Raw genomic sequence first — 288,358 nt, 5'->3', positions numbered from 1 at the left:
CTACACCCCTCGAGTAAGGACTTTACATACTACTCACCTCCACACAATAAATATTCTCGCATTGACTACTTCTTTACTGACACAACTGGCCTAGACATGATCACATCTTGCTCCATAGGCCCCATAACTTGGTCTGACCACGCACCAGTCACCTGCTCTGTTCAATGGCCCGACCTACCCCCAACAGTGTACATTTGGAAACTAGATGACTTCCTAGTTGACGATCCTTGATAAAAATAGAGATACAGAAATCACTAGCGGACTATTTAATACACAATGAGCCCACTCAAACCTCTCCTGCAATCTGTTGGGAGGCGCATAAATGTGTGATGAGAGGTGAGTTCCTTAAACACAAAGCGCGCCTTAATAATCAACACAGAATCCAACACACCCAACTGAATGAATCCATCACTCAACTAGAGAACCTACATAAGACTAACCCATCTAACACGGAAGTTAAAGAACAACTAGAGGCTAAGAGGAAAGACCTTAATGATCTTCTGAGAAAAGCATTCCAACGTAGACAATTACACACAAAACAACAATATTACGAGGGGGGGAACAAGCCAGGGAAATTGTTAGCAAGAACAATCCGTAGAAAACAACTAAAAACGCATATACATTTTTTACAATGCCATGACGGAACTACATTAAAGAGCAGTGCACAAATCGCTAATTTTTTTCGCTCATACTACAAAATGCTGTACAACATAACAGATGGGATCATCACTGAGGACAATACTTCAGACACTTTGCATAGACTACAAAAGATAGACCAATATTTGACGGCATTGGGTTTACCACAATTAGAATCAGAGCATAAAGACAGTCTAGATGCACCCATTTCAGAGGAGGAACTCGCTCGGGCTATAAAAGATTTTCCTAATGGGAAGAGCCCAGGACCAGATGGGATTTTCCCCCAAATATTATAAACTTTTTGCCAAATCTCTGAGCCCTATGTTACTCCATCTCTTCAATAGCCTGATTGCCACTCCCACACTTACAAGCTCGATGCTAGAAGCTCACATCGTGGGTCATCCCTAAACCGGGAAAGTCCCCAACGTCCCCTGCAAATTTTAGGGCCCATCTCCTTACTCAATATGGACATAAAAATTCTAGCTAAAATACTAGCAAAGCCGCCTTAATAAACACCTCCCGAATCTGATCTCCACCGACCAAGTTGGGTTTTTTCCGGGCCGAGAGGTGCGGGATAATACCAACAAAATAATACAACTAATAAACCATGCGCAAGTGAAAGAAATCCCTATGGCGCTTTTTGCGACCGACGCGGAAAAAGCTTTCGATCGCGTCGACTGGCTTTTCCTACGGCAAACTAGTGAAAGCAATGAATTTTGGCGATTCCTTTATCATATGACTTTTGCGCTATACTCGTCCTCAAATGCACGTGTTAGGATAAATGGCAATCCTTTCTGAAGCGTTCTCCTTATTAACGGGACAAGACAGGGGGTACCCCCTCTCCCCGTTACTTTTTGCCCTATCAATAGAAGCACTTGCACATAAATTTAGAAAAAATCCAAACATTACAGGTATACAGTATCAGAGTACAAACAGGCACTTTATGCTGATGATGTTTTATATACCCTATCGAACATTGACACCTCGATCCCCAAACTTTTGAAAGAGATTACAGAATATGGCTCGCTCTCAAATTTTCACCTTAACATTACAAAATCAGAACTCCTCAACATCAATGCGGCACAAGAACATATCCACTCCTTAGTACCAATATTTAAAATCCCAATAGCATCTACTAAACTTAAATATCTTGGTATATACCTTTCGGCGAACCCTCAAAACCTCTTTACACACAATTATTTGTCTTTGAGGAAAGATATTATTAATGACTTATCCTCTTGGAAAAATATATCTTTGTCCTGGTTGGGGAAAATAGGAATCATCAAAATGAATATACTTCCTCGCATTTTATATGTATTACAGACTGTTCTGGTTTCCCTGCCTAAAGATTTGTTGACCCAATTGCAGAGGACTTTAGAGCGGTTTATTTGGTCGGGTACTAAACCTAGAATACCTAGGTGCGGCACAAGAACATATCCACTCCTTAGTATCAATATTTAAAATCCCAATAGCATCTACTAAACTTAAATATCTTGGTAAATACCTTTCAGCGAACCCTCAAAACCTCTTTACACACAATTATTTGTCTTTGAGGAAAGATATTATTAATGACTTATCCTCTTGGAAAAATATATCTTTGTCCTGGGTTGGGGAAAAATAGGAATCATCAAAATGAATATACTTCCTCGCATTTTATATGTATTACAGACTGTTCTGGTTTCCCTGCCTAAAGATTTGTTGACCCAATTGCAGAGGACTTTAGAGCGGTTTATTTGGTCGGGTACTAAACCTAGAATACCTAGGAAGACATTATATCTTCCCCGAGACAGGGGTGGGCTAGGCTTTCCTGATCTTGCTTTATATCGACGCGCAATACACTTACAGAGACTGGACAGAGTGGTCGCACAACACTACACAGAAACAATGGGTCAGATTAGATGGTCAGATCCTTCAACTTCACAATGTAGGCACTCTGCCTGGGTAACCGTCGCTTAGGCGCCCCGAATTTGGTCAGTAAATACCATCTAACATTTGAAACACTCCTTGTATGGGATAGACTTGTGACTTCTAGCACACATCTGTCCTCCTTGGCCTCACCGATGATACCAATTATAGAGAACCCTGAACTGCCTTACTATGCGCTAAGTAAACGCCTATGCACCCCGTACAGCCTAAAGAGCAGGCGTTTTACATTTTGCACTAGAAAATGGCAGACTAAGCACGCAACAAAATATGACGGAGCGACATGGAGCACTATTCTCATCTTGGTTGAGATATCATCAGTTAGCACATTTTCTGTCACATCATAGTCACAAAAATAAATTCAATAGGGACCTTACCCCCGTTTGAATTGCTGTGCACAAATTCTCAACCCCCTAAAAAACTAATATCAAAAGTTATATAAACTACTTTTAATACCCCCTGATGTACCATTACCTTCTTACACTAGAGCCTGGAGTAAAGACCTTAACCATTTGATAGAGGAGGAGGACTGGCTTAAGTCATTCAGATTAATCAGACGCTCCTCTGTCTCCTGCTAGAGTACAAGAAATTCAGCTTAAATTACAGACTAGGTGGTATTATACCCCAGCTAGACTGCATCTATTTTTTCGCTCAGCTAACGCTAAGTGTTGGAGAGGTTGCGGAGAAGTAGGTACACTTTTGCACATTTGGTGACATGTCCAAAGTTGACTAATTACTGGACGGTAGTTTTAACAGAAATATCGAATAGACTGGACCTGCAAATCCCAAATACACCTGAAACAATTCTATTCCTGCATCTTCCTGACAATAAAATAGATCACATTCATGCCCTCCTCCTGATCATGCTCACAGGCGCTAAAATGCTTATTCCAATAAAAATGGAAAACTAGTGATCCCCCAACACTTGCGAGTGGTACTCCGCTGTTGAAGACCTTTTGATACTAGAAAGACTACATTACCTTAAGAGCAACCAATTAGCAATGTATGACAGGATGACAGCAGCTTGGAGAGCTGACCCACTGCACTCCACTGCTGTTGATCGCTGAGCGCTCTTTTTTTTCTTTCTTCCTCTCCTCCTTCCTTACCCCCTTCCTCCTTTCTCTTCTTTAATTCATTCCCAATATTTCCCTATTCTAACCTCTCCCAACACGTTTTTCCTATGGTACACGTACTTATGTAAAACTCATTGTAATGTTACTTCATTTTGCGTATAAAACAAAAAATTGTTAATGTAACAAGCTTTTTATCCCTTTGTGTCTAAAGAATGTTACAGGCTTCCATTCCTTTATGTTTGGATAGTAATTGGATTATGTTCTTACTCTGATTACAATATATTTGTACCCTGTGAAATTTTATTGAATAAAGCTTGTTTCAAAAAAAATAAAAAATAAATGTGAGCACCAGCAATGCAGTTTTAGGCACATTTGCCAGTCAGGCAGGATTGGACTTCCAGAAGCACAATAGAGTGCCCTTTCAGGGCAACCAGGGAAGGCCATACAGCATGAGCAAGTTGATAGGATTCAACAATACACACCACTACATTTACAGGTTATAATAAAAATGCTGCAAGGTTACAGTAATAGAGAAAGCAAAATGTTTGACAGAACTTTCTACACATGGGTTCTACATACTATTGAGAAAGAGATTAGACCTGGCAGGCAAGCTTATTTATTATCTGTTAATCAAGATCCAGAGGAGGTCAAAAAGAAACTCGATAAAGAGGTACTATTGGCTAGAATTTTTGGCCTCTTCAAATCCCCCCATAAAAATGTTGGTAATATTGCTAAAAAAGGAACATGGGAAATATAGACTGATACATCACTTGTATTACCGCAAAGGGGTGGGGGTCTCAGCAAATTACACAATAAATCATGTAGTAGTCATGTACCAGTCATTTGGTCAGGCGCTGCTATTAATTGAACATTTAGGCCATATTGTAGAATTAGCAAAGCTGGACATTGAGTCAGCTTTCAACTGCTCCCACTCCCCCCAGAAAGTTATAAATGAATGGGTATAAAATTCCATGGTAACTATTACTATTAAAGATGCCTTATCATGGGATTGCTAGCTTTGTGCTTATATATTTGATGAATTTATCCGTTTTAATACATGACTAACAAAACAAGCAGGAAAGGGTGGAGTAGCTCATTGCCCTAGACAAATTTCTACTGATGTGCAGGCAGAAGCTGAGAAGTGTAAAAATCTTACTGGACAGTTACAGGCACTGCTACAGAAAATAGGGGGTCCTCATGGCAGAAGGGAAAACAGACTGGCCAACAGCCACAGACAAGGGAATATAGATTACCAACATGACAAGGTGGGAAGGTTGTTGCATGAACTTATACAAGTCAAGGCAAGAACAAGGGTATTAGTCAAGGAATTGCTATGTTTCACCTGCAAAGTAATATCTATGGGCCATTTATTTAGGAGGCTAGAACAGTCCACATCAGGATAGAGTCACCATCAAGTAAGATAAGGTTATCTGCACAATAGAAGGTGATGCGTGACAACAAATAGACCTGCAGGACTAGTTGGTCCTATCATGAAACCACCACAGAGCTAATGGATGCTATTCCACAGATAGTCAGCATACCTAATGGTCAAGGCTAACTTGTTATGGGCTAATAACAGGCCCCTAGGCTAGTAATTGGTGGCTGGTAAGGATGCAGAAGAGGGTCAAAGGGGTGCCTAGGTGTAGGGGGAAAAGTCAGTGACCCTTGCAGGTGAGTCTGGATTTTCCAGCTATACCTTGTTATTTGGGGCAGTCCATGGGTACTATCAAGCACAGTAGAGAAGGGCCACTCCAAACTCCAAACAAAATTATAGTACAAACTACGGACAAGAAGGTCTGATGCGTTTCATGCCCCCTAGTGGCGCTTACTCATAAAATGGGGGTATGAGTAGGCGCCACAAGGGGGCGCGAAACGCGTCAGACCTTTTTGTCCGTGGTTTGTACTATTATTTTTTAACAAGTTGAAAATAAATCTCTTTTTTTAACTCACTGCTGTGCTGCTGGACATTATTCTATTTCATGGTACTATCAAGGCTGTTGGGAGAAGCGCAGGAGCCTGCATCACAAGTGTCTTTCCATCTTGCATGCTGAAAAACTCATGTAACCGAATGTATGCAAAGGCTTGAAAACCTTTAAATAAATTATACTAAAGTTGGCTTTTTAAAATAAAATGTTAAGAACGATAAGCCTGCCTTGTTCTACAAGTAGTCAAAAAAATGTTTAGCCATACTTGGGTTAGCTGTATTCTTATTCCATGTAAAAATAAAATTACTCCACAAAGTTGCCAAACTATGATTTTGCATTGTAATATATTTTTAAAACAGTTTCACACATGCATACATATGTATACACACATACATATACACTTTTGTGCCCTTCCCAGTCCAACACCTTGTTGAATACCATATATAAATGTTCTGCTGAAGGGATATACACAGTGTAAATCGTAATTTAAGTACACTGACAATGACTTACATTTTTTTACTTTTAAAGGGACACTGAACCCAATTTTTTTCTTTTGTGATTCAGATAGAGCATGCAATTTTAAGCTTTGTCATTTACTCCTATTATCAATTTTTCTTAGTTCTCTTGCTATCTTTATTTGACCAAAGAAGGCATCTAAGTGTTTTTTGTTTCAGGACTCTGGACAGCACTTTTTTATCGGTGGATGAATTTATCCACCAATCAGCAAGAAACAACCCAGGCTGTTCACCAAAAAATGGGCCGGAATCTAAACTTACATTCTTGCATTTCAAATAAAGATACCAAGAGAATGAAGAAAAATTTGATAATAGGAGTAAATAATTAAGTTGCTTAAAATTGCATGCTCTATCCGAATCACGAAAGAAAAAATTTGGGTTCAGTGTCCCTTTAAGTGTTGTTTATTTCCTAAAATGGGATCAACATGGGCGTTCCATGGGCGTATATGAAATTGTCTCTCTAATCCCAGATCTGTAAAGATCTTCGCACTGCAGACCTCATAGTTTTTTTCTCGCCAACTAAAAGGTGGCAGGCTTTTCTCAAAACAATAAAAATACTTATAACCCTAATAGACAAACACATGCATGCGAAAAATAAAAGTGATTGTACGATGCTATACGCAGAATGCAGCGTAATGTGAATTATATTGGCTGCAGGATTTACTTTTTGTTTCCTGCTTACTTCGCTCCACAGTGTGGCATCCCTTTCCAGCGAGCTCTATTACTTTCAATTGGAGACATCTCGCCACTCGCAGGGACTGCCCCTTTTTTTTTACAATAATTACACCAGGGCAGCCCCTCTGAGGGTCTGCGAGAAAAAACAAATCTGAAATTGTGAGGTTTAGATCATCGGCCTTATGTCTAGCAGTAAATTGGAATCTTTTATATGAATATCAGTTTTTGCATCAGCAACGCTCCGCTTATTGCTTTATGTTAGCTTATTTGCTAAACCTCATTTACAGGGTCCAGTTATTTTAAATGTTTCTTTTATGATTCAGATAGTGTAGTTTTAACATTTTCCGTATTTTGTGTTGAAGTGCAAACCAAGGTAAGTAGTGATTTTGCAAGAATGGTTTTAACAGTGTTGTACTCTCCTACACTAATGGAAGCAGACTTTGCAAAATGTATAATTGTTATTGCTGTCATGTAGTTCTCCACACACATGCAAGATATCTACCTAGGTATGCTCTTTAACAAAGGATAACAATAGAACAAAGTATATTTGAGAATAGAAGAGATATGGAAGGATTTTTTGTTGTTGTTATTTATAAACTAAATAATCTGTCTGAATCATTAAAGAAAACTTTTGGATTCATGTTCCTTTAATGGTTTACTATTATTTAAATTGACATTAATTAAAGGGACATTCAACACTGCCCACAACATTAATCTATGTTTCTAAACTAAGTCTAAAGAGCAAGCTTCAACGTTCCCCCTTTCTCTTACTTACTGCCTTCACTGTTCAATCCTCATCGATATCGTCAGAATTTGTCTCCTAATATGGCTGCTTAACTCCCCCCACTGTGACGTACAGCTCGTCTTCTTCAAACTAGCCGGCAGTTCTGTCCCATATCTCCTACTTCAATCCCAGCGCGTTCACGGGCGTTAGCGCATGCGCGATACAATAGGAACCTTAAAAGCGGAACCATAATAACCCAATAACGTAATAGAGTACTGTAAGTAATATCAGCGTAACGGAAACAACTTCTATTATTTTGGTTCCGCTTTTAGAGTTCCTAGTATATTGCGCATGCGCTAACGGCCGTGAACGCGCTTGGATTTCAGTCCGGGGAATGGGGTCTCATTGGCTGCTAGTTTGAGAAAGAAGGCGAAGACGTCACGGTGGGGGGAGTTAGGAAGACATATTAGGACAACAATTTGGAAGATGCGAAAGACGATTCAACAGTGAAGGTGGTAAGTAAGAGAAAGGGGGCACCTTGCATCTTTATCCTTTTATTTAGTTTTGAAACATAGATTAATGTTGTGGGCAGTGTTGAATGTCCCTTTAATATGTTTCATATATGCATAGAACATATCAACAATTGCTGCAAAATTAATGTTTAAAAAAATAAAACAAGAGCAGTTCAGGGATATACTCCTTCAAAACTATTCATGTTCCTAGTTTCCTGTGCTCTGGACAGTTATGGACATACAATTGAGCTCATAAGTTTACATACCCTGGCAGAATTTATGATTTCTTGGCCATTTTTCAGAGAATATGAATGATAACACAAAAACTTTTCTTTCACTCATGGTTAGTGTTTGGCTAAAGCCATTTATTATCAATCAACTGTGCTTACTCTTTTTAAATCATAATGACAACAGAAACTACCCAAATGACCCTGATTAAAAGTTTACATACCCTGGTAATTTGGGCCTGATAACATGCACACAAGTTGACACAAAGGGGTTTGAATGGCTATTAAAGGTAACCATCCTCACCTGTGATCTGTTTGCTTGGAATTAGTGTGTGTGTATAAAAGGTCAATGAATTTCTGGACTCCTGACAGACCCTTGCATCTTTCATCCAGTGCTGCACTAATGTTTCTGGATTCTGAGTCATGGGGAAAGGAAAAGAATTGTCAAAGGATCTGCGGGAAAAGGTAGTTGAACTGTATAAAACAGGAAAGGGATAGAAAAAGATATCCAAGGAAATGAGAATCCCAATCAGCAGTGTTCAAACTCTAATCAAGAAGTGCAAAATGAGGGGTTCTGTAGAAACCAAACCACGGTCAGGTAGACCAACTAAAATGTCAGCCACAACTGCCAGGAAAATTGTTTGGGATGCAAAGAAAACCCCACAAATAACTTCAGGTGAAATACAGGACTCTCTGAAAACATGTGGTGTGGCTGTTTCAAGATGCACAATAAGGAGGCACTTGAAGAAAGATGAGCTGCATGGTCGAGTAGCCAGAAAAAAACCATTACTACGCAAATGCCACAAAGTATCCCGCTTACCATACGCCAAACAGCACAGAGACAAGCCTCAAACCTTCTGGCACAAAGTCATTTGGAGTGATGAGACCAAAATTGAGCTTTTTGTCCACAACCATAAACGCTACATTTGGAGAGGAGTCAACAAGGCCTATGATGAAAGGTACACCATTCCTACTGTGAAACACGGAGGTGGATTGCTGATGTTTTGGGGATGTGTGAGCTACAAAGGCACAGGAAATTTGGTCAGAACTGATGGCAAGATGAATGCCGTATGTTATCAAAAAATACTGGAAGCTGCGCATGGGAGGTACTTGGACATTTCAACATGACAATGATCCTAAACACAAGGCCAAGTTCACCTGTCATTGGCTACAGCAGAATAGTGAAGGTTCTGGAGTGGCCATCTCAGTCTCCTGACCTCAATATCATTGAGCCACTCTGGGGAGATCTCAAACGTGCAGTTCAAGAATTTACAGGAACTGGAGGCTTTTTGCCTAGGAAGAATGGGCAGCTTTACAATCTGAGAAGATAAAGAGCCTCATCCACAAATACCACAAAAGACTTCAAGCTGTCATTGATGTTAAAGGGGGCAATACACGTTATTAAGAACTGGGGTATGTAAACTTTTGATTAGGGTCATTTGGGTAGTTTCTGTTGTCATTATGATTTAAAAAGAGTAAACACAGTTGATTGATAATAAATGGCTTCAGCCAAACACTAACCACGAGTGAAAGAAAAGTTTTTTTGTTATCATTCATATTCTCTGAAAAATAGCCAAGAAATCATAAATTCTGCCAGGGTATGTAAACTTATGAGCACAACTGTATATATAGGAGTTTATGCTCAGACATAGCCACTTATTGAGTGGCATGCTGCAGGCTCAGATACATTTCCCCTTAAAGGGACATGAAACCCAAATTTTTCGTTCATGATTCAGATAGAGCATTTGATTTTAAACAACTTACCAATGTAATTATATGATCTAATTTGTTTAGTTCTCTTGGTGTCCTTTGTTGAAAAGGATATCTAGGTAGGCTCAGGAGCTGCTGATTGGTGGCTGCACATATATGCCTCATGTTATTGGCTCACACAATGCGTAAACTAGATGCCAGTAGTGCATTGCTGCTTCTTCAACAAAAAGTTGTTTAAAATTGTTTGATCTGTCTCAATGAAGAAAGAAGAATTGTGGGTTTCATGTCTCTTTAAAGGGACACTGAACCCAATTTTTGTCTTTCATGATACAGATTGAGCATGCAATTTTAAGCAACTTTCTAATTTACTCCTATTATCAATATTTATTTGTTCTCTTGCTATCTTTATTTGAAAAAGAAAGTCCAGCACTTGTTTATTGGTCGATTAATTTATCCACCAATCAGCAGGAACAACCAAAAATGGGCCGGCATTTAAATTTATACTCTTGCTTTTCATATAAAGATACCAAGAGAATGAAGAACATTTGCTAATAGGAGTAAATTAGAAAGTTGCTTAAAATTGCATGATCTATCTGAATCACAAAAGAAAAAATTTGGGTTCAGTGTCCCTTTAAGTATGATGGAGCCAATCCAGCTCTCTCAGGTAATTCTTACAAGCATATCTATCAGATGAATTATACAGCAAAAGCAGATAAAATAATGTATATTCCACTGTTTTATTACGATTAGTCGAAAAATGATATGATTTAATTTGTTAGAGCCTGTAATTTTAAGACTATCGACCCTTTGTGGGTGTTAAACACACAGTAGAAGTACCATGATAAGAAACACCACCAGGAATTCTCATATGTTTACAAGGAACCCACCAGAGGATAACTTCCAAGTGTATATTAACCCCTTAACGACCGAGGACGTGCAGGGTACGTCCTCTAAAGGATGTCAGTTAACGACCAAGGACGTACCCTGCACGTCCTCAGTCTGGAAAGCAGCTGGAAGCGATCCTGCTCGCTTCCAGCTGCTTTCCGGTTATTGCAGTGATGCCTCGACATCGAGGCATCCTGCAATAACACTTTCTGGCCATCCGATGCAGAGAGAGCCACTCTGTGGCCCTCTCTGCACCGGACATCGATGGCTGGTATCGTTGGTGGGTGGGAGCCGACTTGAGGGCGGGTGGGCGGCCATCGGTGAGCTCTGTAAGGTGGAGGGGGGGCGGGATCGGGGGCGGAGCCTTCGGGGGGCGTACGCGTGCACGGGGGGTGGCGGGCGGGCGCGTGCACGGGGCGGGAGCGGGTGGGAACCGTTACACTACAGAAAAAAAGTTGCAAGTAAATTGTAAAAAAAATGAAAATAAACTTATTTTTTGGAAAGCATCTAAGGGATCTGGAAGGGGTGGGGGGTTGGTATTGGGGGGGGGAAGCTACACTACAGAAAAGGGACATTTTTTTAATAAAAACAGCCATATTTTTCACTAAAATCGGGTACTGCAGACAGCCTGCCAGTACCCAAGATGGCGCACATTAAGTCAGAGGGGAGGGGGTTAGAGAGCTGTTTGGTGGGGGATCAGTGAGTTTGGGGGCTAAGGAGGATCCTACACATAAGCATATGTAAATATGCTAAAAAAAATTGCACAAAAAAGCCAAAATTTTCCTTTTATTTTAGTACTGGCAGAGTTTCTGCCAGTACTTAAGATGGCGGGGACATTTGTGGGGTAGGGGAGGGAAGAGAGATGTTTGGGAGGGATCAGGGGGTCTGATGTTTCAGGTGGGAGGCTGATCTCTACACTAAAGCTAAAATTAACCCTGCAAGCTCCCTACAAGCTACCTAATTAACCCTTCACTGCTAGCCATAATACACGTGTGATGCGCAGCGCCATTTAGCAGCATTCTAATTACCAAAAAGCAACGCCAAAGTCATATTTGTCTGCTATTTCTGAACAAAGGGGATCCCAGAGAAGCATTTACACACCATTTGTGCCATAATTGCACAAGCTGTTTGTAAATGATTTCAGTGAGAAACCTAAAATTGTGAAAAATGTAACGTTTTTTTTAATTTGATCGCATTTGGCGGTGAAATGGTGGCATGAAATATACCAAAATGGGCCTAGATCAATACTTGGGGTTGTCTACTACACTACACTACACTAAAAATACCCCAAAAAGCTCCTTACATGCTCCCTAATTAACCCCTTCACTGCTGGGCATAAATACACGTGTGGTGCGCAGTGGCATTTAGCGGCCTTCTAATTACCAAAAAGCAATGCCAAAGCCATATATGTCTGCTATTTCTGAACAAAGGGGATCCCAGAGAAGAATTTACAACCATTTATGCCATAATTGCACAAGCAGTTTGTAAATAATTTCAGTGAGAAACTGAAAGTTTGTGAAAAAAATTGTGAAAAAAGTGAACGATTTTTTGTATTTGATCGCATTTGGCGGTGAAATGGTGGCATGAAATATACCAAAATGGGCCTAGATCAATACTTTGGGATGTCTTCTAAAAAAAATATATACATGTCAATGGATATTCAGGGATTCCTGAAAGATATCAGTGTCCCAATGTAACTAGCGCTAATTTTGAAAAAAATTGGTTTGAAAATAGCAAAGTGCTACTTGTATGTATGGCCCTATAAGTTACAAAAAAAGCAAAGAAGATGTAACATTGGGTATTTCTAAACTCAGGACAAAATTTAGAAACTATTTAGCATGGGTGTTTTTTGGTGGTTGTAGATATGTAACAGATTTTGGGGTTCAAAGTTAGAAAAAGTGTGTTTTTTTTCCATTTTTCCTCATATTTTATAAATTATTTTATAGTAAATGATAAGATATGATGAAAATAATGGTATTTTTCGAAAGTCCATTTAATGGCGAGAAAAACGGTATATAATATGTGTGGGTACAGTAAATGAGTAAGAGGAAAATTTCAGCTAAACACAAACACACCGCAGAAATGTAAAAATAGCCTTGGTCCCAAACGGACAGAAAATGGAAAAGTGCTCTGGTCACTAAGGGGTTAAAGGGATACTAAACCCACATTTTTTCTTTCATGATTCAGATAGAGCATGCAATTTTAAGCAACTTTCTAATTTCTCCTATTATACATTTTTTCTTCATTCTAAATGTAGCCACCAATCAGCAAACGCTGATGGGCCGGCTTCTAAGCTTTACATTCTTGCTTTTTAAATAAAGATACCAAGAGAACGAAGAAAAAGTGATAATAGGAAGTAAATTAGAAAGTTGATTAAAATTGCATGCTCTATCTGAATCACAAAAGAAAATTCTGGGGTTCAGTGTCCCTTTAACCTTTGAAAACTAGAAAATAACTGAGCCCCTGCATACAATGGGTTGAGGGGATGGTCTGCCCATTACTATTACTTATTGGTTGCCTTGTCTCAGGAAATAAGACTAAATATAAAAATGTGGGTTCAGTGTCCCTTTAAAGGGACATTAAATTCAAAAAGTAATCCCATACATAGTTCAAAGGGCCATAATAGTAAAAAAAAAAAAAATACACACAATAGAAGTAGTACTGCTTAGTACCTTGCACAGCACTGCTGGTCCGGAGTGGAAACCACTGCTAATCCAATCAGCAGTGCAAGTCACACATCTGAGCCATACGACTAGTGCTGCTGATTGGATAAACTGCAGTTTCCACTTGGGACCTGTAGTACTCTATGGGTCCCAAGCGTTATTTCTACAGTAGTGTAGGGTTGATAGTCTTAAAAGTATATGCTATAACAAATTAGAGTGTCATTTTTTGACTATTATGGCCCTTTGAACTATGTATGGGGGGAATTACATTTTGATACACTTGGAAACTATCCTCTAGCTTCATTATAAACATAAGAGAAATTCTGGTTGTTTTTCTTAGTAAGAGCAATAGACCTCAGGGGTAATAAATAAAATGTGTAAAAAAACAAAAAAACATTCATTAGTGCTCCAGAAATCGGTTGGCTCCTAAGCATATGTCCTTGCTTTTCAACAAATGATACCAAGAGAACGAAGAATAAAAAAAACAAAACAAAGAACAATGGATAATAGAAGTTAATTAGAAAGTTGTTTAAAATTGCATGCTCTATCATGAAATTAAAAATGTAGGTTTATTATAGGGCCTACATCCTAACTTGAAAACTACCGAAAACAAAATGTTTCTTAGTAACTGGAAGTCATAGGTGAATTTCAACCAATTCATTCAGGAATCCAAAAGTTGTAACTTTTCAAAACAGGGCAGTCTTCTGATTCATCTACATAATTTTTTTTATTTTTTTTTTAAATATTGTATTATTATTACTTTTAAAGGGAGGTCATTGTGCTAAATACAGTCCGTTTATTAATAATCACAGTATCGTTGACTCAGTTTATTAACTATAGGATAACAAATCAGACAGTAATATCCTAGACGATTCATCAAAGGTAGACCAGATATCGCTGATACTCAAAACCTACACGGAAACACCACCCTGAGCCCCCTCATGAGATGTCGCGCCCTGAGGCTCCAGCTTCTGGGTCAAGCAAAGGGTTTACGCATCATGAGCATGCGACACAACCCAATACCTTAACATGCGTCGGTTGTCATGGTAACAGGGATGCTAACATGTACAAGAGCAAGGTACCGTGCCTCACCGTTCAATGTGTTTGCATGCCCGGTTCACTCCTTTTATTTGTGTGCTACGGATTCTCGCTGCTGGATATTTCTTTTTTTCCCCTTCTTCTTAGAGTCGTGTTTTCAGTTTTAAGGACTGTTTTCAGTGTTGTAAACGAGTGGGAAATTCCTATACCAGTGTGTTTGTACCCACAGTTGTGTGTTTATAGGTTTTCAGTGTTCTGCGTGTATTATAATTAGTATTGTGTGTTGGGTGTAATACTTTTAAGTAATGGCTACTAGGTTTCTTTGTTGTCTACTTTTCATTGCAATATCATGTGATACTAGTTTATGAAGTGTTTTGTTGGGTTATTAGACATTATGACTGGAACATTATGACATTTTTATGTCTGGAGGAGACTAGTACTTGTTATCTGTTCTCTTTTCCTGCAGCTTGTCAATCAGAAGGCATCATATGGGTACCAGAAGCAGAAAGAAAGGCATGTATATGACATCCACCCTTACCTATCCTGTGACAATGCCAAAACAGCTCTTGATGTATATTTAGACGTCTGCTGTCTTTCCTGCTCTTTTATTAATATAACTGTTTTGTTTTCCCCCCACAGAGAAATCAGATCTTGTATTCGATATAAGTGTTCACTCACAAATACAATTGGAGATGTTCTGAGGCAGAGGCCAGGATGGGTTGAAGTGAAGGAGTAAGATAACCAGGCCTTTTTAACATTTCTACATAGTGTTGCTGACATTTGTTATATCTGGGTGAAAGGGCATCACTTCACTTATATCTGTGAATGGGAGGAGGATTGACATCTGCATACAAAAATATGCTGCCTGTTTTCTCTTAGGTACTTGATCTTAGATCTTGTTGCACTCTCTTTTTCCTAGCCTTTTGAGCTTTTTTTTTATTGCAGCGATGGTGAATGGGACTTTTACTGGTGTGATGTGGGCTGGCTACGTGAGAACTTTGACCATATTTATTTGGACGAGCATGTGCACATCTGTCACTTCCGCAACCACTATGAGGTGATATTACACACTAGAAGTGAATTCGATTTGCCAGCTAAAAATAATATGACATTAACTGTTAAATATGCTAGAGTTCAGGCTGTTATGTACTAAATTAGAATAGTAAAAAAAAAACAGAGGGGCGCCTTGTGTATATCAGTCAGTCTCCCAGTAGACACAAGGTGTAATCAATGAGAATGGGTACTCACATTTGGTAAGAGCACCCTTATGTGCTTGTAGACGCTAGCTGATAGATTCAAAACTCCAAAGCTCCAAAGGACCAAAAATTAATTGTGCACAAACAATTTGTAGTCCTTTGGAGCGTTCCAGACTACTGGGAATAGGTGAGCTGTTACACCTGAATCTATCAGCTAGCGTCTACAAGCACATAAGGGTGCTCTTACCAAATGTGAGTACTCATTCTCATTGATTACACCTTGTCTTCTAGGAGACTGACTGATATAAAATGAGGTGCCCCTCTGTCTTTTTACTATTCTAGATTTGGGCCTCTTGGAGGGTGAAGAGGAGAGCAGCTGCTTGTTACAGCAAAGGATTCTTTATGATACCCGAGTATCAGGGCTTTATTTTATGCTATTTGCATCTTGTTTAACTGGTGTATGATCCATTATTATTGAAGGTTTTATAGAGATCAATGATTATTGTGTGGGAGCGCCCGCTAATAGCTCTAGGTAGCTTTTTGTTTTTAATATGTGCTAAATTAATGGGTTGAGGTCTGTGTGGTGTGTTAAAATGGGAGACTATTGTCTGTTGAATGAGACCCATGCCAGTGGGCAGGCTTTGAAAAAAAGAAGCTATAATTATTGCTAGGAGAGCAGGGTGAGGTATGGTTATATAAGGGTGAGTAACCAAGTTCTGATGGAGTGAGGTACAAAAGGAAGAAGTTGATACATGAGAATTGTACTAGGGAACCCACCAAGATCACATCATTGTGACTGAAGTACACCAAAGGGCAAAATGATCAAATGGCTGTCATTTATGCCATTTGGAGTGGGTTAAGATTGATAGTCGTTAATCTAAGATACACCCAATGAGATGTCGAAGGACTATATCTACAGACTTTAAAGGATATGAAACCCCAAATTTTCTTTGTGATTCAGTTAGAAGGACATGATTTTAAACAATTTCCCAATATACTTTCATTATTATTATTTTTTCTTGGTATCATTTGTTGAAGAATCAGCAATGCAATACTGGAAGCTAGCAGAGCACATTGTGGGAGCTAATGACAAGAGGCATATATGTGCAGCCAACAATCAGCAGCTAGTTTTTAGTAGTGCATTGCTGCTCCTGATCCTACCTAGGTATGCTTTTCAACAAAGGATACCAAGAAAATGAAGCAAATTAGATCAAATAAGTAATTGGAAAGTTGTTTAAAATGTCATGTTTTATCTGAATCATGAAAGAAAACATTTGGGTTTCATATCCCTTTAGGTATGACGGATGGGTGTAATATTGAGGTGATAGCTTGGGGTTTTGTGGGTCTGATATGTATTGTTGGCAGGACTAAGCTTAATAGCAGTTATTCTCTCCAGCTGACCCGCAAGAATTTCATGGTGAAGAATCTGAAGCGTTTCCGAAAACAATTGAAGAAAGAATTTGGGCAGCTAGAAGCTGAAAAGTGTGACTTTTTCCCTATGACGTTTGAACTGCCATCTGAATATCACCTATTTGTGGAAGAATTTCGCAAGAATCCTGGAAGCACCTGGATCATGAAGCCTGTAAGACATCATTGAAAGCATGGGTCTATGCAGTGTACTCATATAACAAAGATGTTACTTTAAAGGGACAGTCTACAATAGAATTGTTATTGTTTTAAAAGATAGATAATCCCTTTATTACCCATTCCCCAGTTTTGCATAACCAACACAGTTATATTGATATACTTTTTACCTCTGTGATTACCTTGTATCTAAGAACCTTCTTCCAGCCCCCTGATCACATGACTGTGACTGTTTAGTATCTATTGTCTTGCAGTTAGCATTGTTTTGTGCTAAATCTTAAATAACCCTCTGTGCCTGAACACAGTGTTATTTATATGGCCCACATGTACTTTCTGTCTCTTTGTGTTGAAAAGAGATTTAAAAAGCATGTGATAAGAGGCAGCCCACAAAGGCTTAGAAATTAGCGTATGAGGCTACCTATGTTTAGTTTAAGCTAAGAATACCAAGAGAAAAAAGCAAATTTGATGATAAAAGTAAATTGGAAAGTTGATTAAAATTGCATGTCCTATCTGAATAATGAAAGTTTAATTTTGACTAGACTGTCCCTTTAAATCAGTATGAGAGACATGCTTTTATTGTACATACAAATAAAGATATCTCACTGTAAAAGGCTTTTAATGAACATTGTGTCTTCGCTCAGGTGGCCAGATCACAGGGGCGGGGAATATTCCTTTTTCGAAAGTTGAAAGACATCATGGACTGGAAAAAGGTGTGAATGTATGGTAGCCTGAAAGTTTAGAGACTTGCAAATTTGGTCATAAGTTTGACACTCATATTTTACTGCTTTACAGGATGGGGGACGCATAGATGAACAAAAGGATGAAATACCAGTGGAGAATTACGTTGCTCAGCGCTACATTGAAAACCCATATTTAATTGGAGGTGAGAATGTGGTAGCTCGCTTTATTTCAATGATACTGAAACCTGTACTGTAATAAAAACAATAGATCACGACTTTAGGATATTTATCCCTCACACAGTTGGTTTAATGCAAATCACTGAACCACAGATCAACAACTGGTTCTAAAGTATGAATGTCTGAGGGTATGTTGGAGCACCACTGTTGTGTGTTATGTAGAGCACACTCATGCAAAACAAACTGGCTAAACGCAATACAATAGGTTACTTAAAGGGACATAATACTCATATGCTAAATCACTTGAAACAGATGCAGTATAACTGTAAAAAGCTGACAGGAAAATATCACCTGAGCATCTCTATGTAAAAAAGGAAGATATTTTACCTCACAATCTCCTCAGCTCAGTAGAGTTAGTTCTGTGTAAAAAGTTATACTCAGCTGCTCCCAGCTGCAGGTAAAAAAAATAAAAAAATGAAGAAATGAACAGCAGCCAATCAGCATCAGCAGTGCTGAGGTCATGAACTCTTACTGTGATCTCATGAGATTTGACTTAACTCTCATGAGATTTCATAGTAAGCTTCCTTTACCTGATTGGTGAAATAATATGAGAGTGCACAATGCTAGTCCCTTCAGATGTCCCAGGACAAACACACTAAAATGCTGCTTAGAAATCCTTTACAATGGGAGGTGGCTACTGAGGAACTTTTGAGGTAAAATATCTTTCTTTTTTACATAGAGATGTTCAGGTGATATTTTCTAGTCAGCTTTTTACAGCTATGCTGCATCACTTTCAAGTGTTTAAACATTTGGGTATTATGGCCCTTTAAGCCAGAGATCCACCTTGTGTAATCTCATATCTAATAAAGACGATTAACTATGTGTCCCACTCTGGTCATGCATAGCTAATTTAATGTACAGTATACACTAGATTACTATATACAGTATACACTTTCATCTTCACACATAACACTCTATTTCTTTACAGGAAGGAAGTTTGATCTGCGAGTTTATGTCCTTGTTACATCGGTGAGTTGCATCCTGTCTATAACTTGTAGAGACTGTAAACATGTGACTTGTGGTAACTGTTGTCTATATTGCTTATTCTCACAGTATACTCCACTCAAGGCCTGGTTGTACCGTGATGGATTTGCGCGATTCTCCAATACTCGTTTCACTCTTAGCAGCATTGATGACCAATGTATCCTGTGACATGGGGAGGGTACAAATATGGTGGAGACTATGGAACTTGGTGGATGTTGGCAACGGTTTACTAGTCAGTACTAATCAGTTTGACACCAAATTCATTGTTAGGCATGTTGAAGCAGCAGCAGCAGCAGACACTTCAGCCTCAAGTGTGCTAGTGCTGATAGGAGGAGAGGCAAAGCAAGTTCACCCTAGAAAATTCTACCAACCCAAAAGGCATATGTCATTGAGTGAAAAAGTAGTATCCCCAAGAATACTGGTCCCGGTGGCCAGATAGCCTCAAGTCAAATATGAATTTTTCATTTGGTGTATTAGTACAGCAGTTCATTAGGAGCCACGCTCATGAAATAGCACTTAATTTGTGCATTTAACATATAGTACCAATTACAGTTGTAAAGGAGGCATGAGAGATGAATTAAACCCTCTACGTATATATAATATAAATATCTCAATCATTAGCAAACAATGTAATATACATGATATTTCTATACATGTACATCCCTGATCACAACCAAGTGTGGTATTAATTGCATTTATATATAATATACACACATTTCTTTTTTAAGAGGGACATTACAGACTTATCAAGCCATAGTATCCTTCACTCACTGATCCAGATATTCACTTGACAAATGTGGCAATCCAGAAAATGGCCCCAGATTATGATCCAGAGAAGGTGAGAGACACAGTTTCAGAGAAAAGGAACACTGGTAAACGTTTGTCTAACACAACACTATTTGCACCATGCGCTCTTCACAGGGCTGTAAATGGATGATACAGCAGTTGCGTCTCTACCTGACAGCTTGTCATGGCCCTGAAATGGTGGAGACTCTCTTTCAAAACATGGATAACATCTTCATCAAGAGCCTGCAAAGTGTCCAGAAGATCATTATTAATGACAAGCATTGCTTTGAACTCTATGGATATGATATCCTAATCGACCAGGACCTCAAACCGTAAGCATGAATCAAGCTCACTAATATTACACTATACTTCTGTTAATCTCCAATACCAAACATGTTTAATTCCTAAAGATATGCAGTCACACCTGCTTGGTAGTCTTGTTTCCTGAGACAAGGCAACCAATAAGCAATAGTAATGGCAGACCATCCCCTCATTGTATGCAGAGGCTCAGTTATTTTCTAGTTTTCAAAATGTTAAAAGAGACACTGAACCACAAAATGTTCTTTCACGATTCAGAGAGCATGCAATTTTAAGCAACTTTCTAATTTACTCCTATTATCAAATTTTCTTCATTCTCTTGGTATTTTTATTTGAAAAGCAAGAATGTAAGTTTAGAAGCCTGCCCATTTTTGGTGAACAACCTGGGTTGTTCTTGCTGATTGGTAGATACAATCGCCCACCAATAAACAAGTGCTGTCCAGTGTACTAAACCAAAAATTGGCTGGCTCCTTAGCTTAGATGCCTTTTTTCAAATAAATATAGGAAGAGAACGAAGAAAAATTTATAATAGGAGTAAATTAGAAAGTTGCTTAAAATTGCATGCTCTATCTGAATCACAAAAGATTTTTTTCTAAGGTGATGCATTCAGTCACAGCAGCATCTATATTTAGGTATGTGCCCACCTTCCTCAATAAGTCTGTAAGCTAACCATAAACTATGGCTATGCATTCCAGGCCTTGTGGTGATATGGTAAAATAAACAACAGTCACTCAGATCCTGTTGACAATATGTAAATAAAAAAAAAAATAAACAGTTAAGCTCTTTGCTAATATAATATAAAAATAGTGTACAGTGATGTAAATTATACAGACCTATAAACTAGTTATATATTCTGTTTTTCTGAATCAATTATACAAGTAAATGTATGGACCAGGCCTCTCCAACCTTTTTAAATTCTGTTTTTCCGATTGTTCTAACAGACATATATGCTCTCCCTCTAGCTTACTTTCCTTCTGCTCTGAAAGGAACATAAAAACCAAAACATTTTCTTTCATGATTCAGATAGAAGTAAATTGAAAATGTGCTTACAATTGTCCTATTATTAAATTTGCTTAATTTTCATGTTAAAGGAGCAGCAGTGCAATACTGGGAGCTAGCTTAACACATCAGGGGCGCGATCCGATAAAGATCGTAGTTTGCGGCGCAAGCGAGGGAACCCCCGCCGCCCGCAGTTTCAGCTCGCAAATCGAGCTATCCTATATACAGTGGCTAAAGTGCCGTAAGTCTGACAAACCAGCGATGTCCAGAAATCTGCGTAAGTACAAATTTCTAGAGTCGCCAGTGACTTACGGCACTTTAGAAACTGCCGGCGCCTACAAAACCTGACTAAGTTATAAAATCACCCGTACTGTCTAACACACCTCCCAAACATAGCCCAACACGTCTAACCCTCTATCTGCTATCCCCCCTCACTATCCTAACAAAATATGTATTAACCCCTAAACCGCCGCTCCCGGACCCCGCCGCCAGCTATATTAAATCTATAACCCCCTAATGTGAGCCCCTACCCCGCCGCCATCTACCTTACCTACCCCCTAAAGTGAGCCCCTACCCCGCCGCCATCTACCTTACCTACCCCCTAAAGTGAGCCCCTACCCCGCCGCCATCTATCTTACCTACCCCCTAAAGTGAGCCCCCTACCCCGCCGCCATCTATCTTACTTACTCCCTAAAGTGAGCCCCTACCCCGCCGCCATCTATTTTAAAAATATTAACTCTTAATTTAATCCCCCTACACCGCCGCCAGCTATATTAACTATATTAACCCTAATTATATTAAGGTTAATATAGTTATTATATTATATATATTAACCCTAATTATATTAGGTTTAATATAGTTAATATCGTTATTATATTATATATATATTAAGTATAATAACCCTATCTAACTCTAACATCCCTAACTAAATTCTTATTTAAATAAATCTAATTAATATTATTAATTAAAATATTCCTATTTAAATCTAAATACTTACCTATAAAATAAACCCTTTGATAGCTACAATATAATTAATAATTACATTGTAGCTATTTTAGGGTTTATATTTATTTTACAGGTAACTTGGTATTTATTTTAACTAGGTACAATAGCTATTAAATAGTTAATAACTATTTAATAGCTACCTAGTTAAAATAATTAACCAATCAGATTCAAGTTCAATCCGATTGGCTGATTGGTTCAGCCAATCGGATTGAACTTGAATCTGATTGGCTGATTCAGTCAGCCAATCAGATTTTTCTACCTTAATTCCGATTGGCTGATAGAATCCTATCAGCCAATCGGAATTCGACGGACGCCATCTTGGATGACGTCATTTAAAGGTACCTCATTCGTCGGGAAGTCGTCGTGCCGGATGGATGCTCCACGGCGGAGGAGCGAAGAAAGAAGATTGAAGATGCCGCTTTGCTTGAAGACATCGCCGAATGGAAGAAGACTTCACTGCTGCTTGAATGGACATCGCCCGGATCGGATGAAGAGTTCGGCCCGGCTGGGTGAAGACAAGGTAGGGAGATCTTCAGGGGGGTAGTGTTAGGTTTTTTTAAGGGGGGTTTGGGTGGGTTTAGAATAGGGGTATGTGGGTGGTGGGTTGTAATGTTGGGGGGTGGTATTGTGTTTTTCTTTTACAGGCAAAAGAGCAGAATTCTTTGGGGCATGCCCCGCAAAAGGCCCTTTTAAGGGCTGGTAAGGTAAAAGAGCTTTGAACTTTTTAAATTTAGAATAGGGTAGGGAAATTTTTTTTATTTTGGGGGCTTTATTATTTTATTAGGGGGCTTAGAATAGGTGTAATTAGCTTAAAAATCTTGTAATATTTTTTTTATTTTTTGTAATTTAGTTTAGATTATTTTATTGTATTTTAGTTTAGATATTTGTAGTTTATTTAATTTATTGATAGTGTAGGTGTATTTGTAATTTAGGTTAGGATTTATTTTGCAGGTAAATTGGTAATTATTTTAACTAGGTAGCTATTAAATAGTTATTAACTATTTAATAGCTATTGTACCTAGTTAAAATAAATACCAAGTTACCTGTAAAATAAATATAAACCCTAAAATAGCTACAATGTAATTATTAATTATATTGTAGCTATCTTAGGGTTTATTTTATAGGTAAGTATTTAGATTTAAATAGGAATATTTTAATTAATAATATTAATTAGATTTATTTTAATAAGAATTTAGTTAGGGATGTTAGAGTTAGATAGGGTTATTATACTTATATATATATATATATATATATATATATATATATATATATATATATATTAATAACGATATTAACTATATTAACCCTAATATAATTAGGGTTAATATAGCTGGCGGCAGTGTAGGGGGATTAAATTAGGGGTTAATATTTTTAAAATAGATGGCGGCGGTGTAAGGGGCTCACTTTAGTGGGTAGGTAAGATTGATGGCGGCGGGGTAGGGGCTCACTTTAGGGGGTAGGTAAGATAGATGGCAGCGGGGTAGGGGCTCACTTTAGGGGGTATGTAAGATAGATGGCGGCGGTGTAAGGGACTCACATTAGGGGGTATGTAATGTAGCTTGCTACGGTGTAGGGGGATCACATTAGGGGGTTATACTTTTATTGTAGGTGGCGGCGGGGTCCGTGTGCGGCGGTGTAGGGGTTAAATACTTTATTAGGGATCGCGGCAGGGGATCGCGGTTGACAGGTAGATAGACATTGCGCATGCGTTAGGTTTTATTTAGCAGGTAGTTTAGGGAGTTACGGGGCTCCAATAGACAGCGTGAGGCTTACTACGGCTGCATTTTGTGGCGAGGTGAAAATGGAGTAAGATTTCTCCATTTTAGCCACGTAAGTCCTTACGCTGTATATTGGATACCAAACTGCGCTGGTTTGGTATACCTGCCTATGGCCCAAAAAACTACGGGCGACGGCAGAAATATACAGGCGTAACTTCTAGGTTACGCTGTATATAGGATACCAAACCAGCGCAAATTTCAGCGTCGCCGGCTTTTGCGGGCGACGCTGCATATCGGATCGGGCCCCAGGTGAGCCAAACACAAGAGGCATATATGTGCAGTTACCCTTGAGCAGCTAGATCCCAGTTGTGCTTTAATAATAGATCAATAGATCTATTGTCAATAGATTAGATAATAGATTTAAACTGCAAAGTTTCTCAAGCTTAATAATAAAATTAGAATTTTGACTTTATTATGCTACACCTGTTGCTTTAACAAAGATATTACTGATCTAATATTAGAAACAGAGCAGTTAAACATCTTGTGTTGTGCTTTATAAGAGTGACAAACTCTGCAACTGTCTAGAAAGCCATTCTACTATTTAACCCCTTACGTGAGCATCTTTAGATGGGATGCCACCATCTTGGAGTTTATGTATTCTACCATCATTGTTCACATTGGATTAGTGTGCATAATACATAGGAGCTTTATATTTTTGCAGTGACGGCATTGCTTTGTCATTTATGTGGCCTTTTCTTATAACATTGTTACTTTTAAACTATACTGTATATAAACAACATTTCAAAAATGTAAACTTCCCACTCTGTATTGTGGGTGCTAACCTCAAGCACACAATACAGCTGTGAAAAAAATGTCAACCAACATTACTGATCTATGAATGTTTACCACCACTTTTGTCACAGGTTGCAAAAGAATATGCAAGTTAAAATGAGGTTTTGCCCTGTGTGAAAATGCAGAACTTCGTCAACAGCCACCAATAAAGGGTTTAAAGGGACACTGAACCCAAATTTTTTTCTTTCGTGATTCAGATAGAGCATGCAATTTTAAGCAACTTTCTAATTTACTCCTATTATTAATTTTTATTTGTTCTCTTGCAATCTTTATTTGAAAAAGAAGGCATCTAAGCTTTTTTTCTTAGTTCAGATCTCTGGACAGCACTTTCTTATTGGTGGATGGATTTATCCACCAATCACCAAAGACAACCCAGGTTGTTCACCAAAAATGGGCCGTCATCTCAAACTTACATTTTTGCATTTCAAATAAAGATACCAAGAGAATAAAGAAAATTTGATAACAGGAGTAAATTAGAAAGTTGCTTAAAATTTCATGCTCTATCTGAATCATGAAAGAAAAAATTTGGGTTCAGTGTCCCTTTAAATTAAGAGAGGCTGTAAAGAATGCTGCACCTTTTAGACAGGAGAAATAATAGCAAATTTAGTAAAAAAATATATATAGAATTCTGTTGAAGTTGTGCCCAGTAGTTTTATGTCTCTTTTAAATCAATAAGCATTGTTTTAAAAACCCTTTCTGTGTAAGTAACCCGTAAAAAAAACACAAAAAGTGGCCACTCATATCAACTTTTTATGCTACAAAATTAATTTCTACATCACTATAAATGTCTAATAAAAGGGTGAAATTGGCTTTGAGTTGATTCTATTTTTAAGTGAACAACTGATGTTAAAGTAAAAATGTAACATTCATGATTCATATAGAGCGTGCAATTTTAAACAAATTTCAATTTGACTTCTGTTTTCAAATGTGTTTTGTTCTTTTGGTATCCTTTGTTAAAAAGTAATTCTAGGTAGGGTGATAGGAGCTTACACATCTTTAGCATTCTATGGCATTGGTGTTTGCAACTATGTTATAACATTGCTATAAACATTCTTACGAACACTGCTGCCCAATGGCTAAATACACATGCACATTCCTGAGTACACCTAGGATTATTCTATACCAAATGATACTAAGAGAACTAAGCAAAAATGATTAAGTTGTTGAAAATTATCCAAATCATTGAAGTTTAAAAGGGACACTGAACCCAAATTTTTTATTTTGTGATTCAGATAGAGCATGCAATTTTAAGCAACTTTCAAATTTACTCCTATTATCATTTTTTCTTTGTTCTCTTGCTATCTTAATTTGAAAAAAAGGCATCTAAGCTATTTTTGGTTCAGACTCTGGACAGCACTCGTTTATTGGTTTGGTGAATTTATCCAACAATCAGCAAGAACAACCTAGGTTGTTCACAAAAAAATGGGCCAGCATCTAAACTTTACATTCTTGCATTTCAAATAAAGATACCAAGAGAATGAAGAAAATTTGATAATAGGAGAAATTTTCTGAATCATGAAAGAAAAAAATTGAGTTCAGTGTCCCTTTTAATTTTACTTACAATTTAACCAGGGCTCGATAAACCCAGAAGCCACTGGCTCCTAGAATTTTAACCCTGGCTCCTAATTTTTTGGGGTTATTCTCCATATATCTATATACAAATACCACAGTTTGGCTCCTAAATATTCTTCCTAACTCCTAAATGTTAAACAGATTTGTCTATCCTTGCTTTTAACAATAAAAGGGAATGCTTTATGTCCTTGCTATACACATTATAAAAATGGATGCAAAAATATATAAAGGAAAAAAAATATAAAAGATGCACGAAGCATAGTTGTAAAATGTGACTAAGAAGGTTTGCCTGCCATTAAAAATAAATTCCCTTGCTGCAATGGTTTGTTTTCAAGTACTTGCTGTGATACACGGTAAATGAGCAATAGATTTCAATCATAGTTAATAAGATAAGCAGTATTGTAATGTAGAGTATGAATTTTAAATACATTTAGCAGCAGTTTTGCAATATACACGTCACTGATAGTTAAATTACATATGACCTGCTTATGACATGACGGTACGCCCCATAACCTACCCCTTTCTCATGCTTTGAGTGGTGCCAGTGGCACAATGAATGTGTGTGGGAGACAAATATGTATGAGCATGTGTCCTACAACCATACTGATAGCAAGTTTTATGCATGGTAAAAATGATCACTGCTAAAATGGTTAACAGAACAGCAGCACTCATTGCCAACATATGTAGAGTACAACAATGTGCCTAACTGTATGTTAAATATATTGCAGTGCATTTCAACTCCTATTATGTCCCTTTTAAATGAAAATAAGAGCGCAAAAAGAAAACGCCTTAATGCGTTATATGCATGCAATACTGCAATAATAAAATACTCAATTTAGTTATAAACACATAGCTCCAAAACACTGCCACCTGAACATACCTGGTGAACCAATGACAAGAGGCATATATGTGCCAATCACCAACTAGCTCCCAGTAAAGCATTGCTGTTCCGCAGAGAATACAAAGAGAGCAAAGTGAAATGTGATAATAGATGTAAATTTAAATTATATATATCTCATAAAACTGCATGTTCTGTCTAAACCATGAAAGTTTAATTGTGACTTTCATGTTCCTTTAAAGCCCTCTTCTTGCGTCCCACAGATGGCTATTAGAGGTAAATGCTTCACCATCTTTGACTGCTAGCAGCCAAGAGGACTATGAACTGAAATGCTGTCTGCTGGAGGACACACTGAATGTTGTGGACATGGAGGGCAGGTAAAGGACTTAAAACACCAGAATTATTGTTGTTTAAAAAGGTAGATAATCCCTTTATTACCCATTCCCCAATTTTGCATAACCAACAGTTATAATAATATACTTTTTACCTCTAATTACCTTTTATCTATGGCTCTGCAAACTGCCCCCTTATTTTAGTTCTTTTGACAGACTTGCATTTTTAGCCAATCAGTGCTTGCTCTTAGGAGCTTCACGTGCCTGAGCTCAATGTTATCTATATGAAACACATGAACGCCCTCTAGTGGTGAAAAACTGTCAAAATGCATTCAGATTAGAGGTGGCCTTCAAGGTCTAAGAAATTAGCATATATAGCTCCTAGACATGCCCTATTTAAATCATGAAAGTTTTTTTTTTTACTTGACTGTCCCTTTAAGCAGGCTATTTATTAGCCTATTTGTAGGCAAAATCATGTGCTTATTTTTGTATTGATTCCCAAAATTATACTTCTGCAACTAACTAGATCTGGTTATGCACAAAAGTTAGCCACTAAATCTCACGAGCATATTCATATCAACTAGAGATCCTAATGCTATACAACTTTGATACATCTCACCCAGATTATCAGGGAAGGAGAAACAAGTTGGAGGTTTTGATCTGATGTGGAATGATGGTCCAGTGTTTCGTGATGATAGGCAGAAAGAAAGTCTCAATAACGGAGGTTTTGTTGCAAATACCCACTTAGGTAAGAGAATTAGACCAGTGGAGCCAGCTCCCTTAAAGGGACACTGAACCCAAATATTTTATTTCATAATTCAGATAGAGCATGACATTTTAAGTAACTTTCTAATTTACTCCTATTATCAATTCTTCTTCGTTCACTTGCTATCTTTATTTGAAAAAGAAGGCATCTAAGCTTCTTTTTTTTGTTCAGTGCTCCGGGCAACACTATTATATTACTTTTATATTGGTGGATGAATTTTTCCACCAATCAGCAAGAATAACCCAGGTTATTTACCAAAAATGGGCCGGCATCTAAACTTACATTCTTGCATTTCAAATAAAGAGACCAAGAGAATGAAGAAAATTTGATAATAGGAATAAATTAGAAAGTTGCTTAAAATTGCATGCTATGGGGCCCATTTAACAAGCTCTGTAGGGAGCTTGTGGGCTCGTGTTTCTGGCGAGTCTTCAGACTTCGCCAGAAACACCAGTTATGAAGCAGCGGTCTATAGACCGCTGCTCCATAACCCTGTCTGCCTGCTCTGAGCAGGCAGACAGACATCGCTGCAATTCAATCCGATCGGGTTGATTGACACCTCCCTGCTGGCGGCTGATTGGCTGCGAGTCAGCAGGGGGCAGTGTTGCACCAGCAGCTCTTGTGAGCTGCTGGTGCAATGCTGAATACAGAGAGCGTATGGCGATCAGGTCCGCCAGACCATGTTAAATATAGGCCTCTGTCTGAATCACGAAAGAAAAAAATTTGGGTTTAGTGTCCCTTTAAAGGAATAGTTTAGTCAAAATTAAACTTTCATGATTCAGATAGAGCAGGCAATTTTAAGCAACTTTCTAATTTACTCCTAAAATCAATTTTTCTTCATTCTCTTGGTATTTTTATTTGAAAGCATAGGAGCCGGCCTATTTTTGGTTTAGCGCCTGGGTAGCACTTGCTGATTGGTGTCTAAATGTTGCCACCAATCAGCAAATGCTACCCAGGTGCTGAACCAAAAATGAGCGTCTCCTAAGTTTACTTTCTTGCTTTTTCAAATAAACATACCAAGAAAACAAAGAAAAAATTGATATTAGGAGAAAATTAGAAAGTTGCTTAAAATTGCATGCTCTGTCTGAATCATGAAAGTTTCATTTTGACTGGACTGTCCCTTTAAAGTAAACGCCTCTTCATTCCCCAGGTGTATCTGGACTTTATCACAGTCTGCTTATCTGCATATTTTCTCTTTCAGGATGTGTTAATGATAGGAAGAAACAGCTTAAACAGATGTTTAAACTTGCCCACGCTGCAAAGAAGCTGTAATGGACTTGGTATCAACTTTAAAAAGGACAAGAGGCTAATATTTTTTTTATTTATGATTCAGACAGGAGCATAGAATTAAAGGAAAACTTTACAATTTACTTCTATTATCAAAAGTTGCTTTATTCTCTTGGTATCCTTTGTTGAAAAAAGGAGCAATGCACTACAATGCTGAACACATCAGGTGAGTAAATGACAAGTGGCAAATATGCAGCCACCAATCACCAGTTAGCTTCCAGTAGTAAATTGCTGCCCCGAGTCTATCTAGGTATGCGTTTCAACAAATGAAACCAACAGAACAAAGCAAATTAGATCATTGAAGTAATTTAGAAAATTGTTTAAAATTGCATGATCTGTCTAAATCATGAATGAAAATGTTTGGATTTGCAAGTCGTTTGAAAGAATAAAAAAAAGACAGACTCTTGCAGCAGGCTGTAGTTGATTTGTCTGGAAGTTTCATACAAAAACCTGTACCAAACACTCTCTAATTATTTCAACTGATTCAGATTTAAGAAGATTTTGAAAAGTGCTGGACCACTTCATAAATGATTTTTTTTTTTTTTTTTACAAGGACTATACTACAACGTTGTAGCAGTTTAATTTCCAGATTGCAATAAACCAATAATATATCCAAATATATTTATTTATTTATTATATAGTTATACAATAACCAAAATGATGCAGTTTGTTCAATGTGCAGTCTGCAGCCCAGCAAACTGTATACAACTTCTCCTGTGGGTAATCCAGGAAGAATATGCAGAAAATGAAGATGAAAACCATGAGCACAGTTCTGGTATTTACCAGTTTGTGGTTTAAAATGTATTTGATCATTCCGTTTCTCCAATCACTTTATTGATGGCACTCATTTCCTCATGGGTGAGTGGACTCAAATTAAAGCCTTTTATTTCCGGTTGTCCTAGAAAGGCAAAAATAAATAAATGTGATATGAATACTTGTTACACAGAGCAGCATGGTTGTTCCAGAGATGGTTCATAACATTTTTACCATACCTTGTGCCTCATACAATGTATTCAACTTTATTTTCAGCTGGGTTCGGAGTTGGTTTATTTCTTCATCAAGCTGCTTTTGATCTGTCATAAATAATCCACATTTGCATTAAAAAGGTATGGGGGCTTCCTAAAATACACAAGGGAAAGTCACTAAACTGACTAGGCCACACTTTCATTGATCTCTTAACATTACCCATTCAGTTCTGACTGGAGCCTGACTGTTCATTAAACGGATGCCTAAATTGCCCAGTTCACTCACTGATTTGCCCTTCTCCACATAGCTTTTATCAATATTGATGTAAAAGCCTAAAATCTTAAGCGCTGTCCAGATTAGTCACTGAACATACGCCACTGAGCTTTACGTTTATCCATATTTCCCAGTAGCCAAGTACTTTTCAAGTGCTGCCTTTACAATTTTTCCTGGGCTTTTAGCCCGCTAAGACCCACAAAAACCTGCCACATAAACTTACCTCGCTCAATCATTTCTTTAGTCTTTTGTTTAGGGAGACTTAGGAACATGCTTCCAAAACAGACAGTTACTTTATCTGCAAAAACAAAAAAAAGAGAAGAAAAATGCACATTACACTTCACACAGATCTTCAAGTCAACCCTAAAAAATGAGGGAACATCCAACTTCTCTGACAGTAAAGTCAATATTAAACATTTGTGGTTTGACAATGCATTGAAATTAAAAAAAAAAAAAAATTGCTTCTGTTGTCAAACTTGCTTTGTTCTTTTGGTATACTTTGTTGAACAGTAAACAATGTAGGTTAATCCCTTCCCACCCTTATGACATTCTATGCAGCCTTAACCACACTGGGCTTCAAAGAGCAAGGGCTCTTCCTAAATGGGATTGTGGGCGAGAGGCATCTTAGGCACTTCCTCCCTGATCTGATCCCATCAGTGAAAGCATGTGATCGCATGAACGATTGCGCAATTTCAATATTTTTACTTATTTGTTTATGTTGGAAATTTGTTTTGATGCAAATACGGACGGGAAGGGGTTAATAGGACCTCATGAGGTGCCCATGTATTTCCCACACTATGGCAGCAGTGTTTACAAATATGTATAGAACATTGCTACAAAATGCAGACAGAGTACTAAAGACAAGTGTGGGCTCAGAAGGTTTTTAGAGCCTACCTAGGTTTAATATTAACCAAATGATACCAAGAGAACAAAACCATTTTTGTATTTTTATTTTTTTTTAAATGTATTCTCTGTCCAAACCATGGCACACACTCTTCGATTTAGAGATTCTACTGACCTGGCACAGATGGATCCTTATACAGAACTCTTAGAGCTTCCCTGTTTTGATTCCTCTTGATATCCAAATCCACAATCTGAGAGTAACATAAAAGGATAATTTGCATTCTACAACTCATACGTGACTTTCCTTCACATAAGCTATTTACACAGCATCATCTAAACTTCCTGTTCTATTACGTGTCCTCTCACCTGCCGCCTGTCACCTAGCAAGTCCTCCGCTTTCTCCTCCACCTCCTGTAAATAAGTTAGCACCCGCTCCATGTTTATTCGGTGTATTGACGCACAGTAAAGACGTCACCGGATGCGCGTCTCTAAATGATAAATTAGCGACATATTAGTCTTAGTTTTTTTACGTGCGCGTCGCCTTGTCTAATAGCTTAGAATGTGCGCGCTTTCTATAGTACTTGTATATGTGACATCGTTACTAATATGATCTGTAAACGGAGAATACATTGGTTTAATCGTAGAGCTGTTTGTAATATGTGTCGTATATGACATCCGAATTGGATTTAAAACTCTTAAAAATTAGAGGGATTGATACTTGTGCACCAAAATCATATCTTACATACACAGAAAAACAATCAATAAATACATGGGCGCTGAGAAAATGTAGATCTCCAGTGGAAAAGTTACTGGCCAGGGGAACTAATTTAGCCTGCAATAAGTTGTATATTCAATTTAAAAGTACTTTTAGGAATAGTTTTATATCTAATTATACTCAATATGTATCCTCTAGCCTAGCACCACCTTCTCCATAACCGCTACACAAATCTTACTTTATTGCCAGTGCTTTCATATATATGTTCAATACAGTATTTATTCCCACAAATCCTCTTGATATCAATACTAACTGCTTTGCACTTTCACCTGTAGTAAAATGTTCTGCTGCTACCTCTACTTATTCTCACCCACTTAATAGCTGGAGGAACTGGAAGGAGTGATTAGTGACAGGCAGTAGCCTTCTTGGATCCTAAAAAACAACAACATTCCAACACAGAGACTTGCAATCTTCAGCACCAATCCAGTGCACGGGGTCCGTAGTGCCGTAGTGCCCTGAGTAGGCTTTGATTTACATGTCCTGCGATTTTAAAATGTGCTTCATTCTTTTGATATTCTTTGTGGCAGAATAAAAAGGCACACACATTATCTTAAATTTATATATATATATATATATATATATATATATATATATATAAAAAAACACACATACTGTATATACAAAATATACAGTATAAATACATATATATATTAAATAGTCATGTGTCATTATAGGCAATTGCTATATACATATATATTTATAGATATCATTTGTATAAGTACTTGTGTGCACAATAAAGTGGGAAGTGTTCAAGAAATCCAGAGTTTCTGTACTTTGTGTTTTTTATATCTATATATATATATATACATACATACACACACACAGACGTCATGTGACATTGTAGGCAATAGACTGTACACACATATATATGTGTGTGTACAGTCTATTGCCTACAATGTCACATGACGTGTATATATATATATATACTATATACATATATACACATATATATATATATATACATGCCAGCTAGCTCACAGCTAAGATAAAATCACACCCAGGGCTGGGATGTTGCTGAGTGCAGTTCCCTTCCGTGTTTTGTATTTCTCTGGGTGATTACAGCCACCTGTGCACCCCTTCTTTGTTCTCAGTTTGGCTTTGTAAGCTCGCATGGTGTGGCTGTGTTAGGGACTCAGGCAGTGGAAAGGACCTTGACGTGGTGCCTGAGCTTTTCCCATTTGGCCAGATGCGGTAACTAACCTTTCCAGTTGTGATTTTATCTTAGCTGTGAGCTAGCTGGTGAGTGCTGGGTGTCTCTATGTGTTGTATTACTTTTTATTTGTAATCCCCCTTGTTTCTTGCACCCATTCCGAACTGGGGTTAACTGCCTGTGGCTCTGGTGACATCACAGCTTTTTTGGAGTGCTATTTAGCACCCAAGGCTGGGATGTTGCTGAGTCACTAGATGTGTACCTGGTCCGGTCTTGGAGTGCAGTTCCCTTCCGTGTTTTGTATTTCTCTGGGTGATTACATCCACCTGTGCACCCCTTCTTTGTTCTCAGTTTGTTTGGCTTTGTAAGATTGCATGGTGTGGCTGTGTTAGGGACTCAGGCAGTGGAAAGGACCTTGACGTGGTGCCTGAGCTTTTCCCATTTGGCCAGATGCGGTAATGTTACGGTACCAACAGGATACCAAGGGTTAATACCAGATGAACAATGTCCTGAATAGGAAATCAGCAACTCACAACCCAGCCAGTTTTCAGGTTTAAAACAGAATGCCTTTATTAAGGGCCATATGCCCAGTATATATGCAGGTCTAACCCCAGATGGGGGGTTGAAAGAATGTTGTACATTAGATGGAGGGAACACGCCCTTTGACATGATACAATAGAATACCTTGCTCAAGCTGATAACAACTTAAACACAAGACACACACTTGGCTCTTCTTATCACTGAGGCGTCTGCTCTCTAGATGTGATTGAACAATGGAATGTTTATCACTAACTTTAATGACAGTACACAATAGCTGAGGCTAGTAACCTTGTCGTTAGAAATTAGCTTCTTAGGGCTGAACACAGTTAACTCCTTCAGTCCTGACAGAAGGGTCTGTCACATAGCTCCCCCCTTGTGGAACACTCCGGCAGACCCGGCTTGACCCTTTGGCGGGTCAACTTGGGGATGACCGGACTAGGAGGTGATAGGCATGTCAGTTTGCCGGGACAATCCATCTGTATTCCCGTTATGAGAGAGAATTCATGTCCATACAAACAAGGGTTCAACTTCCTCAGTGCCCAGACTAGGGCTAAACAGTCCTTCAAAATCCCATCAGCTTCATTACGAGTTTTCTGTACCTGCTCTTTATAGGTATCCACAATCCCTTCATACTGACATAGGGTGCCCTTGAGTTGCTGCACCTCACTATGAGCCAGCGTCAGCTTCTCCTCAAGTGTCGCTAAGTTTGTCTTTAATGTTTCATGTCCCACTCTCAAGCTGGTGTTTTCTGCAGTCTGTAGGTGCAGCTTGTCTAGCAGAGATTCACGTTCTAAACATGCTTTTTCCTCTGCGCTCCTCTTCTCCTTCATCAGCGCATTGTAACGGGACTTCCACGTATCAATAGCGGATAGAGATTTACTGAGCTCAGCGTCCTGGGGCTCAGCAGCAGGTGGGTCAGTCTCTGCTGCACGGATCTGGGCACGGGTAGTCACAGGGTTAACATCCGCGGGACCCATAGGAGCGTAGGCAGAAACAAGGGGGGCCAAGGTATTTCCAAGGAGAACATCAGCTGGTAAATCCTTCATGACCCCCACATTCACAGGTCTAGCGCCCCCTCCCCAATCCAAATGTACCCTGGCAACAGGTAGGCGGAACACAGCGCCCCCTGCTACCCTCACAGCCACAGTGTCTCCAGTGTGCTGTTTCTCAGACACCAAGTTCTTTTGAAGCAAGGTCATGGTAGCACCAGTATCCCGTAGACCACTGACCTCCTTCCCATTCACTTTAACCAGTTGCCGGTTATTCCGGTGGACAGCTTGCACAAGGTCTGCCTCATGTAGGATGCCCCAGCATTCTTGCGCCTCTACGTAGCGGGCCACAGGCTGAGGGTTACGGGTGATTCCGCCGGCAGGTCTTCTCCAGGACTGTGCTTGGTTCGCTGCATTTAGGGGACACTCTGGTCTTTTGTGCCCTAGTTGCTTACATCCAAAGCACCGAATAGGTTGTGAGTAGCCCCGCGAATTGAACCGGGCTCTCTGAGGGTAGTTCGTGGCCAGAGGCCGTGTGGTATAGCGGTGCGCCGGGGGTTGGTAACTGGCAGCTGCTGGGGTGACTGGGGGTCTGTACTCCACTCTAGCAGGGGGCTTAGTGGTAGCAGTGTCCAGTTTGCGGGCATCCGTATACTCATCTGCCAAGCGAGCAGCTTCATGCAGGGTGGAGGGTTTACGGTCCCGAACCCACTCTCTAACTCCTGCTGATAACTTGTCAAAGCAATGTTCCAACAGGAATAGCTGCAGCACCTCTTCCCCGGATACGGCTTGGCACCCCGCCATACAGTGAGCTGCTGTGCGGTGCACCTTACATGCCCACTCAAGGTAGGAATCTCCAGCTAATTTAACAGTGTCTCTGAACCGCCTCCGGTATGCCTCCGGTGTAACCGCATACCTGGCGAGCAGAGCCTCTTTTACAGTATTATAATCCCCGACTTCCTCATCTGGAATGGCCCGAAAAGCCTCACTGGCCCGGCCGGATAATTTTCCGGATAATATCGTGACCCAGTCCTCTGCGGGTACCTTGTGTAGTGCACATTGCCTCTGAAAATCCGCAAGGTACCCATCAATCTCTCCTTCTGTTTCCAGGAAGTTTTTAAAAGCTGCAAAATTTACTTTTCCCTTTTCCACTGGGGTTGCTGTGACTTGGGCTGCTGCAGCGCCGCTTTGGCGAAGTAGGTTGGCCTCCACAGCTGCTATGACCCGGTCGATAATTTCCGCAGATGGGTTGGGGCCATAATGTGCCAGTCTTATTTTAACCGCCCGATCAAAGCTTGCTTCTTCAGGGGTTCTGTCTGCTATGCTGGGCCCATTGGTTCCTTCTGTCCCTGGTACTCTTTCCATCTTAGTCAGTATTGTAATAATCCCCCTCTTCCTGAGGTTACTGCCTTGTGTAGTTGCTCTTCTGGGCGATAAGGTTCATTCCGTCGCTTGCCACCAATTGTTACGGTACCAACAGGATACCAAGGGTTAATACCAGATGAACAATGTCCTGAATAGGAAATCAGCAACTCACAACCCAGCCAGTTTTCAGGTTTAAAACAGAATGCCTTTATTAAGGGCCATATGCCCAGTATATATGCAGGTCTAACCCCAGATGGGGGGTTGAAAGAATGTTGTACATTAGATGGAGGGAACACGCCCTTTGACATGATACAATAGAATACCTTGCTCAAGCTGATAACAACTTAAACACAAGACACACACTTGGCTATTCTTATCACTGAGGCGCCTGCTCTCTAGATGTGATTGAACAATGGAATGTTTATCACTAACTTTAATGACAGTACACAATAGCTGAGGCTAGTAACCTTGTTGTTAGAAATTAGCTTCTTAGGGCTTAACACAGTTAACTCCTTCAGTCCTGACAGAAGGGTCTGTCACATGTAACTATTACTAACCTTTGCAGTTGTGATTTTATCTTAGCTGTGAGCTAGCTGGTGAGTGCTGGGTGTCTCTATGGGTTTATATATATACTATGTATATGTGTATATATATATATATATATATATATATATACATACACACACATATATATATATAAATAATTTTGAGGATAATATTGCTTTTTAAATTGTTGTTAGTCTACAAACACATACCTCAACATTGTGAGGTGAACTGCTTCAAAAAAATCCGACTTGAAGACCTTTTCAATATCCCACTGGCAGCCAGCAGCTTTCCCTCTCTTGCTCTGCCTCTCAGCCAGGCCAGCTGAGCCAGATAATTACCCAGTACCGCTGACTTGCTTTGCTGACTGGTACTAACTTTGACAAGTCTGAGTGACTGACACACACACACTTATTTTCTCCGCTTAGCCTCACTCAAAAGCATGTTCGCCACGCGGGTCTCCTGAGTTGCCTACGTCACTTGATCACGTGACGTGTACATGTGTCACTCACAGTCAGACTCAGTTAGATTACGCTGTAATGTCACTGTGATTATCAAAAAAAAAAAAAGCAGAAGATATGTCCGGTTTTCTTGCTTAGACATTCCCGGACAGAAACCTAAAATACCGGACTATCCGGTCTAATACCGGACACCTGGCAACCCTATATACAACACAGAATTCACACTTCTCTTTCCTATCAGAAGTACTAGATAAAATTTCCATTTTATGTCCACATTATTTAGATATTGGGCATCTGTGAAACTCCCCCTTGCAATAAGAGTCTGTCACTACCATAAATGCCTGACAGATTTATCTTCTACAGGTTTGCACATAAATTTAGTTTATTCGAATGTGTTTGCGTTTGCACTTAGCCCCATCAAACATAGGTGTAACCTGTCCTTTTACCCATTATTTTAATTTAAATAGAAATAGAGCCTTAATTTTTTTTATTTACCTGTCAAAACTATATATATATATATATATATATATATATATATATATATATATAAATTATTTTTTTAAGTAGACAACCCAAGGTATTGATCTAGGCCCATTTTGGTATAGTTCATGCCAACATTTTACCGTTAAATGCAATCAAATAAAAAAAAAATGTTTTTTTAATTTTTTTCACAAACTTTGGGTTTCTCACTGCAATCATTTACATACTTACTGCTTGTGCAATCATGGTACAAATGGTTGTAAAAGCTTCTCTGGGATCCCCTTTGTTCAGAAATAGCAGACATATGGCTTTGCCATTGCTTTTTTGTAATTAGAAGGCCGCTAATTGCAGCTGCACACCACACTTCTATTATTCCCAGCAGTGAAGGGGTTAATAAGGTAGCTTAAAAGGTTAATTTTAGCTTTTAAAATAATGGTAAACTCGATCGGTATGGAACATATCTGTATCAATAGCATTAAATTTAAACCCCACTTTCATTCATGATTTTTTTTTTTTTGTTTAAAATAAAAGTTTTATTATAGCCAACTGCTCTGATTTTCACATACCGCTCCTCCTCCTGGCGCAGATCTTTTTTTTTTTGTGAAGTTTCTTCATCTGGCCAATTGATTTTCTGGCCTTTAGCCGGCCAACACAAAATGCTCCTTTGATCCATCGCCCATGCGCTTCCTTTTTCTCCTGATCACTGTGCACGATCCTGGAGAATACATGTGCAGTAGTAACCTAAGGGAATCATGGATCACTTTATTAATTTACCATACTGAAGAACACGCAGCAAGCCACAATAATAGCGCAGTAGTGCCTATAAATTACAATCCAGAAGACAATCCTAAGCGCCCATTCATATTGTTTAATATTTTAGTTGTGCACATATATAAAAAAAAATTCTCATTACAATTGTTTAATTGCTCGATTAGTCAATGAGGATCACGATCGCAAGAAAAGATTTGTGCTACACTGCTCTCTGCTCCAGCAGTAAACAATGAATCTCGTGATCACTGATCTCAGGAGCGCGCCTGGATGCTTATATAGAGAGCGGGTGACACCGCGCTGTACATCACAGACTCTCTAAACACGGAAATTGAAAGGGGTGGAGGAAAGAGCGGTAAGGAGCTATAATTAATATACAAATTTAAAAATACATTTAAAAAAAAAAAATAACCTTAGCGACTTGATTATATATATATTGTATTTAAGTTAACTACCTATTCCACACAGCCCAACTTTACCATCACTTTAAAGGGATGTTAAACAGTTTGTTTCATTGTAATAAAAAGCACTAAGCTGTGTCTTATACTTAGAAACAATTGCAATATGTATTATTCATCTACTTAAAGTAATGGTAAATCCTAGCAATTTGTGAAACGCTAGGATTTACCAGTGGAACAATAAAGGGGACTGTCAGTTATGAAGTATAAAATAGTTCATGCTGGAAGTTCCTATATTTGTTTGAAGCATTCGCCGCACAGAGCTCCTCAGGCAGCCCACGGCAGAACGCTATTTTGCTGTGAGGTGAGGTTTCCACCTCTTAGCCAATAGCCATGCGGGCTATCCAGTTTGGCTAGTTTCAATATACTCAAAATGTGGCCTGTTAGACAGGTTTGAAAAACAGTGCTCTATAACAAAGGATACCAAGAGAACTAAGCAAAATTGATAATAAAAGTAAATTGGAAAGATATTCCCTGAGATAAGAGGCGACCTTCAAGGGCTTATAAATTAGTATAAGAGCCTACCTAGGGTTTAGCTTTCAACAAAGAATACCAAGAGGACAAAGCTAATTTGATGATAAAAGTAAATTGGAAAGTTGTTTAAAATTGCATGGCCTATCTGAATCATGAAAGTTTAATTTTGACTAGACTGTCCCTTTAAAGGCAAGTGATGGGGGAGTTTTGCTAATAAGAAAAAAATAGTGACAAAGATGTTAATGTATTCAGAAACTTTTCATAGTTGGCTGGTATGTTCATTTACCGCAAGATCAGAAAAAAATACTCTTGTAATTACAGTGGGTATTGAAAAGAATCACCCCCTCCCTTGAAAATAATTACATTTTGTTGCTTTGCAGCCTGAAATAAAGACAGACACAGTTTTTGTTTATCCAGTTGTAATTACTCAGTGCAACTTATAACATCCAAGTGAAAGATATAACACCAAGATGTCATTTAAAAATTAAAGGGACATTCCAGTCAAAATGTAAATGCACATAGATTACTTACATCTTGGAATAGAAACATATTTGCAATAAGCATGTATTGGCAAAAATGCTTCTAGTAAAGGTTATCATTGTTTTAGTGTTAACATTTTTCTTTGCACATGCATGTGAAGCATAGCTAGATAGTGCCACTGCACCAGCATTTTAAATAATGCAGCTGCTCAGATCATCACTGGGGCTTGTATCATGTCAGTAATTAACAAATTGAATCATTACCAGATGGTACAAGCACCTAAGGCTCTCTGAGCAAGTACTGTGTTTAAAATGCTGGTGCACGTTGCATATGTAAATACTCTTTTAAAACAGTTAAAGCTTTTATTAGAAGCATTTTTGCTAATACATGTATATTACAAAAATGCTTCTGTTCAATACTGAAATGCATCCATGTGGTTTCCAATTTTGGCTGGAAGGTCTCTTTAAGACAATTCAAAAACAGACTCACTCAGTTGGAAAAAGGATCACCCCTCCTAAAATGACTTGTAAACTTAATCAGGTGTAGCTAATCACCTTTTCAATGGCACACACAAAGTCATTTGACCTTCAACTGTGATCAGCTGTGGGCCTATTGATTAGCTCAGCATGAAAAGAGCTTTCCTGGTGCATCTCAGTCCCTGGTAATGCAACTGAAGCAAACAATCAACTATGGGCAGCAAGGCACTGTCAAAAGATCTCCGGGATAATGTTGTGGACAGGCACAAGTCAGGAGATGGATACAAAAAAATATCAAAAGGCTTTATCAATGCCTAGAAGCACAGTGAAGTCTATTATTAAGAATTGGAAGGTATTTGGTACAACACTGGATGAAAGAGTCAGGAGGAAACTGGTCTGAGAGTCTACCAAGAGGCTCACATCGACTCTGAAGTAGTTATGACAAAGAGTGGTCATTTTCTGCATGTGACAACACTATCACAAATTCTCCACCAATGTTGCTTGTTTGGGAGGGCTGCAAGAAAAAAGCCACTCTTCAAGAAAGGCCACATGCAGTCCGAGGCCACATGGAAAAAGGTGTTATGGTCACATGAGACTAAAATTGAAATATTTGGCCTCAACACCAAACGATATGTTGAGGAAATCCAATACAGCTCACCATCCAAATAACACCATACCTACAGTAAAGCATGGAGGTGGTAATATCCTGTTATGGGGATGGTTATCTGCAGTAGGCACTGGAGCACTTGTCAGGATAGGAATAATGGATGGGGCAAAATGCCGTCAAATTCTTGAGGAAAATCTGCTGCCATCTGCCAGGAAGTTGTCAATGGGAAGAAGGTTTACCTTCCAACATGACAATGACCCAAAGCACACAGCAAAAATGATCACACAGTGGTTGAAGGGGGGAAAAAGGTGAATGCCCTTGCATGGCCTACTCAGAGCCCAGACTTAAACCCCATTGAATATCTGTGGCATTACTTGAAGACTGCAGTCCACAAACGGTCACCACCAAATGTAACGGAACTGGAGCAGTTCTGCAAAGAAGAGTGGGAAAATATTGCACAGTCTAAATGTGCAAAGTTAGTAGAGACAAATCCCAACAGACTAAAGGCTGTAATTAAAGCAAAAGGTGGTTCAACAAAATACTGACACAAGGAGGTGGCCCTTTTTGCAACTGTGATTCTGTTTTTGAATTGTCTTTATTTTTGCCTGACATGTTGGTGTTATATCTTTCACTTGGATGTTATAAGTTGCACTGAGTAATTACAACTGGATAAACAAAAACTGTGTCTGTCTTTATTTCAGGCTGCAAAGCAACAAAATTTGATTATTTTACAATTTTATACAATTGTATTAGTTGTTTAAATATTGAAAATATAAAGGTTTAGTTTCTGTAAAGTACTATAGTGAGTGCTGTCATGTTTAGACTAGTTTTCTATTAATGTCTGTTTGTGCAAAGAAAGGCTGCATGTAAACCTTTTTTAGATAATTCTATGTTCCACACAGCCTTGCTCTTTTATTGTCTGTTTTTATCTGTCCCTAATTTGTCAGCAGGAAAGATAGATACGAGGAAAACATGCGTTCAAACATGGCGGCACACCATTACTTTATAGATACTTAGTGGAATTTAGAAAACCATCAATTTTATGGTTTTAAAAAATAAGTTAAATTATAGGAAAAGGGGAACAAATAAATAATGAAAGTATACTGCAATTTTTTTTTAACTACACATAATTAAGCATGTTATAGTACAATCTCATACTGCTTGGATGAGGCTAGTCTGCATGTAAGGAGTAGTGCAAGCATCAATTCTAACAAATGAATAATGCTACGCTACATTTGAACATACACTTTATGGCCAAGTATGTGGCACCCCTACTAATTATTGAGTTCAGGTGTTTCAGCTATGCCCATTGCTAAAAGGTACATAAATCCAGCACATAGCCATGCAATTTCCATAGTCAAACACTGGCAGTAAAACGGGTTTAACGGAAGAGCTCAGTACACTGTTACAGGATACTACTTTTGCCACAAGTCAGTTCATAAAATGTAAGTGCTATTATTGTGAATTGGAAGCACCTAGGAGAAACAAGATTGTTGCCACATATGTGGTACACCACTCAAGCTTAGAGTGGGGATGTTAAGTGCTAAAGTGCATAGCAGTGGAAATGTGTTATCTGGAGTGATTAATCACGCTTCACTATCTGGCAGTCTGATGGAAGGATCTGGGTGTAGCAGATGCCAGGAGAATGCTACCTACCAGAATGCATAGTGCCTACTATAAAGTTTGATGGAAAGGGTTAACAATCTGGGGCTGTTTTCCATTGTTTGGGCTAGGCCCCTTATTTCCAAATAATGAAGGGTCATCTTAAGTGGCCTGCTCAGAACCTTGACCTCAACCCTACTAAACACATTTGGGATTTATTGGAACAATATTTGCGAGCCAGGACCTGTCATCCAACATCAGTGCCTAACCTCACAATTGCTTTTTTAGCTAAAAAAAAAATTGGGTTCAGTTTCCCTTTAAGGTAATATACAGTAATAGGTAAACTGCACAATAACAATAAAAAGTAGAAATGACAAAGTAATATGTAAAAAAACTCAATATTGCAAACATCCCTTCAACACACATCATAGTGAGCTCACTCACTTATATGCTAAACAAAGGATTAAGAAAGATAACTATACAAGAAGAAGAATAAATGCCTCTTTATGTGCATTTTACAAAATATATAAGATAATTTGGAGATCAATGAACGTGTAATAACCCTTTGGCATATTTAAATAATTTTAAAGATTATCTATAGGAAAATATTCAGTGCTGCAGAATTTTATGGTGTTATACAAATACATGATAATAGTAATCATAGTGCAAACACTACAAATAAGTAGTATATACAAAACCCACAAACTAACATAGGCATAACTACATTTTAAGGACTATAAATAACTCTGATGCAATATGAGACACTTAAAAAAAGCTTCACTTAGGTAGCAGCATTCATTTTATTAACCATAAAGTGATGGTAAATCCAAGCGTTTAAAAAAAATGCTAGGATTAACCATCACTAAAAATAAACTGTAGTTTAAGTCATCACTAATTAAAAAAAAGGTGCTAAACTAACCCTGTCTGTGCAGCGGCAGCTCACTAAAGTCAGACCCTCCGGCCGCCCATGGCACAGCGCTCTTCTTCAATGAGGTGTAGTTTCCACATCTAAACCAATAGCTGTGCGTGTCATCTGACAGTGTTCTGTATGCTAGCACAGCTATTGGTTTAGAGGTGGAAACGTTGCCTCATTAGAAAGGAGCGGTATGCCATGGGCGGCCAGAGGCTCTGACTTTAGCGAGCTGCCACGGCACAGACAGGATAAGTTTAGCACTTTTTTAAATAAGTGATGACTGAAACTACAGTTTATTTTTAGTGATGGTAAATCCTAGCGTTTTTTTAAACGCTTGGATTTACCATCACTTTAAACCGTTCTTACTGTTATATATGGCATATGTGAAGGTTTGAAACGGGATTCCCTTAAATCCAAATATATTGATTGCTAAGAATTTACAATAGACGTAAAATTTAAGTCCGAGAAAATGTTTAATTGACCGAGTCAAAACACTGATGATTTGTTTCACTGCATACAAAGAAGTTAGAATGCATCCTGCAAACTTTAGAATTCTAACCATTTAAAGAGTAACACATTGATTGATCAGAGCAGGTGCTTATTTATACCTTCCTTTAATTAGCCACTGCAAAAGAGATAAGATAAACATACTCATGAGAGTTTTTCAACGAGTATGTCCCTGAACTGCAAAACAACTCAGATTTTCTTAAAGGGATAGTAAACACCAAAAATGTTATTGTTTTAAAAGATAGATAATACCTTTATTTACCATTCCCAAGTTTTTCACAACCAACACAGTTATAGAATTATACGCTTTACCTCTGTAATTACCTTGTATCTAAGCTTCTACTGACTGCCTCCTCATCTCAGATCTTTTGACAGACTTGCATTTCAGGCAATTAGTGCTGACTCTTAAAGGGACATTAAACACTAAATACATGCTAGATAGAATGATGCATTCAAAGAAAAGATTAGTCCATGACTAACATGTAGATGTATTTTTTAAAGTTTCATTAGTTGTTTAAAAAGTGACAAAATAAGTGTAAAGTTTTAGTGTCTATAAAACACTGGGAGCTGCCATGTTGTAACTTGTGTTACCTTGTCTGCTGTGGCCAATTAGGGACAGTTATACATAGGTCACTTAGAGTGTGCAGCCAATGGTTGTGCTGGATTTAACAGTGTTCTGCACTTCCATTTCTAACAGGAACTGAAAAGCTCACAATTTCAGAATGGAATTACAGGCAAAGAGGACAAAATAAATAATAATAAGTATATTGCAGAGTTGTTTTATATATACAATTTATCATTTTGTATTACCATCTCAAAGTGTTTAATGTCCCTTTAAATAACTTCACGTGCATACGCACAGTGTTATCTATATGAAACACATGAACTAACGCTCCCTAGCTGTAAAAAACTGTCAAATGCATTCAGATGAGAGGTGGCCGCTAAAAGTAAATTGGAAAGTTGTTTAAAATGATATGCCCTATCTAAATCATGAAAGTTTTATTTGGACTTTATTATCCCTTTAAAGGGACACTAAACCCAATTTTTATTTAATGATTCAGATAGAGCATGCAATTTTAAGCTACTTTCTAATTTACTCATATTATCAATTTTTCTTTGTTCTCTTGCTATCCTTATTTAAAAAGAAGAATGTAAATCTTAAGAGCCAGCCCATTTTTAGTTCAGAACCTGGGTTATGCTTGCTTATTGGTTTGCTAAATGTAGCCACCAATAAGCAAGCGCTATCCAGGTGCTGAACCTAAAATGGGCTGGCTCCTAAGCTTTAAATTCCTGCTTTTTAAATAAAGATAGCAAGAGACAAAGAAATATTGATAGTAGGAGTAAATTAGAAAGTTGCTTAAAATTGCATGCTCTTTTTAAATCAATAAAGAAATAAATTGGGTTTAGTGTCCCTTTAAAGGGACAGTCATCACCAGACAAAACATGATCCCATATTATTGAACCCCAAACGAACATCCGCCGGCACCGCATCCATTCTGTATTACCTATTTTCTTGTTCTCAAATTCATTTACGATATATGCGTTATTAATCTCTAAATATGGCCGCCTAACTCCTCCCCCTCATCCTTCTTTGCCATCTCTATGCCATTTCAGGCTCGTTCATGTAGGTATGATGATGCTTATTATACGTCATCGTGCATGCACATTTTTTAGAACTGACATGAAAAATGCCTTGGTCATGTGTATATATAAAATGGAACTAATATATTTTTAAAAGGCTATAAAGGGGTTAAAACCATTTTAAAGATTGGTTAACTATAGCTATATATGGTCGTTATCTAACTCCTAACAAAATATCAGTAAACAAGTGCCCTAGCTGATTAAAACGTGTCTGTGCTGTGGGGTTGTTAGATCCCCTTTACCCTTTGTTTTATCTTTGGCTTCCGATTTCGCATTTTATGCTTCTACAAACGTTCTGAATAAAGTATTATATTTCTTATCCTTGGAGTGCCGGGATCCTGTTTACTACTATTGATTTATCAAGTCTAAATAGGGGCGTGTTTTCTGTTTGCACCCAGCTGATTCGCCTGCAATTGTTAGCGCAGAAGACAGCTGTACTAATGCATATCAAGTGTTGTTCCTATACAATCGCGCATGCACAAAAGTCCGTGAACGAGTTTTAAAACTCTGACCGAGGATTGCTTTGTGATTGGCGGATGATTTTAAAGAGAAGGTAGATACGTAACGGTGGGGGGAGTTAGGCGGCCATATTTCGATATGATCAACTCATGTATCGTGGAGGATTAGTAGGACAAGGAAATAGGTAACACCAAAGAAATGTGGTGCAGGCGGATGTTCGTTTGGGGTTAAAAAAAATGGGATCATGTTTTGTTGAGTGTTGACTGTCCCTTTAATTAAATAACATTTTAAAATGCTTTTAAAACATTTAACACAGAAAAGTATCTATAGTATAGATGGTCTCATCTTGGTATGAACTTTTTTTATATCAGAGACTCTGAGATTTTGTCTTCTATAAAAGTCAGTAAGGTAATCAATCCTCTGAACTGGACTACCCTTTTGTAGAGTTCAGATTTCTCAATCAATAGGAGAGTGCACCAGGATGTACAAATAATGAGGCTGGCTGAGCACATTCTTACACTTGTTTTTAGGATACGTTTTTTTGTCAGTCACAAAATGTGTCTGCTGTTAACAACCCTCAAGGTCAAAATAGATACTTCCTAAAAACAACATGAAACTTTTAGATTAACTGTTTGTTGGGTTATGATTTTTTTTTTATTATTTATTTTTTTATTGGTATAAAAGTAATTTTTTTTTAATTTTAATTGATGAAGCAGGTAGTATTTTTTTTTATCTGTTTGGTGATGTCATCTAATATGGTGTGGTAATATCTTTGTGTTTTGGTCATAACAAAACCAATGTTCCATTTGGAAAAAAAAAAAAAGTTTTTTGTGGTACTTTAATCATTTGAAAAGTATTGTCCTTGGTTTATCAAGTCCTTTTAGCTTAGAAATCTGATAAGTGAATATAGTCCCTGTAAAAGTGGCAAGTATCAAGAATTTGTATTGTTATCCATAAAAATAGGACTGACGTTTCGGAAATGGCCATTTTCGCCAAACCAATATAAAACATGTTTCAATAATCAATTAAAATGGCTTATTGTGATTGCATCAACCTGAGAAAGTACTCACCAATGCCTAATATTCTAACCTATTACAACGCCTCCAAACTACATGTCCAGGCTTGGGGCACTTTCTGTACCACAACAAAAGTGTGAGCTTGAGGGGTCATAGAGGCGGGAGACCAGATTTTCCCTTATGTACCTACTCCCAACAACACTTCTGTGTTTATCTGTTTAAAGGGACAGTCTAGTCAAAATTAAACTTTCAAAATTCAGATAGGGCAGTGATGGCGAACCTTGGCACTCCAGAAGTTTCAGAACTACATTTCCCATGATGCTTAGGCTCTCTGAAGTACAGTCAAGCATCATGGGAAATGTAGTTTTGAAACATCTGGAGGGCCAATGTTCGCAATCACTGAGATAGGGCATGCATTTTTAAACAACTTTCCAATTTAGCATTGTTGGTAGCCCTCTTCTCAACCCCCACACCAATTTTTGTAGGAAAATAATGAGATATGGCTGGAGAAAATAATTTAGAACGCTAAACTCAGATTTTACCCCAATTTACTTTTATCACCAAATTTGCTTTGTTCTTTTGGTATTCTTAGTTAAAAGCTAAACCTAGGTAGGCTCATATGCTAATTTCTAAGCCCTTAAAGGCCTCCTCTTATCTTAGTGAATTTTTAGTTTTTCACAGCTAGACAGTGCTAGTTCATGTGGGCCATATAGATAAACATTGTGCTCACTCACATGGAGTTACCTAGGAGTCATCATTGATTGGCTAAAGTGCAAGTCTGACAAAAGAACAAATAAAATTCTGTTTTTTATAATGTAACTTTCAGTTAAATTTAGTACTCTACCAAGTATGACATTGATGAGCGTTTAGAACATGTGGGAACTTTCCAAATAAGTTTGAGCAAAAACCCTTTAAAACGGTCCAAATTAAATGTGTTTAACACATGAGATGTAAGACTGGGCGACCTGTGGCTTTATATGCAAACAAAGAAGAGGGTTTCCATTCAAGCGCTCAGTATCAGTAAGGAAAAACAAATGTGATGTGCAGGCGCCACTACATATGTGTACAGAAGATGTGAGTATGCAGAGGGTATCCAGTAACGTCTTTCTTTCTGTACAACAAACGGCCCCGGAAGTCGGCTCCTCCCAACATGGCCGCACAGTCTGACGGTCCGGTTTGCTCTCCTCCTACCGGGCCTGTCTCCTTGCCCCGGGCTCCTGTCTCCTCCACAGGGTACACTATTCAGACCGCGGCCTCTCAGCGATACTCACCCCGGGACGCGCTGTGGCTTTTGGCCGCCCTCCTGGTTTTCTTTTCAGACGCGGCCTCGGATCTATGGCTGGCCGTGTACTATCTGCAGCGCCGCCGCCTGGCCGCTTTCTGGCCTACGGTGCTGCTTGCCGTGCTGCCTTCAGTGCTCACACAGGGCTTGAGCCTGAGCTGGGCCGCGGGGGACAGAGCGGGGCCAGGGGAGAGGACCAGGGGGAGAGCAGAACGTGGGGACAAACCGGGAGGGAACTGTTGTCGCATGTGTCTATGGGTCTTGCAGACCACTGTGCACCTGCTGCAGCTAGGGCAGGTGTGGAGGTGAGATATGGTGCAGAACTGTGTGCTGACAGGTTTTGGTGATCGGGGGCAGGGCCACATGAAAGTGAACAAGAGATTGTGTGGAGCATATCAAAGGAGTATTGTGGGTGATAGTAAGCAAAAGGAGGGCAGGAAATATTTTCAAGACTTTATGGGGTTAAAGTGAAGATCCATTTTGATGAATTAGTGCCCGATTTTTAATAAACCTATTAAAAACAAGGGCACTTTAATTCATCAAAATTGACATTTCACTGTTTTCTTCAAAAAGTTACCTTTTAATCCCGGCAGCCGCTCCAGCATTTTGCGGGTCCAAAATGACGAATCCGGCTTCTTCCAATCACAGCGTTGCATCAGGTCAAGATTCCCCCAGGGGGGGAAGCTGTGATTGGAGGATGCTTGAGTCGTCATTTCTGATGTCTGCAGAGGCTTCCGACAGCCGGGACAATCGCTGGAGCGGCATTCGGAATTAAAAGGTAAGTTTTTGAAGAAAACAGTGTTTTTAATAGGTTTATTAAAAACCGGGCACCAATTCATCAAAATGGACCTTCACTTTAAAGTGTGTGGATGTTGGGTGTTAGAAGAAAAAGAAAAAAAAACAGCACTGAAAAGTGCCTTTACATTGGGGACTATGATTTCACTTGAAATGTGTGTGTATGTATATATATATATATATATATATATATATATTTAAAATTTGCTGCCCAACGCTGTGCGACTTACCCCCTTTGCTGCGCTAGGTTCTGTGCTGTGTATGACGGCATCAGAATGAGGAATGAGACTCCCATTGGAGCCTATGGAAGCGTGTTTTTGTGAGCACAAAGGTACCATAGAATGCGGTCATATTCGCATTGCGCTTCACCTATAATAAAAGCGCACATTTGTGTGCACTGGTATTACAAGTGGAGCGCAAATATCACATTTGCAAAAGCGCAATTTTGTGCTCCACTAGTAATCTGGCCCTAACATGGGGATAAAGGAAAGAAGGGAAGAAAACTGAAACACCAGAGTCTCCCTGGAGGTAACTGAGAACAAGGAGGCATGAGGAAAGCACAGCAAAATGATACAGGTGTGAGTGAATCTAAGAAGGCAGAAAGAAAGTGGGGGAGATACTGGGGGGAGGAGCATATGAAAAAACGGATATTGTGGGGTGTTATTAAACAGTGGATAGGTATCCAAGATTAATGAAAGGCTGTGGGGAATAACCTCTGAAGAAGAGTTGTGGGAGATGAGTGAGGAAGGTGGGGTAGGAGTAGAAAATTAAGATAAGGAAGAAAGACTGTAGCTGAAAATAATCAGGGAGAGAAGAGGTCAAGGAGATGTAGTAGATTGATTAGGAAGAAGAGCTGACAGATCAGTGTAACTGGAGGGAATAATAGCAAATTGATGGAGATGTGTGAGGGATTCTTAAAAAAAAAAAAAAGGCATAGATAAAGTGGGTGTATTTTTGGTCTGGAGATTAAAGGGACACTAAACCGAAACATTTTCTTACATGATTCAGATAGATTACAATTTTAAACAGCATTCCAATTTACTTCTATTATCTAATTTGCTTCATTCTTTAGATATCCATTGTTGAAGAAATAGCAATACAAATGGGTGAGCCAATCACACGAGGCATCTATGTGCAGCCACCAATCAGCAGCTACTGAGCCTATTTAGATATGCTTTTCAGCAAAGGATATCAAGAGAATGAAGCAAATTAGATAATAGAAGTAAATTAGAAAGTTGTTTAAAATTGCATGCTCTTTCTAAATCATGAAAGAAAAAAATTGGGTTTCATGTTCCTTTTAAGATGCAGATGAGACTGAATAGCTATCGATGTAAAGGAAATTAATTATCAAGGAGACTGGAATATGAGAGTTTTAAGGGACATTAACAGATTAGTTGAGGAGATTGGCAGACTAGAGCTTTGAGAAAGATAGAGTGACGGCACAAGGATTAGAAAGAGCAAAAGGAGGGGGAGCTGTATTTAAGATTAAAAGGATGTAAATGAGGTTAAAAAAAAATATAATACTACAATAGGAGACTAACAGTTCAGATAAACAGAATGGGCAAGAGATCAGGGAGAAAGACTGGTGGACATCTTAGTGGGAAATGTCTGGTGCTTAAAGGAATACTAAACCCATTTTTTTTTCTTTCATGATTCGGATAGAGCATGCAATTTTAAACAACATACTAATTTCCTCCTATTAATTTTTCTTCGTTCTCTTGGTATCTTTATTTGAAATGCAGGAATAAAAGCATAGGAGCCGGCTCATTTTAAGTTCAGCACCTGGGTAGCGTTTGCTGATTGGGGGCAAAATGTAGCCACCAAGCACTATCCAGGGTGCTGAACCAAAATAGGTCTTTTACTAAGCTTTTATTCCTGCATTTCAAATAAAGATACCAAGAGAACGAAGAAAAAAATAATAGAAGTTAATTAGAAAGTTGCTTAAAATGACATGCTCTATCTGAATCATGAAATAAAAAAAATAGTGTTTAGTATCCCTTTAAATACAGAAGTTTGTATAAAGACATACATAGAAAAGATACTAAAAGTGAATTTATAAAATAGAGACGCATAATCACTTATATTGGGGGTGAGCGCTGCAAGGAAAATTTGGGTGGAAAACTTAAAATTAGGGAATTTTGACTCTTGCAGAGAGAAGGCTATAATGTGTTACCCCCAGCCGAGCTAAAATCATGTAAACCTTATTAAAAAGTAGAAAAAAATCTAAAGAGGTGTATAAAAAAGTTGAATGCCCCTTTTTTTTTCTTTATGAAGTTGAGCAGAGAGTTAGTTTGTTAAAACTTTGCATTCTGTGATATACTTCTCCCATCCTTTTTCCTGTAGTTGTGTTGGCAGATGGTCCTTTACAGAATATGCACCTGACTTTAGAGTTGGAAAACTATAGGCAACTGAATTTTGTAAAGAAATTGGGGGAAACAAATAGAGAATCAAGATTAGTTACCGTGTGTGTGGTATGGGGAATCATCTATTTCTACATTCAGGTTTCTGTGGCCCCTCTTCTCTCTCCCTTTAGATTAGGCCCCCCTCTCTCTGCAGGTTTTTTTTTTTTATTATTATGATCCCCTCCCTATATAGGTTACTGTAGCCTCCCATTTCTGCAGGTACCTGCATGCTTTATATCTTGGGCTGCAGAGCCGATGGCAGAAGGAACAGCAGAGCCGTCACTTCTACTGGCGTTTGATGTTTGAGAGTGCGGACATCAGTATGTTGCGTTTGCTCGAGACCTTCCTTAAGAGTGCACCACAGCTAGTGCTTCAGCTGTGCATTGTAATTCAGCAGGGCCATGTGGAGCCTTTACAGGGTGAGACTACCATCTCTCTATAATTTTGTGCTCTTCCAGTTCCATAGTCAATGGCTTCCCTCACCTATTGTGCACGTTTTCATTCCTCCATGCATGCTGTGCTTTCAAGTATCATTGCATGCAATGTTTTTTTCCCCCCATAGAGTAGACTTTTTAACTAACACTAAGCATTGATTTATCACTAGCAAAAATAACTTATGTAAAATCACACACATTGTTATGCTATCTGTTTAACTTTTATATGTTTTTTTCATTCTTCCCCTGTGCATTTTTTCTATCATTGCTTCTCAGTTTCTAATCATTGTTGTGCATGTCTACGTTTTTGCTTGTGACAAATTAATTCCTCTCTTTTCCCACTGTCCTTTTCTTATTTCTGCTCTCAGGTCTGTCTGCTTCAGCCTCTCTCCTTTCCCTTGCTTGGATGATCGCCTCCTATCAGAAGGTGTTGCGGGACTCTCGGGATGACAAGATGCCAATGTCTTATAAGGGAGCACTGGTACAGGTGCTTTGGCATCTCTTTACAATTGCTGCTCGTGCTCTGGCATTCTCACTTTTTGCCTCTGTTTTCCACCTCTACTTTGGGATTTTTATTGTCACTCACTGGTGCGTCATGACTTTCTGGATCATTCAGGGAGAGACAGACTTCTGCATGTCTCGCTGGGAGGAAATAATCTACAACATGGTGCTAGGGATTATCTACATCTTCTGCTGGTTCAATGTTCGTGAAGGCCAGACCCGCTGCCGAATGGCCACATACTACATCATTGCATTGTCTGAGAATGCAGTGCTAACAGCACTTTGGTACCTGAACCAAAGTACTCCTCTCAGTGATTTTTATGCTCTTCTCATTGTGTGCTCTATCATTTGTAGCTTTGCTCTTGGCATATTCTTCATGCTTGTTTATTACAGCCTCTTACACCCTAATGGCCCCATGTTTGGGTCATCAAGAGGCAACTGTGTCTTTACTGAGGGCCCTGACATTGCCAGAGAATTCTCCACAGATGGGTTAGAAAGCCTACCCCGCACTTTACCTCGGACTACAGTGGAGGAAGGTCATTGGGTAACGGGAGACAGAAACAGCTGTGCCCCAGTCTTCCAAGTGCGTTCCAGTGTCCCCCATACACCTGTGACACGTCTCCCATCTATTCAAGGACCAGTAATAAGGATAGATCTTCCTCGTAAAAAATACCCAGCTTGGGATGCTCACTTTATTGACCGCCGATTGCGGAAGTCAATTTTGACTCTAGAGTATTCCTCTTCTGTTACACCTCGTGTGCAATACCGCAGTTTAGGTGCTGCTCATGAGGTTACAGAATATGAGACAACAGTGTGACTTTGTGGAAAGCCTTGGGAGAACATGACAGATTATAGATCTTTGACGAGAGTAAGAGTGACTTCAGGCACTGGGCAATAGCAGACAAGATTAGTGTCTAGATGAGGATTAGACGGCAGATTCAGGAGGGAGCTATGGGTTTGACAACAGTGTGTAAAGTGCAGTAGAAACTGTTGAATCTTGGGGATGCAACAGAGTAGGCTGCAGAGTCTGGAGAAGGAAATGAATGCAGAGCCTGTAGATTTTGTGGGTCCTACGGAGGCAACTTCTGTATGTAAAACAGGAGAGACTTCAAAGTTATGGTTCCAGCAAGAGAGATGTTTTCAATAGAAAAGAGAGACAGCAAAACTCTCAAAGTACAAGATAGACTGTAGGGTTTGAGTTAAGCTAGGGAAGATTGGATATATAACAGGTAAAGCTGAAAAACATTCAGGGCATATAGCAGGTACAGAAGAAGCTGCAGAACTTTTTGGGGTTGGGTGTTCCAGGAGAGACAAAGATTGTGTATAAACCTTGTATCTTATTATGACTGGTTGAGTATGTTTGTATATGACTGGATGCTGTGTGTATACAGCTATTTCCATATGTACTTGTCTGACTGGCCCATGTGGGCTTTTATATTGTGTTATGACTGATGGATCTGTTCATATACAATGAGAAGCTCTTATCAATGTAATAATGAACTAAGATGTGCATATAAATTATTTGGATATATGTAAATATCCTGTTGTGTGTATCACAGAGCTCTGTGTGTACAATTATTTATATAAAGACATGTATGTGACCTTTATTTGATGATGGGGATGTCTATTTAACAGAATAGATTTATTTTTCTATTTCCTGTCTCCTGTTCTATATTATTAGAAGCCTGGAGCCATGCTTTATTGTGTGTCATGTGACACTTTATTGGCGTTGCCAGTGTGTTTAATTTGAGCCCAATTCTGTTAAAGGGACACTGAACCCAAATGTTTTCTTTCGTGATTTAGATAGAGCATGCAATTTTAAGCTACTTTCTAATTTACTACTATTATCAATTTTTCTTCGTTCTCTTTGCTATCTTTATTTGAAAATGAAGGCATCTAAGCTTTTTTTTTTTTAGGTTCAGGACTCTGGACAGCAATTTTTTATTGGTGGATGAATTTATCCACCAATCGGCAAGGATAACCCAGGTTGTTCACCAAAAATGGGCCGGCATCTAAACTTACATTCTTGTATTTCAAATAAAGATACCAAGAGAATGAAGAAAATTTGATAATAGGAGTAAATTAGAAAGTTGCTTAAAATTTCATGCTCTATCTGAATTACGAAAGAAAATGTTTGGGTTCAGTGTCCCTTTAAATGTGTTCATGTCCTGTCCTGCAGTGTGTGTGTGTGTGTTTGGTCTGCTCTTTGTGATTTGAAGCATTGCTCTGCACCAGGGATTCACAAGTTTAGTGAGTTGACGTGTGTGCTTTGTATGTATGATCATCTTCTCTACATAGCATATGTTGAATGCTGTAATGCACTTGTGCCTGTTCAGAGTTTACTTTAACAAGCTAGATTTACTAATGGAGACAATACTTATAGAGAATATACTTGTACAAAAGCAATAAATTATATAAGGCCATATTAATTGTCTGTGAAGAAATTAAACAATCATCTGATTTGCAGGGCAGGCCTTATTTGGGCAGTAAACACTTTGGACCAGATTACAAGTGGAGCTCTAACGCTCCCACTCGAGCGAAAATTGTGTTTGAAGTAAGCTTGTTGCGCTTGTATTATGAGTTGTAAGTAAACTGTCATCGTTTGAAAGCTAACCTGATGAGCGCAAAAGGCTGAAGTTAGAATATTGTGTGCGCGTTTATGTATTTCCCCCATAGATGTCAATAGAGCAAATAAAGTGGAAAAAAATCTTATCATCCCCACTCTCGTGAAAACCGATTGCATATTCTCATGTGCGCTAACCTGACCTGAAAATATGAATATTTCACATACCAATGTTTTTCACGTAACAGAATATGTTCTATTTATTCATAAATGAATATTTCTACATATCGGATGGTATTTTGGTTCAATATATATCTACACACACATATATAATATAAATATATACACATACAAAACACGAAAGGGGACAGCACTCTCAGGTCGGACCGGGTACACATCCCATGACCCTGCAACATGCACAGCCCTGGGTGCAAAACAGCACTCTTAGGAAGCTGCACCGTCCACAGAGCCACAGGAAGTTAACCCCAGACAGGTCTGGGTGCACGTCCCAAATAGGTAAATTACAAAAAAAATATATACAATAATCTAGCACACAGAAAAGTCCAGCACTCACAAGCTCACAACTAAGATAAAAAGTAACAATGGAAGAGTTAGTTACCGCATCTGGCCAAATGGGACAAGCCCAGGTACCACGTCAAGGTCTCTTCCAAAACCTGGGTCCCTAAACAGCCACACAATGCAGGCTCACAGTCAAACAAACTGGGAAAAAATGAAGGGTGCGCGGGCTTATGTAATCTCCCCAGACACATACAAAACACGAAAGGGGACAGCACTCTCAGGCCGGACCGGGTACACATCCCATGATCCTGCAACATGCACAGCCCTTGGTGCAAAAACAGCACTCTCAGGAAGCTGCACCGTCCACAGAGCCACAGGCAGTTAACCCCAGACAGGTCTGGGTGCACGTCCCAAATGGGTAAATTACAAAAAAATATATACGATAATATAGCACACAGAAAAAGTCCAGCACTCATTTACAAGCTCACAACTAAGATAAAAAGTAACCATGGAAGAGGTAGTTATTGCATCTGGCCAAATGGGACAAGCCCAGGTACCACGTCAAGGTCTCTTCCAAAATCTGGGTCCCTAATAAGCCACATAATGCAGGCTCACAGTCAAACAAACTGGGGGAAAAATGAAGGGTGCGCAGGCTTATGTAATCTCCCCAGACATATACAAAACACGAAAGGGGACATAGTCCAGCAATTGCACTCTCTGGCCCAGTCTGAGGAAGGAGTGAATGCTCCGAAAACGTTCACAATAAAGTTTGCTGTGATTTAAATCCAGAGAGTGCAATTGCTGGACTGTGCTTATTGAGAAATGTATGCACCCTGGTTCTTTTTTATTTTTTTTGAGCTAGTGCGCTTCTCCAACTATTAAATAAATAAATATATATATATATATATATATATAAACAGCAATTTAAAATATGTGGAGGCAAAAAGTGAGTTTAAAATCCTCCACTAAATCCAAAATGTAGAGAAAATAACTCATTGTGTAAACCATTTTCAAATCTAGACAAGTCAGAAGACTTGCTTTTACCACAGAAACTCTCTGATTACACTGTTTCCAATGCAGCAAAGGATTCTGGGTGAGATATGCAAATGAGGTTCACAATGACTCACGTTTTTACTTCTAGCCTGCTTTTTAAGGCAGACTTCCCTTTACGCCATAGCATCGCCGTATTACACAGCTTCTAAGCTTAGCTAGGGGTAGTACAGTGATTCAGACCAATCCCAGGACAGCTGTTTCGTGGTTATTTCCACTCATCAGCTGGGAGTAGGTTAAATCACTGCTTGGTAAAGTTGTTTTCTGGGGGAAATACAACATCAATTTAAAATATGGGGAGGCGAAAAGTGAGTTTATTTTACCAAGCAGTGATTTAACCTCCCAGCTGATGAGTGGCAATAACCCACGAAACAGCTGTCCTGGGATTGGTCTGAATCACTGTACTACCCCTAGCTAAGCTTAGAAGCTGTGTAATGCGGCGATGCTATAGCGTAAAGGGAAGTCTGCCTTAAAAAGCAGGCTAGAAGTAAAAACGTGAGTCGTGAACCTCATTTGCATATCTCAACCAGAATCCTTTGCTGCATTGGAAACAGTGTAATCAGAGAGTTTCTGTGGTAAAAGCAAGTCTTCTGACTTGTCTAGATTTGTAAATGGTTTACACAAAGATTATATATATATATATATATATATAAAATAACTCAATCTGTTTAGAAATATTAAGAACATTTTCTGCTATGTGCAGAACATTGGTGTGTCAAATATTTACAGTAAATACATAGTTAAAACATTTATTAAAAATGAACATTGCATAAATATACTTTTACATGTTTTCCTCTACTTTAATGCAAAGGGCTCCAATTCACTTATATATGTGTACATATGTATTTATATGTGTATAAATGTCTGTAAATAAATAAATATATATATATATATATATAAATAAATATATATATATTTAGACATGTATATGTATGTATCTCTATGTTAAAGCCATTTGCCTGCCTTTTTTTTTTTTTTAACACCTGAGATCTCATATCTTAGAGCCTTCATAACTTTTGTGTGCAATATTTTTTGAAAATATTTATTAGATAGCGTTATGAGTGTAACTATATTTTGCAATTTATTTTTTAAGTGTTTTTTGTGCAACTTTTTAGTTTTGCAAAACAGTTAACCAGAGCTCTGAAGTCGAGGTAATCTAGCGTAAATCGTGATTGTGCTCAAGCGATCGTGTTTACTTTCAACTCGTAATATGTGCGATAAGCCGGACGAGCTTGCGATGAACCCTATATCGCTCACACCCAAACGTTTGTGCTCCACTCGTAAACTGATCAATTATTCAAAGTAAAACAACTTTGCAATATACTTTCATTATTTATTTTGTCCCCTTTCCTGTAATTTTTAAATTATGTATTTCCAGTCCTGAAAACTGAAAGAGGACATGGAAAACTTTACAAGCCTAACCTTGCAATATATTCACCTTCTGGACATAGCTGTTCTACTGTATGTGTGATCTGAGCCAAAATCTACATTGGTAATATGGGTAATGTGAGCCATCTTTATCTGTGCAGCTGTATTCAGTGCAATGTGAGCAGTAGTGTCCAGCATCTGATTCAGCAGTAATGTGAGCTGTGCTTATTTGCATATTTAACCATGCCGTACAGCACAAGATTAATCCAAGCTGTACTCTGCTTGTGTAAGTGGTATCCAAGTTATGTTGCACATCATTTATGGGGGACATAAATCATGGCTGTCATTGTGTGAATTGGATGCTGCAGGGATAGCCATGTGTTCCAGTGAATATATGACATTTATTTGCCCTCGACATTATCAAGTCTTAAAGAGTTATAGCTGCCAGTGCAAAAGTAGCCAGGAACACAGACTAAATGTGATCATCCATTCCACTTTTTTCAATTAACTAAAGACAGGATTCTAAATAGTAAATGTTTAAAGGTCCACTAAACTGTAGAATAGCATAATCCATAAATGCATAATAAAAAGACGATGCAAAACCACTTAGTTTGAATTTCAAATAATCAGTAGATTGCTCCCACTGCATCATGTGACAGCCATCAGCCAATCACCGACTGCGTATATGTATATTCTGTGAATTCTTGCACATTGTCAGTAGGAGTTGGTGCCTTAGAAAGTGTGCAGAAAAAAAGGATTGCGCACAGTTAGATAATGGAAGTGAATTGGAAAGTTGTTTAAAATCTGAATAATGAACGTTTTTAATTTTGACTTTAGTTTTCCTTTGCCACAGTCCTACACAATAACCCCCATAGAGGCAAGCAAATGTTACAGCTAATAATGAGACTAAAACAAATATAAATCAGTGTGTGTGTTAGCCATCGTCAAATAGTACTACAGGAAATGTTTCCCACGTTTTCCTGCCCTTCTTCACTAGCACAATATATGTACGTGAAAAGGATATAACAGATAAATAATAAATTATCTATGTGCGATAGGATTTTTTTTATTTCACATTTGTTTGTTCATAATTCAAGACTGCTCTGGACCTGCAAAAAAGTTCTGCTCCGGAGCTGAACATGGCTTTGTTGATTGGCAGCTAGACACGTTGCCCTTGGCTGACTTATCTCAGGCCCAGTAGTGTATGGCTGATCTTGACCTGGATAGTTCTGTGCAAAAATAAAATACTCTGGCACATTTCTGGTTTTTATATCTCTTTAAGAAATATTAAAAGAAATGTATTTCAATACGGAGAGCACTAATACATTCACACTGAATAATATATTGTCAACAGGCCCTTCATCACAAGGTCTTTGTCATGTACTAAGTGCATGACAAGTTTCCAAATGTGTCCAGCAATAAAAGGGTATGTAATGCACTCTTGGTAGAAATAAAATATAGAAACATTTTTTTGCATTGAAACTTTTTAGTATAAGCAATTTAAAGGGATATACAAAAAAATAGAGGGGCCCAAATAGTGTAATATTGTTTTGGTAATGCTTGTCCAGCTTTCATACAGAATTCTGTACTCTCAATAACGCACCAGAAACAATGCAAATCCAGCATTCTGAACCTTTAAGAGCTGTTCAGCTAGCTCTATAGGCCCATCCTCATGTCTCCAAAAGTGGTACAGGATTGTATATTACATATAGATTGTAGTAGTGTCCCCTGTTATCCACCATTCATTCTATATAATGTAGAATTGATTGGATTTTTTCTTAAAGGTATATAAAAGTCTTATGTAATTAAAGCTGGCTTATAAATCTGGATACTGCCTGGTGCAGTTGTATTGCAGGAAAAAGCATGCAAAATAAATGAAACTGCATTAAAAAAAATATATGAATTAGGGAGAATTAAGGTGTTTAAGTGTAACTTTGCCTTAAAAAAAAGGCCACATTTACCTCCAAACATGCTCCTGTAAATACTGTTCTCTATATGTTTCCTTTATAGACTTTTTTTTATTATTTTAATGTACCTTTAAATTGAAACTAATAAGAAATACATGCTTGTGCACAAATGATACGTATCAATTTTCACTGGCTAATAGGGACGGATCCCAAAGAAATTGACCTACTGCAACATAACTAATGTGCAAACTAGGTATGTTTGAGATCAAAGTAAAACTTGTATTCATAGTCATGTGGAATTATCCCATTTTAAAAAGATAAATCAACATTACTACATTAATGAGGTTATATTCTAAAGATAAAAAAAATAAGTAAAAAGAAAAAACCTTTAAGAGTACCAATCCTTCCATGTGAGCGTTACTTAAAGGATTCAGATAGAACATACCATTTTAAAGGGACAGTCTAGTCAAAATTAAACTTTCACGATTCAGATAGGGCATGCAATTTTAAACAACTTTTAAATTTACTTTTATCATCAATTTTGCTTTGTTCTCTTGGTATTCTTAGTTGAAAGCCAAACCTAGGTAGGCTCATATGCTAATTTCTTAGCCCCTGAAGGCTGCCTCTTGAAAGCATTTTGACATTTTTTTCACAACTACAGTTCACGTGTGCCATATAGATAACATTGTGCTCACGTCCGTGGAGTTACCTAGAAGTCAGCACTGAGTGGCTAAAATGCAAGTCTGTCAAAAGAACTGAAATAAAGGGGCAGTCTGCAGAGGCTTAGCTATAAGGTAATCACAGAGGTAAAAAGTGTATTAATATAACTGTGTTGGTTATGCAAAACGGGAATGGGTAATAAAGGGATTATCTATCTTTTAAAACAACAATTCTGGTGTAGACTGTCCCTTTAAACAACTTTGCAATTTACTTCTTATTATCAATTTTGCTTAATTCTCTTGATATCCTTTGTTCAAGGAGCAGCAGTGCACTACTGGGAGCTAACTGATCACATCTAGTCAGCCAATCAGAAGAGACAAATGTGTGCATACATGAAACCCAACATTTTTCTTTAACTCCTTAAGGACCCTGTGTCATCGCTGGTCTCTCAATTGGGATTGTGTAATTAATAGCCAGACCACGCTATTTCCGGTGAGCAGATGGGAGGGTATAATAGCGAGCTTGTAGCGGGAACCGCGCTATTAGTAACAAGAAACCCCTTAACGACTGGCAACGTATAAGGTACATTGCAACCATTAAGGGTTTAATACACACCAGCAGGCAAATGAATCATTAAAGAATGGAAAGGAAATGTCACAGTATGTCCCTTTTAAGGACACGAAACACACAAAAAAGCTTGAAACAACTTTCTAATTTACTTCTATTATCAACTTTTCTCTGTTTCCTTGTTATCTTTTGTTGAAAAGCAGGGTCGTAAGGTCTGGAGAACTATATGGCAGCAGTTTTACAAGAATGTTATACATTTGCAGGAACACTAGATGACAGCACTGTTTCTTGCCATGTAGTGTTTTAGACATCTACCTACCTAGGTATTGCTTCAAAGAATTACAATGGGAACAAAGCACATTTGATAATAGTAAATTGGATACTTTTTTTTTTATTATTATTGTATGTTGTGAATCACAAAAAGATTTTTTTTTTTGAGGGTTTCATATCCCTTTAACCCGCAAGCCTGAAGTAACATTGTTCTGTAACATTTATTTCTTTCATGTAATTAGCAAGAGTCCATGAGCTAGTGACGTATGGGATATACATTCCTACCAGAAGGGGCAAAGTTTCCCAAACCTCAAAATGCCTATAAATACACCCCTCACCACACCCACAAATCAGTTTTACAAACTTTGCCTCCCGTGGAGGTGGTGAAGTAAGTTTGTGCTAGATTCTACGTTGATATGCGCTCCGCAGCAGGTTGGAGCCCGGTTTTCCTCTCAGCGTGCAGTGAATGTCAGAGGGATGTGAAGAGAGTATTGCCTATTTGAATTCAATGATCTCCTTCTACGGGGTCTATTTCATAGGTTCTCTGTTATCGGTCGTAGAGATTCATCTCTTACCTCCCTTTTCAGATCGACGATATACTCTTATATATACCATTACCGCTACTGATTCTCGTTTCAGTACTGGTTTGGCTTTCTACTACATGTAGATGAGTGTCCTGGGGTAAGTAAGTCTTATTTTTGTGACACTCTAAGCTATGGTTGGGCACTTTTATATAAAGTTCTAAATATTTGTGTTTAAACATTTATTTGCCTTGATTCAGGATGTTCAATATTCCTTATTTCAGACAGTCAGTTTCATTATTTGGGATAATGCATTTGAATAATCAATTCTTTTCTTACCTTAAAATTTGTCTTTTTTCCCTGTGGGCTGTTAGGCTCGCGGGGGCTGAAAATGCTTCATTTTATAGCGTCATTCTTGGCGCAGACTTTTTTGGCGCAAAAAAATTTCTTTGTTATTTCCGGCGTCATACTTGTCATCGGAAGTTGCGTCATCTTTGACGTTTTTTGCGCCAAAAGTGTCGGCGTTACCGGATGTGGCGTCATTTTTGGCGCCAAATAATGTGGGCGTCTTTTTTGGCGCTAAAAAATATGGGCGTCATTATTGTCTCCACATTATTTAAGTCTCATTGTTTATTGCTTCTGGTTGCTAGAAGCTTGTTCACTGGCATTTTTTTCCATTCCTGAAACTGTCATTTAAGGAATTTGATCAATTTTGCTTTATATGTTGCTTTTTCTATTACATATTGCAAGATGTCCCAGATTGACCCTGAATCAGAAGATACTTCTGGAAAATCGCTGCCTGATGCTGGATCTACCAAAGTTAAGTGTATTTGCTGTAAACTTGTGGTATCTGTTCCTCCAGCTGTTGTTTGTAATGAATGTCATGACAAACTTGTTAATGCAGATAATATTTCCTTTAGTAATGTTACATTACCTGTTGTTGTTCCATCAACATCTAATACTCAGAGTGTTCCTGTTAACATAAGAGATTTTGTTTCTAAATCCATTAAGAAGGCTATGTCTGTTATTCCTCCTTCTAGTAAACGTAAAAGGTCTTTTAAAACTTCTCATTTTTCAGATGAATTTTTAAATGAACATCATCATTCTGATTCTGATAATGATTCCTCTGGTTCAGAGGATTCTGTTTCAGAGGTTGATGCTGATAAATCTTCATATTTGTTCAAAATGGAATTTATTCGTTCTTTACTTAAAGAAGTCTTAATTGCATTAGAAATAGAGGATTCTGGTCCTCTTGATACTAAATCTAAACGTTTAAATAAGGTTTTTAAAATCTCCTGTAGTTATTCCAGAAGTTTTTCCTGTCACTGATGCTATTTCTGAAGTAATCTCCAGGGAATGGAATAATTTGGGTAATTCGTTTACTCCTTCTAAACGTTTTAAGCAATTATATCCTGTGCCATCTGACAGATTAGAGTTTTGGGACAAAATCCCTAAGGTTGATGGGGCTATCTCTACTCTTGCTAAACGTACTACTATTCCTACGGCAGATAGTACTTCCTTTAAGGATCCTTTAGATAGGAACATTGAATCCTTTCTAAGAAAAGCTTACTTATGTTCAGGTAATCTTCTTAGACCTGCTATATCTTTAGCGGATGTTACTGCAGCTTCAACTTTTTGGTTAGAAGCTTTAGCGCAACAAGTAACAGATCATAATTCTCATAGCATTGTTAATCTTCTTCAACATGCTAATAATTTTATTTGTGATGCCATCTTTGATATCATTAGGGTTGATGTCAGGTATATGTCTCTAGCTATTTTAGCTAGAAGAGCTTTATGGCTTAAAACTTGGAATGCTGATATGTCTTCTAAGTCAACTTTGCTTTCCCTTTCTTTCCAGGGTAATAAATTATTTGGTTCACAGTTGGATTCTATTATTTCAACTGTTACTGGAGGGAAAGGAACTTTTTTACCACAGGATAAAAAATCTAAAGGTAAATTTAGGTCTAATAATCGTTTTCGTTCCTTTCGTCACAATAAGGAACAAAAGCCTGATCCTTCCCTTACAGGAGCGGTATCAGTTTGGAAACCATCTCCAGTCTGGAATAAATCCAAGTCTTTTAGAAAGCCAAAGCCAGCTCCCAAGTCCACATGAAGGTGCGGCCCTCATTCCAGCCCAGCTGGTAGGGGGCAGATTACGATTTTTCAAAGAAATTTGGATCAATTCAATTCACAATCTTTGGATTCAGAACATTGTTTCAGAAGGGTACAGAATAGGCTTCAAGATAAGGCCTCCTGCAAGAAGATTTTTTCTTTCCCGTGTCCCAATAAATCCAGCGAAGGCTCAAGCATTTCTAAAATGTGTTTCAGATCTAGAGTTGGCTGGAGTAATTATGCCAGTTCCAGTTCTGGAACAGGGGCTGGAGTTTTACTCAAATCTCTTCATTGTACCAAAGAAGGAGAATGCCTTCAGACCAGTTCTGGATTTAAAAATATTGAATCATTATGTAAGGATACCAACATTCAAAATGGTAACTATAAGGACTATCCTGCCATTTGTTCAGCAAGGGCATTATATGTCCACAATAGATTTACAGGATGCATATCTGCATATTCCGATTCATCCAGATCACTATCAGTTTCTGAGATTCTCTTTCCTAGACAAGCATTACCAGTTTGTGGCTCTGCCGTTTGGCCTAGCAACAGCTCCAAGGATTTTTACAAAGGTTCTCGGTGCCCTTCTGTCTGTAATCAGAGAACAGGGTATTGTGGTATTTCCTTATTTGGACGATATCTTGGTACTTGTCAGTCTTCTCATTTAGCAGAATCTCATACGAATCGACTTTTATTGTTTCTTCGAGATCATGGTTGGAGGATCAATTTAGCAAAAAGTTAATTGATTCCTCAGACAAGGGTAACCTTTTTAGGTTTCCAGATAGATTCAGTGTCCATGACTCTGTCTCTGACAGACAAGAGACGTCTAAAATTGGTTTCAGCTTGTCGAAACCTTCAGTCTCAATCATTCCCTTCGGTAGCCTTATGCATGGAAATTCTAGGTCTTATGACTGCTGCATCGGACGCGATCCCCTTTGCTCGTTTTCACATCTGACCTCTTCAGCTTTGTATGCTGAACCAGTGGTGCAGGGATTATACAAAGATATCTCAATTGATATCTTTAAAACCGATTGTACGACACTCTCTGACGTGGTGGACAGATCACCATTGTTTAGTTCAGGGGGCTTCTTTTGTTCTTCCAACCTGGACTGTGATTTCAACAGATGCAAGTCTGACAGGTTGGGGAGCTGTTTGGGGGTCTCTGACAGCACAAGGGGTTTGGGAATCTCAGGAGGTGAGATTACCAATCAATATTTTGGAACTCCGTGCAATTTTCAGAGCTCTTCAGTCATGGCCTCTTCTAAAGAGAGAGTCGTTCATTTGTTTTCAGACGGACAATGTCACAACTGTGGCATATATCAATCATCAAGGAGGGACTCACAGTCCTCTGGCTATGAAAGAAGTATCTCGAATACTGGTATGGGCGGAATTCTGTGGTTCATATCCCAGGTATAGACAATTGGGAAGCGGATTATCTCAGTCGCCAAACGTTACATCCGGGCGAGTGGTCTCTTCACCCAGAGGTATTTCTTCAGATTGTTCAAATGTGGGGACTTCCAGAAATAGATCTGATGGCTTCTCATCTAAACAAGAAGCTTCCCAGGTATCTGTCCAGATCCAGGGATCCTCATGCGGAAGCAGTGGATGCATTGTCACTTCCTTGGAAGTATCATCCTGCCTATATCTTTCCGCCTCTAGTTCTTCTTCCAAGAGTAATTTTCAAGATTCTGAAGGAATGCTCGTTTGTTCTGCTGGTGGCTCCAGCATGGCCTCACAGGTTTTGGTATGCGGATCTTGTCCGGATGGCCACTTGCCAACCGTGGACTCTTCCGTTAAGACCAGACCTTCTGTCGCAAGGTCCTTTTTTCCATCAGGATCTCAAATCCTTAAATTTGAAGGTATGGAGATTGAACGCTTGATTCTCAGTCAAATAGGTTTCTCTGACTCTGTGATTAATACTATGTTACAGGCTCGTAAATCTGTATCTAGGAAGATATATTATCGAGTCTGGAAGATTTACATTTCTTGGTGTCTTTCTCATCATTTTTCCTGGCATTCTTTTAGAATTCCGAGAATTTTATAGTTTCTTCAGGATGGTTTGGATAAAGGTTTGTCTGCAAGTTCCTTGAAAGGACAAATCTCTGCTCTTTCTGTTCTTTTTCACAGAAAGATTGCTAATCTTCCTGATATTCATTGTTTTGTACAAGCTTTGGTTCGTATAAAACCTGTTATTAAGTCAATTTCTCCTCCTTGGAGTTTGAATTTGGTTCTGGGGGCTCTTCAAGCTCCTCCGTTTGAACCTATGCATTCACTGGACATTAAATTACTTTCTTGGAAAGTTTTGTTTCTTTTGGCCATCTCTTCTGCTAGAAGAGTTTCTGAATTATCTGCTCTTTCTTGTGAGTCTCCTTTTCTGATTTTTCATCAGGATAAGGCGGTGTTGCGAACTTCTTTTAAATTTTTACCTAAGGTTGTGAATTCTAACAACATTAGTAGAGAAATTGTGGTTCCTTCATTGTGTCCTAATCCTAAGAATTCTAAGGAGAGATCATTGCATTCTTTGGATGTAGTTAGAGCTTTGAAATATTATGTTGAAGCTACTAAGAATTTCCGAAAGACTTCTAGTCTATTTGTTATCTTTTCCGGTTCTAGGAAAGGTCAGAAGGCCTCTGCCATTTCTTTGGCGTCTTGGTTGAAATCTTTAATTCATCATGCTTATGTCGAGTCGGGTAAAACTCCGCCTCAAAGGATTACAGCTCATTCTACTAGGTCAGTTTCTACTTCCTGGGCGTTTAGGAATGAAGCTTCGGTTGATCAGATTTGCAAAGCAGCAACTTGGTCTTCTTTGCATACTTTTACTAAATTCTACCATTTTGATGTGTTTTCTTCTTCTAAAGCAGTTTTTGGTAGAAACATTCTTCAGGCAGCTGTTTCAGTTTGATTCTTCTGCTTATAATTTCAGTTTTTTTCATTATAAGATTTAAACTTTATTTTTGGGTGTGGATTATTTTCAGCGGAATTGGCTGTCTTTATTTTATCCCTCCCTCTCTAGTGACTCTTGCGTGGAAGATCCACATCTTGGGTATTCATTATCCCATACGTCACTAGCTCATGGACTCTTGCTAATTACATGAAAGAAAACATAATTTATGTAAGAACTTACCTGATAAATTAATTTCTTTCATATTAGCAAGAGTCCATGAGGCCCACCCTTTTTGTGGTGGTTATGATTTTTTTGTATAAAGCACAATTATTCCAATTCCTTATTTTTTATGCTTTCGCACTTTTGTCTTATCACCCCACTTCTTGGCTATGCGTTAAACTGATTTGTGGGTGTGGTGAGGGGTGTATTTATAGGCATTTTGAGGTTTGGGAAACTTTGCCCCCCCTGGTAGGAATGTATATCCCATACGTCACTAGCTCATGGACTCTTGCTAATATGAAAGAAATTAATTTATCAGGTAAGTTCTTACATAAATTATGTTTTTCTATGTTCTCAATGATACATTTGCTTGCTGGTTTGTATTACATTTTTAACATGTAACTTGTTAACCATTTTTTTGTGATTTGAAAAAGCTGTTATTATTGATTAAAACCAAGTAAACCAGAGACAGCAGAAGAAATCAACATCCCAACCTCATTTTAGTTATATCTGCATTGCATATACCAGCAATACAAAAAAACAGTTTGATTCAAAGAGAGAATACAATTTTATAAATTGTTCCAATTTCACCAGATATGTGCAGCTAGATCCCAATAGTGCATTGCTGCTCTGGAGCTGACTGTTGTTTAACCCCACTGCAGGGAATTAAACACATAGGGGTAGATTTATCAAGCAGCGGATGCTGCTTTCTATGTCCAAGGTCTCCGGCTCGCCGGAAACCTACTCCTTAACTTGTTCACCACCTTTTAGGTGGGGACTGCAATCATCCCAATACGATCAGGATGATTGACATCCTCTGCTAGCAGCCAATTGTCCGCGAATGTGCAGGGGGTGGCATATGCTGGGGGCAGCGTATGCTATCAGCATTTAGCGATGTCGGGCAGACATGATTCACTACAGCGAATCATGTCCTCCTTCCATTTGATAAATTGCCCCCATGGGATTAGATTAACATTAGAGTGTGCACAATATTGAAATATAAAATATTCATAACTACCTTCTGGTTAGCGCAGTTGCTCTAACGTGGTGTCGGGTTAGCGTACAAGTGATGTGTTTTTTTCAGTTTGCGAGCTTCATTGAAGTCTGTGGGGAGAAGGTGATGTGGTCGCAATATCTGAAGTCCTTCTGGCGGTGTTTGTTCACAAGTGAACATACTAAATAGCGCCCCAATAGTAAACTGGCCCATAGTAATATGCAAGCAATATTGCAATAATAGTAGTTTCCCTTTATGCTGAGGCTGCAAATTCAGGTTCTGAGGGACTATATCATGCTTGTATTAAAAACTATAGAATGAAACAATTGCAGATGCAGTTTATAGGGACAGTGTACACCAATTTTTATATAACTGCATGTAATAGTCACTGCTATAAAGAAGAATATGCACAGACGCTCCACATTTAGCACTGTTGATGAGGTTAGGCTGAGACACCCGGTGAAATGGGCTGGGATATCAGGAAGCGCAGACCCCCCTCCCCTGCATATGAAAAGAACCTTTAGACAAACAGGAGCTGCAGGAGTCTGTAGACCTGAGTCTACATCTTACACTTTGGGGCTTGGTTAGGAGTCTGAAAATCAGCACAATGTTATTAAAAAATAAACAAAACTTTACATTGTTACAAAAACACTGCCAGATGGGATATATAAATGGATTATCCACAAAACATTTATGCAAAGAAAAATCTAGTGTACAGTGTCCCTTTAACCCTTTCTCAAGGGCCACAATATCCAAAGAACAGCAATATCCAACAACAGTGTGTTTATATAGCTTTGCCTGGGACAATTTTAGGAAGGAACTGATCTAAAACATTGCCCTAATGGAAAACAACAGAGAGGCTAAACACTATTTGCACTATGTTCTAAAGTGTTGGTGCTTAACGGGATAGGAAAGTCAAAATTAAACTTGAGGATTCAGATAGAGCATGTAGTTTTAAGACACCTTTTAAATTCACATCTATTTTAAAATGTTCTTCATTCTCTTCATATCCCTTGTTGAAAAATAATGCGCACAGATCCTACACTAGTGGGAGCTGCTGCTGATTGGTGCCTGCACACATTCGTCTCTTGTGATTGGCTAACTAGATGTGTTCAGCTAGCTGCCAGTAGTGCACTGCTTTTCCTTCAGCAAAAGATAACAAGATAATTAAGTAAATTTGATAATAGAAGTAAATTGGAAAGTTGTTTGAAAATGTATGTTCCATCAAAATCATGAAAGAAAATTTTGGGGTTTCCTGTCCCTTTAAGTGAGGGCCTTCACTTTTCATCATTTGTGTGCAAAGCATTTTGAGCTATAATATTGGTACAAAATACAAGCGGCCTCTAAAAAAATATATATATATTTTTCAATGTGCCTATTCAATCCATATTTTAGGAATCTTATCTAACTTAACTTCCATCTGTGCTGCTCATCACTGGGTCCTTTGATGAGCATGTGAAGTAGCATGTACTGACTAAAGGTTGTTCCTGACAGGATCTCATTCACTATGCTCTGTGGAAGTGATGGTTCAGCAGCTATTCCCAAAACCATTTGTGTGTATTATAATAATGATTTAACCTTTTCATTATAGAGGACACAAGGGCTGTTCCCTGCCTTCCTTTCTCACAGGGTAAACCCTTGTGTCCTCACATATGCGGCTTCTTGACACTTTCGTTATGTATGTTTACAGGAATTGGCTGCTTTGTCTTGCACTGTGTGTTAAAACTTCACAGTGGGGAAGACTTGTTGCTCTATAAAGCTCTATGGTCTGGTGAGATTCTATAAAATGCTTCATCAGTGTTACAAGGCCTCTTAGGAATTTTTTTAAAGGCAATTTTTTACCTTGCTGTTTATCTTATTAAGAGAAGTTCACTAATATGTTTTATGCTAAGGAGAGAAACTGATTTTACAATATAATGCTAAGTAAAATAAGCTGATTATTTCTAATCTTGCCAGCAAGTTTTCTAAGAATCTGGCCATTAGTGAACTCTTAAATCAGCCTCCACAGCAGTTAGGGAAAGGCACTAGCAGCCCCTCTGAGCTAGCCAACAGAGTTCCTGTCTGCCCACTTGTATCACCTATAGGAAGCCTCTCTTTTGATTGAGGTGTAATTTGTCCCCTTAAGATGCAGGGGATAATTATTGTACCAGGTGAATGGGAGTTTTTTTTAAACAAAGCCAAATGACAAGCCAGGAGTCAAATCCAGAGCAGATAGTCAGACGAGCCAAATCAGGAACCAAAGCTAATAGTCAGACGAGCCGGGGTCAGGAATATGAAGATCAGCGAAGTCAGGAACAGCCAGGGATCAGGAAGCAGAAGGGACGTCAAACAAGCCAGGTATACACAGAGACATGAACTCACAGAAAGATCAGAGACAAAGCAAAGGCAATGGCAAACAGGGCTGAGGCAGTTAAATAGGGACTGATGACTTCATCATTCTGGGACTGTAACCTGTCTCTCTCTGATGATGTTCTCCAGTTTGGCCATAAGAGGGAGCCTGGGAGTAGTGATCAGCGTTACACACTCTGATACAGGCAAGGAGAAGAGACCGGTGAATCAAAATTGCAGCCAAGATAAAAAGCGGCAAATAACTATTGAAATCAGGGTGAAACCCTGACATACTGTTAGACAGAGTGGAGTTTTTACAATAAGGGGAGAGACACACACGAGGGGAGAGACAGAAGTCACTTTTATTCCATAAGTGATCTCAAAGATGGCAATCACCTACCATATGTGTTTATTGTATGTGGGATATGAGCTCCAAATAGCCTCTATCCCCTAAATACAATATACTCCAGGCAAATACTAAACTCACATTTGAATAGTGATATCTCCTTTTTAAAATTAAGGGTCTCATTTCTCTCTATGTGGCAGGTGATTACTATAAAACTGTCAATCACATGCTATGTTATGGGCTCTAAAAGAGGCTTAGTGACTTTATATAAACACTAAAATGAGGCAACAGTCACGTCTTTAGAAGCGTCCCATATTTCAGTTGAGAGGTTGTGTACCAAGTGGTTGTCAGATAATCAGCATACCAATAGCATCCATATAATAGATCCAAAAGCATATGACAATAAATGGTGATTGGGTAGCTTCAAATGAGCATGACATCTACACACTTAGCAGGAGAACTCACACCCTCTCAGAACAATGTGACATGATGAACTGGTGAGTGCTGTTAATCTGTTTGACATGGCCTGTCTTTCAACACTGCAACTGGTAATCTGGAAATATGGTTGGTAGATTCACCATGGTTAAAGGGTATTGCAGCAGAAAAGACAAATGAGCATTTTGACGGAAACATTCCTTCTTATGGCCTTCATGGCTTGTAGAGTGTTTTCATTAATGTACCATCGTTTGCTGCAAACTCCATGACGGACAAGAATGGAGGCCCATTTTATTATCAATTCAGGTTCCATAAATAAATGTCTCAATGGTGGAATCATGGAGGCCATGACCAACATGATAGGGAAAGCTTACTGCAGGAAGTCCCCAATCTGACATGGGGAAGCTAACTTAAGGAAGGCCATACCATTGCCCTTTATTGCTTCTTTTGTATGCTGTTGTCTACTGTAGAACTTAAAACATTCTGAAATGTCTAGCTTCTTTGGGCTGAAGTGGTCTTTCAGCAGGTCATTTAACTCTTACAGGGACTTAGTCGTGGCTTATCTAGAGTAGCATGTCATATGTTGTTTAGGCACCTACATGTACTGCTCCAGCCTCTCCACCTAGCAGTTCCATAATTCCATTACAAGTTCAAAAGGTTGGATAGATCATATTAGTGCAATATTGAGATCTACTATCCTCACCACTACTGTAGTATCCTATGAGGGTGTATATGTGCTCATTTACCTTGGTATACTGGTTCTGCTGGTTCAAAGTTCCCCTCTTTTTTAAACAAATCTCTATATTAGGTTACCTTTGCATATATCACAGGTGTGGCAATACAAGGTTAGAGCATATATAAATGTATGGAACGCACAAATACACATCATCCAGTATAACATATGTCAAGATAATTGATCGCTCTCTGAGTTTTCCAGAGTCCAGGAATATAAATATTTGTGGTAGCTCTAGGAGTATAGTCCAATCTTTTAAGATAGTCTAATCTGTCCATGTGTGAAGACTTCAAGGAGCTGTAATAGTCAGTCTCTCAGTTCCTGGAGGTAGTATTATTACCTGTGCATATGGAAGGCAGCATTTTCCCTTTTTATAATATAAGGATTAACTAAATAATCTAAAATAAAATATGAAACAAACTAGTAATACAAACCAAGTTACATAAAATAAAGGAAAATTAAACATTCTAAGGATCTAAATATACCGGTAGTTGAACTAGGTTCCCTGCGTGCCAGTAACTTATTGCCCCCCGGAACCTCAAGGACGTCCACTATCTAGTCTAGGGTTCAAATTTCCACTCTCCTCGTAGCTGAGCCGCTTAAATGTATTCTGTATCTTTAAAGGGGAGAAATAATCTGTTTTTGTGATGATATAGGTAATGAACAGAAAAGGCCCAGCACTTACTGCAGAAAACCAGGTGCACGCTACAGGTATCCTGTACATATCCCCAGAAGAATCAATGTACAAAAAGTAACAGCACCAACTGGCAGAGGCGTAACTAGAAACCACAGGGCCCAGGTGCAAGAATCTAAGAAGGGCCCCCCCAAAAAAATAAAAGTGAATTTGATACATATCTATTTTTTTCTTTTTCTTTCATGTAATTAGCAAGAGTCCATGAGCTAGTGACGTATGGGATATACATTCCTACCAGGAGGGGCAAAGTTTCCCAAACCTCAAAATGCCTATAAATACACCCCTCACCACACCCACAATTCAGTTTTACAAACTTTGCCTCCTATGGAGGTGGTGAAGTAAGTTTGTGCTAGATTCTACGTTGATATGCGCTCCGCAGCAGGTTGGAGCCCGGTTTTCCTCTCAGCGTGCAGTGAATGTCAGAGGGATGTGAGGAGAGTATTGCCTATTTTGAATGCAGTGATCTCCTTCTACGGGGTCTATTTCATAGGTTCTCTGTTATCGGTCGTAGAGATTCATCTCTTACCTCCCTTTTCAGATCAACGATATACTCTTATTTATATACCATTACCTCTGCTGATTTTCGTTTCAGTACTGGTTTGGCTTTCTACAAACATGTAGATGAGTGTCCTGGGGTAAGTAAGTCTTATTTTCTGTGACACTCTAAGCTATGGTTGGGCACTTTGTTTATAAAGTTCTAAATATATGTATTCAAACATTTATTTGCCTTGACTCAGGATGTTCAACATTCCTTATTTTCAGACAGTCAGTTTCATACTTGGGATAATGCACTTGATTCAATTATTTTTCTTACCTTAAAAATTTGACTTTTTTTCCCTGTGGGCTGTTAGGCTCGCGGGGGCTGAAAATGCTTAATTTTATTGCGTCATTCTTGGCGCGGACTTTTTTGGCGCAAAAAATCTTTTCTGTTTCCGGCGTCATACGTGTCGCCGGAAGTTGCGTCATTTTTGACGTTCTTTTGCGCCAAAGATGTCGGCGTTCCGGATGTGGCGTCATTCTTGGCGCCAAAAAGCATTTAGGCGCCAAATAATGTGGGCGTCTTATTTGGCGCTAAAAAATATGGGCGTCGCTTTTGTCTCCACATTATTTAAGTCTCATTTTTTCTTTGCTTCTGGTTGCTAGAAGCTTGTTCATTGGCATTTTTTCCCATTCCTGAAACTGTCATTTAAGGAATTTGTTCAATTTTGCTTTATATGTTGTTTTTTCTCTTACATATTGCAAGATGTCTCACGTTGCATCTGAGTCAGAAGATACTTCAGGAAAATCGCTGTCTAGTGCTGGAACTACCAAAGCTAAGTGTATCTGCTGTAAACTTTTGGTAGCTATTCCTCCAGCTGTTGTTTGTATTAATTGTCATGACAAACTTGTTAATGCAGATAATATTTCCTTTAGTAATGTACCATTACCTGTTGCAGTTCCATCAACATCTAAGGTTCAGAATGTTCCTGATAACATAAGAGATTTTGTTTCTGAATCCATCAAGAAGGCTATGTCTGTTATTCCTCCTTCTAGTAAACATAAAAAATCTTTTAAAACTTCTCTTTATACAGATGAATTTTTAAATGAACATCATCCTTCTGATTCTGATGACTCTTCTGGTTCAGAGGATTCTGTTTTCAGAGATTGATGCTGATAAATCTTCATATTTATTTAAAATGGAATTTATTCGTTCTTTACTTAAAGAAGTATTAATTGCTTTAGAAATTGAGGATTCTGGTCCTCTTGATACTAATTCTAAACGTTTAGATAAGGTCTTTAAATCTCCTGTGGTTATTCCAGAAGTTTTTCCTGTTCCTAATGCTATTTCTGAAGTAATTTCCAGAGAATGGGATAAATTGGGTAATTCATTTACTCCTTCTAAACGTTTTAAGCAATTATATCCTGTGCCGTCTGACAGATTAGAATTTTGGGACAAAATCCCTAGAGTTGATGGGGCTATTTCTACCCTTGCTAAACGTACTACTATTCCTACGTCAGATGGTACTTCGTTTAAGGATCCTTTAGATAGGAAAATTGAATCCTTTCTAAGAAAAGCTTATCTGTGTTCAGGTAATCTTCTTAGACCTGCTATTTCATTGGCTGATGTTGCTGCAGCTTCAACTTTTTGGTTGGAAACTTTAGCGCAACAAGTAACAGATCATGATTCTTATAATATTATTATTCTTCTTCAACATGCTAATAATTTTATCTGTGATGCCATTTTTGATATTATCAGAGTTGATGTCAGGTTTATGTCTCTAGCTATTTTAGCTAGAAGAGCTTTATGGCTTAAAACTTGGAATGCTGATATGGCTTCTAAATCAACTCTACTTTCCATTTCTTTCCAGGGTAACAAATTATTTGGTTCTCAGTTGGATTCTATTATCTCAACTGTTACTGGTGGGAAAGGAACTTTTTTACCACAGGATAAAAAATCTAAGGGTAAAAACAGGGCTAATAATCGTTTTCGTTCCTTTCGTTTCAACAAAGAACAAAAGCCTGATCCTTCATCCTCAGGAGCAGTTTCAGTTTGGAAACAATCTCCAGTCTGGAATAAATCCAAGCCTTCTAGAAAAGCAAAGCCAGCTTCTAAGTCCACATGAAGGTGCGGCCCTCATTCCAGCTCAGCTGGTAGGGGGCAGGTTACGTTTTTTCAAAGAAATTTGGATCAATTCTGTTCACAATCTTTGGATTCAGAACATTGTTTCAGAAGGGTACAGAATTGGTTTCAAGATGAGACCTCCTGCAAAGAGATTTTTTCTTTCCCGTGTCCCAGTAAATCCAGTGAAAGCTCAAGCATTTCTGAATTGTGTTTCAGATCTAGAGTTGGCTGGAGTAATTATGCCAGTTCCAGTTCTGGAACAGGGGATGGGGTTTTATTCAAATCTCTTCATTGTACCAAAGAAGGAGAATTCCTTCAGACCAGTTCTGGATCTAAAAATATTGAATCGTTATGTAAGGATACCAACGTTCAAAATGGTAACTGTAAGGACTATCTTGCCTTTTGTTCAGCAAGGGCATTTTATGTCCACAATAGATTTACAGGATGCATATCTGCATATTCCGATTCATCCAGATCATTATCAGTTCCTGAGATTCTCTTTTCTGGACAAGCATTACCAGTTTGTGGCTCTGCCGTTTGGCCTAGCTACAGCTCCAAGAATTTTTACAAAGGTTCTCGGTGCCCTTCTGTCTGTAATCAGAGAACAGGGTATTGTGGTATTTCCTTATTTGGACGATATCTTTGTACTTGCTCAGTCTTTACTTTTAGCAGAATCTCATACGAATCGACTTGTGTTGTTTCTTCAAGATCATGGTTGGAGGATCAATTCACCAAAAAGTTAATTGATTCCTCAGACAAGGGTAACCTTTCTGGGTTTCCAGATAGATTCAGTGTCCATGACTCTGTCTTTGACAGACAAGAGACGTCTAAAATTGATTTCAGCTTATCGAAACCTTCAGTCACAATCATTCCCTTCGGTAGCCTTATGCATGGAAATTCTAGGTCTTATGACTGCTGCATCGGACGCGATCCCCTTTGCTCGTTTTCACATGCGACCTCTTCAGCTCTGTATGCTGAATCAATGGTGCAGGGATTACACAAAGATATCTCAATTAATATCTTTAAAACCGATTGTACGACACTCTCTAACGTGGTGGACAGATCACCATCGTTTAATTCAGGGGGCTTCTTTTGTTCTTCCGACCTGGACTGTAATTTCAACAGATGCAAGTCTCACAGGTTGGGGAGCTGTGTGGGGATCTCTGACGGCACAAGGAGTTTGGGAATCTCAGGAGGTGAGATTACCGATCAATATTTTGGAACTCCGTGCAATTTTCAGAGCTCTTCAGTCTTGGCCTCTTCTGAAGAGAGAATCGTTCATTTGTTTTCAGACAGACAATGTCACAACTGTGGCATACATCAATCATCAAGGAGGGACTCACAGTCCTCTGGCTATGAAAGAAGTATCTCGAATTTTGGTTTGGGCAGAATCCAGCTCCTGTCTAATCTCTGCGGTTCATATCCCAGGTATAGACAATTGGGAAGCGGATTATCTCAGTCGCCAAACGTTGCATCCGGGCGAATGGTCTCTTCACCCAGAGGTATTTCTTCAGATTGTTCAAATGTGGGAGCTTCCAGAAATAGATCTGATGGCGTCTCATCTAAACAAGAAACTTCCCAGGTATCTGTCCAGATCCCGGGATCCTCAGGCGGAAGCAGTGGATGCATTATCACTTCCTTGGAAGTATCATCCTGCCTATATCTTTCAGCCTCTAGTTCTTCTCCCAAGAGTAATCTCCAAGATTCTGAAGGAATGCTCGTTTGTTCTGCTGGTAGCTCCGGCATGGCCTCACAGGTTTTGGTATGTGGATCTTGTCCGGATGGCCTCTTGCCATCCGTGGACTCTTCCGCTAAGACCAGACCTTCTGTCGCAAGGTCCTTTTTTCCATCAGGATCTCAAATCCTTAAATTTAAAGGTATGGAGATTGAACGCTTGATTCTTGGTCAAAGAGGTTTCTCTGACTCTGTGATTAATACTATGTTACAGGCTCATAAATCTGTATCCAGAGAGATATATTATAGAGTCTGGAAGACTTATATTTCTTGGTGTCTTTCTCATCATTTTTCTTGGCATTCTTTTAGAATTCCGAGAATTTTACAGTTTCTTCAGGATGGTTTAGATAAAGGTTTATCTGCAAGTTCTTTGAAAGGACAAATCTCTGCTCTTTCTGTTCTTTTTCACAGAAAGATTGCTAATCTTCCTGATATTCATTGTTTTGTACAAGCTTTGGTTCGTATAAAACCTGTCATTAAGTCAATTTCTCCTCCTTGGAGTTTGAATTTGGTTCTGGGGGCTCTTCAAGCTTCTCCGTTTGAACCTATGCATTCATTGGACATTAAATTACTTTCTTGGAAAGTTTTGTTCCTTTTGGCAATCTCTTCTGCCAGAAGAGTCTCTGAATTATCTGCTCTTTCTTGTGAGTCTCCTTTTCTGATTTTTCATCAGGATAAGGCGGTGTTGTGAACTTCTTTTGAATTCTTACCTAAAGTTGTGAATTCCAACAACACTAGTAGAGAAATTGTGGTTCCTTCATTATGTCCTAATCCTAAGAATTCTAAGGAAAAATCGTTGCATTCTTTGGATGTTGTTAGAGCTTTGAAATATTATGTTGAAGCTACTAAGTCTTTCCGAAAGACTTCTAGTCTATTTGTTATCTTTTCCGGTTCTAGAAAAGGCCAGAAAGTTTCTGCCATTTCTTTGGCATCTTGGTTGAAATCTTTAATTCATCATGCCTATGTCGAGTCGGGTAAAACTCCGCCTCAAAGGATTACAGCTCATTCTACTAGGTCAGTTTCTACTTCCTGGGCGTTTAGGAATGAAGCTTCGGTTGATCAGATTTGCAAAGCAGCAACTTGGTCCTCTTTGCATACTTTTACTAAATTCTACCATTTTGATGTATTTTCTTCTTCTGAAGCAGTTTTTGGTAGAAAAGTACTTCAGGCAGCGGTTTCAGTTTGAATCTTCTGTTTATGTTTTTCATTAAACTTTATTTTGGGTGTGGATTATTTTCAGCAGGAATTGGCTGTCTTTATTTTATCCCTCCCTCTCTAGTGACTCTTGCGTGGAAAGATCCACATCTTGGGTAATCATTATCCCATACGTCACTAGCTCATGGACTCTTGCTAATTACATGAAAGAAAACATAATTTATGTAAGAACTTACCTGATAAATTCATTTCTTTCATATTAGCAAGAGTCCATGAGGCCCGCCCTTTTTTGTGGTGGTTATGATTTTTTTGTATAAAGCACAATTATTCCAATTCCTTATTTTATATGCTTTCACACTTTTTTCTTATCACCCCACTTCTTGGCTATTCGTTAAACTGAATTGTGGGTGTGGTGAGGGGTGTATTTATAGGCATTTTGAGGTTTGGGAAACTTTGCCCCTCCTGGTAGGAATGTATATCCCATACGTCACTAGCTCATGGACTCTTGCTAATATGAAATAAATGAATTTATCAGGTAAGTTCTTACATAAATTATGTTTTTTTTTTTTTTTTACATTTAACACAGAAAAAAATGTGAATCAGATTACATGTCTGCAAAAGAAGGTACCCTGTGCCCACAGTCTGACCCCTATTACTGTATATAGTGACACTGTTTAACCCACCAGTACTGTATATAGTAAGTCAGTGACACAGTCTGTAATCTGTCGGTGAGATGGCTGGCCTGACCCTACCCGCCCCAGTACTTTATAAAGTGACCACAGTAGCCTGTGACATGGTCCAGCCCCCCCGTACTGTATATAGTGGTACTGTATAAACTGACACTGTTTACCCCCCGCCCCCCCATGCTGTAGTAACAAGGTCTGTAATTTGCTGGTTTCACAAACATACACACACATACATGCATAAATACACACACAGTCACATACATACACACACACATACATGCATAAATACACACACAGTCACATACATACACACACACACACACACATAAATACACACACAGTCACATACACACACACACACACATAAACACCAATGGGTAAAACTGAAACACTAACCCCTATAGTCAGAGACACTAGTGAAGCATATGTCACACTCACATGATATCAGTGCAGGCAGTGGCAGGTCAACGTTTTTTATTGTTAAAAAAAAAATATTTTTTTTAAAAAAAATTTTAAGCTGGGCCCCCACCCTTGGGGGCTCAGTCACAATTGCGAACTCTGCACCCCCTGTAGTTTCGTCCCTGACAATTGGTATAATTCAATATCCTGTTGATACAACATGATTAAGGTCAGGTGCTGACCGAAACGTTGTTTTTGTTTTAAATGATGTCTCATATTAAAAGATATTGAATTATACCAATTGGTGCTGTTACTTTTTGTACCTTGATGATATAGGCAATATCAGTATAAATATTTCCCATTTTTTGATAAATTTGGCTGTTCATGTTTTCGTATCTCCTAGCACATCTGTTAAAAAAATAGTTGGCGAGTCATTACATGTTTTAGTGTCGTCAACGATGGAGGTTTTTTCTCTATCCATTGTTTGAGTATTAATTTTCTAGCTAAGAGAATGACATTACCTACAAAAAGATTCTGTATATCTTATACACTGCATGATTCAAGTAAGATTATTCCCTCTAACGTGAGGTCAACCTGTAGTTTGCATGTAGTCTGTAGTCAATTCCCCAAAAATGTTTTAATGTTGGGCAACTCAACATCATATGTATTAAGTCAGCATTTGAGTATCTGCATTTAGGGCAGTCATGGGTCTCTGCAGTGTTCCACTTTCTGTACATTTTGTTTGAGGGTAATATATGTATTATGTAATAGTCTAATATGTGACTCTCTTAGATCCATAGAAAGCATTATCCTTTTAACATTACTAAGGCTTTTCTTTAGTCTAGTTTCAGGTATTTGTATTCGCTTGGCGGGTTCTAGACTGTGTACCTCAGCTTGATGTTTCAGCCTTCTGTCAGTATGTCTGTTTTTCTGAGACATTTTACCAATCTGTTTTTTAAAGGTATCGTAATATTTGTGTATACTGGAGTAACAGTAAATTTCAATCTCTGTATAATAAAGTGAAAGTCAGACTGGAAGTGAGGCAGACTGGTGTTTAGGAACAAATTGAATCCTTAAATAATCGCTTTAGTATGATCCTTCGGGGAGTCCAGGAGGGTTCAGATCATCCCTTCCAGTTGAATTTTTTTTCTTTCTTGCGTGTGGAGGGGAAACCAGATTTATTTAAGCAATGCTAATGTCTCTGGTATGAGGTTGCAAAAAGATGGCCGCCAGCATGGTAGCTGGTAATTATGAAAATCTCAGTACTTGAGGGAGTTAGCTGTTTTTAGAGTGTGTCCACAATGGCAGCTACGAGTATCTGCCTATTTGATAGAAGGTGATTGCAGTCTATTGCAGGGATAAGGGTAACTTTTCTTACTATTACGTAGCGTCTGAAGGATTTAGTCTCGCGCCACAGGGACTTGACACTGCCAATTTTCTGTTGCAGATTGGGCTTGGGATTGTCGGTTCAATCTGTTTTGTCCTTGTTTTATGCAGATCTGTTGTGTGCTGCTGTTCCGGCTGCTCCATCTTTATGGCGCAAACTTTGGATATCCCTCTGATTTGTCCGGTGGTAGAGGCGATCGGTCTACCCTCCAGCAATATCCCACACACAGTGGTAGGATCTCGGTGAGTCCTCTCACCTAGAGAGAATCACTGGGCTCATTTTTGGTCGGCTTTTCCCCCACTTTTTAGAGCTAAAGTGGCGGAGCTCTTCTCCTTTGCTGCCGCTTCGGAAGCCCGCCTACTGGAAGTCCCAAAGTTCCTTCTTTAGAGGGATAGGAAAGTCAAAATTAAACTTGTACGATTCAGATAGAGCATGTAATTTTAAGACACTTTTAAATTCACTTCTATTTTCAAATGTGCTTTGTTCTCTTAGTATCCCTTGTTAAAAATGAATACACACATGTCATACACTAGTGGGAGCTGCTGCTAATTGGTGCCTGCACACATTTGTCTCTTGTGATTGGCTAACTAGATGTGCTCAGCTAGCTGCCAGTAGTGCAATGCTGTCCCTTCAGCAATGGATAACAAGAGAATGAAGCAAATTTGATAATAGAAGTAAATTGGAAAGTTGTTTAAAATTGTATGTTCTATCTGAATCATAAAATAACATTTTGGGGTTTACTATCCCTTTAATGAATTTGCAGACTTCCCTTTTTTGTAGTGGACCAATGAGAAGTCATGATATGCAGCACTGAAGAATATAATCATTAGTGTAGTGGTCAGCCAATCAAGAGAAGAAAACATCCTCAAAACTTATTGGTCAATGTCTCCTTGATTAGTACAGAAACAAAATATATGAATACTTCATTGCCAATCAGATGAGCATCTATGATGTAAGATGTCTAACAATATGAATATGCTAGGAAATAAGGGTACAGCAAGAGGGGTGTATGGTATCCAAAGGGTGTGTATATGTGCTGTGTCAGAGTAGCTGGTATACTGTTTCTGTTGGTTCAAAGGTCCCTGTGTGGAACAGGGCCTTTATTAATAACCCAGTTTTTATGTTTAAAATATATAATGTGATTAGTATATAGTTACAGACAACCATCTTTTTTTCAGCAGCAAAGCTTGCCTGCAGGCTGCAACTGTCACGCTGCTTCTGTGTCGCCGCTCCTGTTGCCATGGTCATTACCATGGACACGGCGGTTCCTGTGGGCATGCGGCAATGACGTCATCGCTGCACACCACTTCCATTCTGATGCCGGACGGATCACCTGTGGGCCCTCTTTTGGCACGGATCTGTGGCTATGTAAGTATGAGGATTTCTCTCCTCTTTGCCCAAGTATAGGTTGTATTTGCTTCCTGGGTGCCTTTCTCCTGAACTGCTGTATACTGTGATTGCCTTACTGTTGCTGAAACCTGCTTGCGTCTTACCATTCTACGGCTTAACCCCTGAACTGCTGAGATATATTTGGACTGCCTATTTGTTGCCTGAAACCTGCTTGCCTCTGACCATTCTATTGCTTAACCCCTGAACTGCTGAGATATATTTGGACTGCCTATTTGTTGCCTGAAACCTGCTTGCCTCTGACCATTCTATTGTTTAACCCCTGAACTGCTGAGATACATTTTGACTGCCTATTGGTTACCCTATACCTGCTTACCACTGACTACTCTCCTGCTTGCTGTGTATCATCGGACTGCCTGCTCATTACTGACTCCTGCTTGTCTCAGACCATCCTCTGCTTTTCCCTTGGTGCCGTGAGTGATTTCCCTGTCTACCGTGAGTACTGCTTAACTCATTTTCTACCTGTTTCACTTGTTCTGGGATATTTCCTTATCTTTCCACTTGACGCTGGGATAAAAAGACTACTGGCCAAGATTGGTCTGATAGGGAAATATCCCATGAGCATTACATTATAATTGGGCCATGGACCCAAATGAGGTAGCAAGAGCAGTCTCTCTCCAGAGTCAAATGTTGGGAACCCACACCATGCACCTGCAAAGTCTGGAAACAAAGTTGGAGACCATTACTGCTATGCTCTCCTTACTTGTTGCAAACAAAGCCACTACTCCTGTTGCCCCACAACCTACCCCTGTTACCAGTGCCGCAGCTCCTTCCTCTACTTCTGGCAACATACCCTGGATACCGTTGCCTGAGAAGTATGATGGCACAACGGATTGTAGGGGCTTTCTCAACCAGTACAGACTGCATTTTCGCAATGATCCTCAAACCTTCCGGTCTCATCAGGCAAGGATCACCTTCAGCTCTAGCCTGGGTAAGTCCACTTTTGGAACAGAGTGCTCAGTTATTGTACGATGCTGATTCCTTCATTTCTGCTCTGTCTTCTGTATTCGGGACTTCAGGTCGCACCGCTGCTGCAGAATACTCCCTCTTGGATCTCCGCCAGAATAATAGGTCAGTGGCACAATATGCCATTGAATTCCGCACCTTGGCACTTGAGACCAGTTGGGATGGCAGTGCCCTCAAGGCAACATTCCGAAGAGGCCTACATGATCGCATCAAGGATGAACTCACTTATCGTGACATTCCATCTTCTCTGGATGAATTAATCTCGCTATGTATCAGTCTGGATTCTCGCTTCCAAGAGTGACAAGCTGAAAGAGAAAGGACTCGCAGACCCTATCCTTCTTTTCCCCCTACTCGACTACCTGTTAGACCCTCCTCTGCTCCTTCAGCATCCTCTGCTACTCATTAGTAGGAACCTATGGACCTTTCTTCCCTTAAATCCTCTGAGGCTGAAAGACAAAGAAGAAGATGGTTACGCTTATGCTTTTATTGTGGTTCTAGCTCACACCAATTCAAGAAAATTGCAATCTCCGGCCGAGAAAAGCCAAGGCTAAGAGGATAGAAGGGGGGGTACCTCTAAGCATGTCCACTACCATTTTCCCTCACTCTTCTCGGATCCTGGTACCCATTACTCCTACCTTCCTCCGGAACTCTGTCCACGCATTTAATGACTCCGGGGCTGCCGGGGACTTCCTTGATCATCGTTTCATGATACATGCAGGCTTGCCTCTTCTCCAGAAAAAGCAATGTCTCAAAATCACCACTCTAGATGGAACACCCCTTGGTTCAGGTTTAATTAATTTTGAATCAGCACCCCTAACCATGACTGTGGGAGTCCTATACTCCTGAACAGTTACAATTTGATGTCATTCGTTATCCTTGGTCTTCCCTGGCTACGCAAACACAATCCTCACTTTGATTGGGCTAAGGGACAACTGGCATCCTGGAGTAAGTCCTGTTTCCGTTCCTGTCTGGCTAAGGTTACTCCTTTGCATCACACCCCTTCAGCCACTCTTCAAACCTCCTCTACTCTTCCTTCGGTCTATGCTGAATATGCAGACGTTTTTGAGAAGAAGGCAGCTGACGTGCTACCACCTCACCGTCCTTACGACTGTAAGATAGACCTGCTTCCTGGAGCCCCACTTCCTAAAGGAAGGATGTATCCACTGTCCAAAGCCGAAACCAAAGCCATGGAAGAATATATCCAAGAAAATCTAGCCAAAGGCTTTATCCGCCCTTCTTCCTCTCCTGCTGGGGCTGGTTTCTGTTTTGTCAGTAAAAAGGATGGTGGTTTAAGACCCTGTATTGACTACAGAAGCTTGAACAAGATCACAATCAAGAACCAGTGCCCTATTCATTTGATCACTGAGTTATATGATTCACTCCAAGATGCTTGCTACTTTACGAAACCCAAGGGGGAAACTCGTGAGGCTTACAACCTCATTGGAATCTTCCCAGGACATGAGTGAAAGACTGCCTTTAACACAAGATCAGGGCATTATGAGTATCTAGTAATGCCTTTTGGGCTGTGCAATGCCACTGCTGTCTTTCAAGCTTTTGTCAATGATGTCTTCTGTGACCTCCTTAATCATACTGTCATCATCTATTTGGATGACATCCTCATATTCTCCACTACCCTGGAGGAGCATCATGAGAATGTGAAACAGGTACTTCTTCGTCTCAGAAACAATTCTCTGGTAGCCAAGTTGTAGAAGTGTGAATTTGATCAGGTCCAGATTCAGTTCCTTAGGTAATTTCAAAGGAAGGTTTTGCCATGGATCCTACAAAGCTTACCGCAGTTCTGGAATGGCTCTGCCCACCACATTGAAAGAACTACAGAGATTCTTAGGGTTTTCCAACTATTATCTCAAGTTTATAAAGAACTTCTCCAGAATCGTTGCTCCACTCACTGAGCTGACTAAACAAAACAGAGACTGCAAACATTGGCCTCCAGTAGCTGTGGACGTTTTCTATTATCTAAAAAAAGGCCTTTTGTACTGCTCCTGTGTTATGCCATCCTGACCCTGATCTGCAGTTCACTTTAGAGGTTGATGCCTCTGAAAAAGGAGCTGGTGAAGTCTTAACCCAAAGAGACCCCCTCAACCTCCAAATTTCATCCTATAGCCTTTTTCTCTAAATGGTTCTCTCCTGCAGAGAGGAATTACGATGTGGGAAATCGTGAACTCTTAGCCATCAAGATGGCCCTTACTGAATAGCGTCACTGGCTAGAGGGTACTGCCAACCCCATTCAGATTCTCACGGATCACAAAAACCTAACGTACTTAGAATCTGCTCATCGACTCAATCCTCGACAGGCCAGGTGGTTCTTGTTCTTTTTTTCTTGTTTTAACTTCATAGTTTCTTACCTTCCTGGGACCAAAACAAAAAGGCCGATGCACTTTCCCGTCAGTTTCCTCAGTTTAATGACTCCTCTGAAGCTCCTATCGAACACATTATTCCTCCCTCCTGTGTGCTTGCTCAACTTAACACCTCCCTTCTTCAAAGACTGCAAAGTGCCCAGTCAAGAAAACCTTCTGAAGCCCCTGCGACTCCTGAGATCCTTTTTGTTCCTCCCAACCTTCGCACTCCTGTCCTGTCCTGGGCTCATGAACGCAAGCTGTCGGGTCATCCTGGTTTGACAAGAACCTTTAAGCACCTATCTCAACACGTTTGGTGGCCTACCATGAAATCGGACTCTAAGGGGTATGTCAAGGCTTGTCAAACCAGTACTGTTAATAAGACCCCCCGATCCCTACCTCATGGCTTACTTCAACCCTTGTCCACACCCAAGCAACCTTGGACACACATCACCATGGATTTTGTTGTGGATCTCCCTGCTTATGACCATAATACATTATCTGGGTTGTGGTGGACCGATTTTCCAAACTGGCTCATTTTGTACCCTTACCCAAGCTACCTACTGCTCAAGATTTGTCAAGTCTGTTTCTTTTGCATATGGTATGACTTCATGGTATACCTATCTCGGCCTTTTGGAGAGGATTTTGTAAACTAATCGGGACCACAGTTTCTTTCTCTTCTGGCTATCATCCCCAGACTAATGGGCAGACACGCAGAGAGTTAACCAAGATCTCAAGACCTATCTTAGAACTTATGTCAACTCTAAACACTCCGATTGGTCTAGACTGTTGCCCCTAGCTGAACTGGCAAAAACAGTAATTGGCACTCCTCTCTATGATGTTTTCCATTTCAAGCAGCAGCTGGTTATCAACCTCATGTATTCCCACTTTCTGCTCAGTCTGTAGGGGTTCCAGCAGCAGAACTTTTCTTCTCTGATCTCTCTACTCATTGGCAACGTATACATTCTCAATTGCACTCAGCTAAATCCAGATATAAGAGATTTCCTGATCATCATGATGCTGCCATTCGTGCCTTTTCAGTAGGTGATTGTGTCTTTGTCTCTACATGACACGTACGTTTACGTCAACCCTGTCACAAATTAGGTCCTCGCTATATTGGTCCTTACAGAGTCCTCAAAAGAATATCTCCTGTTGCTTACAAGGTGGATTTGCCTAGAACCCTGTAAGTCCACCCAGTCATATATCACTTCTCAAGCGGTACATCATGAATAGATATACTAGACCCAGACCTCCTCCTCCTCCACTCTTCATTCATGGTGAACCAGAGTATGAAATTGCCAAAATCCTGGACTCCAGGTACAAACGTAAACAGCTTCAATATCTGGTATAGATTTTAAGCTCCATACCGCACACAAAACAAGCGCTGTGTTTGATGTGCTCATGTATGCTTTCCCCATAGACATCAATGGGGAGAGCCGGGGGAAAAAAAGTGTAACACCTGCGATCGCGGAAACAAAAGCTCTGTAACGCAGCCCCATTGATGTCTATGGGGAAAAAGAAAACACCCTAACATAAACCCAAAGTCTAAACACCCCTAATCTGCTGCCCCTGACATCGCAGACATCTGCCTACAGTTATTAACCCCTAATCTGCCGCTCCCGATTTCGCCGCCACCTAAATAAAGGTATTAACCCCTAATCTGCAGCTCCCGATATCGCCACCACTATACTAAAGTTATTAACCCCTATTCCGCCACACCCCAACATCACTGAAACTATATTAAAGTTATTAAACCCTATTCCGCCGCTCCCTGACATCGCCGCAACTAAATAAAGCTATTTACCCCTAAACCGCCAGCCCCCACATCGCAACAACCTAAATTAAACTATTAACCCCTAACCCTAACACCCCCTAACTTTAACATAATTAAAATAGAGCTAAATTAAAGTTACAATTATTAACTAAATAAACCTATTAACCCCTAAACCGCCAGCCCCCCACATCGCAACAACCTACATTAAACAATATTAACCCCTAAACCTAACCTAACCCTAATCCTAACACCCCCTAACTTTAACAATTATTTATTAATTATTATTATTATAATTTATAGGTGTTTTATCTATACCACCAGCATATTTTGCAGCTCTGTAAATGTTATAACTTACAATAAATATAGGAGTAAAAAATGTAGGGGCAGCCACTAGTGTGTATATATATATATATATATATATATATATATACACACCATACATGTGTGTGTATGTATGTGTATGTAATTGTATGTGTTGATATGTATATATATATAAATATATGCACTGTTTATATCTATACTGTGTGTGTATATATATATATATATATGTATATATATATATGGTATATACTTTACTGTATAAAAGGATATCCTGATCCCCTGCTACAGGTGCTGTAATTGCAGTGATATGGGACACCTTGCAACCCCACAACACTGCAGCAAGTACTCACTCAGTATCATGTAGGCACTTCCCCTAACAACCGGTACTCACAGAGCCACCAAGGAAGGATTGAGGACAGGGGTGACACACACAATAGGGTGGAGGAGCCTTTCCTGGCACTAATAATCACAGCTCTTGAAGCCCCAATAACTGGACCACTCTGTGTAACCAGCAGGGATGGAAGAGGAAGGAGTGGTGGGTGGCAGAGCGCGGGTGTAGGAGGAGCTTATACCGGCATTGCTCAATTTAGTGTTGAGTTAGTTCCAGGCACCTTAGAGGGAACTGTGCTGCTGACAGGTGGCAGACCTCCAGGGCCCGGTCGCAAATGGATTATGCGACCCTGGCAGTTCCGCCACAGTCGCCACTGATAAAAAGTGTAAAAAAAGTCACACTGTATGTTGCTACTCCAATTTTGCTCCCCTCCTGCTGGGGTGAACTAAGGCGGTTGCCTCGATTGCCTTATACAAGCGCCGGGCCTGATTGCCCTAAGTTAAACAGCTCTTTTGCTACAAAAAAACACCCCCTAAAAATATACATTACACAAAATAACAGACAAATGATCAAAAATAAAAAAAATATTCCTATTCTAATACCATTAAAAAAAAAAAACACTCCAAAATGAAAAACCTAATCTAGAATAAACTACCAATGGCCCTTAAAATTGCCCTTTGTAGGGCATTGCCCTAAAGAAATCAGCTCTGTTTATGAAAAAAAAATTACAAACACCCACTAACATTACAACACCCCACCCCCCCAAACCCACAAAATAAAAAAACTATTTAAAAAACCTAAGCTACCCATTGCCCTGAAAAGGGCATTTGGATGGGCATTGCCCTTAAAAGGGCATTTAGCTCTTTTACTGCCCAAACCCTAAATTAAAAAAAAACCCACCCAACAAACTCTTAAGCCTAACACTAACCAACTGACGATCCACTTACAGTTTTTGAAGTCCCGCTTGAACGATCTTCATCCCAGAGTTGAGGTCCTGATCCAGGTGGCGAGAAGTCTTCATCTAGGCGGCCTCTTCAATCTTCATCCCAGTTTAGTAGTTAATAACTTTAGTATAGTGGTGACGATGTCGGGGAGCGGCAAAATAGGGGTTAATAAAAATTTTTAGTGGCGGCGATGTCGGGAGCAGCAGATTAGGGGTTAATACATTTAAGATAGTGTTTGCGATGCGGGAGGGCCTCGGTTTAGGGGTTAATAGGTAGTTTATGGGTGTAAGTGTACTTTTTAACACTTTAGTTATGAGTTTTATGTTACAGCTTTGTAGCGTAACACTCATAACTACTGACTTTAGATGGTGGTACAGATCTTGTCATTTTAGGCTGTAACGCTCGCTTTTTAGCCTCACCGCAAAACTCGCAATACCGGCGCTATGGGAATCCCATTAAAAACATAATTTTTTTGCGTTACACCTATACCGACAAGACTTGTAATGGCTACATTAGGGAAAAAGATGTGTTATGGGCCACAACGTAGACTGGGTAAAAGAGCTAGTGGAAACATACTATTATTAAAGGGATACTAAACCCAAATTTTGTCTTTAATGATTCAGACAGAGCATGCAATTTTAAGCAACTTTCTAATTTACTCCTATTATCAAATTTTCTTCATTCTCTTGGTATCTTTATTTGAAAAAGCAGGAATGTAAGCTTATCAGCCGGCCCATCTTTGGTTCAGCACCTGGGTAGCGCTTGCTGATTGGTGGCTAAATGCAGAGTGCTGAACCAAAAATGGGCCGGCTCCTACACTTAGATTCCTGCTTTTTGAAATAAAGATACCAAGAGAATGAAGAAAAATTGATAATAGGAGTAAATTAGAAAGTTGCTTAAAATTGCATGCTCTATCTGAATCATGACAGAAAAAAATTAGGTTCAGTGTCCCTTAAATCACAATGAGTCATTCTCACTAGGAAATATTTAGATAAACAAATATTTGCACAAATGATGACAAAATACTATGATGCTAGGGTGTGGGTGATATTTACAATAGAATGGGAACATTTAAACAGAAATGGGAACTTTATAGAAAACTGGGGTTTTGTAACTGATAGTAGATCATGTTCAGCTAGAGGTGAAACAGAATAGGTTAACTCTCCTAAAGGCCAATTTGTTATTGTTTAACTAAGTTTAACGATTTGCTCTGTTTATTTCCTTGTTTCTCTATTATGTATGGAAAGTGAGTTTTCTCTTTTTACTAAGGTATAATAGTGTATTGGTTATGATGTAATTAAAAAAAAAGTCAAATTAGAGTATCAATATGGGTTTTATTCTTTCCAAATGTATGGAAGTTCTGAAGTTTCCATTATGAAAACACAATAGGAGATCTGATTAAGATATGGTATTATTAATTATACTATTCAACTATTATGTCCTTATGATCACTCCTGGATGTCATGATGATTGAAATCTAATTAATCCATGCAATTATAGAGTTACAAATGGTGAACTTTCACTATTCAGCCTGATGAAACAACCATACAAATATGTAGTTGTAAAAGTTATATCTGATTTAAATTGGGTTTTTACAATTTTTTTGAGATATAACTGTGACAGAAGTGATGTGTATTCACAGATCAGTGACATTGGAGGCTGAATGACAACTGTATTCTGTTCTATGACTTAGTGTGCATGAACAGAGCAAGATCTATATATATTGTGTGTGTAATTTCACCTGTGTGGGTCCAACAAACACTATAAATCTAGCACATTAACTCTGTGAGGTTAGCTATAATCTGTTTTCTTGTTTAAGTATAGAATTTGAGCACTAAGGGAATTTGAGCAAATAAGGGGTTGGAGTAACTAAGGGTGAATATAAATCTTTTTTATCTTTAAGTTAAACCTTTTAAAGTGAATGTAAATTTTGATGCTAAAGTGCCCGGTTTTTACATTTTTTATTAAAAACAGGGGCACTTTAATTCATCAAAATTTACATTTCACTCCTGTTGTGAAAAAAATACCTTTTAATCTTCACAGCAGCTCCAGCTTCCTCCACCCGTTGCAAAGCCTCTTCCTGGGTCTAAAATGAGGAATCTGGCTTCCTCCAATCATGGCGTTGAATCAGACACTGATTCCCCAGAGGGGGAAGCTGTGATTGGAGGATGACCCATCCATTATTTCTGACATCAGAAATGGCTTGCGACGAGCGGGGGAAGCTGGAGCTGCTGTGAAGATTAAAAGGTAAGTTTTTTTTCACAACAGGAGTGAAATCTAAATTTTGATTAATTAAAGTGCCCCTGTTTTTAATAAAAATGTTAAAAACCCGGCACTTAAGCATCAAAATTTACATTCACTTTAAAAAAAAAAAAAAGGATTGACAGTCCTCAGAGGGTGCGCTAGTGTTGGATGTTGATTGTAGTGATGAGACACCGAACTTGATGGCAGCACTCCCGATAGCCAGAAATCCATCCGGATTACTATGGTAGAAGGGAGAGAAAGAAGAGAGGCGCCAAAAACATAAAACAGTATCGTTGGTCGAACAGAATAAAATTCCCACACGATAAAGCTTCACCCCGTAGCACCAGATACTCACAAACAAAGCGGCACAGATGGCGTGCCTCTAAGCGCAGATCGGGACTGTTCTGGGTCGCCCGACAGACACACCTCGACTGATGTATGTCACCCAGTGACCTCCAATAGGCAGCCGGCAATTCAGGTAGTTCCGTAAGGCTCCGAACAGCCAAGTACCGCTGTGAGTATTAGAGCAGGGTTCAGCGTGGAGCACAGAGGTTCTCTCAGTGAAGTAGAACTGAAGAAGAAGAGAATTGGGCCCTCGGACAGACTGCGTGGAACCTGAGATTGTGGAAGTAAAAAAAAAAAAAAAAAGATGTGTGCAGAATTATCCTGCTCAGCTGAGGTCCTCTCAGCACTGTGAAGCTTATGTTGGGTGTGGCTCAGGTGAGGGCAAGAGCTCAGGTCTAGGCCAGAGAGTAAGATAATTCTGCACACAACATCTTTTTTTTTCTACTTCTACAATCTCAGGTTCCACGCAGTCTGTCCGAGGGCCCAATTCTCTTCTTCTTCTTCAGTTCTACTTCACTGAGAGAACCTCTGTGCTCCACGCTGAACCCTGCTGTAACACTCACAGCGGTACTTGGCTGTTCGGAGCCATACGGAACTACCTGAATTGCCGGCTGCCTATTGGAGGTCACTGGGTGATGTACATCAGTCTAGGTGTGTCTGTCGGGCGACCCAGAACAGTCCCGATCTGTGCTTAGAGGCACGCCATCTGTGCCGCTTTGTGAGTATCTGGTACTACAGGGTGAAGCTTTATCGTGTGGGAATTTTATCCTGTTTGACCAACGATACTGTTTTATGTTTTTGACATTCACTTTAAGTAAGAATATGTGAGAATATCATTCAGTGTACGGTTTGCCATATGTTTGCATCACTGGAGCAGTTACTTCAGGGATCATATCTCTGTGGAAAGTGTGATCATAGTCTTTCTTTAGAAGCTTATATTAGAGTTCTGAAGGAACGAATTGCAACACTGCATAATATTCAGACACTTGAAAGGGAAATGAATGACTGAGCAGGTTGTTCATGGTTCTAGCAGTGAGAATTGAGGGGATTCAGACGGGGAGACCCCAGGAAGTAGCTGGGTCACAGTTAGAAAGGGAAGTATGAGTAAGCAGAATAGATAGGCCAATTCTGAGCTTGTACACTAAATAGATTTGCCAGATTGAGTGAAGATGTTGGAGATATCGGTTCAAGTTTGGCAATGTCAATGAAGGATATTCTGTCTAATATAATGAGCAGTCCTTCAGTCATGGAAGAGGAGCCTACAAGTCTGGGCCTGAGACAGATGTTGGTTGTAGGAGACTATTATTAGGAAGGTTGATAGGGTAATTTTTTCATCCAGATCCCTTAAATAGAACAGTTTGGGATCTTCCAGGGGCATATTGTGGATAGTATTGACACATTTTTAGAGGGATCTTGGTCTAATCCCACAGTCATGGTACATATTGGCATTAATGACAGAGTCAGCAGGAGATGGTGTGTCCTAAAAAATGACTTCAGAGAGTTAGGTATTAAACTTAAAGTGAGGCCCTCCAAGGTAGTATTTTCTGAGATATTACCTGTGCCATGTACTAACCCTGTAAAGCAGAAGGAACTAAGGGCAGTAAATTCCTGGTTAAAAACATGGTGTAAAAATGATGAGGGGTTTGACTTTTTAGAGCACTGGACTGACTTTTCACTTGGATACAATTTGTACAGTAAGGGTGAATTAGATCTGAATGACATGAGTTCATGTGTGTTGGGGGAGAAGATTGTAGCATGTTTAAATAATTTTTTAAACTTGGGAGGGTCTGTCCAAACATAATAAAACTGACAGATCAGTCTGTGAATATGACACACATGGGGGTCTATTTATGAAGCAGCAGATGCTGCCTCCGACCCACTTTGCTTCAGTTCCGGCTGAAGCGGAAGTTATGAAGCAGCGGTCCTAAGACCGCTGCTCCTTAACTCGTCCGCCACCTCTGAGGTGGCGGACAGCAATCCGCCCGATCGAATACGATTGGGTTGATTGACACCCCCTGCTAGAATCTCTGCAGGGGGCGGCATTACACCAGCAGTTCACAAGAACTGCTGGTGCAATTATAAATGCCGACAGCGTATGCTGTCGGCATTTATTGATGTGCGGCGGACATGATCCGATAATGGACCCCCTAGAATATCGCAAGTAATGGGGGACAGAAGGGTACACTTAGGAAATAAAACATTACAAAGTTGAAGAAAGAGCACCAGGTAGCAGCAGAAGCAGATGAAAATTACATGTATGACAGCAAATGCAAGAAGCATGACAGGGAAGCTGGAGCTCTTAGCTGCAGAAGAGGATTATGATATTATCAGTATAACTGAAACCTAGTGGGACGATTCACATGACTGGGCAGTTAACTCATAGAATTATACTTTATTTAGGGGGGGAGCAGTAATAAAAGGGGAGAAGGAATTTGCATGTATATTAAACCTGACCTTAAACCTGCAATAAGGGACAATAGTTACCATGATACAGGTGATAATGTAGAGACACTGTGGGTTGAAATAAAGAGTGGAGAAAAAAAATATTACAAGCAACATGCTACAAGCCCCCAACATTACTGACACGGAGGAAACTCAAATGCTAATACAAGTAGGAAAGGCTGCTGTGATTATGGGAGTTCTTAACTACCTGAAAATAAACTGGGCCAATGAAAGTAGTAAGAGAGCTAAGGGAGATTTTAAAATGTTCTCAAAGTTAACTTCATGTCACAATTAATAGAGGAGCCAACTAGGAATATATTGGATTTAGTACTATCAAACAATACAGAAATAATATTGAACATATAAGCCAAAAGGACATTTGGGTAACAGTGATCATAACATGATAACATTTTAAATTACTCACCATAAGCAGTGTTATAAGGGTTTCAACCAAGACTTTTAATTTTATGAAAGCAAAATTCAATGATTTAAGGAAATAGTTAAATAATATAAATTGGGACAAATTATTCTCTAATAAAAATACAGAGGATAAATGGATACATTTTAAATCTTAAATGTGTTAAGATAAATTAGGAAATAATGTAGGGCATTTAAAATTTTCAAAGAAAATAGTACAGGCGCCACATTCCAAATATATAAAATATGTAACAAAGCATTCAAAAAAGCAATCAAATTATCCAAAATTGAAATTGTAAATGCTTGTAAATGGTTGTAAATGCTTCTCTGGGATCCCCTTTGTTCAGAAAAAGCAGACTTATATGGCTTTGGCGTTGCTTTATGGTAATTAGAAGGCCGCTAAATGCCACTGCGTACCACACGTGTATTATGCCCAGCAGTGAAGAGGTTAACTAGGGAGCATGTAGGGAGCTTGTAGGGATAATTTTAGCTATAGAGGCCTATTTAACAACGGTCTGTTGGACCTGATCCGACAGTGCGGATCAGATCCGACAGACCTCGCTGAATGCGGAGAGCAATGCGCTCTCCGTATTCACCACTGGTGCAACACCGCCCCCTGCAGATTCACTGCCAATTGGCCGCCAGCTGGGATGTGTCAATCAACCTGATCGTATTCGATCGGGTTGAATTGTGGCGATCTCTGTCCGCCTGCTCAGAGCAGGCGGATAGGGTTATGGAGCAGCGGTCTTTAGACTGCTGCTTCATAACTGCTGTTTCTGGCGAGCCTGCAGGCTCGCCAGAAACACGGGCCCTCAAGCTCCATCCGGAGCTTGATAAATGGGCCCCATAGTGTAGTGTAGTAGACAACCCCAAGTATTGATCGAGGCTCATTTTGGTATATTTCATGCCACCATTTCACCGCCAAATGCTATCAAATAAAAAAAATGTTCACTTTTTCACAATTTTAGGTTTCTCACTGAAATTATTTACAAACAGCTTGTGCAATTATGGCACAAATGGTTGTAAATGCTTCTCTAGGATCCCCTTTGTTCAGAAATAGCAGACATATATGGCTTTGGCGTTGCTTTTTGGCAATTAGAAGGCCGCTAAATGCCGTTGCGCACCACACTTGTATTATGCCCAGCAGTGAAGGGGTTAATTAGGTAGCTTTTAGGGAGTTTGCAGGGTTAATTTTAGCTTTAGTGTAGAGATCAACCTCCCACCTGACACATCCCACCCCCTGATCCCTCCCCCACCCCACAATTGTCCCCATCATCTTAAGTACTGGCAGAAAGTCTGCCAGTTAATAATGTTTTCGTGCTGTTTTTTCCATATGTTCTTCCTTGCTGCTAATTTAAGATCAAACAAATATATATATATATATATATATATATATATATATATATATATATATATATATATATATATATATATAATTGTCAGTCAAGGCACAACGGGCAAGAAAACTCTTGGTACCCCTATGTGCCTGTGGAAGCGCAAATTTCTGGCAATATCAGTCTCTTCTTGGTGCTGTGCCTTGGATAAAGCAGTTAAAAAAAGAAAGTACTAAATCACAAGCTGTAAAAGAATGTATGATAATGCTGTTCGCCTATGTATGTTTGGTGAAATATAAAACACACAATTTAAGGCTCAAAACAATGATAAATATGAAACTGGGCGTATTTGTAGGTCGGGCTGTGAAATTACGCCTATTACTAATGTATATTGGTACACTCGGGAGCGTGCCCGTGCGCCTAGGTAAATGCAAGCGGAGTGCAAAGAAGTTTCTTTCAGATTCGCGCAATTATAGGCGCAGAATGCTTATATAAATATGGAGATATGATCGTATGCATAGTTTTGGGCGCAATTGCGGGCGGATTACTTTGATAAATCGCCCCCTATGTCTTGAAAGAGGCATTGATGCAAGGGAGGAAAGCATAATTCTGTCACCATATATCCCTGGTAAAACCTCACCTTGAGTATAGAGTAAAAAAAAAAGACACTTCAAAGTAAGAAAAAGTTCAGAGAAGGGCTACAAAACTATTAAGAGGAATGGAACATTTAAACTACGAGGAGAGGCTATCCAAACTGGTTCTGTTTTCTATAGAAAAAAGGCGCTTGAGAGGTGTCATGATTACTTTATTTAAATATATTCAAGGCCCATATATAGAGAGGGTGGAAACTCTGTTTATTTCAAGGAAATTGTTAGCGACATGAGGTCACAATTTAAGGCTGGAGGGAATGAGATTTAATCTACAGCAACATAAATGATTTTTTCACTGTAAGAAGAATCTAATTGTGTAACTCATTGCCTAAGGAGGTAATGAATGCCAATATCTTAGATAAATTGAAACATTACTTTGATACATTTCTGGCTAGAAACAGAATTCAGGGATATGTTTGTGTTAAATGGGTCACCTTTTAATGGTATTAAATTAAGCTTAATTGGAGCTTTTATTGTAAATCAGTTAGGATCTGTATAGGTTGAACTTGATGGACTTCTGTCTTCTTTCAACCTCATCTACTATGTTACTATGTAATATCATGGAAAGCTGAAGCCTATCATTGTGCCTAGCTGTATCTGCTATTGATAATACACATGTACCTTTTATGTCACTGTCTGCAGAAGTACATGCTATCTCATGCACAGTAATCTGACACTACATACACAGCCCCATTTGTCACTGTGCTCTGCCCCCCCCCCCCCCCAGGTTACTTATCATTTGGGTCAGTGGCTGGTTCCTGCCCTGAGCTGGTGGAGTTTCCTTTGCATGAAAATAACAAAGGATATGAAGGAAACAGAGGAAGAGGTGGGAGTGTAAACTAGGGAGAATAGGAGAATAAGAGGGGCAAAAGAGACTAGGAAAAAGAGAGAGAGATGGCTGTATATACTTAATATTAGACATACTGGGACTACAGAAAAAAGAGAAACTACAAAAAGAAAATGGAAACAAAATGCTGCATGTAAAAAAGGTTAGAATAACATCCCTGACAAAGTGTAGAAGCAGATTTATCAGAGTGCAATAACTTAATAAATCCAGTTATCTTGTCTACCTAAAGTATTATTGCTTTAAGACAACAATATGGGATTGCGAGAAGGAAGAAGGCAAAGAGTTATTTATGCATTTATTGCATGAAATACAAGAGAGGAGACCAAGAGCAAAGAAGAAAAGAGAAGGGGAGGAAAAAAAGATACAAACCGCGAAACGTACATTACTGAGCAGAATGGATCAGCAGCCAAAAAAGGGAAAGAAGGTGCACAGCAGGCTATGTTTAAATATATTTGTACTGTATGTGATATGTGTGTAAGTACATGTGAGAGTGTATATATTTGTACTGTATGTGATGTGTGTGTAAGTACATGTGAGAGTGTATATATTTGTACTGTATGTGATATGTGTGTAAGTACATGTGAGAGTGTATATATTTGTACTGTATGTGATATGTGTGTAAGTACATGTGAGAGTGTATATATTTGTACTGTATGTGATATGTGTGTAAGTACATGTGAGAGTGTATATATTTGTACTGTATGTGATATGTGTGTAAGTACATGTGAGAGTGTATATATTTGTACTGTATGTGATATGTGTGTAAGTACATGTGAGAGTGTATATATTTGTACTGTATGTGATATGTGTGTAAGTACATGTGAGAGTGTATATATTTGTACTGTATGTGATATGTGTGTAAGTACATGTGAGAGTGTATATATTTGTACTGTATGTGATATGTGTGTAAGTACATGTGAGAGTGTATATATTTGTACTGTATGTGATATGTGTGTAAGTACATGTGAGAGTGTATATATTTGTACTGTATGTGATATGTGTGTAAGTACATGTGAGAGTGTATATATTTGTACTGTATGTGATATGTGTGTAAGTACATGTGAGTGTATATATTTGTACTGTATGTGATATGTGTGTAAGTACATGTGAGTGTATATATTTGTACTGTATGTGATGGTGTGTGTAAGTACATGTGAGAGTGTATATATTTGTACTGTATGTGATATGTGTGTAAGTATATGTGAGAGTGTATATATTTGTACTGTATGTGATGTGTGTGTAAGTATATGTGAGAGTGTATATATTTGTACTGTATGTGATATGTGTGTAAGTACATGTGAGAGTGTATATATTTGTACTGTATGTGATATGTGTGTAAGTACATGTGAGTGTATATATTTGTACTGTATGTGATGGTGTGTGTAAGTACATGTGAGAGTGTATATATTTGTACTGTATGTGATATGTGTGTAAGTATATGTGAGAGTGTATATATTTGTACTGTATGTGATGTGTGTGTAAGTACATGTGAGAGTGTATATATTTGTACTGTATGTGATATGTGTGTAAGTACATGTGAGAGTGTATATATTTGTACTGTATGTGATATGTGTGTAAGTACATGTGAGAGTGTATATATTTGTACTGTATGTGATATGTGTGTAAGTACATGTGAGAGTGTATATATTTGTACTGTATGTGATATGTGTGTAAGTACATGTGAGAGTGTATATATTTGTACTGTATGTGATATGTGTGTAAGTATATGTGAGAGTGTATATATTTGTACTGTATGTGATGTGTGTGTAAGTACATGTGAGAGTGTATATATTTGTACTGTATGTGATATGTGTGTAAGTACATGTGAGAGTGTATATATTTGTACTGTATGTGATATGTGTGTAAGTACATGTGAGAGTGTATATATTTGTACTGTATGTGATATGTGTGTAAGTACATGTGAGAGTGTATATATTTGTACTGTATGTGATATGTGTGTAAGTACATGTGAGAGTGTATATATTTGTACTGTATGTGATATGTGTGTAAGTACATGTGAGAGTGTATATATTTGTACTGTATGTGATGTGTGTGTAAGTACATGTGAGAGTGTATATATTTGTACTGTATGTGATATGTGTGTAAGTACATGTGAGAGTGTATATATTTGTACTGTATGTGATATGTGTGTAAGTACATGTGAGAGTGTATATATTTGTACTGTATGTGATATGTGTGTAAGTACATGTGAGAGTGTATATATTTGTACTGTATGTGATGTGTGTGTAAGTACATGTGAGAGTGTATATATTTGTACTGTATGTGATATGTGTGTAAGTACATGTGAGAGTGTATATATTTGTACTGTATGTGATATGTGTGTAAGTATATGTGAGAGTGTATATATTTGTACTGTATGTGATGTGTGTGTAAGTACATGTGAGAGTGTATATAGTTGTACTGTATGTGATATGTGTGTAAGTACATGTGAGAGTGTATATATTTGTACTGTATGTGATATGTGTGTAAGTACATGTGAGAGTGTATATATTTGTACTGTATGTGATATGTGTGTAAGTACATGTGAGAGTGTATATATTTGTACTGTATGTGATATGTGTGTAAGTACATGTGAGAGTGTATATATTTGTACTGTATGTGATATGTGTGTAAGTACATGTGAGAGTGTATATATTTGTACTGTATGTGATATGTGTGTAAGTACATGTGAGTGTATATATTTGTACTGTATGTGATATGTGTGTAAGTACATGTGAGAGTGTATATATTTGTACTGTATGTGATGTGTGTGTAAGTACATGTGAGAGTGTATATATTTGTACTGTATGTGATGTGTGTGTAAGTACATGTGAGAGTGTATATATTTGTACTGTATGTGATATGTGTGTAAGTACATGTGAGTGTATATATTTGTACTGTATGTGATATGTGTGTAAGTACATGTGAGTGAATATATTTGTACTGTATGTGATATGTGTGTAAGTACATGTGAGAGTGTATATATTTGTACTGTATGTGATATGTGTGTAAGTACATGTGAGAGTGTATATATTTGTACTGTATGTGATATGTGTGTAAGTACATGTGAGAGTGTATATATTTGTACTGTATGTGATATGTGTGTAAGTACATGTGAGAGTGTATATATTTGTACTGTATGTGATATGTGTGTAAGTACATGTGAGAGTGTATATATTTGTACTGTATGTGATATGTGTGTAAGTACATGTGAGTGTATATATTTGTACTGTATGTGATGTGTGTGTAAGTACATGTGAGTGTATATATTTGTACTGTATGTGATGTGTGTGTAAGTACATGTGAGAGTGTATATATTTGTACTGTATGTGATGTGTGTGTAAGTACATGTGAGAGTGTATATATTTGTACTGTATGTGATGTGTGTGTAAGTACATGTGAGAGTGTATATATTTGTACTGTATGTGATGGTGTGTGTAAGTACATGTGAGAGTGTATATATTTGTACTGTATGTGATATGTGTGTAAGTACATGTGAGAGTGTATATATTTGTACTGTATGTGATATGTGTGTAAGTACACGTGAGAGTGTATATATTTGTACTGTATGTGATATGTGTGTAAGTACACGTGAGAGTGTATATATTTGTACTGTATGTGATATGTGTGTAAGTACATGTGAGAGTGTATATATTTGTACTGTATGTGATGTGTGTGTAAGTACATGTGAGAGTGTATATATTTGTACTGTATGTGATATGTGTGTAAGTATATGTGAGAGTGTATATATTTGTACTGTATGTGATGTGTGTGTAAGTACATGTGAGAGTGTATATATTTGTACTGTATGTGATATGTGTGTAAGTACATGTGAGAGTGTATATATTTGTACTGTATGTGATATGTGTGTAAGTACATGTGAGAGTGTATATATTTGTACTGTATGTGATATGTGTGTAAGTTTATGCCTGTACATAGGTAAGTGTTTCTTTTATGTGTATGTTTTGTACTTGCAATATATATATAGGGATACCTCTTTTTACTTTATTGAGCTTCACAGATATTGCTCTTTTTACAAATTGAAGGTTTGTGGCAACCCTGTCCGTGCCAGTTTTCCAACATATATACACATATAAATGCATAAATAAACATGAATACATATATATACATATATATATATATATATATATATATATATATATAGTGATAGATCCAAGTGTGTTTATTTGATAAATAGAAAGATGTATTTATCTTACTGTATTCTGGTTCTATTCCTTGTCTATTTCATAGTGGTTTTATGGCTATTCTCTGAGTTTACCTTGTGCTTTTGGGAGGATAGAATTTACAATCTTTATATGACCACTGTGAAATTAAGGCTGACGTTTGGTTGCTAGTTCTGCTGTAGACCTGACGTGAATACTGCCCATACGTTTATACAACATAGTTGTGCTTTGCCTTCATTGACTCCCTGCTGTCATTCCTGCCTTTCTATTAGTTATAAGTTTTTTTTTTTGTGTCTGGTAGAATTATTTGTAGATCTGATATGGTGATTTGTGACACAGTGTTTATATAGGAGATTACATTACCATTGTTCTAAAGAAGTATGTTTAGGGTTATATACATTAAGAACCCCCCATCCCAGAACAGTGTTGTTAGCTGTGCTTGTAAACTAGTTACTTATCACTATGAACAAATGTATATATATATATAGGTGCGGTTGAACATTTTATTGCAATAATTCCTTGTTGACCATAAGCTATTGACAGATTTGACTACAAATGTTTGCAATAGAAAATATTCACCCCATCTAGGTAAAATTAAACATATGAATATAAAACAGCACAGTTAAACTTACTAGCACAAGTAAGAAATTAACTAAAAAGGTTGAAATTCCAGTGTTTGCATGTTTAAATAAATGTATATCCACTAATCTATATATGTGAAGCATATGCTTTTTTTTTATGTAAAATTGAAATCTAATTTATACCAACTATTCTTGATGTGTGCATCACTTTAATCTTTTGTTTCCTTATTTCCTGCCTTAGATATTTTCTGTTTTTTACCTTTCTAGGCCTTGGTTTCTCCTATTAAACGTTTAGTGTTCCCAAAATCTGCTCGGCGCACAGCAGTCAGGGGCACAAGTTACAGGCGCCCTCTACACTCTGTACCTGTAATGCCCCCTGACTATTTATTAGACCCTCAAATCCTATTGCATGATTATGTTGAGAAGGAAGTAAAGGTAAGAGATATATGTCTAGAGTGTAAGTGATAAGAGGTGACAAACTTAAAGGGACAGTATACACTCATTTTCATATAACTGCATGTAATAGACTCTACTATAAAGAATAGGATGCACAGATACTGATATAAAAATCCAGTATAAAACTGTTTAAAAACTTACTTAGAAGCTCTCAGTTTAGCTCTGTTGAAAAGGTAGCTGGAAAGCCCACTGCAAGTGGGAAATAAGACACTCCCCCCTCCCCCTTCTTTTGCATATGAAAAGACCCTTTACACAAACAGGAGCAAGCTGGAGAAGGTAGCTGACGTTATTCACATAAAACTTTGGGGCTTGGTTAGGAGTCTGAAAATCAGAGCAATATTATTTAAAAATAAGCAAAACTATAAATTTAAAAAAAAAGAAAAAAAACTTTATGGGCTTTATAAATAGATCATCTACAAAACATTTATGCAAAGAAAAAAATGAGTGTATAATGTCCCTTTAACAATCCACTCACATTTTCTGACAATCTGCTGTCATTGTAGTGCTTAATCATTATTTTTCTAATGAAACTTTGCTTTATATCAGCAAGTAAATCGTAATTGCTGACATACAGTATGGATTTATGAGAAAAATGTGACTTTAATGTTTTTTTTACACGTCCCTTTAAAAAAGATACCATCATTAGTACATAATTATAAGAAAAATATAATGACATATATTTATGGGAAGTTCCCTATAATTATCACAATAGTTTACTTTTTTTTTACTCCAATTTTTATTTAAAATGAGTGAGTAATTAGCAAAAAATATTTATATCCATTTTCTTCGCAGTTCTTAGGTCACCTGAGCTGGGTGGTGTCCTCTCTCAATCCATCAAGTCGTGATGAAATACTGCAGCTTCTTGATAAAGCCAGGGTAAGCCCAGCACACTAACCAAACTCTACAGTAATCAGATACCCTAATTCAGAATAAATGCCCCTTGCACTATTAATATGCTACCATACATGGTATGCCTCCATTAATCCAATATCACATTCACAGTAAAGAGTACCCAGTTGAGGCTAATCACTGCTTATTCATGATGTATGCCTATATAAGTTAAGATACTCCACTTATCAGGCGCTGTTTACCTATCTATCACCTAGATTACGAGTTTTGCGTTTGTGTTTTAACGCTGAAAAGATGTCCATTTCAGAGTTGAAACAGCAACGCAGCCATTACAAGTCTTGTCGGTATAGCTGTACCGCAAACCTTTTGGCCTGTACCGCAACATCAGTCCTACACACGTAAAAATTAAGTTTTTTCATGGGACTTCCATAACGCAGCCATTACGAGTTTTGCGGTGAGGCTAAAAAACTGCGTTCCAGCCTATACTAAGATCCGTTCCGCAATCTAAAATCAGTAGTTATGAGTTTTACACTACAAATCTGTTACATAAATCTTATCACTAAACTGCTACAAAGTACACTAAACACCCATAAACTACCTATTAACCCCTAAACCGAGGCCCTCCCACATCACAAATACTATATTTAAGTTATTAACCCCTAATCTGCCGCTCCCGACATCGCCACCACAAAAAAAATTATTAACCCCTATTCCGCTGCTCCCCGACATAGTCACCACTATAATAAAGTTATTAACCCCTAAACCGCCACCCTCCCACATCGCAAACAATATTTAAATATTATTAACCCCTAATCTGCCGTCCACCCACATCGCCCCCACTATACTAAAGTTATTAAGCCCTACACCGCCGCCACTATTATAAACCTATTAACCCCTAAACCGTAAGCCCCCCACAACGAAATATACTGAAGTAAACTATTAATCCCCAAACCGAAAGCCCCCCACATCGCAATAAACTAAATTAAACTAGTAATCCATAAACTTAACGCCCCCTAACTTTAGATTAAAATTACAATTTCCCTAATTTAAATTACATTAAAACTTACCTGTCAAATTAAAATAAATAAGTTTAAACTAACAATTAAGCTAATATAATTATTAAATTAAAATTAAACTTACTACCAATTAAATAAAACTAAACTACACATTAAAAAAATCTTAACACTACTCTAAAAATTACAACATTATCTAATTACAAAAAATAACAAACACTAAATTATGAAAAATAACAAACGAAATTATCCAAAATAAAAAAGAATTACACCTAATCTAAGAGCCCTATCAAAATAAAAAAGCCCACCCAAAATAAAAAAAAACCTAGCCTACAATAAACTAGCATTAGCCCTTAAAAGGGCCTTTTGTGGGGCATTGCCCTAAAAATATCAGCTCTTTTCCCTGAAAAAAAAATACAAAGACCCCCCAAAGGTAAAACCCACCACCCAACCAACCCCCTAAAATAATAAACCTAATTCTAAAAAAAACCTAATCTACCCATTTCCCTGAAAAGGGCATTTGTATGGGCATTGCCCTTAAAAGGGCATTTAGCTCTTTTGCTGCCCAAACCCTAATCTAAAAAAAAACAACCAAAAAACCCTTAAAAAAAACCTAACACTAACCCTTGACGATCCACTTATAGTTTTTGAAGTCCCGCTTGAACGATCTTCATCCAGGCGGCGAGAAGTCTTCATCCAGGTGGCCTCTTCTATCTTCATCCAGACGGCAAAGTCCTCATCCAGACGGCCTCTTCTATCTTCATCCAGGCGACATCTTCTATCTTGATCCTGGTGGCGTGAAGCGGGTCAATCCTGAAGACATCCGGCACGGAGCATCCTCTTCATGCGGTCGCTGCCGTACACTGAATCTTCAATGCAAGGTACGCGATTCAAGATTGCGTCCCTTGCATTCCTATTGGCTGAAAATTTTGAATCAGCCAATAGGAATTAGAGCTGCTAAAATCCTATTGGCTGTTCAAATCAGCCAACAGGATTTAAGCAGCTCTCATTCTATTGGCTGATTCGAATTTTTCATGAATTTTTAATTAAGATAGAAGAGGCTGTCTGGATGAAGACTTCTCGCCGCTTGGATGAGGACTTCACCGCCTGAATGAAGATAGAAGAGGCCACCTGGATGAAGACTTCTCGCCGCCTGGATGAAGATCGTTCAAGCGGGACTTCAAAAACTGTAAGTGGATCGTCAGGGGTTAGTGTTAGTTTTTTTTAAGGGTTTTTTGGGTGGGTTTTTTTTTAGATTAGGGTTTGGGCAGCAAAATTGCTAAATGTCCTTTTAAGTGCAATGCCCATTCAAATGCCCTTTTCAGGGCAATGGGTAGATTAGGTTTTACTTTATTTTTATTTTGTGGGTTTGGGGGGTGGGGGGTTGTATACTGTTAGGGGGTGTTTGTTTTGTTTTGTAGCAAAAGAGCTGTTAACTTTAGGGTGTTTTTTTATTTTTTTTAATGTTAGGTTTTAGTGTAAGGCAGCTTAGGTTTTATTTCACAGGTAAGTTTGTATTTATTTTAGCTAGGTAGTTAGTAAATAGTTAATAATTATTTACTAACTAGTCTACCTAGTTAAAATAAATACACACTTACCTGTGAAATAAAAATAAACCCAAAGCTAGCTACATTATAACTATTAGTTATATAGTAGCTAGCTTAGGTATTATTTCACAGGTAAGTATGTATTTAGTTTTAAATAGGAATTATTTAGTTAATAATTGTAACTTTTAGTTTAGCTCTATTTTAATTATGTTAAAGTTTGGGGGTGTTAGGTTTAGGGTTACGTTTAGGGTTAGGGTTACGTTAGGTTTAGGGGTTAATATAGTTTAATTTAGGTTGTTGTGATGTGGGGGGCTGGCGGTTTAGGGGTTAAAAGGTTTATTTAGTGGTAGTGATGTGGGAGGCCAGAGGTTTAGGGGTTAATACCTTTATTAAGTGGCGGCGATGTCGGGGAGTGGCGGGATAGGGGTTAATAACTTTAATATAGTGTGGGCGATGTTGGGGAGCTGCGGAATAGGGGTTATTAACTTTAATATAGTATGGGCAATGTTGGGGTGCGGCAGAATAGGGGTTAATAACTTTAGTATAGTGGTGGCAATATCGGGAGCGGCAGATTAGGGGTTAATCGTTTTATTTAGGTGGCGGCAATATTGGGGACAGCAGATTAGGGGTTAATAACATTATGTAGGTGCCGGCGATGTCGGGAGCGGCAGATTAGGGGTGTTTAGACTCAGAGTTTATGTTAGGGTGTTAGGTTTAAACGTTAGTTTTTTTTCCCCATAGACATCAATGGGGCTGCGTTACGGAGCTTTTCATTCTGCGATCGCAGGTGTTAGACTTTTTTTGCCCCCTATTGATGTCTATGGGGGAAGTTCGTCAAAACAGCGCTTGTATTGTGTGCGGTATGGAGCTCAACACAGCCATATCGCACGCACAAGGCGGCTGTTTGAAAACTTGTAATGGCTGCTCTATAGGGGGTTAAATAATGCAACTTTTATTGCGTTTGTTATTTTCCCTATAGCGAGCATAACTCATAATCTAACTGTATGTTAAGGAATATTCCATTTATCAGATTCTCCATTCCAGGATATGACCCTTCCACTCTCATTACACCTGGATCTGTAATAAGATCTGTCACTACTGAGACTTTTCAATGCAATCCTGTAAATTATCTAGTCCCCATTTTGGGTAAGAACTTTGACTTATCTCCCCATCAGACGAGGAGCCCTCTACTAGACACAGCAACAAATGACAACCTAAGTGCTACAATAAGTTAATACTTTATATAACGACCACCCCAATATTAGAATTCCCCAGAAATCTGAATTGAGTTTCCCATCCCTTGTATCAGGCTCTGCCATTGAAATAATATATTTATGTCAATATGGCACTGTTTTCTGAGTAAGGGCTTCCCACCTTTCATGTATCTTATAAAGAATAATGTTCCTTCTTTAAATCTTTGTCCAAAATTAACACCAAGATTACAAGTTTTGTGCTATACCGGGTGCGTAAATAACAGGAAAAAAAAGCGGTATCACACTTTCCATAGCGCTGCCATTAGAAGTTACTGAAAAACCTTTTGTTGTGCGGTATGGTGTGATAAGCTCCATACCGCACAAAACCCAAGGCCTGACGTGCTCGTGCACACTTTCCCCCATAGACATCAATGGAGAGAAAGTGTTAGGAAAAAACTAACACCTGCGATCCTGAAATGGAGATCGCCGTAACGCAACCCCATTGATGTCTATGGGGAAAAGAAAGTTATGTTAAAACCTAACACCCTAACATAAACCCCTAGTCTAAACACCCTTAATCTGCCGCTCCCTGACATTGCCGACACTAAAGTTATTAACCCCTAATTCGCCGCTCCCCGACATCGCTGACACTAAATAAAATTATTAACCCCTAATCCGCCGCCCCGACATCACAACACACTAAATTAAACTATTAACCCCTAAACCTAACACCCCCCTAATTTTAAATTAAATTTACAATATAACTATCTTTAAATAAATAAAATCTTGCCTGTGAAATAAAAAAAAACTAAATTTAAAATATAAAGTAACCTAACATTACTATTTTAAAACAATAAAACTAGCTAAAAATAAAAAAATTACATTACAAAAAAATAAAAACTCTAAAATTACGAAAAATGAAAAACTCTAAGATTACAAAAATTAATAAACGAAATTATCCAAAGTAATAAAAATTACACCTAATTTAATAACCCTATAAAAACAAAAAAGCCCCCCCAAAATAAAAACTACACTAATATGTATGGATCACAGCCGTATAAGCTATAATGCTAGTGTATTAGCCTGACCGAACAACCTGTAATACAGTGGTATGGAAAATCACGCACTGAAACGTCATTTTTTGAGTGCGGAATGGATCTTTGCGTTACAGGCTAAAATGCTTGCGTTATAGCTATACCGCCGCAACTTGTAATATGGGAGACCTGCCATTCCACGTGCAATGGCCAAATTTTCAGCGGTATAGCCGTACCGCACCATACCGCAAAATGTATAATTTTGCCCTACGTTTATAAGAATCACATGCCCATAAAAACAACTCAATTACAAATAAGAGCCTTATATGCAGATGTTTCTTTTCCCAACAATCACAGTGGCATATCCATAATGCAAATCTCACACATCAATGTCCAACATACAGGGGCTGACCCTCACCAAGACTCCCCTATTGTGTTTACAGCAGCTAAAGGAGCTCCCTCTGCACTGCACTCCAGAACAGGACAGCATCCTCAGTATGTCTGCTCGGAGCCTCCTGCTGACCTGGAGAGATAATGAGGAGCTGATCCTGCGTATTCCAACACACGAGATTGCTGCGGCCTCTTATGTTCGGGATGATGCTCTTCACCTGCTCGTCCTCAAAACAGGTGTGAGAGGTTGTCCGTCAGATTATCCATTGCGCTGTCTATATTGTTTTTCAGTGCCATTTGATTTAACAATCCATCTATTGATTTCAACAGTCTACTAGTTTTTCCATAGCTCAGTGTATCATTTGGCTATTAATCTACTGGTAGGTTCCATCAGCTTGCCTATCTGTCAGTTTGTACAGCAGTCTGTCTAGATATTGCACTTGGAACTTTGCATTTAGCATTGCATTAGAAATACAATTTATAAAACTACTGTTTAATTTTGATTGTATGTAGTGTTTGTGAATGGGCTGAATAATGTTATTTAAAGGGACATGAAACCCAAAACATTTCTTTCATGATTTAGATATTTCCAATTTACTCCTCTTATATTTTTTATTTTCTTGGTATCCTTTGTTGAAGGAGCAGTAATGTACTACTGGGAGCTAGATGAACACATTGTTAAGCCAATGCCAAGAGGCATATATGTGCAGCCTCCAATCAGGTCCGGATTTACATCTCAGGAGTAGGCACAAAATCCTGAAGCCCCCCTCACAAAAAATGTGAAAAAAACTGAGGACATTTTATTATTATTATTATTATTTTTTATTTCTTTTATTTTTTATTTTCTATTTTCTGTAGCATAAGTGTCCCCCCCCCCTCTCAATCATTAGTTAGGGCACCCCAAACCCCTTTTCTGTAGTATAGCTGCCACATCCCTCCCTGTCCCTTTATTTATTTTTTTATACACGCACTCATATGCAAACACACCACACATACAGGCACTCATTTGCACGCACACCACACATGCACGCACACCACACATACACACACTCAAATGCACGCACACCACACATACAAACACACCACACATACACACTCATATGCACGCACAACAGACATACAACACACTCTCATATGCACACACACCACACATACACACACTCAAATGCACGCACACCACACATACACACACTCAAATGCACGCACACCACACATACACACACTCATATGCACGCACACCACACATACACACACTCATATGCACGCACACCACACATACACACACTCAAATGCACGCACACTACACATGCACACACTCATATGCATGCACACTACGCATACACTCACACCACACATACACACACTCATATGCACACAAACCACGCATACACTCACACCACACATACACACACTCATATGCACGCACACCACGCATACACTCACACCACACATACACACACTCATATGCACGCACACCACACATACACTCACACCACACATACACACACTCATATGCACGCACACCACGCATACACTCACACCACACATACACACACTCATATGCATGCACACCACACATACACGCACTAATATGCACGTACACCACACATACAAACACACCACACATATACACACTCATATGCACGCACCACGCATACACGCACACCACGCATTTACGCACACCACACATACATGCACACCAAGCATACACACACACCACACAAACACGCACTCATATGCATGCACACCACACTACACGGACACATACATAATTGTGAATGCTTTATTTTGTTTTTTGTTTTTAAAAAAAATCGCCTAGATTACGAGTTTTGTCGGTAAGGCTGTGCGGTGCTAACGCGCAGTTTTCCCTCACCGCTCACCTACAGACAACGCTGGTATTACGGGTTTTTAGAAACCCGGCGTTAGCCGCAAAAAAGTGAGCGTAGAGCAAAATTTAGCTCCACATATCACCTCAATACCAGCGCTGCTTACGTTAGCGGTAAGCAGGTAAAACGTGCTCGTGCACGATTTCCCCATAGGAATCAATGGGGCAGAGCCGGCTGAAAATAAACCTAACACCTGCAAAAAAGCAGCGTAAAGCTCCTAACGCAGCCCCATTGATTCCTATGGGGTAACACATTTTATGTCTACACCTAACACCCTAACATGAACCCTGAGTCTAAACACCCCTAATCTTACACTTATTAACCCTTAATCTGCCGCCCCCTACATCACCGACACCTGCATAACATAATTAACCCCTAATCTGCCGCTCCGGACACCGCCGCCACCTACATTATACTTATTAACCCCTAATCTGCTGCCCCCAACATTGCCGAACCCTACATTATATTTATTAACCCCTAATCTGCCACCCCCAATGTCGCCGCAACCTACCTACACTTATTAACCCCTAATCTGCCGCCCACAAAGTCGCCGACACTATATTAAAGTTATTAACCCCTAAACCAGTCTAACCCTAACCCTAACACCCCCCTAACTTAAATATAATTTAAATAAATCTAAATAAAATTAGTATCATTAACTACATTATTCCTATTTAAAACTAAATACCTATAAAATAAACTCTAACATAGCTACAATATAACTAATAGTTACATTGTAGTTATTTTAGGATTTATTTTTATTTTACAGGCAACTTTGTATTTATTTTAACTAGGTAGAATAGTTATTAACGATTTAATAGCTACCTAGTTAAAATAAATACAAATTTACCTGTAAAATAAATCCTTACCTAAGTTACAATTACACCTAACACTACACTATAATAAAATTAATTACCTAAACTAAATACAATTTAATACAATTTAAAAAAATTATCTAAAGTACGAAAAAAAACAAACATTAAATTACAGAAAATAATAAAATAATTACAAGTTTTTTAAACTAATTACACCTAATCTAATCCCCCTAATAAAATAAAAAAGCCCCCCAAAATAATAAAAAGCCCTGCCCTATACTAAATTACAAATAGCCCTTAAAAGGACCTTTTGAGGGGCATTGCCCCAAAGTAATCAGCTCTATTACCTGTAAAAAAAAATACAATACCCCCCCAACATTAAAACGCACCACCCACACACCCAACCCTACTCTAAAACCCACCCAATCCCCCCTTAATAAAACCTAACACTAACCCCTTGAAGATCACCCTACCTTGAGAAGTCTTCACCCAGCCGAGCCGCAGTCCTCAACGAAGCCGGGCGAAGTGGTCCTCCAGACGGGCAGAAGTCTTCATCGAAGCCGGGCAGAAGTCTTCATCCAGGCAGCATCTTCTATCTTCATCCATCCGGCGCGGAGCGGCTCCATCTTCAAGACATCCGACGCGGAGCATCCTCTTCCAACGAAGTCCAACTGAAGAATGAAGGTTCCTTTAAATGACGTCATCCAATATGGCGTCCCTTCAATAGAATTCTATCAGCCAATCGGAATTAAGGTAGAAAAAATCCTATTGGCTGATGCAATCAGCCAATAGGATTGAGCTTGCATTCTATTGGCTGATCCAATCAGCCAATAGAATGCCAGCTCAATCCTATTGGCTGAAGACAAAAGGTTGTAAAATCTTCTCTTGGATTTGTTCAGAAATAGCAGACATGCAAAGCTTTGCCATTACTTTTTGGTAACTAGAAGGCTGCTAACTGCAGCTGCACACCACAATTCTTATATTTCTCGCAACTGAAAGGGTTAATTAGTTAGCTAGCAAGGGTAATATTATAATAATGGTGTAGGTATTACCCTCCCACCTGGCACCTCTCAATAAACTGATCCCTTTTTTTTTTTTTTTTGCTTTTTATGGATCCCTCCTCAACCGCCCACCTCCCTCCCAAACGGCTCTCTAACTATCCCCCTCTCACTAGTAACAGACATATTTGCTACTTGCAGCTGTCTGCCAGTACCCATCTTATAGTAATTGTATTATTATTTTTGAAATGATTTATTCATAAAAATGTTATCTGCAGTGTAGGGATTATCTGTAGTGTAGGGAGCCCCCCTCCAAGAGATCATTCATAGCAACTCCCCTCCCGCCTGTCATAGCCCATTTCTTTAGCGTAGGGATCCCTCCCGAAATCTTTTTTCTGTAGCATAGGGAATCCTCCCCTTCCTCCCATCCACCTCCTCATCCTCGATGAGCCGCCCACTCGCTTCCCTTCTTTTCACGGCATCACTGCAAGCCAATACAACAGAGTGTCACTGTCTGTATCAGCAATCTGCCTTGATATGGCGATGGAAGAATGACCAGTTCTTCTTTACTATATGAAGGCAGATACTGTACCTTCAGCCCCTGGCTACAGTCTCCACTTTAACAGCTGGCAGCGTGGACCGCAGCATGAGCCAGAATGTTGGACATAGGTACTACATCAACACAGTGCGCTAGGTAAAGTACTGTGTGACATAGTACCTATCTCCATATGGCTTAAGGGTTTAATCTGATCAGGATTTCAATACTCTGACTGGTAAAAAAGCCTGTTACCTGGCCCATACATCAAAGGGCCTTTCTATCCTGGTGTGCTACTAAGGAATACCTGGTTTTAAGGGTTCTTCAGGGTCCTCTATGCAACTGTTATCTTGGAAGGTTCTACTCTTCTTGGCCATTTATTCATCCAGGAGAGTGCCTGAGCTTTCATGATTTTCCTGTGATCCACCTTACCTGATTTTTCATTCTAAGAACCAACTATGCCTTTCTTACTAAGGTAGTCTCTTCGGATAATATTAAACAGGGAATTATGGTTATATCTTTATTCCCAGTTCCCAAGAACTAATTTACACACAACCTAGATTTTGCAAGAGCATTTACATTTTACATTGAGACAACAAAGTATTTCAGAAAGTTATTTTCCTTGTTTATTTATTTTTTCGGATTCCCAGACCTCACAAGGGTCAGACAGTTTTACCAGTTACATTAGCCACTTAGCTTAAGGCATTCATTAAAAATATATATTTGGTTGCGGGGAAAGCTCCCCCCAAGCACATTACTGCTCATTCCACTAGAGTTGTTGCTACTTCTTGGGCCTTCAGGAATGAGGCTTCCTTTGACCACATTTGTGAAGCAGCTACTTGGTCTTCCTTAAATAATTTTACTAAATTTTACCACTTTAAAGTGTATGCAGAGGCAGCTTTTGACATTTTGGTGGCCACTGTGCCTGTTTAGTAACATATCTGTCTTTTTTCCTGAAGTATTTCATGGTGGTTTGATAGAGTTTACTGCTTACCAATGTTTCTATAGGACCCCACATGTGATGGCTTGTGTACACTCATCATCTTATAAAAGAAAACAAAAAGTATGTTTACCTGATAAAATAATTTCTTTCATGCTGCCCTTTATTTGATCTGGCGTGTTAGGTGTTTTAAATAGTAGTGGGAGTAAAATACACTTTATTTAACAAATATGCTTGAACAAACGTTACTTTGGGGTTAAATAAAAACAGAGAAGCGCTCAACCTGGGAACGAACAATAGCATAATAGCTTGTTCTGTGGCTAGTTACCACCCTAGAAGCAGCCTCTTTTTGCTCAATATGTGCCTTTCACAGAGAAGAACTTTCCTGTAGCATATCAGTCTGATCCTGACTTAACAGTGCAGTCCAGCCCCGAAATACCAGGCAATCCCTCTCTGAACGAGAGAAACGGCAAAACCCCAAACGTACGTTTCGGCCTATTGTGGGCCTCGTCAGTGAGGTGCAGCCATATCCCTCTAGGCACACTGAGCAACGGGTCCACGTCTGGATTCCCGCATCACACTTAGGGAGACTTCCCCAAGTGTCATAATTTGCATAAATAAAACCAGAGAAGCGCTCAACCTGGGAACGAACAATAGCATAATAGCTTGTTCTGTGGCTAGTTACCACCCTAGAAGTAGCCTCTTTTTGCTCAATATGTGCCTTTCACAGAGAAGAACTTTCCTGTAGCATATCAGTCTGATCCTGACTTAACAGTGCAGTCCGGCCCCGAAATACCAGGCAATCCCTCTCTGAACGAGAGAAACGGCAAAACCCCGGACGTACGTTTCGGCCTATTGTGGGCCTCGTCAGTGAGGTGCAGCCATATCCCTCTAGGCACACTGAGCAACGGGTCCACGTCTGGATTCCCGCATCACACTTAGGGAGACTTCCCCAAGTGTCATAATTTGCATAAATAAAAACAGAGAAGCGCTCAACCTGGGAACGAACAATAGCATAATAGCTTGTTCTGTGGCTAGTTACCACCCTAGAAGCAGCCTCTTTTTGCTCAATATGTGCCTTTCACAGAGAAGAACTTTCCTGTAGCATATCAGTCTGATCCTGACTTAACAGTGCAGTCCAGCCCCGAAATACCAGGCAATCCCTCTCTGAACGAGAGAAACGGCAAAACCCCAGACGTACGTTTCGGCCTATTGTGGGCCTCGTCAGTGAGGTGCAGCCATATCCCTCTAGGCACACTGAGCAACGGGTCCACGTCTGGATTCCCGCATCACACTTAGGGAGACTTCCCCAAGTGTCATAATTTGCATAAATAAAAACAGAGAAGCGCTCAACCTGGGAACGAACAATAGCATAATAGCTTGTTCTGTGGCTAGTTACCACCCTAGAAGCAGCCTCTTTTTGCTCAATATGTGCCTTTCACAGAGAAGAACTTTCCTGTAGCATATCAGTCTGATCCTGACTTAACAGTGCAGTCCAGCCCCGAAATACCAGGCAATCCCTCTCTGAACGAGAGAAACGGCAAAACCCCAGACGTACGTTTCGGCCTATTGTGGGCCTCGTCAGTGAGGTGCAGCCATATCCCTCTAGGCACACTGAGCAACGGATCCACGTCTGGATTCCCGCATCACACTTAGGGAGACTTCCCCAAGTGTCATAATTTGCATAAATAAAAACAGAGAAGCGCTCAACCTGGGAACGAACAATAGCATAATAGCTTGTTCTGTGGCTAGTTACCACCCTAGAAGCAGCCTCTTTTTGCTCAATATGTGCCTTTCACAGAGAAGAACTTTCCTGTAGCATATCAGTCTGATCCTGACTTAACAGTGCAGTCCAGCCCCGAAATACCAGGCAATCCCTCTCTGAACGAGAGAAACGGCAAAACCCCAGACGTACGTTTCGGCCTATTGTGGGCCTCGTCAGTGAGGTGCAGCCATATCCCTCTAGGCACACTGAGCAACGGGTCCACGTCTGGATTCCCGCATCACACTTAGGGAGACTTCCCCAAGTGTCATAATTTGCATAAATAAAAACAGAGAAGCGATCAACCTGGGAACGAACAATAGCATAATAGCTTGTTCTGTGGCTAGTTACCACCCTAGAAGCAGCCTCTTTTTGCTCAATATGTGCCTTTCACAGAGAAGAACTTTCCTGTAGCATATCAGTCTGATCCTGACTTAACAGTGCAGTCCAGCCCCGAAATACCAGGCAATCCCTCTCTGAACGAGAGAAACGGCAAAACCCCAGACGTACGTTTCGGCCTATTGTGGGCCTCGTCAGTGAGGTGCAGTCATATCCCTCTAGGCACACTGAGCAACGGGTCCACGTCTGGATTCCCGCATCACACTTAGGGAGACTTCCCCAAGTGTCATAATTTGCATAAATAAAAACAGAGAAGCGCTCAACCTGGGAACGAACAATAGCATAATAGCTTGTTCTGTGGCTAGTTACCACCCTAGAAGCAGCCTCTTTTTGCTCAATATGTGCCTTTCACAGAGAAGAACTTTCCTGTAGCATATCAGTCTGATCCTGACTTAACAGTGCAGTCCAGCCCCGAAATACCAGGCAATCCCTCTCTGAACGAGAGAAACGGCAAAACCCCAGACGTACGTTTCGGCCTATTGTGGGCCTCGTCAGTGAGGTGCAGCCATATCCCTCTAGGCACACTGAGCAACGGGTCCACGTCTGGATTCCCGCATCACACTTAGGGAGACTTCCCCAAGTGTCATAATTTGCATAAATAAAAACAGAGAAGCGCTCAACCTGGGAACGAACAATAGCATAATAGCTTGTTCTGTGGCTAGTTACCACCCTAGAAGCAGCCTCTTTTTGCTCAATATGTGCCTTTCACAGAGAAGAACTTTCCTGTAGCATATCAGTCTGATCCTGACTTAACAGTGCAGTCCAGCCCCGAAATACCAGGCAATCCCTCTCTGAACGAGAGAAACGGCAAAACCCCAGACGTACGTTTCGGCCTATTGTGGGCCTCGTCAGTGAGGTGCAGCCATATCCCTCTAGGCACACTGAGCAACGGGTCCACGTCTGGATTCCCGCATCACACTTAGGGAGACTTCCCCAAGTGTCATAATTTGCATAAATAAAAACAGAGAAGCGCTCAACCTGGGAACGAACAATAGCATAATAGCTTGTTCTGTGGCTAGTTACCACCCTAGAAGCAGCCTCTTTTTGCTCAATATGTGCCTTTCACAGAGAAGAACTTTCCTGTAGCATATCAGTCTGATCCTGACTTAACAGTGCAGTCCAGCCCCGAAATACCAGGCAATCCCTCTCTGAACAAGAGAAACGGCAAAACCCCAGACGTACGTTTCGGCCTATTGTGGGCCTCGTCAGTGAGGTGCAGCCATATCCCTCTAGGCACACTGAGCAACGGGTCCACGTCTGGATTCCCGCATCACACTTAGGGAGACTTCCCCAAGTGTCATAATTTGCATAAATAAAAACAGAGAAGCGCTCAACCTGGGAACGAACAATAGCATAATAGCTTGTTCTGTTGCTAGTTACCACCCTAGAAGCAGCCTCTTTTTGCTCAATATGTGCCTTTCACAGAGAAGAACTTTCCTGTAGCATATCAGTCTGATCCTGACTTAACAGTGCAGTCCAGCCCCGAAATACCAGGCAATCCCTCTCTGAACGAGAGAAACGGCAAAACCCCAGACGTACGTTTCGGCCTATTGTGGGCCTCGTCAGTGAGGTGCAGCCATATCCCTCTAGGCACACTGAGCAACGGGTCCACGTCTGGATTCCCGCATCACACTTAGGGAGACTTCCCCAAGTGTCATAATTTGCATAATTAAAAACAGAGAAGCGCTCAACCTGGGAACGAACAATAGCATAATAGCTTGTTCTGTGGCTAGTTACCACCCTAGAAGCAGCCTCTTTTTGCTCAATATGTGCCTTTCACAGAGAAGAACTTTCCTGTAGCATATCAGTCTGATCCTGACTTAACAGTGCAGTCCAGAGGAAAAATTGCCTGGTATTTCGGGGCTGGACTGACCTTACTTGGCGGGATCAGACTGATATACTTCAGGAAAGTTTTCTTCTGTGAAAAGCACACTGGTCTAAAAGAGGCTGCTTCCGGGTGGTAAATCGCCATAGAACAAGCCACTGAGCTGTTGTTCATTCCTGGTAGAGCGCTTCTCTCTTCGTATGCAAATTATTATGACCCTGGGGAAGTCTCCCTATGGGTGATGGGGGAAACCAGACGTGGACTCCTTGCCCAGTGTGCTTAGAGGAATGTGGCTGCACCTCACTGACGAGGCCCATAGGAGGCCGAAACGATCGTCTGGGGTTGTCATGTTCCTTGTTCAGAGGAAAATTGCCTGGTATTTCGGGGCTGGACTGACCTTACTTGGCGGGGATCAGACTGCTATACTTCAGGAAAGTTTTCTTCTGTGAAAAGCACACTGGTCTAAAAGAGGCTGCTTCCGGGTGGTAAATCGCCATAGAACAAGCCACTGAGCTGTTGTTCATTCCTGGTAGAGCGCTTCTCTCTTCGTATGCAAATTATTATGACCCTGGGGAAGTCTCCCTATGGGTGATGGGGGAAACCAGACGTGGACTCCTTGCCCAGTGTGCTTAGAGGAATGTGGCTGCACCTCACTGACGAGGCCCATAGGAGGCCGAAACGATCGTCTGGGGTTGTCATGTTCCTTGTTCAGAGGAAAATTGCCTGGTATTTCGGGGCTGGACTGACCTTACTTGGCGGGATCAGACTGATATACTTCAGGAAAGTTTTCTTCTGTGAAAAGCACACTGGTCTAAAAGAGGCTGCTTCCGGGTGGTAAATCGCCATAGAACAAGCCACTGAGCTGTTGTTCATTCCTGGTAGAGCGCTTCTCTCTTCGTATGCAAATTATTATGACCCTGGGGAAGTCTCCCTATGGGTGATGGGGGAAACCAGACGTGGACTCCTTGCCCAGTGTGCTTAGAGGAATGTGGCTGCACCTCACTGACGAGGCCCATAGGAGGCCGAAACGATCGTCTGGGGTTGTCATGTTCCTTGTTCAGAGGAAAATTGCCTGGTATTTCGGGGCTGGACTGACCTTACTTGGCGGGGATCAGACTGATATACTTCAGGAAAGTTTTCTTCTGTGAAAAGCACACTGGTCTAAAAGAGGCTGCTTCCGGGTGGTAAATCGCCATAGAACAAGCCACTGAGCTGTTGTTCATTCCTGGTAGAGCGCTTCTCTCTTCATATGCAAATTATTATGACCCTGGGGAAGTCTCCCTATGGGTGATGGGGGAAACCAGACGTGGACTCCTTGCCCAGTGTGCTTAGAGGAATGTGGCTGCACCTCACTGACGAGGCCCATAGAAGGCCGAAACGATCGTCTGGGGTTGTCATGTTCCTTGTTCAGAGGAAAATTGCCTGGTATTTCGGGGCTGGACTGACCTTACTTGGCGGGATCAGACTGATATACTTCAGGAAAGTTTTCTTCTGTGAAAAGCACACTGGTCTAAAAGAGGCTGCTTCCGGGTGGTAAATCGCCATAGAACAAGCCACTGAGCTGTTGTTCATTCCTGGTAGAGCGCTTCTCTCTTCGTATGCAAATTATTATGACCCTGGGGAAGTCTCCCTATGGGTGATGGGGGAAACCAGACGTGGACTCCTTGGCCAGTGTGCTTAGAGGAATGTGGCTGCACCTCACTGACGAGGCCCATAGGAGGCCGAAACGATCGTCTGGGGTTGTCATGTTCCTTGTTCAGAGGAAAATTGCCTGGTATTTCGGGGCTGGACTGACCTTACTTGGCGGGATCAGACTGATATACTTCAGGAAAGTTTTCTTCTGTGAAAAGCACACTGGTCTAAAAGAGGCTGCTTCCGGGTGGTAAATCGCCATAGAACAAGCCACTGAGCTGTTGTTCATTCCTGGTAGAGCGCTTCTCTCCTTGCCCAGTGTGCTTAGAGGAATGTGGCTGCACCTCACTTACGAGGCCCATAGGAGGCCGAAACGATCGTCTGGGGTTGTCATGTTCCTTGTTCAGAGGAAAATTGCCTGGTATTTCGGGGCTGGACTGACCTTACTTGGCGGGATCAGACTGATATACTTCAGGAAAGTTTTCTTCTGTGAAAAGCACACTGGTCTAAAAGAGGCTGCTTCCGGGTGGTAAATCGCCATAGTGAAAAAGGGTGTGTGTACAAGCGCTAAGGTAATCCCCAAGCTGTATCCAAACAGAGATCCTAACCAACCTCCAAAAAATATGCACAAGTAGTAAGAAGTGAATACAGCGCCAACAAGAGGCCAAGGGATAAATATACTCACAGAGAGATAAAAGAAGATTATTTAATGAACCATGTTAAAAAGCATCAGTAATAAAAGACTATATATAAAAAATGTAAAAAGCACATATAAATAAAATTACAAATACAGGAATATCTTACAGAAGCGGCTCAAAGGGCCAAAGCTGATAATTACAATAAAAACAGAGGTAATAACAGGTGATCAGTGTGAGTGGTACACCAGAATAAGAGTGTATACTGATAAAACAGAATTAGCCTAAGTACAACTGTAGCAAGTGCATCAAGCAAAAAACTAATAAACAATAATACAAACAATAGTGTTCAAAATTAGTGTTACAAAAATAGTGTTCCAAAAAATAGAAAAATGCACTGCAGTGCAAAAAAAGGGGGTAGCAAAATAATTGTATAGATACAATCAAATAGTGAGTGAGTGCAAATGGATATAAAAATGCTAGCTACTTAATCCAGTGAGGTTAAGATATAATTAAATAAAATACACAATATGCAATAACATAAAAAATAAAATACACAATATGCAATAACATAAAAAATAAAAAATAATAAAATATAAAATATAATCCAAAAAAGTGTTCAAAAAGTTGATCAACAAATGTTAGTGAAGAACAAAAATAAGTCAATCAAAACTAAAAAATGGAAAAAATGGGTGATGAAAAGCAAGGTGAAAGTGAGGAAATTGATTCCTTCCAATGTTAGTTACTTTGACAGATCCAAATTCCTGAGTGTGGTTGCTGAAGTAGCTGAATGGATCCTAGCACCTGTCAGCTGCTCCTATGGTATCCTAAAAAGTGTCCCTGTAAAAAAAAAGAAATTCACAACATAGTGTATCCAATATGAGAATGAAGTAAAGATTAAAGTAATGCTTACCAATATGTCAACGCGTTTCTGCCCTCAAAAAAGGGCCTTTCTCAAGACTTTGCTAGTCTTGAGAAAGGCCCTTTTTTGAGGGCAGAAACGCCTATTGTGGGCCTCGTCAGTGAGGTGCAGCCATATCCCTCTAGGCACACTGAGCAACGGGTCCACGTCTGGATTCCCCCATCACACTTAGGGAGACTTCCCCAAGTGTCATAATTTGCATAAATAAAAACAGAGAAGCGCTCAACCTGGGAACGAACAATAGCATAATAGCTTGTTCTGTGGCTAGTTACCACCCTAGAAGCAGCCTCTTTTTGCTCAATATGTGCCTTTCACAGAGAAGAACTTTCCTGTAGCATATCAGTCTGATCCTGACTTAACAGTGCAGTCCAGCCCCGAAATACCAGGCAATCCCTCTCTGAACGAGAGAAACGGCAAAACCCCAGACGTACGTTTCGGCCTATTGTGGGCCTCGTCAGTGAGGTGCAGCCATATCCCTCTAGGCACACTGAGCAACGGGTCCACGTCTGGATTCCCGCATCACACTTAGGGAGACTTCCCCAAGTGTCATAATTTGCATAAATAAAAACAGAGAAGCGCTCAACCTGGGAACGAACAATAGCATAATAGCTTGTTCTGTGGCTAGTTCCCACCCTAGAAGCAGCCTCTTTTTGCTCAATATGTGCCTTTCACAGAGAAGAACTTTCCTGTAGCATATCAGTCTGATCCTGACTTAACAGTGCAGTCCAGCCCCGAAATACCAGGCAATCCCTCTCTGAACAAGAGAAACGGCAAAACCCCAGACGTACGTTTCGGCCTATTGTGGGCCTCGTCAGTGAGGTGCAGCCATATCCCTCTAGGCACACTGAGCAACGGGTCCACGTCTGGATTCCCGCATCACACTTAGGGAGACTTCCCCAAGTGTCATAATTTGCATAAATAAAAACAGAGAAGCGCTCAACCTGGGAACGAACAATAGCATAATAGCTTGTTCTGTGGCTAGTTACCACCCTAGAAGCAGCCTCTTTTTGCTCAATATGTGCCTTTCACAGAGAAGAACTTTCCTGTAGCATATCAGTCTGATCCTGACTTAACAGTGCAGTCCAGCCCCGAAATACCAGGCAATCCCTCTCTGAACGAGAGAAACGGCAAAACCCCAGACGTACGTTTCGGCCTATTGTGGGCCTCGTCAGTGAGGTGCAGCCATATCCCTCTAGGCACACTGAGCAACGGGTCCACGTCTGGATTCCCGCATCACACTTAGGGAGACTTCCCCAAGTGTCATAATTTGCATAAATAAAAACACTTGGGGAAAAAAACAGAGAAGCGCTCAACCTGGGAACGAACAATAGCATAATAGCTTGTTCTGTGGCACCACCCTAGAAGCAGCCTCTTTTTGCTCAATATGTGCCTTTCACAGAGAAGAACTTTCCTGTAGCATATCAGTCTGATCCTGACTTAACAGTGCAGTCCAGAGGAAAAATTGCCTGGTATTTCGGGGCTGGACTGACCTTACTTGGCGGGATCAGACTGATATACTTCAGGGAAGTTTTCTTCTGTGAAAAGCACACTGGTCTAAAAGAGGCTGCTTCCGGGTGGTAAATCGCCATAGAACAAGCCACTGAGCTGTTGTTCATTCCTGGTAGAGCGCTTCTCTCTTCGTATGCAAATTATTATGACCCTGGGGAAGTCTCCCTATGGGTGATGGGGGAAACCAGACGTGGACTCCTTGCCCAGTGTGCTTAGAGGAATGTGGCTGCACCTCACTGACGAGGCCCATAGGAGGCCGAAACGATCGTCTGGGGTTGTCATGTTCCTTGTTCAGAGGAAAATTGCCTGGTATTTCGGGGCTGGACTGACCTTACTTGGTGGGGATCAGACTGCTATACTTCAGGAAAGTTTTCTTCTGTGAAAAGCACACTGGTCTAAAAGAGGCTGCTTCCGGGTGGTAAATCGCCATAGAACAAGCCACTGAGCTGTTGTTCATTCCTGGTAGAGCGCTTCTCTCTTCGTATGCAAATTATTATGACCCTGGGGAAGTCTCCCTATGGGTGATGGGGGAAACCAGACGTGGACTCCTTGGCCAGTGTGCTTAGAGGAATGTGGCTGCACCTCACTGACGAGGCCCATAGGAGGCCGAAACGATCGTCTGGGGTTGTCATGTTCCTTGTTCAGAGGAAAATTGCCTGGTATTTCGGGGCTGGACTGACCTTACTTGGCGGGATCAGACTGATATACTTCAGGAAAGTTTTCTTCTGTGAAAAGCACACTGGTCTAAAAGAGGCTGCTTCCGGGTGGTAAATTGCCATAGAACAAGCCACTGAGCTGTTGTTCATTCCTGGTAGAGCGCTTCTCTCTTCGTATGCAAATTATTATGACCCTGGGGAAGTCTCCCTATGGGTGATGGGGGAAACCAGACGTGGACTCCTTGCCCAGTGTGCTTAGAGGAATGTGGCTGCACCTCACTGACGAGGCCCATAGGAGGCCGAAACGATCGTCTGGGGTTGTCATGTTCCTTGTTCAGAGGAAAATTGCCTGGTATTTCGGGGCTGGACTGACCTTACTTGGCGGGGATCAGACTGATATACTTCAGGAAAGTTTTCTTCTGTGAAAAGCACACTGGTCTAAAAGAGGCTGCTTCCGGGTGGTAAATCGCCATAGAACAAGCCACTGAGCTGTTGTTCATTCCTGGTAGAGCGCTTCTCTCTTCGTATGCAAATTATTATGACCCTGGGGAAGTCTCCCTATGGGTGATGGGGAAAACCAGACGTGGACTCCTTGCCCAGTGTGCTTAGAGGAATGTGGCTGCACCTCACTGACGAGGCCCATAGGAGGCCGAAACGATCGTCTGGGGTTGTCATGTTCCTTGTTCAGAGGAAAATTGCCTGGTATTTCGGGGCTGGACTGACCTTACTTGGCGGGATCAGACTGATATACTTCAGGAAAGTTTTCTTCTGTGAAAAGCACACTGGTCTAAAAGAGGCTGCTTCCGGGTGGTAAATCGCCATAGAACAAGCCACTGAGCTGTTGTTCATTCCTGGTAGAGCGCTTCTCTCTTCGTATGCAAATTATTATGACCCTGGGGAAGTCTCCCTATGGGTGATGGGGGAAACCAGACGTGGACTCCTTGCCCAGTGTGCTTAGAGGAATGTGGCTGCACCTCACTGACGAGGCCCATAGGAGGCCGAAACGATCGTCTGGGGTTGTCATGTTCCTTGTTCAGAGGAAAATTGCCTGGTATTTCGGGGCTGGACTGACCTTACTTGGCGGGATCAGACTGATATACTTCAGGAAAGTTTTCTTCTGTGAAAAGCACACTGGTCTAAAAGAGGCTGCTTCCGGGTGGTAAATCGCCATAGAACAAGCCACTGAGCTGTTGTTCATTCCTGGTAGAGCGCTTCTCTCTTCGTATGCAAATTATTATGACCCTGGGGAAGTCTCCCTATGGGTGATGGGGGAAACCAGACGTGGACTCCTTGCCCAGTGTGCTTAGAGGAATGTGGCTGCACCTCACTGACGAGGCCCATAGGAGGCCGAAACGATCGTCTGGGGTTGTCATGTTCCTTGTTCAGAGGAAAATTGCCTGGTATTTCGGGGCTGGACTGACCTTACTTGGCGGGATCAGACTGATATACTTCAGGAAAGTTTTCTTCTGTGAAAAGCACACTGGTCTAAAAGAGGCTGCTTCCGGGTGGTAAATCGCCATAGAACAAGCCACTGAGCTGTTGTTCATTCCTGGTAGAGCGCTTCTCTCTTCGTATGCAAATTATTATGACCCTGGGGAAGTCTCCCTATGGGTGATGGGGGAAACCAGACGTGGACTCCTTGGCCAGTGTGCTTAGAGGAATGTGGCTGCACCTCACTGACGAGGCCCATAGGAGGCCGAAACGATCGTCTGGGGTTGTCATGTTCCTTGTTCAGAGGAAAATTGCCTGGTATTTCGGGGCTGGACTGACCTTACTTGGCGGGATCAGACTGATATACTTCAGGAAAGTTTTCTTCTGTGAAAAGCACACTGGTCTAAAAGAGGCTGCTTCCGGGTGGTAAATTGCCATAGAACAAGCCACTGAGCTGTTGTTCATTCCTGGTAGAGCGCTTCTCTCTTCGTATGCAAATTATTATGACCCTGGGGAAGTCTCCCTATGGGTGATGGGGGAAACCAGACGTGGACTCCTTGCCCAGTGTGCTTAGAGGAATGTGGCTGCACCTCACTTACGAGGCCCATAGGAGGCCGAAACGATCGTCTGGGGTTGTCATGTTCCTTGTTCAGAGGAAAATTGCCTGGTATTTCGGGGCTGGACTGACCTTACTTGGCGGGATCAGACTGATATACTTCAGGAAAGTTTTCTTCTGTGAAAAGCACACTGGTCTAAAAGAGGCTGCTTCCGGGTGGTAAATCGCCATAGTGAAAAAGGGTGTGTGTACAAGCGCTAAGGTAATCCCCAAGCTGTATCCAAACAGAGATCCTAACCAACCTCCAAAAAATATGCACAAGTAGTAAGAAGTGAATACAGCGCCAACAAGAGGCCTAGGGATAAATATACTCACAGAGAGATAAAAGAAGATTATTTAATGAACCATGTTAAAAAGCATCAGTAATAAAAGACTATATATAAAAAATGTAAAAAGCACATATAAATAAAATTACAAATACAGGAATATCTTACAGAAGCGGCTCAAAGGGCCAAAGCTGATAATTACAATAAAAACAGAGGTAATAACAGGTGATCAGTGTGAGTGGTACACCAGAATAAGAGTGTATACTGATAAAACAGAATTAGCCTAAGTACAACTGTAGCAAGTGCATCAAGCAAAAAACTAATAAACAATAATACAAACAATAGTGTTCAAAATTAGTGTTACAAAAATAGTGTTCCAAAAAATAGAAAAATGCACTGCAGTGCAAAAAAAGGGGGTAGCAAAATAATTGTATAGATACAATCAAATAGTGAGTGAGTGCAAATGGATATAAAAATGCTAGCTACTTAATCCAGTGAGGTTAAGATATAATTAAATAAAATACACAATATGCAATAACATAAAAAATAAAATACACAATATGCAATAACATAAAAAATAAAAAATAATAAAATATAAAATATAATCCAAAAAAGTGTTCAAAAAGTTGATCAACAAATGTTAGTGAAGAACAAAAATAAGTCAATCAAAACTAAAAAATGGAAAAAATGGGTGATGAAAAGCAAGGTGAAAGTGAGGAAATTGATTCCTTCCAATGTTAGTTACTTTGACAGATCCAAATTCCTGAGTGTGGTTGCTGAAGTAGCTGAATGGATCCTAGCACCTGTCAGCTGCTCCTATGGTATCCTAAAAAGTGTCCCTGTAAAAAAAAAGAAATTCACAACATAGTGTATCCAATATGAGAATGAAGTAAAGATTAAAGTAATGCTTACCAATATGTCAACGCGTTTCTGCCCTCAAAAAAGGGCCTTTTTTGAGGGCAGAAACGCGTTGACATATTGGTAAGCATTACTTTAATCTTTACTTCATTCTCATATTGGATACACTATGTTGTGAATTTCTTTTTTTTTTTACAGGGACACTTTTTAGGATACCATAGGAGCAGCTGACAGGTGCTAGGATCCATTCAGCTACTTCAGCAACCACACTCAGGAATTTGGATCTGTCAAAGTAACTAACATTGGAAGGAATCAATTTCCTCACTTTCACCTTGCTTTTCATCACCCATTTTTTCCATTTTTTAGTTTTGATTGACTTATTTTTGTTCTTCACTAACATTTGTTGATCAACTTTTTGAACACTTTTTTGGATTATATTTTATATTTTATTATTTTTTATTTTTTATGTTATTGCATATTGTGTATTTTATTTTTTATGTTATTGCATATTGTGTATTTTATTTAATTATATCTTAACCTCACTGGATTAAGTAGCTAGCATTTTTATATCCATTTGCACTCACTCACTATTTGATTGTATCTATACAATTATTTTGCTACCCCCTTTTTTTGCACTGCAGTGCATTTTTCTATTTTTTGGAACACTATTTTTGTAACACTAATTTTGAACACTATTGTTTGTATTATTGTTTATTAGTTTTTTGCTTGATGCACTTGCTACAGTTGTACTTAGGCTAATTCTGTTTTATCAGTATACACTCTTATTCTGGTGTACCACTCACACTGATCACCTGTTATTACCTCTGTTTTTATTGTAATTATCAGCTTTGGCCCTTTGAGCCGCTTCTGTAAGATATTCCTGTATTTGTAATTTTATTTATATGTGCTTTTTACATTTTTTATATATAGTCTTTTATTACTGATGCTTTTTAACATGGTTCATTAAATAATCTTCTTTTATCTCTCTGTGAGTATTTATCCCTTGGCCTCTTGTTGGCGCTGTATTCACTTCTTACTACTTGTAAATCGCCATAGAACAAGCCACTGAGCTGTTGTTCATTCCTGGTAGAGCGCTTCTCTCTTCGTATGCAAGTTACTTTGGGGTTGTTGGTAAGGGTTAAAGACTAGGGTATATCAACCTCCAGACTAAACTATTCAAAGTAAGCCTTTAAACCAGCATTGTCCCATAAGTAATCATACAAGTAAAAAGGTGGGGTATATAAGTGGGCTATTCGAAAATGGGATTAGTCACTTCCATATTTCTGCATTACACAGCCTCTACTATATATTACCCAAAGGATTATAATGTATTTAGGGCTAGTGGACCCTATTCATATTGTTTCTCTGTATTGGGGTGTGTGAAGATTTTGGTGGGGGTCATATTCTTACAGGCTTGGCATCTACCACATTTGTGGAAACCTTTTGTTTCTCTCAACCAAGTTCTAGGTTGCCCTTTTGAATAGTGACTTTCCATAAGGATATCCTTTAAATTTCTGGACCTTCTATAAGTAATCATTGGCCTTTCTGAGATTACTTCCTTTAAATCTTCATCTTCTTGAATCACATGCCAATGTCTTTGGATGATGTTTTTGATGCAAACATTTTTGTCATCAAAGGTCCCAATTATTCTTATGGGCTGTTGCTCATTTGTTTGTTGTCCATTTGCTATATTTGTATTCTCCAGCAGTGAAGTTCTATCCAACGATTTAGCTTCAATTTCAAAATCTAATTCTGTACTGCAATTACGTCTGGCTCTTAGGTATTGGCCAAACGGTACACCCATTTTTTTTTTAATTTTTTTTTAACTCCTATTGAGATCTTGAATGCTTTGTATGCTTGATGTGTGATTTTTTAGAATATTAGGGACATAAGCTAGAAATCGTCTGACTCTGTTAAATCAGAGCAGTACGCAGGTAGGAGGACGCCCTTGAGCGCATAGCTTGTTTTATTCAATGTGCGAATACATGTGTAAAGTATAGGACTAACCCCTGACACCCTGCTACTAGCTATACCTCTCCTAATTTATATTTTCACAGACCAGACACGCATACCGGGTCCACTAGCCCTAAATACATTTTAATCCTTTGGGTGATGTATAGTAGAGGCTGTGTAATGCAGAAATATGGAAGTGACTAATCCCATTTTCGAATAGCCCACTTATATACCCCACCTTTTTACTTGTATGATTACTTATGGGACAATGCTGGTTTAAAGGCTTACTTTGAATAGTTTAGTCTGGAGGTTGATATACCCTAGTCTTTAACCCTTACCAACAACCCCAAAGTAACGTTTGTTCAAGCATATTTGTTAAATAAAGTGTATTTTACTACCACTACTATTTGATTATTTAGTGTATAATTCTACACTTGACTTAAATGTCACAAATCCTTTTCTTTTTCCCTAACCTTATTGTGTTAGGTGTTTTGCCTCCTTTTAGAGGACTGGAGTTTAATCCCACATGTCATCGCTAGGAGATATCAGCCCCTTTCTCACACTTCTTGTTCCACTGATCAATTGTAAGCAAGATCTAAACACTGAGAGAGACGCTACAAAAAAGTGCTTGACATCTGAAACTTTTATGCAGCAAAACTCCATATACACTGTTATTAATGCACCATAGGATTCTGGGTAAGATATGCAACATTTCAGGCTTTTTGCTTCTGATACTGTGTTTTAACACAGCAGTCCCCCAATGGGGGCAAGTGCAACAAATACAAATAACCACTACTGGAGAGCTGCTTCATTCTTATTAGAACTCTTTAGCAGTAGATAGATGTTGCATTTCTAATTTTCATATCTTACCCAGAAACAGTGTATAGGAAGCTGGGTAAAAGCAAGCGTGGATACTTGCTTAGATGTGCTAATTGCCTATGCAATAATTTCTGTTTTTTATATATATATATATATACATTCAAACAAACAAACCCCTCCCCCCAATTAGCACAAAAACCGCCAAACATGTTGCTAAGGTGACCATACGTCACAAAGTAAACACTGTAGTGTTAATCTGATACTTAGAGTGTAATGTGAGCCATCACGGCTCTTAAACAAATTGTGACTGTGCAAATGCTAATTTAAAAACCTATAGCAGTACTGGACACTGATGAGAAACATATATGACACAGCTATAACAGTTCATCAAATACACTTGGTAAATAAACTAATTCTCATTACATAATGAATATCACAGCAAGCGTATACTAAATGAAGATAACAGGGACTGCTGCCAACCTACCAAACAAAGAATCAGAGAAGGATCAGGCACCGATCGTTGTGCATCACATCATAGCACCCGCACAGAACGCTGAGAAGGGAAACAAACCCGGAACTGCACCGGCCGCTCACGTGGGGGGCGATGCGCCAATCATCAGAGTTGTGTGATGTTGCCATGGTGATGGGTCATAACGACCGCAATCTGCAGCGGAGGGGGCAACAAAAAATTATGAGTAGCAGTATTGACAATAGTGGTGGGGACATAGCGTACCTACTTTACATAAAAATAAATTGCCAAAGTTCTATTAATGAATATAAATACTCGCACAATTCTATGCTATACCGTCCTTACACCTTTGCTCATAGTCAGCGCCGCTACATTAGCTACATCAGCGCAAAGTATGGGGGTTATGTGCCAATAACCTGTATTGTCTAGATCACAAAGGAAATCTATTGGTGACTATGTATACTCACACAATTCTATGCTGTACCATCCTATACCTTTGCCCGTAGTCAGCGCCGCTACACTAGCTACGCTAGCGCAATAGCATGGGAGTTATATACCAATAACATGTATTGTATAGATCACTATGGAAAACACATAGTGATAGTGATCCTATCACAGATTACATGACAACAAAACTTTTCTGAAGTGCCAAGTGTCTAGCATACTGGCTGTCTATCCAGTCACAACTGGGTATCCCGCCACATCACAAGTATAGCACATTGTGTTTAACAAGGTAGTGTCTATGTGATAAGCCAGAATCCCAACCACCAATATAAGAGAAAAAAAAGGAGTACAAGAGAACATCCGACATAAATAGACACTATGTTTGACTGGCATTGTTTTCTTTAGTTATGGATCCAGTCTTTGTTGATGCCTGACTGCCAGACTTATACCAAGATTCGGTTTATCCTATCATGGGAGTCCACGCTATTTATGATACTTACTTGGAGAGTCCACATTCTATTCAATTTTTTGTCCAATTTTTTTCTATTTTTATTTATCCACGATTATATGGAGTTCCTTGGTTCTCTTTGGGTATCTTTTGATCTATTCTCTATTTATGTCGGATGTTCTCTTGTACTCCTTTTTTTTCTCTTATATTGGTGGTTGGGATTCTGGCTTATCACATAGACACTACCTTGTTAAACACAATGTGCTATACTTGTGATGTGGCGGGATACCCAGTTGTGACTGGATAGACAGCCAGTATGCTAGACACTTGGCACTTCAGAAAAGTTTTGTTGTCATGTAATCTGTGATAGGATCACTATCACTATGTGTTTTCCATAGTGATCTATACAATACATGTTATTGGTATATAACTCCCATGCTATTGCGCTAGCGTAGCTAGTGTAGCGGCGCTGACTACGGGCAAAGGTATAGGATGGTACAGCATAGAATTGTGTGAGTATACATAGTCACCAATAGATTTCCTTTGTGATCTAGACAATACAGGTTATTGGCACATAACCCCCATACTTTGCGCTGATGTAGCTAATGTAGCGGCGCTGACTATGAGCAAAGGTGTAAGGACGGTATAGCATAGAATTGTGCGAGTATTTATATTCATTAATAGAACTTTGGCAATTTATTTTTATGTAAAGTAGGTACGCTATGTCCCCACCACTATTGTCAATACTGCTACTCATAATTTTTTGTTGCCCCCTCCGCTGCAGATTGCGGTCGTTATGACCCATCACCATGGCAACATCACACAACTCTGATGATTGGCGCATCGCCCCCCACGTGAGCGGCCGGTGCAGTTCCGGGTTTGTTTCCCTTCTCAGCGTTCTGTGCGGGTGCTATGATGTGATGCACAACGATCGGTGCCTGATCCTTCTCTGATTCTTTGTTTGGTAGGTTGGCAGCAGTCCCTGTTATCTTCATTTAGTATACGCTTGCTGTGATATTCATTATGTAATGAGAATTAGTTTATTTACCAAGTGTATTTGATGAACTGTTATAGCTGTGTCATATATGTTTCTCATCAGTGTCCAGTACTGCTATAGGTTTTTAAATTAGCATTTGCACAGTCACAATTTGTTTAAGAGCCGTGATCGCTCACATTACACTCTAAGTATCAGATTAACACTACAGTGTTTACTTTGTGACGTATGGTCACCTTAGCAACATGTTTGGCGGTTTTTGTGCTAATTGGGGGGAGGGGTTTGTTTGTTTGAATGTATAAATTCACTATTGTTTGATGCAATCACTGTCTGAGGAAGGGGATACACTGTCCCCGAAACGTCACTATTTTCTGCCAAGTAAAGTTTTGTTAAAAGTCCAGTGAGTGCAAGTTTTCTTTGTTGCTGTACACCTAATTCCACTAGCACCCTGGTAGTTGTGATTAAGTGAGAGTGCACATCTTTGCTAACGTATATATATATATATATAGATATACACACACATCTGTAGACATGAATCTGTATGTATCTCAATGTTTAAGCACATCGGCGGCTTTTTTTTCCCTAACACCCGGGATCTCATATCTTTGAGCCCTTATAACTTTTTTGTGCAATATTTTTTATAAATAATTTTTATTAGACCATGTTAATATGAGTGTAACTGTACCTAATTTTTATTAGACCATGTTAATATGAGTGCAACTGTACCTTGTAATGTATTTTTGAAGTGTTTTGTGCAACTTTTAGCAGTTTTAAGCAGCTTTCTAATTTACTCCTTTTATCAAGTTTTCTTTGTTCTCTTGCTATCTTTATTTAAAAAGTAGCAATGTAAGCTTAGGAACTGGACCATTTTTTTGTTCAGCACCCTGGATAGCGCTTGCTGATTGGTGGCTACATTTTCAGTGCCTTTTTTTCTAACACCCCACATCCCCTCACTTTTGCCCTTATAACTGCTTTGTTCACTTTATTTGGGGGGCAATCGGGGCACATTTTTTTAAACTCTGGTTAACTGTGCCTAGTGCAAAGTGCTTCCGTAAGCTCTCGGTAGTATTAACCAGCCACTTGTAATAGCTGGTTGTTTAACGTGTGCCCATAAACGGGCAGATTTGCCCCTGCACATTAAAATAGTGCTCCATTTGTAATGTAGTCCCAAATACAGAATTTACAGATAATTTGTGAAACAGTTTTTTTACCACATGATGTTGTTCTAATTAGTGTTCAAAATTAATTTAAAAAAACTAAGGTACAAAATGAAGAAGTAGTATTGGAAGGAGAAAATATGTAATCAGTACGTTGAGACATTAGTAGTCAATATTATAAAAAAAAAAGAGAAATTCCTTGTATTTATACAACTATTGTTAATTAATGAAGATGCTTCCTTGACTAAATAAAAATGTCTCCACAATGCTAATCATATCACTGGTAGCACAAACATCACTTGGTTGTTTCTGGAGGGGGTGAGATACAAATAAAAACAAGAATATCTAGTACAGAATCATATCTATATTTATTTACAGTTACTGTAAAACTGCAATGGTACATTGGTCATATGATATTTACAGGCTCATTTGAAAGAGGAGTTACTCCTCTATCAAATGAGCAGCTTTACTGGGCAGAAAAATACTCAGTGCTGGACTCCTCTTCCTCCTTACTTGGTGTCCCTTCTTCCATGCTGGTGGCACTGTCTTTTTTCTGACCCTTCCGCTTGAAGTACCGACACCTGCAAAGAAAGGTTTTATTTTATTAGTATTAAATCACTTACAGCAGTGTTTTTCAACCAGTGTGCCGTGCCACACTAGTGTGCCGTGAGAGATCCTCAGGTGTGCCGCGGCAGACTGACAACAGTGTGACATATTTTTAAAATTTTGCTTGTTTTTCATTCTGGACTGTTTTTTTCTTTTGAGTGAGATGATGACAGAGGGTAACAGCGCAGTGGCAGCTCGCTCCCCCAACCAGTGTTCACACTTGGAAGGAACCCCCACCCACCACAACACGTGTCTAGTGCCGGCTCTACACGCTGCAACACTTCAATCCCCCATGCATGCTGGTGCAGCTTTTCTCCTCCTCTAGAACAGTTCCAGCCAGCGGGGGTGTCCCTCTTTCAAATTTTAAAAAAAAATATTGGGAGGTATGTGACAGGCTCATCAGGCATCATTTACAACTATGACATTGACATTCATTCACAGACAATCATTATGATTGTTTGTGAATGAATGTCAATATGTCATGTATAGTTTGTAGGAGGCATGGCAGCACAGTGTGTGTGTGTGTGTGTATATACACACACACACTGTATTAGGCTACAATGTGTGATTTTGTAAAATTTTGGGATGGTGGTGTGCCGCAGGATTTTTTAATGTAAACAAGTGTGCCACGGCAAAAAAAGGTTGAAAATCACTGACTTACAGGCTGGGACATATCTTATGACTTTACTTTGTCTACTTGAGTAAGTGTGATATGTTTTATTTATTATTAGTTGAGGCTCTTTATATGAAACCTACCTGCTAAAGCTTTTACGGTGAAAAGTAACCTCAGTCTCAGGTCTTTATATGTGCACAAAAATGTCACATCATGCATTATACTGAATAGTTTGAGTATTATACATCACTGCTGAGGATACATATATATGTGTGTGTATATATATATATATATATATATATATATATATATATATATATATACATATATATATATATACATATATATATATACAGTATATATATATTTCATGTAAATGGCAAGAGTCCATGAGCTAGTGACGTAGGGGATATACAATCCTACCAGGAGGGGGCAAAGTTTCCCAAACCTCAAAATGCCTATAAATACACCTCCCACCACACACATACTTCAGTTTTACAAAATTTGCCTCCTATTGAGGTGGTGAAGTAAGATTGTGCTTGATTTTTATTTCTTCTATGATAAGCGCTTCTAAGCATTCTGGAGCCCAATTCCTCTCAGAGTACAGTGTTTGTCAGAGGAACGTGAAGAGAGTATTGCCTGTTGATTTTTAGGGTTTCACTAATAGGAAATCTTTTTCAAGGGTTCTCTGTTATTGGTCATAGGGATTCATCTCCTACCTCCCTTTTGAGATCGATGATATACTCTTATACTATTACCTCTGCTGATAGTTTTCAGTACTGGTTTGGCTGTCTGCTATATGTGGATGAGTGTCTTCGGTAAGTATGTATCATTATTTAAGACTCTCTCAGCTATGTTTGGCACTTTATCTATTAATATAAAGTTTTAAATATATTTATTTACTTATATTTGCCATGAGTCAGGTCTATGTGTATTTCCCTTTGCAGTCTAACAGTTTCAGTATGGGAATCATGTTTTAGGAAGTTACCTGGGGTTTAGTCTTTTTTTCCAATTTGATTTGTTTTTCCTTAAATTTTGCGGGCAAATCTAGGCTCGCGAGGGTGCAAAATGCTGTTATTTATTGTGCCACTTTTAGCGCAAATTTGCATCTACAGTGTCACAAGTTTCATCATTTCCTGCGTCTTTATTGACATTAGTTTGTTTGGCGCAAAGTAGTGCTTGCTATATCACGCAAGTATCATTTCCGGATGTTGTTTAGCGCCAAAAAAATTTCACTTTGCGTTGTGTGTCATACTTGGCGCCAAATATTTTTTTGGTTATATTACCCCACTTGCTTTATGCTCCCTGCTCTCTTTATATTCTAGAGGGCTATGCTGTTTGCTATTCTGCTTATTTAGCATATGCATTTTTCACCCATTCCTGAAACTGCTATATGAGGAAATTGGATATTTTGCTTAAATGTTTTTTTTTCTTTTATATTTTGCAAGATGTCTCAGTCTGATCCTGTCTTAGAAGCTACTGTGGAACCATGCTGCTTGAACACAGTTCTACCAAAGCTAAGTGTATCTGTTGTAAGCAAGCTGAGATTATATCTCTGGGTATATTATGTAACAGTTCTCATGATAATCTTTTGCATGCCGATAATGTTTCTATTAGTACTAGTACAGCACCTGTTGTTCCCTCAACATCTAATGTACATGATATCCCTGTTGATATGAAAAATTATATTGCTGATGCAATACAGAAGGCTATGTCTGCTATTCCACCTTCTAATAAACGTAAAAGGTCTTTTAAAACTTCTCATAAAACTGATGAAATTTGTGATGACCGACAGCATACTGAAATATCCTCCTCTGAAGAGGATCTCTCTGGTTCAGGAGATCCTACTTGAGATATTGAAATTGATAAATCTTCTTATCTTTTTAAGATTGAATATACTCGGTCTTTGTTGAAAGAAGTATTGGTTACTTTGGGTATTGAGGAGTCTGATCCTCTTGATAACAAAACCAGTAAACATTTAAATTCTGTTTTTAAACCTTCTGTGATTACTCCTAAAGGTTTTTCCTGTTCCAGATGTGGTTTCTGATGTGATTGCTAAGGAATGGTCTAAGCCTGGTGCTTCTTTTAATCCTTTTTCTATGTTTAAGAAGTTATATCCTTTACCAGTGGCTAATTTGGAGTTTTGGGAAAAAGTCCCTAAGGTTGATGGGGCTATTTCTACTCTTGCCAAATGTACTACTATTCCTATGGAAGATAGTACTTCTTTTAAGGATCTTTTAGATAGGAAGATTGAATCTTGTTTAAGGAAGCTTATTTACATTCTGGCTATATTCTCAGGCCTGTCATTTCTATGGCTGATGTTGCGGCTGCATTAACTTTTTGGTTGGATTGCTTAGCACATCAGGAAACAGATTTTGATTTATCTAGCATTGTTCGTTTGCTTCAACATGCTAACCATTTTATCTGTGATGCTATTTTTGATATTATCAAGATTGATGTTAAATCTATTTCTTTAGCTATTCTAGCTAGAAAAGCTTTATGGCTTAAATCATGGAATGCTGACATGGTATCTAAATCTAGATTACTATCTCTATCTTTCCAGGGTAATAATTTATTTGGTTCTCAGTTGGATTCTATTATTTCCACTATTACTGGGGGGAAGGGAATTTTTGCGCCAAGACAAAAAGTCTAAGGGTAAATTTAAAGCTTCTAATCGGTTTTGTTCCTTTCGTCATAATAGAGAACAGAAAACCACCCCTTCCCCTAAGGACTCTGTTTCCAATCTTTACATTCCGATTCAGCAAGATCACTATCGGTTTCTGAGATTCTCTTTTCTAGACAAGTATTACCAATTTGTCACTCTTCCATTTGGCCTAGCGACAGCTCCAAGAATCTTTTCGAAGGTTCTCGGTTCCCTTCTATCTGTAATCAGAGAGCATGGTATTGTGGTGTTTCCTTATTTGGACAATATCTTGGTACTGGCTCAATCTTTTCATTTAGCAGAATCTCACACGAATCAACTAGTGTTGTTTCTTCAAAGACATGGTTGGAGGATCAATTTACCAAAGAGTTTCTTGATTCCTCAGACAAGGGTCACCTTTTTAGGTTTCCAGATAGATTCAGTGTCCATGACTCTGTCTTTAACAGACAAGAGACAAATGAAATTAGTTTCTTCCAGTCGAAACCTTCAGTCTCGATCAGTCCCTTCAGTGGCTATGTGCAGGGAAGTTTTAGGTCTCATGACTGCAGCATCGGACGCGATCCCCTTTGCTCATTTTCATATGAGCCATTTGCAGCATTGCATGCTGAATCAATGGTGCAGGAATTATACTTGGATATCACAATTGCTATTCTTAATTCCCAGCATTCTACTTTCTCTGACTTGGTGGTTAGACCATCATCGTATTATTCAAGGGGCCTCTTTTGTTCGTCCTTCCTGGACTGTAGTCTTAACAGCTGCAAGTCTTTCAGGTTGGGGAGCTGTCTGTGGGTCTCTGACAGCACAAGGGGTTTGGAATCCACTAGAGGCGAGGTTACCAATTAATATCTTAGAACTCTGTGCTATTTTCAGGGCTCTTCAGGCTTGGCCTCTATTGAAGAGAGAACTTTCATTCGCTTTCAGACAGACAATATCACAACTGTGGCATATGTCAATCATCAGGGAGGGACTCACAGTCCTTTAGCAATGAAAGAAGTATCACGGATACTTTCTTAGGCGGAATCCAACTCTTGCCTAATTTCTGCAGTTCATATCCCAGGTGTAGACAGTTGGGAAGCGGATTATCTCAGCTGGCAGACTTTGCATCCGGGGGAGTGGTCTCTCCATCCAGATGTGTTTTTTCAGATTGTACAGAAGTGGGGTCTTCCAGAAATAGATCTGATGGCTTCCCATCTAATCAGGAAACTTTCCAGATACCTTTCCAGGTCCAAGGATTCTCAGGCAGAGATGATGGATGCGTTAGCAGTTCCTTGGTCTTACGAACTTGCCTATATTTTTCTGCCTCTAGATCTTCTTACAAGGGTGATCTCCAAGATCAATAAACAACGGGAAAGAATGTACCTTATTGCAAGGAATAAGCCACCGCAAATGTTATGCAAGTAAAAGCAGACTTTATTGGTAAGTGTAAACCAACATACTGGGTATTTCCAACTCAGGAGGGAGCTAGAAACAAACAAACTGTCCAGTTCTTTCCCTTTGCTTATTGCTTTCCTTTCCTGGGAGTCAGGGGAGTGTCTCCCAACCTGTCAGCAAGGTGTCTTCTAAGTGTGTGAAGCGGTGTCAATACAACAAGATAACTTTACTTTTTGTCAGTGCTTGAATTATGGTTACATTATGCCAATAGCACACACATTCACCGTAAAGATTGATAGAGACTATTTATTATTGCACTAGTTGCATTTTGACAATGGACATTTTTTCGGATGATACGTTATAGCCGAATTATTCATACAAACACAGTGTTACTGCAACAGTATATCAACCCCGCATTTTCCATATAGGCTGCAAACCCTGTTGATCTCCAAGATCATAATGGAACAATCACATGTGTTTCTGATAGCATCAGCATGGCCTCACAGGTTTTGGTATGTAGATCTTGTCCGGATGTCCAGTTGCCAACCTTGGTCACTTCCTTTAAGGCCAGACCTTCTGTCTCAAGGGCCATTTTTCCATCATGATCTCAAATCACTAAATTTGAAGGTATGGAAATTGAATGTTTAGTGCTTAGTCATAGAGGTTTCTCTGACTCAGGGATCAATGCTATGTTGCAGGCTTGTAAGTCTGTTTCAAGGAAGATTTATTATCGGTTTTGGAAAACCTATATTTCTTTTTTTTTTTTTTTTCCAATATATCTTTTTATTGTTTTCAAACAAGTTTAAGGAAAAGAAACAGAAACAGAAATATGTCTTATACAATGTATAAATACGCCTATAGGCAGATGTGAACAGCAAATACAATTAAATCAGGGATAACACATAGAATCACAATACTTGCCGACCTTACAGATTGTTACCAGCTATATCAAACTTCCAGACTGGATCCACAGACAATGTTACAGAAACAGTAAGATAGTAGACAATGGACCATATAATTTGAATCAAAGCATTTGTGCTGGGTTCATTCGCCCTGCTCCCAGAGGAATATCACATCAGCAATAAAATCTTGTTTACCTATATGTGTATAGTATATTTTTTCAAGTTCAAGTACATGTTTCACTTCTTTAACCCACATTCCATATGATGGTGTGTCTGCTTTTTTCCAATATCTTGGTATAAGGCGTCTAGCACAATTAAGCATGACATGTAGCAATTTTTTCCGATACTGACAGGCTACAACTGGGAAGTTATTTAATAGGATCAGGCTAGGGGAAAGATCCAGGGACCTACCTATTATCTTGTTAATTTGTGTGTTTATACTGTGCCAATATGGCTGAATATGAGGGCACTTACACCATATATGAGAGAGTGTACCGACTTCTCCACAATGTCTCCAACACAGGGGAGAAGAGTTAGGAAAAATACTGCGTATCCTGTGTGGGGTAAGGTACCACCTGGAAAGCAACTTAAAATTTGTTTCTACTAAAGTTAGTGATAGGGACGACTTTTTGGTTTCAATAAAAATATGGCCCCATTGCTCATCTGTCAATGTTATATCTAGCTCCCTCTCCCACTTGGTGATATATGCAGGTCTCTTAATGGGAAAGGATCCACTTAGTAGCTTGTAAATTATAGAGATATGAGCTTTAGTCATGGAGGGGGATGTACATAAGGTTTCAAATGGGGTCAGTGTTCTGGTTAAGTTTGCCTTGTGCGGACTAGAAAAAATGGCATGTCTAGCCTGCAAATATGGAAACCATAAGTGGAACGGGGAACCTATTAATTGGCTTACCTCAGCCTGTGGGCGCATCAGGCCGTTGTGTATCAGCATGTGTATTGGTACGTTGGAGGGGGCTCCAGCCATACGCGGGGTCGGGATGGTGTGGTTTTGTAGCAGTAGGGGGTTATTGAGCAGTGGAGTAAGAGGGGATATTGGCGTTGATAACGATCTATCTTCTACTAGGGATTTGTCCCATATTCGCAGCGTGGAGGTTGTATAGTAATTACTCCCTATGTCAGGGGACCTCGATTTATGTGGGATCCAGCACTGTTCTCCCAAGTCTAACCTCCCCGCTAAAAAGGATTCTATCTGCACCCAGGGTTTGCTCGTCAGCAAGCGTTTCCAGGCAACTATTCGTGCCAAATGAGATGCCTTGTAGTAGTTAACCAGGTTAGGGGATCTGAGCCCCCCATCTGCTCTGTTAAGGAACAACGTATTTCTGTTTACTCTGGGTCTTTTATGTGACCAAATAAATCGGTCAAATTTTCTCTGTTGTTTCTGCAGGTATTGTATGGGGAGATCTAGGGGGAGGACTTGAAATAGATAAAGGAATTTGGGAAGGATGTTCATCTTTAATGCATTTATGCGCCCCATCCATGAAAGATGGCCTTGTTTATGCCAGGAATCTAATGACTTTTCAGTTTCTATTTGAAGAGGGACATAATTGAGATTGAATAATTCTGTATGAGTAGGGGAAATATAAATTCCTAAGTATTTGATTTTCGAGGTCAACTGAAAAGAGGTGTGGGTTTTAATGTAGTGTATGTCTTCTGCATTTAAGTGTACTGGGAGTATCATCGATTTTTCCATATTGATTGAAAAGTTGGAGACGCTTCTATACTCCTCCAGCTCCTCAAGGAGGGCTGGTAGGGACGTAGAGGGGGAGCTCAATGTGAATATGATATCGTCTGCGTATAGCAGACATTTCTGATGGAGCTCTCCAAAAGTGACCCCCTGTATAAGAGGGTTACTCCGTATCCTGGTGGCAAGCGCCTCTACCGCTAGGGCAAATAACAAGGGCGAAAGGGGGCATCCCTGCCGCGTGCCATTATTTATCATTATCTTTTGCGAAAGGGTGTTGTTTGCATTAACATATGCCGAGGGGTTGCTATATAGGGCTTTAATACGTGAGATCATTACTTGGGAGAATCCAAACTTTGACAGAGCAGACCAGAGAAAATCCCAGTCCACCCTGTCAAAGGCTTTCTCTGCGTCAGTGGAGAGAAGGACTAGGGACGAGTTAGAGTTTGTAGCCGAGAATAGGGTATGCAAAACTCGGATGGTGTTCTCCTTAGCCTCCCTACCCGGGATAAAGCCTACCTGGTCTACGTGTACTAGGGACGGTAAGTAATTACTGATTCTCACTGCGAGTAGTTTAGCGTATAATTTGATATCCACATTTATTAGGGATATGGGACGGTAGTTAGTAACTTTATCTGGGGGTTTACCTGGTTTAGGGATTATGGAGATTGTAGCTTCCAGGAGCGTGGGTGGGAGGTGCGTACACTGGTCAAAGGAATTGTACATTTCTAGCAAATGAGGACCCAGGAGGGATTTGAAAAGATGGTAATATTTGGGAGTAAAGCCGTCTGGGCCGGGGGCTTTGCCCTGTGGGAGATCTCTTATGGCTAGCAGTACCTCCTGCAGTGAAAATGGTGCGTCTAAAGCTTCTCTATCAGAATCGGATAATGTTGGAAGCAGGGCCTTTTCCAAGTATGTATGTATACTATTGTGTTTTTCTTCAAGGTGTGTGCTCGGGAGGTTATATAGTGAGGTGTAGTATTCTGCAAATTGATCAAAAATTGCTGTGTTATCAGAGTGGGTGACATCTTTGGAGTCTGTAATTTTAGAAATGTGGGTTTTATATCTCTTCTTCTTTAAGGATCTCGCCAATAGGCGCCCCGCTTTATTGTTTTCAACAAAAAATTTGGATTTAGATGTAAGCGCCCTCATATGTGCATTCTTAATTAAATAGTGATTTAAATCTTCTCTAGCTTGTTGTGATTTTTGCAGCAATAATGTTGATTTGGGGTTACCCTTTAGTGCATCTTCGCAGGCCTTAAACTCAGATGATAAAGAATCAAACATAACTGAACGTTGCTTGCGCTGTCTGTGTGTATGTCCCATAATCACCCCTCTTATATAACATTTATATGCTTCCCAGTTATTAATAGCTGAGGTAGCAGTGGAATTATTAAATGAGAAGAATTCTGAAGTTTTTTCGGCCAGATCAGTAGTTATCAAGGGGTCTAATAGAATTTGGTCATTTAGTTTCCAACAGTGTTGGTGTCGTGGTTTAGTGGACCATAAAAACGTGGAGGAGACCATGCTATGGTCTGACCAGGAGGTGTGGTGAAGCCTCGAATCTATAAGTGAGGTAAGCATCTGTTGTTCGCAAAAAATATAATCAAGAGGGGTGTAGGAGCGCTGGGGGTTTGAGAAAAAAGTGAAGTCTTTGGTGTTTGGATGAGTGGTTCTCCAAGTGTCAAAGAGAGGGAGAGTGCTTATTGCTCTCCAGTTGGATCTAATCTGGGAGTTCCTAATATAAGACTTGCCCTGAGATGTATCTAACATGGGGTTAACAGGAAAATTTAGGTCTCCACTGAGGAATATTGGGCCTTTTGATATGTCCATAATGTGGTTAATCACTGTGCGAAAAAAGGAGGGCTTAGGGCAGTTGGGAGCATATACATTAACTAGAGTAATAGGCCTGCCAAAGTACAGCCCCACTATTATTAAAAAGCGACCCTCCCTGTCTAAGTGTTTGTTCAATAATTCAAAGGAGGAACCTTTCCTAAAAGATATACTGACTCCATTATGTCTCGTCGGGCCTGAACATAAAAAGTGTTGGTCGTAGTAGAGCCTTGAGAGAGAGGGTTCATTGGTTTTTTTAAAATGTGTCTCTTGTATCATTATAATATCAATGTTTTTTTTATGAAAATCATGAAAGGCTATTGAGCGCTTCTGTGGGGAGAGAAAACCCTTAACATTTTGTGTGGAAAGTGTGAACTGACTAGTCTGGTGATGCTCTGACATACTACTATGACTTTGAAGATGCTAACAGCAAGTTACCTTGATAGTCTAATACAATGTGTTATATCCTGAGAGCTGGAAAAATAGAATTAAATAAATAACAATAACAATTCAACAAATAAATTTCAACAAACAAAAATGAAATACAGTAAACAGTAAACAGTATTTTTGATCAAATAACAACAATAATTGCTAGTTGCCTAACGTGTAGAAAAGAGCAGAGGGAGAGGTGAGAGGGGGAGGATGGGTAGGGGAGAGAGAATCTTTACAGGAGGGATGTGTAGAGAGAGAGAGAGGCTAAGGAAAAGTAAGAACTAGAGAGAGAAACAAAAGGAGGAAAAGTGTGGCCCGACGGGGCTCCCTTGAGTTATCAGGGGAGTTTATACTAGGACCTAAAGATACTTTAAACAGTATATAATATATAATATCATTTTAAGAGAGTGTCTTTCTATTATGACTGAGAGTAGTCTGTTGCACACAGAGTCAGTGTGTGTGGGGGATAAATACCACCCATTAGGAGATGTATGAATCCGCATACTCACGACCTCCAAGGATCAGGTTCAGCTGGTTATAATTTCTGCAAGAGTTCCTTTGTTGGTATTGTCAATACAGGGCTTTTTGATGCGCTGTTTGCTGATGACTTCAGACCAAAGTCTTCTCTGGGGCTTTGGCGGGAGTGTAGGAAGTTTGGATGATGAAGGCTGCGGTGCCTCAGGGGCCGGAATGTCGAGGAGTTGGCAAAAGTCAGCAATATCCCCTGTTGAGGAGCATTCATAACGCCTTCCATTCTTTATGATTTGTATCGATACAGGAAAACCCCATCTGTAAGGAATTTTAAGAGATCGCAGGTGGGTAGTGAAGTGAGCAAATTCCTTCCTGAGTAGTAGAGTTCTGGTAGAGAGATCTTGGTAAATTTGAATTTTCGCGCCCATAAATGAGAAAGTGGGCTGAGTGCGTGCCATCTGAAATATTTTTTCTCTGTCTCTATAACTTGAGAAACACACAATGATATCTCTCGGAGGTTGATTGTCACTGGGTTTGGGCCGTAGAGATCTGTGGGCCCTCTCAATTGGTATTAAGTCAATTACTCTTTGATCTGAAATAGCCAGTGATTGGAATAAATTTTGTAAGTGTTCCATTATGTCTTCACTCTTTACCGACTCCGGTACTCCGCGTATGCGGAGATTATTTCTCCGTGTCCTGTTCTCAATATCGTCTATCTTGTTTTCTAAATCCGATATCTGTGACTGCTGATCTTCCATGGCGTGTGACATGACCGATATTTCTTTGATAATCTCTTCTCTGTCTCCTTCTAGTGTTTCCACCCTCTGGCCCAATTCGTTAATATCTTTTTTCAGCTCAGCGCACTCAGTTTTGATGCAGGTCTTAACCTGATTGATAAGAGCTTCCATTGCCTTTAATGTGACTGGGCCGTCTTCTGGTGGTATGTGTGAGCCAGAGGGAGACATGAAAAATATTAGAGGATGTATAGTTGGTGACAATCTCAGTGTGAAAGGAGTTGAACAATGGTCTGCAGAATGTCACACATAAGTTTCTGTAGCCCCTTTATTTCAATAAGATTCTTGCTAGTGAAAGTGCATGGGGCCTTTTGCACTAAGTTCCTGCTTATGGCATAATGTGTCAGATACGTGCTGTTGTGACTGTTAAAAGCATGCCCCAAACTTCATGTAAATATAGCTTCTTACTTGGGTATCATGTGTGATGCTCTCAGGGTCTCTGTTTTGCAGCAGATAATTACCCTTTCCGGATGTCAGTTGAGATCGGTTGTGATGCGTCACTGTGCCCCCAACTTTAGGTCCCGGCTTCAAACGCGGCCTAAACCGCGGTAACAATATCAGCCTCTTCCTTTAATATAATGTCTCCGGAATTGTGATTAGAGGGCCTCCGGACCCTCCTCAAGTATTCAGAGGTCTGATTCAGGCATCTTTAACTGTCTTTTGTGGGGTAAGAGAGAGCCCCGCCGACGCCACTTCAGGAGCTCTAGTTAGGTGCGGCCATTCAGCACGCCCGCACGCTCCGCCTCTGGAAAACCTATATTTCATGGTGTTCTCATAAATTCTCTTGCCATTCTTTTAGAATTCCTAAAATTTTTCATTTTCTTCAGGACGGTTTGGATAAAGGTTTGTTTGCAAGTACTTTGAAGGGACAAATTTCTGCTCTGTTTTATTTCATAGAAAGATTGCTAAACTTCCTGATATTCACTGTCCGTATCAAGCCTGTTATTAAGTCTATTTCTCCTCCATGGAGTCTTAATTTGGTTTTGAAGGTTTTGCAGGCTCCTCCTTTTGAGCATATGCATTCTTTGGATATTAAGCTACTTTCTTGCAAAGTATTGTTACTTTTGGTTATCTCTTCTGCTAGAGGAGTTTCTGAATTGTCTGCTCTCTCTTGTGAGTCTACTTTTTTGATTTTTCATCAGGATAAATCTGTTTTGCAGACTTCGTTTACATTTTTTCCTAACGTTGGGAATTCTAACAACATTAGTAGGGAAATTGTTGTTCCTTCCTTGTGTCCGAATCCTAAGAATTCACTTGAAAAATTGTTATACTCTTTGGATGTGGTAAGGGCTTTGAAATATTATGTTGAGGCTACTAAGGATTTCAGGAAGACTTCTAGTCTATTTGTTGTCTTTTCCGAATCTAGGAAAGGTCAGAAAGCTTCTGCCATTTCTTTGGCATCTTGGTTAAAGCTTTTGATTCACAAGGCTTATTTGGAGGTGGGACAGTCTCCGCATCAGAGAATTACAGCTCATTCTACTAGATCGGTTGCCACTTCTTGGGCTTTTAAGAATGAAGCTTCAGTTGATCAGATTTGCAAAGCAGCAACTTGGTCTTCTTTGCATACATTTACTAAATTTTACCATTTCTATGTATTTGCTTCTTCTGAAGCAGTCTTTGATAGGAAAGTTCTTCAGGCAGCTCAGTTTTTATTCTTCTGTTTTTAAGAAGAACTTATTTTTTGGATTTAATTTCTCAGCGGAAATAGCTGTTTTTATTTTATCCCTCCCTCTCTAGTGACTCTTCTGTGGACTTCCACATCTTGGGAATTTTATCCCATACGTCACTAGCTCATGGATTCTTGCCATTTACATGAAAGAAAACATAATTTATGTAAGAACTTACCTGATAAATTAATTTCTTTCATAATGGCAAGAGTCCATGAGGCCCACCCTGTTTTTGGTGGTTATATTTTTTTGTATAAAGCACAATATTATTTTCCAGTTTCTCTTTTTTTGTATGCTTTTTACTCCTTTTTACACCTCACTACTTGGCTATACGTAAAACTGAAGTATGTGTGTGGTGGGAGGTGTATTTATAGGCATTTTGAGGTTTGGGAAACTTTGCCCCCTCCTGGTAGGAATGTATATTCCATACGTCACTAGCTCATGGACTCCTGTCATTATGAAAGAAATTAATTTATCAGGTAAGTTCTTACATAAATTATGCTATATATACACAGTGTATATACATATATATATATATATATATATATATATATATATATATATATATATATATATATACGTACAGTAGGTCACTGATTACCCTATGACACTAAGGTTTGTACACTAAATATAGACCATGTTGAGTTGAGTTAAACATCATCAATTTGTACTTATTGATGATGATAAATAATAAATTAGATTTCGGTACTTACGTAAAATACACGCCAGATATAAATCCTATCACAACTAGAAGAATAATCACACCAACAACAAGCAGAACATAGAGTACGCCATGTCTCTTCCAGAACTTGTAAACTGGGACGATAGATTTTAGAAAATCATCCACATCTTCAGAATAAGTTGGTGTTGTCACTTCAGCTGGCAGCTCGTCCCTGCTATATTTAGTGACATCTTCTACTGCCTCACCTGTAGGCAAAACACAGACTGTTAGGTAAAATCCCCCTTGTAATGTACTGTACATAGTGTCACCGTTCTATGTAATTGTATTGGGGATCTTAAAAAATTAATGAGCTTTCTGATTTTACTAAAAACGTATTATTTATGAATAGCTGTATGGTACATGTATAACTTGTCATTGGCTTATTATCTTAAGATATTTATCATATTTCCATGGGTTTCCTTGTCACTTTCAATTAAACAAGAGTAAGAGAAATTTATAATACGTGTTTCTCCCATATTTATTATCTTCTTATGAATGCTACTCTGATGCAGAGTTTCTGTTTTTTATTTTTCACAAGGTAAACTTTATTAGCTACAGATAGAAGCTTCATTTGGAACAGGGTAGTGCTTAACACTCTCCTTTTACTCAATCTATGCCTCAAAGTTCCAAAAAAAAATGATTTAACAAATGGCAGAAACCCCAAACCTAACTGTATTTTTAGCTAGTTATTAACTGCATGGCTCCCAAGTGATATTTCAGCTTACCTGAGGTGAGGATCACACAAAGTAGGAAGAAAGCAAAACGAACTACAATCGCCATTGTAATTCTCATGCTAGCAGTAAGCTCACTCACAAATCACAAACTCTTTAACCAACAGGTCGAGAGAAAATGCAGGTTTGAGTGTAAAGTGCTATTTACATAGGAGCTCTACAGTCACAATGTGATGTAATCATTATGATACATTATAGGGGAAAAAGGGAGAGAAAGGACAAAAAGTGGGAATTTATAGCACTCACGACTGCTAATTATGTGTCTTACTGTTTATAAACGGTTAATAGGTTGTGTTAGTTTAGGTATAAAATTCTTAAACTTTAATATATATACATTAAAAGTGATAAACATCGCTTATCTCCTGTTAGAGGAGATATCACTAAAGATAGATTCAAGATAAAATCATAATTCTCAAACGCTCATATGGGTGTACAGAAGCTCTGGGGTAAAAACCTCCCTGTATTCCTGGCCGTAGCTGGATACACGGCTTCAGGTGACAGAGGCGCACCCCCCAGTACTTCTAATGTACACTAACCGATGCGAGCAAAGTTAAAGTTAAAAGCAAAGTAAATAACTGCACAAATGCATTTCGGCCTCAGGACCGGCCTTTGTCAATGTGTCTCAGTTAATGAAATTGTCAAGCCGAGTGTCACGAACGGCTTCTTTAAAGCCTATCCCCTTATTTGTCTTCACCAATCAGATGCTTTCCTCAGTCACCACCCACCGATCAACCAATAGCCATAGCAGTATATTACAGCTCCCTCTTTCTCTGTGTAGCAAGTTTTTGTTGGGACGCCTATTTGAATGACGTCATCTGTCCGTATACGCCCATTGAAATGACGCTCCCTGTCAATTCATAATGTGCCGAATTGTACTTATGTGGGATTACGCTGCTACCATCCGCTGTAGAGTTATAGTAATTCAAGTGTTCATACCAGTTAAAGTGTTCATAATTCAATGGTTCAAATAATATATATCCTATTCACCTATTATATTAGTAGATACGATACTAGGATATATTACTTCATTTTATTACCTTTACTGTTCATATTACTGATACTGCAGTTTAATTAATTGTTTCTGACTTATGGCACTTATGTGAGGTTATGTTCAACTACACAGAATTAGGCATTCTTGGGCAAGTAGTACGGTGTTATTTATATTTGCTGAGGTAGTTTTTACATGAGACTGGTTCACAGTGTATAAGGGGACGGTACAGAGGGAGAGTACAGACTAAAACCTTATGATGTGCACTCACAGAATAATTAAATAATACAAGAAACCTTCTTAAATGTCCCATATTAGATCCTATCCCAGTTCAGAAGTACATATTAACTGGGACTAGGTCAAGGCCAAATTAATGATAGCCATACTATGTATTATCTGGGTCTTTTTTTTTTTTTTTTTTTTTTAAACAATTTTTATTGAGGTTTTCAAAACACAAGTCATACATTGAAAATTCAATTTTCAGTATTCTCAGGAAACATGTTACAATAGAATACAGGACCATAAGGAACAACAACAAAATAATACTAAAACAGTAGTCTACATATAGACTGTGAAATTATTTAGCCCAAAAACAAATATCGTTATTGCTCATAATTAGCATATCTCTAGCTATTAGGACGATCATAGCAGAGATTCTTAAAAATAAACTTGTATCAGTAAGATTACTTGCACTACCAATCTGCCTCGTAAATTGAATTATAAAAATGGGACCTCATTTTTATTTATATTATCTGCTACCCAATCCCCTTAGAACAAATATGGACCACTATGGGCCTAGTCACTCAAATGTATCATAATAGAGGGAGTAGTAGACAAAATAGGGAAGGGGTTGTTAATGGCCGCTATATTTACTTAAATATAGAAAAAATATCAGGGAAAGGTACAGTGGAATCTGCAACATATAGGGCCCTTTTTGGGTCCTCCAGGCTCTAAACATATAGATATATGATAAAAAAAAGTCTATCAAGCATAACTATAATGAAGTACTCTTATATAATTTTTTAGGGGGGTCATCAATGGGATCTGTGTCCCTTAGCTTAATAAATAAGCTCCAAACGGGGGGGCGGAGCCTAGTAGTATAGAAACATACTAAAAAAGAGAATATTAATAACTAACCTAATTAACTAAGCTGATGGGAGCTCAGGCATGGACAATTATGGGCTATCAGTTTTGCTCTTGGGAAAATATACACATACATAGTAGGCTTAATTTATAAATGTGTAGATAAATTTGCAAATATTCATTGAGCAAGAAACATTGGTTCAATAATGCTATTAAACCTATGATATGTGGTAACATGCACGCACTTGGCTATAATATATGACATAGTAAGCTTTGGAATACCTATCAGGGCAGGTAGAGACATTACATCAAAATAGTACAGACAATAACTAAAGCCTGTGTAATTTAGATCTATCATCATAGAAAAGGGGACCTATGTCTCAACTGTAACCTTGAAAGACAACATTATACTATAGCCTCACTGATAGAACATCATGTAGAAAAGTAATATAAGAAAAGAGGTGCTGCAGCGTTATTTGGGCAGGTAGGACCAGCTAGCGAGCTATCTTATCTCCAAAAAAAAAAAAAAAGAAAAACACTGGATTACATTTTAACTATGGTGTGATATGTAAAAAATATCTATACTATATAAAACCCCCCTGTCGTGTGGACATGGGCCCTATGCCACACAGCAGGGCGAATCACGTGCATAGACCTAAATAGTATTAACATCAGGTTACTTTACCTATCAATCAGCAAATAAAGTTCCACCTTTAACACACATATAAATATCAGTGAGGAAGAACACATTATTGTAAGTAAGGTAACTTAAGTAGTATGGGATTAACTGTGGTGACATCTAAAAAGCTTTAAACTTGTTCTCTGTAAACCTAATAATTGCACAGCAACAGTTCATGCAGCTAATCCACTTTTTTCCAGTGTAATGTTGGTATATGGCTATGTGGTAAGCGACCTTCTCATATCTAACAGTGGACAATACAAAATACCCATGTGTTATACCAGTATAAAAAACAGGAATCCTAAATAAAGTGGCAATGGAGTCGCACAGCAGAAAAGAAAAGTGAGCAAATATAATGAAAAACAGGTATATGAAATCAGTCTAGCAAGTCATTATAAAACGTGTACATTATAAGCTGTCCTGATGAAGTGCTGCAGATATCTAGCAAAGACATGTATATCTTTTACCCCATTCCTATCCTTGGCAGAGCGTACTTTTTTAGACCTGCCTGATCACTCCTGGCCCGCTGTAGATGCTCTCCCCGAAACAGCCAAAGAGAGCTCCCCAGCCAGCTATAGAAAAGTGGAAACCACGAGGCATGCATCCCCAACACAGTGAGAGGCAATACTTTGGTGACTAGTGGCTGGTGTAAATAGGATAGCAAGTCATCAAAGGCTTCCATGTTAAGCTCCATTAGTAGTGATTGAGAGGGGGTAAATCCCGGACTTTCTGGCTTGTACTCATGTGTAGCAGAGATCAGCTCAAAGCTTGTTGTTTCATCATAACTGAGCTTAGCGCTTTGTTTATTTTCTATGCTGTCCGCTATCTCTTCAGCTATTCTCCTGTCATCCAGAATTAGTCTCCATCCCATCATGGTAGATGGCCCTGATGAAGTTCCTAGGACAGCAGTCTGTCGCAGAGGTGAATCAGTATAGACGCTGTGGCTAGCCAGACTCAGGTATCGTGACATGCACTGTTTTTCACTGATTTGACTCATTTCCTGAGACGTCAATATTGGCAATGTTACTAACTTGTGTGCATTTCCCTTTTCATCTTCTGCCACATTCCGTGCATTCATGCGATTCAGCCTGGTCATTCCTGACATAGAGGAAACTGAAGTGACTTTACAGGCGGCTCGTACACTCTGTTCTAGGCGTGTAAAACAAACTTCCATTGCTTGTAGCACCATATTTACAATGGTTGAACCTCCGGGCTCCATCCTCTTGATCTGGTCAGTCGAGGACAGCATGAAGTCACAAGTATAGCAATGCGGATCTCACTACTCTCTAGCCCGGCCTCCTGGGGGATATTGTATGGCAGTTTAAACTCCAGAGCGCTACAGTGAGAATGTCCGCTTTCAGCAGCCACGTGGCTCAAGTAAAGCACATAGGCAGGTTGCGTAGATATGTCGATAGCACACGGACATGTTAGAACAAAACCCTACCTAGGGTAGTAAAAATCATATGTCCCAGCAGCAAAAAAAGTGTTAGAATACCCCCAAATAGGGTACAATAAAGCAGGAGCTCCTGTAAGCTGCGTCCTCTCGCTTCGGCGGCTAGCTCCGCCCCCTATCTGGGTCTTTTAAAGTATGTCAGATCCGGAGGGTGGTGGTTGGATAAAGTCATAAACCAACTCCTCCAGAGTGAAATAAGCATAAAGTGTACCCCTCATTCTGGGTGCACATCAATTCAAGGGTGTACTTGTGTAGTATTGATAAACCACTTGTACCCTAAGATAATTCACCCCTGATTGTGAGTAAGGGTGTATGTAATAGGGTGTAATATTTTGCCAATCACAAGTATACCCAAAAGTTATTGTGCTCATTCATGCCAAATGGAATTACAGAATTTAATCTAAATATCCAATATCTTAAGTAATGCATCCTCGGTATTACCACCTCTAATACCCGGTTTGATAGATTCCAAACCCCAGCATTTAAAGCTCTGAGTTTTACCATTATGTTTATCAAAGAAAATGTCGATCAACACTTGTTATCTTTTTCCCTTTTTCCACATCTCGCGCGGCTAGTCTGATGTTGCTTAAGTGTTCAGTCATTCTAATACCTAGGCCTCTTGTGGTCATACCAACGTACTTCATGTCACAATCACATGATAGACAGTAGATTACATTCATACTCTTACAGTTAATATGACTCCTGATATACCACTTTTTGTTAAATCGATCCACCACAAATTTTTTCTTTTGCATATAATTGCAAATATTACAATGCCCGCATGATATAGACCCTTGAAATATTGGGTTTTTTTTAGTGTTGTGATTGAAATGACTTGTGGTCAGGCGATCTCTTAAATTGCAAGCCCTCCTATAAGTAAATAGGGGTTGTCAGGAATTAAACTTTGTAGTACATCATCACTTTTAAGTATGTGCCAATGTTTACGTACTATGTTGGAGACCTTTTCACTAATGCCGGTATACATAGATATAAACCTTAATTGGTCAGATGATTGAACCTTTTTAGACTTAAGGAGTTCCATTCTATCCTTATCTAGTGCCCTATTATATGCCTTTGCCAGTGCCTTTTTAGTGTATCCCCTCTGAAGCAGTCTTAACTTTAGTTCATCTGCCGCTTTTTTGAAAGACTCTGTGTTTGTACAGTTTCTGCGGATTCTCAAGTATTCACCATATGGCAAGCTACGTATCGTGTTGGGATGATGAAAGCTATCCGCTCTCAGTATGTTGTTTGTTGAGGTTGGCTTTCTATACAAAGTAGTTACCAAATGATCATCCTCAATATTGATGGTAAGGTCCAAAAATTCAACCTTAAGCTTATCATAAGTCATGGTGAGGTACAGACCTAGGGGATTCTGGTTCAGTACAGATATAAATTCCAGTAGCAAATCACTAGATCCTTCCCATACAAACAAAATATCATCTATATACCTGGACCAGTGGGAGATAGAAGATGTCAATCTAGTCATGGAATCATGAAACACTACGGTTTCCTCCCACCAGCCCAGGTATATATTGGCATACGTTGGGGCGCATGAAGTCCCCATGGCTGTGCCACATGTTTGTAAATAAAATCGTTTGTCGAAGACAAAATAATTGTGTCTAAGTACGAATTCCAATAATTCAATTAGAAATTCCTTGTTCTCATTGGATATAGAGTTATCTTGTGATAGATAATACGAGACAGCTTTACATCCCCATACCGTATCAATACTAGTGTAGAGGGACTCTACGTCACAAGTTACAAGGATAGAATTTGATGTTATTGGGATATTATCAATTTTATTGAGTACATGCATCGTATCCCTTGTATACGAAGGTAGCGTTTCCACTATGTGTCTTAATCTGGCATCAATATATTTGCTGGCTTTTTCCGTTAAAGAGCCTATGCCCGATATGATTGGTCGTCCTGGAGGACAGGCCAAACTTTTATGAATCTTGGGCAGTAGGTACAGGGTAGCTACCCTTGGTGATTTTACTTCAAGGAACTTGTATTCAGCATTATCAATGGTGCCAGAGGATAGGGCAGATGATATTAGTTTATTATACTGTTTTAAGAAACACTCAGTTGGGTTATTAAATAGATTTGCATAGTTCTTAGTATTACTTAATTGCCGTTTTGCCTCCAAATACATGGGGGTTGGCCATAGGACCACATTTCCTCCTTTGTCACTTAATTTAATTTCTGTGTCAGACCATTGGTTAAGTTCTTTGAGTGCAGAAGTTTCCTCAGTTGTTAGATTGTCGATTTTTAACTCTTGATTTATTGGTAAACTGAGAATATCCTTGCAAACCAGGTCACGAAAGGTGGCCGTGTTATGTGATATACTACTAGGTGGTACAAATCTAGATTTAGTTTTTAATATGTGTCTCCAATCGGTGTTAGTTTGGGTAATAACACTAGTAGGTTCATCTGAGTCCCCCATAAGACTTAATAAGTCATCTATGGCGGACATATCCGCCTTATCCAGCGATTCACTACTGGAATTGTTGGTAAAGAATTTTTTAAGTAGCACTTTTCTGGTAAATAAATGGACATCTTTAATGACATCAAACTTGTCTGGTGTGGGCACAAAAGTTAAACCACGTTTTAGGACTGAGATGTGTGACTCTGTTAATACTTTATTGGTTAAATTTATTACATTTAACTCTACTTGTTCACCTTGTTTTTCTTGTTTATTTGTTTGGGGTTGAATTGTACCTGTTTTCTGGTCCTTGGCCCTTTTACCCTTGCCTCTACGGGTTCTACGTCTAAAGGGACAGGTTCAATATCGTTATGGGGACTAATTCTTCTGCGTAGTATAGGTTTGGGTCTTATTTCCTCATCTGATACATCAACATCAGTGTCTCTATCTGATACTTCAGAGTCACTACCTCCTTGTTTGTTGGTGTTCCACAGATATACCCTATTATGTGCATAATCACTGACATCTCTCTCAATTTTTTTTTTTCTCTTTTTTGTCAGCTATATACTTCGCAAATCGTTCCACCTCCCCTTTGATTTTAGTATAAGATTTTTGGAAATCTTCTAATGTTTCATGTGGTTTGAGTTCCTCACTGATTGCATTAACTTTTTCATTGATTTCATGTAGTTTATCTTTTTCATGATCCACAAGATAACCAATTAATTTCAACGAGCAATCAGTGAGTGCCTCTTCCCACAATAGTTTACGTTCTGGTTTAAGATCTTGGAATGTAGGGAACATTTTAAGGCGAAGACCCCTTGGGATAACCTTATTATCCACATAGAAATTAAACATGCCTATGTTCCATTGTCGTTTGATCTGTTTCTTTCTAATTTTTTTAAGTTCCTTTAGAGACTTAAACCATTCCACATTAGTTTCATATTCCTTAGTATTCTTATTTTTCAAATCAAGTGTTAATTTTTGTATGTCCTCAGACCATTTCAACATCTCAGCCCCTAAATCGAAGGTTGCCATAGTGATTAATGAATATAAACAGTTATAATATGTATACCCAAACCAGTAACACTAAAGAATCACGTGCCCAATATAATAGAAACACTCGGCTTGACAATTTCATTAACTGAGACACACTGACAAAGGCCGGTCCTGAGGCCGAAATGCATTTGTGCAGTTATTTACTTTGCTTTTAACTTTAACTTTGCTCGCATCGGTTAGTGTACATTAGAAGTACTGGGGGGTGCGCCTCTGTCACCTGAAGCCGTGTATCCAGCTACGGCCAGGAATACAGGGAGGTTTTTACCCCAGAGCTTCTGTACACCCATATGAGCGTTTGAGAATTATGATTTTATCTTGAATCTATCTTTAGTGATATCTCCTCTAACAGGAGATAAGTGATGTTGATCACTTTTAATGTATATATATTAAAGTTTAAGAATTTTATACCTAAACTAACACAACCTATTAACTGTTTATAAACAGTAAGACACTAACGCCTAGATTTAGAGTTCTGCGGCCAAAGGGGTGCGTAGCTAACGCTGGCTTTTTTCTGGCCGCACCTTTTAAATACCGCTGGTATTGAGAGTTCACAGAATGGCTGCGTTAGGCTCCAAAAAAGGAGCGTAGAGCATATTTAACGCAACTTCAACTCTCGATACCAGCGGTGCTTACGGACGCGGCCAGCTTAAAAAACGTGCTCGTGCACGATTCCCCCATAGGAAACAATGGGGCTGTTTGAGCTGAAAAAAAACCTAACACCTGCAAAAAAGCCGCGTTCAGCTCCTAACGCAGCCCCATTGTTTGCTATGGGGAAACACTTCCTAAGTCTGCACCTAACACTCTAACATGTACCCCGAGTCTAAACACCCCTAACCTTACACTTATTAACCCCTATTCTGCCACCCCCCGCTATTGCTGACCCCTGCATATTATTATTAACCCCTAATCTGCCGCTCCGTAAACCGCCGCTACTTACATTATCCCTATGTACCCCTAATCTGCTGCCCCTAACACCGCTGACCCCTATATTATATTTATTAACCCCTAATCTGCCCCCCACAACGTCGCCTCCACCTAGCTACAGTTATTAACCCCTAATCTGCCGAGCAGACCGCACCGCTATTATAATAAAGTTATTAACACCTAATCCGCCTCACTAACCCTATAATAAATAGTATTAACCCCTAATCTGCCCTCCCTAACATCACCGACACCAAACTTCAAACATTAACCCCTAATCTATCGACTGGAGCTCACCGCTATTCTAATAAATGTATTAACCCCTAAAGCTAAGTCTAACCCTAACACTAACACCCCCCTAAGTTAAATATAATTTAAATCTAACGAAATAAATTAACTCTTATTAAATAAATTATTCCTATTTAAAGCTAAATACTTACCTGTAAAATAAATCCTAATATAGCTACAATATAAATTATATTTATATTATAGCTATTTTAGGATTTATATTTTTTTTTTTTTAAATTTATTATTTTTTTTTTTTTGAGATTTTAATAAGCACATACAATACATACAGAAATGCCAAACTGAAATAGTACAGACAATCAAAATTGAGTAGGCAAAGATAACTGTAATCTCATTTTTATAAATAAGGAACCTCCTCTAAAAAGGATAGGCCACTCTTGGGCCACGGGAGAGGACAGTACTTAATGGAGGTAGGTTTGTTAAACCTATAGCCACTTTTGGGCTTCATAAAGCGAAAAAACAATAACTATATAGAAAACAGTAACTGTATATAAATTTAACAGCAAATTGTACAACATTGTCTCATTCAAATGGGTATAATAAACTTCTGGGGTATTGTGATAACCTTGGCAAACATTAGACTCCCGCCTTTAGTTCCGAAGTTCATGTCATTAATTAGTAGTATGAGGGCTTAAGACCTTAAGGTCAAATATAGGGTGTACCAATATGCTTTACTACATATCTGGCTTCAACTGAAGGGATTAAAGATATATGTACTCATTTCACACGCCACATGTAAGGGCTTAATTGATCAGGGAACAATATGCAATATTACCCATATTTGTATATTATAGAAAAATCCAGTGTTAGCGTCCTGCTATATAGTTTGCTACTCTATGGCAATGGTTTCTAGGTATTAGGGAAGTGAAGACTCACTCTGTCCCGGCCACAGACAGATCAAGGCCACCCATTTACGTAGGGGCACCCATAAGATAAACCTATATGGAGAGTATAATATGAGTATATAGGAGGACAATCTAAATTATAGGCATAACAGCTTAAGTAGGTGTCTGATCCCTAGTGCATTACTACAAGGGGATTAACCTTGAAACAAGTGGCATATCACATAACAACATAAAGGTGACTGTTTTTACATTTTGATTGGCAGCACACATTTAAGGAGAAGCTTACTAGAAACATACTTTTAATAGTACATCCTGCCAGCAGTTAGGTAACAGAGTACCTGCAAGCATGAGGCACATGGGTAGAATCATGGCTAAATTATTTACTGTATATACATAACATTTGAGAATTAATACCGGAACAACCAGCCCATGGTAAAGAACAAGTGCAGTTAAAAAAAAAAGACAATAAACTTAAGGCATGTATATGTTTTGAATATTGTTAACAAAAACCACAAACCCATTCTAAGCTTTAGGGGAGTCACAGGCTCAATGTCTTTACCTAGTCACTAAGCAACAGATGAGTCCCGTACGCTGAGATCCCCCACATACAATATCTGTCCCTCAAGCTTGTAAGCGACTTGTTGGAGACTGAGCAGACCTTGTCAACAGTATACAGTGTTTTTACTACTAAAGGTCCAGACTCAAAAGCGGGATTACTGACAAACATAACATATGCCTAGGTTAAGTCTGTATTCCCGGATCGTCCATCATATTTACCCCACTCCGTGTCTGTCAGTTGAGTTTGCAAACCGTTTCAGCTCAGAAGGAGGCAGGCTTATGTATGACCATGTATGGGAGCCCCCAGTGACAAAATGTCGGCAGAAGCCAAGTGCGTCAACACAAATGTTTCCCCGTTTACCATCTTCCACTCTCAAGTCTAGCGACCAAATGCGGTCATTGCTCATCTGCAAAAGGGCTACACGTAGTTCTGTTGTACTCAGGGTTGCAGTGCGGGCTGTGGAACCGCCATTTCCACTAACCTTGGGTTCAAGATTAGCTCTGGGAAAACACTGTCGGGCTGACACGTTGACAGGCGTTTCGGTTATGGAGGCACTATCAAGCATTCCAGGGTCCACCAGGCTCTCTGCAGTGTAGCACCCCGATCCTGTGGGTAGCAAAGCTGTGGGTCTCAGAGGTACAACGCAGTGAACATAACTGTCGTTAGGAGCCCTGCTTATCCCGGCACCAAGTGTCTCTCTCTGAGAGTAGTCCATCCAACCGTCTCCGTAGTCGGGTAGAGCAATCTCCTCCGGAGCATTTAAAGGAGCGAAGTCATCAGTTCCCATTTGTGACTGTGTAGTTCCCGCTATTACCGCCTCACTATCCACTGACTGGTTGTAGGGGCTTGCGGGCCTCCATAGGTTCTGAGACCGGGTGTCATTTTCCCTCACATGGGGCTCCGTATTGAGTGTGGTTCTGTTACTTGCCTGTCGTGCAGCCATGCAAAGTGAATCAAAGGCTTCTGTTATAGATGCCATAAGGGCCGCTTGATGCAGGTCTAGGAGCTCAGTAAGTTCCATGATGAACGCTGTGGTCATTTCCATGTCACTTGGTAAAATGGTCTTGCAGCTGATGATTGTAAATAATATACAATTGGCCAGTTACTACTGAACTGGTTTGGTTACCCAGGGACCTGGGGGGGTATGTATGCGGCAGCCCCAACAACACAGGCAGTGAGGCCTCCCGACCTCGTGGCTGGTCTCTGTGGAGTTAACTGAGGAACATAGGCAGGTCCGTTTTATGCTAACTATTCTAGTTAATCTCAGGCTCCTCTCTGGTCAGACAAGGTGTTGTAGCTTAGAATGTTAGAAAAAAGTAGGTGAAATTTAGAAGTTACTTCCAAAAAAGTTGATTGAGTCCAGGAGCTCTTCACATAAACGTCCTGCCGCAACAGCTATAGGCTCCGCCCCCGATTTATATTTATTTTACAGGTAACTTTGTATTTATTTTAACCAGGTACAATAGCTATTAAATAGTTAAGAACTATTTAATAGCTAAAATAGTTAAAATAATTAAAAAATTACCTGTAAAATAAATCCTAACCTAAGTTACAATTAAACCTAACACTACACTATCAATAAATTAATTAAATAAAATACCTACAATTACCTACAATTAAACCTAACACTACACTATCAATACATTAATTAAATACAATATCTACAAATAAATACAATGAAATAAACTAACTAAAGTACAAAAAATAAAAAAGAACTAAGTTACAAAAAATAATTTTTTTTTACAAACATCAGAAAAATATTACAACAATTTTAAACTAATTACACCTACTCTAAGCCCCCTAATGAAATAACAAAGACCCCCAAAATAAAAAAAATGCCCTACCCTATTCTAAATTACAAAAGTTTAAAGCTCTTTTACCTTACCAGCCCTGAACAGGGCCCTTTGCGGGGCATGCCCCAAAGAATTCAGCTCTTTTGCCTGTAAAAAAAACACATACAATACCCCCCCCAACATTACAACCCACCACCCACATACCCCTAATCTAACCCAAACCCCCCTTAAATAAACCTAACACTAAGCCCCTGAAGATCTTCCTACCTTATCTTCACCATACCAGGTTCACCGATCGATCCAGAAGAGCTCCTCCGATGTCTTGATCCAAGCCCAAGCGGGGGGCTGAAGATGTCCATGATCCGGCTGAAGTCTTCATCCAAGCGGGAGCTGAAGAGGTCCATGATCCGGCTGAAGTCTTCATCCAAGCGGGAGCTGAAGAGGTCCATGATCCGGCTGAAGTCTTCTTCTATCAACGGCATCTTCAATCTTCTTTCTTCCGGATCCATGTTCATCCCGCCGACGCGGAACATCCATCTTCACCGACGACTTCCCGACGAATGACGGTTCCTTTAAGGGACGTCATCCAAGATGGCGTCCCTCGAATTCCGATTGGCTGATAGGATTCTATCAGCCAATCGGAATTAAGGTAGGAATATTCTGATTGGCTGATGGAATCAGCCAATCAGAATCAAGTTCAATCCGATTGGCTGATTCAATCAGCCAATCAGATTGAGCTCGCATTCTATTGGCTGTTCCGATCAGCCAATAGAATGCGAGCTCAATCTGATTGGCTGATTGGTTCAGCCAATCGGATTGAACTTGATTCTGATTGGCTGATTCCATCAGCCAATCAGAATATTCCTACCTTAATTCCGATTGGCTGATAGAATCCTATCAGCCAATCGGAATTCGAGGGACGCCATCTTGGATGACGTCATTTAAAGGAACCGTCATTCGGTGAGTAGGCGTCGGTTGAAGAGGATGTTCCGCGTCAGCTTGGAAGAAGATGGCTCCGCTCCGCTCCAGAAGAAAGAAGATTGAAGATGCGGCTTGATAGAAGACTTCATCCCGATGATGGACTTCCGACTTCAGCCCGATGATGGATTTCTTCAGCCGCCGCTTGGATCCAGACTTCAGCCCGAGGATGGACGTCACTCTTCAGCCCCCCGCTTGGGCTTGGATCAAGACTTCCGAGGACCGATCGGTGAACCTGGCATGGTGAAGATAAGGTAGGAAGATCTTCAGGGGCTTAGTGTTAGGTTTATTTAAGGGGGGTTTGGGTTAGATTAGGGGTATGTGGGTGGTGGGTTGTAATGTTGGGGGGGGGGTATTGTATGTGTTTTTTTTTACAGGCAAAAGAGCTGAATTCTTTGGGGCATGCCCCGCAAAGGGCCCTGTTCAGGGCTGGTAAGGTAAAAGAGCTTTGAACTTTTTTAATTTAGAATAGGGTAAGGCATTTTTTATTTTGGGGGGCTTTGTTATTTTATTTGGGGGCTTAGAGTAGGTGTAATTAGTTTAAAATTGTTGTAATATTTTTCTAATGTTTGTAAATATTTTTTTATTTTTTGTAACTTAGTTCTTTTTTATTTTTTGTACTTTAGTTAGTTTATTTAATTGTAGTTATTTGTAGGTATTGTATTTAATTAATGTATTGATAGTGTAGTGTTAGGTTTAATTGTAGATAATTGTAGATATTGTATTTAAATAATTTATTGATAGTGTAGTGTTAGGTTTAATTGTAGATAATTGTAGATATTGTATTTAATTAATTTATTGATAGTGTAGTGTTAGGTTTAATTGTAACTTAGGTTAGGATTTATTTTACAGGTAATTTTGTAATTATTTTAACTATTTTAGCTATTAAATAGTTCTTAACTATTTAATAGCTATTGTACCTGGTTAAAATAAATACAAATTTGCCTGTAAAATAAATATTAATCCTAAAATAGCTATAATATAATTATAATTTATATTGTAGCTATATTAGGGTTTATTTTACAGATAAGTATTTAGATTTAAATAGGAATAATTTATTTAATAAGAGTTAATTTATTTCGTTAGAATAAAATTATATTTAATTTAGGGGGGTGTTAGTGTTAGGGTTAAAATTAGCTTTAGGGGTTAAAAAATTTATTAGAGTAGCGGTGAGCTCCGATCGGCAGATTAGGGGTTAATACTTGAAGTTAGGTGTGGCAGATTAGGGGTTAATACTATTTATTATAGGGTTATTGAGGCGGGAGTGAGGCGGATTAGGGGTTAATAACTTTATTATAATAGCGGTGCGGTCCGCTCGGCAGATTAGGGGTTAATAAGTGTAGGCAGGTGGAGGCAACGTTGTGGGAGGCAGATTAGGGGTTAATAAATATAATATAGGGGTCGGCGGTGTTAGGGGCAGCAGATTAGGGGTACATAGCTATAATGTAGGTGGCGGCGCTTTGCGGTCGGCAGATTAGGGGTTAATTATTGTAGGTAGCTGGCGGCGACGTTGTGGGGGGCAGGTTAGGGGTTAATAAATATAATATAGGGGCAGCAGATTAGGGGTACATAAGTATAACGTAGGTGGCGGTCGGCAGATTAGGGGTTAAAAAAATTTAATCGAGTGGCGGCGATGTGGGGGGACCTCGGTTTAGGGGTGCATAGGTAGTTTATGGGTGTTAGTGTACTTTAGAGCACAGTAGTTAAGAGCTTTATAAACCGGCGTTTGCCCAGAAAGCTCTTAACTACTGACTTTTTTCTGCGGCTGGAGTTTTGTCGTTAGATTTCTAACGCTCACTTCAGCCACGACTCTAAATACCGGAGTTAGAAAGATCCCATTGAAAAGATAGGATACGCAATTGACGTAAGGGGATCTGCGGTATGGAAAAGTCGCGGCTGGAAAGTGAGCGTTAGACCCTTTAATGACTAACTCCAAATACCAGAGGGCGGTAAAAACCAGCGTTAGGAGCCTCTAACGCTGGTTTTGACGGCTACCGCCCAACTCTAAATCTAGGCCATAATTAGCAGTCGTGAGTGCTATAAATTCCCACTTTTTGTCCTTTCTCTCCCTTTTTCCCCTATAATGTAACTTATTAACTGGGAATAGCACCGAGGTTACCACCTCTTAGACTGCTAACTTTACATGACACTGTGCCAATATTAATTTCTTTTGCATCGTAATCATTATGATGTCATAGTAGGTTTATCAGGCTGCAGAAATTCATCTGTGATTCCATTTTGCTTCATTTTAATAAAAAAAAAAGACAACATAAGAAATAATCTAACAGCAATTTGTATTTAAGCAAAATAAATGAAAGCTATAAGAAAAAAGAATATTGAAGGCTTTTTACAGTTATTTTCACAGATACAACTAGGGTTGCCACCCGTCCCTTAAAATACAGAACACTTATGAGTTACACATGCTGCAGGGTGTGCAGGGAGGATATTACAGGTGGAAAAGAGTCTTTTCTACCTCAAGATAAGAAGAATAGGCCTAATGGATGTCAGAGTAATTTTTGTTCTTTTTGTAACTTCAGAGGAAAGCCTTCCCCTTCTTCTTCCAAGCAGGAACAATCCAAGTCTTCTTGGAAACCCAATCAGTCTTAGAACAAGGGGAAACAATCAAAGAAATCCGCAGCTGATTCCAAATCAGCATGAAGGGTTTGCCCCCGATCAGGGATTTGATCAGATGGGGGCAGACTTTCTCAGTTCTCTCAAGCCTGGATACGAGATGTCCCAGATCCCTGGACTGTGGACATAGTATCCCAGGGTTACAAATTAGAATTCAAGACTTTTCCTCCCAGAGGCAGATTCCATCTCTCAAGATTATCAGCTGACCAGATAAAGAGAGAGGCGTTCTTGAAATGTATACAACATCTTTCCTCCCTGGGAGTGATAGTTCCAGTTCCAGTGCAGGAACAGGGTCTCGGGTACTACTCCAACCTATTTGTGGTTCCCAAAAAAAAGGTAACTTTCCATTACATTCTAGACTTGAAGTGTCTAAACAAGTTTCTCAAAGTTCCATCCTCCAAGATGGAGACTATACGCTTCATTCTTCCATTAGTAAAAGAGGGTCAGTTCATTACAACCATAGACCTAAAGGATGCGTATCTTCATGTTCCTATTCACAGGGACCATCACAGATTCCTGAGATTTGCCTTTCTGGACAAACATTTCCAGTTCATGGCCCTTCCATTTAGTCTAGCCACGGCTCCCAGAATTTTTCGTTCTCGTGGAATTGCTGTGAGGTTACTCGGATTCTTCAGTGGGCAGAAACCCACAATTGCTGTCTATCTGTCATCCACATTCCAGGTGTAGACAACTGGGAAGTGGATTTTCTGAGCAGACAGACTTTTCATCCCAGGGAGTGGGAACTCCATCCGGAGCTGTTTTCCAGCTTAGTCCTCAAATGGGGGGTGCTGGAGTTAGATCTGATGGCGTCCCATCAGAACGCCAAGCTTTCAAGGTACGGTTCAAGGTCAAGAGATCCGCAGGCCGTTCTGATAGATGCTCTGGCGGTTCCTTGGGTTTTCAGGTTGGCATACCTGTTTCCTCCGTTTGCTCTCCTTCCACAAGTCATTGCTCGTATTAAACAGGAGAGGGCATTGGTGATTCTAATAGCCCCTGCGTGGCCTCACAGGATCTGGTTTGCAGACCTAGTGGAGATGTCATCTCTCCCACCTTGGAGACTACCTCTGAGGAAGGACCTCCTGATTCAGGGTCGTTTCCTGCATCCAAATCTCGTTTCTCTGAAGCTGACTGCCTGGAGATTGAATGCTTAATTCTGTCTAAGCGTGGTTTTTCTGAGTCGGTCATTGAGGCCATGATTCAGGCTTGTAAGCCTGTTACTAAAAAGATTTACCATAAGATATGGTGTAAATATCTTTATTGGTGTGAATCCAAGGGCTACTCTTGGAGTAGAATTAAAATTCCTAGAATTGTATCTTTTCTTCAGGATGGCCTGGATAAGGGATTGTCAGTCGTCAGTACCCTGAAGGGTCAGATTTCTGCTTTATCTGTTTTACTACATAAACGTTTGGCGGATGTGCCAGATGTGCAATCTTTTTGTCAGTCTTTGGTCAAAATCAGGTCTGTCTTTAAGTCTGTTGCTTCTCCTTGTTCTTAACATTTTACAGCTGGCTCTGTTTGAGCAGTTGCATTCCATAGACATTAAGTTGTTATCTTTTAAGGTTTTGTTTCTTGTTGCTATCTCTTTTGCTCGAAGAGTCTTGGAACTCTCAGCTCTGCAGTGTGATTCCCCTTATCTTATTTTTCATGCCGATAAGGCGGTCCTTCGTACTAAGTTAGGTTTCCTTCCTAGGTTGTTTCTAATAGAAATATCTATCAGGAAATTGTTGTTCCCTCTCTGTGTCCCAATCCTTCTTCTTCCAAAGCACATTTGTTACACAATTTGTATGTTGTATGTGCTCTTAAATTCTACTTACAGGCAACTAAGGATTTTCGCCAGTCCTCTGCCCTCTTTGCCTGTTTCTCTGGGAAACCTAATGGTCAGAAAGCTACTGCTACTATTCTTTCTTTTTGGTTACAAAGTATAATTTGTTTGGCTTATGAGACTGCTGGACAGCAGCCTCCTGAGATAATTACTCCTTATTCTACAAGAGCTGTTTCCTTTTCTACGAGAATAAGGGAGAACAGAGGGGTGCCTCATGTGTAGTATCATCAGATGTATATGGATACAGTAAACAGTAAAGCCAAATGGGTACTCACATATTCCAAAAGCACACCAATGTGCTAGTAGGTGCAGGCTGTAGATTTAGACAGGTGTAACAGCTCACCCACAACAGGATTTTTCCTTATGCTGTAGTACTGGGATAGTGAGAAACACAAAGACAGGCACTACACGTGCAGATCATTCAGAGTATAGTTATATTAGCTTTAGTGGAATGCCGAATGGCTAAATCTACAGCCTGCACCTACTAGCACATTGGTGTGCTTTTGGAATATGTGAGTACCCATTTGACTTTACTGTTTACTGTATCCATATACATCTGATGATACTACACATGAGGGGCCCCTCTGTTCTCCCTTATTCTCCATAGTTAACCCGGGCCAGTCGGTGAGGAGGAGGCAGCCAGCATCTGTTCCTTTGGAATTAAAGAACACTTTTTTTTATACTATACTACACTGTCAAGAGTGACAATATATTCATATCAATACTTTATCGTTATTGTTACCTTTAGGATATTTTATGCATATATCATATATTTATATCATATATATATATATATATATATATATATATATATATATATATATATATATATATATATATCATTGTCGTATTTATGTAATAGTTAGGATTTATATTACATTCTATATATTTAGCTCATTTGCTCTCTTATTAGCGCCCCCTCCCTGTGATTAGGGTATATTATCATTATTCCTTTTCTTGGGCTTTCAGAGATGAAGCTTCTGTGGAACAAATTTGCAAGGCTGCAATTTGGTCTTCTCTACATATTTTTTCCAAATTTTCCAAATTTGATACTTTTGCCTCGGCTGAGGCTTCTTTTGGGAAAAAGGTTCTTCAAGTGGTGGTGCCTTCTGTTTAGGACTGCCTGTCTTGTCCCTCCCTATTTATCTGTGTCCTCTAGCTTTGGTATTGGTTCCCAACAGTAATTACTCAAACCGTGGACTCACCATATCTTAGGAAAGAAAAACACAATTTATGCTTACCTGATAAATATATTTCCGGATATGGTGAGTCCATGGCCCCACCCTTTATTTTAAGTCAGTTGTTCTTTTGACTATAACCTCAGGTACCTCTACACCTTGTGTTACTCCTTTTTCTCCATTTCCCTTCAATCCAATGACTGGGTATTGTGGGTAAGGGAGTAATACTTAGCAGTTTAACTTTGGTGCTCTTTGCCTTCTCCTGCTGGCCAGGAGAGATATTCCCAAAAGTAATTACTCCAGCCGTGGACTCACCATATCCGGAAATAAATAAATTTATCAGGTAAGCATACATTTTGTTTTTTTAAAGCTTAAAGCTGAACACACACACACACACACATACAGTATATATATATTTATATATAAAAGACACAGAGAAAGTCCAGCACCTGGCCAAATGGGACAAGCCCAGGTACCACGTCAAGGTCTCTCCCAAAACCTGGGTCCCTAATACAGCCATAAAATGCAAGCTCTCAATCAAACAAACTGGGAACAAGTCAAGTGTTCACAGACTCATGTAATCACCCTAGACATATACAAAACATGGAAGGGGACTGCACTCTCAGACTGAACTGGGTACACATCCTATGACCCTGCAACATGCTCACCCTGGGTGCTCAATAGCACTCTCAGGAAGCTGTGCTGTCTCCAGAGTCCAAGGCAGTTAACCCCAGACAAGTCTGGGTGCAAGGCCCATAGAGAAAATTATAAAATAAATTAATACAACACACGCAGAAAGTCCAGCACTCTCTTGCAAGCTCTCAGCTAAGATTAAAAGCAAAACTGGAGGAGTTAGTTACAGCGTCTGGACAAATGGGACAAGCACAGGTACCATGTCAAGGTCTCTCCCAAAACCTGGGTCCATAATACAGCCATACAAATGCAAGCTCTGAATCATACAAACGGATCAAGTCAAAGGTTCACAGACTTATGTAATCACCCTAGACCAGTGTTTCCCAACCGCGGTCCACAAGTACCCCCAACAGGCCTGGATTTCCTTATAGCTGAACCAGTGCAAAGGTGAAGTAATAAGCTGATCAGTAACCAACCTGGTCTCATCCATCAGCTGATTATTTTATCTGTGCTCTAGTTCAGCTATAATGAAAACCAGGACTGTTGGGGGTATTTGAGGACCGTGGTTGGAAAACACTGCCCTAGACGAATACAAAACACGGAAGGGGACTGCACTCTCAAACTGGACTGGGTACACATCATATGACCATGCAGCATGCTCAGCCCTGAGTGCTCAATAGCACTCTCAGGAAGCTGTGCTGTCTCCAGAGTCCAATGCAGTTAACCCCAGACAGGTCTGGGTGCAAGACCCATAGGCAATTTACAAAATAAATTAATTCATCACACAGAGAAAGTCCAACACTTGCTTGCAAGCTCTCTCAAGGTCTCTTAAGGTTTCTCCCAAAAAATGGGTCCCTAATACAGCCATACAAATGCAAGCTCTCAATCAAACAAACTGGGGACAAGTCAAGGGTTCACAGACTTATGTAATCACCCTAGACATATACAAAACACAGAAGGGGACTGCACTCTCAGACTGGACTGGGTATACATCCTATAACCCTGCAACATGCTCAGCCCTGGGTGCTCAATAGCACTCTTAGGAAGCTGTGCTGTCTACAGAGTCCCAGGCAGTTAACGACAGACAAGTCTAGATGCAAGGCCCATAAGGAAAATTACAAAACAAGTTTCCAGTTTGTTTGATTGAGAGCTTGCATTTGTATGGCTGTATTAGGGACCCAGGTTGGGAGAGACGTGGTACCTGGGCCTGTTCCATTTGGCCAGATGCAGTAATTAACTCTTCCAGTTTTGCTTTTAATCTTAGCTGAGAGCTTGCAAGCGAGTGCTGGACTTTCACTGTGTGCACCCAGACTTCTCTTGGGTTAACTGCCTGGGATGCTGGAGACAGTACAGCTTCCTGAGAGTACTATTGAGCACCCAGGGCTGAGCATGTTGCAGGGTCATAGGATGTGTACCCAGTCCAGTCTGAGAGTGCAGTCCCCTTCTGTGTTTTGTATATGTCTAGGGTGCTTACATAAGTCTTTTAACCCTTGACTTGTTCCCAGTTTGTTTGATTGAGAGCTTGCATTTGTATGGCTGTATTAGGGACCCAGGTTTTGAGAGAGACCTTGACTTGAACATGGGATTGTCCTATTTGGTCAGATGCGGTAACTAACTCTTCCAGTTTTGCTTTTATTTATTAATATTTTTATTGTTTTCAATAAAAAATGTAGACATAACAAAGATATCATGGCATAATAACAAAGTATACAATAAATGTATTTTAATGAGTGCGACACAGATATATCTAACAAAAGGTATATAAAACATTTGTAAGTCTGACTTGACTAATAGATTGACTCTTAATAATAACAGTAGGTAAGGACATCAGTGAGTTCTGAAGAGAGAAAATAGGCAGGGCGGTAGAGAAGGAGGGGAATGGTGGAGGCAGTGGTGATTAGGGATTCTTTTGAAAGTTGGGTTCGGTGATACGGTAGGTCTCATATGATTTGAATAGATGTCAAATAGCTTGGTCTTTAGGCATCCAGTTGGGGTTAAACTGGGATACCCAATCAGCCCATATTATTTCAAATAGATCAGATTGGTTTAAGGCATAAAAGGCACTTTTTTCATGGAGTAGATGTAGGACATGATATCTACGACAGATGGCCAGCTCGGGAAAAGGGTTTGTTTCTGTCAGGGTGCCAGGAATCAGACTGAGACGAGAAGTGCAAAAATAATCACACGTTTTATTAATAGCAAAAAATAATAAAAAAAAGTCCATAAGTCAAATAACAAGCCAGGAGTCAAAACCAGTGCTGGTAGTCAGACGAGCTGAGTCAGGAGCCAAAGCGAATAGTCAGACGAGCCGGAATCAGAAACAAGGAAAACAGCAGAGTCAGGAACAAGCCAGGGATCAGGAACCAGGAAGGACGTCAGGCAGCCAGGTAATACACAGGAACTCTCACAAACAGGTCTGAGACAACGCAAAGGCAAAGCATACTGAACAGAGGCCCTTTAAATAATAAGTGATGACATCACAATTCTGAGACTGCATCCTGTCTCGCACGGATGATGCACACCAGTCTGGCTATAAAAGGAAGTGCAGGAAATGAGCAGCATCCCCCACAATGCACCATAGTCAGGAAGAGAGTTGAGTAAAATGGCTGCCAGCAGCACATGGCAAACACAACAGGGAAAAAACCCTGACAGTTTTAAAGATTTGGCTATGGACAGTTTAACTGCCATCAATACACATACACACACACACACACACACACACACACACACACATATATATATATATATATATATAGCTATAACTTTTAGGTAGGTTATGTAGTTATATAGACCAACATGGAGGAGGGCTAATTCAGGGGTTTTAGGGAGTTGTAAGCCGAGTTTCACTAGGGTTGAGAAACATTTGTACCATAGGTTTTTAATTTTAGGACAGTCCCACCATATATGTTTGGAATCACCCACTTGTCCACAGCCACGCCAGGATATGGTAGAAGTGCTCTGGGACATTTTAGCTAGACAGGAAGGCACATAGTACAAGTGGGTTAACAATTTATAGTAGGTTTCGAAAAGAGTAGCACAGTGGATAGCTTTTTCATTAAGTGTAAGAGTATTTTGCCATATCTTTGAAGTTAGGTTAAAGTACAGGATTCTTTCCCATTTGAGTATGTGTGGAGCTTTAGTGTCAGGTATGGCACTTTCCATAAGGGTGTAATGAAAGGATAGGGGGTTTGTATGGCTTACACCCAGAGTTCCATCTTGATTCCCAAGGCATAAGGGGGTGGGGGGACATCTTAAAGCCCCAACTCTTTAAAAAGTTTTTAAGTCTAGTGAATTCAAAGGGCAATTATAGCGAATGCTGTGGTCTACTTGGAGTAGGTCAAGGGGGATAAATCGGTCGTGTGGGGAGGGCATCAGTACGTCTCGGGCTTGTCGTATTCCTAGTCATGCCCACGTATTTGGGTGGGATTCTGGTAGTCCTGTAAGGAGACCCGAGATAAAGTGGATATGAGATGGGTGAGGGGCTACTAAGTGGTTATGTATAAGTCTATCCCAGGCTTGAAGGCATTCTCGTATAATAAGATTTGTGATATTTAAGGTCCTGCAGTAGTGTGGGGGCCCAAATTAAATCTTGTAGCTGTATGTGGAAGGGGAGGGATGCTTGCTCAATGTCCCTCCACCTGCTTGTGTTTTGTTTAGAGCTCCAGTTGCGAGATGTGTGTTAACATGACTGCATCATGATATCAGGTTATAGAGGGAGAGGCAAGGCCACCATGGTGTCTGGGGTATTGTAAGATCTTATGAGAGACTCGAGGGGTTTTGCTCTGCCAAATATATTTAGTAAATTCACTCTGAATTGGAGAAGGAGATACCTGGGGAGTCTGATAGGTAAGCACCAGAATAAGTATGTGATCTTCGGGACAAAGCTCATCTTAAGGGCTGTAATATAGCCTAGCCATGAGATGGATTGAAAATTCCATTTGTGCTTGAGGTTCCGCAGTAATTATCTTTAATTATTTGTGAGAAATTGTTTGAAAGGATAACTCCCAAGTGCTTTACTGACTCCTCTGACCAAGTAAAAGGGTACTGGACTTTGAAATTGTTGATATGTTCTTTATTAAAACCCTGAGTATAAATTTTGGTTTTGGTGAGATTTAATTTATAATATAATAGTTCCCCGAAGCTGTCTAAAATGTTTAAGAGTCTAGGGATTGTTTCTTTCATTTAATTGGCAAGAGTCCATGAGCTAGGGACGTATGGGATATACAATCCTACCAGGAAGGGCAAAGTTTCCCAAACCTCAAAATGCCTATAAATACACCGCTCACCACACCCAAAATTCAGTTTTACAAACTTTGCCTCCTATGGAGGTGGTAAAGTAAGTTTGTACTTTTTTTTATGATTTCTTCTGTGATAAGCGCTTCTAAGCATTCTGAAGCCCAATTCCTCTCAGAGTACAGTGTTTGTCAGAGGGATGTGAAGAAAAGTATTGCCTATTTGAGTTTATGGTTTTCCTTGCGGGATATCTTTCAAGGGTTCTCTGTTATCGGTCGTAGGGATTCCTCTCCTACCTCATTTTCAGATCGACGATATACTCTTATATACCATTACCTCTGCTGATAGCTTTCAGTACTGGTTTGGCTATCTGCTATATGTGGATGAGTCAGGTCTATGTGTATTTCCCTTTGCAGTCTGACAGTTTTGTTATGGGAATCTTGTTTTAGGAAGTTTGTCTTACCTGGGGTATAGTCTTTTTTAATTTGACTTGTTTTTTTCTTTAAAACTTGTGGGCAAATTAGGCTCACGAGGGTGCAAAATGCTGTTCTTTATTGCGTCATTCTTAGTGCGAGAAATTTTTTGGCGCAAATGTGCGTCTGTAATGACGCAAGTTCGTCATTTCCTGCGTCTTAGTTGATGCTAGGTTGTTTGGCGCGAAATTGTGTTTGTTATAACACGAGTTGCGTCATTTCCGGATGTTTGTTGGCGCCGAAAACGTTTAGTTTTATTTTACCCCACTTCCTTTATGCTCCTTGTCTTCTTTATGCTCAGAGGGCTATGCTATTTGCTTTTTTTTGCCAATTTTAGCATTTGCATTTTTTCCCATTCCTGAAACTGCTATATGTGGAAATAAGATATTCTGTTTAAATGTTATTTTTTCTTTTACATTTTACAAGATGTCTCAATCTGATCCTGTCTCAGAAGCTGCTGTAGGAACCATGCTGCCTGAACACAGTTCTACCAAAGCTAAGTATATCTGTTGTAAGATAGTGGAGATTATATCTCCAGCTGTAGTGTGTAACAGTTGTCATGATAAGCTTTTGCATGCATAAAAGGTTTCTATTAGTGCTAGTACAGTATCTGTTGTTCCTTCAACATCTTAAGTACATGATATCCCTGTTGATATGAAAAATTATATTGCTGATGCAATACAGATGGCTATGGCTGCTATACCGCCTTCAAATAAACGTAAAAGGTCTTTTTTTTTTTACTTCTCATAATACTGATGAAATTTGTAATGACCAGCAACATACTAATATATCCACCTCTGATGAGGATCTCTCTGATTCAGAAGATCCTACTTCAGACATTGACACTGATAAATCATCTTGTCTTTTTAAAATAAGTTTTGATAACTTTGGATATTGAGGAGTCTGGTCCTCAATATCTATAACGTTTAATTTCTGTCTATAACCCCCTGTTACTACTCCTTAGGTTTTTCCTGTTCCTGATGCTATTTCTGATGTGATTGCTAAGGAATGTTTTATGCCTGGTATGTCTTTTGTTCCTTCTTCAAGGTTTAAAAAGTTGTATCCTTTGCCAGTGGCTAAATTAAAGTTTTGGGAAAAAGTCCCTAAGGTTGATGGGGCTATTTCTACTCTTGCTAAACGTACTACTATTCCTATGGAAGATAGTACTTCTTTTAAGGATCCTTTAGATATTAAAATTGAATCTTATCTAAGGAAAGCTTATTTGCATTCTGGCTATATTCTCAGACCTGCCATTTCTATGACTGATGTTGCGGCTGCATCAACTTTTTGGTTGGATAGCTTGCACAACAGGAAAAAGACTCTTTGCATAGCATTGTTCGTTTGCTTCAACATGCTAATCATTTTATCTGTGATGCTATTTTCTATATCATCAAGATTAATGTTAAATCTATGTCTTTGGCTATTTTAGCTAGAAGAGCTTTATGGCTCAAATCATGGAATGCTGACATGGTATCTAAATCTAAGTTACTATCTCTATCATTCCAGGGTAATAATTTGTTTGGTTCCCATTTGGATTCTATTATTTCCACTATTACTGGGGGAAGGGAGTTTTTTTGGCTCAAGATAAAAAATATAAAGGCAAATCTAAAGCTTCTAATCAGTTTCGTTCCTTTCATCAGAATAGAGAACAGAAAACCACTTCTTCCCCTAAGGACTCTGGCTCCAATTGGAAGCTATCCTTGAGTTGGAATAATTCCAAGCCTTATAAGAAACCAAAGCCAGCCCCCAAGACTGCATGAAGGTGCGGCCCTCAATCCGGTTTTACTGGTGGGGGGCAGATTGAAATTATTTCAAGACGTTTGGGCAGGTTCTGTTCAGAATCATTGGATTCAGAATATTGTCTTTGAGGGGTATCGAATAGGTTTTAGAATAAGACCTCCTGTGAGAATATTTTTTCTTTCTCATGTTCCAACAAATCCTGTGAAAGCTCAGGCCTTTCTGAAGTGTGTTTCAGATCTAGAGCTTTCAGGAGTAATTGTACCAGTTCCAATTCTGGAACAGGGTCTGGGTTTTTATTCAAATCTATTCATTATCCTGAAGAAGGAAAATTCTTTCAGACCAGTTCTGGATCTGAAGTTTTTGAATCAATTTGTAAGGGCCCCAACTTTCAAGATGGTGACTATAAGGACTATTCTGCCTTTTGTTCAGCAAGGTCATTACATGTCCTCAATAGACTTACAGGATGCGTATCTTCACATTCCGTTTCATCCAGACCACTATCGGTTTCTGAGATTCTATTTTCTAGACAAGCTTTACCAATTTGTTGCTCTTCCATTTGGCCTTGCAACAGCTCCAAGAATCTTTTTGAAGGTTCTCTGTGCCCTTCTATCTGTAATCAGAGAGCAGGGTATTGCAGTGTTTCCTTATTTGGACAATATCTTGGTACTGACTCAGTCTTTTCATTTAGCAGAATCTCACACGAATCAACTTGTGTTGTTTCTTCAAAAACATGGTTGGAGGATCAATTTACCAAAGAATTCCTTGATTCCTCAGACAAGGGTCAGGTTTTTAGGTTTCCAGATAGATTCAGTGTCCATGAGTCTGTCCTTAACAGACAACAGACAAATGAAATTGGTTTCTGCCTGTCGAAACCTTCAGTCTCGATCATTCCCTTCAGTGGCTATGCGCATGGAAGTTTTAGGTCTCATGACTGCAGCATCGGACGCGATCCCCTTTGCTTGTTTTCATATGAGACCTCTGCAGCTTTGCATGCTGAATCAATGGTGCAGGGATTATACTCGGATATCACAGTTGATATACTTAAATCAAAACATTCAAGTCTCTCTGTCCTGGTGGTTAAACCATCAGCGGATTCTTCAAGGGGCCTCTTTTGTACGTCCTTCCTGGACTGTGATATTAACAGATGCAAGTCTCACAGGTTGGGGAGCTGTCTGGGGGTCTCTGACAGCACAAGAAGTTTGGAATCCTCAAGAGGCGAGGTTACCAATCAATATTCTAGAACTCTGTGCTATTTTCAGGGCTCTTCAGGCTTGGCCTCTATTAAAGAGAGAATCATTCATTCGTTTTCAGACAGACAATATCACAACTGTGGCATATGTCAATCATCAAGGGGGGACTCGCAGTCCTTTAGCGATGAAAGAAGTATCTCAAATACTTTCTTGGGCGGAATCCAACTCCTGTCTAATTTTTGCGATTCATATCCCAGGTGTAGACAATTTGAAAGCGGATTATCTCAGTCGTCAGTCTATACATCCAGGGGAGTGATCTCTCCATCCAGATGTATTTTGTCAGTTTGTACAGATGTGGGGTCTCCCCAAAATAGATCTGATGGCTTCCCATCTAAACAAGAAGCTTCCCAGGTACCTTTCCAGGTCCAGGGATCCTCAGGCGGAGATGATGGATGCGTTAGCAGTTCCTTGGTTTTACCAACCTGCTTACATTTTTCCACCTCTAGTTTTTCTTCCAAGGGTGATCTCCAAGATCGTATTGGAACATTCGCATGTGTTTCTGATAGCACCAGCATGGTCTCACAGGTTTTGGTATGCTGATCTTGTTTGGATGTTCAGTTGCCAACCTTGGCCACTTCCTTTAAGGCCAGACCCTCTGTCTCAAGGGCCTTTTTTCCATCAGGATCTCAAATCACTAAATTTGATGGTATGGAAATTGAGTGCTTAGTACTTTGCCATAGAGGTTTCTCTGACTCAGTGATTAATACTATGCTACAGGTTCGTAAGTCTGTTTCAAGGAAGATTTATTATCAGGTTTGGAAAACCTATATTTCATGGTGTTCTTCTCATAAATTCTCTTGGCATTCTTTTAGGATTCCTAGAATTTTACAGTTTCGTCAGGATGGTTTGGATAAAGGTTTGTGTGCAAGTACCTTAAAGGGACAAATCTCTGCTCTTTCTGTTTTATTTCAAAGAAAGATTGCTAAACTTCCTGATATTCACTGTTTTGTTCAGGCTTTGGTTCGTATCAAGCCTGTTATAAAATCAATCTCTCCTCCTTGGAGTTTTATTTGGTTTTGAAGGCTTTGCATGCACCTCCTTTTGAACCTATGCATTCTTTGGATATTAAACTACTTTCTTGGAAAGTGTTGTTTCTTTTGGCTATCTCTTCAGCTAGAAGAGTTTCTGAATTGTCTGCTCTCTCTTGTGGGTGTCCTTTTCTGATTTTCGATCAGGATAAGGCTGTTTTGCGGACTTTGTTTAAATTCCTTCCTAAGGTTATGAATTCTAACAACATTAGTAGGGAAATTGTTGTTCCTTCCTTGTGTCCTAGCCCTAAGAATACTCTTGAAAGATCTTTACATTCTTTGGATGTTGTAAGAGCTTTGAAATATTATGTTGAAGCTACTAAAGATTTCAGAAAGACTTCTAGTCTATTTGTTGTTTTTTCTGGTCATAGGAAAGGTCAGAAAGCATCTGCCATTTCTTTGGCATCTTGGTTAAGCTTTTGATTCACAAGGCTTATTTGGAGGCAGGACAGTCTCCGCCTCAGAGAATTACAGCTCATTCTACTAGATCAGCCGCCACTTCTTGGGCTTTTAAAAATGAAGCTGCGGTTGATCAGATTTGCAAAGCAGCAACTTGGTCTCTTTGCATACATTTACTAAATGTTACCATTTTTATGTATTTGCTTCTTCTGAAGCAGTCTTTGGTAGAAAAGTTCTTCAGGCAGCTGTCTCAGTTTGATTCTTCTGCTTATGATTTAATTTTTTTCTTGAAATGTATCTGAAACTTATGAGAAGGACTTATTTTTTTGTGGATTTAATTTTTTCAGCGGAAATAGCTGTTTTTATTTTATCCCTCCCTTTCTAGTGACTCTTCTGTGGTCTCCCACATCTTGGGTATTTCTATACCATACATCACTAGCTCATGGACTCTTGCCAATTACATGAAAGAAAACAATTTATTTAAGAACTTACCTGATACATTTATTTCTTTCATATTGGCAAGAGTCCATGAGGCCCACCCTTTTAATGGTGGTTATGTTTTTTGTATAAAAGCACAATTTTATTCCAGTTCCTCTTTTTGTATGCTTTTTTTTAAATTTTTTCACCCCATTACTTGGTTATTCGTTAAACTGAATTGTGGGTGTGGTGAGGGGTGTATTTATAGGCATTTTGAGGTTTGGGAAACTGCCACTACTGGTAGGATTGTATATCCCATACATCACTAGCTCATGGACTCTTGCCAATATGAAATAAATTAATTTATCAGGTAAGTTCTTACATAAATTATGTTTTTCTCCGGTGAGGCAGAAAAGATAGTGATGTCATCCGCGAACAGTGCTATTTTGTTTGTGGTGCCAAATAGGGTGATACCCTCCATATTTGAATCTGCTCTGATCTGTTCTGCAAGTGGTTCAATGGCTAGTGCGAAGAGCAGCGGGGAAAGGGGGCAATCCTGCCTAGTGCCATTGGAGATATGAAAGGCTTGGGAATGGAAACCAATCCCCTTGACGGTTACCGTTGGGTCAGAATATAGAGCTTGTATAGCTAACTGGATGTCTCGAGGGAATTTAAAAGCTTTCAAGACATCCCATAAGTATTCCCATCTTATGCGGTCAAACGCCTTTTCGGCATCGAGGGAAAGAACTGAAAGGGGTTTGTTAAGTCTGGAGGATTTGCATAGGATATTAAGAATGTATCTGGTATTTTCCGTCCTTCCCTACGTGGAACACATTCTAACTGGTCAGGTTTAATAATCAGAGGTAAGAATTTTGAGATGCGATTGGCCAGAATCTTTTAATAGATTTTAATATCAACATTAATTATAAAATGGGTCTGTAATTAGCGCAGGAGAAAGGGTCCTTTTGGGTTTGGGTATGGTTTTTATAGTGGCTTCTAAGAATTATTTTTAGAAGTTTCTTTTTTTCATGGCTAGGTTAAAAAAATTTAGTTGGAGGGGGACAGTTCCTGTGTAAAGGTTTTATAAAGTAAGGCCAGGGAACCGTCAGGGCCAGGGGCCGTAAACGGTTTTAATTTGGTTATGACTTGTTTGATTTCTGTTAGTGTAATGGGACTGGCTAACTTGTTTCATTGTTCAGGTGAGAGGGAGGCTCCAATCAGCAGCTAGCTCCCAGCTCCTGAGCCTACCTAGGTATTCTTTTCAACAAAGGATACCAAAAGAACTAAGCAAGTTAGATAATAGAAGTAAATTTAAGCTTGAATGCAAGGTACCCGTTTAAAAATGAGGTACCTTGCATTCCTATTGGCTGACAATTTCAAATCAGCAAATAGGATGAGAACTACTGAAATCCTATTGACTGATTTGAAAATGTCAGCCAATAGGAATGTACCCCATTTTTAAACGGGTACCTTGCATTCAAGCTTCAATGTACAGCGGTGATCGTATTATGAGGATCCTCCAAGCTGGATGTCCGCTACGCCAGTGACGATGATCCACGCCTCCACATCTCCGCGCCACCGGGATGAAGACAGAAGATGCCTCTGCAATGGATGTAGATGTTGCCACCTAGATGACGACTTCTCGCTGCCTGGATGAAGATTTTTTTTTTAGACCTAGGTTTTTATATTTTGGGGGGTTGTTTTTTTACTGTTAAGGAGACTTTGTAATTCTTTAGGTAAAAGAGCTGTTTAACTTAGGACAATGCCCTACAAAAGGCCCTTTTAAGGGCTATTGGTAGTTTATTGTTAGATTAGGGGGTGTTTTTATTTTGGGGTGGCTTTTTTGTTTTTATAGGGGTATTAGATTAGGTGTAATTTTTTATTATTTCGGATAATTCAGTTTTATAATCTTTTTCGTAATTTTAGCGTTTCGTTTTTTTTTTTTGTTTTTTTTTAACTTTCAAAAAAAGCTTTATTTAGAATAAGAAATAACACTGTTCAAAAAGCATAAAGAAATAGAAAGTAAATCATAAAACAACTGAACATACAGTAACCTATCAAATCAAATAATAATACAAATTTGTATTATAGCGTATGAGAAGTTAACCACTCCCATTATGATGTATCCCCTTAAAATATCATAAAAAATAAAATGGTACAGTAGTTTCCCCCAGAAAACATAAGGGGTCCATATTTGGGCCTCCTGGACCAGACTGATGAGATAATGGGGGACTTTGGGGAGAAAATAAAATAAGAAATCAGGCCACTCTTAGACCTAAGGTATTTTAGAGGGTGATGCAGAACAGAGTGTGATAGGGACAACAATAATGTGGTAAACAGGACTAGAACATTACAGACTTAATACATTTTGCTACAAATTGCATACTAGGGAACCAAGGGGTATATATATAGTATTTGTTAAGGTTACTCCGTGTCTTACCGGAATGTAAGTGCCGCAATCTAGGTGCTGCTATAGAATGGGTAAAGCTGAGAGGGTAGTGGTACACTTTTAGAGTTACAGGTAAAACTTTACTCCCCTCTAGTGGTGAAACCTGGTATCTGTGTGTAATTGTAAAATATATTTTTCATGCAATCTGCAGCAACAATGAACATACATAGGTATAGGTATTACAATTAAAACACAATGTCACACAGGTCTGCAGTATAAACCTAGAGTAAACTCCAAAACAAATAACAACCATAGTACATATATATAGTCATGTAGAAGTCAAGTAGAAAACAAATGAAAACTAATATATGAAATCATCCATCTAACTACAGGGAGTGCAGAATTATTAGACAACCATGTTCTCAATGAACCCAAAAAACTCATTAATATCAAAGCTGAATAGTTTTGGAAGTAGTTTTTAGTTTGTTTTTAGTTATAGCTATTTTAGGGGGATATCTGTGTGTGCAGGTGACTATTACTGTGCATAATTATTAGGCAACTTAACAAAAAACAAATATATACCCATTTCAATTATTTATTTTTACCAGTGAAACCAATATAACATCTCAACATTCACAAATATACATTTCTGACATTCAAAAACAAAACAAAAACAAATCAGTGACCAATATAGCCACCTTTCTTTGCAAGGACACTCAAAAGCCTGCCATCCATGGATTCTGTCAGTGTTTTGATCTGTTCACCATCAACATTGCGTGCAGCAGCAACCACAGCCTCCCAGACACTGTTCAGAGAGGTGTACTGTTTTCCCTCCTTGTAAATCTCACATTTCATGATGGACCACAGGTTCTCAATGGGGTTCAGATCAGGTGAACAAGGAGGCCATGTCATTAGATTTTCTTCTTTAATACCCTTTCTTGCCAGCCACGCTGTGGAGTACTTGGACGCGTGTGATGGAGCATTGTCCTGCATGAAAATCATGTTTTTCTTGAAGGATGCAGACTTCTTCCTGTACCACTGCTTGAAGAAGGTGTCTTCCAGAAACTGGCAGTAGGACTGGGAGTTGAGCTTGACTCCATCCTCAACCCGAAAGGCCCCACAAGCTCATCTTTGATGATACCAGCCCAAACCAGTACTCCACCTCCACCTTGCTGGCGTCTGAGTCGGACTGGAGCTCTCTGCCCATTACCAATCCAGCCACGGGCCCATCCATCTGGCCCATCAAGACTCACTCTCATTTCATCAGTCCATAAAACCTTAGAAAAATCAGTCTTGAGATATTTCTTGGCCCAGTCTTGACGTTTCAGCTTGTGTGTCTTGTTCAGTGGTGGTCGTCTTTCAGCCTTTCTTACCTTGGCCATGTCTCTGAGTATTGCACACCTTGTGATTTTGGGCACTCCAGTGATGTTGCAGCTCTGAAATATGGCCAAACTGGTGGCAAGTGTCATCTTGGCAGCTGCACGCTTGACTTTTGTCAGTTCATGGGCAGTTATTTTGCGCCTTGGTTTTTCCACACGCTTCTTGTGACCCTGTTGACTATTTTGAATGAAACGCTTGATTGTTCAATGATCACGCTTCAGAAGCTTTGCAATTTTAAGAGTGCTGCATCCCTCTGCAAGATATCTCACTATTTTTTACTTTTCTGAGCCTGTCAAGTCCTTCTTTTGACCCATTTTTCCAAAGGAAAGGAAGTTGCCTAATAATTATGCACACCTGATATAGGGTGTTGATGTCATTAGACCACACCCCTTCTCATTACAGAGATGCACATCACCTAATATGCTTAATTGGTAGTAGGCTTTCGAGCCTATACAGCTTGGAGTAAGACAACATGCATAAAGAGGATGATGTGGTCAAAATACTAATTTGCCTAATAATTCTGCACTCCCTGTAAGTCTGGAATAATTAATGTCTGCCTCAGAATGTACACTGACACACTAGAGAATAAAAATGTTGATATACTATACAGGGTAATCATTCATACACACTCCAAAAAAGAAATAAAAGAAATAAAAAATAGTCAGTAGTAGTGATAGGGGAAACTTCACGCATGTAATTGGCAAAATGAGTCACTGCCATAGAATTCAATTGATCCTAAAACCCCAGCCAAGAAACCCCAAACCCAAACCACAAATCTGAAATATAAATGGATACTTAAGGTTTCAGACTCTTAGGTCGTCATAAATAGTTAAAAATATATATATATATATATATGTATATGTCTCTGAAAGTTAAAGTAAAGTTCTGTTAGAAACAGTTAACGCCAGCTCTGTGAAGTGTGGATTGTTGTACTGCCCCACCTCAGCTCTCCAGAATCATCAACTCACTGGTCATATTAGGCAGACCAAGATACCGGGTACCTGCTTTTCATATTGGGCAGATGTCCATCTGCTTGATAATGAAGTTAGCCCACTCCAGTCCTTGTGAGAAGATTTACAGTGAGACTAAGGTGCAGATCCAATTGTCCCATCCTGACTTGAATACTTCTTTGCTTATGATGGGACGGAAGTGCAAGTCGCACGCTCCATGAGAGATTCTTCTCATGTATCGCACTGTATGGATCTCCAGTCCACCACAAGTCCAGCTTAAAGGCAAGGAAGTCGGACGCCCTCCTCTGCACTCTCTCCAGGGGTAGGATCGGATCAGTCACATTGAGGAGGTAAGTTGCGCTAGAGACAGTTACGGAAGGAGCTGTTGAGGGCCAATGCACAGCCGGTGCTACCGCTCCATGTACTGGTTGTTCTGGCCTGACATATAGGGATGGAGACTGGAAATTCAACAGATCAGGAGTTAGTGAGCGCACTGTATTCAGGTAGGGTTCCTTACTCAACTCCATATCGGTAAATAAGGGTACTTTGGCAGGGAAGCAGTCAGTTAGCTCCGGCGTTGCAGCTGTCCACTTAGACTCCTGCAGGCGCTCAGGTGCTGTATATGCCTCAGTAGTCTTAGCCTTTTCCGGTTCGTTCCTTATAGTGCTCCCTGCAGCATTCGCCGCTATCACACCCCTGTCAGGGAAAGCTGTGTCTGACACCTGATGTACAGCCGTGTTGTTTCAGGCTTCATTAATAATCTTAGTAAGGCTCAAAGCATGTTCATGAAGAATACGTTGCATGTCTTGCCTAGTAATGGCATTTTCAGGCTCCCTCATATTACCATATAGTTGTATTGATGATGTGTAGTAAATAGTACTACTCATAACCCCAGTCTCCCAGGGGGGGGAATATGCAAAAGCCCCGGCTCCAAAGACTGCCAGACACTTTATGAATGCGACAGCCTTCAGGCCTAGCTGCAGAACTCAGACAGAGAGGTCAATCCAGAGAGTTTCCTCCAGGATTGTCAATTTCTTGAATCTTGTAGCAATCTTCCGGCCCCTATCCACAGGATGAGAAATTTTGTAAAGGAAAACAATAAAATATTGCATGAAACTCTGTAGTAGAACCAGGAGCTCCCACAAGACACGTCTTGTCTCTACAACTGTAGGCTCCGCCCCCCAGCATTTAGTTTTTTTGTAATGTTAGATTTGTTAAAAAAAATTTGTAGTGTTAGGTTTATTTAAATTTGTAATTTAGGTTTTTTATTTTTTTGTAGTGGTTTTTTTTTTTTTGAAAATAATTTTTTTATTGAAGTTAAAGCATATATCATGACAACAAGAACTCGCCCTAAGGCCAAAGTTACAACAAAGAAAATAATACATTGTCTATATAGAGGTATTATAAAGTAAGCAATATGCATATATATTTCAAATCTGGACATGAAAATAGACAATGTCTTAGGCGAGATGGGATAGAACTTCATTTTATATTATCAGCATATGAGCTCCACATTCTAATAGTGTATTATCTAAGACCAACATAACAGCCTGTGGAGATTTAACATGAGTATCAGCCACTCTTGGGCCGAGCTATATAGGGGGGAGGGGGATATTCAGCGGGTAAGCACCGCTATGTGCATAGGGAAAGGAGGTGGGGGGACGGAGCCATGTATAAATGTAAGTAACATAGGGTGTCTGAAGTGGACTTAGAAATGCCCGATCGTAAAGATCTTATGTTATTGGAGTTTAAGTAATGTCAATGTACCCTACAATATATATGGATCTAAGTGGGGAAATTACTAAAACCTCCTGTAGTTATATATAGGCTAAAGAGTAGATGGGTTGCAGGAGGGTTGTTATAAGTTGCAAAATGTATGTGTCTATATGAGATGGAGCAGATGCATTATTGTCTGGGCTAGCAGCTATTGTCATGGGTATAAACATCTAGTTATTGGCATATTTTAAGACTTATGTTATGTTGTGTAGCCAATAATCTATCTAACTTAGTACATTTGAGAAATATTTTAAGCATATCTAAGACTTAGAGAACATGAGGAAACCACGACAAAACAGACAATATATAGTATAAGAATTGTATAACAATTAGCCAACATAAACAAATACCTGTAGGTCTAAGAATAGAGTTAAGTCTATATAATACCAAACAAAGAATAGAGCATGCTTAAACATAAGAAAGTTACCTCTAAAACAGTAAGGAGCTGCGGACCTATACTACGTGTAAATGTGAATTATACAATTCTTGATAGGAGTTAATATTAGGATAAGAAGTGATCCAGCAATGCATAATGCTAGATTGAATATGGACCAGGATGCTAAGGTACACCTAAATACAGATTTATAGTCATATAACCGTTTTCTTCTATACTGCTACCCTAAAACTAACAGCATACTTAGATATGGCACAAAAGTAGAAAGCTAGACAGGAATAATCTCTGAGAGAGATACACGTGTTAATAGTAAGGTGAGGTATGTCCTCAATAGCCAGTTTAAACACATAGGTTTAGATAGACGTGCAACACAACATAGACCCCACTCTTAGGAGATCTTGTATATAGAAAATATTACCATGGAATGTATAACTATATCTAAGTTGTAAGGTCAGATTAATACATTATTTAGGTATAAGATATAGGAGCATAAAACCTTAGAGAAATTCCCTATTGCTAGTATCATGTTACTTAGATACAATAATCAGGGATCTCTACCTATTGGATGATAAATAATCTGCATTTAAACAGCCTATATAATATTTAACGGCCTAAATTGTACCTAGGTACATAGGATAGAGGCTAAACATATATCATAAGATAAACTAAAGATATTCTAGTATTTTTTTTTTTTTTTTATATATTTTTTTCTTGTTATATAATTACATTGATCAGTCCAGTATACTCTATAAGCTGATATAGTAGATATAGATTATATTGTCTGTTATCATACGCAGTTAATGGGACATGGAGACAAGCTTACATTGTTTGTGCTATGAACTAAAGCCATTATTTTATACACCTGATTGTTTCTCAGAGAATGGTATATGAAGGTTTAAGGACAGTTAAGCACATAAATTGTGAGTAATTGTAAAGCACTCCAGTAATCTGGGTGAGTGCTAAATAAGAGATGATATTAAAATACTGAGTTTGGTATCAACCCTAAGAGCATGCCTAAGAACCCATCTAACATATAAAACAAACCTAAGATATTGTAGTCTTAATAAACTATATAATTAATAAAGAGAATATATTCCAAATGTCCTTTCAGTCAATGAGCATTTAACGTTGCAGATGTAACTATAAAACAAGTAAATAGGCCCTAGAGTCAGCATAGATAAAGTTCAGCAGCTACTCCATAAAAATCCGGATTAAGAGATAATAGGTACCTAAGTACCCTGTTATGTGGAATAGACAGTGCCTCCAGGATTAGGGACTCTTAAGGAACCTAGGTAGGCTGATCATTTAGCGTTAGTGTTATTATTCAGAGAGAAAGTTTCAGACATATAAGGGAAAACGCCATCAGACCATACTGTTATACTGACTAAAAAGTTTGTGTGCCTCACGTGAGTCTCTGTATATTATAGATGTGTTATCCCAGAAGTTATATCTCTGTAAAACCAGCAAAGTCCAGCAGATTAGTACTTCACTAGTAGCAGGTTATACACCGGGCAGGAGATGATTCAACCAATTCCCCTTCTAATGTAGTCTGCAGAGGGGGCAATGGCAAGCAGGAGCTCTGAAAAATGCAGCAAGTGCGATTTCCGGACCATGGCTGCTAGCTGATATCTTGCCCCAATCTTTTGCAGGAATGTATTGTACACTGATTCAGGTAGTCTCTGCGTGCATCTATGATCAATATGAAGGGGCATTTCCCATAGTTGGTCTGCATAGCTTCTCACTTTAGAACCCGGGTCTCGCTCTCCCAAAGTAAGAAATATCCCCATACCTGGCGGTGCAGAGGGTAGGGCGTGATCCGCTTGATCTGCTTCTTGTGAAATCGGCCGTAATCCTTGTGTCCTGAGAGAGGAGGCGATCATATCAGGACTCTGACTGAATGTGTAGTCTGGCCACAGAAGAGGTACGGGATCTCTAGTGGAACTTTTCAGCTGAGCCGCCTTGTTCTTGTTAGCTGCCGCTTGCAAAGGTCTTCTTGCGGTGTGGTTGGATGGGCATAAGTTAGCCGAGTCTTGCCATGTATTTCCCGTATCTGACTCGCAGCTGTCATGCATGATGTTACTCTGCATATTCTCAGATCGATATACAGGCAGTTGCTCCGTGTGCGCATCTGTTCGGTCAGGGTCTCCCTTGGCTGATTCCCCACGAGTCACCATTTTCAGGGTGTTTTGTAAATCTAGGAAACAATTATCTAATTGCCGATCAAACGCTAATAATAGAGTCTGCATCAATCTGTGTGTCTCCTCCATCTTGAGTGCAGTCGCTGTAGTATTAGGAGATAGAAACAATACAGATATTATATCTGATGTATCAGAGGCGTTAATGGCGTCGCGATGAGGCCTCAGTAGGCCAGAGCAGGGCAAAATAGAATGCCAATACAGATATTGAAGTTAGTTAAGGCTCCCGAACTCCACTTCAGAGTGTTTTATGCAGCTGGGGTGATCATCAAAACCAGAATAAATGCTAAAGAATTGCTGATTAAGCTCTATTCTAGACATCTGGAGCCGGGAGCTCTGCAAATATGCGTCCATCAATTCCAGCGGTTGGCTCCGCCCCCTGTAGTGGTTTTTTTAATCATGTAATTGAGGATTTTTAATTTGTAGTTTATTTTGTTTTATTAGAATAGTTATGTTAATTTAATTTATAGTTTAATCTTAGTTTTTTTTTTATTTCACAGGTAAGTTTTTATTTATTTTAAGATAGTTATATTGTACTTTTAATTTAAAGTTGGGGGGGGTGTTAGGTTTAGGGGTTAATACTTTAATTTAGTGTTTTGCGATGTGGGGGGGCCGGTGTTTTAGGGGTTAATAGGCTTAGTTAATTAGTTGTGATGTGGGGAGCTGGCGGTTTAGGGGTTAATAGGTTTAATTTATTAGTTGCGATGTGGGGGGCTGGCTGTTTATGGGTTAATACTTTATTATAGTGTTGGCGATGTGGGGGGGCTGTGGTTTGGGGGTTAATAGGTTTATCTAGTGTTGGTCATGTGGGTAGATGGTGGATTAGGGATTAATAGGTCTATTTATTAGTCGCGATGTGGGTGGATGGCAGATTAGGGGTTCATTAGTTTTTTATAGTATTTGCGATGAGGGAGTGTGGCAGTTTAGGGGTTAATAGGTAGTATATGGGTGTTAGTGTACTTTGTAACATTTTAATTATGAATTTTGTGAAACATTTTTGTTTCGCAAAATCAATAACTACTGGTCTCAGATCGCGGAATGGATTGTGTCGGTATAGGCTGTAACGCAAGCATTTTAGCCATACCGCAAAACTTGGGTGGGATAGAGAGGCCATTCTGTTTGAAAGGGTGTTCTTGTAGTTGGATTGAATATAATGAACTCTTATCAACTCCTTACTTGAGTACTTTGTCCTTTTAAATGAAGGAGACGGCTGATTGACTCTAAGCTGTGAAAAAAATTACACATCTACAAGCAATGACCACATGATTGATTTTATAGAGAAAGTGAATGAAAGGCTACAGGCTGTAACCTCTGGATGTGAGTAGATAATTTCAATCAATTTATTTATTAATCAGTTCTATGTATTCAATATGAGGTTGTAGTATCATTTTCAAAATGATTATAGATTGTGTTAAAGAGAAACTGAAGTCATAATGAAAGTTTCATGATTCAGATAAAGCATGCAATTTTAAATAACTTTCTAATATACTTCTATTATCAACATATGTACAATCTGTTTATATTCACAATTTCTGAGACTCCAGCTCCTACTGAGCATGGGCAAAAATGCACAATATATACATATTTTGTGATTGGCTGATGGCTGTCACATGATACCGTGGGAGGGAAAATTGGATTCACTTTCAAATTTGCCAGAAAACATAAATTATGCTTACCAGATAATTTTATTTCCTTCTGTATAAGGAGAGTCCCCTGCATCATTCCTTACTGTTGGGAAATACTGAACCTGGCCAAAGGAGGAGGCAAAGACACCCCAGCCAAAGGCTTAAATACCTCTCCCACTTCCCCCATCCCCCAGTCATTCAGCCGAGGGAACAAGGAACAGTAGGAGAAATATCAGGGTATAAATGGTGCCAGAAGAAAAATATAATTTAGAGGACCACCCATCAGAGAACACAGGTGGGGGCTGTGGACTCTCTTTATACAGAAGGAAATGAACTGATCTCGTAAGCATAATTTATGTTTTCCTTCTTAATATAAGGAGAGTCCACGGCATCATTCCTTACTGTTGGGAAAACTATACCCAAGTTCTAGAGGACACTGAATGATAACGGGAGGGACAAAAAGAGAGGCGGACCCTAATATAAGGGCACCACAGGCTGCAAAACCTTTCTTCCGAAAGCTGCTTCAGCCGAGCAAAAACATCAACAAAAAAAAGCTTTGAAAAGCTAGTTTGGCAAAAAACAAAGATGAAGAGATGCATCAAACTGTCGGCACCAGAATGAGGCTGTGATGTCAGGAGGTCAGGTAATGAACAGCTGATGTTAAACAGAATATCTGTAACTCTGGAACCAAGTAAGCTGCAAGAGACTGAAAGTAACAATATCCAAAAGTGAAAAACAAAAAGATCAAAAGTATATTATTTAAGTTGCCAAGAAATAGCTTCAATTCAGCTATCAGGAACTCAGCCAGGAAACCTTCAGGGTACAAATTTCCAAGCAATTTGGAAAAGGCAGACAACCGCCTTTTATAGCATCACAGCTTGAAGCAGCTAATTATTTAAAGAAATAGTACAGCACAACTTGAAGTAACTAAATATTTAAAGAAACAGTACAGAACATGACAATATATCCGCAAACACTTCGGGATGGAGAGACCATTCCCCAGGATAAAAGGATTGTCTGCTGAGAAAATCCGCTTCCCAGTTTTCCACACCCAGAATGTGGATTGCTGACAGTGAACAGCTTTGGGTCTCCGCCCACTCCAAAATCTGAGATACTTCCCTCATTGCTAGGGAGCTTCTCATTTCCCCCTGGTGGCTGATGTAAGCCACCGAGGTTATATTGTCTGATTGGAATCTGATAAACTTGAACCCAGAAGGCCAAGCCTTCAGAGCATTGAAGATTGCCTGAAGTTCCAGAATGTTGATCGGGAGGGAGCATTCCTCCTAAGTCTTGACACCCCAAGCAGCTCCCCATCCTGATAGACTTGCGTCCATAGTCACAATCTCCCAGGATGGTCTTAAGAAGGATGTCCCTTGGGACAGATTATCTGGACAGAGCCACCAAGAAAGCGATTCTCTCGACCGGCTGTCCAGAAAAAGCTGTTGAGACTGATCCGAATGATCGCCGTTCCACTGCCTTAGCATGCACAGTTGCAACAGTCTGAGACGGAACCTGGCAAAAGGAATGATGTCCATGCTGGACACCATGAGACCAATCACCTCCATACACTGAGCCACAGAGGGCCTTAAGGAGGTCTGAGGGCAAGACATGCCGAAGCTAACTTGCAAAGTCTCTGGTCTGTTAAAAATATCCTAATGTCTATGAAGTCTATTAAAGTACCCAGGAATTCCACCCTGGTACTTGGTATAAGAGAACTCTTTTCTAGGTTTATCGTCCATCCATGAGATCGAAGAAGAGAGAGAAGAGATTCCGAATGGGCCTCCGCCAGACGAAAGGATGGTGCTTGTACCAGAATATCATCCAAGTAGGGAGCTACTGTTATACCCCAGGTTCTGGCAACGACTAAAAGAGCCCCTACAACCTTCGTAAACATTCTTGGAGCAGAAGCTAGACCAAACGGAAGTGCAATGAACTGGAAGTGCTGGTCCAGGAACGCAAACCTTGTGGATTGGAATGGAAAGGTAAGCATCCGTCAGATCTATAGTGGTCATGAACTGTTCTTCCTGAACTAAGAGAAGGATGGACCTTATCATCTCCATCTTGAATGAGGGGGCATTTAGAAATTTGAGATCCAGAATTGTGCTGAAAGTTCCCTCCTTCTTTAGGACCACGAAAAGGTTTGAATAGTATCCCAAACCTCTTTCTGCAATAGGCACCGGGACAATGACTCCCAAGGAGGACAGATCCTGCATACACCCCAGAAAGGCTTCCCTCTTTTCTGATCTGGAAGACAGGATTGAGAGGAGAAATCTGCCCTTGGATGGATGAGACTTGAAACCTATCTTGTATCCCTGATATATGACCTCCAGGACCCATGGATCCTGCACATCGCTGAACCAAGTGTCTGAAAAGAGTGACAGTCTGCCCCTACACACTCCAGAGTCAGATCGGGGGCTACCCCTTTATGACTATTTAGTCTCGGCGGGCTTCTTTCTCTGCTTTGACTTATTCCAGGACTGAGCCGGCTTCCAAGTACTCTTGGTTTGCTCTGGCTTAGCGGAGGACTGCTGTCATTGGGATTTATCAAAACGAAAGGAACGAAAATTAGAAACTTGTCCCTTAGACTTGATCTTTTTATCTTGTGGTAGGAAGGCACCCTTGCCCCCTGTAACCGTGGAGATAATGGAGTCCAGGCCTGGACCAAATGAAATCTTTCCCTTAAAGGGGAGAGAAAGAAGTCTGGACTTAGAAGTCATATTCGCAGACCAGGACTTCAGCTATAGCGCACGACAGGCCTGAACCGAAACGCCAGAAGCCGTAGCATTTAGGCAAATAATCTTCATGTTTGCATCACAGATAAAAGAATAAGCAATTCTCAAGGCCTTAATTCTTTCCTGGATAACGTTGAGGGGACCCTCCACCTCAATTAAATCAGATAAGGAGTAGCACCAGTAGGTAGCTGCTCCAGCAACCGCCTCAACAGCCGCTGCCGGTTGAGACAAATTTTCCCGTATGTTGAAACAATTTTCTTAGAAGAGTTTCCATCTTTTTATCCATCGGCTCTCTGAACGACGAGTTATCCTCAAGCGAGATAGTAGTGCGTTTGGCAAACGTGGAGATAGCGCCATCTACCTTAGGGACGGAACCCCACAACTCCAATTGAGAGTACGGGACCGGGAATAATTTTTTTAAAGGATGACGAAGGGGAAAAGGAAGATCCAATTCTGTCCCATTCGTTCTTAATAATGTTCGCCATCTTTACAGGCACAGCAAAAGTTAAAGGCACTACCCTGTCCTCGTAAACTCTGTCTAATTTTGGAATCAAAGGTTCATCAGGCAGCTTGACCTCTGGAACCTCTAATGTAGACAGGACTTCCTTTAGAAGAAAACTTAAGTTAATCTCGTGATATAGCAGCCAGTATAGTGTTATTTCTACTACCTAATGTACATGTGAATATATTTGAACCTCTCTAACTCATATCGTACCCAAACTATTCCCTTCATAAGTACACCCCGCTGCATAGCTGTTTATTACTATGTTTATTTTTTCCGCCTAGTCTAGCGGGATTGCTCGATTGCATAATAGTTCTTTTTATATTATTCACAGCTACTACTGTTAATTTCGAATTTATCGCAATGTACAAATGTTTTCTTGTTGCTAAATGTTACAAAAATTAGGTTCACTGTTGAGATCCATAGCTAATCTCATGTTTATAAATTCCTTCTCTAGCTTTATTACTACCTTTTACCTATAGAGGCCCAAAAGCGACCTATGGTGTAATTTAGAAGGTTTCCAGAAGTTTGGTACCCTATTCTTATTATGTCTTCATAATGTGTAAAATGTTGACTTTATATTCTCCATCCTTGCATTTTATAGTTTATGCCTTTTGTAACCCTGAAGTTTTATTTTGTGTGATGTAAGACTTGCTTTTGTGTCCCTGTATGCCTTCGAATGAACCTCAAATAAAAAATTATTTAAAAAAAAAAAAAAAAAAAAGAAGAAAACTTAAGTGTTCAATCTTAAATCTAAAGTCTGGTTCCTCCGCAGCAGGAGGCTTATAGGTAGCAGACTCCGTCCCAGAAAGTTCATCCTCTGAAGCGTCAGAGTGCAACTCATCCTCGGATAACTGAGACAGAGCAGTAAAATCCAATAAATGACATGATGACCCCGGGGCAGGAGAGCTATGTTTAACCTTTTGCTTGCGTTTAGCAGGGCACTGTAAAGCACTAAGGGCCTCAGACACTGCAATTTGTAACTGCGCGGTAAAATCTGGCGGTAAAAGGACCCCTCCAGATGGAGGATTAAGCATGCTACGGGAAGCTGCATGTGTAGAAGCAGATAAATGTTGGGTATACACCTCACGGGACGGCGAGTCCCCAGAGGTGGACGGCTCAGTGGTACTAAAAGGGTTAATCTTCTTTGACCGAATAATGTTGTCAATGCATGTGGAATATAACTGAGAAGGCCTCCTCACAATATAAGCAGGTATTACTATTTGTAACAGAGGCTGTAACCTCTAATATATCAGAATCCTCCATAGCTTAAGCTAATAACAGCAGGACACAGAAAATAAACAATCTTTATTTCTCAAAAACTGCACCTTTATACTCCCAATGGCTGGGGCACTCACCACCTCCTAGACCCAGACAATACAGAGAAATAGCGTCTTCTCCGACAGCCAGCTCGGTCAGGAAAGGAAATGAAAGTGAGACCATTCCCGGTCACATGGTGAGCAAGGCAGGACTGCCCCTGCTATGAAAAAAAGCGTGCCAAGCTACAAGCTGCGCAGCACTCAAAGTGAAAGTAAAAACCTGTGCGTTCCAGCCACATAACAAACAGCCTATGAGCCCAATAAAATCTCACACATAAAGCAGCATAAAATCAAAGCATCATATTTGATTAATCCCCACTGTTCAATAATCCCCCTCAATAGATATTAATCCATGATTCTATTACGATAAAAGGAGCCACACTGTGACCCTGTCTTCTAGCGTTTTCAACAAAAAAATTGAAACGCTCTTACCAGAATCCATGCTGTGGAACAGAAACACAGCCTCTCAAGTGTGACAGTCTTGTAGCATCACTCCTGGCATGGACTTGAGTGAGAAAACAAGCATGCAGCGAAACTCGTCAACACTGATTGCTTAGGAGCTGTTAGCAGGCAGTCTGGATGGGTTCGCAGAAAAACTCTCCCTGCATATCCAGACTCTAACTTTCGTCAATGCTCTCACTGAGAGGCTGACAAGACTTCTTAAAACTCCAGTCCTATATTTAAGGGCAGATACCCTTCCTTAGGAACTACTCCGAATCTTCTGACACTTCTCTTCCATCCTCCTGTGACAAAAGGCAAAGAATGACTGGGGGATGGGGAAAGTGGGAGAGGTATTTAAGCCTTTGGCTGGGGTGTCTTTTCCTCCTCCTGGTGGCCAGGTTCAGTTATTCTCAACAGTAAGGAATGATGCCGTAGACTCTCCTTATATTAAGAAGGAAAATATTCTACTGCTCATTTCAAATTAAAAGTAAGTGCTATTGCATTGTCTTTTTATTGTGTATTTGCCAGTTATTCAATTCTACTGTATTCAGTGGTCCTATGTAAGAATAGAAGACTTGTTGGGTGAAGATTGTAGGACATTGAGGTTTTTAACCATTTGCAGGACCTTAGTATCCTGCAACCTACCTATTCAGCCATTGAGATGCATCACTATCATCTAAATGAAAGAAGCATATATATATATATATATATATATATATATATATATATATACATACATACATACATACATAATATTAATGAACTAATGCATTGGAAAAGATCTCAATACACAAAATATAATAGCATTTAAATTGTAATTTTATTAACAAAAAATGCTTTGCTTTGCAATTAATGAGCATACCCTTTGAAAAGAGTCTTCAGTATTTTGTTTATCTTATTCCCTTGTCTGTGGCCATTTAGAGACAGGTACAAATATTCTTCAAGAAGTCACGGTGTAGAATGTTGTGGGGTCAGGGTTCTTCAAGAAGTCACGGTGTAGAATGTTGTGGGGTCAGGGTTCTGCCTCTCTGGAAGTGACAAGAAATTTCAATGTTAATATTCCCAGTTAATTTACAGGAAAAAACTGTTAGAATAAATAATTAAAGAACAATACCAAGTGTATTTTTAACTACAAATTATTAAAATAAAATTTTATGGAGAAATTAACCCCTTAAGGACCAAGGCCATTTTTCAATTTCTTTCCCTTAAGGACCAGAGCTATTTTTACATTTCTGCGGTGTTTGTGTTTAGCTGTAATTTTCCTCTTACTCATTTACTGTACCCACACATATTATATACCGTTTTTCTCACCACTAAATGGACTTTCTAAAGATACCATTATTTTCATCATATCTTATAATTTACTATTAAAAATATTATAAAAGATGAGGAAAAAATGGAAAAAAAAACACACTTTTTCTAACTTTGACCCCCAAAATCTGTTACACATCTACAACCACCAAAAAACAACCATGCTCAATAGTTTATAAATTTTGTCCTGAGTTTAGAAATACCCAATGTTAACATGTTCTTTGCTTTTTTTGCAAGTTATAGGGCAATAAATACAAGTAGCACTTTGCTATTTCAAAACCACTTTTTTTCAAAATGAGCGCTAGTTAACCCTGATATCTGTCAGGAATCCCTGAATATCCCTTGACATGTGTATATTTTTTTTTAGAAGACATCCCAAAGTATTGATCTAGGCCCATTTTGGTATATTTCATGCCACCATTTCACCGCCAAATGCAATCAAATAAAAAAAATTGTTCACTTTTTCACACATTTTTTCACAAACTTTAGGTTTCTCACAGAAATTATTTTCAAACAACTTATGCAATTATGGCATAAATGCTTGTAAATGCTTCTCTGGAATACCCTTTGTTCAGAAATATCAGACTTATATGGCTTTGGCGTTGCTTTTTGGTAATTAGAAGGCTGCTAAATGCCGCTGCGCACCACACGTGTTTTATGACCAGCAGTGAAGGGGTTAATTAGGGAGCATGTAGGGAGCTTGTAGGGTTAATTTTAGCTTTAGTGTAGTGTAGTAGACAACCCAATGTATTGATCTAGGCCCATTTTGGTATATTTAATCCACCATTTCACCGCCAAATGCGATCAAATTTAAAAAAAAACTTAAATTTTTTCGCAATTTTAGGTTTCTCACTGAAATTATTTATAAACAGCTTGTGCAATTATGGCACAAATGGTTGTAAATTCTTCTCTGGGATCCCCCTTGTTTAGAAATAGCAGACATATATGGCTTTGCCGATGCTTTTTGGTAATTAGAAGGCTGCTAAATGCCGCTGCACATCACACGTGTATTATATCTAGCAGTGAAGGGGTTAATTAGGGAGCTTGCATGGTTAATTTTAGCTTTAGTGTAGAGCTCAGCCTCCCACCTGACACATCAGACCCCTTGATCCTTCCCAAACAGCTCTCTTCCCTCCCCCACCCCAGAATTGTCCCCGCCATCTTAAGTACTGGCAGAAAGTCAGATCACTTCGATTATTTATCATTTTAAATATTTTTTTATTACCCCTCTCTGCCTCTAACTAACTGTTCCATAGTGTAATGGTTCTCACCCACTCCCTTCCCGTGCACGCACCCGCGTCCGTGCGCGCCCCCTAGCTACCCCGCCCACGATCCCGCCCACCACCACAATCCATCGATGGCCGCCCACCCGCCTCCCAAGTCGGCTCCCACCCACCAACGATTGCGGCCACCGATGTCCGGTGCAGAGAGGGCCACAGAGTGGCTCTCTCTGCATTGGATGGGGAAAAATGTTATTGTAGTGATGCCTCGATATCGAGGCATCACTGCAATAACCGGAAAGTGGCTGGAAGCGATCAGGATCGCTTCCAGCTGCTTTCAACCCCAACGTCATACAGGGTACGTCGCTGGTCTTTAAAGACCAGTTTGTGCAAGACGTACCCTGTACGACGTATGTCGTTAAGGGGTTAATTTAAAGGAATAGGAAAGTCAAAATTAAATTTGCATGATTCAGATAGAGCAGGTCATTTTAAGACACTTTTAAATTCACAACTATTTTCAAATGTGCTTCGTTCTCTTAGTATCCCTTGTTAAAAAATGAATACGCACATATCATACACTAGTGGGAGCTGCTGCTAATTGGTGCCTGCACACATTTGTCTCTTGTGATTGGCTAAATAGATATTTTCAGCTTCCTATCAGTAGTGCAATGCTGTCCCTTCAGCAATGGATAACAAGAGAATGAAGAAAAATTGATAAAAAAATTAAATTGGAAAGTTGTTTAAAATTGTATGTTCTATCTGAATCATAAAAGAAAATGTTGGGGTTTACTATCTCTTTAACATCTATTTTAATAACTTATGAAATCCAAACCAAACTGGTGCTTGTCTCTAACTCATATGGTCACAAATGTTTTCGTCTCCTTAGGTCTTGGACTGGATCCAGTACCTGCTGCTAGCAGTTTAGAAAGGAAACCACCAGTTGGGCCAACTGAGAAAGCTCCGGGAGGAGTTCCCAAGCCATTGGGAGGTGCTATGGAGCGTCGGCACACCATTTGCAGCTTGGACTGGAAGATGTCTCATGGCTCCCCAGATGGATGTGTTAAGGGAGGGGGCAGCCTGGAAAGGAAGCAAATGAGTGGCAGCTTGGAGAAGCAGCGTGGAGGCCGTGCATGTGGCAGCTGGGAGAGAAGAATGACATTCAGTAGCAGCTGGGAGAGGCGACAGCCCTGTGGGGGCAGTTGGGAGAGAAGGCAGGTTGGAGGGGGCAGTTGGGAGAGACGACAGCCCAGTGGTGGAAGCTGGGAGAAAAGACAGCCATGCGGGGGAAGTTGGGAAAAGCGCCAACCCTGTGGGGGCAGTTGGGAGAAGCGCCAACCATGTGGGGGCAGCTGGGAGAGATGGCAGCCTGGTGGAGGCAGTTGGGAAAGGAGACATGGGGGGTACAACCCTTTGGATCCCAAGGAACCAAGACCAGATGCTTATTGTAATCTGATAATCCTGGCTGTAGATAACAGGGTGAGTGAAAATGATAACATGGTTAGTAAATGCTTGGATTATTGGTTGCTTGACCAAAGAAAAGGGCCACTGACAGTTACATCAACTCAAAACACCCTCAGGAAATATACGCTATAGAAAATAATGCCTGCAGTGAGTGTTAATGCCAGCAAACCTGCAGACAATGACCAACTATCAGAACCCTATTACTTAAAGAGAAATGAAACCTAAAACTTTGCTTTATTTTTTTAAGATAGAGAATGCAATTTTAAGCAACCTATTAATTTATTTCTATTGTCAAAATATCTTTATTCTTTTGGTATCTTTTGTTGAAAAGCAGGGATATAAGCTCAGGAGCATGCACATGTCTGCCCTATATGACAATCATTTTGCAAGAATGTTTTTCACTTGCAAGAGCACAAAATGGCAGCACTGTTTTCTGGCATGTAGTGCTCCAGACACCTACCTAGGTTATCTCTTCAACAAAGAATACCATGAAAACCAAGCACTTTTTATAATAGAAGTAAATAGGAAACTTTTTAAAAATTGTATGTTCTGTCTAAATCACAGCATCATTTTATTCATGTTTCATATCCCTTTAAATAGTGTAGCCAGGCATGGCACATTAATAGATATTTGACACCTGCATATATTGGCCCTGGGATAGAATCTTCAAAAGCCCCTCACTGCACCTACCAGCACCACATTTCCACTACATGATCCATTACTCCAACTACATCTGACATCATGGTTTTAATAGTACTGGACTGGTAGATACAGAACAACCCACGTGTGTTGCATTCCTATACATGATGCTGGTCTTATCTTCTCAGGATGCTGCAGAAGAATCGTGCGCACTCATCTGTCAGGTTTTCCAGATTATTTATGGAGACCACAGCATTGACTGTATAGACCGAGCCGGCTACCATTACACATCTCCTCCTGAGAGACCTTACCTGTGCCGCTGTAAGAGGGGCAGGGTATGGGGATGTTTCTTTTAAGAGCTTGCTTGATATGCAGACATTGCCTACAATGTCTTCTTTGTGTTACAGGTGACAGCTCGCACACAGATGGTTCCTATGCATATGAGGCAGAGTTCAGCTGCTGTAGCTCTTTGTAAGTTCACCATATTTTATTTCCTATAAAAACATTAAATGTGTTGCATGTGGAATGCAGTGTGACTTTTACTCTCTTCCTGGACTTTGTGAGCTGACTTCTGAGAGAATCTTGCAGCCCTATGAACGAGGCCTTGGTGAAGCCAGTTTAAAAAAGGTTTATGAAGAAAAGGGCACATATATCCTATTCTCCTACCTTCCTTTAATACTCTTATACAGTCAGTATTGATAGTGGCCATTTAAAGGGAAAAAGTTTATTTTTGAAGTATAAGGGGCATATAAAAACTGAATGCCAGTAGACATGTTCTGAAATGCAATAAGGTTTGACCTGTGTGGCTATATTTTGTTCACATATAGCATGGAAACCTTCACTGAGTTATAGAAAATTCAGTTTCCAAGCATGTATAGATGTATTTATTATAGCTCAAAGATAAGAACATTTATTTTATTCAAGGGCAATAATTAATTAGTATGTTCAATTTGGGATTTTAATGAGCAGCATATCTGAGAAAAGATCGCTTTTTGGGGAAAAGGCAACAAAGTTGTACATCAAAGCTTAACTGTATTAACAATTTTATTAAAGTTTGTTAAACTAATGTGAAGTGAAAAGTATTGTTGGATATTTACTATGGCGGTAGTGGAACTATTGGCTTTGTAATTAAAGACTATTTCTATATAAATATATGGATTATAGAGATAATTTAATAACCAACTACTTTAATAGTTGTCTGTTTAGCACTGCTTGGAATTATGAGATCATGGTTGTTTATGTATTCTTGAAAAAGGGGCACAGGGGGATCTTTAGTTCCTTTTTATTTTTTTAAAGTTGCTTCAGGAATCTTTTTTGTTATTGTTTACCATGTTTTCTAATTAAATGTGTACCTCAAGCTTCTTTTGGGATCTGGAACCTCTCATCTTTTTCTTCGTGTTGGGCAACTCCTGGACCTTTGTTTTGGGGGTGTTCAATTAGTTATTTGCCTTTTATTATGCCTTTTCTCTGTGTCAGTTTAGTTGACAATAGGTCTATCCTATATTTATGGTTCCCCATGGACTTCTCTTGTTTACCCATATGTAAGGATTATCCAGATACTTCTCTTGTTTATCCAAAAATATATTTTGCATTTTGTGATTCAGTAATTGTAGTTTTGTATATGTAAATGGTTAATATTTTATGTATACTGTATATAAGGGGGGTAAGGAACATTAATATGTTAAAATGGAGACTGTTAGACACAAACATTTCTACTTACTTTAAACAAAATCAGCTGCTATTGATGGAAACAAATCCTTTTAATCACACTGCATAATTATATTGATTTGTTCTTTTAAATGTTTCTTGTGTAAATGTTTTATATCTTTCATTATACACTTGTAAAGGATGCATCTGGCCCTCATTTGATAAATCCTCATTAACTGTAAAATAAGTAAATGATGATGTTCTCTCTCTCTTTTCTGATCTTTTATCTCACCATTTCTTTTCTACATCTGCCCTACTCACCTTTATCCAAACCATATTCTTTATCCTATAATCCTTTATCTAATTATATCTCATCCTTTTTCTATTTCTATCTGTCTTGTTCTGCCTCATATGTCAACTTTAATCCCCTCTTTTCAATGTCCTTCTTCCATCAAATTTTCTACATTAACTTGGCGCCATTCTTGCACTTTCTTGTCCAATTTTGTTGACGTATTTATCTCTGTCACATCTTCTCCACTTTTATTTTCTGAATATTCTTTCCAATTATTTTTATTTATTCCCTTTAACAATTTCTCTACCATCTCAAAATCTCCTCACTGGTCAATCTCCTATGCTTCACACCCTCAGTAATGGATCCCATGATGCATTTGAAGTGAATTACAGTGGAACGTCTTCACCTTCTTTTGCTATGTCCGAGCAGAGCCTGGTAACAGCCAGCAGTGACAATGAGCAGTGCGCTGCTACTCTAGAGCAGCTGCAGGATTACATGATAACTGTAAGATAACTTTTCTACTATTGAGGTTTAAGTACACATTAAAGTCAAAATAAAACGTTCATGGTTCAGAGAGAATAGGCAGTTTTTTTGTGACTTTTCAATGTACTTCTGCTATTGAATTTACTTTGTTTTCTTGATGTACTTTGTTGAGAATATCTAGCTAGGCTCAATGCACTACTGGTAGCTAGCTGGTGATTGGTGGCTACACACATATGCCTTTTGTCATTGACTCACCTGGTGTGTTCTACTAGGTCCTAGGAGTGCATTGTTGCTCTGTAGCTGACTTTAACCACTTTGCTAGGGAACATGTGTGGGAAGCACACAACTGATACTGATTTAGTAGTTTCAATTTAAATAAAAACACCAATTACTTCAAATTTTCAACAAGAAAAAGTAATTTGACATATTTAGATGCTGCTCCTTTTGTTTTTTGAGTACAGTGTTCCTTAAAGGGACATAAAAATGTAAAAATCCTCTGATGTGTCTGATCATTTTTTTATTGAATCATTACTTAAATATAACTACAGTTATATAAGTTATATGCAAGTAATGACTCAATAAAAAAAAAATGTTCAGACACAGAGGATTTTTACATTTTTATGTCCCTTTAAGGAACACTGTACTAAAAAAACAAAACAAAAGAAGCAGCATCTAAATATGTCAAATTACTTTTTCTTGTTGAAAATTTGAAGTAATTGGTGTTTTAATTTAAATTGAAACTAATATTTCCCACACATGTTCATTGGCTATTTGGCTAATAATCACACCCTACTAACCTCATTAACCAGTAGGCGCTTCCTTCTAATGTTGGTTTCTGTTAATGCTCATTATAACTGATACTCTTATGTATTTACACTTAATCAGCTTTTACTTTTAATGCAATTTTTGTCATATGGATAAGAAAATGTTGTTGAGTATGCCGTCCTATTATTGTATAGTTATGTTCTGTAATTGTGTTTGTGTTTCTCTTTTTAGTTGAGGAATAAGCTCACTCTTTCGGAAATTCAGCGTTTTGCTTACCTTCTGCGTGAGTATCGCCTGGGGATGGAGGTGCAGGAATACTGCAGGGAGCTCCTACACTTGTATGGGGAGAAAAGGAAATTACTTCTACAGGGTAAGACAAAAACCAAAGAGAGCGACTAGAGAATTATAGAGAAAAACATTTGGGGCAGGAAGATTGGTAGAAATGGATTTGGTACAGAATGGGGGGTAGAAAAAACCTTTGGGATAAGAAATGTGTTGAATTATACAAATAATATAGGTAGAGGAGTGGATATGGAAGGGGTCGGATCTGAAGTATGTGGTTTATACAGGGGCTGCATGGCCTTAGGCTCTGATTTATTTTCCAGTCATGTCTTTTATATTAACATCCCATTTTGTCAACATTGCCTTAACATATTTTATGCATGCAGCAGGCAGCAAGAACATTCATAGATGCTGTGTGAACAAAATAACACATTGCTGCCAGCACTGGGGGCATATTGACAAGTGTGGTTAATCATTGTCTTCTATCTCATTGCCAGCTCATTGTGATTGTTTTCAGGTATGTTTGAAGAGCCACATTGTTAGTCCTAGTCCCTAGGTTGGACACGTTTCCTCTTACATTTAAAGGGACAGTCTACTCCAGAATTGTTATTGTTTTAAAAGATAGATAAACCCTTTATTACCCATTCCCCAGTTTTACATAACCAACACAGTTATATTAATATACTTTTTACCTCTGTGATTACCTTGTATCTTAGCCACTGCCGACTGCCCTTTTATCTCCGTTCATTTGAGAAACTTGCATTTTAGCCAATAAGTGCTAGCTCATTAATAACTCCACAGGAGTGAGCACAATGTTATCTATATGACACACATGAACTAGCACTGTCAAAATACATTGATATAAGAGGTTGTCTTCAAGGGCTTAGAAATTAGCATATGAGCATACCTAGGTTTAGCTTTCAATAAAGAATACCAAGAGAACAAAGCAAATTTGATGATAAAAGTAAATTGGAAAGTTGTTTAAAATTACATGCCCTATCTGAATCATGAAAGTTTAATTTTGACTAGACAGTCCCTTTAAGCCCCCTTTCCAATCTATTTCTGTGCTGTGTAAAACATTTGTTTTAAAAGTGATAAGAAACCCAACACTTTTCTTTCATAATTCAGATAAAGCATACAATATTAAAACTTACATTTTTATTATTATCAACTTCACATGAAAACCAGGGAACTAACTTCAAATGTATCTGCACCTATTCCGCGTATCTTCAGCACTGGCACTAAGATCTGTGAAGGGCGTATATTATACGCCATAGCCACAAGCTTCACCTCCATCTTGGGTAGGAATACATAAAGTACAATGTAAATAAAATATAAAGATTTATTGAAATAACTTTAAAAACATCCCAATCCAAGCAAGTATAATCCAAACTATAAAAACAGCAGAGGCAGCATAACTTCTATACAGACACGTTGTGTGCTCATGCGCACTTGGCCACTGCTAGGCGGTCATAATCTCTCTACGCAGGAGTCCTGGTCCCTCTGCTGTTTTTTTTTTATTAAACTCGCTTGTGATGTTGTGATGTTTATTATTCCATTGCTGCCAAGATGGAGGTTAAGTTTGTATTTCTACAATTCCCAGTAGCGCTTTGCTGCTTCTGACCTACCTAGGTATGCTTTTCAACAATGGATGCCAAGAGAATGAAGTACATTACATAATAGAAGTAAATTGGACTGCTGTTTTAAATGGTATGCTCTATCTGAACCATGGTGGTCCTTTTAACAAAAGTTGGCTTTGGCTTCCATTTCTATAGCATTGCAATCTATTAAACGTGCCACCAGTTTCAGTTACTTAAAATGGCTGAATTATGAACTTAAGAAAAATCAGCTTTTCTTACACTTGTAGTTGGTAAACATGAAATAAACTAGGAGGAGGCTGATCTGAGACTTTATAAGGGTTTTTCAGGGTTTCTGCACACACAGATGCAAAATATACATAGTAAATGACAAAGGAAAATATGGCGCTAATTTATTCCTTATTGACACTAACTGCTTATTGTGTTCAGATGCAGGTTTTTCTCACTATGGGCTAGATAACAATTTGCGCCTGGAAACGGTCAAATTTTCCTTTTTGCCGGCACGCAATAAATAACCAGCTATTACAAGTGGCTGGTTATTGCTACCGTAAGCTTGCGGTATCAATTAGCGCTCAGAAAATGAACCAGAGATCAGATCTCTGGTTAATTTTCTAAAAGTGCCCCAATTGGCCCCGAATTTCAATATAGTAATCTTTATTAAAAAATAAAAATGGTAGCATCTTTGTTTTTTAATAATGTAATTGCAAAAAGCAGTTATAAGAGGCTAAAAGTGGCGGCTGAGGGGGTGTTAGAAAAGTGCCTTTACATTGCAATAGATATACACATATTAAACGTATATGAAACCCAATTTTTTAATTTCATGATTGAAATAGAGCATACAATTTTAAGCAACTCTCTAATTTACTTGTATTATCAATTTTTCTTCGTTCTCTTTGTATCTTTAGTTGGAAAAGCAGGAATGTAAGTTTAGGAGCTGGACCATTTTCGGTTCAGCGCCTGGATAGCTCTTGCTGATTGGTGGCTACATTTGCATGCACTGGTATTACTCAGTTGAGCGCAAATATTGATTTCGCGTAAGCGATATTTTGCGCTTGATTAACCATTTTTTTTGCAATTAACCATTTTTTTTACACTTTCTTGTTATTTTTTAAATAAACATTTTAAAATGTAATTGTTTGTAAACCACATGAGAATCCAGGCATAGCATTAAAGGGACATGAAACCCAAAACATTTATTTCATGATTCAGATAGAGCATATGATTTTAAACAACTTTCCAATTTACTTCTATTATTTAATTTGCTTCCTTCTCTTGTTATCTTTTGCTGAAAGGTTTATCTAGGCAAGCTCAGGACAGCAGATAACTAGGATCTAGCTGTTGATTGGTGGCTGCACAAATATATTGATTGTGATTGGCTAACCCATGTGTACAGTTAGAAACCATTAGTGCATTGCTGCTCTTTCAACACATGATACAAAGAGAATAAAACAGATTAGATAATAGAAGTAAATTATAAAGTTGTTTAAAATTGTATTCTCTATCTGATTCATGAAATAACATTTTTGGGTTTCATTTCCCTTTAAGTACTCACTGTCTTTTTAACAGATTGCAATAGACTTCTTAGACAACTAGCAAAATGTCACAGTGCCACCTACTGGTGAAACAATATATTGTCATGACCTATAGAAAAACTGATAAAGGGACATGAAACCTAAGTTTTCTTTTGTGATTCAGATAGATTCATACAGTTTTTTTAATTTTTTTTTACTTTTATTATCAAATTTACTTATTTTTCTTGGTATATAGAGGCATATATGTACAGCCACCAATCAGCAGCTAGCTCACAGTAAGCTTTACATTCCTGATTTTTCAAATAAAGATACCAAGAGAATGAAAAAGAAAAATGATAATAGGAGTAAATTAGAAAGTTGCTTAAAATTGCATGCTCTATCTGAATCATGAAAGAAAAAAATATGGTTTCAGTATCCCTTTTAAGACCTTGAAAAATACACTTGAAAATTGATTTTAATTGTGTTTTAAATTAATACACTTTTTTTTTATTTTTTTAAACTTTTTATTTTTGTTGAGGAGAGAATAACATATACGAACAGTCAGTTCAGACATGTTACAATTTTCCAATGTCATAAAAAGGAAAAACAGTGCAAAAACATTCTATGCAGACATCCACACATAAGTGTCTAACCTGACATGCTAATCCAGGTACCTCATTTTTTTTTGTTTTTATAAATTCATAACGTCCTCCAGACATACAGGTCCACTCATGGGACCAGACACGGCAATGAACCAATGAGGACATGTGAGTAGAGCTAATGGTAAAAGACCAGTTTCAGTGTACATAGATATTAACAAAATTATCAGTTTAACTGAACATAAGCAATGTGCCAACATAGGTTACCTGAACCACGGGTGGGTTCAATTACTTCATTGGTTAGAAAAGTGCATATGTAATAACAGTTTCAATTTAAGACAGACAGAGAAAACTGCAGAAAAATCTCATCTTAAACAAACTTTAGGTTGAGGTTTAAGTAAAAGAGAAATACCACAACTGGCAAACTATATGTAGCAAATAGTGCATATGTAAACACAGCTAATTTATCCGTGTTAGGGCCCAGAGAGCAACCAGGACTCTATGGACAGGGCAGAGGCTACTTAACTCTGCCAAAAGGGAATAGATGGGGGGTAATGCAAGGAGTATTGTACTTAATCTTTACCACACTGGGATTATGGATGTCTGGTCACTTAATCTTTAATAAATTCTGAGGAAGTGGGATAGGGCAGCAATATTGGGAGCCTCCTTAGAAATGAGATACTAATGAGATGCGTACATGGGAGGCTTATTTAAATAGTAGGGCCACTCTTGGATCCTTAACCAGAAATATCAACGTTCTTAGTTATGACTGATCCTCCCCAATATCAGAAGCCTCTCTTGGGCCTCAGCAACACAGACAAAATGAATAGTTAGATGGGGGGGATGATTTTAGTTATGTCACAGGGAAAAACAAGCTTTATGTTTCTAAGTAAGAGTAGTGCCCTAATTGGCAATTGCACCGCTAGCTTAAACAATAGTGGGCTTAGGGGTATTATTAAGTAGGATATGGAGCTCCTACAGGTATATTGAGCATCCGCATACTCTATCTTATTGATAGGCTCATACTATAAGTCAGGCTGTTTAGCATGGGGACAGTCGTTGATACTTGTGTTACAAACAGCTAAATTACAGTAGGATATATAGTAAGACTCACAACACAACTAAACAGTAATACTTCAGAGTAATATGCAATATGAAGCTTGCCTACTAAATATATATAGCAATCAAAAAATAACAAATAAATAAGTAAGTAGGGGTCTTCATAACCCCAACTGAGCACAATGACATTTCAAAGCATGAGAGGTACCCTTGTTTCAAGTTACCCCACACTGTTTCAAATCTGTGTAATAACAGCAAAATGTGATATCAATCTTAAGATTGCATAAAGCAAGAATACAATCTTCTTCAAGGCTCCTAGGCATGGTATACCAGTAACTGAAATGGTAAGATGTTAAGAGGGGCATCTAGGATTGCCTGTTAAACCAGGGCAAACTAGTATATAGTAAGTATAAGTCTTAGGGCTAGTAAGAGAGGAAACTCACGCTATGAAATTGTACATAGACTGTTACATAGGAACTTCAAGCATAGACATAGGCTTTTAGACTAATATACATAGTTAAATGTGAGGATACAGGTAATAGGGTTACAGCATATTTTTACATAACCAGAAGAGTAAACCTTGTTATGGCATAAACAAGAAAATAGTATTTTAGGAACACGTCTAGTGGCACTTATAACCACTAAAACTAAAAATTTATATAGGCAGCACTAACCATATCAGGGAATTATAATGTTCCTTCATTAAGGGTAATGCTAGGAATGTAAGCAGAGGGGATTTACATCAATATGAACCAAATACCATACTCTCAGCCAGTGTACCGCGGCCTACAAGACAAATAAAAAGTTTCCATTGTTGTAGGCCTACATTATAAAGTATGTCCATCCGATAACTTTCACAGGGGCATTACTCCTAGGCATACCATGGTAGATCCGGACACATTGATGAGGAAAGGGCAGCAACTCCACCAAGCCAAAACAAAAGAAATCTGCCTAAAACGTTCAAGCCTGGTATAAGAATATCTGCTCCTATCCGATGCCCACTCGCCGATATAGGGAAACCTCACTGCTACATCTGTGTAAGTCCCGTGGGTCAAAGCCGACATCTCTGCATAGGCTCCTTAGGACTGCTAATCTGTACACTCTTCCCCGGACCAGGAAACCCAGAGGATCTGCCATTTCAGCCGTTAGCCCCAAAACCCCAGGGTCTGCAGCGTCACGCCCCAAAGCAACGGAGCTGCACATTCGGGAGCCGGCCGCTCTCCCCTGCACAGCCACGCAGCATCCATCAAGAGGGCAGTTGTTAAGCTCCAGGTAAGCGTCAGCCCTCTGGGTATTTCCAATAGGGCAACCTTCGTGGGCCTCTGCAATTTCTTGTGTGGCGTTAATAGCCACTACCGCTCCAGCTGCTTCCATCCTAGGCGGGTCCAGTACTCCAGGAGTTTCCAGGTTGCCGACATCGGTGGTTCCGGTGAGTGTGCTGACATCCCACAGCCGTGGGCCTCCATTCGTAGTGCTTGGAGCTGTCATTTCCACCCTTCTGATTTTACAAGGCTGCGTCATAGGGGCCTCCATTAGCTTCATGAGCCGGTCAAATCTGCGGTGCATCTGCCGCTCAGACTCAGCAAATAGAGCCTGAATTTTAAAGTAAAAATCCTCCTCCATGTTGTACCTAATGAGCTTAACATCCCTATATCAGTATAATGTAATTTTGTATGTAGAAATATTAATTTTTAACTTATTTTTGCATATTTATGGCAGGAGCTCTGGTCTCACACGTCTGCCCTGAAAGCTAGCTGGCTCCGCCCCCAATTAATACACTTTTATACAATTAAAATATAAACCTAAGTCTCATACCTTTACATATATTCACATATTAAAGCACAATAAACTCCTTACAATTAAAACATAAAAGGGTTAATTATGCATAGTTAAACATCTTTACGATCTACTCTATTTGTACTTTATTTATTTGCACACTTATTCTGAAAACTGTGGGTTTTCCGATTCTGATAACTGAAAGTGCACACTGCAGACTTCACAAGCCTAACTCTTCCATATCTGTCTCTAATTAGCCTCAGCATAGGTCATCAGAAAACAAACTGCAAAACAATAAAGCTTTTGCTAATACAATGACAGTAGCTAACTTTGCATATTTAAAGGGATGTTAAACAGTCTTTTCCATTGTTATAATAAAAAAGCAGTTGCTTATACTTATTTTTTTTACACTACATTTGTGCTTCCTGCCACGTCCCTACATGGAGGAGGAGGAAGCCTTTGAGGAAGTTTTATTTTACCTGATGTCATAAAACTTCTAAGATAGCGAATAGACTAGATAACAGGGAGTCAGAGTTGCTCATAGGATAAAAATAGGGTAAGCCATAACCGCTAAAAAAGCAGAAAGAGCTCTCCTGTGCAGATAGTTCAAAATTTGATAAATGTGTTTAATAGAAAATGCTAAAGATAATAAATAAGATCTTATGGAGTAATAAAATTATATTTAATATGGCAATCGAAACAGTAATAGTAAAATAGTCAATATACAGTAATCTAAGATATAGATATACATACATGTCTAAATATATATATATTATATATATATATATATATATATATATATATATGTATTTATGTGTATGAATGTATTTATATGTGTATATATGTATTTACAGGCATATATTATTATTATTATCAGGTATTTGTAGAGCGCCAACAGATTCCGCAGCGCTGATATATATATATATATATATATATATATATATATACACACATATTAACACATAAATATGTATATAGACATAAGTGCATTAGAGCCCTTTGCAGTCATATTTATGCAATATTCATATTTAATAAAGTGGTATAGTGTGACTGTGTATCTACTGTAAATATTATACATTCCAGTGTTCTGCACATAGCAGAATATGTTCCATGTATTTTTCAATAAATATTCCTATAAAGTGTGTATAAAGTATCTCACAAAAGTGAGTACACCCCTCACATTTTTGTAAATATTTTTTTATATCTTTTCATGTGACAACACTTAAGAAATGACATGTTGCTACAATGTAAAGTAGTGAGAGTACAGCCTGTACTCAACACACAGCCATTAATGTCTAAGCCATTGGCAACAAAATTGAGTACACCCCTAAGTGGAAATGTCCAAATTGGGCCCAAAGTGTCAATATTTTAAGTGGCCACCATTATTTTCTAGCACTGCCTTATCCCTCTTGGGCATGGAGTTCACCAGAGCTTCACAGGTTGCCACTAGAGTCCTCTTCCACTCCTCCATGACAACATCATGGAGATGGTGGATGTTAGAGACCTTGCACTCCCCCACCTTCCGTTTGAGGATGCCCCACAGATGCTCAATAGGCCAGTCCATCACCTTTACCCTCAGCTTCTTTAGCAAGGCAGTGGTCGTCTTGGAGGTGTGTTTGGGGTTGTTATCATGCTGGAATACTGCCCTGCGGCCCAGTCTCCGAAGGGAGGGGATTATGCTCTGCTTCAGTATGTCACAGTACATGTTGGCATTCATGGTTCCCTCAATGAACTGTAGCTCCCTAGTGCCGGCAGCATTTATGCAGGCCCAGACCATGACGCTCCCACCACCATGCTTGACTGTAGGCAAGGCACATTTGTCTTTGTACTCCTCACCTGGTTGCCACCACACACGCTTGACACCATCTGAACCAAATAAGTTTATCTTGGTTTCATCGGACCACAGGACATGTTTCCAGTAATCCATGTCCTTAGTCTGCTTGTCTTTAGCAAACTGTTTTCGGGCTTTCTTGTGCATCATCTTTAGAAGAGGCTTCCTTCTGGGATGACAGCCATGCAGACCAATTTGATGCAGTGTGCAACGTATGGTCTGAGCACTGACAAGCTGACCCCCCACCCCTTCAACCTCTGCAGCAATGCTGGCAGCACTCATACGTCTATTTCCCAAAGACAACCTCTGGATATGAAGCTGAGCACGTGCACTAAACTTATTTGGTCGACCATGGCGAGGCCTGTTCTGAGAGGAACCTGTCCTGTGAAACCGCTGTATGGTCTTGCCACCGTGCTGCAGCTTAGTTTAAGGGGCTTGGCAATCTTCTTATAGCTTAGGCCATTTTTATGTAGAGCAACAGTTCTTTTTTTCAGATCCTCAGAGAGTTATTTGCCATGAGGAGCCATGTTGAACTTCCAGTGACCAGTATGAGAGAGTGTGAGAGCGATAACACCAAATATAACACACCTTCTCCCCATTCACACCTGAGACATTGTAACACTAACGAGTCACATGACACCGGGGAGGGAAAATGGCTAATTGGGCCCAATTTGGACATTTCCACTTAGGGGTGTACTTACTTTTGTTTAAATAAAAGAGAGAAGTGCTCAACCTGGGAACGAACAATAGCATAATAGCTTGTTCTATGGCTAGTTACCACCCAAGAAGCAGCCTCTTTTTGCTCAACGTGTGCCTTTCACAGAGAAGAACTTTCCTGAAGCATATCAGTCTGATCCTGACTTCACAGTACAGTCCAGCACCGAAATACCAGGCAATCCCTCTCTGAACGAGAGAAACAGCAAAACCCCAGACATACGTTTTGGCCTATTGTGGGCCTCGTCAGTGAAGTGCAGCCATATCCTTCTAGGCACACTGAGCAACGGGTCCACGTCTGGATTCCCGCATCACACTTAGGGAGACTTCCCTAAGTGTCATAATTTGCATTAAAAAAAGAGAGAAGTGCTCAACCTGGGAACGAACAATAGCATAATAGCTTGTTCTATGGCTAGTTACCACCCAAGAAGCTCAACATGTGCCTTTCACAGAGAAGAACTTTCCTGAAGCATATCAGTCTTATCCTGACTTCACAGTACAGTCCAGCCCCGAAATACCAGGCAATCCCTCTCTGACTGAGAGAAACAGCAAAACCCCAGACGTACGTTTCGGCCTATTGTGGGCCTCGTCAGTGAGGTGCAGCCATATCCCTCTAGGCACACTGAGCAACAGGTCCACGTCTGGATTCCCGCATCACACTTATAGAGACTTTTGTTGACAACGGTTTAAGGGCTTTGTGTTGAGTTATTTAAAGGGGACAGCAAATTTAAACTGTTATACAGGCTGTACACTCACTACTTTACATTGTAGCAAAGTGTCATTTCCCCAGTGTTGTCACATGAAAAGATATAATAAAATATTTACAAAAATGTGAGGGATGTACTCACTTTTGTGAGATACTTTATACACACACACAGATATATACATATACAGTATATATATATATATATATATATATATATATATATATACTGTGTATATATATATATATATATATATATATATATACACAAACACATATATATATATATAAAGAATATAAATATATATTTGTACAAATATCCATCAGAATAAATAGAGCATATTCTTCTATGTGCATTGGATTATGAAATATGCAATATCATCTTCTTATGTTGTGCTTTTAAATAACCGCAATCATGTTAGTGTGACTTGTGGTGTTTTTTCAACAACTGGTAGGTCGGAAGCACTATTTTTAATGTCCTCTCAAACTGCAAATCTATGGTTTTCCATCCTATCCCGGAATGTAGTAATAGTTTTGGCCAAGTTAAAAAAGCCACATTCCAGCACCCTCATCGGAATAAACGCTACAGGATCAATTACATACTCATGTGTACAAGTGAAAATGTTATTCACATACTAATTTGTCCATGTTCGCATATTTACGTGGGCAAAACAATTACTACATTCTAAATACAATTACTGGCTAACACAGGAATCAATGAATTAACAAAAACATTCCAGGATTGTTATTCAATGGTGTAAATTTGAAGCCTTTCCTGCTTGCAGAAAAGTCTTGCCCTCTTTTAGAATAACAATATTTAGTGCATGTGTGCCCCAGTGCATGTGTGTCCCCAGCAATTGCGGCAACAAAGTTCTTTAGACTTTGGGATGCTGAACCATTTTCACATTCCTGTACTAGAGCTGTTTGTAGCTATTTGGTTCTCCGCATTTACATATCAATTTAAACTTTTTTTGGTGGGAGGGGTTTACAAATGATACCTCATCTTTTCAGCACACCAATCATTTTTTAGAACATACCTTTAGTTTGTAGAAATATTGTAATATGGGAAAACACCATTATATGAAATGCAAAACAAAAGTTACATTGTTGTGTAATTTTTTTGTGACATAAACAGTAAATTGCAGCACAGGATTTATTATTTCCTAAATATTTCAAACCCACATTTTATTTACCCACATTTGGAATCACTTCACCTTCTGAAAACAGCAAACGTCTATATTGTTGAATTAAAATGAGATGGTATAAAATATGTAACCATAGTATAAATATGACACACATTTTAAAATGACACAGATTTCTGATTTTGCAGGAGGATTGCTTCACCTATAATGACTATGTATTCATGTTCCTACATCTGTCTACACACACTCAGCATAGCAAAATGTCATCCTATATAGAGTTTTATAAAGTATCTATTTTTACATTCACCCAGTTTTCCTATTTATTTTGATTCCTAAAATATTTCTGGCGGGTGAACAGACACAGGACCCACTTCTATGAAAGATGAGGATTGCTGCTTTCCCTTAAGGGGTCTCTAATTAGTATATGTATTGTTGGAGGCAAAGTAGGTGATACCCCACCACCCTGATGTTGTTCCATAGGCCTATGCCATTGTGATTATCTGATGCCGTTTGGGCATGTCACCCCTCCTTTGAAAGAAGGTACATTTTTGCAAAAGAGTGGTCTTTCGCCCTGTTGTAGTGTATATTGAGATGCAAGGGTCCCTTTAATAGCCCAGAGGACCATAGTGGTACTATATGGCAAGCACCTGCTATTTAAAGGGGTGCAAGACCCCTTGTTTGATAATGGTTAATGTGAGTGATAATGTGCACTAAAAAGTACTCAAAAGTACAAGAAAGCTTAAAGGGACACTGAACCCAAATTTTTTCTTTTGTAATTCAGAAAGAGCATGCAATTTTTAGCAACTTTCTAATTTACTCCTATTATCAATTTTTCTTTGTTCTCTTGCTATCATTATTTGAAAAAGAAGGCATCTAAGCTTTTTTTTAGTTTCAGTACTCTGGGCAGCACTTTTTTATTGGTGGATGAATTTATCCACCAATCAGCAAGGACAACCTAGGTTGTTCACCAAAAATGGGCCGGCATCTAAACTTACATTCTTGCATTTCAAATAAAGATACCAAGAGAATGAGGAAAATTTGATAATAGGAGTAAATTCGAAAATTGCTTGAAATTTCATGCTCAATCTGAATCACAAAATAAAAATTTTGGGTACAGTGTCCCTTTAAGGTTAAACTTCATACGAGGCAATATGGTTTAGAAAGCAAAGTATATAATATAACAAAGCAATGTGGAAAAAATGTGAAACCGAGATACTGGTAACTGTTTATATACCGTTTAATAAAACTATAATATTTGTGGGAGTTAGAACAATATAAAACAATAATAAAACAAAGTGGTTAATGAGGACGTCTCATCTAAAAACATATATCCGGATAAATGACCTTAGACACCTGTAGCTAAAACAACAAATATGTGGAACAGTATTCCACGGATAGAAAATGCTTAGATAGCACTCTATGCCCAGACTAATGTAGAGGCAGGAAATGGTGATTAAAATATAACTTTTATTTATATTCTTAACCTGTAGCTAAAATGTTAAATGGGCTCAATACCACCTTAATAAAAAAATGGAATAATATATCCAAAAAGTAAAAATAAAAACATGTAGAGAAACGATCTCTTGAGCTATTCAACTCAATGCTGTGGGTATCAATTTGCTTATGTAGTAGCAGAATATAAAATAAGCAACATAAATGTCAATGTTTATATTCTGTAACAGATTTTAACAATCCAGTATATGGCAACTATGTTACCTCCAATTACCCGTTCTTAGATACTGTACCGATCCCTTCGTCAATCTTTTAATCTCGTCCCAACTCGGTGTCCTCCGGTTGTTACCCAGTATTCGATGTGTGCGATACACAATGTGTGTCTTTCCTCCACACTTCCGGTCTCAGTCCGACCTCTGGGTTGTGACTACGTCACGGGTAGAGTTAGGTAGAACGGATCTTTGTGTGAATGACAGTTCTCCAGGGCTACCGGTTCTTTGTAATCTCGGGTAGTTCTCTGTCCAATTATTAAATGACAGAAGTTCCTTTCTGCTCTGCGCAAAATGTTAATTTGACTGGAAAGTCCTTAGACCCCTTGGATTATCATTGATACGTTTCACCTGTAACTAGGCTTTTTCAAGACTGATATTCATGGAGACTAGGGATGGGCAAATGTTTCTAAAAATTCGAAATTTAAAACGAATTTTGATACATTCGTTCCTTCGAATCGAATTTCGAATGTTTATATAACATTCTATTTTCAAATTTTCGTTTTCAAATTTTTCAATAAAATTCGAAAATATTCATTTGAATAATAGAATGTTTAGCTATGTATTCATTCAATTTTGAAATGTAATATTCAAATTTGAATGTGATATTCAAATTTGAAATAGTATTTCTAATCTACAACTGTGTTTAATAAATGTAATATTTGAATTTGAATGCTACATTCGAATTCGAATGTCACATTCGAATTTGAAATAGTATTTCTAGTCTAATACTGTGTTTTAAATGTGATATTTGATTTGAATGTGATATTCGATTCGAATGTGACATTCAAATTCAAAATAGTATTTCTAGTCTAATACTGTGTTTTATAAATGTGACATTCGATTCAAATGTGATATTCGATTCGAATGTGACATTCGAAATAGTGTTTCTAGTCTACAATTGTGTTTATAAATGTAATATTTGAATTTGAATGTGACATTCGAATGTAACATTCGAATTCAAATGTGACATTCAAATTCGAATGTGACATTCGAATTCGAATATGACATTCGAAAACTGTAAATAACATTCGAAAATTGAATTTTTAAGAATATTCGTTCTTATCAACATTCTATTATGTAAATCGAATTTCTACAATAACATTCGTTCTAACATTCGAATTCGGATATAAACACATTTGCCCATCCCTGATGGGGACACTATCCAGTTTAAATACCCCTCCTTGCATTTTAATTTGTTGAATTTTTGCAAATCGAATTCCTAGAATTTAAGGTGGTATTGTTTTCTTATATCTTTTTAAGGTGGTATAATATTGCCCCAAACCTTGTGAAATGATCACACTCAGGAAGTTAAAAACAAATAAGTAGATAACAGATTTAGAAGAGGATAACTACATATACACATTTCCATATAACTGAATCTGCTTTAATCACGGTAATTATAGGTATATTTGGGCTAACCTTAGTTTTAATTCGGGCCAAATTTAATTCATATTATAAACATCTAAAACTGTTATACCTCATGTTCTACTTAAGTTGTCAGGAAAATAGTAAACTTAACAAAACAATCAATAAACTTAACATATATAATGAAAATGTAATTTCTCATATAGCCTCTTTAATCTAATACAAACAGACTTAAATCCATTTCTGAATTAAGGCCTTTTGGAAAAAAGGGTTCCCATATTGTATATAAATTCTGCTTCTTTCTTAAACAGTGATTTTTCAAAATTGCCTCCCCTCCATTGTTTATTATTAGGACAGATCACGAATGTTGTTGTTGTGTACTTGTCTAAAGTGTTCGTATAGGTGGGTTTCTTCTTCACCTTTTTCTGTATTCCATAAATGTTCTCGAATACGAGTGCGGAGGCATCTAGCTGTTTCCCCCAAGTACTGTAATTTGCACGTGCATTGGAATATATAAATAACGCCATGATCGCTACATCTGATGGTTTCAGTAATTCTATGTTTATAATTGTTACTGACTGATTGTATCTCCTTTATTTTGCTGCTGTGTTTGCATGCTTTGCAGCTATAACATGGGTAAAACCCAATGATTTGCCTACCTTTCAGATCTATGTCTTGTTTCTTAGGAATCAATTCATTAACAAAAACATTCCAGGATTGTTATTTAATGGTGTAAATTTGAAGCCTTTCCTGCTTGCAGAAAAATCGTGTCCTCTTTTAGAATAACAATATTTAGTGCATGTGTGCCCCAGTGCATGTGTGTCCCCAGCGATTGCGGCAACAATGTTTTTAACCCTTTTGGTTGCTGAACCATTTTCACATTCCTGTACTAGAGCTGTTTGTAGCTATTTGGTTCTCCGCATTTACATATCAATTTCATTTTTTTGGGGGGGGGGGGTTTACAAATGATACCTCATCTTTTCAGCACACCAATAATTTTTTAGAACATAACTTTAGTTTGTAGAAATATCGTAATATGGGAAAACACCATTATATGAAATGCAAAACAAAAGTTACATTGTTGTGTAATTTTTTGTGACATAAACAGTAAATTGCAGCACAGGATTTATTATTTCCTAAATATTTCAAACCCACATTTTATTTACCCACATTTAGAATCACTTCACCTTCTCAAAACAGCAAATGTCTATATTGTTGAATTAAAATGAGATGGTATAAAATATGTAACCATAGTATAAATATGACACAGAGTTCTGATTTTCCAGGAGGATTGCTTCGCCTATAATTACAATGTATTCATGTTCTGTTCACACACACTCAGCATACCAAAATGTCATCCTATATACAGTTTATTGAGATGCAAGGGTCCCTTTAATAGCCCAGGGGACTATAGTGATACTATATGGCAAGCACCTGCTATTTAAAGGGATGCAAGACCCCTTGTTTGATAATGGTTAATGTGAGTGATAATGTGTATTTAAAAAAAGAGGGGTCTTTCACCCTGTTGTAGTGTATATTGAGATGTAAGGGTCCCTTTAATAGCCCAGAGGACCATAGTGGTACTATATGGCAAGCACCTGCTATTTAAAGGGGCGCAAGACCCCTTTTTTGATAATGGTTAATGTGAGTGATAATGTGTATTTGTGTTGTGTTCTTTCATTAGGGGATAGGGGGTCCTTTGGAGCCACTGCCCCTTATACAGTAAATACATTAGGTAGTGGATTTCCACTTCTATGCCATTAATTTACAAATGGCAGGGGTATGAGACCACCACATCTTTTAAACAGAGTTCTCACATCCCTGTGTGTTTTAGGGGGGGGAATGGGGAGCTAAACACTGCACAGGTGTATACTTGAGGCAGACGATCACCTGTAAATTAGAGGGGCATGTGAAGCCTTATTTAAAAAGGGGCATGTGAACTCTTCCACATGATGAGTCTCATGTTCCTATAATTAAATCAGAGTTAGAAATAGGGGCTAGTAGTAGTAGCTCTTCCTCTCTCACCACTAGAAATCACATTGTTTCTAGAGTGAAAGATGTTTTTAATGGTGATCTGTATCATAGGGTGACCCCTCATTTGAAAGAGGTCAATCTGCACTTTTAAATGAGGTGTCAAGTGTTCCTTTAGCCCAATGAATGGGAGAAACAGGGGCCCAATTAGATCCCCCTTAGGTTAAACAGCACTTTAAGTGCTGCTAATGGTCATTGTCCATTTACAGCGTTCACCTGCAACATAAAGTGACTTGAAACCTCTCATTTGAAAAGGCAAACTCCCCTCTTTCAGTTGAGTCTCCCCCATCCCACCCCAGACTCCCTTCCTAGAACTCCATCACATGCACCTGTGGTGACATCAGGGAATGTTACAGAAGGAACCTGTGATGGGAAGGAAACTGTAGTCTCCTTCCCCTCCTGCAGTGCAAGAGGTTCCCAGGATCCTGATTAGAAAGGGGGATGATGACATAATTTCAATAAAAATACTAGGGAGATAAATTGGTCAGTTTTTTATTGAAATGGTTAATACAGTTTTTCTATTATACTGCTTTGGACATCATTGTGTGCTTTGTTTATGTTAGGATGATTTGTAACATTTTTAAATTGTATATATGATGTTTATTGTAATGGTTATTGTGGTGAATTTTTGTATAGGGATTTGAATACTCTGCTGCTCTCTAGTGACATCGAGAATATGATATAACAGGTTAAAGGGATACTCACATGTAGTGAGGAAAAGAGAAACTCTGAGTCCCAGTATGTTGTAGCTCCTAACGTTTATTGGAGTTGAGCCTGTGATGAGCAGTAAAGTGCTCCCAAATGACTGACGCGTTTCGCGTATGCGTACACGCACTTCATCAGAGACAATGCTCTCACCTGCACTGGGACCTTAAATAGGCAATAACAGCCAATAAGTGTTTAGAGTCAATTAAGTATTCAGTGTTATTTTAATTAGTGCATTGGTTATATTTAATTATGTTAATTTGTATGCAGGCAGTTCAAAGACATTGAGAGCCTCAGTGAAAAACAGGTTCCAGTGGAGGAAAAAGAGATACAAATAAATAAAATAAAATATGCAAGATGATCAAAACTTGTTGTGAATGAAATATAAAATATAAAAACTTCATCAATCACTATTGTTGGGTTGTTTCAACAATAGAACTATAGTTGTGAATTTTAGTCTTTGATTCTATAGAACCAAAAAGATTCTCAGTATATGGGGTAATACAGGATACATAAAAATTACAGCTGTAAAAAGATAAAGTGAGAATTAAAAAGAAATACATATATCTAACCAGTATATAAACCATCTAAATTTAAAACAATAATGTTTAACATCATAGGAGAAATAGGGGGGATGGGAGAAACTAACATTATGTATATAAATTCTCCCATACATATAAGAGAAAGGAGGACACATTTGTTCAATTATATTGTATTCTGAGTATTATTACTTTTTTGTGTGTATAAGATAACACACACAGTAAAATTCTAGTCATCATTCCTAATATATGTCAAAGTTATGTACCTTTTAGTTCTCCTAAGAGTCTAACTCTATTGAGTAGGAGGGAAAAGGGGGAAGGAATCTAATCTTGGAAAGGGATACTAATCCCATTTTTTTTTCTTTTATGATTCAGATAGAGCATGCAATTTTAAGCAACTTTCTAATTTACTCCTATTATAAAATTTTCTTCGTTCTCTTGCTATCATTATTTGAAAAAGCAAGAATGTATGCTTAGGAGCCGGGTCATTTTTGGTTCAGAACCTGGTTGCGCTTGCTAATTAGTGGCTAAATGTAGCCACCAATCAGTAAGCACTATAAACTGGAAATTATTCTATAATTGTATGCCCTAATTTTGGGTTTCATAACGCTTTAACGCCTTCTGAGCCCGAAACACACAAATAGCATTTGTACCAGTAACATTCTAATAAATACTACCCCTTTATTTTTCCTGTAGACAGTAGTGCTTACCTGTTCTTCCTTGCTGTATGCCTTACTCTTCCTTACACTTTGATAGTGCATTATTTCATGTCATATGCATTCCTAAACAAATATGCCCACAGTTTTATTTCAAACTGGACATCACCAAAACATGTAACACGTGGCTCATGCACAATGTCACCTCTAACGGTGACAGTCTTCAAAAAGCCACCACCATTTTTAATGAGAGATAAATTGATCCCTCTATTAATTTACTATTAAAAGTGAAACAACTGGGAACTATGTTAAAAGAAAAGTGCTGCTGTTGTAGTTAGCATTTATTTGACCTGTGAGACCTTGTGGTACAGACAGGGCTACCCTTAGCATTTACAGGGCCTCTGGGCAAGACAAATTTGTAGAACCCCTCAGCCCAACCCCCTTATTCCTCTCCCTCTGTAAGGCCCATGACCTGTCCCAACATTCAATGTGCTAAAGAATAACATGATATATTGCACCTCCTGGTACCATAAACACTTCTTCATAAAATAAATACAGGATGTACATTGCACCCTCTCATACCCTCACCCCTGATGACTATTCAGGGCCCCCCAAAGCATGGGGTCCAGGGCAGGTAACCAAAGAAAAGGCCTTGGTGCAGTCAAACATGTATTCAGTATTTTAGCCATGTGTAGACTTATATGGGACCACTACCATTTTGTATTTTCATGGCTATAGTTATTTGACAAAGAAAAAATGCATTTTCTGTTAGAAAATAAAGTACTTCCCTTCCTGCCCTCTTCCTTGTTACAACTTCTTCTTTTTTTAATATAAATTCCAGAAAAGCACATTATATATCCTCCCTCCCCCGTGTTAGGCTTCACAATCTTTTAAGAGTAGTTTTTGCTACATTATAGGACACATTAATGGCCAGATTACAAGTGGAGCAGTATTTAACGCTCCTGCTCGAACGTTAACTCTGCTGTCGGGTAGCTCCCGTATTGCAAGTTGAAAGTAAACTGTTTACGCTTGCTTGCTAACCCAGTATCCGTAAAAAGCCGAACTTAGAATATTGCACGCTTGCGATAACGTATTCCCCCATATAAGTCAATAAAGCAAAAAAAGTGGTGGAAAACCTAGCACCCTACCCACGCGCAAACCCAATCACACTATTCTGACATGAAAATATGAATATTTCACATTCCGATGTTCTTCACATAAAGAATATGTTCTATTTATACAGAAATGAAAAATAAAGAACATTAGAATGTGAAATATTTACAGTAAATACACAGTATAACACTATTAAATATGACTGCAAAGGGCTCCAATGCACTTAAATATGTCTATATGTGTGTACATCTATATGTATGTGTTTATATGTGTATATATATATATATATATATATATATATATATGTCTGTAAATATATACTGTATATATATATATATATATATATATACACACATATAAATACATATGTACACATACATATAGACATATATATATATATATATATATATATATATATATACACACACATACATACACATATTTAGACATGTATAGGTTTGTATTTCTATGTTAAAGCCTTTTGCCTGTTTTTTTTTCCTAACACCTGAGACCTAATATCTTTAAGTCCTTATAACTGTTTTGTGCAATATTTTTTTTAAATACATTTTTATTAGATCGTGTTATTATGAGTGTAAATGGACTTTTAGATGTATTTTTGATGCATTTTGCGACACTTTTTTGTTTTGCAAAACAGTTAACCAGAGCTCTGAGGACGCGCTATCCTGACAAGTGTTAACTTCAATTGCGCTCGTACGATTGGGTTTTCTTTCAGCTTGTAATACGAGTGAAAAAACAGACACACACAAACACCCACAATAAACCCCTTTTCGCTTGTTTGTAACAGCGCTCCACTCATAATCTGGCACTTAATAAGGGCCCAACTAGATCACCATAGCAGCTGATAATAATAAGTACAAATAAAATGACACAACAACCTAAATTTAAAGTGAAGGTAAACTTTCATGAATGAAAGCCCGTTTTTTAAAAATACTATTAAAAACAGGGGCACTTTCCTTCATCAAAGTTTACAAAGCAGCCATTTTGATTAAAAACTTGCCAGAGCAGCTTCCCCCACCCGGATATCCTCTCTTCACACGTCATCAATGACTAATCCAGCTTCCTCCAATCACGGCTTTCCCCCCAGGGTAGTCATTGCCTGAGGCCATGCCGTGATTGGGGGAAGCTGGATTAGTCATTGCTGACATGTGAAAAAAAGGATCTCCAGGTGGGGGAAGCTGCTCTGGCTGTGAAAAAAACAAAGGTAAGTTTTTATTTAAAACGGCTGCCTTCTAAACTTTGATGAATGATAGTGCCCCTGTTTTTAATAGTATTTTAAAAAAAACGGGCTTTCAATTATCAAAGTTTACCTTCACTTTAATGCTCAGTGGAACCTAACTAGCCTCTACTCCAAACAGAAGTCAAGGTTAAATTTCCTTATTTACTATAAATGGGGCGTTCACTTTAAAGGATCACTAAATATAGAAAAACAATGTATAACTCACAATTGAAAGGCAATGCAATAGCATATCATGTGACAACAATCAGCTAATCAAAAAATGCATATACATATATACAGTGAATTCTTGCACATGCTTAGTAGGAGCTGGTGCCTTAGATTAAAAAAAGATTGTGCTTGTTTTGATAATGAAAGTATATTGGAAAGTTGTTTTAAATTATGTGCTCTATCTGAATCATGACATTTTGATTTTTACTTTAGTGGCCCTTTAAATGATGGTCAATGTTGCTTAGCATCTTAAAGCAGTGGTTCTCAATCTTTTCTGGCTGTAGCACACTTTCAACAGCACGTCTTCCTGTGTTTTTAATGTTGGATCATGTGTAGGCCCATTTGAAAAAATGTAGCCGACTCTTTCATGTGGTCAAATCATAAAGGTGGGATAGGCTTCAAAAGTTAAAATTTACACTATTCAGTAATGTCAGACAATAACTATCGGCTAGATTACGAGTTTTTGTCGGTAAGGCTGTGTGGTGCTAACGAGCCTTTTTTTCTTACCGCTCACTTAAGCCAACGCTGGTATTACAAGTTTTCTTCAAGCCGGCGTTAGCCTCAGAAAAGTGAGCGTTGAGCAAAATTTAGCTCCACATCTCACTGTAATACCAGCGCTGCTTATGGTAGCAGTAAGCTGGCAAAACGTGCTCGTGCACGATTTCCCCATAGGAAACAATGGGGCTGAGCTGGCTGAAAAAAAAAACTAACACCTGCAAAAAAGCAGCGTTCAGCTCCTAACGCAGCCCCATTGTTTCCTATGGGGAAATTAATTTTATGTCTGCACCTAACACCCTAACATGAACCCGAGTCTAAACACCCCTAATCTTACACTTATTAACCCCTAATCTGCCGCCCCCGACATCGTCACCACCTACATTATATTATTAACCCCTAATCTGCCGCTCCGGACACCACCGCCACCACCTACATTATACTTATGAACCCCTAATCTACTGCCCCCAACATCGCTGACACCTACATTATAGTTATTAACCCCTAATCTGCCCCCCCACGTTGCCGTAACTATATTAAATTTATTAACCCCTAATCTGCCGCTGCTGCCGCCAACAACGTCGCCGTCACTATAATAAATGTATTAACCCCTAAACCTAAGTCTAACCCTAACACCCCCCAAACTTAAATATAATTTAAATACATCTAAATAAATTTACTTCAATTAAATAAATTATTCCTATTTAAAACTAAATACTTACCTATAAAATAAACCCTAAGATAGCTACAATATAACTAATAGTTACATTGTAGCTAGCTTAGGATTTATATTTATTTTACAGGCAACTTTGTATTTATTTTATCTAGGTAGAATAGTTATTAAATAGTTATTAACTATTTAATAACTTCCTAGTTAAAATAAGTACAAATTTACCTGTAAAATAAATCCTAACCTAAATTACAATTACACCTAACACTACACTATCATTAAATTAATTACATAAATTACCTACAATTAACTACAATTAAATTATATAAACTAAAGTACAAAAAAAACAAAACACTAAATTACAGAAAATAATAAAATAATTATTTTTTTTTAAAACTAATTACACCTAATCTAATCCCACTAATAAAATTCAAATGTACCTGTAAAATAAATCCTAACCTAAATTACAATTACACCTAACACTACACTATCATTAGATTAATTAAATAAATTACCTACAATTAACTACAATTAAATACAATTAAATTAAATAAACTAAAGTACAAAACCCCCCCACTAAATTACAGAAAATAAAAAAAGAATTACAATTTTTTAAAACTAATTACACCTAATCTAATCCCCCTAATAAAATAAAAAAGCCCCCCAAAATAATAAAATTCCCTACCCTATACTAAATTACAAATAGCCCTTAAAAGGGCCTTTTGCGGGGCATTGCCCCAAAGTAATCAGCTCTTTTATCTGTAAAAAAAAATACAATACCCCCCCAACATTAAAACCCACCACCCACACACCCAACCCTACTCTAAAACCCACCCAATCCCCCCTTAAAAAAACCTAACACTACCTTCTTGAAGATCACCCTACCTTGAGCCGTCTTCACCCAGCCGGGCACAAGTGGACCTCCAGAGGGGCAGAAGTCTTCATTCAGGCGGCATCTTCTATCTTCTTCCATCCAGAGCGGAGTGGGTTCATCTTGAAGACATACGACGCGGAGCATCCTCTTCCATCCGACGGCGACTGAAGAATGAAGGTTCCTTTAAGTGACGTCATCCAAGATGGCATCCCTTCAATTCCAATCAGCCAATAGAATGCAAGCTCAATCCTATTGGCTGATTGGATCAGCCAATAGGATTCACTTCAATCCTATTGGCTGATTTCATCAGCCAATAGGATTTTTCCTACCTTAATTCCGATTGGCTGATAAGATTCTATCAGCCAATCGGAATTGAAGGGACGCCATCTTGGATGACGTCACTTAAAGGAACCTTCATTCTTCAGTCGCCGTCGGATGGAAGAGGATGCTCCACGTCGGATTTCTTCAAGATGGAGCCGCTCCGGATGGAAGAAGATAGAAGATGCCGCCTGGATGAAGACTTCTGCCGGTCTGGATGTCCTCTTCTGGCCGGATCGGATGAAGACTTCTGCCCCTCTGGACGTCCACTTGTGCCCGGCTGGGTGAAGACGGCTCAAGGTAGGGTGATCTTCAAGGGGGTAGTGTTAGGTTTTTTTAAGGGGGGATTGGGTGGGTTTTAGATTAGGGTTGGGTGTGTGGGTGGTGGGTTTTAATGTTGGGGGGGTATTGTATTTTTTTTGCAGGTAAAAGAGCTGATTACTTTGGGGCAATGCCCCGCAAAAGGCCCTTTTAAGGGCTATTTGTAATTTAGTATAGGGTAGGGAATTTTATTATTTTGGGGGGCTTTTTTATTTTATTAGGGGGATTAGATTAGGTGTAATTAGTTTTAAAAAATTGTAATTCTTTTTTTATTTTCTGTAATTTAGTGGGGGTTTTTTTGTACTTTAGTTTATTTAATTTAATTGTATTTAATTGTAGTTAATTGTAGGTAATTTATTTAATTAATTTAATGATAGTGTAGTGTTAGGTGTAATTGTAATTTAGGTTAGGATTTATTTTACAGGTACATTTGTACTTATTTTAACTAGGAAGTTATTAAATAGTTAATAACTATTTAATAACTATTGTACCTAGTTAAAATAAATACAAACTTGCCTGTAAAAAAAAAACAACCTAAGCTAGCTACAATGTAACTATTAGTTATATTGTAGCTAGCTTAGGGTTTATTTTATCGGTAAGTATTTAGTTTTAAATAGGATTAATTTATTTAATAGTAGTAAATTTATTTTGTTTTATTTTAATTATATTTAAGTTAGGGGGTGTTAGGGTTAGGGTTAGACTTAGGTTTAGGGGTTAATAAATTTAATACAGTAGCGGCGACGTTGGGGGCGGCAGATTAGGGGTTAATAAATGTAGGTAGGTGTCGGCGATGTTAGGGACGGCAGATTAGGGGTTAATAAAATTTAACTAGTGTTTGCGAGGCGGGAGTGCGGCATTTTAGGGGTTAATAAATTTATTAAAGTGGCGGCGATGTCCGGTTGGCAGATTAGGGGTTAAACATTTTAGTTAAGTGTTTGCGATGTGGGGGGGGGGCCTCGGTTTAGGGGTTAATAGGTAGTTTATGGGTGTTAGTGTACTTTTTAGCACTTTAGTTAAGAGGCGTTAGCCCATAAAACTCTTAACTACTGACTTTTAAATGTGGTAGGAGTCTTGCCAGGAGAGGGTCTAATGCTCACTTTTCAGGCGATCGTAATACCGGCGTTAGGAAAATCCCATTAAAAAGATAGGATACGCAATTGACGTAAGGGGATTTGCGGTATGCTAAAATCGCGGAAAAAAAGTGAGCGGTAGACCCTCTCCTGCCTGACTCGTAATACCAGCGGGCGTTAAAAAGCAGCGTTGGGACCCCTCAACGCTGCTTTTTAAGGCTAACGCAAGTCTCGTAATCTAGCCGTATGTATGCTTTACTCCTTTTAAATTAATAATTATATATATATAAAATATTTCCTGTTTTGTGCTGTTGCTGGCATGTAGTAGTATTACTAACCACTACTTTAACTTTATATAACTTTAAGCTGCTGCCTAGCTGCTCCTCTGCTTCCCTGAAGATCTTCCCCATAGAAAATAGTAGGTGAACGGTTTGTCATTAACAAATGAACTCCAAATAACCCCATGAGCAAATATCATACAAAACTATTTTTTTGTGCTGAATATTTGATCTGAAACAAATGTTGTGCTTGTGCGTATGCATACTACAGGGAGTGCAGAATTATTAGGCAAATGAGTATTTTGACCACATCATCCTCTTTATGCATGTTGTCTTACTCCAAGCTGTATAGGCTTGAAAGCCTACTACCAATTAAGCATATTAGGTGATGTGCATCTCTGTAATGAGAAGGGGTGTGGTCTAATGACATCAACACCCTATATCAGGTGTGCATAATTATTAGGCAACTTCCTTTCCTTTGGCAAAATGGGTCAAAAGAAGGACTTGACAGGCTCAGAAAAGTCAAAAATAGTGAGATATCTTGCAGAGGGATGCAGCACTCTTAAAATTGCAAAGCTTCTGAAGCGTGATCATCGAACAATCAAGCGTTTCATTCAAAATAGTCAACAGGGTCGCAAGAAGCGTGTGGAAAAACCAAGGCGCAAAATAACTGCCCATGAACTGAGAAAAGTCAAGTGTGCAGCTGCCAAGATGCCACTTGCCACCAGTTTGGCCATATTTCAGAGCTGCAACATCACTGCAGTGCCCAAAAGCACAAGGTGTGCAATACTCAGAGACATGGCCAAGGTAAGAAAGGCTGAAAGACGACCACCACTGAGCAAGACACACAAGCTGAAACATCAAGACTGGGCCAAGAAATATCTCAAGACTGATTTTTCTAAGGTTTTATGGACTGATGAAATGAGAGTGAGTCTTGATGGGCCAGATAGATGGGCCCGTGGCTGGATTGGTAAAGGGCAGAGAGCTCCAGTCTGACTCAGACGCCAGCAAGGTGGAGCTGGAGTACTGGTTTGGGCTGGTATCATCAAAGATGAGCTTGTGGGGTTGAGGATGGAGTCAAGCTCAACTCCCAGTCCTACTGCCAGTTTCTGGAAGACACATTCTTCAAGCAGTGGTACAGGAAGAAGTCTGCATCCTTCAAGAAAAACATGATTTTCATGCAGGACAATGCTCCATCACACGCGTCCAAGTACTCCACAGTGTGGCTGGCAAGAAAGGGTATAAAAGAAGAAAATCTAATGACATGGCCTCCTTGTTCACCTGATCTGAACCCCATTGAGAACCTGTGGTCCATCATCAAATGTGAGATTTACAAGGAGGGAAAACAGTACACCTCTCTGAACAGTGTCTGGGAGGCTGTGGTTGCTGCTGCACGCAATGTTGATGGTGAACAGATCAAAACACTGACAGAATCCATGGATGGCAGGCTTTTGAGTGTCCTTGCAAAGAAAGGTGGCTATATTGGTCACTGATTTGTTTTTGTTTTGTTTTTGAATGTCAGAAATGTATATTTGTGAACGTTGAGATGTTATATTGGTTTCACTGGTAAAAATAAATAATTGAAATGGGTATATATTTGTTTTTTGTTAAGTTGCCTAATAATTATGCACAGTAATAGTCACCTGCACACACAGATATCCCCCTAAAATAGCTAAAACTAAAAACAAACTAAAAACTACTTCCAAAAATATTCAGCTTTGATATTAATGAGTTTTTTAGGTTCATTGAGAACATGGTTGTTGTTCAATAATAAAATTAATCCTCAAAAATACAACTTGCCTAATAATTCTGCACTCCCTGTAGTTTGTATTACCTGTAATTCATTTCTTGCTGGCTAGTCATGTCAGTAGAGTACAAACCCTATAGCACAGAGGCATTGACTTTAGCAGGCCTGGCAAATGTAAAATTATTTCCTCATATCCACTAGTTTGCATGTAACATGACTCGTCAGAAAGTGACATTGGATAAACAAATCTACTGTGGTATGCAAATATCATCCAGCCTTGTTTCATTTATTTTTATTTGCTAATGTTTTACCTGTAGCATTTGTTGTATTCAGATGTTACAATCTTTATTAAAGGGCCATTATAATGAAAACTAGCGCTACTGATTAGCTCAGTGCTCTGCAGCTCAAAAGTAGCACCTTAACTATGTGTTTAACCCCACAAAGAGTTGACGGGTCTGTAGTGATAAAATGATATTCTTTAACAAATGAGAGCATGTCATTTTTTCACTATTATCGACAGTACACTGTGAAATTGGTTTCCCCAAATGTGTTTCCAATAACTTGTTATACCAGAAGCAGAGTTTAAAATGTATCAGAAATTGCTTCTTTAGGTTTATTTTGTATATGAAATAACTGGTTTTGTTCTTTGACCGCACAACCCATTAAAATGGACTGTCTGCAGTGAAATCTCCTTTTCTTATCACTTTCTATACACACTCATACTTCCTTATCTCATCTCTGCCTGTATACTAATGCCCAATACTTAGGGCTTGATGCTCAAAACTCTCAGCTCTACAATGATCCTCCAGCACTGCAAGATCCTAAGTGAAATTTTTAAAAGACTGATTTTGCTTTATTTCTCCAAGGGCATTCTCTGCATTTCTACATGTGAAGGAGAGACAAGCCCAGTGCAACAGAGTACTGCTGCATTTACAATTTGTGCTTTGTTTTTTATGCCACTTTTACACTTCAGATTACATTTTATTACATTTAAACTTTGCACTTTCTTTTTTATTTTGTATACAGCAGTGTATTTAAGATTGTGATTTTACAAATGTTGATTGTGCATTCACAGTTTCTGTGTAACTTTTACAAATTAGTTTCATACTTTGTATATTTATATGTATCATTTACAAATTACATTGCACTTTGCATTTATTCTATTTAAATTAAAGCTGACAAACTGTCAGCTTCAGTTTTTTTAGAGAGCTTCATTACTTTCTATGAGCCAGATAATCAAATATTCTCTAGCTTGGATAGATATTATAGTTCAGATTTCACAGGGGCTGAACTCACTGCATTTGCTAAGAAAAGGGGAGAACCTGGAAGTCCCAGAGAGATGAGAGATGCCTTCCCTAGAAAGTAATTAAGCTCTCTGGGATACAAAATTTCACATGGGATAGAGAAGGCAACTAGGGAACACCTGGATCTGATATAAAGGCTGATATAAAATGTTTTCACTACAATTTAACTTGCTTTTGTCTATATTTTAGTATATATAACTTTTCTGTTAGATAAAATAACTGCATTGTGAATTTTGAGCAAACGTCACCTGCATACAGCTGGCAAGACAAATCAGTGAGAACAGCTTGTTTAAAATGCTTACAAAATTTCATGATACTTGTGAGAGAGCTTCAGACATACCCTGTGAACTCCCCTGTTCAGCCCAGGGAACTGCCCTGTCCGTTCCACTTTCTGAAACTATCAGTTTTAGTTTACAATGGAGCAAATACAAAGTGCAAAGTAATTTGTAAAAGATACACAGAAATATACAAAGTATGATCCTAATTTATGAAAGTAACAGTGAAACATTCAAAACATAATCAGAATTTGTAAAATCACTGCTAGATCTAAATCTAAATGTATTATGTATAAATGAGAAAGTGCAAAGCTAAAATGCAATAATACTGAAAGGACACAAACTGAAAAGTAGTAATATAAAATACCAAGCACAAAGTGTAACAAAGTGTAACTCTCATATCATACAGTGTTATATTGCACTGAGCTTGTCTCTCCTTCACATACATAAATGAGAGAGATCTTGCAATGCTGAAGAATTCTGCCCTTTTTCTTTTGAACATTCAGCAAGTTCAGCCCCTGTGAAGTCTGAACTACAATTTCTCTCCAAGCTGGAGAATCCTTTGAATATCAGGGCCAGAGAGAGAACAATTTAAAATGAAGATTTTATTGCTTATCTTTCTTAACCCCCACTGGGAGTGTAATTTCTACTGCTGGCTATTTTTACATAGCTTTTCTATAGCTGATACTTAAGTTTTGAAATGTTCAGTATAGGTGGGAATGCAGCTATCTCAAATGTCAAAATAAAGGTAAAGGAGCTTGTAAACGATTTACTATACTCTTTCAAGTAAAATTGAACATTGCGACCCAATTAAGTGGAGACATTTTTACTTTCCCTTTAAGTCTGTTAATAATAATAACTGGGTTTATGATATAAAGAGATGAGGCCCTGTACTTTATTGTACTTAGGATCCTATGACTAAGTGCTGCACGGCACGAAAAGCGTATGGACATGCCCCTTTTTGCCTCCTCGTGTTGGTATGTTTAACGACCTCAATCCTGGAATAAAGTTACGTTTTGTTTGAGAGATCAAGTGTGCTGCCTCTTCTGTTCTTCTGTGATTTACCGGACCGACTCGTCCTCCTTTCTGGTGTGCACCTCTCCCCTTCAGCTGGCTTTTCAGGAGTGTTTGCTCATGAGTTCATTATTGATCCCAGAGGTTGCCTTGGAGCCATGCTGCTTTCTTTCTTGCACAGCAAATATTCTTCTTCATGGTATACATGGATTTAAAATATTTGACATTCTTATTTATGGGTACCTTTTTGTATAAAATATTAGCGTTATATGATTTTATTGAATATGTGTTTTATATGTTTTAAAAATGTTTCACATTTGGTAATACTAGTTGTAAAAGGGCATTTTGACTCTTTATGCCTAGTAGAGGCCTATGCCTAGTTAGAGTCCATTAACACCAGCATATGTTTAGACATTTTAAATTCTATTGGCCACTAACAAAATTATTAACAGCACCAATGTAAAGTGATCCTTTCTAAATACATAGTGCTTCTTATCCCATACTGAAATTTCACTGTGCTGGATCCTTCATTGTCCAAAAGATCCATCAGTGGCACAGTATTGCATGTAATGATATGTATGCTTTATGTTATATTTTAAGTTCAGTAGTTATGCTTAGTTCACTCTGTGCATTATAAACAGTTAACATTTTAGTCATGTGATCGGAGGGGGCGGGCAGTTGTTGTTAAGATGGATGCTGCAGAATAAAGTCTGTATTCTTGTTCTCTCTCCTTGCTGTTTGCTAATACATTATAAAAATCATCACATGGTACCAGAAGTGGGGTGAAAAGTGACATGGCAGCAAACAGCAACAAAAAGAACATTCCTTCTCTGGATTTAGAGTCAGGGAACATTTCTGACAATTGGTCAAAATGGAGGGAGCTGATTGAACTTGTGTTTGCAGGCCCAGATGCAGACAGATGGACTGAACAACAGAAGGCAGCACACTTTCTGATATGTGTGGGACAAAAGGGACGTGATGTATGCAGAGCCTGGCAGGCAAGCGGGGATGTCACTGCAGATGACAAAAAAACCCAGAGGTATTGTTTGCAAAGTGTGAAGCTTACTGCAATCCAAGTAAACTACACAGTGCAAAGGAAACTGTTTTATGAGAGGAATCAGTGTGGAGGTGAATCTGTGGATGAATGGGTGACACAGTTGCACTTGCTTGCCAAAGACTGTGCTTTTTATGATGCAGGTGATATGATAAAAGATCGTATTCTGATGGGCAGTAAGTTTAAAGAAGTTCAGGAAAAGCTGCTGCAGGAAGAAGATTTAAATCTTGAGAAAGCCATCAGGATTGCTAGAGCATATGAAATGTCAAGGAAGGACATGCAGGTACTAAAAGGAACACAGCACCAGATCAGTGCTATAGAAAATCAAAGCAGCAGATACTGACAAGAAAGAGGACACAAGGGGATAAAAGGCAAGTGGGACACTGGGACAAGTAACACACAAGCAACCTGTGGCTACTGTGGAAACATGCACAACAAAAATGCTGCCTGTCCTGCAAGGTGGCAGATATGTAATAAATGCAAGAAAAGAGGACATTTTGCCAGGGTGTGTAAACTCTTTTCCCATATTGCAAGGACACAAACACAGGCTGTACACGCCATAGAGGACAATGATGACAATGCAGACTCAGACTCAGATTGCACCCCAATATATCTTGCAGCAGTAAAGAAATCACACAAGTCTGCAGATGAAGCAAATGTAACCCTACAGATAGGGGCTCGAAAAACTCCAGTCACATTCAAAATAGATACAGGGGCACAAGTAAACTGTGTGCCAAGCCACACATACCTGGAACTCCTTAGAAATGAATTCCCCTTAGAGACTCAAGACCTACCAAAACTGTTGGGATATGGTGGTGAAAAGCTGAAAGTGATGGGTCGCTGTCATGCAAAATGTTTTTACAAGGGATCTGAAAAGGTCTTACATTTGTTTGTGATAGAAACAAAAGCCCCAGCAGTATTAGGTCTCAAAACAAGTAAAGATATTGGATTTGTAAAGATCATTATGGCTGTGGATGGTGGGTGCAGTGAACTGTCAAAGGACAACATTAAGCGTGAGTACAGTGATCTATTCAAGGGCCTAGGGTGCCCCCCGGGGATTAGCCACATACGTATAAAAGAGGGTGCACAGCCTGTCATTCATGCCCCAAGGAAAATACCTCTATCTCTTGAGGCTAAAGTCAAACAAGAACTAACAAGGATGGAGAAGTTGGGGGTAGTAAAAAAGGTTACAGAACCATCAGAATGGGTCAGTTCTATGGTTGTGGTAGAGAAGAAAAACACAGGCGCAATTCGTATTTGCATTGACTCACGTGATTTGAACAAAGTAATAATGAGAGAACACTACAAACTCCCCACCATAGATGATATAGCTCACAAGCTAGTAGGAGCAACAGTGTTTAGTGTACTAGATGCACAATCTGGTTACTGGCAATTGCGTCTTGATGAACCCAGCAGTCACCTGACCACTTTCAACTCCCCCTTTGGTCGATGGCGCTTCACAAGGGTACCTTTCGGCATTGCTTCTGCTCAGGAGATATTTCAAAAGAAATCACTTGAATTGATTGCTGGTCTACATGGTGTTGAAGTAATAATTGATGATTTGCTGGTTTATGGAAAGGATCGTACAGAACATGACGAAAACCTTATTGCCTTACTCAAGCTGTGTCGGGAGAAAAATCTTAAACTCAATCCAAACAAAAGGCAAATTGGGGTAGAAGAGGTTACATATTTTGGACACCTTCTAACCAAAGAGGGCTTAAAACCTGATCCAAAGAAGATAACAGCAGTTATTAGCATGAAGGCCCCATCCTCCAGGAAGGAACTAGAGACATCATTAGGCATTTTTAATTATCTATCCAAGTTTTCTCAGGGCCTCACTCAGCTGACAGCCCCACTACATGCATTGCTACAAAGGGATGCTATTTGGTCTTGGGACGCAAACATGAAAAAGACATTTGAGAAAAAAATTGATCACTAAACATCCGGGGCCAATACTGAAATATTTTGACGTAAACTGTGACACTGTGCTTCAAGTGGATGCATCCCAGTTTGGTTTAGGTGCTGTGCTAATTCAACAAGGACATCCTGTTGCATATGCTTCACGAGCTCTGACAACAACACAAGCCAATTATGCTCAAATTGAGAAGGAGATTGTCATGTTCTGTCTCAGGATATCTTGTGAGAGCCTCATTGTCTGTAACAGTTGCTTTAAAGGAAGATTAGTAGAAGCCATATAGATTGAAAATATATCAGATTTATTAAAATAACAAAATACTTTGATTAAGCAAATACTTGCAGGGTATATTTAAATGTGCTACTCAGGTATGTTAAGTCCACATACGGCAGGAGTGGAAATAAACAAACAAACAAAGTAAGCAGAGATGCTGATTCAAAAAGGAAAGTCTTTCTCCTGGTAATAACTGAAATGCAGGATTTGCACAAGGCAGGAAACAACTTGTAAACAGGTAGCAGGTTTAAAGGTAAAGTCTTCCTGCTGGTAATAACTGAAGTGCAGGAATTGCACAAGACAGGAAACAAACTTGTAAACTGGTAACAGGTTTAAAGGTAAAGTCTTTCTCCTGGTAATAGCTGAAGTGCAGGATTGCACAAGGCAGGGAACAAACTTGTAAACAGGTTTAAAGATATAGTCTTTCTCCTGGTAATAGCTGAGTGCAGGAATTTCACAAGGCAGGAAACAAACTTGTAAACTGATAACAGGTTTAAAGGTAAAGTCTTTCTCCTGGTAATACCTTGTAAACAGGTGCAAAGGTGTAGTCTTTCTCCAAATAAGTACAGGAAACAGGTTCTGACTTGTGACAAAACAGATCCAATGTGAAGAGAACATGCAGTCTAAGAGCCATCCTTAAATAGGGAGGTTTTGCACAGGATTGGTTCTGAGTAATTCCAGAATTGAGAACACCTGTGTGTTGCACAGGTGTAATTACAAGTAAGGCAAATAGTTATTTATCAGATCTTTTAAGTTCCATGCTATTGCTAGAACTGGCTGTGGCTCAACACACAAGCAAACCGACTGGCAAGCACAGAGCCACAGGTTCAAATCCCCACACAGCCCTTCTTAGCAGAATGCCTCCCAGACCTTTTCTTTTCTTTTTAGTCTGGAGGCTTGGTTCATGACAGATGCCCCCTCCAAAGAGCGCACTCCGGGCGCTCAAAGCCTGTTCAAACATCTGAATATCAGTTTTTCGAACCAGTGTTCCATTTGAAGCCCTAATACATTCAGATGAAGTTGATTCATCCCTTGGAACAGTTGTCTGAGATTGGGGACCCATAGAAGATTCCACTGTAGGCATAACAAGAGTTGAAATACAAAGTTCGGTTTGATTTGGAGGTTCCTGATTATGCCCAGCAGCTTGCGATGGACTGGCTGATGGGTAGAGTACCTCCGGGTAAGATATGACCTCTCCTTCAGAGTCAAGGAATTCATTATATGTGTCATATATATCCAATTCAACCATCTCATCCACTTCTTTCTCAGTCAATGAGTAGCTGGGTGAAGGAGGTGCAGGGAGATGTGGATCTTTAGATTTGTCAGAGTCCGATTCAGCTGGAAGGTTTGTCACTTTTATGTCTGATGAGTGACTTTTGTTAGATGGATCTCGTGCCAGGCCAGAAACAAGGTTCTGTGCAGGATTTCCAGGAGGTATTTTTGCAGAGCTCCCCAATGTGGTAGATGCAGAAACAGAGGCAGTAGCATGGGTAATGGATGTAGTTGAAGTTGTACTGCCAACGACCATCTGTTTCAAATCAGGTACCATTTCTTGAAGTGTGTTAGAAATGGTTGCTTGGAGAATAGATGTATTCTCAGTAGCTGGGTCCTCTCCAGGGGTATCTTTCAGTTTGCTAGTGGAAGTATCATTTGTTCCCTTAGCATCAGAGTCCATTTTAAACTTGGCTGTATCTCGACTTGATCCTCTAGGGGGTCTTACTGGACACCCTGTGATGCGGTGACCAGTTCCTCCACAATAGAAACAGAGGTTAAGTTGTCTTCGCCGAGTCTTTTCCTCTTCTGTTAAGGGTGCTTTACAACCTTTTCTTGATCGGGAGGTAACTTCAGACAAGTTTTCAGTTGGGAGAGATAATATTTCCACCAGCTCCATGAAGTTAATCAGTATGTCCTTAATAAACTTTAACACTGAATCCAATACAGCAATAATCCCAGAGGGCTCTCTTTTAAGCTCTTCACATTCTGTCATGTTCTGTCTCAGGATATCTTGTGAGAGCTTCATTGTCTGGAACAGTTGCTTTAAAGGAAGATTAGTAGAAGCCATATAGATTGAAAATATATCAGATTTATTAAAATAACAAAATACTTTGATTAAGCAAATAATTGCAGGGTATATTTAAATGTGCTAAGTCCACATACGGCAGGAGTGGAAATAAACAAACAAAGTAAGCAGAGATGCTGATTCAAAAAGGAAAGTCTTTCTCCTGGTAATAACTGAAATGCAGGATTTGCACAAGGCAGGAAACAACTTGTAAACAGGTAGCAGGTTTAAAGGTAAAGTCTTCCTGCTGGTAATAACTGAAGTGCAGGATTTGCACAAGGCAGGGAACAAACTTGTAAACAGGTTTAAAGGTAAAGTCTTTCTCCTGGTAATAGCTGAGTGCAGGAATTGCACAAGGCAGGAAACAAACTTGTAAACTGGTAACAGGTTTAAAGGTAAAGTCTTTCTCCTGGTAATAGCTGAAGTGCAGGATTGCACAAGGCAGGAAACAAACTTGTAAACTGGTAACAGGTTTAAAGGTAAAGTCTTTCTCCTGGTAATACCTTGTAAACAGGTGCAAAGGTGTAGTCTTTCTCCAAATAAGTACAGGAAACAGGTTCTGACTTGTGACAAAACAGATCCAATGTGAAGAGAACATGCAGTCTAAGAGCCATCCTTAAATAGGGAGGTTTTGCACAGGATTAGTTCTGAGTAATTCCAGAATTGAGAACACCTGTGTGTTGCACAGGTGTAATTACAAGTAAGGCAAATAGTTATTTATCAGATCTTTTAAGTTCCATGCTATTACTAGAACTGGCTGTGGCTCAACACACAAGCAAACCGACTGGCAAGCACAGAGTCACAGGTTAAAATCCCCACACAGCCCTTCTTAGCAGAATGCCTCCCAGACCTTTTCTTTTCTTTTTAGTCTGGAGGCTTGGTTCATGACAGAGATGTTGGCCATTGTGAATATCTATGGTCGCCCAGTGGTTGTTGAAACTGATCACAAACCATTGGAGTATTTCATGCAAAAACCACTATTTGCTATACCTCCACGCCTGCAGAGGATGGTTATGAAACTACAACAGTATGATCTCACAGTGAAATATAAATCAGGAAAAGAAATTCTGATGGCAGATACGCTGTCTAGGGTGTTTCCAGAAGGACATGAAGCACGGGATGAACCTGAATTAGAAGAACAGGTACATACAGTACTAGTAAATATTCAAATAGCTGATGTACGGCTGGAAAAAATTAGACAAGATACCAAACAAGATAAAGTACTAGAAAAACTAATTTGTGTCATGTGCAATGGCTGGCCAGAAAAACGAAAGAAGCTTTCTCCTGAGTTATTTATTATTATTATTATACTTTATTTATTAAGCGCCAACATATTCCGCAGCGCTGTCCATGGATACAATTAATTTAAATAAAACAATACAAGACTTGTAAGATACAGGACAACATTTACAAACACATACAGGAGGGATTGAGGGCCCTAAGCCTGTGGGAACTTACAATCTAGAAGGGTAGGAGGTTGAGAAACAGGAGGTGAGGACTGCAAGATTGAGAAGGATGTTAATACAGAGTTAGATGAGGGAAATATTAGGTAAGTGAAATTAATTTATTATTGAGTTGGGTGGTAGGCTTCCCTGAACAGAAAAGTCTTCAGGGAGCATTTAAAGGAAGAAAGATTAGGGCAAAGCCTGACAGAACGAGGGAGAGTGTTCCAGAGGGTAGGTGCTGCACGACAGAAGTCCTGCAGTCTAGCATGAGAGGAGGTGATAGTTGCGGATGCAAGGAGCAGGTCATTGTTGGATCTTAGTGGACGGGCTGGAGTATACTTGTGTATTAGAGAGGATAGGTAGAGGGGAGCGGAGTTTTGTATGTAAGGGTGAGAATTTTGAATTTAATTCTGCTGTGAATGGGGACTCACAGAGAGGTGCAGCAGATACAGATCGACGGGAAAGGTGGATCAGCCTGGCAGAGGCATTTAGGATGGATTGAAGGGGGGAGAGGCGGGAAAGAGGAAGGCCAGCGAGTAGGTTGTTGCAGTAGTCAAGTCGGGAGATAACAAGGGAGTGGATTATTTGCTTTGTGGTGTCAGTGCTCAGAAAAGGTCGAATTTTGCAAATATTGCATAGATGATTGCGGCAGGATGTAGAAAGCGATTGGATATGGGGGATGAAGGATAGGTTTGAGTCAAGTGTGACTCCGAGGCAGCGGACTTGGGGTGATGGGGAAATGGTGATGCCATCAACAGGGATAGAGAAGTCAGAAGTCGGCGTAGAGCTTGAGGGGGGGATAAGAAGGAGCTCAGTCTTGGACATGTTAATCTTTAGGTGGTGAGAGGCCATCCAGGAAGAAATACCAGATAAGCAGTTGCTGACATGAGAGAGGACAGAGGGAGAGAGAGCAGGGGTGGAGAGGTAGATCTGGGTGTCATCAGCATAGAGGTGATATTTGAAACCATAACTGTTGATAAGTTTACCCAGCGAAGAAGTATAGATGGAGAAGAGTAGAGGACCCAGAACAGATCCTTGAGGTACTCCAACAGACAGAGGCATAGGAGAGGAGAAATGACACAGAAAAAGACCTGTGAGAAAGATAGGAGTGAATCCAGGAAAGAGCAGTGTCACAGAGGCCAAAAGAGCTAAGGGTCTGTAGGAGGAGGGGGTGGTCAACTGTGTCGAAGGCAGCTGAGAGGTCAAGTAAGATGAGTATAGAGTAGTGGCCAATATTTTTAGCAGAGAGAAGATCATTTGTGACCTTGGTAAGGGCAGTCTCAGTTGAGTGTTTTGGGCGGAATCCGGATTGCAGTGGATTCTGGCCTGTGAGAAATGAACTATCCTTTCATACGGATATCATATTCATGGGTGACCGTATTCTTATTCCTAAATCACAGCAGGCAGAAGTACTGGAGCAAATTCACCAGGGACATTTGGGCATTACTCTTTGTAAGCGCAGAGCATGGGATGTGGTTTACTGGCCTAATTTGGACCTTGATATTGACACACTTGTGAAGACATGTGAAACCTGCCAGACATTTCAAAAAAACAATGCAAAAGAACCTCTCACACCATGAAACACTCCTTCACGGGCATGGCAGAGACTGGCCACAGATATTTTTCATTTTGAGGACAACCACTACCTGATAGTAGTAGATTACTACAGCAAATTATTTGAGCTAGTACAGCTGAGAAATCTAAAAGCATCAGCAATCATATGGGCTTTCAATACAATACTCTCGAGACATGGAGTGTGTGAAGAACTTGTGTCTGATAATGGCCCGCAATTCTCAAGTGCTAAATTCCAGTGCTTTCTGCGTGAATGGGGAGTCAGGCACAAACCAATAAGTCCGTATCAATCACAGGCCAATGGTTTAGCTGAGAAGTATGTTGGCATAGCCAAATCCATTATCCGAAAAGCACAATCATCAGGGCAGGATGTGTACCTAGGCCTGTTAAACTATCGTGCAACACCCTTGGAGGGTTTATGTTCACCTGCACAGCTGCTCATGGGTAGAGCACTGAGGACCACAGTGCCTATTGCACCACAGAAATTGCAGCCTCGGACTATCCCACAGGATCAGGTAACAGGTCAGAGGAACATAAACATGAAAAAGCAAAAGCTGTATTTTGACAAATCTACCAAGTTACTTGGTCCACTCAGGGCTGGGCAAGCTGTGAGACACAGACTCACTGGGGATACATGGGAACCTGCTCGAATTGTCAGTGAAGCTAATTCGCCAAGGTCATATGTAATCAAAACCAAGTGTGGACAGAAACTGAGACGCAACAGGCGTCATCTTCGACCAGACACTGCAGCCGATACTTTACTCGGGGAACCAAGCAACAATGACAATAGAGAGCAAAGCAATGAATGCACAGAATTCCCTAACATGGATGTAAAGTCTGTTGAGGACTTTGAGGACCAACATAAGTGTATCAGTGTATCAGCTTGCGATAATGCTGGGAATGACAACTTGACACTGATTGTACTGCTAGTGAGCCAGCAGTTACTTTCTCTCGTTATGGTCGAGCTATTAAACCAAAAATATGGGAAGACTTTATCTCATATTAAGTGTTTCATATTTGAAGGGGAAGATGTAATGATGTGTATGCTTTGTTATATTTTAAGTTCAGTAGTTATGCTTAGTTCACTCTGTGCATTATAAACAGTTAACATTTTAGTCATGTGATCGGAGGGGGTGGGCAGTTGTTGTTAAGATGGATGCTGCAGAATAAAGTCTGTATTCTTGTTCTCTCTCCTTGCTGTTTGTGATGTGATGATTTTTATAATGTATTAGCAGACAGACATGAAACTTCATTCACAGAGCAAGGGATTTTATAGATCTAAATTTATTATACTGCATTTGCAGCTTTTTTGGGCAATGTGGAGCAGATTTGAAAAAGCGAGCCTGCTGCCACATATTTAAGAAGCAAAAAACGCTTCTTTTTCCTCTCTGCCACCGCTGAGGTGGCGATATCAATCACCTTGACACTCGCTCGTTCGGGGTCATTGGCATTCCCTGATTTAGTGCAAATGGATGCGCCAGAGCCGGGGTCTGCATTGCACAAGAATCCGTGCGATGCAACATCTCAAGTGGTATTGTAGGATAGTAAATCTAGCTCTATGAGAACTATAAAGATATAGGATCTAACTGAGGGCATTAACTTCTCCAAAAAGAAGTTTGTTACTAACTCAGCTCATAGTCATTTTAAGAACTTCAAGCTTTAACATTTTTTTCCTGTTTCACAGGTTTGAGGCCCTTCATCCCTGACCAGGACATTGGATACTTTGAAAGTTTTCTAGAAAACATAGGAATCCGTGACGGAGGTATTTTGACTGATAGCTTTGGGAGAATAAAACGCAGTATGAGCAATACTTCAGCTTCAGCCCTCCGCAGCTACGACAGTTGTTCTCCAGACTCCCAATCAAAATGCTTTAACCGCATGATCACAGACATCACACATAATATTGAAGCTCTGGCGCAGGATGATGATGACTTCCTGTGAGTTTTCTTTGGAGACTTCACGGACCTGTATGTAGCAAGATGCTGCCCTGTGAGAGAAAGTTCATTCAACATTTAAAAAAGTGGACTCATACATAAAGACTTATTTAGAAGAGAACTGGAATAAAATTTATTGGCATTAGAGTCAGATTTGTATATAGGCGTCAGAAATAAAACTCTGAATTGCAAAATATATAAATACAACATTTAAAACTGTCGATTGGTTACCAAAATTTGATTTATTTTGCAGTCCAGGCAACACCCCTTGCAAAGCATATTAAGTGTTGTTTACCTTATCTTCTTCACTGTGGCCAATTACAGTCAGATATAAATGAGCTCCTGCACATATCAACCAATCACTGTGCAACATGTAGGATGGTAATGTTTGTGAATTCCACAAAATGCACTGACTCTCTCTCTGAAAGGAGCGATAACAGTGATAACACTACAATCGTCAGTGTTAAATTACTAGAAGATTTTAAAAAACAAAGTTTTAATTTTTTTCAAAATGCATTGAAGAAATAACTTTAATAGTGAAATACATTTTGGGTTTAATGTCCCTTTAAACAGACATTAATGTAATATCAGTTTTTTTTATAGTAAATCTAATATATATATATATATATATATATATATATATATATATATATAATGGCCCTTTCACTTTATTAGAAATATTTTGTAAGATTGCTAAGTAGGTAGAAGACAGAGGGTTTAATTAATGGAGTACATTCAAATGAGGTCTCAGTTACTTGAGTTCCCCAAGGGTCAGTTCTTGGGCCTCTTTTGCTTAAAGGGATAGGAAAGTCAAAATATAAACTTGCATGATTCAGATAGAGCGTGTCATTTTAAGACACTTTTAAATTCACTTCTTTTTTCAAATGTGCTTCGTTCTCTTAGTATCCCTTGTTAAAAAAAATGATAACAAGAGAATGAAGAAAATTTGATAATAGAATTAAATTGGAAAGTTGTGTAAAAATGTATGTTCTATCTGAATCATTAAAGAAAATGTTGGGCTTTACTATCCCTTTAACATGTTCATAAGTGATATTGGAACTGGACTTCAGGGAAAGGTTTGCTTGTTTGCTGATGATACAAAAGTTTGTAATAGAGTTGATGTTCCAGTAGGGGTTGATCAAAGGAACAGGGATGTTAAAAAACTGGTCAAATAAATGGGATCTGAAATTTAATGCTACCAAGAGCAAAATTATAAATATAGGATCCAAAAACCCAAAGGCCAATTATAGTCTCAATATTACATTACTGACTGTAAGTAAAGAGGAATGGGAGTTATTATTTCAGGGGATTTAAAATTTGGTACACAATGCAGCAGTGCAGCCAGTAAGGCCAGTCAAATACTTGGTTACATTGGGAGAGGTATTAGAAGCAGAAATAGCATGGTTCTTATGCCACTTTAGGCCACATCTGAAATACTGTGTACAGTTCTGGAGACCATATATTCAGAAAGATAAAAATAAACTAGAGAGGGCTATTAAACTGGTAAACAGTGTAAAATATAAAACATACAAAGAAAGACTCTATCAGGCCCATTTATCAAGCTCCGTATGGAGCTTGAAGGGCCGTGTTTCTGGCGAGTCTTCAGACTCGCCAGAAACACAAGTTATGAAGCAGCGGTCTAAAGACCGCTGCTTCATAACCCTGTCCGCCTGCTCTGAGCAGGCGGACAGGAACCGCCGGAAATCAACCCGATCGAATACGATCGGGTTGATTGACAGCTCCCTGCTGGCGGCCGATTGGCCGCGAGTCAGCAGGGGGCGGCGTTGCACCAGCAGCTCTTGTGAGCTGCTGGTGCAATGTTAAATGTGGAGAGCGTATTGCTCTCCGCATTTAGCGAGGTCTTGCGGACCTGATCCGCAGTGTCGGATCAGGTCCGCAAGCCCTTTGATAAATGGGCCCCTATGACCTAAATATGTATAGTTTAGGGGAGAGAAGGGAAAGGCGTGACATGATAGAAACCTTCAAATATATGAAGGGACTTAATAAAGTGGAAGCTGAAAGCATTTTCCACAAAAAAACAAATGCCAAAATAAGGGTCACAATCTTAAGTTAGAGGGTAGCAGATTTTGGAGAAATGTGATGAAGCATTTTTTACAGTCAGGGTGGTGGATTCATGGAATAAACCTCCAATTGAGGTTGTAAACACAAAGACTGTAAAGGAATTAAAAAATGCCTGGGACATGCATAAGGCTATTCTAAGAACAAAATATAGATTCAATAAACAGTTATAACTTAAAAGCTAGTTATGGATCGGAAACTATGTTTCAATGACTGTACAATGTATATTACAACGAGAAAATGTGTACATCTGTCTATGTCCAAAACCAGACCAGAATAGTCCTCTATAGTTGAATTTGTATGCAATGTACTGCCCCTGTGATATCCAGGCACAAAAGATAGGCAGCAATGGTAGAGTATAGCTTAACCCAATATTTGTATTAGTTGCTGTGTTTGAGCTTTATGTATTCCTTGTCTCTCAAGTAAAGTACCACAATATGAGAAATATTATTCAGGTGTGAGCTGTCTTAATAATTAAACAGTTTACACTCACCAACAGTCATCTTGAGACTTCAATATATATATATATATATATATATATATTCGGTAAGTTTACTCACTTGCGGTGAGCGTGCTGTCCTCCTTATATCCTCCTCAATCGCTGGGCTAATGATACCTTATATCACAGACCTTTAGACGCCGTGATAGCTGCGAGAAACCATGGGGAGACACGCTGGATGGTGATGTCACCAGGAATAGACAGGAGCAGCCTCCGCTCCACAGTAGATACAAATTGAAAAATATCCAAGGACGTCAGAAAGCGGATAAAACTTGACTTTTATTGAATATTCAGTAAAACATTAATATCGCCAAATAGTGTAGCAGTCGCTGGTGCCAGCAAGTCCTGATAGCGGACCAATAGCCTACACATTTCAGACGCAATTGGGACTTCATCAGGCCTATCTCACCTGTGAGTTTGTTAGAAATGTATAAACATGAATCGTTACATCATCGTAGTGCTAACTGTGAACTTTGAATATTAACTTCTTAATTCTTTTTGAGCTTGGCCATATTCATAACTTAGTATACCACATAGTAACAATATACAGGTAGTTGTATTTATAAAGTGCCTTTTAAGTGGTTATTGTAGCATTCTTAATACAGTAGATTGTTCCGTTCTTTCAGACATAATGTTAGAAACAAATAAAAAATTTACATAATAATGAAACTATCTTTAAAAACAGAATTGTGAATATTAACGGTCCTATTAATTTAACCCTATTACAGACTATTCTTATATTTTCGTTGAATTTCGATTTACTTATATGCATTCTATATATAAACATACTGGGTCTTGCAATACTATTAATATTTATAATTTATCTATTATTCTTTGCTTTTTATAAATTATGTATCAGTGATGTGTTATCTAATAAACAGTAAATGTGTGAGTAAAAATGTGTGTTAAGCTTGTTGGTTTTCTTTAATGATATTTAAGTTTGTGTTAGTAAATCTGTATGTGAAAAGTGAAGAAAATTAGAATTGAAATTGTTGGTGTGATAATCTACTGTATTAAGAATGCTACAATAACCACTTAAAAGGCAGGTTATGAATGATAAACAGCTACTGGATACGGCTAATGATGAAATAACTAATGCATAGAGAGGTTCTTATGATGGATAAAAAGAGGACAAATTATGATAATAGGGGTTATAATAATGGTTTCATTTTTACCACAGACTATAGTAAACAATATAAAGATATTTGTAATATCATTAAGAAATATCTCTCTATTTTAGCTAGAGATCCACTCCTGAATAAAGAGCATATATTCATAACATTAAGTTTGTCTCAAGGAAGGCTAAAACCATCGGTGACAAGTTTTATAGAGATTTTAGCAAGGGTTCTTTCAATTGAAATACTAACTGGTTAACTCCTAAAAAAAGGCTTCTTTAAATGTGGTTAAATACCTTGCAAATCATGTAGTTTTGCACTTGTCACAGACAAATTTAAAGATAGGGATAACTGTGAGCATCAAATTTAATACCATCTAACGTGCAATTCAAATCATGTAGTGTATCTAATTATATGCAAGTTTTGTGGTAAAAAGTATGTAGGTTGTATGACTAGAATGTTGAAAGACAGAATTAGGGAACACCTACTCTCTCTATCTGTAGACCCACCACGAACACCTGTGGCTAAACATTTCTTTCACATATATCTTCTGATATAACAAATACTGAAATAGGTTTCAAATGTCATGCTCTTGACCATGTTCCATATGACAACAGAGGTGGAGATAGACTTAAACTCTTGCTAAGAAGAGAAGTATATTTGATCTATAAGATATATACTGGAAAACCAAATGGAATCAATAAAAAAATCTGATCTTAAATTGTTTACAGACTAAATATAACTCCTTAACACTACAAACTTAGTTGACATTCACTATACATTCTCACAGTATATACTCTTGCAATAAACTTTGAAATTGTATATGTTCTTACATTGCACAATTTATCACATTTCAATTATTACACCAACAATTTAAATTCTAATTTTCTTCACTTTTCACATAACGATTTACTAACACAAACTTAAATATCATTAAAGAAAACCAACAAGTTTAACACACATTTTTACTCACACATTCACTGTTTATTAGATAACACATCACTGATACATCATTTATAAAAAGCAAAGAATAGTAAATACATTATAAATATTAATAGTATTGCAAGACCAAGTATATAGGTTTATATATAGAATGCATATGAGTAAATTGAAATTCAAAGAAAATATAAGAATAGTCTGTAATAGGGTTAAATTAATAGGACCGTTCATATTCACAATTCTGTTTTTAAAGATAGTTTCGATAAGGTCATTTTTAATTTGTTTCTAACATTATGTCTTTGAAAGTACGGAACAGTCTACTGTATTAAGAATGCTACAAAAACCACTTAAAAGGCACTTTATAAATGCAACTTTATTGTTACTATGTGGTATACTAAGTTATAATTGTGCCAAGCTCAAAAAGAATTGAGTAGTTAAAAATATGAGGTGGTTTACAACAAGTAGCATGGGAGAGTAAATGTTCAAAGTTCACAGGTAGCACTATGATGATGTAATGATTCATGTGTATAAACACGTAGGCTGTTGGTCCGCTATCAGGACTTGGTACACTATTTGGCGATATTATTGTTTTACTGAATATTCAATAAAAGTTAAGTTTTATCCGCTTTCTGACGTCCTTGGACTTTTTTCAATTTATTCTAAGAAAAAAATATAATAGGGGTAGACTTGATGGGTCTTGGTTCTTATCTACCGTCAAATTCTATGTTTCAAAATAGTTCCTGTTCCTAGTCTAGCTATGGACTGAAAGGCATGCCCAGTACATACATTTGTTTTTAAGATGCCATTAGTTGTATGAAAAATGATACTGGTATACACATATGAATTCAGATCAAAATAATCATCTAAAAGGTTACCATGTAGAATATATCAGAGTTTATTTATACAACCAATTGTGGTTCTAAACTATTAGGGGTAGGTTATATTCCATCTGAAAAGTTCATATTAAAAAGTGTTGATAGTCTCTTCAATTAGAATGGGATTAATTCCATGAATGGAAATATTTCTCTATCCATTTCTATTGATATATTTGTGCTAGTGGTTTTACTGCTATTTCACTTTTCAGTATTTAGCAAACCATAAAAGATGTTTAGATTGTTAAACACTGTCCCAGAGTGCAGTATTTAGTGCATGTGGGCAGATGAATCACCAGTATTAGTCCAGGTAACTATCTGCCTAAGGGCCGGTAACTATCTGCCTAAGGGGCTAGTAACTATCTGCCTAAGGGGCACTTTGGAGCCTCACATCGAGTGCTGTCCCAAATTCACATTTAATTTGCCTCAGTCTGTCTCCTTATGGCAGCCAAGCTCTCCTCATAGTTAAATTGCATTTTTGGGCAACTCCACTGCACATGGATATTTGGACCTGAAACCTAACTTAAGGTAAAGTGGGCTGCACTATGTTCATATATGACAAAAAAGTAGGGGGTAGGGGAAAACTGCATTTGGTCTGGTATGTGCCACAATAAAAAAGCTACCGAGATTTTGTCTCTGGTCTGCAGTTTGTGTAGGTGGCAACCTCTATCCGGAATCTAAAAAGGTATAGAATAAGTGTGTGTTGCACATATGCATAGATGTGTAGGGACATGGGGGTGGAGACAGGAAGTAGTTTTGTTATGATAAGTGAAACAAGAAGGCAGACAACATGGCTCACCGGGAGTTGTAATAATAAACAGTTTCTTACAAGGTTTATCTGGCAATCCATCATTGTGTATGTAAGATCTACTTGGTGTCAGAAGTGAGAAAACTGAGAAATTATGGCTTGAAATCTATGCGGCATAGAACGACTTATCTTTGATACTGACATTGCTAACGATTGGCTGAAATTCAAAAGAGCATGGGAAGTGTACAGCAAAGCTGGACTTTCAGACACATCAAAAAAGGTATAAACTTACACTTTTCTCAGTTTTGCTGGTTCAGAAGCACCAGATAAATATGAGTAATTTCATTTTCAAGAGGGTGAGGACAAAGAGGATCCTGAAATATTAATCAAGAAATTTGATGAGATCTGCTTACCGGAAAGTAACGTAATAATAGACCGACATGCATTTAACATGATGGCTCAAAAACCTGATGAGGGAATTCAATCCTACGTAGCCACATTGCAACTGCTGGCTAAAAAAAAATTGATTTTGGTGCACTAACAGATGAACTAATAAGTGACAGGATTGTCTGTGGCATCCACAATGATGCAGTTCGTGCTCAGTTACTAAGGGAAAAAAACTTGACACTGGAATCAGCCTTCAGAATATGTACAGTATGTTGTTTGAGCATTCTGAAAGGGCCACTAAGGAACTTAAATGAGAGGCAGAAGTGTTTTTAGTGCAGCAGAACAGGAGGCAATGCAGCAACTGCAGTGGTGAGCATGCTACTGAGCGCAACAAGTGCCCAGCTTTTAACAAATGGCATCATTTTGCAAAGTGTTGTAGATCCAAGCCTCAAAATAGTGGTGTGTGGATGGCACCATTTAGTGGAAATAAAAAAGAAAATATGCATAGAATTAATGAAGTGGAAAGTGACGATCACCAAACTTGTTTCCATTGTGAAAGTCTGGACTTGAAGGGCGAGTAAACCTAGCAAATAATGTTATATAATTCTGCACATAGTGCAGAATTATATAACATTAGCTTAGCGTCAGGTTTCTAAAACAAATTGTTAGATAGATATTTAGCAAAGAAAACAGAACGCCGCTCCTGACTCTACTAAGCGGGTCTATTTTCTTCTCCTAAGAACACCTGGGCACGCTGTCTAATCACAGCCAGCCAGATTGCGCTATTAAACTCAATGTAGCTCGCTCCCGCTACCAGACCAGAGCGGGAGCGAGCTACATTGATTTTAATAGCGCAATCGGGCTCGCTGTGACTAGACAGTATGCCCGCGATGCGCTTAGCAGAAGAAAACAGACCGGCCAGGAGTGGCGTTCTGTTTTCTTTGCTAAATATTTATCTAACAATTTGCTTTAGAAACCTGGCGCTAAGCTAATGTTATATAATTCTGCACTATGTGCAGAATTATATAACATTATTTGCTAGTTTTACTGGCCCTTTAATTGCAAATAAAGGAGAAATATTCACCTCCTTCTCAACAACCTTTAACAAGCAGTTCAAGCTGAAAATTGACACTGGTGCTAAATGCAATGTCATGTCCCTATCCACATTACACAGTATTGACCCCAATGCTCCAATTGACCAGTCATATAAAGTGAACCTGATAGCTTATGGCGGTCAAACTATTCAGACACTCAGCACTGCTCTGTTGTTTTTTTCAGGGTACAAGTTGTTATTCCACATAGTGGATAGACATGTTAGAAGCCTGTTAGGCTTACCAGACAGTATGCCCTTAAATCTCATCCAACTCAGTCCAGAGGTACATGCTGTACAACAACAGGCTCCCGAGATGACTGATTATGAAGACTTATTTCATACTGACACTATTGGTAAGCTTCCAATCATGTATCACATGCCCCTGGATTAATCAGTGCATCCTATTTTGTGTGCTCCTCGATGAATCCCACTGGCTATGAAAGACACAGTTGCCAGAGAGTTGGAAAGGATGACTAGACTGGGCATCATTTCACCAGTGGAGGAGGCTATCCATTGGGTGTCTGTCTAGGCTGCAACAGTCAAAAAGGATGGCATTGTCCGCATATGCATTGATCCTGTACAGCTTAATAAGGCTCTCCTGAGGCCTCATCACCCATTAAAGACTATTGAGCAAGTGATCGCTGATATGCCACAGGCAATGGTTTTTAGCATTTAAGATGCAAAGTATGGATTCAGGCAAATCCTTCTGGATGAGGAATCATTATTGCTCACAACATTTGTGACCCCATTTGGGAGATACAAATTCTTATGGATGCCATATGGGATTTCAACTGGAAGCAAAATATTTCAGAGATGCATGGAACAGCTATTTGCTGGACAACCATTTGAAATAGTTGTGGATGATATCTTGATTTGGGGCTCCTCCATGGAGGAACACAACAAACGGCTTTGGGTGCGTACTAGACTGTGTCAGAGCTATCAATCTGCAACTCAACCCTACTAAATGCTGCTTCAGGGTCTCAGAGGTGCCATATGTTGGCCACCTTCTCACAGATAAAGGTGTTATGCCTGACCCAGACAAAAAACAAAGCCATCCACCAAATGCCAGCCCCAGAGGACAAACATGGATTGCAAAGGTTTCTTGGTATGACCAATTATCTCTCAAAGTTCATTCATCACTACAGTGAGATTACGTCTCCCCTCCGTCAGCTTCTGTGCCAAGATGCTGATTGGTGTTGAACTGAACAACATGCAACTGCTGTGGATACACTTAAAGCACATTTGACTAGTCCTCCTGTCCTACAGTATTTTGATGTGCACAAGCCGGTGATATTGTCTGCTGACGCTTCACATGGTCTTGGTGCAGTCTGTCTTCAAGATGGCAGAACAGTTGCATTTGCATCCAGAGCCCTCACTGAGACTGAAGTTGGCTATGCACAAATTGAGAAAGAATTATTGGGACTAGTATTTGCCTGTGAAAAATGCCATGATTATATCTATGGCCAGCCAGTGACTGTGGAGGAGGATCATGAGCCACTCATAACCATACTAAGAAAACCCATGCACACAGCATCTGCCCGCATCCAGCGAATGATGCTTAAACTTCAGCGCTACCACCTAAATGTGATCTGTAAATGAGGCTGTGAACTGAATTTTGCAGATGCTCTTTTACGTGCACACCCCAACACCACTGATAACCCTGACACTATTGAGGATTATGATGTGTTGGCTCTGGATGGGGTGTTGTAATCCAGAAGGCTTGAGGAACTTAAGCAAAACACACAGGCAGATGGCACCTGTCAGCACCTCATGGACTTCATTCTCAATGGGTGGCCTGGCTCATTCAAGGAAGTCCCACATGATAACCGACCATTTTACTCTGTGAGGGATGAATTGACAGTGGATGATGGATTCATTCTGAGTGGTCAGAGATATGCAATCCCTTACTCTCTCCAGAAATACTATCTGACACAGTTCCATCAAGGTCACCCTGGCATTCAGTCCACTAAGCGAAGGGCTTGTGAAACCATGTTCTGGCCTACTATGTACAGTGACATTGAAAGAGAAGTTTCCAGATGTGCCCCATGCAATACTCTAAGACAGCACCAGATGAGAGAACCCTTACCACTTCACCAAATACCTGACAGACCATGACAAATGCCTGACAGTCCATCACAGTGGCTGACATATTTGAGTGGGCAAGCAAGAATTATCCGGTCTTGGTAGATTCATATAATGGTTGGTGGGAGTTTGATGTTCTCCCGAACCTTTCCAGCAACACAGTGATCAGTACATTAAAGCGGACATTCTCTACACATGGGATTCCCCATCAAGTGATGACTGACTGACAATGCAACCTCATTTTCCAGTAGAGAATTCAAGAACTGTGCTCACCAGTGGGACTTTCAGCATGTCATTAGCAGTCCCCATTACCCTAGATCCAATGGTCTGTCAGAGCATGGAGTCATGTCGGCTGAACATCTCCTAGAGAAATGTGCACATAATGGTTCTGACATTTATGCAGCCCTACTCAACCTGCATAACACACCCAGGAATGGCATTCCTTCTCCGGCACAACGATTACTGTCATGACGCAACAGGACTCTGATCCCCATGGTCTCATCCCAGCTTCTGCCGAAAGTTGAGACCGATGTTCAGGCTGCCTTATTTACAGTCCTACAAAAGGGAAAGATAAGCCATGACAAATCTGCCAGACGCCTTTCTCCTCTGGAGCCTGGGCAGGTGGTAAGGATGGAGACTACCCGTGGGTTTGACAAACTGGCTACAGTTCATGGAAAGGCCAGCCAACCTAACAGCTATGTTGTCCACTCTGATGGTAACACCTATGTAAGGAACCGCTGCCACCTTCTACAGGTACCTGAGCCATATTGCCCACTGCCTTGTCTGTGCCCATGATCATTTCAGAACCCCAAACTCAGCCATCTGCTGTGGTGCCAAGTGACACTTCCAAAAATGGATGTAACACATAACTACTACAGAATCCTGACAGTGTCAGGCTAGAGATTTCAAATGAACAATCCCCACAGGTTGTTACTCGATCGGGAAGAGTGTGCAAATCCAATCCAAAGTTCAACAACTTTATCATATACTGATTCTACACAGCATTTTGTGTTTTATGTTGCATGTAGTTATAGTTCATTGCTATGTTTCACTCCTTGTTTGGTTTCATATTATGTCTTTTATATATGTATATTTGTTCTTTAAAAGGGGAAAGATGTAGAATATGTGTGTTGTGTTCTGGGAAAATGGCAAACTTATGAAAACAGCGAACCATGTCACTTCCTGTGATGTGGCATCAGCTGTTTCACAAATTTGGGACGTAATGGGCATGCATGCTAGCGTCATTACATACCTGGCCGCACACGTCACTGCTACAATTTTGAGAGCCGTGAAATTCCTGGAACCTTTCAGGAGCGCATGCGTGGGATTTTGAAATCTATCAATACCGCCACTCACGTCACTGCTACAATTTAGAGAAGTTTGAACAATAAAAAAGGTATTATATAAGTGTTGCTGTTTCATGTCACTAAGGGGATACGTATAATTGTATGGCAATTGGCAAAGCAGGGCACGCATGCGCTGTACAGAGGGTTCAGGAATTACACAAGTCTCGAAATTATAGCAGTGACGTGAGCGGCGGTATTGACAGATTTCAAAATCCCTTGCATGCGCTCTTGAAAGGGTCCAGGAATTTCACGGCTCTCAAAATTGTAGCAGTGACGTGTGCGGCCAGGTATGTAATGATGCTAGCATGCATGCGCATTACGGCCCAAATTTGTGAAACAGCTAATGCCACGTCACAGGAAGTGATATGGTTCGCAGTTTTCACAAGTTCGCCATTTTCCCAGAACTTGTTGCACATATGCATAGATGTGTGGGGACATGGGAGTGGAGAGACAGGGATTAGTATTGTTTTTTTTTTTTAACTTTTATTTATATCCAACAATGCAGACATACATAAAAACATGGTATTGTACCACGCAGGGTAGAAAAAGAAAATTGGTACTGTCACACTGGTTTAGGAAATCTAAAATAGAGACACAGTATTTTGATCAGGTCAGGTGAATCACAACTGCTGAGATGGAAGGTGGCAACAATAGAGAGTGTATGTAGCAAGAAGATACTAAAAACCACAATAGTCACAGGATGTGTGAAGGCGGCTTTCCTGTATCAGCAGGCTGTAATTAATGTAAAGGAGGAGATTCGCTATGTTAACCCTATTGCAGGCTGAAAAGAGTGGCTACACTCTAGTCTGCAGTGAAAACATGAAACACACTTCCTCCGGTAAGATGTTAAATCAGAATACCCAAATTTATAAGACATTAATGGTCAGAATGAACGATGAGTAATGATATGAAGTTTCAGCAGGCTTTTGTAAGTAAAACATGGAGAATAACATATGCATTTTGAGGATATTATAATGGTAAGCGTTATAGTGCTGGCAGATATCAAGGCTGAGAGTCAGAAGTAGTAACACTTACAGCGTAGTCGGAAGAGCAGGCTAGAGCTGAGTAGCGAGAGAGAGAGCAGCTGGCGTGTGACGTCACCGCGGTAGTTGCGGAGCTCCGTGGAAGTGCTGAGACAGGAGACAGGAGCGTCCAAGGTAATTGTAAGAAAACAATTCAAGTGGAGGTTAGTAAATCACAGGAGTTTCAGAGGAAACTGAAGGTTGCAAGTAAAAAGCAACAGCAGCAAAGTTCGTGACAAAACTTGAATCCAAAGAAAAAAGTTGCTGGTAGCAAATTTGAGTGAGCAGAGTTCAGACAAAACTGGCTAGGCAATTGAAGTGTATATCAATACTAAGCAAAGAATGATTGAAACAGGTGTGCCTTAAATAGGGTGGAGACAGGTATGAGAAGCAGTGATCCTTAAAGGAACAGTACAACCAAGGATAGTGTATATGGCAGAGATGTATATCCTGACAGGTACATTGTACAAGGTGCAAATTGAGATATTTAAGGTTTCAATAAAGCTATGTTCATATGGCAATCATGTAAGATTTCAGTCTTCATTATGACCCCGCTTAGTGTCCTAAATATCTACATTGTTGGGGATTTTCTTTTTTAAACATATTAGGTATTCCCACAACCTAAACTAACTAAATAAAAGTAAATGTTAACAATTGGGCATCAACTTCTATATATTATGCAAGTGGATAAAGTTGAAAGCTATGGAGTCACAAGAACCTCATAGCTGTGCTTTACTTGATATCCTGGGTATATAAGTAGGATATAAAATTACTTAATATTGCCTAGGTGGAGACATAGGGCCTTGGGTCCTGTTAAAGATTCACAGGACATGGTATGTTGGGTATACTTTGCGGAGTAATAATACTACCAACAATAAAATCACATTTGTCCCCTAATGTGTGATATAAGATAAATACTAAAGGTGAGGAAATATTTATGCATAGTATCTAGGCAAGTGTTGTAACACTCTCAACGAGTATAGACAAAACTTCTATTGGATATGCAAGTAAATACATTCTGATGGAAACTATGGAGCCACCATAACCTTGTAGCCATGCACCACTCGAGAATCTGGATATATAAGTGAGATATGAAGTGGTCTAATATTGCCTAGGTGGAGACATAGGGCCCTGGGTCCTGTTACAGATTCGCTGGACATTTATGTTAGTTATACGTCACAGAATAACAGTAGTATAAACATTTATGTCTCCTAATATATGGTACAAGAAAATACTGGAGGTAAAGAAATCTTTATGCATCGTATCTGGATATGTGTGGTGACACTATGAACGAATATATAGGTAAAGCTTCTATTTGTTATTCAAGTAAACACATTTTGTTGGGAGCTATGAAATCACAATATCCATAGAGCTATGCTCTACTCGATATTCTGGATATGTAAGTGTGATATGAAGTTACTTAATATTGCTTAAGTGGATACATATAGCCTTGGGTCCAATTAAAGATATTCTGGACATTTTGTGTTGGGCATACCATGCAGAATAATAATAAAACAAACAATAGAGTCACATTTGTCTCCTAGTGTATGATACAAGATAAATACTGAAGGTGGGAAAATATTTATGCATCAAATCTGGATATGTGCAATGTCACTATCAACGAATATAGACAGTCAAAAACCTGAGGATTCTGGCTTAAGGATAAACTAGTAGCTGACTAGGGATAGTCTATCTAGAGACATATAACTGTAGATCCCAATAAAGGCTCATTTTGTCACATGGTGTTCAGACCCATTAGTTGTTTTTTGCGATAAATGGTGGCTTATATAAGAAGTGTACCATTTGCAGCATAATAGCACTACTTGCATGAAACATGTGAATTCCAAAAGTAAAAGAAGAATAATACTAACATACATGCCCCATAACTGAGTATGTTGTCCAGTACTAATAAGAAAAAATAACAATAAAATAACCCCCCCCCCAAAAGAAATAATTACATAAATAAGTAAAGAACAAGGAAATAAAGCTTAGCACGTTCTACAAATATGGACAAATTGTTAGATAACAGTGTTAGTTGCTGTGTGAGGCACTTCTTTTTGTCCAGTTCTACTGTTCAAAATACTATTATACAGAGTTTTCAGTATGTTCAGCGTCATAAAAAATATTAGGAGTACTCGCGGTACCGGCATCCAGTATTAAAGTCCATAAAAGACTAAGAAGATGTAATTTGGAGCAAAGTGGTGGGTAGCAGCTTAAGACCTAAATGAGTTATAGTTTAGCCGACACCGGTTGATAAGCACTCCTCTTGCAAATGCGAAGAAACAGTCTCCAATTTCAAGCCCTGTTTCCCCTCTTCAGGTATGTTGTCTCCCAAGTTTGCAGCCAGAGCTGCAGCGAGCCTGGCCCTTGATCCATAGTTATAGCTAACATGTCGGACTTCCGACACAGCGGCAGTAGCACACGGAGCATCAGAGGACTCAGCTGGAATGACAGCTGAATAGACGGTATTGTAGGTTAAAGCTGGGGCGGTAGGCAGGCGAGCCGGATGGCTTAAAAGAACAGTCGGCTCCACAGCACCGCCCGACCAGATCGTTTGGACATCAAGTTCTAAAGCGGTGATCCACAGTTGGCAGGTCCATGGAGGTGTCGGCAGGCTTTCTTCTAGTCTGGGTCTTGTTTCTGTATCGGATCCCACTAGGTATGTAGCCAGGGAGGTCACTCCGCTTACCACTAGTTGCGGAGTCTTGTAGCTGTCAGTAGGGGACCAGGATGTGACCGTGTGTGCAATAGGCTCAATAGCTGGCCTCTCCTGATGCCCAGGCTGTATCCCATTTGACAACATTGCGCACAAGTCAGCGCAGGATTGCAGGAGTCTCTCCAGTTTAGGCAAAAACACTGTTTGTAGTCCCGCTAAGATGAGCGTTGCAGCAGAGCCTTCTTTGGTGACTAAGTTAGACATCATTAATAAATTTAATAAACAGGAACTTTGTTAGCGAACAGGGACTTGGGTATATGTATATACAATGTGGCGGTAGTGTTCCCGCCACAGAGCCCGACGGCTTTATTCCTTAAAATGACAATCCGGGGTAGAAGAGTTGTTGTTCCTTCTGTCTGCCAGATATTCCCGGACAGCTTGCCTGTCAAGGGAGACGCAGATTGCGTGGATAGATGGCAGCAATATCAGAGTTATAAGTGTTGTTCCTCAGAGCTGTGAGAGCCTGCATCCATCTTGTTGAGCCGCCCACCGGAAGTCGGATTAGTATTGTTATGTTAAGTGGAACAACATGGCTCACCGGGATTTGTAATAATAAACAGTTTCTTACAAAGTTTATCTGGCAATCCATCATTGTGTATGCAAGATCTACAAAAGGGTCTCCCCCCTTTGCATATATACCCACGCCCTTTCCCTATATACTTCTACTCAGTTATTCAGTTCTTACCTTCCTCAGTATGATAGACTGGAATAGGTTTCAGCCCCCATATGTGAATTTGTAAAAGTGGTCCCATTATGCAGACACTCCTACACACTTGAGAAAAATATTGTTCCTTCCTGTTAATCTTCAGATGTTTACTATAACATATGCTGCATGTTCCTGTACTCATACTGTTCGTTCTTTTTTGCTCCTGTATATAATCAATCATCATGGCTTACTAATTCAGATAAACACACTTTATCTAGTATATCTCAAAAGGGTAACAAAAAAATTTTAAATTTAAAAATATACTCACAGAAACCAGTAAAATTCAATTAGATGATGCCTGTACTATAGCTGTTTTATAGTTTCTGCTGGTGTTGCTAATTTTAAATGTAATGTTGCCTAATAGCTCTCAAACCTCAACTAGATTTTCGTTTAAAGATCCAGAGTTTACATTTTTGTTTCAATCTACTTTTTGGAAAATGGTGACAGAATGATTAACAGTTTCTACAGCCAAGTCTCCTAGAAATGTATCTAGGAACTCCCACAAAATATCAGTTCTAGTAATGTTTTGTTTCTAGAACGCAAACCCAGGGATTACCTAATTTCCTCCATTTTGTTACCAAGCAAAACATGCAGAGGAAGCTGTGAATCTTAATGATGCAGATTAATTATTTAAAGCAAATGTAAAATATTGCTTTCCATTATATCTGTCCTTTTTATTTCCAGAAAGGATCTTTATCTAGTCAGAAATATTACTTTTTATCCTGTTTGATTATGTACCTGTATATACATTTTTTTTTAAATCTGTTATATGTATATAGATTTGGGGGAGGGGTGTAGTTTGTCTTTTAGACACACCATTGACTGGGTTGGCATGGCTTTGGGCTCTTTGTGTACATTAACAAGTCACTTGTTACATTTCTGCCTGGCAATCAGGCAGTACTGCATCCAGGACTAGCACTCAATCCCCTTGAAAACATAGGCCCTGCACATAGCTCTCTAGAAATAGCACACCATAAGGGAAACTGCAGCCACAAACATTAACAACGCTAATCTGAGATCCAAGCAGTTGCAGGACCATGAGTATGATCTGATCCCACACACAGCATACTCATCAGTATATAGATACATCATTATAAAGTGCAGTGTGAGGAATGGAGCTAGCCAGCGCCCAAGATGGATGCGAGCAATTAGAGCTCTGAAGTGTGGTCAACTCCATATCCTGCCAGCGACTACCATAATGTGAATTGCCGAATAAAAACACCATCTGTCCCATACTCATCCAGAAACCCTCTGGTCATGTACAGGAGGCGACAGATCACTGAGAGCACCTATAGCAGTGGCAATAAGAGGTCCCCGGCCATGACTTACCTCTTCGCCCCACAGCTGCTAGATCAGCACGGCATCCTGCTCTTAGGTGCATTGCTGCATTACCGGGACCCCACGGCCAAGCCACTTCTCTCCTATGGCCTAATAGATAGCAGAGAGAGATCCGTGAGAGGAATAACTACTGTGCAGCTACGCAGTGAAATGAATCTGCTCCACACTACTAGGCCATAAGTACTCTTCACTCTTATGTCACCTACACAGGCCTTTCTCTAAGGGAAAATGTATGCACCGGTCGCATTAATATTTAGGGGCCAATTTAACAAGGGCTGAATGGCCCCTAATTGCCCTGTTTCCGCACAAGCCTTCAAGCTTCCCGGAAACAGCAGTTAAGCAGCGGTCTTAAGACCGCTGCTCCTTAACTTGTCCTCTTGCTCTGAGCGGCGGACAGCAATCAACTTGATTGAATACGATTGGGTTGATTGACACCCCCTGCTAGTCTGCTACAGCGGGAGGTGGAGGGAGCACCGAGAGCGGGAGGTGGATTTGCCTGGCGTGGCTTGAACCACATGAGGGAAAATGTTGTAAATGCAATTTATTGCAGCTGCCTGTAGTACTAGTGCGCACAGCGATAATCTAATGATGACAATTTAGCTATGTGGGCATGGGGCTTTCTGTGCACAGATAGGCTGAGCGCAAGCAAGTGGCTCTTGCGCTTAGCCTATCTATGCACAGTGTGTGAAGACAGTCTGAGCGGGATATTGGGAGGTGGATCAGGATGTGGTGCCCATGACTGAGAAACGCTAAGTGAACATAAGTCACGTAAGTTAAGCCCATCCTGCCACCCAGACCACCGGTACTCAAGTTAAAAGGTAGGAGGCAAACTACGGAGACCCAAAGCACTCTGACCAACTGATAAATGTAATTGCATCATGAGTGTCGTTGACTTTCTCCATCTGCTTTGCTTGTGGCCGGGACTATTAGGATCTCTAGTATATGCAGACAGAGAAAGGTCAATACACTCATCTAATGCAAATTGCATCCTAATAGTCCCGGCCACAAGCATATGGGGAAAGGCAATGACACTCATGACGTTATGAGATTTATATATACTTTTGACACTGTAACTACACATCATTCAATAATGGATCACACAGATATCTGGCGAGTAGATTAACCCCCTACGCACACATGCACAGGAACATCCTTTTAATGGCATTGGTGATGTGGTGATCTAATTGTGAAATTGCAGGACAGGGCCCTTTGGCTTGCATTGTATCAGTTGCAACACTATCCTAATCATATTATTTGCTTATTGTCGGGGGGTTATGGTGTTGTGGTGGGGGATTGGGCTCAAAATGCACCTTTGCCTGTGTAGACAAAAATTGTTGCACCGGCCCTGTTCTTTTCACACCCTCTGAATGTATTGTAGTTTGCCAGCTTTTGATTAACCACCCAGGGATCTTGCCCCTCCACCTGAGTAGAATGCCTGTACTCCTGCACTTTATTATGGTTGGTAGGGGGTTGTCTAATTGCCCCCCTTTTCTCCACTGTGGGGCCTATCTGCTGAGCCTGCTGGGGACTGAATGGCACTGTGAGGCTGTGTAAATACACTTCTCTGTACTCCCCACCCCTTGTATCTGCAGTCTGTGTCAGTCTCTGTACCCTAGTCTGTGCAGTCTGCTTATAGGTCACAGCTGAGGTTACTGGGGTCTCTGTCACCCACAATCTTTCACACTCACTCTGGGGGTCCCTTCAGGAGTATCCTGTACCCTTCTCCCCCTACACACTGCTGCTTCTGGCACAGATTGGTCTACACTTTCCCTCTGCCCCCTCTCACAGTCAGCCTGCCACTTCACATCCTCACACAGAATTTGGGATCCTTCTGACTCTGGTATAGACAAGCACATATCCTTCTGCCATTTATCCCATACATCCTGTCTCTTTCTTTCCACAGGGGACTCCACTTGTTCTGGCACAGACTGGCACAGATCATCCAGCGGCCCGTCATCCAGTCATTCTCTCCCCTTATATTTTCCCTCTTTTCTAAGATCTCCACTGTTTTTAACACAGACAGACACACAACACCCATCTGCATCTTCTCACAGCCAGTTTCTCCCTGTACAGTTAAACTCTGCTCTTCAGATAGTACTGGTTCAGGCACAGACATATGCCTTCCTTCACAGTCAGTCTCACACTGTACAGTTAAATGTGGTTATTCAGATCCTACTGGTTCAAACACAGACAGGCCCACACCATCTATCTGTCTTTCTCCACAGTCAGTCTCTCCTCTTACAGTCCTCTTACAGTTTCACATCTCAGCGCAGACACCCCCAGTTCAGGCACAGCACTTTGCACATATGCACTCTGTCCTCCCTCCTGGTCAGCATGTCTCTGAGCTTTTTTACACACAGCCCTTTGTACATCAGGGTCTACCGCTAATGACACCAGGTCACATGTAGCATTGTCAGGTACATACAGAGATAACAATCTATCCAGATCAGTACCCAGTAATACATCATTAGGAATATTGTCAGATACACCCACATTTCTTAGACCTCTCCCTGCTTCCCAATCAAGATATACACATGCCATAGGCACTGCAAGTTCCCTCAATCCCTTTAACTGCTACAGGCCTGCCAAGAATAAAGTCCTTAGAGCTCACCAGCCCTGGACACACAAGAGTCACTGCGGCACCTATTTCCTGAAGCCCCAGTGTTACCTTAGATCCAACAGTCACAGGTTGTAAGTTCTCATTGTTGCTTTTCTCTGGCCGTGTAACAAACAACACAGATGCTGGTACTTCTGAGGGCTTACTCCATGCAGCTGATTGCACCAATTTAATCTTCTCTGGGCAAGTTGAGCTGATGTGGCCCACTTTGTTGCAAGCAAAACACCTGCGGGTATCCCCCTGCCCAGGTGCAGCACTCACCCCTCCTTTCCCAGAGGGAACAGATACATTAAACACAAGGCACAACAGGCTTTGTGAAGAGGGTCGTGAAGCAGCTCCCTTCCAGGTGGATGCCTCCTTAACAAAGGCTTTTCCCCCTTTCACTGGTGACCTGTTGGCTGTGTAAAAATCTGCCAGCTCATCCTTTTTCGGTCTGTGGTCCAGCACCCACTCTTGTACTTCTGCTGGGTACAGCTGTATGGATTGCTCTTTACCATTAAATCTTTAAGTTCCTCCATAGTGGCAACCTTTAACCCTCTGGCCCACTGCTTAAATGCTGTTGTCAGGCTTCCCACAACTGCAGTATAGTTCTCTGATATACCCCTCTGCAGAGTACGGAACTTCTTTCTGTACACTTCAGGAGTGAGATTATACCTCCTCTGCAGTGCAGCTTTAATTTCATCATAGTCCTGATCAAACTCTGGTGGAAGTTCAGCAAAAGCTTCCCATGCAGGACCTTTCAGACCAGGGGTAATATACTTTGCCCACTGCTCCCTTGGCAGCTGGAACGGTCTGCAAACTTTTTCAAAGCTGCGCAGGAATACATCCAAGTCTCTATCTTTCTCCAGGGTAGGGAAACTCTCTGCCCTCGGTCTGAGGAGTCTCTAAGTTCACTAACAAAAGGTCAGACAGTTTCTCTCTCCAAACGTGCAAGCTATAACTGATACTCTCTCTAAGCCTGTCTTTCAGCAGCCTGTCTCTCTACGGCCAGAGCCTCTCTCTCAGCCTGGCGCTTAGCTGCTTCCCTAGCAGCCTGCTGTTCTTGGAATTTCAGGATCAGTTCCACGCGCAAATTTGGATCTGCTGATCCCATATGCTTTAGAACAGCTTGCAAATAACAGTCCAAGGGACCACTCCTCTTTGATTTGGTTCTGGAACCACTTGCATCAAAATGAAGAAATATCCTAATAGGCTGTAAATTGGATAAGGAAACCTTTTAATTGTCCTTATTTGCGGATGATCTGCTGTTGTGTGTAACCATACCAGATAAACAAATAAATTAAATTATTAGTCAATTAGAAACCTATGGAAGAGTTTCAGGGTATAAAATTAACTTCTCAAAATCTAAAGTCCTATGGCTAAAAAAGTCCAAGTTTAATCTTAATCATCCTTTTTCAGAAACACACCTGTTAAAATATTTGGGGATCTTTTTGGCTTCCTCGTCTGAGGGCTAGTATAAAGATAACATAACGAAGATCCTAGATAATAGCATTAACAAACTAAAGTGTTGGAATAGCTTTCCTCTTTCACTATCCGGTAGAGTTGTAGCTTATAAAATGTTTGTTCTTCCAAAAATGTTGTATACCCTACGAATGTTTGCACTGTTAATTAAACACCAGGATATTAAAAACCTTTCTAAAGTTTTACGATATTTTCTATGGCCCGGCAGGAATCCCAGGATCTAAATGAGTAAGCTGTACCTCCCCTACAAAAGAGGGGGACTAGCATTATCTAATCTATTGCTTTACAACTATGCTACTCTCTTGAGATTTCCACTAGACTGGCTATTTCAAACCACTAAATATACTAATCGTAATTTGGACAACAGACTTTGTGAACCTCTCTCCCTGAATTTTGTTCTTCATGCTTCTAATAAAAAAGTCTGCAAAAAATCTATCGACATCCCCTGTTGAGAGATATTCTTAAGGCCTGGAGGACTTCCATGAAACTTCTGGATATAGAACCTAAGTGCTCTAAATGGCTACCTCTTTTAGGGAACAGCCAATTTCCACTAGGCCTAAAGTACCAAGTGTTCCAAAAATGGAAGGAACTTTAGATGACCAACCTTAGGCACCTGTGTGATTTCATGGCTAAACATATATACAATTTTACAGAATTCCAGAAGCAGTACAAGGTCCCGTCTAAAATTAGATTTTATTTTATGCAAGTTAATCACTATTTAAACTCAGTTATCCAAGTTGCCCCTGATTAGTTTTTTCAAAATCATCCACTTTTAGACCCCCCTGAAGCAATGGTAGGAGCACTATCAGTTATATATATATAAAATCTTATTACTTTCATTAGAGCAGCAACAGATAAGCGAGTTATATGTCAAATGGGATAAGATCTTACCGATATGTAGTGGTGAAAAAAACTATGCAAAAAAGCTTGGGGGCCCTATATCAACTAGATAGAACCATGTCTACTAGGGAATCTCATCTTAGACTTATTCATTGGGATTACTTGATCCCTAGGAGGGTACAGAAGGGGAAAAAGGAAGCAGAGAATAAATGCATCAAATGCTTAATCGATAACCCTGACTTAGTACACTTAAAGGGACACTGAACCCCAAAAAATTATTTTGTTATTGAGATAGAGCATGCAATTTTAAGCAACTTTCTAATTTACTACTATTATTAAATTTTCTTTGTTCTCTTGCTATCTTTATTTGAAAAAGAAGGCATCTAAGGTTTGTTTTGTTCAGGACTCTGGGCAGCACTTTTTTATAGGTGGATGAATTTATCCACCAATCAGCAAGGACAACCCAGGTTGTTCACCAAAAATGGGCTGGCATCTAAACTTACATTCTTCCATTTCAAATAAAGATACCAAGAGAATAAAGAAAATTTGATAATAGGAGTAAATTAGAAAAATGCTTAAAATGTCATGCTCTATCTGAATCACAAAATAAAAAATTTGGGTTCAGTGTCCCTTTAATCTACTCTTGCCCTAGACAGCTGAGCTACAGCTTTGGGCAAAGGTGGAATTCTTGCTATCTTGTATCCTTGAGATTAAGATCTCACTATCTGAGTAAAACATAATTTTTCTTACTAAACACCTAGATTACAGGTAACGATTCTGAAAATGAGAGCGTTGATCTTTAAAAATTAGATTAACAACAAAGTGCCAACCATTAAACAGCTTAAAAATAAGTTGATGAAATATGCAATTCTGGAGGCATATCATTACAAAATGCATAAATTGGACAACCTCGAGGAATATGTTAAGACTTGGGGGAGGTTTGTAAATGTTATGGGTTTAGAATACAAGAATCAAATAAATCAAATTATATTATATTGACTAAACAAATTCACTGGAACTAAATTTTGGGGGAGATGGGAGGGGGGGGCCTGGGAGGAGGAGACAGAGTATCAGTTTATTTCCCTTCCCTGTTTTTCTTCTTTTTTATTTTTTTCTTCTTTTCTCTTTGGGACAGCACTACTATAAGGTTCTAACAGGGCCTGATTTAGGCCCCTACTCAACTAAACAATTCTTATGATTTCTATCTTTATTCATATCTCACTTGTCTTAAACAATGTCTATTTGCCATTGTTTATATATTTTGTGTCAAAACACTTGAACAAAATGTACATCTTCTTATGTATTTTAAATTTGGTCTTGTAATAAAGCATTTAAAAAACAAACGGAAAAAACAAAAACAAAAAAAACGTGTATGGATTCATAGCAGCATGATAACATGAAAAAATGGGTAAAAAGGATATAACACTTTTGTAATTAATTAGAAGACTTTCAGTAGTAATGATGATCATGGCAAAAGAGTGTGCAACTTTACAGTAATGCTTGATTTGTTGTAGTTTATTTGAAGGAGCAGATTGGGTTTTTGTATTAGAGAAGGGTTGCCACTGGCTGTTGATTTGTTAGCAAAACTTGCATTGTTTTGCAGTGTTATTGTATATGGTCTGCTGAGGCCAGTTAGGGACAGATATGTAAATGTGTACAAGTGGTATATAGTCTCTGCGCTAATGGGTATAGGCTCTTATATCTAATGGAAGCTTCCTTTATGCTTCCTGAGGGGGTATTTTTAGGGGAAAAGATTTATAGAAAAAGAGTGCTAAATAAGCTAATTCCTCTTGGAGATCGAGAAGAATTTTTTTTGTGTGACACGATATGTTTTTGTAGAATCTGCTAACTTTTTAGTTACTGTTTCCTCACTAATATTACCTTTATCTTAGGAAATCAGGATGCTGCTTGATGAAATTTTTTCTTTTATTAGAAAGACAATAAGTATTTACATAGAAACAAGTTACTGACTAATGTAAGGGAAGGTGGAAAGGGGGAGAGAGATGGAAGGGAAGAGGTGAGTGAGAAGAGAGCTTAGCCTACATATATACAATGGCAACTAACTTATATAGTCATTCATTCTTTCACACAGCCCAGCCCACACTCAGCTTTACATTCCTCAGTCAGAGACAAGATGACTTTATTATATGAGTGGGGGTAGAAGGTCACTTCCTTAGGCTATTGGTGAGATTTAATCAGAGCCTTGTAGTTTATGACACCACCTGTGAGATGTTAACTGTTTGTAAGGGTTGTAAAATTTGTTTGTGAATCCTTTCTTCTTTTGAGGCATTGTTTTGATAGAGAGTTTACTCAGATCTCCAACTGGTTTTTCCCCAAACTTGTCTTATCACCTCTGAACTGAAACAAGCTGGTAACTGTAGGTCAGAATCACCAATGCTGTTCTTAATCTGCATTTAACCCTTTAAGTCCTTGATGTTGTAGACAAATGTCCCTTAGCATTTCAATATCCAATAATGTCCATAGAAATAACAGTCTGATATTAAAGATAGGTGTGTTCATAAAATACGACAGTTTTAAAATAGGAAATCATTTTATTATTACTGGCGTCTATAGGACTTAGGTTGGATTTGAAGCCCCCAGAAGTCGCAATAAAGGCATACATCTGCAAACCCACTAAAAGGATAACCCCTGGAGCAGAGTGTTTTTTTTTAAAAGTCCGCAAATTACCTTCAACACTACATTTAGGAGTTCAGAACGTTCCTATTCTAGGACCCAGTGGAAAATAAGGTCAGATTAATATACCTGCTTATTGTATCTCAGTATATACAGGCTTTCAGCAGCAAAACCGCTATTGCTTTACCAAAGGCTGCAGCCAGATCAATAATACACATACAGGGAGTGCAGAATTATTAGGCAAATGAGTATTTTGACCACATCATCCTCTTTATGCATGTTGTCTTACTCCAAGCTGTATAGGCTCGAAAGCCTACTACCAATTAAGCATATTAGGTGATGTGCATCTCTGTAATGAGAAGGGGTGTGGTCTAATGACATCAACACCCTATATCAGGTGTGCATAATTATTAGGCAACTTCCTTTCCTTTGGCAAAATGGGTCAAAAGAAGGACTTGACAGGCTCAGAAAAGTCAAAAATAGTGAGATATCTTGCAGAGGGATGCAGCACTCTTAAAATTGCAAAGCTTCTGAAGCGTGATCATCGAACAATCAAGCATTTCATTCAAAATAGTCAACAGGGTCACAAGAAGCATGTGGAAAAACCAAGGCGCAAAATAACTGCCCATGAACTGAGAAAAGTCAAGCGTGCAGCTGCCAAGATGCCACTTGCCACCAGTTTGGCCATATTTCAGAGCTGCAACATCACTGGAGTGCCCAAAAGCACAAGGTGTGCAATACTCAGAGACATGGCCAAGGTAAGAAAGGCTGAAAGACGACCACCACTGAACAAGACACACAAGCTGAAAAGTCAAGACTAGGCCAAGAAATATCTCAAGACTGATTTTTCTAAGGTTTTATGGACTGATGAAATGAGAGTGAGTCTTGATGGGCCAGATGGATGGGCCCGTGGCTGGATTGGTAAAGGGCAGAGAGCTCCAGTCCGACTCAGACGCCAGCAAGGTGGAGGTGGAGTACTGGTTTGGGCTGGTATCATCAAAGATGAGCTTGTGGGGCCTTTTCGGGTTGAGGATGGAGTCAAGCTCAACTCCCAGTCCTACTGCCAGTTTCTGGAAGACACCTTCTTCAAGCAGTGGTACAGGAAGAAGTCTGCATCCTTCAAGAAAAACATGATTTTCATGCAGGACAATGCTCCATCACACGCGTCCAAGTACTCCACAGCGTGGCTGGCAAGAAAGGGTATAAAAGAAGAAAATCTAATGACATGGCCTCCTTGTTCACCTGATCTGAACCCCATTGAGAACCTGTGGTCCATCATCAAATGTGAGATTTACAAGGAGGGAAAACAGTACACCTCTCTGAACAGTGTCTGGGAGGCTGTGGTTGCTGCTGCATGCAATGTTGATGGTGAACAGATCAAAACACTGTCAGAATCCATGGATGGCAGGCTTTTGAGTGTCCTTGCAAAGAAAGGTGGCTATATTGGTCACTGATTTGTTTTTGTTTTGTTTTTGAATGTCAGAAATGTATATTTGTGAATGTTGAGATGTTATATTGGTTTCACTGGTAAAAGTAAATAATTGAAATGGGTATATATTTGTTTTTTGTTAAGTTGCCTAATAATTATGCACAGTAATAGTCACCTGCACACACAGATATCCCCCTAAAATAGCTAAAACTAAAAACAAACTAAAAACTACTTCCAAAAATATTCAGCTTTGATATTAATGAGTTTTTTGGGTTCATTGAGAACATGGTTGTTGTTCAATAATAAAATGAATCCTCAAAAATACAACTTGCCTAATAATTCTGCACTCCCTGTATATATGTTCTTCTCCACATGAAGTCTTAAGATACACGTTCAAGATGAACTTTTAGGATTGACCTTTTAAATATGAATCCTTTATGAATGTCTTACTTAAGACAAATATTGCATTTTATCACTGCTTTAGATTTGTTCCCTGTTTTACTTTTTAGCTTCTTAGTTTGAAGTTGATGTCTGAACTATATTTAAATTTAAATTTGTAATTTTAAAATTTTAAAAGGAAAAGCATTGCTTATGAAGTTTGTATAGACCATAAAGAACATACAAGGTTGGCCAACCTAGTACAATCATTTAGTGATGTCGCGAACCTAAAATTTTGAGTTCGCAAACGGTGAACGCGAACTTCCACAACTGTTCACGAACGGGCGAACCGGGCGAACTGCCATAGACTTCAATAGGCAGGCGAATTTTAAAACCCACAGGGACTCTTTCTGGCCACAATAGTGATGGAAAAGTTGTTTCAAGGATACTAACACCTGGACTGTGGCATGCCGGAGGGGGATCCATGGCAAAACTCCCATGGAAAATTACATAGTTGATGCAGAGTCTGGTTTTAATCCATAAAGGGCATAAATCACCTAACATTCCTAAATTGTTTGGAATAGCGTGCTTTAAAACATCAGGTATGTACACTACTGTTACACCAGATATGAGTTGCACTGGGGTGACACTGTGCCCTGGCAGGCAGGCACTTAAACGCACACGTGTGAAGGAAACTGACTGCTATTATTTAACACAGTCAAAAAAGTGTTGTTTTTTTAAATCTACACTACTGTTACACCACATATGAGTTGCACTGGGGTGACACTGTGCCCTGGCAGGCAGGCACTGAAACGCACACGTGTGAAGGAAACTGACTGCTATTATTTAACAAAGTCAAAAAAGTGTTGTTTTTTTTAAATCTACACTACTGTTACACCAGATATGAGTTGCACTGGGGTGACACTGTGCCCTGGCAGGCAGGCACTGAAACAAACACGTGTGAAGGAAACTGACTGCTATTATTTAACACAGTCAATAAAGTGTTTTTTTTTTTTTTTAAATCCACACTACTGTTACACCAGATATGAGTGGTGGCACTGGGCAAGTGGGCACAGTATACGCTGTGAGCCTGACACACACGCTGGCAGGCAGGCAACTGCAATTAGATTACACAGGAAAAAAAAAAGCAGATGTTCTAGCCCTAAAAAGGGCTTTTTGGGGTGCTGTCCTTACAGCAGAGATCAGATGAGTCCTTCAGGATTGTAGTGGACACAGAATACACTAGCCTAGCTATAGATTTCCCTATTCAATCAGCAGCAGCTACACTGTCCCTCCTCTCACTAACAATGCAGCTTCCGAATGAATCTAAAATGGATGCTGTCCAGGAGGTTAGGGGGGTCTGGGAGGGAGGGTCTGCTGCTGATTGGCTGGAATGTGCCTGCTGACTGTGAGGTAGAGGGTCAAAGTATTACTCAATGATGACGAATAGGGGCCGGATCGAACATCGCATATGTTCGCCCGCGGTGGCAAACGCGAACATGCTATGTTCCCCGGGAACTATTCGCCGGCGAACTATTTGCGACATCACTACAATCATTGTATTTATTAACAATCAGTGTATTTGCTAGCAATATATCTGTATTTGATAGCAATCACTATATGTATGAGGAAAGTATTTGTATAACATTTAAAAAAATGTTTACACACAATTAGGATATATAATTGAATGTAAAAACCAGTCAATAGACGCCAGTAATAATACAATTATTTCCTATTTTAAAACATATCGTGTCACACAAAAAAAATACTTCTCGATCTCCAAGAGGTATTAGCTTATTTAGAGCTCTTTTTCTATAAATCTTTTCCCCTAAAGGGACAGATATGTAGCAGAGTCAGACTTGTGAAGTCTGTAGTGTTAACAGCTTATACCTGTGCAGAACATACTGGTTCATGAACTATATGGGCTTTTCTTTTTTTAGCCCTATGACATATTGGAAGTTAATGTTCCCAGATGTGTTAAAAAAAAAAGGGGGGGTGTTGAGCGTGAAGTTAGAAGCAGTTTGTTGGTAATATTAGGGTCATAAATCCAGGTGTAGTTTCTTAGGTGCTATTATTACAGCATATAATATTTGTATCAGAATGTCCAATTTAAAGGGACAGTATACACTCATTTTTATATAACTGCATGTAATACACACTACTATAAAGTATAAGATGCACAGATACTGATATAAAAATCCAGTATAAAACTGTTTAAAAACTTACTTAGAAGCTGTCAGTTTGGCTCTGTTAAAAAGGTAGCTGGAAAGCCCACTGCAAGTGGGAAATATCAGACACTCCCCCCTCCCCCTTCTTTTGCATATGAAAAGACCCTTTACACAAACAGGAGCAAGCTGGAGAAGGTAGCTGACGGTATTCACATAACACTTTGGGGCTTGGTTAGGAGTCTGAAAATCAGAGCAATGTTATTTAAAAATAAGCAAAACTATACATTAAAAAAAACAAAAAACTTGATGGGCTATATAAATAGATCATCTAAAAAACATTTATGCAAAGAAAAAATGAGTGTATAATGGCCCTTTAAGGATCGTTTGCTCATAGATGCAATGTTTCTTTTTTAAAAAAAAACATGTTCTGTTTAGGGCATGCTAGGAAATTCCTAAATGCTACACTCTTAAAATCATAATTTACTGTCCTAACTTTTCTAAATAGTTATGCTGTTTATAGATCTTTATTCTTGTTTTAGAATAAGATATAAGATTACATTATTCTTGATGTTTGGTGTGAACCTGTTTTATTGCTCACTGGTCAGTTTTGTGTATATAATATATAAATCAGGTTTATGTTGACTTATTAAAAAACAAACAAACAAACAAAAAAACAGTCCAGGGGATCTCCAGAGCTTGATGAATCACTGCCCACAGCGGCAGACACCTCTCCTGAGGCTTCAGCTTGTGCAGCCTGGCTGCTGTCATAGTCCAAAAGAGCTTGTATCAATCCCTCTTTTGTTATCCCACAGGAGGGAATATATTTCTCCTTGCATAACAGTTCCACCATTTCCTTGGTCTGCTGCTGGTATGTCTCCATAGTAAAAAATAGAAAAGAAAAACAGAGAATAGGGAAGGGGACTGTTTGTACTAGCAAATCCACAAAGCACTAAAATCTAATTTAAAAAATATCCCACCACTGCCACCAATTTGTGACGACCAGGCTTAACCAACCCTGCTCCAGTCACTTGTTTGGCACAGAAAGGGTTAACCGCCCCTCCCTACTTTCACTAATCTGTCACAGTCTAGCCATTCCAGCAAGCCTGTGACTTAGTTCAGTGGGTGCAAGGGTTAACAACATTCTCTAGTTTGTCCTAGACTTAGAAAAAATACCTAAAAATCCCCTTTACTGTCACTCAAACTCAATAAGCTGTTACCACTTATGATTTATTTATTGGAAATACCAAGGAAAAATGCAGACTATCAACTTAACTCCCAGAATACAATTTTACAAAAAATAACCTAAAATCACAGTAATAATACTACCAGTCTCTTTCAGCAATGTGGTTCAAATATTAGACAAAAACTTAATAATTGAATGTTTATTATGTGAAAAATGATGCACAGTGCATTATTAATAAAAATATGTTAACCATTAGAATTATACACAAGAAAACAGTTTAAAAAATTAAAAGGGAAAATAACAGAAACCTTATACTTTACTAACTTTTAGTTGTCTGTGCCAGGGAGATGGCATAGAAAGTTGGTCACTCACTCTGTAGTAAACAACCTCCCATGAAGAAGGAACCCCTTCAATTGTTAAAACACAAAATGTTATACTTTTTCCCATATATCTATATTGATAACTAATCACTCACTCTGTAGTAAACAACCTCCCATGAAGAAGGAACCCCTTCAATTGTTAAAACACAAAATGTTATACTTTTTCCCATATATCTATATTGATAACTAAGTTATAGCGCATCTTCATTGCACATGATGAGTGGAACTCCTTTTGGAATGGCGCTTGCATTCCAGGTCTGGTTTTGAAGGGGGGAGAGTTTGCCATCACTTTAACCCCATATAATACACAGTACTTTTATTATATTATGTTTCATATACCTTTTGTTCCCTTATGAAATTGTTACAGTAATTCTGTGTCTTATGTTTTTAACTGGTTCCCAATTCTGTAAAAATGCTCAATATATTCATATTCCTTTTTGCTACCCTTTGTCTCTATAACAAACTACACTATTCAATTACTCCTTCTCCCTCTCCACCTGCACTGTTCATTAGCCCATCTCTCTTAAACTCACCTTACTTTTCTACTCATGAACTTTACCTATTCCTAAACACTCTCTCTACCCCCTGCAGCTCATCTCAAAAGCAGTCTCACTACTGCAAATCTGTATCTCATCTCATGTCACTCTCCCTCTTGCTTCTACTTACTGCTGGTGACATCTCCCCTAATCCTGGTCCCCAACCACTTACAAGCCGTGCACATCCATGTGTACCATCCCATAGATTCAGAAAACAAAACTCTGCACACCTTACTAACATTCCTCTTGCATCTAAAGCCACTACCCCTTTCACTTGTGCACTCTGGAACTCTCGCTCTGTTTGCAACAAACTCACTTCTATACATGACCTCTTCATCTCCCGCTCCCTCAACCTTCTGGCCCTAACAGAAACCTGGCTCTCTCCCCTAGACACAGCATCCACTGCTGCTCTGTCCCATGGGGGTCTCCACTTCAGCCACACTCCTAGGTCTGGTAATAGACAAGGAGGTGGTGTAGGTATTTTACTTTCCTCTCATTGCACCTTTCAACAAATACACCCTATCTCTTCCCTCACTTTTCCCTCATTCGAAACCCACATGATTTGCTTATTCTCCCCTCTCTCTGTACGTGTTGCAGTCATATACTGACCCCCTGGCTCCGCAACTAAATTTCTAGATCACTTGGCTGCCTGGCTACCCTATTTCCTTTCCTCAGACACCCCTGCCCTCATTCTTGGCGACTTCAACATCCCCCTTAACAATCCCACTGCCTCATCTGCTAAACAACTTCTGCAACTCACTTCCTCTTTCGGTCTGTCACAATGGACTGATTCTCCCACTCACAAAGACGGTCACTCTCTTGACCTGATCTTTGGCTATCGATGCACTCTCTCAAACTTCTCAAACTCCCCTTTTCCTCTTTCTGACCACCATCTCCTTACCTGCAACATATCATCCCTTCCTACAACTCTCCCACCTTCTACTCCTCACACCAAACTTCACAGAAGCATTAGGTCTTTAGATCAGCAACAACTTGCTAATTCCCTTAAACCGCTCCTCTCATCCTTTTCCTGCCCTGAACAATCTCTCTGCCACTATAATTCCACCCTTATATCCGTCCTTGACAATCTCGCCCCTCTTACCACTGCTCGGAAATCACACACTCATCCCCAGCCCTGGCATACTCCACTGACACGGTACCTACGCAGATGTTCCCGTACTGCTGAACGGCATTGGAAAAAATCACGGAGTTCAGCTGATTTTCTTCACTACAAATTCATCTTGAACTCCTACACCTCTGCCCTTAATCTCCACAAGCAACACTACTTCTCTACTCTTATCTCTAATCTTTCTTCAAACCCAAAACGTCTGTTCTCCACTTTCAATACTCTCCTCCACCCTCCCCCACTTCCTAATACAACTTCTCTGTCAGCTCAAGACTTTGCCAGTCACTTCATTAACAAAATTGACTCCATCAGACATGAAATCAGCTCTCAACATAATTCCATTTTCTCCCCCCCCTCAAATACTCTCACTCAACCACAACCCTCATAACCTGAAACTTAGTTCATTCTCCCCTGTTACTGAGGAAGAAGTTTCAGCACTTATATTGCGCTCTCACCTCACTACCTGTCCCCTTGACCCTATCCCCTCACAGCTGCTCCCCTCTCTCTCTGCTACCCTTACCCCTATACTAACACACATTTTCAACCTCTCCCTCAGCACTGGTACATTTCCCTCATCGATGAAACATGCACTGGTCACACCTATCCTCAAAAAACCTTCCCTTGATCCTACCTCCCCATCCAACTACCGCCCTATTTCCCTCCTCCCTCTTGCTTCAAAGCTTCTTGAAAAACTAGTATATGCATGCCTATCCCATTTACTTATGTTAAACTCCCTTCTTGACCCGCTGCAATCTGGATTTCGTCCCTATCACTCCACAGAGACAGCTATTGTTAAGGTCACCAACGACCTACTTACAGCTAAATCAAAAGGCCACTTCTCTCTGCTTATCCTCCTTGATCTGTCCGCAGCCTTTGACACTGTCGACCACCCTCTTTTGCTCCAAACCCTCCAATCCTTCGGCATCTGTGACACAGCCCTTTCATGGCTCTCTTCCTACCTGTCAAACCGTACCTTCAGTGTAGCCTTCTCTGGGGCCTCCTCTGCCCCGTCACCACTTTCTGTCGGAGTACTGCAAGGCTCTGTTCTCGGTCCCCTTCTCTTCTCAATCTATACATCATCACTAGGTTCCCTAATTAAGTCCCACGGTTTCCAATATCATTTGTATGCCAATGACACCCAAATCTACTTCTCTGCACCAGAACTATCTCCTTCCTTGCTAACCCGTGTCACTAACTGTCTTTCTCACATCTCTTCCTGGATGTCCTCTCACTACCTCAAGCTAAATCTCTCCAAAACTGAGCTTCTCATTTCCCCCCCTTCTTCCAAAATCTCCACCCCCAATATCTCTATAACTGTCGACAACTCCATCATTACCTCTACCCCGCATGCCCGATGTCTCAGGGTCACATTTGACTCAGATCTTTCCTTCACTCCTCACATTCAGTCCTTGGCTACAGCCTGCCGCTTCCACCTTAAAAACATCTCTAAAATCACTCTACTCATGACCTCCTACTCTCCTCCTCTCTTGTCACCTCATCACACTCCCGTTTACAGGACTTCTCCAGACTGGCTCCCATCTTGTGGAACTCTCTGCCTCGCTCCACAAGACTCTCTTCTAGTTTTAAAAGCTTCAAGTGCTCCCTAAAGACTCTACTGTTCAGGGACGCATACAACCTATGCTAACCTTTCCTAATACCAGTTCCTCTCCTCCACTGCAATCCCCTGAACCCTCTTAGCATGTAAGCCTAAAAGTCCAGCTGTTTGTAGATCACCTTCTTAAGAGCTGACTACAACAGTGCAACTCTTGGCAGGGCCATCTACCCTATAATTGTTTTGTTGTACTCCCCCTTTGTTTATAGCGCTGCGGAATCTGTTGGCGCTCTACAAATAACCGATAATAATAATATCAAATTGCTTGACCCAACCTTCTTGCAGAGGAGGCTAGGAAAATATATCCACCCCTCTCTTTTACGACGGGTCATAAAACTCTTTGCCTGAAATTATAGACCACCTTATAACTTCCGATAGGTATATTCAGCGCATAAACCTATATAAGAAATTTTCCAGGGACAGCATGAGAATTATTTTGGTACCAAATATGACATGGTTGTTATATTTCCCTCATCTAGTATCATAACATGTTTAAAAGCATGTCTTAAATTGTACTAGTGTCCTCTTATTGATCTTATCTCCTCTGGGGAGAGTGCACTGCTTATTGTCTCTTGAGCTGACACTTTTATTTTTCTTGATGCATCAATTAATACACAATAACATTTGGTGAAGTGGAAGTTGAAATTATTTATTAGGGGTGCTGGCTTATCAAAGGGAAACACACACAGCACATTTATTCTGAACAAGAAAACAAATAAATGTTTTAGCATACATGATAAAGAAAATTAACTCCTTAACATCTAAATCCTGAAGTATTCATGACACTCCCCTACCTGCAAAACATATTCAGTAAGCTTATGGAAAGTAAAAAAGTTATCGAATATCCACTTGGCCGCTACCATCGCACCAAGTTCACATGCTTCAGAGATAAAGAAAATATACTGTCAGCAACAAGGAAAAAATCACCCATTTCACACAAGGGCTGCTATCTCCAATTATATGCTGATCTCAGCCAAATGATACTAGCCAAAAGAAGGGAGGCCAGATTCCTTACAATGCATCTCAGAGACCTCCATATAGATGGGGCTTTCCCTTCTGTCTTAAAGTGGTCAAGGATAATCTAACGACAATATATAGATCACCTGAGGACTTGTACATTTTCTTTTTTTTTTTTATCTTTATATTTTTATTGAGGATAAGAAATGAAAAATTATACATACACAAGTTTGCAAGGTACAAATAAACTTGTACATTTTCTACTCCCAATTGGGCATTCAAAAACCTGCTCTACCCTCCATTCAAGAGGAAAAACAGATGTCAAAACCACAAAGACAAGAATGGATATAAGCTTCCCATAGAAGAGGAAACAAAAATTCAGCAAAGAATCCACCAGACCCACTGCCCGTGGGAAATGAACTGAATATATGAAGAACTACTCCTTTATTAAGTATTCTCCATTTACTACAAGTTATTGGGTGCTTTAAGCCAAGTGACTCTAATGGGTGCCGTGACACCCACTGTGATAGTTTTCTTTTTAATAAGCTCTATAGGTTCAACTGTGATCAGAAAAACCCCTTTACTATAGACAACACCGCCATAGGGTGCTGTCCAACCTTAAATACCCTCATCTTTTAGAAAATACGCACATGGCCGATATTAGGAAACTATTAGCAGTTATTCCTTTCCCAGGCTGATATATCTCCCATTACCTTACTTATTCTTATAATTAGCACAACAAGTTATTTGTTTATGATAATTATTCATAGCATACCATTAGGATGTAGGAATGTGCCCATAGAGGGCACTGGTTGTATATTTGTTATGTTCAGGGATTCCACTCCACTTAGATAGTTATGTTTAATGCCGACCTGCTACCAAAAGTTGTAGCAGCCACTTTTACCCCTCCTTACTCTCAGGAGTAGTTAATGGTTCACATTATTGTTTATATGGTTTATTATGTTGATTTACTCACATTTGTTTTTTACCATTCCAGATGTTCTAACTACTATCCACCCTCTGTGCTCACCCTTCTCTTCTCCCTTTTCTCCCGGTCCGGTTGGGAAGTCACATGTCCCATAGAAGTCAATCACCAGGTAAGCTCTACACATCCAAAGCCACAATGCCATCTCACAGGTACAACAGACCCTATACCCCAACTTCCTGATTCCCACAATATAATTATCCAGCCTAACTCATATGGTTCCCTCACACTCTTTACCCATGGGACCACACAAAGTTAAAATAATTACACAAAATACCAAAAGCCTAAATTCACCAACAAAGCAATCAGTAACCCTTGCCTGGCTTAAAAAATCCAACGCTGATATTGTCTTTGTGCAGAAGATCCACTTGTTACTTTGCATCCAATGTTAGGAAATGTGTAGGAGTCAGGATCTTAATTTATAGATTGTTACCTTTCCAACTACATGCTGTCGATTCAGACCCCGGGGCAGGTAGCTCATTGTGATCGGCCTCCTCCTTTATGCACCCAATACTAAATAAGCAAAATTTCTCCAAAAAGTTACCCGTAAAATACTTCAAATTCAAAAAGGGCCCTTAATACTAGCAGAGGATTTTAATATTGCTTTTGAATCAAACATAGACTGCTCGACGGGTCGCTGTAGTGCCTCTCCTAAAACCCTCTCAGATATGGGAACTCATATCCGTCACCTCGCTCTAATTGATGCATGGCGTGTCAAACATCCGGGACAGCAAAATTATACGTTCTTCTCTAATCTCCATAAAAGCTATTCCTGCATCAATTACATATTTACAGACCAACTCACATACTGCTTAATTAGAGACTCGGATATAGAACCAACTAGTTGGTCAGATCATGACATGGTCACTATCACCTTGAATTGGGATTGATACACCCTTAACCACTTTTGTATTGAGACTAGATGAATCTTTATTAAAGAATCCTACACTCACTAAACAAATTGCAGAAACAATAAAGGAGTATTTTAACTTCAATAATACACCAGATATCTCCCCACATACCTTGTGTGAAGCGCACAAATCTGTTATTCGGGGTGAGTTTATTAAACACAAAGCGTTCCTTACTAAACAGCACCGAGAAGCATATATGACTTGCTACAGACTATCTGAAACATAGAAATACAACATAAGGAGACCCCACAAGATAATACCATTGCCCTCAAATTGAGATAAACAAGGAACAAATTAAATCAATTGTTATACAGAGAAGCTAAAAAAAATGCTCTACCTTAAGAAATCATACCTGGCTAACTCAAACAAACAGGACCCTCTTTAGCAAGAATCCTTAAAGAGCAGAAGTTGGGCTCCTATATACACAAATTAATTGATCCCACTGGGCGTCAATTCCTAGGTAGTCACCAAACTGCGGATCAATTCAAGCTTTTCTATAGCAAACTATATAACCTTCCTGGACCACCCTCAGCAACAATTCCTTCAGCAAATGAATAATATATATCAGAAGCCAAGCTCCCTGTTCTCCCTAAAGAATTGGCTAGTGCGCTAGATGACTCTATCAATACTCAGGAAATACTCTTAGCTATCAAATCCCTTCCCTTACATAAGAGCCCAAGCCTAGATGGCTTTACTAATTTATACTAGAAGCCCATATTTCGATCCTACCAAAGGCAGACAAGGACCATACTAAAGTAGAAAATTACAGGCCCATATCTCTACTCAACACCAACAAGTATTAGCATTACGCCTTAATACAGTTCTCCCCCAAATCATTCATGTAGACCAAACAGGCTTCATCCCGAAAAGAGAAGCATGGGATAACACAATAAGGGTTATACATCTGATTGAACAAGCCAACCAATCGAAACCGCCCTCAATTTTAATTTCAACTGACGCTGAAAAAGCTTTCAAACGGTTGGATTGGAACTTTCTGAAACTCTGTTTGTCTGCCTTTGGACTTGGGTCCATAATGATACAAAGGATACTTAGCTTATACGCTCAACCCTCTGCGAAGGTCCAGGCCAATTGATTATTGTCAGATAGTTTTGAGAACAGGAACGGCACGAGACAAGGCTGCCCTATATCCCTGCTACTTTTCGCAATTTCAATGGAAGTATTAGCTTTGCATTTTAGGAACAACCCTAGAATCACTGGGCTTCAATTAGGCCCCAATACCTATAAAATCACTCTCTACACAGATTATGTCAAATCCTACTTACCTCCCCAACCAAATCCTTACCACATCTCTTAGCGGAATTTGAAAGATTTAGCGCCCACTCTAATTTTCATAATCAATGCCTAAATATCAGAGATCCTCAATATCACTATGAAATGGGCAATTTTGAGGCCTTACAGAAACTCTGTCCCTATAGATTGAACCATGATAAGATTAAATACCTAGGAACCTACCTCACCCACTCCAGTAGTAAATTAATCAAACACAATTATTTGCCCATTCTCTATAAACTTAAGAAAGATTTTGACACCTGGCAAAATAAACCTCTGTCTTGGTGGAGCCGAATACAGGAAGTTAAAATGACTACCCTCCCTCAAATACTTTATGTTCTCCAAGCTGTCCCGATCCACTTACCAACTACTTATCTGAATCAACCACAATCACTGATAAACTCATTCATGTAGGGAAGTGTTAAATCCTGCATTAATAAAAGGGTGCTTCTGAAACCACTGGGCACTGGGGAATGGGCTTACCATCCAAATCCCTATACTATAAAGCGGTGGTATTACAAAGGGTACTAGAATGGCATGATCATACCTATACTAAAGTGTGGGCATCCATAGATTATTTTTTCCCTGAACTCACCTACGATAGGCCCGTTGTGCTGGACTAAACTCATTAGTAGACTCACCCTTTGCGAGACTATCTCCGCTGTATGCTCACATTTTTAAAACCTGGGATTCAGTACGAACTAAGGTTAAGGGAATATCCTCACCAATCTCCCCAATGATACCCAATCTCTTATAATGCTGAATTTACGGGAGGTATTATCCCTGATGAATCTTACCCCAAGGGAATAGATCATGCATTTCCACTCGCTAGGTTGGTAACCAATGGGACATATAAGGCACGGTCACAAATGTCAGATATCGCTGGAGGTGTCTTCACCCCATGGCTTAAATACGCACAGCTTAGCCCTATAAACACGATTTACTCAGAGACCTAACCACTTTTGAAAGCCTATGTTTGGCTGGGTTGACACCGCGGGGGTCCCTGACGATAGCGAAAAAAATGCTGGATGATTCCCTTACCCTACCACCCTCCTCTTTTAACTCACATTGGCAAGCAGAATTGGGGTCTCCCATCTCCAAAGGCAGAATATATTATATAATACTTTCAAATCTTCTTCCTCCCCTAGAATACTTGAATTGAACCATAAGATCCTATTTCACTGGTACCTTACACCTGAAAGAATTAAATGCATCTATCCCAATGCTAATACTTCCTGCTGGAGGGGGTTTAGGTCTCCAGCACAATGACGCACATATGGTGGCAATGTCGAATACTATCCTCCTTCTTTTCTCAAAAACATAATGGGAAGCTCATTTAAACTGCCCCCAATTACTGCACTTCTCAATCATAAACTAGGCAGAATGTGTAAAATTAGGTGGAAACTGCTACAAATTAGTCTTAATAGCGCAAGTTCGCTGATTGCACGTAAATGGAGAACACCACATATCTCCACACTACAAGAGTGGATACTCAACACCTCTGAACTCCTCTCAGTGGAGAAATAATCATAATACAAAAATGGAAATTTGACCTTCTACCAGGAGCTCCAATTTAATTGGGAATCCCTGATCCACACCCCACTAAGCACAGGCGATACGCCGTAACGTTCCTTTGAGCATCCACACCTCTACCCAACTGAACCTCCCCCCTTCTCTCCCTCTTCTCTATTTCTCCTTCTCCTCCCCTTTCTCGATTTCTATTACTTTTTTATTCACCTTTCCTTTCTCAGCATACCCCTTGTTTAAGAGGGTACATCTATATAAATTTAAACAAATGGTACTAGTTATTTATTTACACTGTATAATATAATAATTTCTTAAAGGAACACTGAACCCAAATTTTTTCTTTCGTGATTCAGATAGAGCATGTGATTTTAAGCAATTTTCTAATTTACTCCTATTATCAATTTTTCTTCATTCTCTTGCTATCTTTATTTGAAAAAGAAGGCATCTAAGCTAAGGAGCCAGACAATTTTTCGTTCATTACCATGGACAGCACTTATTTATTGGTGATATCCAATCAGCAAAGACAACCCAGTTTGTTCACCAAAAATGGGCCGGCATCTAAACGTACATTCTTGCTTTTCAAATAAAGATACTAAGAGAATGAAGAACATTTGATAATAGGAGTAAATTAGAAAGTTGCTTAAAATTGCATGCTCTATCTGAATCACAAAAGAAAAAACTTGGGTTCAGTGTCCCTTTACGTTACTAAGTCAAGCCTCCATTTCTGAGAGTAAATAGAAGCATAAATCAAATTCATATCAGCCTTTATACCTTAGAATTGCTGAACTCTACCAACACCCCTTAGTCAGCCTTTACAAAGGTTGAGTGAATGGGCAGAAGATGAACAATTGAAAGTAATGCCCTCAAGTAAAGTTAATAACCATGGGAGGCTATACTTACCTAATTGACCAACAGGGAATATATTGTAATGCTTATGTTTGCTGTATAAACCTTTGTTGTCTCATAATATTTTGATTATTGTACTGAAGGTAACTTACAACAAATGTTTTAAAAAAAATAAAAAAATAAAGTGCAGTGTGTTCACTATAGATATTATGTCATTATACAGCACAACATATTTATCAGAGTATACAGTACATATTCATTACATTTATAGAGATCAGTGTGCTTATCAGGGTATAGTGTATAGAAACTCACATCATTATACAGCACAGCATGCTCACTGCCAGAGTGTAAATACTCAGTAGCATTATAAAGTGCAGCATGCTGATTATTTGTGTGTGTATATATACAGTATATATATATATATATATATATATATATATATATATATATATATATATATATATATATATATATATATATTAACATCTAAAGAGAGAGCCAGATACATTAATCTATGTATCACAATAAGACAGGGACCACAGCACTCTTTTTAAAGTATAATTTTATGCAAGGGTCAGACTAGATACAATATGCACTTCATATGTGATATAACTGATGCAACATTCAAGATTGGTATCAGACCCATTTTGTAAGCACACAATATGCAAAATATTCAAAGTACAACATCATCAAAAAATAGCATACACTAGTATAAAAGACCATGCATAAAAACCAAGTGACCGGTCACTGACTTTATAATCACCAATGAGAGTGTACAAAACGCTGTACAAGACACCTAGCATATTTAACACAGATTAGATCAGCTACACCCCATCTGACACCTGGGCCCCTCAGTAAAAACCATAGGGGACAGATACAAGCGGGGATCACTGGTACGATGCGTAGAATGAGGAAGATAACAGAAGCTCACATGGAGGGGACATGTTCAAGTACATAAACACATGGGAGATGAGGCCGAGTACACTACACCCCTACTTACCCCTAGGACCCCTTGAGAGAACCAAGGGAGCTAAACCTGGGAAGTATAGTACCTGGGGATCTAAGTGTCTCAGTAATTTCTCCCTACAACATCAAAAAGCATGTAACGGCATATATGAGATCTAAATCAACAGCATTGCAATACAGAGTACACGTTAGGTGGATGGTACCAGTATATTAGAGTATCAAGTCACAGTCCAGATAGGGCCGTATAAGTAGAGAACACAGTCACAGTGTCTTACACTCCACTGGAGCAGAACTAGTCACAATCTTCTGTATCCACTTATTGAAGCAGTGCGTGTTTTGTGTGAGTTATGTCACTTTTACAATATCCGCCTCTAGGCCATTTGAATTACATGCCACAAACTAGCGCCTTGAGACCCTCACGGGTGATTAGTTTGCACTCCATAAGTACCCAATAGATAGATAGATAGACAAACTCTGTTGGTTCCGTCGCTCCCGTCCGGTGTGTATAGGATCTGTCCAGATGCTTATGTGTAGGATCCTCATATGCTCCTTCAATTCAAAACTGGCGTCTCAAGGCTCCAAACATCCTCACACAGTGAGAGAAGTCACGTGACGCGGTCAGCCAATGCCAACTCACGTTTCACCCCCATCGCCATAAAGTGGGACGGGGCTTCCTCAGGGCTAGTCTGGTAACACCAATTTGCACTATTTTAGTGCTCCTTGCTAACTCTGCCCATAGGTGAGTGAAAATTAGAACAAAAGCATTATATTCATTAAATAAACTACTTTACACAATCCACCAAAATACTATCAGTTGTGCTTAAACTTACTATTTATATACATTTTATTTTCTATCAATGTCCATCTAACGTTAATTCTTTGTAGAGGTTTATACAGTGAGTCTGTTTTCCATCTAAAGGGAAGGAGAGTTCACGGCTTCATTCATTACTATTGGGAATTAAGAACCTGGCCATTAGGAGGAGGCAAAGACACCCCAGCCAAAGGCTTAAATACCTCCCCCACTTCCCTCATCCCCCAGACATTTTTTGCCTTTCGTCACAGGAGGATGGCAGAGAAGTTCCGGAGTTTCGAAGTAGTCTCTTAGGGAGGGTAGTACTATTCGCATTGGGACTGGAGTTTTAAGTAGTCCTGTCAGCCTCTCAGTGAGAGCCTGGGCGAAAGTTAGAGTCCGGAGATGCAGGGAGAGTCTTTCTACGAAACCATCCCGACTCATATTAACAGCTCCACAAGCAATCAGCGTTGACGAGTTTCGCTGCCTGCTTTCTTCACTCAAGTCCATGTCAGGAGCCAGGCTACTGACCTGTCACACTTGAAGGGCCATGTTCCTGTTCCATGGCGTAGATTCTGGAAAGATTGTTTCATTTTTTATTAATATGATAACATAGAAGACAGGGTCACAGTGTGGCACCTTTTTATCTTTACAGAATCAAGGGTTAATATTCCTGGTAAGGGGATTATTGAACAGGGGGGGTTTATACATGATATTGTTTATTGTGTCATTGCTGCGTTATGTGCAAGATGAGGCTCAGGCAATGTGTGGAACTTTCAGGTTACTATCGGGAATCTTCCGCGACCATTTTTTGGTGCTTTTTCCCTAGTGCAGGGGTGGTCCTGCAAGACACACCATGTGACTGGATGTGGCTATCTCTCCTTCTCTGTTGATCTGTGACGCAAGGAGATGGAACGGTTTCTGTAGTCCAGGTCCTAGGAGGTGGTGAGTGCCCCGGCCATTGGCGGTATAAGGGTGCCCTTTTGTAAGTTAAGTTAGTCTATCAACAGCACAAGCTATGGAGGACTCTGATGCGTTAGAGGGCTCTCCCTCTTTAACAAAGTCTTATTCCTGTGTTTATTGTGAGGAGGTTCTGGTAGATCAGCCTGCTCAACTATGTTCCACATGCCTTGATAAAGTCACAAAATATAAATGTAAACGGATGTCTAGTACTACTGAGCCGTCCACCTCTGAGGGTTCTTCGTCCCGTGAGGTGCATTCCCTGCATTCATCTCTGATTGCACATGCAGCGCCCGGGGTCCAACCGTTACTTCTTCTGGAGAGATTCGTTGGCCGTCAGACTTTGCGGACCAACTGGAATCGGCGGTTTTGAAAGTGATCCATGCCTTACCACGTTCTGCTAAGCGCAAGAGTAGGGTGTATCATGGCGGCCTGGCCCAGGGTTTGTCTTCACCGATGGTAGATCCAGAGGCTCTATATGATGACGAGGCCCACTCCGACTCTTTGGAGGAGGCCCCTTCTGTGTCGGAGTCCATGTCATCTAAGCTACCGGCTGCGGAGGAGCCTGGTTATAGGTTTAGGATAGAAAATTTGTGTTTTCTGCTGCGGCAGGTGCTGGCTACTCTGGAGGTTCCAGAGCCTAAGATCCCAGCGGAACCTGCGATTCCTAAGCTTGACAAGGTATACGAGGACAGGGTAGTGCCTCAGACTTTCCTGGTTCCCGTTAAGATGGCAAATATTATTAAGAATGAATGGGAGCGATTGGGTTTGTCCTTTTCCCCTTCTTCTTCTTTTAAAAACTGTTCCCCATTCCGGACTCTCATCTTGAGCTGTGGGGGACCATTCCCAAGGTGGATGGGGCTATCTCTACGCTTGCAAAGCGGACAACTATTCCCCTCGAGGATAGTTTGTCGTTTAAAGAGCCCATGGATAAAAAGCTGAAAAACATGTTGAGAAAGATGTTTTAGCAAACAGGGTTTGTTTTTCAGCCAGCAGCAGCCGTTGTGGTGGTCGCCGGAGCTGCAACATATTGGTCTGAATCCCTGTGTGAAATGGTAAAGGGGAGACATCCATTGACGAGATACAGGAGAAGATTAAGGGGCTGAAGGTCGCTAATTCTTTGATCTGTGATGCCAATATGCAAATTATTTGCCTGAATGCTAAGTGTGACGGACTTCCCGCTACCCCAGTTGGGTAGCGCTGCCAACCGGGTCCTTCCTCTGCCTGGAACAAGTGGCTATGTAGCCCAGGAAAGTGATTTCTATGTAGCCCAGGAAAGTGATTCTAGCTGGAGCCCACCTAAATGACTAGACAGACTAGCATTAAGGTGAAAATAAGAACTGATTTTATTGTAAAACATACACTCTTTTTATACACACAGCTCATCTTGATAACACAAAGAAAAAGACAATAGATAGAGGCGCCAATGGTGCAGATCAATGGTGGATCTTATAAATTCCTGGCAAAAGAAAAACACAGGGTACTCACATATATAAAAGGCAATCAGTTATGCCTATAGAGACAGGCTGGATTTCTACAGCAATCCAGGTAGCTGATCCTTGGTAGCTCCAGAATGGGTCATCCAACCCAAACTGTATATCAACAAGGTATGGGGGCGGGATGCTGGGGTTAGGGATTCTCACCCTCCAAGTAGCGTAGCAATAAACCATACACAGCACATAGAGATGGTGAAGTTAAAAACACATTTATTAAAAAAGTTATAAAAATACACCACTCATATTAGTGCCAGTAAAAAGTATGGCTAATAGAGAAACAATTTGATGCGTTTCTCAGTTAGACTGTTTCCTCAGGCATGTTTCTCATCTGTTATTTACCTCCTTATATAGGGCTACGCTACTAAAACCCCCATTGACCCACCCCCAACAATTGAGACAGGCAGAACCAATCAGAACCCGTCATTTGATTACACCCACCCTGTTGCAATCTTATTATAACATAAGTATGGCCAATATTGTGTTTTAATAAAATATATAAGTCTCACCAACATATGTCTGATCAGTGTATCTGATATCTATATTACAATGACGATCTTCTGATTCCTTTAACTTAAATAAACGAAATTGTCACAGATCGTACATACTGCAACCTAATAGGTCTAAAATAATGTCAATCTCAAGGAGGACCGTGTGCGGGGCCATCTGATAGGGCTGAAAATATATCAATCTCCTGATTATAGACATGACCAGATGCGGGGCCATTCACAACTACTCAGCCAATAACTTTTCACGCCGATGTAGTCAGGCAGCCAATAGATCTCGTTTTGAGGGACAGCGCCCGTAATCAGGCCAATACTAGAGCGTATACTGTTGAAAATGTCTTCCTTAATCTAAACAAACCACCCAATTGGTCTTAATGTAAGGTGACGATCATCACGTCACGTATGTAAACAAACAGATACATATGTTAAACACTTGTCTCCCCATATTTACAATCACACAATCGCTGCGAAAAAATAAAAATAAAAGTGAGAAGCCGATTTTCTCCCACATTAATTATGAATAAGTGGGGTATATGGACTAATGTTATTTCCGGCCTCATAACCAGACTGTGTGTTGTAGTTAAACGGTCCAAGTGTGACAATATGTCAAATGTTAAATTAAAAATATCAAAATGATAAACTGTTATTATCCAAAAACTGAAATCAAAAGTTATGGTAACAGTCATGATAAAGATGCCTCCTATCTGCCTATTCGTATTAATGTATATCCTATATGCCTATTTCTATTAAGTGCTATTATGAGCCACTAGGGGATAGTGAAGTGGAATAACCATCTATAATGTAATAACCATCTCACACGTACATATAACTTTTGATATCCATCTGTGAAAAGAAATAATATATAAAAAAGGTTAATAATAGTGTGAGTGATGGTGAGGTGAAACCCTCCTATATGCCAATGGGTAGTGAGTGATAATGCGGTTATCGACCAGTGGGGAATACTAAGGTGTATTAACTATCTCAAGAGGGAGGGGCCGTGCTAATAAAGGTGTAACATGATAATTGATATAAATCCTCAAAAGATAAATGGCATTAAGAGTGCTGTATAAATATTAATTGAATACGTGGGATAAAGTGGTTGAAAGATAATGCAGAACCACCAAGTGAATAATATATATCCAAATGAGTGCATACTAGTGATGTATATATAGTGTAGTGTTTAACCCAAAGTGTATAGGTGAGAAAAAATGAAAGAAAAGTAAAGGATGATATAATCACCAATAAAGTACTATATATCAGAGTAAGTGCAAGTGTATACTAGTGAAGTATATATAATATATATAATATATTATAGAGCCCAAAGTGTATTATGCCTCCTTAGACCCATGGCAGCCAAATGGGTAAATGAATATATCAAATAAGATTATTAAGTGCAAGAGAAAATTAAAGAAAAAACAAAACAAAAAAAAACTATATATGATGAATATATATTGGTGAGCGATTATAAACAAATTAACCTACAATAACAGTCCCAATTGGGAGCTATATCATTTCAACAATTCAGTGGCTCATATATGAAGGGTAAAAGAAATATATATATATGTATACGTGAATGTGATATAATGAATGCAATTAATGCAGCAGGAGGGGTGTCCCCAAACTCTGGTGTACAAAAATAGGTACCCCAAATTGTGTACCCAATTGGGTAACCATCCCTCATATAACTTCAGATATGCATCAACACTTATGTATACAACAGGTACAAACTAACTGAACTATACAAATGCTGCTGAATCAATGACTTCATTTAACCCCATAGGAAACAGTGTTTGGAATTTATATATCCAAAAAGTCTCCCTTTGTCTAAGTTGGGTGAATCTGTTGTAATGTTGGCTGTTGGGGACACTTTCTAGTGGGGTGATCTTGAACTGACAAAGACCTTGGATGTTCTTAGAGCAGCAGTGTCTAGAAACACTATGTTTGGGAGATTTTTTTATTACATTTCTCTGATGTTCACCCAATCTGAGTCTCACCTTCCTGCAGGTGCGTCCAATATATTGAATCCCACATGCGCATGTGAGTGCATATATCACATAGCTAGACTCACACGACAGATATTCTGAGATGTAATATTGTTCACCTGTCGTGTATGAGGTAATGGACGTTGACCCATGTGTGATAAAGCTACACATGTGGCAACGCCTATGTCCACATCTGTAAGTACCATAGTTACCTGGTGTCCTGCTTATCATGTAGTTCTGGTTCTTAGCCCTAATCTTTTGATGTTTTATTGATTTTCTGGTCATCACCACTTTACTGGGTGCCAGTTTTTGTTTCAAAGTTGGAACTCTCCTATATACAACCCTAGGTTGAGGGGTGAGTATTTTCTTTAATATGGGATCTTTAAGCAATATTGGCCAATGTTTTTTGAGGATTCTGCTGACTGCTTTTTGATTCGAATTGTATTGAGTCACAAATAGAGGTCCCTGTAGACAGCTCACATCTTTCTCCTTCTTGGAAGTTTTCTCCGAAGAGAGGAGCTCACCTCTATCCAATAGTCGTGCTCTATTGTAACCATATTCTATAAGTTCTCTAGGGTAGCCCTTTTCTCTAAACCTCTTTTTTAGTATGAGCGACTGTTCATCATACATGTCTATACAACTGCAATTGCATCTGATACAACAGAATTGACTATAAGGGATATTAATTTTCCAACTGTTATGGTGATTACTTGAAAAATGTAAAAAGTTATTGCAGTCTACTGACTTAAAGAATGTAGATGTACAAATTGTTTCATTGTCATCCCAGGTTAGAACTATATCTAAAAATTCAATGGTTTTTGTCTGTATATTGGATGTAAAATCTATACCCATATTGTTGTTATTCAAAAAATTAACGCATTCCTGTGCTTCCTTAACAGAACCCTCAAAAATAAACAGAAGATCGTCTATGTAACGGCCATAGAACACCAGATTGCCCCTCCATTTCGCATTATAGATATATGTTTCTTCAAAAATCCCCATGAAGAGGTTTGCGAAACTTGGGGCAAATCTGGTGCGCATGGCCGTTCCCTTTATCTGTAAAAAAAACTGATCTAAAAATTGAAAATAATTATGTTTAAGAATAAAATCTATGAGAGTGATAAGATATTCTTTCTGTTTATCTGGCATGTATATATCTCTATCTAGAAAGATAGAGGTTGTTTTTAATCCCCAACCATGGGATATATTGGAGTAGAGGGCTCCCACATCGCAAGTCAACCATAAGTAATTATTTTTACATCGTATATGTGTCAATTGTTGCAAAAGGTCCGTAGTGTCCTTAATATAAGAGGGGAGATGGCATACATATTTTTGTAAGAATGTATCCACATACTCACTTAATTTGTCGGGAATCAATAGGAAGCACAGGAATTCGTTAATTTTTTGAATAACAACAATATGGGTATAGATTTTACATCCAATATACAGACAAAAACCATTGAATTTCTAGATATAGTTCTAACCTGTGATGACAATGAAACAATTTGTACAGAATCCTATCAGCCAATCGGAATTCGAAGGACGCCATCTTGGATGACATCCCTTACAGGTAATTTTGTAATTATTTTAACTAGGTAACTATTAAATAGTTCTTATAGCTACAATGTAATTATAATTTATATTGTAGCTATATTAGTATTTATTTTACAGGTAAGTATTTAGTTTTAAATAGGAATAAGTTATTTAATAAGAGTTAATTTATTTCGTTAGAATAAAATTATATTTAACTTAGGGGGGTGTTAGGGTTAGGGTTAGAATTAGCTTTAGGGGTTAAAAAATGTATTAGAATAGCGGTGAGCTCCGGTCAGCAGATTAGCGGTTAATTATTGTAGGTAGCTGGCGGCGACTTTGTGGGGGGCAGATTAGAGGTTAATAAATATAATATAGGGGTCGGCGGTGTTAGGGGCAGCAGATTAGGGGTACATAAGGATAACGTATGTGGCGGCGCTTTGCGGTCAGCAGATTAGGGGTTAATTATTGTAGGTAGCTGGCGGCGACGTTGTGGGGGGCAGATTAGGGGTTAATAAATATAACATAGGGGTCGGCGGTGTTAGGGGCAGCAGATTAGGGGTACATAGGGATAATGTAAGTAGCGGTGGTTTACGGAGCGGCAGATTAGGGGTTAATAATAATATGCAGGGGTCAGTGATAGCGGGGGCGGCAGATTAGGGGTTAATAAGTGTAAGGTTAGGGGTGTTTAGACTCGGGGTACATGTTAGGGTGTTAGGTGCAGACGTAGGAAGTGTTTCCCCATAGGAAACAATGGGGCTGCGTTAGGAGCTGAACTCGGTTTTTTTTCAGCTCAAACAGCCCCATTGTTTCCTATGGGGGAATCGTGCACGAGCACGTTTTTGAGGCTGGCTGCGTCCGTAAGCAACTCTGGTATCGAGAGTTGCAGTGGCGTTAAATATGCCTGTACGCTCCCTTTTTGGAGCCTAACGCAGCCATTCTGTGGACTCTCAATACCAGAGTTATTTTAAAGGTGCGGCCAGAAAAAAGCCAGCGTTAGCTACGCGGGTCGTTACCGACAAAACTCTAAATCTAGCCGATAGTGTTTCTAGACACTGCTGCTCTAAGAACATCCAAGGTCTTTGTCAGTTCAAGATCACCCCACTAGAAAGTGTCCCCAACAGCCAACATTACAACAGATTCACCCAACTTAGACAAAGGGAGACTTTTTTGGATATATAAATTCCAAACACTGTTTCCTATGGGGTTAAATGAAGTAATTGATTCGGCAGCATTTGTATAGTTCAGTTAGTTTATACCTGTTGTATACATAAGTGTTGATGCATATCTGAAGTTATATGAGGGATGGTTACCCAATTGGGTGCACGATTTGGGGTACCTATTTTTGTACACCAGAGTTTGGGGACACCCCTCCTGCTGCAT

General features: G+C 39.3%; 4 protein-coding genes across 4 annotated transcripts; 3 read left to right on the top strand and 1 right to left on the bottom strand.

The window, feature by feature from the left end:
* The first annotated feature begins 14,524 nt into the window (after positions 1-14,524).
* On the top strand, positions 14,525-29,979 carry TTLL9 (tubulin tyrosine ligase like 9). Its single transcript, XM_053699581.1, has 14 exons — positions 14,525-14,546; positions 14,973-15,019; positions 15,146-15,238; positions 15,452-15,563; positions 17,099-17,284; positions 17,928-17,996; positions 18,079-18,169; positions 19,132-19,172; positions 19,257-19,344; positions 19,967-20,025; positions 20,109-20,305; positions 27,539-27,652; positions 28,231-28,355; positions 29,572-29,979. The coding sequence occupies exons 1-14, from the start codon at positions 14,532-14,534 to the stop codon at positions 29,640-29,642; spliced, it is 1,308 nt and encodes a 435-aa protein (XP_053555556.1). The 5' UTR covers positions 14,525-14,531; the 3' UTR covers positions 29,643-29,979.
* Positions 29,980-30,266: 287 nt separating this feature from the next.
* Positions 30,267-32,241, bottom strand: PDRG1 (p53 and DNA damage regulated 1). Its single transcript, XM_053699594.1, has 5 exons — positions 32,106-32,241; positions 31,915-31,990; positions 31,120-31,194; positions 30,650-30,730; positions 30,267-30,555 (listed from the first exon to the last, which is right to left on the bottom strand). Exons 1-5 carry the CDS (start codon positions 32,175-32,177, stop codon positions 30,467-30,469), a joined length of 393 nt encoding a protein of 130 aa, XP_053555569.1. The 5' UTR covers positions 32,178-32,241; the 3' UTR covers positions 30,267-30,466.
* Positions 32,242-48,584: 16,343 nt separating this feature from the next.
* XKR7 (XK related 7) lies at positions 48,585-54,510 on the top strand. Its single transcript, XM_053699541.1, has 3 exons — positions 48,585-49,030; positions 52,142-52,341; positions 52,725-54,510. The coding sequence occupies exons 1-3, from the start codon at positions 48,594-48,596 to the stop codon at positions 53,672-53,674; spliced, it is 1,587 nt and encodes a 528-aa protein (XP_053555516.1). The 5' UTR covers positions 48,585-48,593; the 3' UTR covers positions 53,675-54,510.
* A 42,769-nt stretch (positions 54,511-97,279) lies between these two features.
* CCM2L (CCM2 like scaffold protein) lies at positions 97,280-239,147 on the top strand. Its single transcript, XM_053699420.1, has 11 exons — positions 97,280-97,508; positions 97,611-97,790; positions 102,399-102,566; positions 103,380-103,463; positions 108,667-108,850; positions 195,095-195,684; positions 196,497-196,629; positions 196,716-196,779; positions 198,604-198,751; positions 199,727-199,865; positions 238,677-239,147. The coding sequence occupies exons 1-11, from the start codon at positions 97,491-97,493 to the stop codon at positions 238,931-238,933; spliced, it is 1,965 nt and encodes a 654-aa protein (XP_053555395.1). The 5' UTR covers positions 97,280-97,490; the 3' UTR covers positions 238,934-239,147.
* The last annotated feature ends 49,211 nt before the right edge of the window (positions 239,148-288,358 follow it).

This window comes from Bombina bombina, chromosome 1 (assembly GCF_027579735.1).
Source record: "Bombina bombina isolate aBomBom1 chromosome 1, aBomBom1.pri, whole genome shotgun sequence".
NCBI lineage: Eukaryota > Metazoa > Chordata > Amphibia > Anura > Bombinatoridae > Bombina > Bombina bombina.
The sequence above is the reverse complement of the archived record's forward strand: the minus strand, read 5'-3'. Positions and strand labels throughout refer to the sequence as shown.

Bases quoted from the DNA above. Each gene is read 5' to 3' on its own strand.
- TTLL9 (XM_053699581.1), top strand. The intron at 15,020-15,145 runs GCATGTATATGA...TTCCCCCCACAG, and splicing joins TACCAGAAGCAGAAAGAAAG to AGAAATCAGATCTTGTATTC. The intron at 20,026-20,108 runs GTGAGAGACACA...CGCTCTTCACAG, and splicing joins CAGATTATGATCCAGAGAAG to GGCTGTAAATGGATGATACA.
- PDRG1 (XM_053699594.1), bottom strand. From the start codon at position 32,177: ATGGAGCGGGTGCTAACTTATTTACAGGAGGTGGAGGAGAAAGCGGAG. The intron at 31,991-32,105 runs GTGAGAGGACAC...TGTTACTCTCAG, and splicing joins TGCTAGGTGACAGGCGGCAG to ATTGTGGATTTGGATATCAA. The intron at 30,556-30,649 runs GTATGGTAAAAA...TTGCCTTTCTAG, and splicing joins TACATTGTATGAGGCACAAG to GACAACCGGAAATAAAAGGC.
- CCM2L (XM_053699420.1), top strand. The intron at 97,791-102,398 runs GTGCACAGCAGG...TTACCTTTCTAG, and splicing joins AGCCAAAAAAGGGAAAGAAG to GCCTTGGTTTCTCCTATTAA. The intron at 196,780-198,603 runs GTAAGTTCACCA...TCACACCCTCAG, and splicing joins TTCAGCTGCTGTAGCTCTTT to TAATGGATCCCATGATGCAT.
- XKR7 (XM_053699541.1), top strand. From the start codon at position 48,594: ATGGCCGCACAGTCTGACGGTCCGGTTTGCTCTCCTCCTACCGGGCCT. The intron at 49,031-52,141 runs GTGAGATATGGT...CCATTTCTGCAG, and splicing joins CAGCTAGGGCAGGTGTGGAG to GTACCTGCATGCTTTATATC. The intron at 52,342-52,724 runs GTGAGACTACCA...TTCTGCTCTCAG, and splicing joins CCATGTGGAGCCTTTACAGG to GTCTGTCTGCTTCAGCCTCT.